General features: G+C 55.4%; 10 protein-coding genes across 19 annotated transcripts; 4 read left to right on the forward strand and 6 right to left on the reverse strand.

Annotated features, from left to right (window-relative positions):
• Window positions 1-228: 228 nt before the first annotated feature.
• ADCY9 (adenylate cyclase 9) lies at window positions 229-84,542 on the reverse strand. 2 transcript variants are annotated; one of them, XM_083800870.1, is made up of 10 exons: window positions 82,462-84,541; window positions 40,456-40,628; window positions 34,583-34,687; window positions 30,081-30,298; window positions 25,994-26,096; window positions 22,542-22,750; window positions 14,389-14,548; window positions 11,324-11,472; window positions 8,246-8,287; window positions 229-2,383 (listed from the first exon to the last, which is right to left on the reverse strand). In XM_083800870.1, the coding sequence occupies exons 1-10, from the start codon at window positions 84,155-84,157 to the stop codon at window positions 1,195-1,197; spliced, it is 4,044 nt and encodes a 1,347-aa protein (XP_083656996.1). In that variant the 5' UTR covers window positions 84,158-84,541; the 3' UTR covers window positions 229-1,194. The 2 variants fall into 2 exon arrangements, with proteins under 2 accessions (XP_083656996.1, XP_083656997.1); XM_083800871.1 differs by lacking the exon at window positions 34,583-34,687 and having other exon boundaries at window positions 82,462-84,542.
• A 13,921-nt stretch (window positions 84,543-98,463) lies between these two features.
• On the reverse strand, window positions 98,464-123,356 carry SRL (sarcalumenin). 4 transcript variants are annotated; one of them, XM_083800920.1, is made up of 8 exons: window positions 122,658-123,356; window positions 113,134-114,282; window positions 111,362-111,460; window positions 110,417-110,512; window positions 107,281-107,316; window positions 103,322-103,438; window positions 102,724-102,957; window positions 98,464-102,068 (listed from the first exon to the last, which is right to left on the reverse strand). In XM_083800920.1, the coding sequence occupies exons 1-8, from the start codon at window positions 122,716-122,718 to the stop codon at window positions 101,257-101,259; spliced, it is 2,604 nt and encodes an 867-aa protein (XP_083657046.1). In that variant the 5' UTR covers window positions 122,719-123,356; the 3' UTR covers window positions 98,464-101,256. The 4 variants fall into 4 exon arrangements, with proteins under 4 accessions (XP_083657046.1, XP_083657048.1, XP_083657047.1 ...); XM_083800922.1 differs by lacking the exon at window positions 113,134-114,282; XM_083800921.1 differs by lacking the exon at window positions 107,281-107,316.
• A 132-nt stretch (window positions 123,357-123,488) lies between these two features.
• Window positions 123,489-133,035, reverse strand: TFAP4 (transcription factor AP-4). Its single transcript, XM_083800924.1, has 7 exons — window positions 131,983-133,035; window positions 127,653-127,818; window positions 127,358-127,456; window positions 126,851-127,021; window positions 126,399-126,536; window positions 124,996-125,154; window positions 123,489-124,874 (listed from the first exon to the last, which is right to left on the reverse strand). The coding sequence occupies exons 1-7, from the start codon at window positions 132,069-132,071 to the stop codon at window positions 124,680-124,682; spliced, it is 1,017 nt and encodes a 338-aa protein (XP_083657050.1). The 5' UTR covers window positions 132,072-133,035; the 3' UTR covers window positions 123,489-124,679.
• Window positions 133,036-135,421: 2,386 nt separating this feature from the next.
• GLIS2 (GLIS family zinc finger 2) lies at window positions 135,422-141,649 on the forward strand. Its single transcript, XM_083800928.1, is given in 7 exon segments — window positions 135,422-135,563; window positions 137,672-138,047; window positions 138,202-138,304; window positions 138,307-138,377; window positions 138,592-138,725; window positions 138,949-139,067; window positions 139,164-141,649. Coding segments are annotated over 6 exon segments (1,578 nt in total). The 5' UTR covers window positions 135,422-135,563; window positions 137,672-137,690; the 3' UTR covers window positions 139,958-141,649.
• Window positions 141,650-142,250: 601 nt separating this feature from the next.
• PAM16 (presequence translocase associated motor 16) lies at window positions 142,251-144,289 on the reverse strand. Its single transcript, XM_083800929.1, has 5 exons — window positions 144,213-144,289; window positions 143,720-143,804; window positions 143,243-143,382; window positions 142,863-142,928; window positions 142,251-142,407 (listed from the first exon to the last, which is right to left on the reverse strand). The coding sequence occupies exons 1-5, from the start codon at window positions 144,213-144,215 to the stop codon at window positions 142,321-142,323; spliced, it is 381 nt and encodes a 126-aa protein (XP_083657055.1). The 5' UTR covers window positions 144,216-144,289; the 3' UTR covers window positions 142,251-142,320.
• Window positions 144,290-144,381: 92 nt separating this feature from the next.
• On the reverse strand, window positions 144,382-185,058 carry LOC310882325 (coronin-7-like). Of its 2 annotated transcripts, none has more exons than XM_083800925.1 (28): window positions 184,779-185,058; window positions 182,866-182,962; window positions 182,535-182,612; window positions 180,065-180,135; window positions 179,431-179,614; window positions 178,574-178,650; window positions 177,360-177,410; window positions 169,117-169,203; window positions 168,474-168,556; window positions 150,393-150,447; window positions 150,254-150,311; window positions 150,028-150,173; window positions 148,916-149,011; window positions 148,006-148,128; window positions 147,792-147,927; window positions 147,532-147,707; window positions 147,324-147,432; window positions 147,116-147,202; window positions 146,849-146,991; window positions 146,510-146,614; window positions 146,313-146,398; window positions 146,015-146,156; window positions 145,828-145,917; window positions 145,640-145,756; window positions 145,436-145,571; window positions 145,264-145,355; window positions 145,100-145,182; window positions 144,382-144,505 (listed from the first exon to the last, which is right to left on the reverse strand). In XM_083800925.1, the coding sequence occupies exons 1-28, from the start codon at window positions 184,836-184,838 to the stop codon at window positions 144,397-144,399; spliced, it is 2,877 nt and encodes a 958-aa protein (XP_083657051.1). In that variant the 5' UTR covers window positions 184,839-185,058; the 3' UTR covers window positions 144,382-144,396. The 2 variants fall into 2 exon arrangements, with proteins under 2 accessions (XP_083657051.1, XP_083657052.1); XM_083800926.1 differs by having other exon boundaries at window positions 145,096-145,182.
• VASN (vasorin) lies at window positions 156,915-160,375 on the forward strand. The gene is given in 4 exon segments (XM_083800927.1): window positions 156,915-157,082; window positions 157,085-157,127; window positions 157,130-157,175; window positions 157,678-160,375. Coding segments are annotated over 4 exon segments (2,178 nt in total). The 5' UTR covers window positions 156,915-157,031; the 3' UTR covers window positions 159,716-160,375.
• A 548-nt stretch (window positions 185,059-185,606) lies between the features above and the next one.
• Window positions 185,607-196,080, forward strand: DNAJA3 (DnaJ heat shock protein family (Hsp40) member A3). 2 transcript variants are annotated; one of them, XM_083800934.1, is made up of 12 exons: window positions 185,607-185,823; window positions 185,938-186,065; window positions 186,197-186,280; window positions 187,002-187,214; window positions 188,270-188,422; window positions 189,441-189,588; window positions 190,383-190,447; window positions 191,347-191,475; window positions 191,915-192,030; window positions 192,826-192,923; window positions 195,062-195,178; window positions 195,782-196,080. In XM_083800934.1, exons 1-11 carry the CDS (start codon window positions 185,622-185,624, stop codon window positions 195,163-195,165), a joined length of 1,440 nt encoding a protein of 479 aa, XP_083657060.1. In that variant the 5' UTR covers window positions 185,607-185,621; the 3' UTR covers window positions 195,166-195,178; window positions 195,782-196,080. The 2 variants fall into 2 exon arrangements, with proteins under 2 accessions (XP_083657060.1, XP_083657061.1); XM_083800935.1 differs by lacking the exon at window positions 195,062-195,178.
• A 491-nt stretch (window positions 196,081-196,571) lies between these two features.
• Window positions 196,572-200,621, reverse strand: NMRAL1 (NmrA like redox sensor 1). The gene is made up of 5 exons (XM_083800952.1): window positions 200,471-200,621; window positions 200,144-200,382; window positions 199,144-199,393; window positions 198,703-198,893; window positions 196,572-197,908 (listed from the first exon to the last, which is right to left on the reverse strand). The coding sequence occupies exons 1-5, from the start codon at window positions 200,508-200,510 to the stop codon at window positions 197,738-197,740; spliced, it is 891 nt and encodes a 296-aa protein (XP_083657078.1). The 5' UTR covers window positions 200,511-200,621; the 3' UTR covers window positions 196,572-197,737.
• A 1,405-nt stretch (window positions 200,622-202,026) lies between these two features.
• NLRC3 (NLR family CARD domain containing 3) lies at window positions 202,027-220,753 on the forward strand. 4 transcript variants are annotated; one of them, XM_083800930.1, is made up of 19 exons: window positions 202,027-202,647; window positions 208,592-208,781; window positions 209,359-209,619; window positions 210,810-212,553; window positions 212,871-212,957; window positions 213,728-213,811; window positions 214,243-214,326; window positions 214,737-214,820; window positions 215,196-215,279; window positions 215,905-215,988; window positions 216,219-216,302; window positions 217,170-217,253; window positions 217,355-217,438; window positions 217,667-217,750; window positions 217,909-217,992; window positions 218,109-218,192; window positions 218,436-218,519; window positions 218,608-218,691; window positions 219,197-220,753. In XM_083800930.1, the coding sequence occupies exons 2-19, from the start codon at window positions 208,775-208,777 to the stop codon at window positions 219,285-219,287; spliced, it is 3,282 nt and encodes a 1,093-aa protein (XP_083657056.1). In that variant the 5' UTR covers window positions 202,027-202,647; window positions 208,592-208,774; the 3' UTR covers window positions 219,288-220,753. The 4 variants fall into 4 exon arrangements, with proteins under 4 accessions (XP_083657056.1, XP_083657058.1, XP_083657057.1 ...); XM_083800932.1 differs by having other exon boundaries at window positions 208,595-208,781; XM_083800931.1 differs by lacking the exon at window positions 202,027-202,647 and having other exon boundaries at window positions 202,654-208,781.
• Window positions 220,754-222,670: the final 1,917 nt, after the last annotated feature.

Here is a 222,670-nt window from a genome sequence, read left to right on the forward strand (position 1 = left end):
CTGGGATGCCCAACTGCGTTTGGTGGCTTCGGAAGTTTCACCAGCTTTGAAACAAATATTGCCTAGGTAACAACATCCTCACAGTGGTTGGTAGTTCAAAGAGGCTGAAACGCTATCCTACTACTCTTGCTAAACCAATTAATGACTCATCTCTCCTGATCCCTTCCGCAAAAAAAACAAAAACGAAAACAAAGTAAGAATAGAAATAAAATAAATAAATAAATAACGGCATCTCCAAAACATTTATTTAACTTTTCTCTCTCTCAAATCAGACCAGCTTAGAGCCACCAACTTCACCTACCTTTCCCAATTCAGCTAGGGTGCGGAGCAACCTAAAACCCTTTTAGACACACAAAACCCAAATTGTAACACTCTTCTGGTCGCTTGTCTGCTTCTGGAAGCCTGTCCTGAGAGCTGGCGAAGTCCAAACCCTTATTCCATTCCCACATATCAGTATCTCATTGGCTATACGGAAAAGAAGTGTATCCAAAGCACACAATGGCACATTAAGTTTGAAGAAAGCATTGGTAAAGGAGAATAAAACTACAGCAGTTGTTCAGCCTACTCTAACTAAATGTTGAGCCACTGCAGAACTCCTCCTCCAGCCCAACACAAAGTAAAATTGTGTCACCCCCTTGCCAAGACATTCTTTTGTGGTACGTTACTGGCACTTTATGTCAGTCTCATATGGTAGATACATGCAGGTTTGTCTGTGTGTTTACATACAAAAGGTCTGATAACAGTAAAACATTGTTCAGATAGATATAAAAAACCCAAGGAGTTGCATTAGCCAAAAAAAGTGTTTTGTGAGAAACAACAATAAAAATGATATAACCACAGCTTTTCTTTTCTTTAAAATTAGATAAATACCCAAAGCTATGATTTCACTTGGGGCCTCTGTACCTTGACAGGGAGTCCAATGGAGTATATCTGAAGGCACTTAATATCCTCTACTCAGCTGTAAGATGGTTGCACAGGGAGCTGGGGAGCTTGGGATGTGATTTGGGGCATGGAGGAGAGAGATGGATGAAAACAAGCCCTGAAGAGCTGTGATCCACACAGCATCAGGCGCTGAAATGAAAACAAACGTACAACCCAGGTGTTGAGAAGGTCTCTCTTGAAAAAGAAAACTGCCAATTGCAAATGTCTTTGTGTTTCTATTGACAGAGCACTTCATGCAACTCTGACAGTGCATCATACACTCTTAGAGATATTTAGCTTTGTCAGTTCATTGACCTCCTCAGTTCCCGCTTCCTCACAGTCAGTCTTCTCTACAGCTTTGCCAAACCTGCACCTCTCTTCTGCTTTCATTGAATCTTTCTGGAGCTTCTTGGAGGAAGGAAGTATGTCCTTGTTTTCTGAGTTATCTGTGCCATGGGCTATCTTATCAGAATTCTGTACAGAAGGCACCAGGTTGGCAATCTCATCAGTCGGAGATCGCCCAATGCTGCCATCCACTTGAACCCGAATGTCTGGGGATATAGACAACTGGTGATGTGGCACGATCCCATTGTCCATGCATTTTGGGTACAGGTAGGTCTTCATCTGACCTTTCCCCTTCACATTGACTGTCCCCCTATAGTCAAAGTCATACCCCATCTTGTTCAGGATGCGGTAGCTTTCCTCACTCACCTGTATACGACACTCTACGCCAGTGGTGTCCATTCTGCTAGCAATGTTCACAGTGTCACCCCAAATGTCATACAATAACTTGGTGGTGCCAATGACCCCAGCAGTGAGAGGGCCATGGTTAAAGCCAATCCTAAGTTTAAAATTAAACCACAGCATGTTGTTGTTGAAGTCATCCACCACTCGCATCATTTCTTTGGCAAATTCAAAAAGGGTCTGCAAATGTCCATGGGGATGGTTGTTGTCCTGACACTGCGATGTGTTCAGCCCTGAAGCAGCCATGTAGGTTGCCCCAATTGTTTTGATTTTCTCAATGCTGCTGTAATGCGGTTTGCTTAGCAGCTCATCAAAATCCCCAATCAGTTCATTCAGGACTCTGTAGCACTCTTTGCCTCCTTCGTAGTTCTCTTCATAAAACTCGCTGAAGTTCACAATACTAGCAAAGATTACTCCACCACTGTCATGGTTTTTGGAATAGCTCTGGGAAACCTTCAACTGCTCAGCCACGTGATAGGGAATAATATTCCTCAGCAACCAGTCAGCTTGATCCCTCATGCTCTGAATTTTGGTGCGATGAAGATCGGCCTCCACATCCCCATGATAGTGGAGGCGGTAACTGACCTCAAACTCCCGATTCAGAAACCAGACCAGGAGGAGCAGAAGGAAAAAAACCAAAATCACTTCCTGACCGATGAGGTCCGCTGGCCTCTTCATGTCACTTGGCACTGAACTGTTGCACGGACTCTTCCTGGAGCTGGAAGCAGAAGAAAGGGAAGAACAAGAAAGGTGCATTTAAAAACATGGTCAGGGCACTACGATTTCTGCTCCTGTGCTAGAAGAAAAGTATTGGAAGTGTATGCTACATACCAAATTAGAAAATATGCTTTGAAAACTTTACCTGCTATTAAGCTTGCTAAAGAATTAATTTCTCTCTTAAACTCACCAGGTACTTCCTTAAAGGGGTACTATAGGGTTTAGCAACACAGAGATTGGCCCACCTTTACGTTAGTCCTGTTTTAAAGATTTCACTAAGGAGACAGTTACTGTTCTATATAAATATGTACTTAAAAAACACTACATGTAAATATATATAAATGCTTAATAATGGCTGTGTTTAGATACATGCATGTGCACATCTGTCTGTCTACAGCTATGCTTGCGTTAGTGTGTGTAAGTGGCGTGTTTATCATTTCTTTGTACTCCCCCCAATATTTAGAAGCATTCGCTCTATATTTTTCGTGACTTTCCCTCGTCTCCTCATCAAAGACCAGTAACCTTTGCAGTATGCTTTTAACGTTAACATGTCAAGGTTTTGGAAGAAGATAGCCCTGTACAAGATGCTTCGTGAAGCACATCATGTCTCCTGCATGAAAGCGCTGAATATGGAGCTCTGGGTTGACATCTTTTGCACATTACAACCACTGAAGCTTTTTATGGTGTAGATGGGAAGTTTCTCAGAGTACCAAGATTTAAAAAAAAAATAAAATAAAAATCATGGCTCATATAGATTAAGAGCAATATTTCAAATCCTTTTGACAATTCGTTGACTGCCTGTGCAGATTATGAAGCACTGACAGAGTACGCTTCCTGTGCCAAACAGCCCTTAGCAAGGAGACATCTGCAGTCCACAGTCTCAACTTTCTGGAGAGATGTGAAGACACACATCTGAAGTCTGAGAAGACACCACCTATGCAATGCTGGAAACTAAGTCTAAACCCAGACAGATTGGCATGCAGCAATTTCCGGAGTCACTTAACTGAAGTTTTTTTTCCTATAAACTTTCTTATGCCAAAGTGTAAGACTTGATATGTGCAGACACATGCTCAGATTTCTCAAGTTAAGAAATGGTCTGATACGGGAAAGCATCACCTCAACCTTTCTGCTTGAAAAAGAGAAATGCAATCTGTATCTCAGCATCTGTTTGTATTCCTCTTATGAAGGTATGTTAGCAAAAGGAGATCAAAACCTCAAAGCACAACAGTAGCAACAGTTCAAGAAAAGAAGACGTTATATTTGTTTCTGTAATGTGAAAACATTTCAACTTTCAGTTTGTTTCTTTATGTCTGTGGGGGACATACTTCCATTTCTGAAATCAAAGCAAATGTTTTAGCAACTGAGCTACATTCCAGACCCATATTTCTTTTTCTGGAAGTTCTTTCTCAAATATTTGATTGCACAGTATAGCCAGAAAGGTATGATGAAGCAAACCCTGCACAGTTGTGATACAGATGAATACACACATTTTATTCTGTGCTATGGTCTTTTTTTTTTTTGTATATGTATCTATTGAATTTTATCATAGTAAGCCTATAGGAGAGAAAAAGGCTTCTGCAAGTAAAGTATTTACAATAGAGAGCTTACAGGTCGAATTTCAGATTAAAGATAAGACTATGTATTATGTTGGGAATTAATTAATTAATTAATTTATTTATTTATTTTCCCAATCATAAATATACTTCTCCCAGGAGAAGTGAAGGCATATTCATTTTATTGGTTTGATATCAAAAAAAAATAATCAATGACTGGAATAGTAAGAATTTCTGAAATACAAGCCTTGCTGCCTCTTTAGCAGGTAGCAAAATATCTTCCAGATTTGATGGGCTTAGAGAACAGGAGAGGATAGGTAAGAGTAAAGATCTCTTTAAATAAAGAAAGCTGGAGGAGGTGAGGAATGAATCTCAGTCAAGAAGCATGATTCAGGTTCTTTTCAAAACAGTTGATTATTTTCCATATCTTGTGGAAAAAGATCTGCCAGAAGATCTGAGCAATGCCAAGTTACTCCTTTGAGAGTACATGAGTTTGATTCAGATAGTCTGCTCTAACATCAAACAGCCCTGCCACAGGGATTTATTTAAGTCATTAGAGGCTTTTTATTTAGTTTTTATTGTACAAAACAGTCCTTGGTACTTTAATTCCTCATAAATAAATGAAGAAGGCACCATACATATTCCGTTACAAAAAGTGGTCCATATCAAACGCTAGAGATGCCTTTTAAGAACAAACTCCTGCCTCCCATTCACAGCTCCTGAAGTACTGGCATCTGCAAGCTCTCAGTCATCTCCTCAAGCACCGGCTTGACCTTGTTTCCCACATGGGTGTACAACCTTAGAGATCTGCATTTGAAATGAGAGTGACTCACTTGTAAGCTGACCTGATTTCATTAATAAGGTAATGGGTTAGTATCTCAAACGAGAAGGTGCAGTATCTTTTCCAGAGCAGGCATTTTTGATCACTATGCGACTGCTACAAGTATTAGTACAAAAAGCCACAATACTAACCTGAAGGAGGAAACATTTACTTCCTACTCATTTGAAAATCAAATTTCTGGACATTGCAGCGAATAGGTTACAGGACCTACAGGGCTTTAAACCACCTCACAGTCTGTTAGCAAAGACAACTTCTGTCCAAAGCTGCCCTTTAAAATGCAAAGAAGAAAAAAACCCACACGAATATAGAAAAGGATCACACAAAACCAAATCCTTTTAAGTTCTACTTTTCATGAGGTGTTGCAGCAGAAAACTAATTTTAAAAGTCATTCAGACTGAAATCTTAAGCTGTCAATGTTACTTTAACTCAAACTGTTGAAGCACTTCCTGGCACAGATGCCTAACTATTAACTTGGCATCTTCATTCAGCCTGTGTGTTGAATATGGAACAAGTGAGAGCTCCGGAGATAGAATCTCCTTTGGCTTGATCACAAATCATAAAGATAATGGCTTTCTACTTATAAAGATTTTTGGAAAGCCATTTTGCTTCTGAGCCAGTAACCTATGTTTGGATTTGGATTTCTTACTATATTTAAAGTGGATGCATGCCTGCTAAATCTTAAAAAAGAATGCAATGGTGGAACAGCATGGAAAAAGGAAATCAAACAGCTGCTTTCAATGAAGAACATAAAGAAGAGGCATATAAAAAAACCCTATCATCAAGCAATTATAGTCTTCCACCTTGAGTAGCCTATCAGTGTTCCTCCTTGAGCCATCACAAGCTGCGACAATACACTTTATCTGCTCTCAGATAAGAAATGAATGAAAACAAAAATATTTCTTGCTTAGAAGACCAAGTGCAGTAATACCTCTTTGGGGCTGAAGAATTGGTCTGTCTGGAAAAGGAGGCAAATTCCGTATTTTGACTTACTGAGCATAGCATAGACAGTCCAGAGATGAACTCTGTGCTAAGACTTCATTACCATTACTAGCACCTTTCTTCCCATGCAATATTAATAATTACCTCAATTCTTGATCAAGAGCAGAGAATGGCTTCATGAAAGGCATGCAAATAAAAAGTTTGTCTTGCCCTCTTAGAGCTAAGGAAAAGCTTTTGCGCTGACTTGGGTGACCAAGGAATCTTTTTCATTTATCTATACTAATTAGAAATGAACAGCGTAAATGTTTGTTAGGATAAGGGAGTTTCAAGTTTTTATTAGCACACCACCTGGAGAAAGGGAAAAATCTGTTCGCACAGAACTCTAGAACTGTGGTATATAACGATGCACATTAAAAAGAGCCCCGAGCAGCCAAATTCTGTTGCAAATCAATGGTAGAAGCAGAATAAGATTAACTCCTAGTTCTCTCTCTCTTTTAACTTCCAAACCAGAGAAGAATTACATCAGTTTGTAAGTTTGGGCAGCTTCAGATCAGAGGAGCCTAAGCCACTCACAAACATCGCACTGGTGTGACACAGTTCCTGCATTAAAACGGAGATGGCGACCAACAAACCACCACCCGACAAAGCTGCCGCTGCCCGCAGGAAGGACTGTGCTGTGCGGTATTTACACGTGCACCATGTACGTGCATTTTTTCCCCGACTGAAGGAATGACAGGCAGAATACAAATACCATGCATCTCATAGTAGAAAGTTTAAAATTAAGCTTAGAAATGTTTAATGAGCCTGATATTTTGGTCACTGCTTTATTTAGAATCTAAATCACAGGCTAGGATTTGCAAAGCAGGTAGAGTGTACTCCATGCCTGCTTGCAGTAACTATCTCTACATTGTTGCATTTTACCTACTTTTACCGTTATTTATCATGAGTTAGAAGTTACGTGATACGCTCTTGAAAGAAAAATGTTTGCATGCAAACAATGCCTGACAGCTCTTTTTTTGACAGATTCCTAATAAACAATGATATACAAACAGTCATGGAACTGAAGACTAGGTTGTCAATTATTAAAGGCAGAATGAATTATTTATTAGTGATTAGCAGCTGGTCAGGAGCCTGTTAAGCTGTTGTCAATGGTGGCCAAGACATTTGTAATTCTGAGCAACACAAAAGCTTAGGCCATTTCACAAACTAATAATAAAACACTGAAGATCTAAATTCAGGTTAATTCTAAGACATTACCTTCAGTGATCAACCACACTTCAATATTTTGTACACTGCATTTTCAGCAAATTCCCTCCAGTGTTTTGGCCTACAAAAATCAAGCAACCTCTGTTTTTTGGCTTTAACTTTTCAGCCCTTCTGGGTTTAGTGAACTGGAATTCCCTTCTGCAAATGAAGTTATCTTTCATCTTTGATCTTCAATCAAAGCCATAAGAAAAGAAAACCCATGTAAAGAAAACATCACTGTATTAAGTTTTATCATCTTGGTGACTACATATCTAATAAGAAAGCTTAGTTACCACCTCCCCGTGTTTACAACACACACATTTGCTAAACTAACATAGCGCTTTGTGTAGATTATAATTTTTAAAAGTAAATATTTTTTTTGGTGATACATACTCACAGCAGAAGCAACATCCTCTTGAATACACACTCATTTAGATGAATTACTTAGTCAACTTGTTGATAGGGTCGTTAGTTCATTCGAGCACAACATCACCTCAGTATTGCCCCCAAACGTGCAATTAGAAAACACATTTTTCTAATACCAACAACTAGTAAAAACACTTAAAATGGTAGAAGAAAAACTTGCAATAAAATCACAGGAAATTCAGTACTGAAATAATTAGAGTGAATCTTTAATGCGCTGATTTATAAGGGGCTATTCATAACCCAGTAAAAGATTTTTGTTTGTTGGTTTAGAAGTCTGGGGGCTACAATTTCATTTGCTCTCAATGACAGTACGTGCTGTGCTGCCTAAGTGAGCTCCGGGTGACAGACAGCACGCAGACTGTCATTGTCTGCATGTCTCCATCCTGGTGAAGGCAGCTGGCTTCACAGCCTGCTCTTTCTGCTGACGTTTCTCTACACCAGGGAATTCTCAGCTGCCCAGCTGTGGGTAACGTCTAACTCTGCACACTTCCAAATTGTGCAAATCAACAAAACAACTTAAAAAAAGTTCAAGATGTACAGATAGTGCTTTAAAACAGCTACTACTGGAAAAACAGGTGCTATTTTATATAGCTCCTCCATAGTTCTATTTCTTACAAATCAAATTTAAAAAGAAAATAGCATTATGCAATTCAGCAACTGCACCATCAGCTCTCTGATGATTTTTCATCATACTCGGGTCTTCTGGAAAGGAAATTAGGTATACAAGGAGCTTAAACACAACTTGCTGGACCAATTTGTTGAATTCCCGAGTGTATTACTATGGATGCAAAGTTTTACTACATGTAACTGGTTGAAAATGTTTCTATTCCTAAACACAGTCATTTGATATAAAGTTTACCTAAAGTTCTGTGCCAAATCCAGATGAAAAGTTTCCACAGAGCTGAAATAAAAAAAAAAAAGCATTGACATCAGAAGGGAGTTAAAGCAATAAACAAAGCATTCTGCCAGAATTCCAGTTAGCATTTTGAACTTTTCTATTATGTGGACAGTAGGACCAATAATTGCACTGCACATTTGATCAACTTCAGACAAACTTTGTTTGAACACTGACTTATCTGCACTTTTTGCTTGGCAGAAGCAACCACAGTCAGACAGCGATGCAAAAACCTTTGAAGACTAGGTGATGATAATGCAGTCAATATGACGTCTGGAACAAGTAATTGTTAAAGAATCCAGACTTACCTTGGAAACATAGAAAAGCAATTTCAGAACTCTAAAAATCAGCTATGCCTCCATCTTATCTGACCAACACAATACAAAGATTTAAAAAAATAATAAAACAAAACACAAATATAGAGTCTCTTTTTGAAGATGACATGAATGAAAGTAATTTAAACATTACAATTTCTATGCAGCAATTAAGTATTTTAATTGACAGAACTAGTTACTTTTTGGGGGAAAAAAAGTAAAGAATAGTGCAGAATGGATTTCCCTGTGATGTATACAAAGCTGCAATTACCTTTGTGACAAAAAAAATCATCTAGGCTATTGATAAGAAAGGAACAAAAAAGTTATTATTAATCTAGGCAAATAGAAGTTATGGGACACACTAATTCAACCTGCATTTTGTCCACGATCTATTCTACAAATTGCTGTTTTTCAGGTATGCAGTTGAACAGCTCAGGCTATTACTTTAAATACTTCAGAGATGAAATAACATATTGCATGAATTCTAAACTTTGCCCATTTGTGATCACCAGTACTCAAACCACAGGCAAAATACACTATCATTAGGAAAATTTCTTAAGACAAAGTTTCTTAAACATTCAAAACTACCCCTTTAGCAGTTAGCAAAGGTGATGCTACAAATTGTCAGATTGCGAGGTCTCCAACTCTCTGCTTGGGAATAACCTTTCCAGTCCCTCAATAAAGTTGATGTGCAGGGAAATCCCCAAGTTATCTCAAGTTTTTGTCCCTACCTTTGCGCAATGTCATGATACAGAGCTTATATACAAGCTGATCTAGTAATTACACCTGTGATTTGTCTAAAATTTGTCTCTGAATATGGAAGTAGGATTTAAAATTATGACACAAAACCTTCTGATTTTCTTCTGCAATAAACTGCACAGAGATCTGTTGAAGTAATCACCCAGGAGAATGTCAACCACTCTGATACCTTTTCCATGCTTTAGCTTGACTGCCTGCCTTTGCATAAAGACTTTTGGTACTACACTGACGTTACATTACCCTATTCTAAAAGGCTCTGCTTGTTGGACATGGTCCTGGGCAAGCAGCTCTGGGAGTCCCTTGCTGGAACAGGGGCTGTACCTGAAACTCCCAGGGGTCCCTTCCAGCCTCAGCCATTCTCTGGTTCCGTCTGTGATTCTGCACCCAGCACCGAGTTATGCTGCAGCAGCTCCATGCAGACATGCTAGCAGGCATGTAGCTTAATGAGCAGCAAGACCCCTGGCCTGGGGGAATTATGGAAGAGGAGCAAGGGAGTCGTGAAACAGCATTATGAGTTTACTGTTCACTGACTTACTTGAAAAAACAAACCTGGGGCTAACTTCTCAGTGAAGCTGGTGGTTGGACAGGGAAAGAATGCCAAGGAAAAATGAAATGAGTGAAAGTAACTGTTACTGGGAGAGGGTCACTTAGCACACTGGAGGAGTGATGTTGTTAGGTAAGCTGCACAAATAAATCCAAATGAAAAATCAAAGATGAGAAAAAGGGAGCAGGCATCCAGAAACTGAACACTACTTCCAGAAACCGAACACTTCTTCCCTCCACTGAAGCTAGAAACGGCTGTTCTGTACTCCTCGCTTGAGTGCTCTGCTGACACAAAAAAGGGATTTTCTTTAGTCTAATAAGATCTAGAAACCATTCGTCAACTGACACCAGTTCCAAGTTAGTTTTTTCCAAGGAGGGACAGGCTCTTCTTCCTACAGCTCTCATAGCCACTTCTGAGTTACTTACAGTCTGAGCAGATGTTAAGGGGTGACTTTTATTCTGTCCTCTTATAATATAAATTGGATCAAGATTAAGAGTCAGCTGAAGATGCCTGAAGAGGGGAAAACTAAATACACAAAACACGCATCTGCAAACTTTTTTTTTTTCTTTCCCCAGCTTTTCACCATATGGTTCAGCAGGCCTCTGAAGAAGTATAAAAGGAATAGCTTTTGATAGGAATCACAGAAGTCTAGCATAAGAAGTCCTTGCAAAGCCCATGCTACGGTAAGAGTGCCAAAAGCCATATTTCTTAAGCCACCAAGAAGTGCAGTTTGATTACACAATTTTGACAATAGGAGTGGACAGGGGGCTGGAAGGAGTCCCTTGACTATCTTGGCAAGAAAATAGAAGAATACTGCAAACAAGTTCTCCTATGGAGAAAGCTGCTTATCAGCAGACAAGCTGAAAAGGCTTAAGGTTATTTCACACAAACTACGTTAACATGATTCCTCTAGTTACTGTTTTGCAGCATCTTCTGAAAAGGCAGAAAACTGAGAAAGGAAGCAGGATATTAGATCTCTTAAATCTGAGTGCCTGCCTTCTACAGTGCAAAATTCCTTGAGGAGGAAGCTGGAAGAACAATACATGATTCTTAAGGGCAAATGTAAATCCAGCTAGGAGAGGACACCAAACACCTCAGGAATGTCTTAAAATAGATTTTCTAACAAAAGGTAAAAAGCAATTCTATGGGTCTCCTACGTGTGCCCTAGAAACACACCATTTGAGGACAGAGCATCATTTCAACACAGATTACAGGAAAAGGCCTCTCAGGTATCATCCTGAAATGCCTCCAAAAACGCAGATCTCTTTCCAAATCGACTTTTTACATTTGAGATACTAGAGAAATTCATGTCAGATACTAAAATCACATGTATAGGATCCTCACTTCACCGGCAGAGAAAAATTTGTTTATCCCGAGTTTGCTTATCCCAAACATGGTCTATGGGTGCTGGGATGTGATGCTCACCTGTCTGGACACAAGGAGATGTAGAGGAGAATGAGAAGCACTGCTCCTACTACAGTTGCCAATAGAGATCTCATCCAGGAGCTAAGCTGGCAGAAGTTACAGTACTGCACAATGGTGATCAGAATGGCACAACACATAAACATGGTGTACTGCAACAAAGAGAGAGAGCGCGAGTTAGCTTTGTCTTGCTGACTGGAGCCCTTTTGCACATAAATGCCAGCATAAATAAAGGCATGTGCAATATGAAAGATAAAGACCTAATTTCCTTGTGATATGCACATTAAGTGATCCTCATTGTGTCTGTAACAGGAGGCAGCACTTGAAGATGGAGGTCTTCCCTTCAAAGAGCAAGCAAACTTTTAGCATAGACAGTTTGTCACAATTTTCCCTAGATACAGTTTTGCATTACCGCATTATACCACCATTATTTCAATACTATTCCACACCTTCAGCTTACCTTAGCAAAATGCTCAGTTCCTCTTCTTATTAAGAAAAGAAAAAAAAAGGAAAAAATAGGGTAAGCATTCACATTAATATCCTCTCTAATTACTGGGATTAGATCCTCCCTGTTTTGAACGGGATGTCAAAATTCCACTGCATTGAAAAAGCGGAACATGTTCACCCTCAGGAACTACAACCAGCTTCCCTTAAAAACATTTCTTAGAGGATGCTAGCATACTGCCCATCAGCAGGTGAATAAGGAAATAAGAAAGAACTGTTTCAATTACAGAAGACAGGTATCAATCGTTGTCAATCAGTGCTTGGTAATACCACCACTTGTGCCAATTTGAAAAGACAATGTTGGATTTTCTCTTCCAAATGCCTTAATGCTTTCCCCTTCCACATCTTTGCTGGATAAATAAAAGGAAGTGCAGAACAGAGGTATTCCCCAGAATGTCTTAATTTCCCTGAGATACAATGTTACACCGGTCAAAGCTCTCAAGCTGATGTGCAAGGTCTGGTTTTATCAAGAATATTGATGACCATCCAAGCTAAAACAGAGACTCCACAACTGCATCCTGGAGCTCTGTTCTGCTACATACTGCATTTTACGGTATCAAATGATCGCTCTCTCTCCCCCATTTTAAATTTCCTTTACAGCTGAAATGCAGAAAATGCAAATTAGGAATACTGTCACATAACAAATAAGCATGTGATTCAGAAGTAGACACAGTGTATGGAAAAAAAACTTACATAATTTACCATTTTCAAACCATAAGCACAGTGTTTTTTGTTTAATTTAATGACTCAAAAATGGGTAAAATTCATTTCAGAAATGTCCATAAAAAACATATTTTAAACTTACTTTTTTCCCCCCATTTCAGGTCTCCTAAAGTGGCAGAGCACTGGTTCTCACTCCAAGTGATGCCCCAGCATGAAGCCAGCCTATAGAGGGTCAGCAAGTGCTGTGTTTACTATGTATGCATGGCTTTGGAAAGTTTTTTTTCATTGCTGTTTTTGTTAATTTTGATTTTAATTATTTTATATCCAGGGAAGGTATAAAATGATACGAATAAAAAAAAACTTTGCAAAACCATGTCATAGTAAAATATGACACTTACCTGACCCTCTATAGGTTGATTCCATTTCCTAGAGCTCCATGATTGTTGGAACATCACTGAGCACAAGATGAGTTGGGACATCTCTTGGAGAGTGAGCCAACAACCCCGCGACTCTGGAGGACCTGCAAGAGGAAAGAAAGCCAAGATCATTCTCAGCTTGCCTCACTGCTGCTGCTTGAAGCACTTAGACCAATAACCTGGTATGATGAGGTATTGAGAATACGCTAACAAAAGTGGGTCTTCCAACAGTACTTTTACATGTTTGGAGAGATGATCATGGATGGTGATGAATGGGATGATATAAAATCAATGCACAAAGAAATTTGAGAGATTTGAAGGTTTTCAGGTCCCTTCAGTGTAAAAACATTCCTACAATTAGTTTGCTAGTGGTCATGAGGGAAGAAGGCCATCATTAAACTAAAACAATTGCACAGCTTTAAAATAGTTAGCTTTGGTTAAGTTCACAAAGGTAAAAGCTACAGAAAGACTTTAAACATGGGATGTGAGATCCTCAAATCCAGTCCTTTGTGACTGTGAAAACCATGGAATAGGTTTAAATCAAAATGTCTGGTCCATATGTTCCCACAGAATAAACACTTCCCGACACACAGTACCAAACTGCATCTGTAATTCATGGTAGGAAGAAGGAAGAGGTTCTGGTTGTTACCTATGCCCAGGGCCCTGCAATAGCAAGTGATTTGTAAATGAGTTCCCTGAAGATCCTGGAAAGGAAGGCTCATACGCTGTGCTACCTAGGAGAAACAAACTTTTATCTCAGTTTCTCATCTGTTTTATTCATAAAGGTTATAAGCATTGATTTTATGCTATGGTTCACCTTTAAATTAAACATTTTTCCTTCCTCCGTATTTAGCTCCTTGCTCCCTGCTTCTGAATGTTTTTATTAAAGGAGGCATCAAATCTCCTGTGAACCTGTCTCTGGCTGGGCCAAATAAAGCCAGTTTCTTTCAGTTCCTTTTGAGAAGGCAGATCCTGCATTCCTTTAACCATCCCTGCAGCCCCTCAGGGTAATCATTTCTATGTCCCAACAGCTCTTTCCTTTTTCAGTTTCTCCATCTAACTTGGCAGAGAAAAAAAACCCAACCCACTGCTAATACTGGTCTTGCTCTTAGATTTACTAATATGCATGCAAACTTCTTAGGTTCACAAAACATTTCAGACTACAAGCTCCAAATCAAAAAACAAAAGAAGATACTCTACTTGCATTAGCCAGAATAAACACCAGCAGAAGTATTTGCTCTAAGGAAAAAAAAAAAAAAAGGTATGTACGCACACAGGCATTTATAGCTATCCCTCTCCTCTTCTGTATGACAGTTTTCCAGCAAGTCGCTATGTATTCCATCATACACAAAAGCCCTGTTTTTCTCTAAGGGATCTGTATCAAACATCTGTAAAGCACGAGGGAAGTGAAGGAAGAAGGCAGGCAAGCAACAAGCTAAGTTAGATCCAAAACGTCAGACTATGAAACAGAGTTCTACAACTTACATGTATATTTGTTTCAAAATCAGAGGTGAAGTGCGAAAAAACTGCAAGAGCTGGGAGAGAAACTAGGATTGCACCGAAAAAATGTCGAGGCAGCCAGCCAGATATCACCTCCAGGAGACGCTTCGTGCAAGTCATCACCTCCTCCAGGAAGAATGCCATCCTGGAACAAACGGAACCACAGACCTATGGGTTAATTTCAGCACATCACTCCATACAGCTTAATTACCTGTAATAAAACAACTTAAAATTCTTCACTGGGACTGCAGCACCAGTCACAGCTTGCCACGTGCCATACCACCTGCTGGTAAGTTCAAGGAATGATCCAGGTGTGCTGAAAGATGACGGCTCGTTTGCTACAGCGCGAGGTGGGATGGGAGGGAGGGGGGATGCTGGGGTTTGAGAAACAAACTGGAAAACGCTTTTCACTTACTTGGAAGGTAAGCATATGAGAGACTTACATTCATAAATACTTAGCCTTAAAGAGGTGGCGAGAAGGGTTACAGGTTAAAGCAAGTTACTAAGAGTACCATCAGAAATGTTTGAGAAGTGGGGCTGCGCGTCCTGCCATCAGACCTTCCTCCAAAGGCCGTCAGATCCGTGCATTCCTAGCGTCACGACACGATCCAAACCAGTTAGGACACCTGACGCGAGTCCCCATCTGCGATCGGATGCCTGCCACCCCCTCTCGCCAGGGGGTGGACAGGAGAGGGGCGTGTGGGCCTGCACTGCCCCACAGGAGGCACCCGGCAGGGTTGGTTCTGGCCTCGGGCTGCCGGAGGCCCAGGCCCAGGCCCGTGGCGCGCTGCAGGAGCCAGGCAGCGAAAGAGGGCGAGCTCCCGAGGGCAGCTCAGCAGAGATTCTTCTCACACCAGAGAGCTTCTCGTCGTTAAAATGAGTGAGCAAAGGTGAAGGCTTGCTTAATGCTTAACTGTTTTTTACCTACAGAAACAGATCATCGGGAAAATTTGCTTCTCAAAGCTCGGAAACATTCATCACTCTCCAAAAATTGCAGCCACTTTTCAAGGTTTTAATTATTTTTATGGAGGCATAAAAAGGCAGTGTAATAGTTACCTTCATTCAAAGGCTCTCCATTGTGGATATATGTATTAACCAGAGCGGGCCTGAGCTTTTCTTGCTTTACCAAAGAATTCCTGCTTTTGTGAGACAAACTTACTTCAAAGAGGAATGGCAGAACCACAGAGCCCGCTGCGAGACCACAAGGCAGGCGTGAGCAGCGCCCTGTGCGTTTGTGGCACGGGTAATTCTGCTGGTGCCACAGTGGATGACCAGGGAGCCCGAATGGCAAACGCGTTTTTGGACAGAGATGCTCACAGCTGACAAGAATGTATAAATACAACATATGCTAAATGTGGAATTCACATATTCCAAAGTCACAAACTATTGCATACTACCTAGATCTTTTTTTAAAAATAACCAAAAAAAAAAAGAAAAAAACCTCAGTTTTTTTCTTTAATGCTTTTGACTAAAATACAAGGTATAATGTTGGATAAAAACCTGATAAAAAATGGGTAAAGTTTTCTGTGTGACTTGGACACTAATTGCACACCTTTTAAGTATGTCTTGCTTTTGGGTGTTACTTTAATTCTCAGGTCTAGGCCTCATGAATTTTGCAACCTCTAGCATTATTCAAGAGCTTTTATTCTCTCATTTAATACATTAAAATATCGGAATTATACTTAAATGCAAAGAGAAAAAGAGAAAATTAGGGTAATAGGATGGAAAACGCTGTAATACACCAGCACCCCACGAGAGGGTGCTCTCAGATTTCTCAGTGCCTAGTTAATGGACTCCCATTTAAGCCAAAAAGCATAGCTATATTACATCATAAAAGAGAATTTGCAACAAAGCACGGAAATACAACTGCATAAAAAGCAAAATAAATTCAAAAGCCCTGTAGAGTAATTACTGGTTTTTCTAAAGTGTTATATACTGTCCTGACAGCCTCTATCATCCATGGCAGAACATGCTCTGGGCTCTAGTGGCAGCCAAGCTGCTCCAGTATCGAGTCCTTCTGAAAATGCCACCCAAGTTCATGCCTCTAAAAATAAAGTCGATCCTGCTAAAGCGTTCGAACTGGGATCAGCTTTTACATGGCTAAACGGTGAGAAGGAAACAGCACCGGCTCTGGCAGAGCACCGTGGGCAGCACCCATCACTCCCGCGTGGAGCCAGGCACCCCCTGCCCACGCCACACCTGGACCCCGCTGCGGGCGCAGACCCCAGCCCTGGGGATGGGCACCCGGCGCCACTTGTGTCTCGCACCCCAGCCCACGCGGGCACTTCACGGAGCAGAAAGCTTGGTTTTTGCCAAGCCTCATGCCAGGATAAATTCTTGTGGGAACTATAGCAACAAATCCATCAGCAAACCTGATCTGTTAATCCTGGGATGAGGACACTTCTTTATTTAGGCAGCTGCGTGTTTGAAAAAGCAAGCACAAATTCCAGGACAACTCCACATTTCTCAGTGGTAATGTTTACCTTCTTGCATTGATTTTTTTTTTTCAGTCCAGAATCAATTGCAATGCTCTACACTCCGGAATTAAAACAAGTGAAACCTCATCTTTCACAAAACAGACGAAGCCTGTGAAGGCAGCACAGCTCTCCCATCACAGGAAGCAAGCACTGCATTAAATCCAGGCAGCAGGAGAGCTGCAGACATTTAATGGCTACAGGGCACTACCGGTAAATAATGCAGTGTCAGTGGGTAGCTCAACAGGGCTTAAATGCTGAAGCATCTAAGATGTTTACACAAGCTGCAGTTCAAATTAGTAACTTTGACATAAATGATTAATGGCTAATGGAGAACATTACCGTCATTTCTGTATTTACTGGCAGTTTAAAATCAATTCCCATATTTCAAATCAAAAGCTTTTGGCACAGCAGTGAATTGGTGGGATATTAAATACCAAAGTCACAGATGTTAGAAATAAATAAAGGCAAAACAGAATACAGTTTGCCCTTGCATCTATACTCTACGTAAGTCAGGTTGTTAACAAAACCAGTTCATTAAGCTCTAGTTGCACAAAGCAATTTTTGTTCTTGGCTATGAGGAATTTAAGAAGATCCAATCGGTCGGCTACAGGGTTTCAACAGCAGACAGACTTTGGATATTACTTTGGCAAGCCTTGAGAAGGTGAAGTAGTGGGCAAAGGGCAGTTTTATTTCATCAGAGTACAGCAGGTTTCCATTCTCCTGCTTTGACTGTATTTGCTTTTTTTCTTCACCCAGAAGATTTTTTTTCTCTCTGTTAAGGTACTTCTATACTGATGAATCAACTTACCAGGCGCTCCCACCTCTCACTCTTTAGAACAGGATTGAAATATCCACTACACTGGATTCATCTCCTCACTGAGAGATCTTCACTGAAGGGTGTTATTGAAAGCAATGCATGTTTTAAACATCTTATTTATAACAAGTTTTAATTGAGAAAAAGAACTGGATGCAAAAAGCTTCTAGTCAACAAAAAACTTGTATTCGCACCTAAAATAGTGGGCAGATCTCTTTTACCTGTATTCCTGCAGAAGCACCCCTAAGAATCCCGAGTAAAACTTCACACACCGTCGTATGCTCAGTGACATTTCCCAAGATATTTTTATAAAATACCAGAACTTTAAGACCTCTTACACTCCAACTGAACTCATGAAAGTCAAAGTAGTCATATTTCAAGTGGGCAGAAGGACATTCTTTGCACTACATTTACAGAACTGGAGATGACATACTCCACATGCTGACAAATTAAGCACCACTTTTTGCATGCAGCTTTAAACAATTAATTCTAGAGTGGCACTTGTGATAACAGTGGGATCCTCATCTATAGATACTCCAATAATTTATTATCAGACACTTCTGAGAAATCAAAACATCCTTCTCCTGCAAGCCTTGCTCCATAAGGACTTCTGCTCTAACAACTTCAGTTTTACCTCGTTTCTCATTGTGCAGGCAGCGAGTGCTTTCCTCTCCCACTACTGCAGCTGGACTCGAGCCCTTAGCCACAAGAGCTACAGCGAGTACTTCCTAGTCTGAGCACTGGATTCAATTAAAAGTCAGACTGATTTAAATACAGGGTGTTTCGCATCATGATAATGAAAATACAATGAGAAACTTAGGCAAGAATTTTTTGGTCCCAAAATAATCCCTCTCCTGAAATTCTAGGATTGTGCCCAGCATTGTAGGCCAATCCCCTCCCTTAAGATATCTCTGTGGTATTCTGTGATTGTCACTTGTGATGACATTTCTGCACAGGAAGCTCTGCACTTTTCTGCGTATAATGAGCAGTCAGAGTGAGCAGTCCTCGCTTTGAAGACAATTTAAAGAGGAAAAGGATGATTTTGTTCTTTCTGATCAAAGGAAGTGAGATAGAATAAGGGCACAACAGTACGTCTGTCCTCTTGATGCCAACAGGCTCCATGCTTCAGCAGTGAAAACAGAGCTGCCTGTAAACTCATCCTCTGGGAATATGCAATGCAGTGCACAATTTAAAACATTTTGAATTTAATGCAGCCAACTAAGGAACACTTACGGAATGCTCATATTTCAATAGCACAGATGGGGAAGTGGAAGGTTGTTACACTTGTACATGAGTGTGTGCCTCAGGCTGTGGAGACTGGAGTGGCCCAAAAATGTATCTTACCGTAAGTAAATACGTACCATAAATTCAACATAAAAATACCAAACAACCCAAAACCCCAAACAGATATCAAATCCTAAAAAAAAAAAAAAGTGCCCCCAAAATATGCCAATATATTTAGAACTACCTTAGTTCTTAGAATTACCTTAAAGGAGGCTATATAGAGGTGGGAATCAGGCTCTTCTCCCAAGCACCAAGTGGTAAGATGAGGGGAAATGGCCTCAAGTTGCACCAGGGAAGGTTTAGGTTGGATATCAGGAGAAATTTCTTTACTGAAAGGGTTGTGTGGCATTGGAATAGGCTGCCCAGGGAAGTCACCATCTCTGGAGGTCTTCAAGGAATGTGTAGATGTAGAACTTAGAAGCATTGTGGACTTTAGTACTAGGTAAAGGGTTGGACTAGATGATCTTAGAGGTCTTTTCCAACCTGAATGATTCTATGATTCTAACTGAAAACAAGCCAGAAGGCTTCTGAGATTGTCTTCAGCAATAAAAGCTCTTTTTCAGTGCAGAGTAGGAGGCTATTTTCAAGGAAGTACCCTGGGTGAGATGTCCCCAGATCTGAGATGATCCTTTTTTGAACTTCAGAGATTTACTTACGAGTTACTATAGATGCCATGATGAGATGTAAGCCAAGTACAAATTATATTTCTTTTACTAAAGGAAAGATTGTGAATGTGAGCCTGTGGCAGCAAATGACTGAGAATCAACTGCTTGTAACTCTGGAGTAAATTTGCAGATGCTTTCCTCATGCCAGAAGAAAGGAGAACACATCTCACAGTTGCGTGACAAGGGCCCCAGTAGCTACTGATAGCCAGTGGCTTGTTTTCCATCTCAAATTCCTCAGCCACACATTTGGTGGAGCGGGCAGGGAAGGGCAGCAACCACTTCTCCCAGCCAGCAATTCCTGTTTCCCAAATTAACCGCAAGAATTTGTGGGGTCTTGAGATTCACAGCCATCTCAGTCCCAGTGAAAGCAGCAAGTGCTAGTGAGCGACCATCATCTGCACTCATAGTAGCTGTGCAGGAATTACAATATTCCCTGCACGCCCAAACCTCCCATGAGTGTCCATTAGGAGAAAGGCAAACCTGTGTGCTCTCAATCCACTGTTTATTGAAAACCTGCTGCTACCATATCAGGTGGGACCACTTAGGTTTTGGTGACTGTCTACAGATGTTCACCAAAAGGTGAGATGTTTCTCAACCTGTTTTTCCGATCAGAATTAAACACAAAGGAATGATTAATATTAAAAAATAGATACTTCTAAGACTTAGGAGTCTGCTTTAAAGACTGGCTTTTTAAATCAACATAACTTTAAATGAGGAATCCAAGCCTGTTCAGGAAGTAAAATTTAGGTTTTAAACCAACACAATCTCATGCAAATAGCAGAAATGTCATTGGCAAAAACAAATAGTATTAAGAAAACATTATAAGGCCACTTAAACTCACCTTGGTAATGGCCCCGGCTCACTATCAGAGAGCATGGATGTCAGCAATACAGTGCTGCAATGAATTTAAACCTCCCTACCGCCGTACACAGCTCAGAAAGACAAAACTGCTTTGCAAATTCCTGACTATACAGATAGCATATTGAAAACAACAACTTTCCTTCTTCTCCTTAAATAAAACATGACCCACCAATTACAGAACAGGACTGAAGGAAAACCTTACGTACCCACATATAAAAATTTATAGGATTACAACATTATCTTTTATAACTGCATGAAGTAAGCAAAAGTAAATGCAAAGATAATAATGTGACATTGGAAAAACAAGTAGGAACAATAACATATTGAAAAATACTAAAATGGAGTTATTTTGATAAGGTATCTGCAAGGCGAATAAACAAAGTATCTCCAAATGCACCTGGGTAGCAGAAACCAGCTCTTGTAGAAAGCAGCGGCTGAGTTGTTCAGAGCTGAACAAATCCAAGGATTCAGTTCTGTGGTCACCTAACCCAAACTAACTGCTCACTGTTGCCTTCCTGCTCCCCATCCTGACGTAATGAAGGATCTGCCTGGGCTCATTAAACTGACAAGAAAAACTTTCACTTTTCTGAGTTTCTAGTTTTTCCAAAATCTCCGGAACTACAATGCTATTCAAGCTGTAACAGCCAAGTACACCTGCTAAGAAACACTACCTTCAAAAGTACTGTCCCTGTTCATAAATGACATCTCTTTACTCCAAATCACACTATTTCCAGTAAACATGCTTGCATACCTTTGTAGGCATACTTGAGTTACAAGGATTACTTTGGTGGCTGAAGTACAAATTATTTTTTACCTCGACCCTGAAAAGTCAGACTGCAAGCTGCAATCTATTGTTTCTTTTGAAACAACAGCAGAATTGCTTCTCACTTGTAATTACAAAAGCATTTTAACTTACACATAACCAACAGATCTGCAGAACTGCAAGTGAAGACACCCATTTCCACACACCACCCGCATAACATTCTCTTGTGACAGTGAAAACAGAGAACGAGGGGGGCAGAATAAACTTGCCATCACAAGTACAGACAAACAAACATCTTACTATTGCGTCTACCATCTGGGTTAATAACACGTTACATGTGGTATCTGTGCACATCAGACAACACGCCCAGGAGAGCATGAGCTTTACTGAATGCATGTAACAACTGCAGTCTTCTGCTAAGGCCTGGGGAAACCCCACGTCATGCAGGAACTGCGCAGTAACGGATCTTCAACAAGTTACAAATGATGGGGTAAGGACCGTAAGTGTCCCAGAAGTCCAGAACACGCATTCTGGAGGTGACTGAGCATAAATCGGGAATGAGAAATCACTGTTAAATACCAGGTAGTTGTGCCTGCAGCTAAGACCTGCCTCCGATGGCACAGGGCTTCAGAGGCACCCTGAAGAACCTGGGGGCTGACGGTTCGTTGCTGCAAGGAGGCAGTGTGGGGGCTGGCAGGGCCCTGACTGCGGAGACAAGACCATGCCCCGGCGAGCAGCAGCTGACTGTCACACAGCCAAGGAATTGGGGGGAATACTGAACTTCAGTGTGTCAAACAGAAAAAAAACACAAATGATTTGAATATTAAACTGATCAGAGTTGAAATAGAAATCATTCAGAAAACTAATTCTTGACAGATGTGTTGTGACTTTGGCAATTGTATTTATTCCTCCCCCCCCCCCCGAAAAGGAATACTGTTTGCATTTGTGACAACCTATTTCAGCTTTAAACCAGAATGGTGTATTTCTGTTTAGGGGTTTAAATGTGGGGGATTTTTCTGAAGGACAGATGAGAGTGAAAGACATCGAGTTGTGTGCGGCATCACAAGCACTGGTAGGTGGGGACACACATGGTGTGCAGACTTTGCTTCCTCGGGTGGACTCGATCAGAGTCACCCTCCTCTCCTTCAGTTTCGGCAGCTAGACCCTCCCTGCGCAAGATTTGCTGCAAGCCTTCTTGCCTTTGCTAGCACTGTTAGCCAGCCAACCGCTTTGTTTCTCACTCCTATTTCAAGACAGCGTTATGTTTTTATTACCTAATGGAGATGACGAGGGACAGCACCTCCAGCAGGATGGCGATGATGAACACGACGACTGCCGCAGGTGGCGGAGGGGACGCCACCATCCCGTGTTTCAGGAAACACGTGACAGATAGTATGAGGAAGACTGTGGTGGAGAGGAACACGTCCAGGAGTGAGCTGAAGGTAGCGCTGGCAAATGTCTTCACTGGAGCATTCCTTATAACCTGCGTGGAACACGGGGGTTGAGGGAAGTGATGACAATGAATAAATGCTCTCTTGACAAATTTGACTGTACCACAAACAGCAGCTCACAAAAATAAATAGAGGAATACAGAACATTTTGCCACTTCATTAATCCACTATAAGTACTGTATTAAAAAAAGAAACAGAAGAGGTAGTTCAATGACTAGCAGTTCCCTGAGAATACGCCTACGTTGCAGAAACACACTGGTAGCACAGCCCCTGGGTATGGTGTGCATCTTTTTTTTTTCTTAAAGACCACTATCATTTTTTTTAACAGAATATAATGACATAGAAATAATACAAAAATCGCCAATACTATGCAAAGGAACATAAAAAACGTAATTACTAGCAGAGAAAGCTATCAGAAGTTTTCTTCAAGTATTTTCATTTAAAATAACAGTAGAACTTAAACAGTAAAAAAAAAAAAAAAAAATAAAAATAAAACCCTTTCTGGTTCCAGGGGTTCTTGAAGAAAACCCTCCAAGCACCACTCGACAGAAAGAGTTGGTTCACCGTGGCAGAACTCACATCTCCCTTTCAGACAAGACTAAAAGCAGCAATCGGGACTCTATGGAACCTGAACTGATCTAAGGCCAGGACTCCAAGTAACTCTCTGCTGTAAGCAACCCCTTACCACATGTTCCCACCCCACCTTGTGCTGGCACAGCTGTGGAGTGTGCTGGTTTGGCCAGTCCAGCTGAAAACCAGACCATAAGCTCCGCACCCTGGCTTATTCCACTAAGTGCAGTCTTCCTGAGGGACCGCAGAAAACAAATTCCAAAGAAAAATGAGAAGTATGCTATTGATAACGCCGTGAAGTAGCCCCGTTTGAATACTGCAGTCTTGTACTCTACTTTCATTTGGACATTTCTTTCACTCCTCAGAACATTACTGGCACTCAACAGCATAGCAAAATGAACTTGTTCTTCATTTGTAGCTCTCTGCAACCTAATGTATTTCAGCGAGCTTTGTTTCAGTGCCAAAATTACCTTTTAATCTGAACTGTAGCAGAATCCCTTTAATCCACATACAGAGTCACATAAATTGAATTAAGGAAATCAGCACTGCATCCTAAAGTGACAGTGTTAAGGACGCCCTAACAGTGTTAAGTAGTGCCTTAATTTCCAAACAAGAACAGGCTAAGCAAGCTCTTGGGAAGTGGAGACACTTAGGAATGATCACAAAGCAATCATGCAGCTGGCACTGTGTAATTAGAGGTGAACTCGCTGGAGCTGGAAGTTGCGTTCAGCAACAGTGAACTGCGAGGCATTTCAACAACCAGCAATGCTACAATCACTTCGCTCCCCAAGAGATTTTTGTTGTTTTGTTTTGGGCCAGTACTGTGCTAATACTAAGGCTTTAACAAGTTTTGCCCCAGTCCTGCACAGTTGCTGTTATGAAATAACGTTCCCATTTTCAGGTAGGTTTACGTAATAATTTTCAAATGAACAGCTTACCACCAACAAAATGCACAGACCTCATTCCTTCTCCTTCCTCTATGAATTTCCTGCACACCCACATTACTAGATCAATCTGCATGTGCTTGATTATCATTGCTTTTCTTCTCTTTCCAATCTTTCAGTTGGAAAGATTTAGATTTACTGTTTTCTGTATAGTTTGTACAAATTGAGCAGGCAAACAGGGGTCTGTGTGTGCACGTGTATGTACGCACACACACTGGCGTGAATACCATGTAAATTCTGATTTATCAAAAGAGCACAAACACTCTTGGTTTGCTCTCCTGTAGCACTCAATCCAGGATATGAGTAGATGTAATACACTGCTGTAGATATAACTTCATAAATGTGAATGTCACCCAAAGGAAGCTTCTCCCTATTGCTGCTGGATGAGCTTTATTCAGAGAGATACCAATTAAAGTGCTGCAGGGTGAGCATAGAGTTCCTGAACAAGGTGAATGAATTGAACTGCATCACTACTATGCTTCCCTTATGTTAGGAAAAAAAAAAAAAAAGAGGAAAAAGAAAAAGTTAGACCTCATTTGTAAAAAGTAGAAACCAAGCAAACGGGCTCCTGCTAAGGACAGTGTGGAAGCGCTGCCCAGCACAGAAAGCAGCCTACGAGCAGAAAGCAACAAGCAGCGAAGCAGAAATCCTACCTGTCCTCAGATACAGGGTAAACTGGGAGGAAGCGAGCATCAACACCTTTGTTTATCATGGTGGGAACCCTGCCAGATGTGTGACCCAGCCTCACAGCTCAGCACGGCTCAAGGGCAGGGCCCATCCCCTCCTGCTCCCAGACCCTCACCTCGTGCTGCCTCTGGCATTCAGCAAGCTGCTGGTTCAATTCCAAAACAGCAGAAAATAGAGGGAAAGAAAAAAAAGAAAAGAAAAAAAGCCCCAAACAGCAAAACAAAACATGAATATTTTATGCTGGGTTAGTAAAATGAACTATATCACAGCAGGGAAGTGGGGTAAGCACCAGAGCCATTAGCAGGAACAGGGAGCGGTAGGAACAAGATGGGAGAGCAATTGCCCTTTTTTGGCCATACCTTTTCAGCCACTCATGGAAATGCGACCTCAGTTAGTACTGACGTCTATTGTTGCTACATGCAAACTTACAACATCTTTTTAGTTCATATCAACCCAGCAGGAATATCTACTGACGTGTAAAGTCTGCAGAAGTACTAGCTCCCAAGGGGGTAAAGCACTTTTTATACTCACTGCAAAATCCTAAAGAATGCACCAAGTTCCTTACAATTTACACACTGTTCCTTACAATTACACAGTGTTTTGAACTGCCTGTTTTTGAATGCAACACATTTACAGAACTTATAATACTGAGTTCAGACCAGATTTGGGTATCACTGAGATAAGCAGGAGGCTGTGGCATGAACAAGAATCAAATTCAAAAATACCATTCTCAAAGTCAGGACATTTAATGAGAAGGCAAGTAGTCATTTACAGTTCTCCGACCTGCCTAAAGCCTTGAAACGTTAACTTGAAAACGGAGAAAAGGCAGGGGAAGTGATTAGTGTATCTTGGTGGGTTGTGAAAACGTATTTCCAACCCAAATCTTGGACTAGACTCAGGACATGGCACAAGACAGGTAAACTGAGACTGTTTTCAGAGGCAGCAATACTGAGTAGTAAACCCCACTTGACATTTCATAACCCTTGTCGTCAACTGCAATGAAATGTGTTAAAAACAATTACAGACATTACTTGAATGGATTACAGAAGAAAACCAGTGCCATGAGAAACGCACCTCTTCCTGATAGCTCGTCCTGTAGGCCATCTCCAGATCCTGATCCAAGAAGTTCAGGCTCAGCTTGTTAATAGGCGGTTTAAAGAAGTAGTCTTTCATGAGGCTAAAGAGAAAAGACAATTCAGCATCAGTTTATTCAGCTGTAGCGCTTCCAGAGCCCCACCATTCTGTGGTTTCTGCTTCCAGAGATGGAGGCACTTGCATTTGCAGTTCCTGTAGTTTTCCTTTGCTCTCAGCCACCGTGGTACCCCCTTATCCTTGCTCAGTCAGAGGAAATATTTTACAAAACCATGACAGAGCAAACTTTTATATTTTCAGGAAGACACTAACAAGCTCTTCCAGAAACTTAACAGCTATAAGTGCAGATGGCTACAGATAACTGGAATATAAGCTAGCTGATAGTAAAGGTTAATTGCTGCTACAGGTGCACAACCTTAGGAGATGCATGGCCGTGGGATATTTATGTCTTGGATGGAATTCTATTGGACAAAGCAAGCCAAGGATGATAAAGGTGACAAATTGTTAGAAAAAAATATTGTCCATTTTAGAAAACAGCACCGTCTTGTTATTTTAAAGACACTAAAATATCTCAGTAACTCAGCTGGGAACATTCGCTTAACGATCCAGGCTGCAGAAAAATGTAACCCAAGGTGATGGCTTAAATTTACTTCTGCAACAGAAAATTTGAAATCTCCAGAATCATCAACAAAGGCACTAACAAATAATGAAATGAGCTTACTAGAACTAATGAACCAGTAGGCAGCATCTACCAGAGGGTGTTTATTTACTCCTTCGCCTTATCTTTCAGTGCCAGGTGCAGCACAAACACAAAAGGGGCCTTAAACGTTAAAAAGTTGTTTCTATTTTCTACCCTCCAGAGCAAAAAAAAAAAAAAAAGAGCATTTTTTGAGTTCTACATTAGTTGTAAGAAGTCTATGAAAGAAATTCTCTGGTGATACCTATGACACTTGATCTTCAAACCTCTTCTTTCTCCAGTAGGTGTCAAAGAGCTGGAAGGACTCAACTTACTCAGCACAGACTGCTTTGTGCCTGATGGTCAGGCTTGCTTACCCAAATTTATTTCTGGGATAGTCTGTCACTCCCTCTTCTGTCATCCTAATCTGAGACTTCAGAACACACACTCTCCTTATGAACCTCTTTTTGTTTTCAAGCAACTGATTCCACCCATTATATATAATGCACTGTTTTAAAAACTGCCATAGAATCTGAAATGGTACTGCTTCTTTCCAAGTGCTACCTCAAAAAACATAGCACCTGAGCAAAAATTTGAGCAGACTATTTTGCAGTTGCTAACTCTAAACAAAAGCCACAGAGATGCACGAGACCAAATTCCACGTAACTGAACAAGCTGAAAGACCCTAGAAAGCTAGTCTGTACCTGTATTCTTTTTTTTTTTTTTTTGTACCACTGGAAGATATTTTTTAGAAGCCCAAACTTCCCGATACAAGATAGCACGTGGGAAGCATTTCTTCTCGAGATGCAAGAACAACCAAACACATGCCCTGAGGCTCTAGAAGACAAAAGACTTCAACCAAGAATATGGCAGATACTTTACATCCTTTAAACACTCTGGTTTTGGCCAATATATTAAAAAACATTACAGGATGCTCTTGAGGAATGACAAGACCCACTTACTACTCTTACTACCTCATACTATAGTTTTCTTCTAAAATACATGGTAGCATGCAGATTGCAATGAACAAAGCATGGTATTTTTATAGTGGTTCTAATAAAGCCAGAGTTAAAGCTCAAACTATGTACCGTGCAAAATACATATAATCAATTTCTAAGAAAAGGCAAGCCGACAACTTCCATGGAAAGGATTCCTGTGTAACACAGTAATACAAAAATGCCACACTAACACTGGCTTTATTGCTATTATTTTTAAAGATGACTGGAACTGTGCTGAGATATCAACTCCAAGGCGAAATCTGGGCACACAAAGTGCCCAGCAGCCAGTTGTGAAACCCTCAGACACACACCTGAACTCCAGAAGAGGCTGTGGCATGACAAACACCACCAGTGTTCAATGTTTTCTCACACCCAGCCCTAGGCAGCTGTGCAGTGCGCAGGCTCCTGAATCGTCCCTAGGATATGCTTAACTCTTCCCAGCTGTACGGGAAACCTGCATGATTAATTTAAACACCTAATCACCATATCTAGGTTAGACATCTGTGAATATGATGCCTAATTTACATTGCAGATCAGAACACCTGCATCATGCAACATGGTGCAAGTCGCTACCCAATACGAAGAGAAGCTCTCACTCGCTGCTGTTGGGTTTGCAGTAACATGAAAGCAAAGCAGCAACATTCCAGTAATTATTACTGTGAATGATGTGAATCTTCATGTAAGATGACCAAGTGGAAGTTTGGATTTTACCCCACTCGCTGAGAAAAGTCAGATTTCCCATTCAACCGTCCTCATCGATACTAAATTTGAGACCAACGATATATTACGTTTCACAGTAGGGGATCAAACATGTTTTTTAAATGACTCATTACATATAACTTAACTCTAAGAAATGTTAAAAAGGATTGATATAAAATGGTAGGCTTAAACCATTTTGAATAGACCTAATTAATCAGGAGATTATTTTTGGAAAGTTATGTTTACATGAACCGAACTCAGCAGAGAAGTTTCCCTGGCAACAAGAAATGGCCCACTTAATATGGTAATGATGATATTTAATTGAGGGAAAAAAAAAAAAAAAAAAGCTAGGCTTTGACTGATGTCACATCATGGTCCTACTTTTTCCTTTTTCTGAAGAAGTATCCATTTTGTACGTGGAGGAGGAAAGCTCCATGAATACAAGAGCTGGAGGTGGGTATCTTTAGCAGTCCACTGGCATAAATTCAGCTGCTTCTGTAACTTAAAATTTGCAGTATGCTAGTTAAATTTTAAACAAAAATCCGATTTGTTTTTCCTGATTTCTGCAAACATTTGGACTTTCACAATCATTCTGTCTTCTAATATTTTGAAGTATCAGCTTAACACCTGTTCTCAGCCACTAATGACAGAACACACACACACAAAAGAACCTAAATTTTTACAGAAGTTGGCCCCAGGAGAAAGGTAATCTGAAACAAACAAACAAACAAACAAAAAAACCCCAACAACCAACAAACAAAAATGAAACGAAAAAGAACAAGAGAAGAAGAGACTGGAGAAGGACTTTCGTCCCTCTCTCTCACTTCTCCCTGCTTTGGTCATGTTTCCAATTAAGACAACACTGTCCCTGTTCCGAACAGCCTGGAGTATATACGAGCATACAGTTTCAAGGATATTTCGATAAAATGTCCCTAATCTCAGTGGAAGCAGTGAAGCAAAAATAAGAATAGCCATAAATAATAACAAAACTAAGTTATCTGTTTAGCTGATCCAGTCAAATCACTGCCATAATAAGGGAGATACGGCTGTGTGTTTACAAAATCAAACAGTGTTGAATTCTGAAGAACATATTTTCCTCTGCCCAAAACAAGTCTTTTTGTATGAAATGGGGAGAGAGGCTAACTTTACAAAATGCTGTAGGTAGCTAACAGGTCCATGAGAATTCACTCCTATTAATTCTGCTTCCAAGCCAAATGTGATTTCTAGGTATTAGTCACACAATATTATCAGATGTTGTTCTCTTGCAATACAAAAATTTGAATTTTGTGGTTCAGATTGTATATTACACTTTTAATTGCAGATGAAGGTACATAATATACATATTAGGAGGAGTTTTGAATGTAAAGATAAAAGAGTTCAACTCCATAACAAGTCATTGAAAGAGTATTTTTCTTTTTCGAAGACTTGAATGAAGAATGTCTGTTAACCACAGAAAAAAAATGAAAAACCTGGCTTTACATATTCCTGAGCAGAATGTTTTTGAGTTCAAGTTCCTACTACAGGTTAAACAGAAGACAGACTAAGATCAGAAAACATACAGCATGTTATAATATGTTTACAATAATTATTGACATGAAACAAAAAGCACACAAATGCTGATTACAGATATGGGACCCCTGTTAATGCCTTTTCTTCCTTTATATACTTTTTCTTTGTGCAGCTCCATTTTCCTTACCTGTCTTCTTTAATCACATCGACAAAGTGAGCATCTGTCTTTTCTCTGATGTTTTTGAACCTCAAAGGAAGGAGGGCTGATTGATCCAGACTCACGCCCCCCCATCTTCCTTTCTCTTGCAACATTTCATAAAGCGAGGTTTGACTGTTGCTCAGCTTTTCTTCTTGTGGAGGACTCAGAAGTCCATTCTGAGTCTTTGGACTATGGCCTCCTGGAGCCTGCATGACAGAAAGTAAAAGATACACAGGGAACATGAATGGTTGAGAAAGCAGACAGGAGAGATTTAATGGAGCAAAAGTCAAAAGTTCTTCCCTCAGCACGCTGAACTTTTATGTGATCATGTCAAAGACCTACCTCCACCTGCCTTGAAATCATTCATGTCTGCTAGAAGCGCACGCCTCTTTAGGTGTCGTTGTCTTTTTGCTTTTTATGTCCCTGTTTCCAAGGCGTCAGAAAGCAAATTGCATTTTCACACATGCAATGAAGACCAATGACAGAAGACCAATGACAGACCAAAACTTCATTCACTCATCTTCAGGTCAAGATTCTTCTCAAAATCTTTTTAAATACCTGCTTTAACTGTGCTATCTTTCCACAGGTCATAAGACAATTAACTCTGCCAGCCTTGCTGATCCTGCCACTGTCCACTACAGCCTCACTGCTTTCCCAGAAAGATGGAACAGCCATATCTGAACAGCCCTTTCGTACAGCTTATTATCCTACAAAAATATTCTGCAACTGAAACCACATTTTCCTCACTAAGATATAGTTCTTTTACCATTGTATTAATAATATACTTTTAAATTTTGACACCAGCTTGCAATACAGTTGAAGTGCACAGTATCAGCAATTCTGCTGTCACTCATTTCAGAATAAAAATGTTTCAACCAAAAACGATTCTATTTTCATGGAATGTGAAGTTTTCTCTTTACATTTTGTTTGATCTAGACCGATGTGCACTGAAGCAAGTCCAAGAAATTAGACAACTAAATACAGCTAGAATGAAAGTGAGCTGCAGTTAGTCAGGATCATTTTACAATTTTCAAATACAAACATGTATCAAAACTTAGCATATTTGAATATTCATCTCCCCCCTCCACGTCTTATCATTTACCACGTATCATTCATCCTCATCCTGAAACCCACTCATGACAGAAGTTTCTTCATTTCTGCCTGTACAGCAGTCAGCACAGCAGTGACTAGCTCCTCCAAAGGACTATTCTTGGATGCCACTGCAGTGACCATAAATATCACACCACCCAATCATGCACTGAAATATGTTCCTTAGATTATAAAATCAACTTAGCTAAAGCTGAGAAATACCAGATTTCTAGCTGCCTGTGCAAAATTAATTGAATCTCCTTGCGTCTCTAGGCTGTAAAACAAATGAGGAACGTGAACATAGGCAGGCATAATTGAAGGTGCACAGGCAACTGCTACTATATTATTTCCTAGTTTTTAACAGGAAGATGTTACAACAAAAAAAGAAGCGTTCTTCTAACATAAGCATTTCTGGTATCCATTTTCTAGTTGAACAAATATAAAAACACAAACATTGTGCGTGTTAAAAACTTTCATGCATCACTGCTTTCACAAATAATTACCAGTGAAGATATGAGACAGCAGCAGCAGCAGCACATCACCTTGAGCAGGGAAGAGTCAGAAAATACTTGGGCTCAGCTCCCCATCCCCGTCAAAACTTCCAGAGAGAAAGGAAGACCTGCTCTGCTCCACAGCCGTAGAACGCTGGAGGAAAGGCAGGACAGAGGCAGACTGCACTCCCCTTTCCCCCTGCCCAGGCAGGACGCAGGACTCTTCTGTGCTGGCTGCCCAGCAGGAGGAGTGCAGCACAGAGAGGACAGGATTCCCAGCCTTGTCCCTACTATGACTCAAGACAGCTGTTTTGGCAGCTTGCAGGTGTTCATGGTACAGCGACAGCAGCTGATGAAGTATAATAGGCAAATTCAGTAGTTACCTTGGTGTGCTGCCAATGCTTTACTAAGGAACGTAAGCAACAGAAGAGAAAGGTGATTTCAGCAACGCATATCTCTTGGACTGGACAGGCACTTGTGAGTGTGACAGAAGGGCACTCTCCTGGTCACCACCAAAGGTCTCCAGCTTCTTTTCTATGGGACAGCATTCAACAGCTTCCAAACAAGCCCTCCAGCAGCCGGAGCAGGTCACCCAGCCCGCCCAGGGGGAGCACTGCGAAGGAGCAGAGGGCACGACAGTGCTGGCCGGAGCGACCGCTGCTCCCGAGGCAAGGAGAACTGTCAAACAAGCGCCTGAAGTGAAGGTTCTTCATTGCTGCTGTTTGTTTTTTTAGTGCTAAAGATTGTATTTGCTGAGAGCACTTTGCAGAAAAAAAAATGAGGCCTAGAAAAATGAAGGTCACAGTTATCACCCTTTTCTTTGTAAAGAATCTTTCTCCTTTTCCTCACCCTGCTGTACTTGAAAAGCAGTAAAGAAGGGAACACAGCTTTTTTGTCTGGGCAGCTCAGAGAAAAGATATGTGTACTGTTTGCTTTCCCTGTCTGTTCTTCGAGTTCATCTGAAGAACGCAGTGAAAATTTCTGCTCTTTCAGAGAAGGTCAGCATGGACTTCTCCTGGCCTTTTCTCTTCAGATCTTTGGCAAACGCTCAAATCCCTAAGAAAATTCTTCCCTTTGGTCATCTCAAGGTTTTCCTGTGCTGTCTCCACTCTGTAATCTTAACAGGAGGGGATTAGAGTTTGAAACTGCTTGCTTGTAAGGAGAAAATCCCTGTTTAATAAATGCTGTTAGCTCCAGTGCTACTGTGGGTTCTGACGGCCATAGGCCGTGCAGTTCTCCTGAGCACTCGGAGATGTGATGCACCACGGGACCGCTCCCCTCATGAAGAGACGTGTGGGCTCCAAAGGACGCTAGGGTCCAAGGAGGTGGTTAACAGCATTTTGGGAGATGAGAGAACAGGAAGGGACATGAATGCTGCAGGGCCAGGTGCAGCGACGTGGTGTGGGGAGAGAACAGAGGTGAGCAGAGGGAGCCGATGGCTCTTCTTCCTAAGAAACCTGAGACTGCAAAGAAAATCCGGAAATCAAATGCCACGGCAGCATTGTACATGTACTTGCTTAAGCTTTCACTTAAATGGGCATCCCAGACTCACTGGATAGCCACTTAGCTGGTCCAGTTTTTGGGTAGCAACTTGTGACCTGTGAATACATGAGGGACATATGATCTGGTCTCCACCAGCTTATTTCTTCCAGTGAAGTTACCGATGTTTTTTTCAGCACTGGACAGGCCTCTTCCAAGCAAGGTTCATCGACGACGTGATTAACATACATGAGGCTAAGATAGCTGCAGTAGGAAGAAACTTTAAAGAATAATTCTGATGAAGACAATATATGACAACAGGTGGTTGGTATTGGGAGGAAAATCTTGGTTTGCAGTATGTTCCTGGAGACCCCTGGCACGTGGGCAGAAGCAGCCTGGGAAGCAGCATCTCATGCTCACCATCTGGGAAGATCTCCCACAATGTTTTCTGTCTCGAAGATCTCATGCTGTTCTGAGACCAGTACCTGCTGGCCACTCTGCTCTATCTTCCTCAGAGTTGGAGAGATGAGTATTTTTTTTTCTTAGGCTGTTTCCTAGGAACCCCAGCACAGAACATGGCCTACTGTGCTACATACCATTTACAAAAATGCTGGCAAGTTTTTTTGTTAGCTCTATACACAAGAAGAGTTCTACAGACAGATGAGAAGGAAAACAACCAGATAGCTATCTCTGAGAATAGTTATAAAGTGATTCTCCCCAGTGAGGAAAAGCATTAAACTTATCTGAAAACATAACAGAGAGCTGATAAGCTCTGGCATCCAGTCTGCATTTAGGTGGGAGCTTAATTTTCTGGAAAGGGGGAAGAGATGACAGGCAAAGCAGGGAGGCTACAAAGGCCACAAACAAGACGACAAATAGGCCATGTCTGGTACTGTAGAGGGAGTAGGTGGCTTCGGTAAGAATATCTAAGCAACAAGCAAGGAAAACAACCTTGGCAGCAGCATGCTGAATATGGAAGATGTTCTATTTGTCAGAAAAAGGATGTGAATGGACTCAGGTGCTGTGAATTTCAGCTGTGGGCATGAACAGGAATGACCGTGTTTTAGAGCTACGATACAGGAGACAACGGCAAGACACAGTTGTGTGACTTGTGGCTAGGTGACACACGGCGACTGGTGGAAGCGATGGAGAGGGTGGTAGCGTTGTTTGTGCCTCTTTCATTGGCTGGCCTCAGCGTTAAAGAGCCCAAATTTTAGGTCCTTCTCATGGCCCATGAAATTACTAACTGTTTTGAAAATTTGAGGTGTGCGGGGGGGGGGGGGGGGGGCAACCAAAGTTTAGAATACAACTGCTCAAAATTGGTTCTGCTGCTTAAGGGCTTGAATAAAGTAATAGCTGTGCAAAAATGAGAAAGCTAACTGAAGCAGAGAAATAAGGGGAAAGAAGGGAAGTGATAAATACTCAAATTACCTTTGTACTGTTTTTATGCTCATCCTGACAACCATTTTGGATAGCTCCTTCATCTATGCTGACATCGCAGTGGGGTGCAAGGGTGGTACTACATGAAGGGCAAGGCTGCAATGAGACAAAAAAAATTTAGCCAGGAACATTCTGGTGTCCTCGTAATGGTATGCAATTTATAATGTGGCCTGCTTGTATGCTTGCTGCATGGTTAAAAGATAAACAAAGCAACAGAAAGGGAAACAGGGAACAAAATTTGAAAGGACCAGAATCCACCATTTCAAAAACAAATCACAGCTAAAGCTAAATCTAACCCAGGAAAGATTTACTGGCATAAAATCACAGATATTCTGTAATCACTACTCTCTGGCAAAGGAGTACCCCCAAAAAAATATTCTTCAGTGAGAGAAGTGCACTTTTCTTGTTTAAAAAGGGTCTGCAAAAGGATCTGAATGGCATTATGACCAGCTGAGGGAAGACTTAGCACAGAATGCAGCATATTCAAAAACACAAAACACCATGGCGTGTTACAAACAGCACAGGAAAACGGAAAGTAACCAATCTGAAAATAATAAAGGAGAATACTTTTTCATACAGCTCTGTAAGAGAGGGGACTGGAGCTGCGGCTGCGTTATACCGTTGAAGCCAAACACTGAGCAAACATCACAGGAAACAAGGAAAGCAAAACCATCAACACTCCTAATAGTTACAGGTTACGCATTTTGGAAGCAACCTAAAAGGTCACAGTTCAGCTTTTAAAACAACCTGTCCCACTGAATTAAAATGTGATCTTCTTAAGGCAAGTCAACCCTCTATCTTCTTTTGCAAAGTCCTTCAAACTTTTCTCTTGTACTCGCCATGTAGAGACAGGATGCTGCACGAGAGGGACCCTATATCCGATCCCTGTTGACAGTTCCTATGCTCTTCAGACAGTTTGTTGTTACCAGGCTTGCCAGAAGACTACTAATGGGTACAGACACACCAGTCACTGGGAACAGCATGCTAAATTCAGCACGCTACACTTCATGTTGGTGGGTTATCCACAAAAGAACTTGTTGAAATTTCCAACAAGCCACTTGAGCATTTCATCCCAAACTCAACACCCCATGTCCCTTTTATCTATTTATTTTGAACTCAGGAGGGACTGGTGCAAGCTTCCATCCAAAACACAACAGCTGGTCCAAAAACACAAGAGCTTCTCCCTTCAGGTTTGCTCCCTATTTCAAAGACCAGCATGTTTCTCTTTTCAGAATTGAATTTTCACCCAGTGCCCCTTTTCCTGTCTCTTGTCACACCTGAATTTCAAAAAAGATTCAGAAGTCTTAATTTTGAAGGTTGTTATGGTGTGGCACTTCTTCCTGGCACTGCTGCTCCACCTCATCATTCAACCATGTATGTCTCTCAAAGGCTGTCATGGAGGCTCTGAGCCTTCTCAGCAGCCAGCAGACCGTGACCATCACACCCACAGCTCCTCGGGAGCACGGGCTGGGCTGAGGCACTCGAATTACCTACAGGTTCCTTAATCTGGCAACAGGTGAGCAATTTTCATCCAATTCTGAAGCGGTACAGCCTGACCAAGTAACAGCATACTGGAAAAAAGAATGAAGTTGTTTCCTAAATGGTTTTGTTTAAAAATATATCAAGTATCACGAATGCCTTAACCACTTTGCAGAAAGCATTATCAAATGGCTTTAAAATTGAACATGACCATGGGCTAACAAGCTTTCTATGTTCCTAGAACGATAGCTAGTAGATTTAACCATAGCAGAAGTCAGTTAATGGTGATAATAAAAATCAAATATCTCAAACGTCAAAAATAAAGAAAATACTCCCCACTTGATCTTGCTAATAAACCAGCAGGACCGAATCACATGCTTAGCTCCTAGGGTTAAAGCAGAAGACAAAAATCTCAGAAAAGAAGCCTGTCTTTTCGAAAAGAGATGGGAGGTTATCTGACCTACCCCATGCGTTCAAGTCAATATCATAAACTTAATTCTCTACTGCAGACACTCGCACAAGCGCCGTGCGTTTGTGGCCAGCCACGATGAATAATGCATTAACGCACTTTCAGCAAACACCGAAACAAGCAGAAGTACTTTCTGTTTTCATACTGAGTTGATAATGACATTTTTTACAAAAAGCCTATAATTCTCAGTCAAGTACGGGATTTCACAATATATGACAGATAAAATAAACTAATACCAAAAATGGCTGAGCAAGTTACAGCATTTTCATACAAAAATCATCTGCTACTTAATGTTTTCAGCATCTTTCCTCACCGTTTTAGTTACATACCCACTTCATGACCTGAAACACGCCTTTTATTGATATCCATACTGCAATGAGATTTGCAATCAAATTAAATGCAGACATAGTGGAGGAGAGGAGGAAATACAATCCCTTTCATGGATTGATTACTGTTGCATTCTCCTTCCTGACCTTCCTTAACAGACCTTGTCCACTAGAACATCCGTTCAAGCCCAAAAGGTGAAAGTAATCCTTTTCATGCAATATGGCCACTTTTTCCCTTTGGAACAAAAATATTTCAGCTTGCCTACAATTTTGCCCCTCCTACTTAGTCTCTTTTGCAGAGTTGGAGTCATCTCCTCCCACACTGACACTGTTTACAGCTTTGTATTTAAAACAGTTGGCATGTAAGTCATGATTCTTCTGCAAATTATCACTCCAGACCCTACCAGCAAGCTGCAGGCTTTAAAAGAAAAACACTGTATAAAAGAAACCCACTCCTTTTCAGAAACTGTGCATGATCTGTGATTAAACTGCACATCTGTTCTTTGTGAGGATTTTTAAAATATATTCTAATTTTTTATTATTATTTTTTTTAATATCGTAAGACCTGTTCTAGCATGGCTGGCAAATCACAGATTTCCTGAATGCTTGACCCAACCCTCTCGGTCCGCAGTCTGCCATAACAGACTACCCAGAGGGAAAAAGGCTGGAGCACATCCACACTTGAGAGCGTGCTGCAGAGCTTGGAGTACTTGCACCTAGCCCTGCTGTGAGAAGCAACAGCACCTTGCACTCCTATACTGCAACTACGGCAAAGGAGCATTTTTTTAACTAGGCACTGAGCCTTCATATGATTGCTTTATCACTGTGCTGTACACTTTCTGACGTATTTTCGGGCATACGTTATATGGATACTTATCAGACCGCAGGGGAAGCTGAGTTTGGGGCTGTTCAAAATTCACTCCAGCATCAATCTGTTTTGGGCAATCAGGCACACTATTTCCAAGGTGTCGTCTGGCCACTTGCAAAATCCCTCAGGAGACCTCCAGTGCTCGTGGTGATGAATAGAAACAGGTACCTATAAGCATAAACTCGATGCAGCAGCTTTAGCACCACTGTAGATAGGGTGTCTGAGAAGGCTGAAACTAAGCCGGCACTTGTCCTAGATGCTCTTCTGAAGCAGCTTCCCTTCTTGGACAGTCAGTGTGAGCCTCTCCTTCAGTTATCTGGATAGCCATGTTCGCACTTCTGTGCGGTGAAGAACAGTGTAAGCATTTAAACAGCAATTAACACCCAGCCAGGATGGCCCCAGACCAGAGGCAGAGAGACGATGAGCAGCAAACAAAGCGCGGGCCAGCAGCATGTCCGAACGTGGCACGCTAGCTGTTTAGGAAGTGATGCACACTTCTGCTGAGTAAGTCACCCTCCTGTTTCAGAAAACACGTAGAGAAGTAAGTGCCTACCTACATGACAGCAGATCAATGTTAGAACCACAGAATCATTCAGGTTAGAAAAGCCCTCCAAGATCATCTGGTCCAACCATCCCCCTACCACCAATGTCACCCACTAAACCATGCCCCTAAGCACCACGTCCAACCTCTTCTTGAACACCCCCAGGGATGGTGACTCCACCACCTCCCTGGGCAACCCATCCCAATGCCTGACTGCTCTTTCTCAGAAGAAATGTCTTCTCATTTCCAACCGAAACCTCCCCTGGTGCAACTTGAGGCCATGTCCCCTAGTCCTATCACTAGTTACCTGTGAGAAGAGGCTGACCCCCAGCTCCCCGCACCTTCCCTTCAGGTTTTGGCAGACAGGGCCACATTGTGTAAACACTCCCCCTCACCTAGCGCTCGGCAGCCTCACCCCGCACACGGTGAACGGGCACACGCCGGATTTCTCACCCCGCTCCCTGGGCGGCCACTTTAGGCACACGAAGGCTCACTGCGCAACGCAGCAGCGTTTGGAAAAGCAGCACAGCCCAGTTTGTCCCTACACCATCCCTCCGGTCTGTGAGCATTCCCCCAGTGGAGACAAATGGAAGGGGAGGTAAAAGGAGAGGTAAAAACCCAAGAGCTTGTAGCAGCTGCCCGCAGACCCCACAAACAGGACTCCCCCCCCCCCCCCACACACAACCCAGAGGGCAAGCCAATCCTTAACAACAGACTATATTTTGGTCTTGGGTCACTTGAACAAGCACCACAAGTTGCTACGTAACACACGTTAGCAGATCCCAGCTGCAGTCAGGTCAGCACTGTACCTTGCTGTAGTTTTGCTGCCCTCCAGTTAAAGCTTACTTTGCTGTCCCAGAACCACAGAACAGTCGAGGTTCCGAGGTGGGAGGGACCTCCGGAGACCATCTAGCCCAACCTAACCCACCAGGTTAACAAGGCATACTCGCTTTCTCTCTTCACTACTAGAAACAGATAAGCTCCTACCCCTTACTGCCTCAGCAGTACCTCTGTGTGGCCTCGCGCCGGGCAGCACAGACTTGTTTACACAGGCATCCACTGACCGCCCTGCGCTGTGTTCTCCTACGTTTTTTGTGAGTCCCTTCATTGAAAGACGAGAGAGAGCTGGCAAGCTGGTGCCTGAGGGATGCCAAATATGCCATCCCGTTCTTACTTACACAGCAGTAGGAATATAGAAAGGTGTCACCAACAACTTGAGACCAGCCAAACCTCACACTGCATATTTTGGGAAGGACAATGATGGCTTTGCTACCTTCTGTAGTTATACAGCCCCAGCTTGCTCTATAAGGAGATCGCTTAACTTTGGTCTGTATCTGCAGACCAGCCTTCCAGCTTATCACACTGCGATCAAGTGTTTTTACTCCAAAACTAAAACCAAGCACAGATGCAGGGTAGAGGTGCCTGAACCATGCTCTCCTGATCCAGACGGAGTGCCATGAAAGTCACTTGCTGTCAGCTCTACCAGCTAAATATAAAGAGCTCTTTCCAGGACTAAATACACTAAGTCTAAGGACAGCGACCTGCAGACAGCCACCCACGGGCCTGGCATTAGTGCCCAGCTCAGGCAACCCAACACGAGGAACTCACAGCACAAATGAAAACAGAGAATAGACATCTGTTGTTTGGGAAATCTGTTCTGAGCTGGAAGATTGAGAGTAACAGCAAAGCTTCAAAGTAATACACATTGTTTCACAGATTTCCTTGTCAAGAGTTCTCGTGAGAGGTGTGAACATAACAAAATGTCATCATTTCTCTAAGCTGTTTCTCCATACAAATCGTTGCCCTCTGGGTTTCTAGAGCAAGCAGATAAAACACAGTCTTGTAGCCTACCAAAGCGCTTTCTCCTACCACTCAAACAATCCTGCTGTCTTTCCGTGGAGATGTCTGTTATATGCTCATATAAAAAGGTTCACAGGTGCACAGCATGAGAGATAGGGGAAAGACAGAAGCAGGCTACAGCAAACAGAAAATCATAAAAGTTATAGTAGCTGCAGGAGGCATAGATTCTTTCTCCCCAATAAAATCAAGACTATTAAAAAAGCAGTGTTGACCTCTTAGTCACGAAATACAAATATTAAGAAAATCATTTATCTGAAACCACCTTTAAAAAACATTCACCTTACTTTAGAGATTGCTTGTCAATTGGACTAGGCATTTTACCTTAGGTTTTTCCACGTGTTTGAGAGTCTTTGTCAAGTCGCTGGCGTTCTCAGACGATGATGCTGCCTGTATCCTGGCTCCATCTCCAGCCTCCAAACCAGGAAGCAGGGCTTGTGAACAGCTGCACTGCGGTTCCTTCACCTTCTGACCGGAGATCAGATAGGTCTTCAAACCTAGAGGAGAGACATAAACATTGAGAACTGCAGAAAGACAAAAATAACACTCCTTTGGACTTCTCAGATATGAAATACAGTAGCTAGCAAAGCGCTATCAAAGCTCAAGAGCACAGCACAAAAGGAGAAGCATCTGGGAACAACCACCAGGAATATAAGGACGCTCTGGGTGAAGTAGTGGCGATCAGGATTGCCTGACACCTGCTGTCCCAGATTCAAGAGACTACTCGAACCCACAGCAGCAGCCATGCCTGACATGTACTTTATTCCATTTTCACTCACGTACTTTTGAAAAAAGAGCTAAGACTTTAGGCATTCATTTCCAAGCTGTAATTTGAGATTGGACATTAACTCTTTGCTTCTGGAAAAGATTTACAGCCTGTTTCTCAATGATGTCTGGACTGATATTCTACCTCTGAAAACCACCCTGTCTTCCTCCACTTGCATTCTCCATTTCTCACAGAGCTGTTGTGAAGCTCGCTTAATGCGGGTAGCACATTGCAAAAGGAAATGGCGTTTAAGTGCTAGAAATTCTGATGGGTTTTCATAGTCAACGCAGACTTCACATTTCTAAAGAACAAACTCAATCTCTCATACGCCCACACGCACTCTCTGCAACTGTTGCATGAAGTGAAGCATAATTGGAAGCCAGATCCTGTATTAAAGGCCAGGCTGGTAAATACCGTGTTGTATCAAGCAGATCCGTACCAAAAATCTGTTCAAAAAATACGGATCTGAGTTTGGTTCAGAATATTCCTTATTTCACTTCCTCGATACTTTGCATTACAATATTCTGTGCTATTCCTAGGCACAAAGACAGAGAAGGAGCTGCTCACCACACTCCTTCCTGAATTGAAATGAGACAGTTTTATTGCTGCTCTGGGGGAAATCTCCCACCTGGCACGGGCAGGCACTGCCACGCTCCGAGAAGCGCGGGAGGACCAGCTCCCGAAACGGGCAGTGCTCCTTATTTTGGGGTCCCAGGCTGTTGCCCCATGCGATTCTGAAGCCAATCCCTCCCTGCCTGGCCTTGGAGGAGACGCTCCTGTGCTGGCTCGTGGGTCCTGCATCTGGGTCAGCAAATCTCCTGGCTTTAGATGCCCAACACCGCTCATACACAAGATGATCTACTGCGTCTGGTTGCCTCCTTCTATAGGACAAAAGCCGGACACAAACACTCCAAGCTCCAGCCCTTGGAAGACAGCATGTTTCTGTTCAAGTAACAGCTGACGTTATGATAAAGGTCATTCTCTTGCAACTTTCTTTGGAAAGATTCTATAAACGTTTTTCTGCCTTTGACACGTAATACAGACAGGGCTTTGTCTGTAAGCTTTCCAATACAAATAAGTTAGACATACTAATAGCAGTTTTTCAGCTTCTCTGTTTACTTCCCCAGTACCTCACACTGCTCAGCACTTGCCCAGCCTGTGCAGAAACCCGCGTTCGCATGGGCCCCGTGCCCGAGGTGCTGCATGGGACCCGACCTTCATTTTACATCGGTTACAGCAGCCCTTGGATCCTACTTGGCGGCAGCGCTTCGTAAAACCCCGGGCTGCTGCTGCTGGCTTCCAGATGTTGGGCTGTCTCTAAACCTTACGCTGATGGGGGTTGTCATGTAAAGAATTCACCACAATCAGCTTACAATTGTATGTTTACTGGGTAAAAGCTAGAGCATTAAGTTTTCTACTTCTATTTTTAAATGCTACCTTAAAGCAACAGGATTATTTTGCCACTATGATTCCCTTTTCTTTCCTTTTTTTAAGCACATGCATTTTCTTTGTTCCTTTATACTTTTAAGGAGGCATTCTTTAATGCTTTTCTCCTGTTTTACTGTGTTGCACGGAAGAATTACTTTGTCAACGCATCACACAGAAGTAAAATCATCGCTGGTTTGAGCTCCACACCAAGAAAAAAGCGCCAAGGCCACGGGGCTGCCACAACAGAGACCTGCTCTGGGGGAGCAGCCCTGCGCTGCTCTGCCCCACAGGTGGCCGGCGCCGGGCTCCAAGCTGGCCGAGGGGGCACCGGGTGACCACAGAGCCTCCCTCACTCCCTCCTCGTGCTCCCCAGCCCCACCATGCTCACCAAACACGCAGCACTACTCGAGAGGTGTCCCCGGCATTCAGACAGTGGCAGGGCTCCTCCGAGCACTCTGGGCTAACAAATGTTACTTACTTGAAGGACTGGTGTTTCAGGAAAGTAAATAAGTGAAAAAGGTTATTTTTTGAGAATTAGGAGGTTTAGAAACCTTTATTGAACTTTACTAATATTACCTACCTAATACTTGGTCATTAAATAGTTCTTACAATAGGGAAACTGCATGCTTTGGTATTGCTTGCAATTCTGTGACACTTCCTGAAGCAACTCCTGGTAAGTCTGAAGTGTATTGATATAAAAAAGGGCTATTAATTCAGCAGAACTCTATTGATGCAATAAAACGTATCACACAAGAGGCGTAATTTTCCTTCTTTTACATACCCAGTGAGCTCTTCCAGCCACACTGTCATCTTCCATACAAACAGGGTGCAGCAGGAAGAACATTCGCATCACCGTGCAGCAGGTTTACATCAATTAGGTAACTCAACAGTATGAAACAAATAAGCCAGCAACGAAGGAGCAGCTATTTTCTGTGAGATACAGCAAATAGTGCAAGTTTTGGGGTGTGCTGCTGCATGACAATTCATCTCACAACATTACAGTGAAGAAAGTGCTATGAAATGCCAGTAACAGAGATAAAGCTTGTCCTTCTTTCCCCTCCTGCCAGTCTCCTTTTTACAATAATTCCCTTCCCCCAGATTTATTCCAAAGAAATACTGAAAAATAACACAATCTTAAGCTGCCTGATAGCGAGTATGTGCTCTGGCAGGCTTTACCCTGCAGCACGTCTCTGCTTTTTCCAGAGATGGCTCCTGGAAGCACAGACCGGGAGGGAGCTGGCTCATTCCTTCACGGGGACGTATTACATCTGACCGGGGGCACAGCGTCCACCATCTGATTTATTCAGTATTTTCTGCCCAGGAGAAAATGAGCAACATCGTGCGTCTCTGAACAACACAAACCATTTCCTTCACTCATCTTCAGCTTCTGGGAATCTGACAGTGCTATAAAGAGTAACAGCTCCTGTGCACCGAGCCAAGCCATTTACTGCTGGAGTTCGACCATTTTGAACGTTGCCACGGCAGCGTTTGTGGAAGTGCATTTTTGACAAAGTAGTTAACAGGTGAGATCTGCACAGAACTACGGTGGGTTTACGACTGCTGCTAACGTTGAATTTTGGAAGCGTTAAGAAATGGCTGCGTTTTGCTCCTTTCTTCTGCTAGCTTTGCTCTCCTTTTTATCGGTGGCCCTCCTCTAAAGCTATGAAGACAGAAACCCACTCCCAGTACCAAAACACCACACCTAACAACAGCAAAACACCTCCAAGCTCACGAACAAAATTATGAGGAAGGCTGTGCATAAACATCTCTGTCTTGTTAACCTGCTTTTGGTAGCATGAAATAAAACGCCCCCGGGGGAGCAGAGGGAGAGGCAGCCCAGCAGTAGGCCGCTGCCGCGCGGCCTCCCCACACCCCTGCCCTAGGCTCTGCTGCGGGCAACGGGCCCAGGAGCCGGCGGGACCTGGCCTGCTGGCACGGGGAGGGGCAAGAGGACGTCCCGGTCACTTCAATTCCTTCGCTTCATTCCTTCATTGGGCCTGACGTGCACGGTGGCACGGGCACTGCTCCATGCCTCTGTGAAGAGGGGATGTCTTCTCTTACAGAAGGCCTCAAGAAAGCGGGGCTAATACCAACATCGGTGAGCAAATTCCTTGGTAAAATAAGATTCCTGCATCAAGTGTTGATGCTTCACCTATATGGAATCAAGGCTTCTTAGCTCTCTGATGATAGCAGACAGGAAAATTACTTTCTCTCTGGCAAGCTGTAGCATACCTCTCACCTCTCTAATCTAATGAACTTCAAATTCTTCTGAAACCCTTCTCAGGATTGATACTAATGAAGAGACGCCAAAAAATCACGGCGATATTTCAATCGTTGCCTCACTGATTCATTTAATGGAAATATAACCCCGTTCTCTGTGCACATCCCTGTTCCTCCCCCTGAATCACTTCACCTTTTTAGCTGTGCTGCTAGGAAATGGCAGTTAGCGAACAGGGCACCTTCCTTTGTGGAATAACTACTTCCCAGTAGCCCTCTTTTCTGTAAAATTAGTAACATTCCTGGTATTGGTGTAATAAAATCCAAATTACTCCAATTATGCCCCCTTTTACCAAACGGCTTTATATTAATGATTCTTTTTCATTATTCATCCTTCCGTTATTTCCCATAAATCTACACACTTTAATCATTTAATCATATTTCTTTCCAAATAAATTATTTTGTGAATTTACGCTTATTAAATAATGAGTTCTATTTTCACAACCCACTGCTTTTGCAGTCTCTTACCACCCAAAATCAGAATTCACATGAAATCTGTTCCTACCACATGAGAGAACCACCGTGACTACCCTTCCTACGCCAGAGCGCGGACATACAGCAGCACCTTTCCAGATAGAAAGTAATATTAATAACCTGCCCTAGTCTGCTGTGATGAACGGTGTTAGCTATTACCTCCCAATAATTTCATATCTCATTTTATAGAACTCTGGTACAAGTATCTCGCAGCGGTACAGGCAGCTCATCAAAAAGCTCTGCATTTCAGGGCTGGCTTTACCACCTTCCTTTGTAAGTAGCTCAGTACTCACTCACTTTCAAGGTTATGCTTCTTCACAATCAATCATCTCTTGCTTTCTCTTTTTAAAAACCACAATGCAAAGTTTTCCCCACACCCTGTCTTCTTATTTTGCCAAAAATCCAGGAGTGAGAAAACAGGTATTCAGCCCCGGCCATTCCAGGGAGAGGAAACTGAGACCGATTTTAGTTTTCCTCATATAGTAAAATATGTTGCCATACAATTTCGAGGCTCCTTACGAACCAGAGCTCGCTGCGCATTTCACTGGCGATCCAATCTGGAAATGGGCAAACGCATAATTGGAAGTCCTTTGCCTAGCTGCACAGCCAACATACCGCAAATCAACCGAGACATCTTCAAAGAGGGCCCCAGTAACCAAACTGAATGCACTGCCAAGAAATGCGCAACTTTAAACGAAAATAAGGGTTGTTACTTCTGTAATAATAGTTTTTTCCTATTTTGCAATCTTAATTTGCCAACAGATTGTTGCATTTAAGAACTAACTTCTGAGTGTTTTTCTTCTTGAAGATTCTCATAATTTCATGATTAAAGCATTTGTGCACGCTGAAACGAGAGGAGAAAAAGCTCCGAGGAAAGTCCTTAGCTGGGCAGCAGCATCTGGTAAATACAAACTGGATAATCAGAAGGCTTGTGATATCCCCACAGAACGTCTTTCAGTCGATTGAACTTTCAGAGTGGAAATGCTGTGCACTAGCAATAATTCTCCACCTCAACTTGCTGAAGTCGCTTAGGATTTTGTTTTTAGAAATTTAGGCATGTAAAGACCTCTAGGTATATTTTGAATTTCAAGGAAGCTGCCACATTGCAATCGGATCGCCCAGAGAGAAAATTGCCATTGAGCACTTCAGCAACTGGGAAAAGAAAAATTAGCAAAACGAACCAAACCAAAAAACCTCTTTCTGCTTGAGTGCCCGAAGCAACCCCGAGAGCTCGGGGCTGTGCACCGGGGCCGCAGGGCGAGCGCTCTCAACACCTTCCTGCGTGGCGCGGTGCGGGCAGGCGATCAAACATCTGCTCGCTCGTGCTGAACAAAGGAGGGCGCAGAGATTCCAAGGCAGAACCTTACAAGTTTCCTCCATGGCATCGTGCCCAGGATGGGGAGTTATTAGCCTGATCTTTAACTGCAAGAGGAGTGGCTTTTCCAGCAAGTTTACGAGATGCTCGCATAGTGGAAACAATTACCTACCCAGCCCGCCAGCTGTGCCAAGGAGTTTATCTGATTTCCTGAAGGAGCCACCAGTGGCTGTGTTTAAACAACATGAGATACGGCATCGAAATGAGAGCTGCTCGCCCTCACTCCTTGGGCAAGATCAGAAAGGAAGGAAGGAGGACCGGACCTGGTATTTTGTCCTTACGTTTAATCTCTACTCCAGCTGTTAGGCTGCATCAGCTCCCACCCCAAAAACCTACAGGCGCTTCTTTCGCTACAACATGCAGAGCCCCCAATGCCTGGGCTCTAATAAACAAGCCTACCTGGAAAAGCACTTCGAATGTATGGAGCAATATTTCCTGTGACTAAAATTAGAAAGGGAATTTATGAGCCTACTTGTTATCTTAGGACTCTGGAAAGCAGAAACAATGATAATAAGAAACAGAACTTTACAGGCTGGAAATACAAAAGAAACTCCCCCCCCCTCCCCCAAGAAAAAAAAAGAAAAAAAAGAAAAACCCAAACCTATCTTCATAATCTCAGAAGAAGGATTGCAAGGAGCCAGAGAAACCAGAGGCATCTTCTGTATTATGGAAAACCACTGTTTTTCTTATGCCTCCTTTGTTTAGCAAAACGCTTGCTTTTGATCAGCTAACAGACAACAGTGGGCTTGGAATATGCTGATCAACAACATGTGTGTAATTTTGGTGTTCGACATCTGCCAGCGGGGAGCCGGGAGCCCTGCACCCAAAGCCACGGTACGCAATTGGAGCTGTGCTGCAGGCACAAGGCTGCAGCCGGCCGGCCTCCCTCGAGCCTCACAGCTTCCTCCTACCTGCGTGAGGAACAGGAAAACGAAGCACAGAGCGGGGGAAAGAATCCTGTGCAGATCCAGCGAGGGCGAACGGCTCGAACCACTGATCCAGCTGCAACAGCTGCCTCAGGAGTGTGTTTACGGACCTGTTCATAAACTGTCCCTGCCCAGGCTTTAGGGCTGCCTTCATTTATTGTCTGCTCCACTGCTTTGGTGCCAGCGTGCCACTGACCACGGTCTGGAAACGAAGGGCAGATGGGCCCATTCCTGGGCAGCTCCCTTGGTTTCTGGCTCAGTTTTATTCCCTTCGGCACACAGTCTGATGCCTTGAGAGGAAAGAAGGGCTTTGGTTCAAAGGGTAATCTTGGGATTTTTCAGTCCTGCCCTGGGAACTGGGTGCTCCATGCGGGAAGCCGAAGGTCCAGCCAATTCACTACCGCGCTGCAGATACCAGATGATCCCTGTCCTAAGGATTCCTCACAAAACTTAAGGGAGATACAGCATTCCTACACATAAGGCAAAAAGAGGGCCCAATTCCAGATGTAGGTCATTTGGGAGCAAAGATGCTACCTGGCTTGTACCTGCACTATTCAATCTCTGTAATACCTCTGTGAAAACAAATTCCGTGATTCAACTACGTGTGTTCATAAGCACCTGCTATGTTATTGGCATTATTTTTCACACTTATTGGCTATCCCTTTGCCCTCTGCGTTAATTTCAATGGCTGGGAAGGAACGAGCGTGGCAGAGATGATGGCATTTTGGATCCAAAGAGCTGCCAAAACGAGAGTCTACCAAGCACACAGGAGCTCAGCTTCTTCAGGGGGTTGAAACGTCTTCAAAAATTACCATACTCCTACAGCCCAATCTGTTTTCTGAAAATATAACTAAAGACTAAGGAAGCAGGAATTGAATCTAAGAAAGCAGCCCGCTTGGAAACCCAGCAAGTTCAAAAACACATGGCTAAGGCAACATCCAACCCCTGCTTCTGCCTAGCACTCCATGTAACAAAGGCAGGACCTTGTCCGGGGAGCCAGGAGCCCCCACGTACCGCCCTTGCACTACATCGTGGCTGGCAGGCAGCAAGCTGCGGGGAGCCTCCGAGCGCTCCCTCGCAGCCCCCTGCAGCCAAGCTGTCGGTCTGGCATCTGCAAACGTCCCCTGTGCCTCTGCCCGTGCAGGGAGCCCTGCCGCTCCCCACCGCCCGAGGAGTGCCACGATCCCTCAGGGATACGCAGCATCCACTTCCCAAACGTCCCTTTGTTTCATAATTAAGTACACTAAAATGGTTTCTAACCTAAAGCTGCATTGTGCTGGGGAGGGACGCAAGTGATCAGACGGCTGCAGAGAGGCCACCTCCAAGGCAAGGACCTCAGGCAACCCGTTTTAACAACAGCTTCATAAAGCAGAGATCTGTGGAGAGGCAAGGATTTCTCGAGTAAATTCCAGCCCTCTAGACGGGATAATTACGCACAACCACAGGCATGCCAGAGCTGTCTCAAGCTCTACGTTCCCTCCTGCCCACCTCACGCTGGCGTACCTCGGGGCCGTGGGACAGCCGCACCGGCCCTGCATGGCAGACAGGATTTCCTAAGATGAACAGAGAGGGGTCCAAGCAAAAGTTTTGTCAGCTCCAGGCTCTCAGGGATGGGAACTGATTTCTTTTAAACTAAAAGGCATGGCCTGACTGAAAGCAATTAGAAGTTTATAGAAATTCCACCCTGGAAAACTGCACTCAGGACCAGAAATTTCACCTATCCTTTTGATCGATATTTTAGAAATGAAACATAGCAAGCGTGCACGATGCACAAAAGGATTCCAGTACAAAACAATAGTCTGATGCAACCGGAGTCTGCTCGGGCACTCAGTAACAAAGTGAGCTATTGTGGCCCTTGGTACTGACATATTTTTAATAGGATCCAGACAAGAGCACGCACCAATTTAAACAAGACTTTAGCAGTCTATTTTGTTACGCTGCTGCAATCTCTGTGTGTTGACAGGACTACAATCAGGCAAATTCCTTCCCTCTTGCATAACGCAGGTAGTCTGGGCTCGATGTGCTAAATCAGCATTTTATTTAAAGCAGGGCAATCCTACAGGCTAATTACGCCCTCACTAAGAGCCATGCGACTTCACCACTCTCCGTGGACTTTCAGACAAGGAAGCCTAAACCAAATAAGAATTGCAAGCAGACCTGCTAGGAGCTGGTGGGTTCTGCATGTGTGACTTGGTTTAAAAAAAAAAAAAATTTAAAAGGTAAAGGGAAAAAAAAACAGATGCATTACTGTCAACAGCATTTTTCAATCTTTTTCCAAGCAATTGATAAAATAATACTGAACACATGTTAAGTACCAACACTTTTGCTTAGGTTAAAATGAAGAGAGATCATCTTGGGCATCCAGTGATGCATACAGGAGAGCTCTAACTCAAAAGTTCCTAAATATCCATCACGTATTGGTCAGAAAGACCCTTCTCATTTCACCTTTCCTCAATATTGGGTATCTACAGCCGTAACGTGTCACCTCTTCCCATGACCAAAAGCACAGAGCAGCAGCGGTGGGAAGGCACAGCAGTGCTTTAGGAAAGGCAAACCCTGCCCCACGGCAGCGCACTACAAAGCTCTGCCCGCCTTGCTCCACGCTGGCTTATTCATGCTCAGGCATCTTTGGGAAGATCCCTGCACCCTGCGAGTAACCTCCAATATTTCACTGAAAAGAATGCAACGTGGAAACGTTCTGCAGACAACAAGAATGCTTTGTGAACTTTCACCAAAGTACATTTAAGGAAATTACCTTGAGTAAAAGTTCATTAACATAATTAGCCTAAGTTCATTAACTTGATTAGCCTAAGTCAGACTCAGAAAAATAAAAGATTTTTCCTTAAGGGATCAAATCAAAAGTAGTAAATTTGCATATCACAGATAATTTCTACATTAGAAATATGAGCTTTTTTTTTTTTTTTTAAATACATTTCTACACCTGGTTTCAAAGTAAAGAAGATGACCATTTTTTTCACCCATCATCAGAGCCTACCCACACAGTCTGAACAATTACTGTTGGGATCAAGCGTTTGTTCAATGCATCTTCCCATTTTATTTTTAAGACCAATGAGCCGACAGCAATCATGTACCCTCTTTCTCCCCGAGGAAGCATCCCCAGACTGCTGGCAGCGGAGGGGCCGGAACCCTGTGAGATTTTTGTCCGAGTGGGCTGCAGGGACCAGGCAAACAGGAACGGCGTCGCACTTCTAGATTCTCTCGTTTCACAATCCCACCCCCAACGCTGCACCTTGTGCAATACAAACAGGCATTTGTAATTCAAGGTAGGTTGTTATGAATAACTTACGCACCGCTTGTTTACGTGGCCAACAGTTTTAAATGGTTACTAATTCAGTAGTGAAAAATAAAACTAACGCAAATAAAACTGCTGCGAGAGGCGCTTTAAAATAACAATGGATAGTAGCTGTATAAACACAGGTAAGGTGGTGAAAATGAAATCCCTGCATGCAGCCACCGTGTAAGCATGCATCACCATACGGCTGTGCTTTTAATTTAACTGGCAAACTTCAGCCACAGGGTATATGAAGTACCTCTAGAACAGAGGAAAGATTAATTTGAGAGCCAGTGCCGAGAAGAGCTACTGTTGTGAGATTGTGAATGTTGTGTCTCCCCGAGCAGAGAGTATCGTCTTTTCAACCAGCTTATTTCCCTTCCTTAACTAAGAGATACTAACAAGCCCTCCCCAAAATAAAGAATTTGAAAGCTGCAAAACAAAGTTAAAAAGAAAAGGAAATTGTTCCAGAGCTATGTTTATTCACACAGTCAAAACCTTTCCGAAATCCCTTCTATTCCTTCCCGCATAACATCAGGACAACCAGAGACTGCCCAAAGGGTAGGCTTGTTAGAGCCCTCAGCAAGAAAACCAAGCCTGCTGAGAATCCACTTTGATCCTCCGAGCACGGCAAGCACCTGTACTCAGAGAAGTCCACAAAGCCGAACAGCAGTATGGTGATGTCTCCCTGGACATTCCCTGCTGCCCTCCCCAGTCTCGCCGCTTCCCGGTGGAGTTTCATCCCTTACCACAAGACGAGGATGTGCGAGGCGGGCAGGACGACCCCCTCCTGGCTCTGGGGACAGAGAACAAACCTGCTGTCGCGTGAGAAGCTGCCGAGTGTCTTCAGGCTGTCGTCAAAGCTTGCCATGTACGGGAGCCATGCACTCGGGCCAGGACAGATCCAAGCCAGTGCAGGTTTCTTGTACACAGACTTGAAACCATGTTACCTCTGCTCTTGTGCATTCATCACAAATGCTTATCACTATCCCATTTAGCAACTTGTACTTCACAACATAATGTAGCATGATCCAAATCATAATTTAGATGAAAGATGTCTAGAAAACGTAGCACATGTAGCAAATTCTTTCATCCAAACACACCTGGTCCAAACACACCTGATTAAATTTAGCTTGAGATTTGTCACTGGTTACTCAATGAACTCTCTTGATTATCATTACATCTCATCACTAAATCTACCCATTGTGAATGATGCTAAAAATAAAGTAATACAGTCAAATGCTCATTCTCCAAATACAAGTGCTGACCGTTTCCTTCGGCTTGTCACTGTTTGAAATGAGCGCGCCCTCAAGTCTCTGCCCACTACTGATGCTCACATCAATCTTAATACCAAAAAATACCACCACTACTGGCTGACAGATAAGTAGAAGGCTTCCAAGTGGCACAAAATGGGTGAAATTAGCACTTCTGTTGTTCCGAGGTTTGGATATTTCACCAGTCTGCATTTGGACCAAGCCTGGCGGCCTGCTTCACATCACAGCCAGCTCCACCGGCTGCTCATGCCCCGTATCACCCAAAGGATGGTGGTTTCATCCTTTGCAAAAACATTCTCAGACTTCGTGCTAATAATTAGCTGATTACATTTCAAACTTCCTTCAGGCTAGAAGTTATTACTGGGGAGTACAGGAATGCGTCTGGAATGCAAAAACAACGGGGGTGAAAATCAGTGGGCTCTGAGCTGGTATAAATAGATAGCTTGCTACGGAAACTCGTCGCCTCTCAAAAAGCAAAACCACAAGAAAGTGGCCCACTATCTCCCCTAGCTAATCTACTGGTGAACCGATTTAGTCTCCTAGCCCTTACGAAGAAGCATCTCTGCAAAAAATTCCATATAAACAATGTTTGTGCTACACTGGCACGCAAGGTAGCTAACTACCCCAGATAAACCCTTGAAAAACTGGTGTAAGAGAGAAAATCCAAAATAAGCCGAATACTTCACATTTTGTAAAGAAAGATATATACGCCTATTCGGAGTGATTCAATAAAGTTAAGGCAAGCTAAACCTGACCTTTGTGCATCACATCACATTCAGGAATCTTTTCTAGATAAAACTAAGGGCTTGCAATAAGCAGTATACACAACTCCAGAGCATGTTCTTTGATGGTACCCTTGCCCTCCTGACATTCAATCATGCTCTTATTCTTATTTTGCAAGGTTAGCTTGGTTCAAGACTTAAGCGATTGCTTTTACCGTATTCAAAAATTCTGATGTGATTTCATACGAAACAAGCGTTCCATAAAAGTAAGCCATGACTTGAACAAGATGAATATTCAGCTAAATTAACATTTTAATTATTATTTTCATGCAGAAGCTTTCTTCATAGTTGCATGCTACTACATAACAGGCTTACTGACAGAAAGCTTCTGTTACAAAAGCCTATTTTAGTGCACGTAAATTCCTGCGTCGCCCTCCCTCCCTGTAGATCCTGGCACCTGCAAGCAGAGTGTTGAACACGAGCTCTGCACACGCGGCACGAAGTCTGTTCTCTTCTTCCAACCCCTCTGCGCGGGCAACGACAGCAGACACCAAGCAAGCAGCCCTGCCAGGTGCCTGTGCAAAGAGCCCCGGGGTCGGGGGGGATCGGGGGGGAGCAGCCCCCGGCTGGATTTCTGGCAGCTCTGAGCCAGTGCTGTGCTACTGAATCACCCGCCCGACGGAGTCGTTCCTGATTTATTTGAAGATCCAGGCATTCAAAAACAAAATTCCTCAATGAAGAGTGAGGTATTTTGTGGGATTACTCTCTCCCTGAGGTTAGGGATCAGGGCTTCTGAGAAACATGATGAATCACAGTGGTTTAGCTTACTCATCTTAAAAAGCTTTTTTTTTTTTTTTAACTGATAACAAGCAATTCTTTTTTTTTATTTTTTTTTATTTTTTTTTCCAAATATATCTAATCTAAGAAACACTATGAGCTTGTTTGAACAAGAAGGAGAGTATGCTTTTCATTACCTTCACACTTATATATACCATTTTATGTAAAGGGACAATTTTATAAGTGACCACTGACACTTTTTAGCATCTCCCTGAGATAAGCAGTCTGATCTCTTGTTTTAGAAGCAGATGCATGTCCAGAGTACAGCAAGGCAGCTGCAAAACTCACAGAGGTGCATGGGAAGGTTCAAAACAGAAAAAACGATGGTAGTAAATCTCCCTTTAGTTTGCACGTCTTCCTTCAAGGAAACTGAAATTAAAGAACTGACGTTGTGAAATTAAAGACACCAATATCATAAAATGATTTTAAACAGAGTACATGGCATCCAGGTTAGTATGTAGGATGCTTGGGACATATATCCCCCATCTCTGCCTATCTCTGGCATTAAAACCTCAATCACACAGGCCTATGCCTCAGTTTTCACCTCATTTTTGTCTACAGTGAGATCTCTACACTTTGTTGGCATTTTACCTTCCTCCTGGGTGGATTTCTGACTGCACTTCTTCCCATCTATTTGTTCCTGCACACTCTTATTTCTTAACCAGCAATATGAAAATTATGGAAGAACTTGATGTCAAAATAAAAGAGTCTCTTCTCAAACCATTAAACCTATCAAGCTTTGTTAAACTTGTTCAATCAAAGTTTAATCACTGAAAAGTTAAAAGTAGACAAATACTTTGAAAAAATAAATCATTTTTAATACACAGGAAGGCATGTCAGTGCCTGGGCAGCGTGTAGAGGAGAGAGATTTTTCTCCCCTAAAAAGCATCATCGTAGGATGTCTTAGAAATACCAGGAAAATCAGGACTCTAAATATATTAAGATGTATGCGAGCATCCAGCTATGCATTGCTAATGTAGCAGTCTTCCACTGGAGCTTATATAACCATCATCTCTTCGGCAGCAAAACCTGAAGTCACGCCGAAACGTGCAAGAGAAAGCTACTTGCACCACGCAGCTGCCTGTTTCTGAAGCAGATCTCATGGCCCCCCCAGCACGGAGCTGCGATCCCCGCAGGACAGAGGAGCCCCGCGGGTGGTGTGTGTGGCCCCACACGTGATGTGCTGCTCACCACGCTTCCCCGGGCTGCAAGACCCTCAAACAAGGCTTCAGAACAAACAGCATCGCCTTGCACAGCACCGAGTCCAACCTTAGACAAACTTTTGGCGCTACCCCATCAATTGATGCCTTTTTTTCCCTGCTGCCTAGTCCAAAAAAGAACATTTTAATTTCTCATTGATCCAGGCCGCTGGTATTTCATGCCAGAGTTCACTTGGGAAACGGGAACGGGAGTATATAAACTTAGAGCTGAGAAAGGAAATACTTTTCTAATAGTTACTGGAGGGCTCCACTGAGTCATAGCCATCTACTGAAGGTATTACACAACAACTGGATGTCCTGTTTGTAGAATATGAAGGATATATAGAATATGGAGATCAAATAGTGTTTTGTTTAAAAGAATTTCTTATCTGAAGCATATATATATATATATATTTATTATTACATATTTTTTTTAATTCATGAAGCTGCCAGAATCTTAAGGAGCAAGCTCTGGTTTTGAAAGGAGGTGTGCTTTTCATCTTTTATGTCAGAAGCATAAAAAGTTGTTTACTTTAGAGGGAAATGGATTATTTCAAGTCTGCTCTCCCATTATCACCAAAGCACAAGCAAGGCATTTGTCTTTTCAGCTGGAGCTGCATGGTGCACACCTCCAGAGTAGCTGCTCTTTCTCTAGGAGGCAAACCAGCAAGCACAGAAGCCTGGAAAAAAACACGTTGCTGAAAAAAAAAAAAGAATTAATCTTAATCTTTTGGTGGGAAGCCTGTGTTGCTTTTAGATTGCCATTTTATCTACTAGAGGGTACAGCGAGTTCAGGAAAACATTTGCCAGCTCTAGCAGGGAACTGCTGCGAGGACCAGCACAATAGCCACGCTCTGTTCGAGACAACAAGGTGACTGCAGGAGTTCAGCCGAGGGGCCCCAAACAACATCAGAAACCAAATACGATCTCATGGAAAAAAACAGCGTCTCGGGAAGACATGCAATAGCTACTGCTCTCAAAAGCAAATAAATAAAGACACTGGGTACTGAAGTACATCTATTTTTGCTGGATGCACTAAAAACGCTATGCAGGGACGCTGGAGCCCAGCGATCCCAAAAGAGAGGAGCCTGCACTACAGCAACCGCCCTGAGAAACCGACCCTTCCGAATGCTTTAGCTCACGTCTGCTTCTCCGAGAAAACCAACTCGGAGGGGAACGTCCTCTCCCAGTCCAAACCACCGTATCCTCCCCGAACACTTTTCAACACCTTCACGTGCTGTGGGCCCCGGGAGCTCATCTCCACGTGCCCACGGCTCCTCGGGTGCCTGCAGCGCTGCTGCTGGTGCATCGCAGCCCGCCCGGCGGTCAGCGTCCCCGCACGCTGCGCTGCGGGTCGGGGCAGCGGAGAGAAATGGTTCTTGTCGTGCTCGTGGCAGCGCCGCTGAGAGCAGCCCCTCAATCACGCCTCCTGAGCAAGGAACCAGGTTGCAGGAATTACTGCACCAAAATAAATACTAAGGCAGAGTCCAAGTCCTTTCAAAACAGCTAAGATCCTCCGTGCATCTACACAGCCTGCAGGAAGGGGGCAGGAGGCTGATTTCTTCCCTCAGCCTCTCCAAAGGAAGGTTGGAGCGGGCTCCCTGCCCGCTCTGCCAAGCTATAGGGATGGTCTGGTTGGTGGAAGCTGAGAGGCAAAATACTGGAGAAAGTTTCACCGTGGAGTGCAAAAAAGGGAGACCAGAGAGGCTGTGCGGTCTCCGTCCTCAAAGTGATACCCAAACAGCTGGACAAAGGCCTGAGCTCCCACGTCTGAGCAAGAGCTTGGCCAAGGCACCTTCTGAGGCTCCTTCTAACCTCTGCTGCTCCGTGAAACCTAAGGACTGCCATATGGAAAGTTATAGGAAAAGTCTTCTTTGCTGTAAAGATCAGCTGTGTGCCTGTGCCTGCTTGGTTTAGGTTTTCATGGACCCAGCAGAGGAAGCAGAGAAATTTTCCTGATGTTCTTCAGTTTAAAAAGCCCTCTTCATGTCCCGATCTTCACCAAGAAAGGCCACACCAGGACAGCTTCCAATAGACGAACTTTCTCAGTTCAGGTAAATTTCTTGACTGACAAAAACCACGGGCGAACACCGCCCCGGAGCCACCGCCGGTTTCAGAACAGCAGCCTTACACACACGCTGCTGCCTCCTGTCAAGCTCTGGCTGCTACAAGGAACTCTGCAGGCCTGTACGTTCTCAAACAGCTTTCCCAGCTGAGATTTCAACCTGCTTCCTTCAAGGATTTATTGCTATTTCTTCAGAAAGAACACTGTTTATCATCATCCCACTCTACTCTCTGGCTGGGGAATTTCTGCCATAATCTCGCATGTCCTTGGAAAATGCAGACCACATATATCGAATTATATTTATGCACTGAAGGCTTCAAGAAACACCTTCAATGAGTTGCCTGCACGGAGCAGGTCCTTCCACGTTGCTCCTGATAGGCAGCGATTACCTGGATTTCAAGTCATGTCACTGAAATAATACAGACTTCAGATGAACTGGTTCATGTAACTCGAAGCACGAAGGTTACATGTGAAAAGCAGCGATTTAAAATGCTGAAGTAGTTATTTTTATCACGTCTCTCACTTTAATTTAAAGCAGGACAACACTACTAACAATGCTGGGTGCTAGTATTGTTGAAGAGCAACGGGAACCAATCGTTTGTTCAGGAGGAGAGCGAGCGGAAAGCCAACGAGCAATTTGGAGCCTCCTTCAACTCTGCCTGAAGCAGTTTCAACCACATCCTGGATACTCAAAACCCAAATTATCTCCAACACCTTACTCCTGCCAAATACACTAATTTTTCTCTCATCGTCTTGGAAGTCCCTAGCTCTCACATTCTCAACAACTATTCCAATACCAGTTAACACGATGAATAAAAAGTATGCAGCACATCAAATTCAAAAATCTGGGAACAGCTCTTGCAGCTCGGAATCTGCTATGCAGATTTTATTACTCTTTTTCACAGTTCGGCAGGGTGTACTTGAAGCAGCTGCCTACTTCCCAGTTCAAAAGAACATAAAGCCCTTATCTAGCACCACACTGCACGTTTCCAGGTTGAAGGAGAGTCCAGACCACAATTAAATGAAACAATATTCGGATTCTCACTCTTCATGCATACCTCCATAAAATTCCCACTAAGAGCACATATCACAGCAATATTTTGTTGGTTAAAAAAAAAAAAAAAAGTTAGGTCTTGTACTTCACTTGTTTTCCTTTAGAAATTTGTAATGCATAAGGATTTTGCAACGAAAAAAAATAACGAGGTTGAAAACCATCATGGAATGAGAAAACTGCAAACAATGAAATCATGTAAAGCCTTCATGGTAAAGTCATTTTGAATTCAGGTTTAATTGGAATATAGCAGCCTAGGAAATTATGGTTCTAAACCACAAACAAGCGAGGGAATGTTTAGTAACCCCAGGCAAAAATCCCCTGGCCTCTCCAGCAGCACAGTTCAAGCTCGAAGCTTTACGTCTATTTATAGACCTCGGGCACATATCACTACAATAGTTGATTGTGCTTTGCAGCTGTTTTGTATATCTAGAAGGGCAGGAAAGAACAGACTGCACTTTGATCATTCCCTTTTTTGGAGTATTAAAACAACAACAAAAATGCCATTAGAAAGGACTCCGTATTTTTGAACCACAAGGGTACCTGTTCCAAAAGCCACAGCTTACACTAAACATGTAGCGCAGAGCTAACATGGTCAATTGTTTACCATTATTATAAATACGGACAGCAGAAAATATTTATTCTAGAAGCATGCAAACTATTTCACCTATCATGAGAACATATGCCAAATCTAATTATAGGGGCCTCTACTCCACAAAGCATCTGTTGTTAAGTGACACACATAAAATTAAGATGCAAACTGAAAGCAACTGCACTGTAAATTAGCACACAGAATTGCTCGGGAAATAAAAGAAATGCAGCATTGGCTCAAGATATCACTGAGGGATATGAATTAACTACACACAACCTATAAAACCTGTTGGTATTAAGGCTTTCAAAATACACCTAAATGCACTGGAGCTACCGCTGCTAAAGACAGAGGAATGTATTGCTCACGAAGTGGAATCAGCGATCCCCGCGCCACAAAGCACACCAGTGCCTTGGGAGCTCTGTGGTTAGGGCAGCATCTATCAGCCACTCTTGCCAGAACAGCGGCACACACACTGCTTTATTGTCCATCATCCTGTTGTTTACCTGTTGCACTAAAAATATACCAGCCTACTATCTTACCTACGTGAGGTGCTTCCAGAACAGTTGTTAAAAACAAAAAGCCAAACAAAACCAGAACAAACGGAGTCACAGCCATGAAATGATCAGTGCGAGCAAGATACAACCGTACTATGTGCATTACTCCAGCATTCAACATCTGAAAGATGGTCTTTGCTATGGTCAAGACAATTTAATTCTTTCGGCAAAAGAAAGGAAATGAGCATCAAGCAGGCGCCTGCAAAGACCTAACTGCACCATGTCTAGCCTCCCAGAAGAACATTCCTGATCAATTTCTGATAGGATTTATGCACTTATATATATGCATTTATATAAAATATAAAATGGGATATACAAGTATGGCTTACTAAAGCTATCTGCATGAGTTTGAATAGCTCATTTCTGAACAGCCACGTGCACTGAAGGATGCGAACAGTTTAAACCAGAGAAGCAGTCTGTAAAAGTGATTAAATTACAAAAGAAAAAAAAAATCTCAGCGGGGAAGAAAACAGAGGGCAAAAGAGCTGGTGGCAAGCCCTGTAGTGCCACAGCCAGGCCTCAGTGCATGCACTGTTCTGTTTGCTAGGCAGCGAATAAACATGGTTATTGAGCCAGTGAGATGGGAAAGTAGCACTCGGCTGGGAGAGACAGAGCAGATCAAACGGAGGAGAGGACAGGCCTGCAAGGGAAGTCAGCAAGGTCAGACCTTTGTTGGGTGTTTGACAGCCTCGGAATTACCTGTTCTGCACAATCAGTGCAGCACAATTGATGATCACAAACAAAGCTTTCGGACTTTTAAATACATCAGTTAGGATATTAGATAGTATTTAAAAAAAAAAAAAAAAACTTTTCAAAGAAAATACTTAAGCACATTCCTATCTTTTTTGAATACAAATTTACTTCTGCTGTGGCTTGTATCTCTGTTGCATCTATCTTGTTTATTTAAACCAGAGTTCACAGGGATTTTTTTTAATGTTTGAAAAGCACTTCAGAGAATGTTCTTGATTTTCATTACGGCTCTCAGGCAATACCATTATTATATAATCATACATTGGATTAGAAACTAACATATAAAATAATAATTCACTAAATAAATTATTTATATTGGGGTAATATAAAAAATGCCACTACACTGCCCTGACCACAGGTATGGCACTGGCAGAACAAGCGTTTATTGCTAAATGCATAACCAGGTTTTATTGTACACATTTACACAATTATTAAAAAAAAAAAAAAGTTATTTTTCTTTCTTGGCCACAAAAGCTTCTGCAAACCGTTTATTTTCCAGTGAGTAAAAACCACTGATACTATTCGGTCAAAGAACAACACAACAACGGATGCTACGTAGCCACGTGTTCACGGTGCTCCCGGCCGCCTCTCCCAGCGCTGGGACTACGGGGCAGGGAAGGGGAAGTGGCTGCCCTTCGCCACCTTCTGTGGCTGGACCCACCGAGCAGCAGGAAACCTCTTTGCCCTGCACTACTTCGCAAAACTAGCGACGTACCTGGGCTGCTACGAGTGGTGGCCGAAAGTTCCCCCTCTGCAGGTATTTCGGGAGGGGAGCAGCTGGATATGGGCTGCTTCTGGAGAAAGTAATGCAACACAGCGCGTCACCGGCGCTGAGCTCGAGGTCCTGGAGAGCTCCAAACCACAGCTTAAAAATATGACTCAGTATTAGCAGGCAGTATTATAGAAAGAATAAACAAGAGAAAGTATGAGCTGACACAGATAGCGGCACCATCTACGGAGATGATGACAACTGCAGCTTGTAACTGTGCGTGTCACTGCCACGCTGACCTGGCCGAGCAAGCTGCCCGCCAGAAAGGTAAGGAAGGGCTCCGAAAGGCCCTGGCGTGTCCCTGTTCTGTGCTGAAGTTCAACACCAAATTCCTGCATTTTAAAAACCAGTCTTTGAAGAGGTGGGGAAGCTGAAATTTAGCAAGATCTCTCGCGTTGTTCCCTTCTACAAAACTTTCAGTCAAAACACGTTACCTATAAAACAAACATTTCACAGCAGATTTAGCAAAAACCACCAATGCAATTCCAGACTAGCGTTACCTGTGACCACGATGGCTCTTTGCAAGAGAGGGACACCTCCCTTTAATGTTATTTCTAAAGTAAGACACGTTAAGCATTAAGTACAAGTGTCAGGTTGGCTCCAGCTGCGCCAAACTTCAGCTTCAAGCGGAGGGCAGCTGTCGTACAACGTCAAGGCATGCTAACAGCTCCCACCTCCCTGCCCTCCTGCCCACAGGGAAGCCAGCCAGGCCCAACAACAAGGGCAGGGCACGGCACAGCTTACAGGGGTCCCGCTCGGCGCACAAGCCTCGAGCCGCAGCCATGACCTACCAGGAGCCCGCGGGAAGGGAACGGAGAGGCGAGCTCTTCATTGCGTCCCCAGCTGAGGCGTATGGTGGGGCTCTTCAGGTACAAAACCTTGTCCTTGCACACCTCAAGAGCTCAAAACCAGGTTCTGAAGACGGAGAAAACTTAGCTCCAGCCTGGCAGGACATCCGTGGCGAACGGCGGCATCAGCCCAGGCCTCTCCCAGCACCACACCTCCGCAGGGCCACCAGTGCCCCATGGCACGGCCTGGCCGGCAGCGGCCCTGTGCCAGGCCTTGTGCTGCCTCAACGCCAGCCTTCGAGGAGCCGTGTTCCTCATTTTGGGATTAGACAGCTCCACAGCCAGGCCGGGGCAGGGACAAACTTCAGAGATGTTTCTCCGCCTGCCAGCTGGGGATCGCCCCGCACCCGGCGGCACAGCGCTGGCAAAGGAGCGTCCCCGAGCAGCCTTAGGCAGACTTTCCAAAATATAAACGCGGCTTCTCGAAAACATCGCCATCGGACAGGCAGCGGTGCATACTAGCAGAACTCTAGAAATATTTTTACAATTAAGACATTACACAGAGTGACCGCTATTTATACTTCAATATGTCAGCCTTAAATATTTACTTTTCCACTCGCTCAGTTTGCACTATATGCCAACAGATCGCCTTCTTGCATCATTTAAAGACTTTATAGATATGTAAAACTCTCCGAGCAATAAGGGAATAGTGTTACTATAAAACAATTCAAATTAAATGATGAGAGAAAAAAAATGGCTACTTTTTATCTAAAATTGATTTTTACTGCAAGGATGCACCTTTTTAAAAAAAATGGATCTGTTTGCTATGTCCATCATGATAAAATAACTGATTTAAAAAAAAAAAAAACAGCAATTTTGACCTTTAAACCTCTGCCTAGGCTTTACACCGCTACGCAGTGACCGTCCATGAGTCGGCAGCATTACATCCTCCTGCCCTACGGGCTCCAAAGAGCGAACAACTCTAGTTAGAGCAAGTAAATGTTTACACTCTTAATCTGTACAGCATCCCAAGGCTGCATCAGCCATTACTGGACATTTTTCCCAGAAATCCGCTGGGCTTGGCAGCCGTATTTTGACAAGAACGTGTTCCCTTTCATGGCCCCAGAGCCAGGGGCCGCGGTCGGCACGGGGGAGCGACCACAGCCGTGTCCTGGGGCGCTCCTAGCCCCCGGCGCACAACCCTGCCAGTCGCCAGCCCTGCTCCTTCCTTCCCATTACTCGCTTACTGTCAAGTGTGAGAGAGATGCTGCGGACCGGATGTTATACTATTTCCTTTCGGGTTTGCTTACTGTAAGTCCCATAAATCCAGAGCTAAAACAAACCAGCTAGGTTGGGAAGTTTATGGGTGCTTCCCAGCCCCGCAGAGTTGGGCTCCTTTCCTGAAAAGGAACAGGAACTGACTCGGTTATCCTTGTTGCCGCTTCTGCCCTTGGTAATCACATCTTTACATTTTCATGTCCTTAAAAACAGCTAAAATGGGGTTTGGAGAATGAAGGGCCTTGACATTCGCTGCCAATCCATCAAAATTCAGATTGTGTAACGTTCCAGATCATCGCCCATATAAAATGAAAAGGATGACCGTGACTCTTTCTAAACAAGTTTTCATCTCCTTTTCGGGAATCCTGTCCCGATGCAAAGGTTAGCTGGACAACAGCAACGAAGCAAACGAGAGACGGGAGGCAGCGGGAAGGCCTGGGGGGTGCTGCTGCAGGACGAGGAGCGCCGCTCCACCAGCGGATCTGCTGCAGGAGTTTCCAGCCACCCTACCCAGCTGCTCACTCCCATTGCTTCATTCACTCCCTGTGCTTCAGCTTTTCTCTCCTCCAGCCATCCCAAGCACTGAGCCAGCCCTGCTTTGTGGCTTCCATCTCCGGACCCGGAGCGGAAACCTGGAAGGAAGGACTGGAAGAAAGAAGGGGCATGGAGAAAGCAAAGATGCTGGAGGCAGGGAAGGAAAACATTTCAAAGACTTTATTAAAGGTAAAATACTTTTTCCAAATGGCAATTGGAAAGCCAATACAATTCCACAATTCTAATCTACGTGGGGGAGGGAGGCCAAAAAGCCAAGCAGCCCCATGAGCACCACCTGCATCACGTCACAAGCAGCAAAGCCTCATTTCTCCCCTACTTAAAAACCCGCACCTTGCTTACTGTGCCGTGCCAGCCCTAAAACAAACAGAAAAAGCTGAAGTTTTGCATGAAGGCAAACTCCAGGCAGCACCCAACAACAAACACTGCATTAGCAGAGAAGAGCCAGCCTCTTAAAACATATGCATTTCCCTTGTGTTTCCTTAATTTAATCTGAATACAAATCACATTAACGAGAGGGGAGGGGGAGAACTGGCAAAGGAGGGGAAAAAAAAAAGAAAAAAAAGGACAAGTGAGCAAGTGAGCAGCAGCAACTGTGAGATGGAGCCTGACGATTAAGGGCTTTGACATACTCAGCAGAGCTTGCTTTCTAGTAAAACAGCCCCAGTGAGGTGAGTAAAATATATTTATAATTTGATTTTTTCCCCAGTGTGAGCTAGAAGCTTGGTTTTCACAATCTGCACAGGTAGATCCAAGTAAGTTAGGTGTATAGCTCCCACTGGGAGTACGTGGAGTTTAATGAAAAAATTAAGGAGAAACAAAATTAATCAGATACAAAGAAACCCTTAGGTAAGAACCTTGGTATAAAGTTATGGACTATAAATAATACAATCCACCCAAACTTCCTGAGTTTAACTATTCTTAAAAATATATTACTTCAACGCAACAATTCTTCTGGTTATGAAAGTAAACAGAAATGATTTAAAAACAACAAAACAAAAACCTACATGGTGGGAAAAAAAAATATGAAGGCAGGCTCAAGTTTTAGGGACCTAAAAATAGCCTTGAAATAGTTCTTCCCTAATGCTTTTTTTAAAAAAATTATTTTAGTGGCATGTTTCTTTAAGCTATTTTTATTTAGTCTTCCTGTAGATAACTGAAAGGAGAGAATGGCTAACATGATATTAAATTAAGTATACGATGTTGCCCTTCATAACTAAGACGCATTATGTCTGAACTACTACCAACAAAATCATTAGACTTGTTGACCCCAGAGAACTTTTTCCTGTATACACACATTGAGACAAAGCTGGCAAGCGATGGAAACAATCAAAAATCAAGTTTATTTTCTTAATCTTCGATACGAGTACTTATCTGCTTATCAATGAGCAAGCCTACGGAATTGTACTAGTAGATAAGGAAGAAATAAAAATGAGAACAGAAAATATTTGAGAACGTTTCATGATACCAACGTGCTTTGCTGGTTTGCACAAAGCCAAAGAGGAAACAGAACTTCTACTGTTCCTGGGTCATGCTTTCACCCAAAGCACCTTTCCGTCACTTTCGTCTTATTGTTGGCAATATACATTTGGAAAATACAGAAAGAACAGCTCACAAAACAACCTTTCCAAATAGTTATGCCTGGTTTGTTTTTGCAAGCTTAGATGGTGCAAGAGAAATTTCCAGTGAAACAGACCTGGAAACACCATGGCAAGGCTCGCAGAGCAGAGTGGAGTAAATTCCAACAACAAACACATCTGCAGTCACAAAAACTTACCATACAAGTGTGTCCAGAAGACTGCACTGAAAGGAAAAGGATGTAGAGGGACAAACTGTCACAGCTGAGCGCAGCCACCCTCTGGAGCATCGCGAGACCTCCGCCGGCCACAGGTGCTTCCCGGCCAGCCCTGGCCAGCTGCGGTGCGATGGGACCGGCACCGCTCTGCTGGCAGCCGGGGCATCAGGATGCGTCCCACATCTGTCCTGGTGTTTTGCGTGGCTGCAGCATCCAAGGCTTTTCACATCAAAAGCAAAGCAACCCCCCAAACCATTGGTTTGCAATTGTTTTCTTTTCCAGAATTAATAGTTCCGAGCTAACAGAATCGATGCATTTATTTATATACAAATCGTAGAATCATAGAATATCCCAAGTGGGAATGGACCCGTAAGGATCATCAAGTCCAACTCTTGGCACCGCACAGGTCTGCCCAAAAGTTTAGACCATGTGTCTAAGTGCACAGTCCAATCGCTTCTTAAATTCAGGCAGGCTTGGTGCAGTGACTACTTCACTGGGGAGCCTGTTCCAGTGTGTGACCACCCTCTCGGTGAAGAACCTCTTCCTGATGTCCAGCCTAAACTTCCCCTTCCTCAGCTTAACACCATTCCCATGGGTCCTATCGCTGGTGTTTACGGAGAATAGGTCGCCTGCCCCTCCACTCCCCCTTACGAGGAAGTTGTAGGCTGCGATGAGGTCCCCCCTCAGCCTCCTCTTCTCCAGGCTGAACAGGCCCAGTGACCTCAGCCACTCCTCGTATGTCTTTGCCTCTAGTCCCTTCACCATCTCTGTAGCCCTCCTCTGGACACTCTCCAACAGTTTCATGTCCTTTTTGCACTGCGGTGCCCAGAACTGCACACAGTACTCGAGGTGAGGCCGCACCAGCGCAGAGCAGAGCGGGACAATCGCTTCCCTCGACCGACTAGCGATGCCGTGCTTGATGCACCCCAGGATACTGTTGGCCCTCCTGGCTGCCAGGGCACACTGCTGGCTCAGTACATGCTCAAATACATGAGCATGTTAAAAAAAAAATAAAATTCTACCTATAGGAAAACCTCTGGCAATGAGGCTTGGGGACTGCTTAAGTGTCATTCCAGAAAGCACCACAGCCCCGACATGTGCCCAGCCCATCCCTCGCCCAGCACAGCCCTGGTTATCGCAGGTAGGACCACGTCACTGCTCCGTGCAGCTTTGGGGGACAGCAGCAGATCTTCTTTCATCCTGCACTGTGGATGAATCATGGCATTAAAAACAAAACAAAACAAAACAAAACAAAAAAAAAACAAAACAAAACCCTCCCCCGCCCAGTAAAGCAGCAGCACTTTATGTTTTCAAAAAGAGGATTAAAATTCTTTTAATGCCATCTTGATGAAATACAGCATCTCCACTTGCAGCGGCACAGTTCAGCTCAGCTGTCCCAGCGCCGCTGTTCCCATCTCTCTAACCCAGCCCACCCACACGCCCCGGGGCACTCCCTGCGGAGCTCCTCGCTTCTTCACGAGAACTGCCAGCGGGGAAAACCCTACGACCTCCCAGGGTGATCCATTAATTCATTTCAGTGTTTTAGCATCCTCAACATGATGAAGTTGCTGTCATTCCGCCCACGCTGCCGGGCCCGGTGCTGATGCAGCAGCATAAGGACAGGACTTGGGTCCTGCCCCCTACGCAGCGCCCTCCTACTCATCCTTCCACCCCAACCCAAACAGCTGCAATTGCTTTCCTCTTTTCTAGGCATCTGTCTGTCTCTGTTGCTCTCTTACGGGCCCTCTCCACTTGCTTCACATCTTGTTTTGGCTGCGTTTCTTCTATTACTGAAACAAAACTAACGACATCCAATGGCTAAACAAGAAACGCCCCCGAAAAGCGGTCCAGGTTGGCTTTCTACAGATCTCAACTCCTCACCACCTCTTCCCTCCCACCACCACACAGCATCCCTTTGATTTCCACTTCCCTACCGCCCTCCCTGTTTTTCTGCCTATCACCACAAAATCCATCGCTAATTTACATCTCAGAAGATATGATCTAATGGGTAATTAAAAATACAAAAGAAAATTTAGGAATAACTATTTTCCCTTCACTGCTTCCGTCCCATTAAAATATTTTCCTGCTGTATTGCCTACAGGGCTTATCTTCAGTTGCAAGAGAACAAAGAAAACAAACACTGACAATTTATCTAAATAAGCCACAATATTTTCAGAGAAGCTACCATGGTGCTATGGGACCTTGGGAAATTGCACCAAAGTATGCGAGACATTGCTCAAAAATAAGTTTTGCTCTTCAGTTCTACAGCTAAAAACCATGATGCGAATATGTGAAAATCCTAGCTTTCCTATTTCTCAACATCCTTTTTCCCATCAGCAAACTGCATTGGAAATGCTATTACGACTCACACCACAAAGTCCACCACCACCTCCAGTTGTTTACGCTCTTGAATTATTAGCAAACAAACATTAAAGAACATTAAAGTAAATGAAAAGGGGGAAATAAACTACAGCAGTAACATATGATCAGCTACGTTAAGTTGTAAATAAAAGTACAGAGTCGTATTTGATAGGGGGGAACTGCTGAGTTTGTTTATAAAGAAGGCTGGTTCTCCTCCAAGTTTCATGTTCCAGCCTGAAAATAACTTCTTAAAACAGCTGTCAGGTTTTGGGGGCAGGGAGGGCGATACCAGCAAATACGACCTTTCTTTAGGAGCGCACAAGTTACCATGGGTAGTGGCTTGCACTGCACTGAGAAAATTCCTCTGAAATGCGGCCCCTAAAATCAGTCAGGAACGTAACGGATAACCCAGAAAGAAAAACTGGTCCCAGCAGAGCCCCCAGCACCTGAACTTTGGGAACCCAGGGGCACGGCCGCCCTGGGGGAACGAGCCATCTCCCACCGGACCAAAAATCCACCGTCTCTCCCTCTTTCACTTCTGCTTCCCTTGAAACATGTTTTTGCCAACTAACCTCCTAGTTATTAAGTAGGTTTTAAAAAGAAAAATAAATTAAAAGAGTGCAGTATGTTTCAAAAATTTGGACATTAAAGTTCCAAATGCCAAAATAGCAAATTTTAAAGGCGAACATGAAGGAACTTGGCCACGTACTGCCTGTGCTGTAAGCACTTGTATTAGTGCTTACCTTTCATATTTTCAGGTGTCATTTACACACTTGGTCTCCCTGTTGCTTTGGCTGATAATACCGCAACTATATACGTACACACACACACAGATAGCTCAAAAACCCCAATTTCTCCACACGTGGAGACAGGTTCACATCCGAACATATTCACAAGACCAGTCACACTAAGTGGAAAATGTATTCAAACCAGCCAAATGTCAGCTGGATAAATGTACTGAATCAATCATTTCTTCTGCACACGGGACAAGTAAAGGCTCCGCCAAGTGCTAAAGGTCTTGGAATTTACTTTGGGGAGATCTCACTGAAATAACAACAAAAAGCATCTTGGATACACTACCGCCGCTGCAGTATGTTCTTTCCTTCCCCAACATCCAAAAAGGTAAATTCTGGTTCAGGAAACGTCATGAATCACCCCAAATGCTAGGCAGTATCTGAAAACGTTAGGCCATTAAAGAATCATTTCCGTCCTCCCAAGTGAATGTCACTTAAAAATCCTCTCCCTGCCAGAACTGCCGTAACACTGCGGTAGGAAGGATAAATCATTATCTGGTTTGTACAAAAAAAAAAAAAAGCTGCAAAATAGCGTTGACAGCAATTTCTCCTTTCCAAGCCTGGAGGCAGAACACCGGGTTCCACCCACGAGTGCAGGAAGCAAAAGCCGAGCAGAACAACGCGGACACTGCCTTGGACAACGCCACTAACGAGGACCTGCCACCAGAGCGCGGGACGCAGAAGCGAAGGGGCAGCTCAGGAGATGCGGTGGACGCTCCTCCCTGCAAATACTGCGTCTGCCCGTACCGCTGAGGGGGGTTTTCAGCGCTGCTGGGCCGAACCCGCTGTTCTTCATCCTGCTGCCGAAACATGCCTGGTATCCCCACATCTCCCTGTCGCTTCTCATGTGAGTATCTACATACCGATTTTCCCTTTTAAGGCCCCAAACTCTATTACAGATAATGCATACGGATGTACCAAAAAGGGAAAGTACAGTTCAGCCCTGTATTCTTCCTTAACTCAACATGGGGGGAAAATGCTATGGGGAGAAAATGTGGGGACACAAAATATTCCCAGCTCAACACATAAGTGTACGTGCAGGCAGACAGTGTCTGAGACAGAGGTATCAAGCAACACACCGTGTCCATGGAGTAGAAATACTGATTTTAACTACACAGAATTTAGTTGATTTAGCCCACTTACTTACAAAAGCCTGCGTTTCTGGAGAAACCTCAAATACTGCATTTTGGGAGCCGCTGTCAGCAATCACAGCTCACTGTCAACAAAATGCAAGCACAGCTTCTTACCAGCGAACGAACGAGCTCGTTGCCCTGCCCTGCACACAGCAGCACTCTGTGGTGCTCCCTCTACCACAATACATTTGGGAAGCGAGCACCTGTTTGCTGATGGGGTTTTAAACCTGCTTTTAGGGGTCGCAGCTTAGAAATTGCAGTTATTGCACGCTGGCACTTCACTGCTGCGTTTTTAGGATGTGTCTGGTCAGTCTCCCATAAAAAAGTGACATTAACAATGGTAAACTTCACAGACCAGGGCACTGAAGCCAACTGTTCCAGCAGCTTTATTAGAGCAGGCAGGAACCCTACAAAACACGAACATAACGACCCCTGGCTGCAGCTATAACCGGGGTTTGATGAAGGCTGACTTACCTCCTCGGGCAGATTATTGAATGGGCATGTCAGAAAAATAACACATTCTGACAGATGCCTGCACAACTGTTTTCCAGGGACGGGCTACACAGCTACAGACACGGAAGAAACTAACGGCAGGGACTCCAGACAGTTCTCAAAGCGAGCACTTGCCCCTGTCCAACCACGGCATCCCTCTGCAAGCACACAAAGGCAGTTTGTCCCAGTTACCCGAACGCACAGCTTCTTCCCAGCTGGTGTGCTGGGCCCATGCTGCAGATTTTTACCTCTTGACCACCTAAGGGAAAGAGTTAATATTAAAGAATAACATTTCATTCTCCCTTTGTTATGGTTCAGTTATGTATTGGTATAAAAATATCCACATGCATACACATTGAGACATTTATTTTAGGCTTTCTTGAAAGAAAGGGGTCGGAGGGATTTTTCTTCAAATTACAAGACATGGAAAAGTCACACCAGGAAAAAGAAATCTAATTATGCTTAAAAAAGAACCCAAACCCAAACTTATTTATTTACCCGACAAGGCTGTAGAAGAGCCATTATCAACTCACGCGTAGGGACAGGATCGTGACTGGCTTTGTGAGACTGGCCAATGGCCACCTAATGGCAGCTGCAGTCCTCTGGCTAATTAACATCAACCTCTAACGGTCATGGCAGCGGTGTTGTAATTTGACATACACATTGAAAGGGGCGATAAAAACTCTCAGAAATGCTCTCAGGCTTCCTTCTTCCAATCCCCACGTCTGCGTTTACAGCCGTTCCTCTTGTACTTCGCTTTGTGCTGAACCACCTGAACACAGCAGCAAGGACTGTCCAAGCACCCTTCTTCATGGCTTACATGTGTGGAAGCCCTTTGCTACACTTAAAGTGCTCTTATTTAAATAAACTGCCGACGCACTCAACGTGTATCAATGCAGTTTTACGCATTACCCCACAGAGACTTGTTACCGGACCGTCCTGCAGGCGACACGAGCGCGCACACAAAATCACACAACCTCCCCAAATCAATAACTCCGCCATTAAAACCAGCTGGCTCCTCTGAAAGGAAACGATTATAACAACTTCAGCAAAGCACGCTGCTTGCATGAGGAAGATTTGCTGTTTAAAATCCGCACAGAACCCTGGCAGGGCCCGGCCCGGCTCCTGGCCGTAGGAAGCAGCGCAAGAATTAACAAATCCAGCACAACCCGGCACCGCAAAGCCCCCTCCTGCTACAGCAGCAGCACGCACACTTACAGCCTGATGTGCTGCATAGCTGTCTATGTCATTAGGCTCACACAAGGCAAATCATAGTCCAAGTTCAGTCCCAAAATACATATACAGTTTATCTAAGTGCTTATAAAATACCTTACTTTATGGAAGGGCAGAGAGTGGGGGAGCGTAGCAAGAAAATCTATCCTAACTTTAAAAACTTTCTTTTTATGTTCTAAGACAACTTCCAACTTTGTCACCTCTCAAAATCTTGGAAAGAATTCAGTGCTTGACGGACAGCCACACTACATTTTAAAAACAGCCACGTCACGCACTCATTTTTTTGCAGCGTTCAGAAAACGCTGTGCCTGATCAAAAATGTTTTCCATATGGCTTGATTCAGTCTCGGCACCTGACTGCGGCCACCACGAACTCCTCTGCCCGCGGCCCCTGCACGGGCAGCGCTGCCGAGCTGGGTGCGCCCCAGGCCCTGCTGTAGCAACAGCGGCGAAAGCCAAAGGCGCTCTGAAAATCTGTCTTAGATGTGCTCCTGCCTTTGCTATCAACAGGTAGGTTCTAGCATGTTCCTTATTAATTATAGATAGCTAAGCAAAGCTTTTTTTTTTTTTTTTTTTTTTTAACACCAGCCATCTGATGAAGATCTGGCCAGTTGTGCTGCAAGAGCTGAGCACTCTTCCCAAGTTAAGCCTGACTGAGAGCAGCTGATGGTGCCTTCAAACACCAGATCCTAGCTCTAACCGGTGCAATACATCGGAGCCTCCCATGACCTAGATGCTCTGACCACATGAGATCTCTTGGACCTATGAGATCTCCATCATTTTAAAAGCTTTAAGGCTTTCATCTCAACGAACCTGCACTAATGGCTGAACTTCTAGCCATGAACTGAAAAGAAAGTACACTCGGTTGAAGAGGTCCAGCCATGAAATGAAGGTTACAAGGCGATTTGGTTAATCCAGTGTTTTTACAAAGGACATGTCAACAACAAAAAATTCCTCTCCAAAAAATACTCGCCTACCATGACAAGGATTACATCTCTACAGATATTGCTATGTCTCTGCTAACAAACAAACAAACAAAAACAACCTCACTAATACACATAAAATAAAACGGGGAATATATAACCAAAAACCCAAACCAAAATGTTGTCACAGGTTGTGGTTTTTTTTTTTCCAAGAAGAGACAGACAGACTTTCAGGAAGCACATTAAAAATCTGACTGTTGGGATGCATTACAGGGATGGTTCTTATACCTGCAATGATGCGCAGCAACATAAAACCTTAAGACAGGAGGAGAAGAAAAGTGACCAGGTGCCGAGCTATCAGAGAAACTGACACCAGAATTGGAGACATTCCAGCAAGCCAGCTTACATCCAATATGACCACACATTTATTTGACCTAAGCTGAATGTTATATTTTGGCCATTTTTGCTCTTTGATGAAAAGTAGTAAAAAAGAGACAAGTGCATTTTCCATAATCATTTCAATAGATGGGATTTCAAAATGACATATTCCTGTTTGCTTTGATTTGTAGCTCATGTGCAGTAATACACAGACAGCAGAATTAGACTTCAAAGTTTTCATGCAGTAAATTGTAAAAGGCAAACCATCCCTGTATAATAAAATAATACAATTCTTCAGACAAGGATTCCCACCACGGCCTCTGGACATTGCTGTGGCTATGGGCACGTAAACCTCCTTACTGCCTTTGGAAAAATCCAGCTGTGAGAGGTTAAATTCAGTGTTATGCCTGATCCTACAAGTGTCCCTGAACTTCTCATCAGACACACCAACAATCCTGACAGTGGCAACTCTACTCCGGTGATTACAGCTAGAGATATGCTTCTGTCTCATCAAAAGTACCAGCTGTCTAAAGTCCTAATTTTAAATTTTTGACAATGGGTCTGAAAAATAAGATGGTAGAATCACGAGCTTTACTGGTACTAACAGTTCTCACGATGTCTTTGATTTCACCGTAGCCCAGCTAGATAAAGGAGGGACAATGGACACCCCAGCTGGACTGCAGTGAGGCAGAAGGATTACATAGTGATGGTCATAGGCACAGAAGACCATTTTTCAGAAATAACAGGCTGCAAAGACAAGTTGGTACATTTTCGTACAAGAAACACCCTCAGGATGCACATATTTACTGAAATGCTATACATATACACAAACACATATGTATGCGTACATGGAAAGCAAGTAACTCGCAACAGTTTCAGGCAATAAAGATTTTTGAACTGCTTTGCAAAAAGCTATCATCAAATACCAAAGTATGAGTAAAGTTTCCAACAGAGGTAGGAAAACGTGACTTCAGCGAAGACTAGAGACCTTTTGTTTACAGCTCCGTACCCACAGCAGATTCCAGTGGCAGCAATGTTTCATAACCTAAGACATACATGTTAGTTTAACATCCTCAGCAGAAAAATTCAATTAGCAATCACTACGGATTCCAGAAACTGGGGAAAGGCATGGCACGTGTGCGCGTTTCTCTTAAATGGTTTATTGAGATTATGAAACAACTAATAATAAATTTTCTCATCCTCACGTGGTATTTTTAAGAAAGCTCTCTGCTTCCAGTTGACGCTACATTGCCAAGCAGCAAGTAAAACATTAAATATTATTCATATTGTCTCAATAGTAACTTACATGTACATACGTGATAAAACCGCTTTCATAACGTACTGCAGTAGCAACGTCAGTCACAGAAAGGGAGTCAGACTGAAAGCAAAACAAGTGAAACCCTTTTACATATTGTTATCAAATAAGAACCAAGTCCTGAAAACTGGCATAGGTGGAAAAGGCTACAAAAGTCTTGGAACAAGGTCGGATGATCTGCTAGCAGAACTTCACTGTGGGCAAGTGCCACACTAGAAGGTTTTCGCTGTTCTTCTGGAAGCCTGCAGCCATTCCTTCTGCTGGTACAGCCCAAATGCAGACTTCCTAGAAACACCCACAGCTCTTACCGAGCATCACATTATTTAAACAACGGAAATTTGGAGCTAACATTGTACTTGGGCTCTTTGCAAATAATGTCCTTGCAGTAGCATTTCCTCATTACATCCTGTCTTTAACACCGGCCGTGTCAGGCCCTGAGTACTTCCAAGAGATTTACCTGTTTCACTTCTGTCCAAGTCGGTCAGAGGATAAAGACACTCCGTTCCTTACAGGACAGACCTCACATGTCCACTGAACAGGAGTTAAAAATAACTGCAAGAATTTGATTCAAGAACTACCAGGAACAGCTATGCAAAAGCTTATCAGGCAGCTTTTTGAAAATAGGTGTAAAGAAAAAAAGTAACTTCTATTTCATGCATTAGGCATATGCATTCAAGTCAGACATCCAAGCTGTACATTTAAAAAAAAAAGTTTCCGTTTCTGTTTTAAATGTCCTTGTTTATCTAATGAATGCAAAGAATTAAGCACTGATACCAGAAACAGAAGTTTTCTTACATTTCCTACAGGCTGAATCAACATTTCCAAGTGCATTTTATTTCAATTACCGACTCCTTTTTGCTTATTGTGCTGTTAAGCAGTCAACCTAACTGTCACCATTTTAGCTCATAAAACGTATGAATAATTGCTAATATTGATTATAAACTAGTTTTGCTTTCACCGTCTCCTTCTCCCTCTTATCTCTGAGGGGGCAGAAAAGGATCCCCTGCTTGAGCAGAAGGTTGCATCAGATGACCAGAGGTCCCTGCCAAACCTAACCATTCTGTGAGCTTTCCTTCAAAGGCCTATAAGCTAACACAAGTGGAAGGGAACCAACGCTAACCCCTAGTTCACAGACAGCTGCATTTGGATGCTTTTCATCTCTCTGTGTCCCTCCACTCCCTATGCAATGGGAGGAACACCGGGGATGGTCCCGCTCCTGGCAGACACACACGGGAACCAGGGTTACCTTCAGCCGACAGCCAAAGGAAAAGAGCAAGAGGCAAGACAGCCGCTCTTTCGCTCTTAGGCAAACAAGACATTACAGGTATAGCAAAAGACGTTTTCTTTTGTTTGCGTGTTTCTGCATATGTCAAGCCACAAACAGAAAGGTCCCATCAGCAAGCTAGCGTACTTCATTCTTCCAGTAGCTCCTTGTCACTGTTCCAATTTGGGGGGATTTTCTCTAGGTAGCACAACTTCATGACAATAATGTGATTTCTAAATTTATCAAGTCAAGCTGAAGACAACAGCTTAAGAATTGCATTCAAAGGAACAGGAAGCACTGTCGGTGAAATAAAGACTTGCAGCATGTATTTATGGTTATTTATATGGTTTCCTAAGAATTCCCACATTAAGTTACTGTAGCAAATACAAATCCAAAAGTTTGCAGGCAGATGTAAGGGACATTTTGAATCTGAGGGATGCTCGCTGAAGAAAAACATCTGGAACATTTTGTTCCTTCACAAAATAACTTTAGAATCACAAAACCTATCTAACCCTAAAGCCATGTATCCGGTAGGCCTAGCTCTAGGCTAGAGCGTTTCTGGAAACAAGAGAACATTCATGCGATGCAAACAAGTTGGTTTGGAAGGGCAGCACAGGCCAGCGCCACGCAGGACAGACAAAGAGGTTCGAGAGGAGCCCGGCTCCAGCCGAACCTGCCCAGGCAGCCGCGGCCCCTCAGCATGGCCCTAGGCCGCGGCCAGGCCCGCAGCACTGTGGTGCTGCTCCCAGCCCACTCCTGCCGCAACTGTCACCTCGTGTTTTCACTAAATGCTCCTTGGGAGCAAGCAGCTGCACTTCCACAACCCGCACGGCTTTGCTTTAAGTCAAGTTCCAGCCATCTCCCACAAACCTGTGAAACAGCCTTGACAGTAACACAAACGTAGGTAACAGAACCTGTTAAAATGTGTTAATGCGACTACGGTGACTAGCTGGCTTCTTTGCAATAGCAACTCCCACTGGAAGTTAAAAATTGAAAGGCTAGGATTTTTTTTTTCTTTTTGAAGGACAGAAATGAGATTGAAAATCATCTAAAAATAGCAGGGAATTTTCAAGTGTCAGCTGTAACGGAAGCAGGAATAGCAGTCTCTCCTTACAGAGCCAGGAGGGATGCAGTCAGCTTGTGATTCAGGATCAAGAGTGAGAAAGCTCAACCACGAGCTGCAGAGGGGAGAAAGCAGTGTTAATTTACTAATTTGATTAGTATTCCAGGACAATTTACGGCAACCTGAAATGCAATGAAATTGTACTGTGCTTTAAAGTGGCGAATATAAGTTCTTATATACTTTGCCTGCCAGAAGGAAAAGTGAAGTACATATTGTGAAACAACTGAAGAGGGTTTTAAACAATCCATTCAATCCTTGTGACAGAAGATGAATATAATTATGTGTTTTTGACTGTGCTTTGTCTTTTCCATCAATCTTTTCCCCCTATAAGCTACAATATCAATGCTCTTATTTAAAGAACAGAAAGTTCTCTTGCATTTGAACAGTCCCTCACACACTTCTGAAGATTTACTGAAGTAAATGGAGAGAAAGAAGAAGGGAGTTCTGACTTGTTATTTGTAGGGTACAGGTTTGCATTTCAACAACTGTATTTTGGGGAGCCAAAGAAAGGAACATGAAAGAAAGCCTCTGCAGACGACAATCACCGACTGCAGCAGACGTTACGGTGTCACTCCAACGTTACAGGACCTGATTTCAACACTGATCTTGCCCACGTTTTAAAATAACGCCCCACTCGTGCTGCGCTCACTTCAACTCTTTGAGGATGTAAACGTCTTAAGGGCTAGTAAAGCTGTTACTCCACCCAGCAGCACTGCGGTAGGGCTGAAGCCAGCAACACCTTACAGTCAGACTGGAAGCCACATGTTGACTTCCCTGTTAGTGTCAGGACATACAAAAAAATTGAAACTGGAGGCCACTTTGTTAAACAAAGTATATGGCCAGAGCCAGGCCCCACCTTGTGCAAAGTGAAGAATCTTACATAGACGGTAACTGTACTTACAAATGGCTTTGCACCACGTGCAATCAAATTAGCCCAGAAGTATGTTATCAAAACTCAGGGCCTCAACGGTCAGCATCCAAGTTCCCCTTGAATAATAAAAACAGCTTAGGTGTGAGGATTTCTAAATAGAGATACTTTGCTACTTGATCTTGTGTAAAGTCAAGAGCAACTCAGCAAATCTCCCTCAAAATTTGGAGAAATTGATCTTTCTGGAGAGGTCATACCTACCTGGCAATAAAGCTGATTAGCACTAATACATAAATAAAAATACAAATGTTTACTTTCAGAAAAAGCTCTATCATTACATCATGCAAAGTATCTGGAAAGTTGAATAATCACTAGGTTTTCCCATAAGGTTCTTTTGTTTATAAGTACAAAACGTATCTTTACCAAGTGAAGACTTCGACAAGAATCAGGTTGAGGAACTTCATGCACTATTTATCTCTTTTCTTTTTGCTATTACACTGTAAAATTACAGATCATGTCAAAATGTTAAATCAACGTGGAATTTACTTCTTCCTGGCAACATGCCTTCATGCAAATTATCTCTAGTTATAATTCTTTATCTGTCACTGAGTACTTTCCATTTTTAAAATACAGGAGAGAAGTCAACCTGTCTATGATACTATATTTTCAGTCTCACACTTGACAACAAGATCGTGGACTTCCACCTCTATAATAACAGTTTATAGGTCAGACGATGTAAAAATGATAAACTGACTATTCACTAAAATCTCCTCTTTAGAGACTAAAGCTGCTTTTAGCCAAGTCACGCAGCAAAGACGAACCCGCACAGAGCTCTCTGCTGAGCTGTCCTGCTGGCACAAGCACAAGCCTTCTAGATTTACAGCAGGCCCAGCAGGCTGGGCTCAGGAAGTTCAGGGAAACTTCCATCTTATTTTTCATCCACCTAAGAGCTTCGAGAAGCACACAACTGCACGGGTCCTCTGTATGCAGCCCTGCGAAAAGACAGAAAGATGGGCAGGCTGGGAAGATTTCACTGCCATCGGGTGCAATCCTGGTCTCGCCTGATCTGCAAGAGGGGAGGAAGGGAAGAAAAATTCAGTGCTTTGCCTCCACATAGCCTTATCTGAGACTTTTTTCTCTCAGGAACACCAGCCCTGCCTCCCTGTAACTGAAACCCGAAGAGCAGCAGAGTATCGGGTCACCAGGCAGGGCCTGCCCAGGGACGCGCATCCCGTCGGTCAGAGGTTGCCACCGCGCCTTCACGCAGCCGGGCTATTTATGGAGAAATAACAGCCTTAATGGACTGCACAGAAAGGTTGCAATATCAGGCGAAATGGTGAATTTTATAACCGGTTTGCTTTCTTTAAAAACGTTTAAAGTTATTAGAAGAAGCGCTGAGAATGGCAAAGGACAAAACATTAAGCCCCGGATCTACAAGTGCTTTACCAGCTGGAGCCACCGGCTGCCACAGGTGAAGGGGGATTTTCACACCACCAGACCTGCACCCCACGGCCACGCACCGCTCGAGCTGCTGAGCCAGTGACAGAGAGCACAGGAAACACTGACATTTTTTCCATGATGAAGCAAATGGCAACCATAGAGAAACTGTGTCTGTCAAGCGCTTCCAGGAATTCAGGGGTAACGCCATTCCTTGAGACAAACTGAAGGAGGTGGCTTGAGGCAGAACAGCCAGGAATTTTTTAGGGAATTTAATAACAATGACTCTCACTAGACTAACAGCATACATGCAAACGTCCCAAATGAAACCATGGTTCCGTTGTGCTATGCTCCATAAACAGAGCTAGCATTCTTCCCCAACATGCTTACGCATTTTGAGCGCTCAAAAAAAGATGCTGGTGACCCTGGTATTTCTGAAAATGTTGCTGACTGGCTGGCAAATAGCAATATTGTGACCTCCTAAGTAACAAGAAAAAGAAATGCAAACAACCAAGAAGAAACAAGAACAACCAAGAGGAAAACAAAAATATTTCCATAAGCAGGACTTTTTATATCCTGAAAAGAGATCTCTGACTCCACAGAGTCCTGAAGGCACACATTAACACCGTAATCTCACGTATTATGTGACGCTTGCTATCTTATAGTCCTCAATACATGTATTTGCTAGGAAGCTCAGCAAGAAAACAGAAAAAGTGAATTGTCTCAAATCCTATGGCAAAATTAATACAGAAGATACAATTAAACTGACCTCTAGGGTTTATCTATGGACTTGAAAAAATCACTACATCATTGCTCCCCTATAACTCCCTCAAATCCAAGGTGTTGCTAGGACAGCAGGCCTAAGCAATCTTAAAACAATGAGCAGTCAGGCAAAAAGACATTGTAAGGCCATCAATGGCTCTCTTTCCTCGTCAGCATGCTGTAAACACCATCTAGTTAATTTGGAAGTCAGAAACACGAAGGAACATACTGGGGCTGCACTTCTTGCGATAAGGAGGCAAGGAAGCATGGTATCACGGATCAGCCAAAGGAGGAAGAAAAGGTACTTCCATCCTAAAAATTCCAACGAAACACAAAACAGCACAGGGAAGGAGAAATTCGGTTATGCCTCATGTGTTCCAACAACCAAGCAGAGCAGCAGGAGGATGACTCCTGGCAAACCTCCACCAGCACCCTGGGTTACGCCTGAGCCAGCACTGCGCCGTGTCCGGAGTGCCAGGGCAGCGCTCGTGCAGGCACAAGTCCTGAAACCCACCCGAGGTGGACACGAGCCCTCAGCACCCCCGTTCTGCTCGATGAGGAGTTGACTTGGTAATGTTGACTTAGCCTCAGACAGATAGCAACGACCGCTGCGGCAGCTCAAGCAATTAAGAGATAATAGGCTAGGCATACAACATAAAAAATAGGATATCATTAAGATACCAAAGGTTGAAAGGAAACTGAGAAGTGAAGTATTGGTAGGGAAATAAAGCTTATGCCTGTTATCTCCGCTGCGCTTTGATACTTGAAAAGAGTACGACGCATGACATAATTAAACAACCACAACAAACTTCCTCTGCTCTATCACTGCTATCAACTAATGCTCAGGGAAAACAGTAAAGCAAAGCTTCCTAACAGTACTTCAGTCACAAAACCGAGCAGGTGCTTGGCAGAGGACTATTAATTACAAGGTGAAATTCACTTCACCGCATTAACTCTCAGAGCGGCTCCTTAACTAAACCCTCCCCTGCACCTGGTTTTAATCTCCAGCCCCATGTCATGCAGTGGCACTGCTGCCAGATTGCTTTTATCATTGCCATTTCCCTGTTTTGTTTTTTTTTTTTCCCCCCCCGATGCCATTCACCTGTCAGCCCAAGTAAGCTCACTGTGGAGCAAAGGACTGAGAAAAGAGGAAAAAATGGGCAACTGCCGCAGCCGCCGCACCTTGCAGCACACCTGCACGTCGAGCAGGCACGGCACGGGGCTGCCTGCGCCGCAAGTACACGTGCACACAGGCTTCGCTTTCTATAACCATAGAAGACACGGATAATAAAACGTGAGCTAATTACAGCTCCACGACAAAACAGAGATGGGAAAGAAAAAAATAAAAAAATAAACAAAACAACCCTTGTTAAAGCAATTCCTTGTTCAAGTAATTCTTACCACATCTTCCAAATGCTGTCATAGCTAGGTTTCAGGGTGAGAAGACACCACTAAAATGTCAATCCACAAAGCATACTTCACCTTATCTGAGCTGCATTTCAGCTTGTTCATCCGTAGTGCCCTGGCTAAAGCAGGACCCGTGAAAGGCATTGGAAGCTGCCAAATCCGCATCAGTACACTGCAGAGAGAGCAGCCTATGCCTCCTTGCAATAAATGGAACCAAGGACGGAACACAAGTCTGAGAAAGACCATGAAAAAACACTCCTGGCACGGGGCGTAACTGCTCTATACAGCGCTCTTGTGATCTCCTAGAAAACATGAACAAATACATTAAAATATTGAAGAGCAGTACCATCAGTCTCCGCAAGCCAATTCGTGTCACTTTGAGTAATGACACTGAGTACAGTTATAAATTTAGCAAAAACACTTCATTTTACTTGCTGCTACAGCACAGCCTTTACACTGCATTTAGCTATAAAGTTAGACGAACGAGGGAAAATAAGAACTTAAACATCGCAGGGCTGTTTCTCTAGAAATCATGTAATTTATTTTCACGAGAAAGGCAAGCTTCTAGTTACACTGACAGAGAGACTATATCTGATCCTTTTTTCTCGAAAGTACCCTTCCACGTAACCACCCCAGCGTCAACAGTTTTCAAAGAAATTAACTTAATTTGTATTTTTAGAAGTCAAATAGAGAGCTGAAGCCTCAGGACACACATCTGCTTCAGCTCCGTGGCTTCCAGCCACCAATGTCATTATTGATATTTTCCCTCCCCGTAAGCCTCTCATTTCAGCCCTGTTGCCATATGCATACAGACAGCTAGTTCACCAAAAATAAGTATTTGTGTCACATCAAAATAAGCACCTGCCACAGGCGAGCGGACCGCCGCCACCGCTTCTACCGCTGTTTTGCAACGCTCTCCCCCCGTCCTTACTCGCTGACCTTCCTACAACCATCCTGGCCTCGTTTCGTATTTACTGCCACAAACCTCTCCTTCCCCACCACAACGCTCTCCTGCGACTCCTCTGGTTTCCTCCCCTCCATTTTCCGCACTTTCCTTATAGAAACGTGCACGTTTACAAGCTGAACAAATAAACCCGCGTCACACAAAAGGGGCTGCAACGCATTCCACGCTCATTTTTGTTTGTGTGCTCTCCACTTTGGAGCACCACCGCTGCAGACACACACACCTCGGAGAGACAAAAGTGCGGTGCTGGAGACGGACAGCTTTTTCCAAGGAGCCCCACAGTGAAAGCCCCAGCACGTACAATCCCCCTGCATGCACGTCTATGTGCTGCTACCTCTGCTGGAAAGCAGTCAAGGGGCTCATTTGAAAATGAATACTCTGCGGAAAAATGAGTATCGGCCCCTTATCCAAGCTATAAGGGGAACTGAACGATCCCTCATTTTCTTTCCTGCATTGCAAATTTGCAGTTTCATCCCCAAATCTTTAGAGCTGCAGAAATGAGAGCATCTGCTAGCTCACTGCACCACCCCAGTAACTTTTTCCAGCCTAACTTCGAACCGTAACAACTCGCTATCAAACTGCCAAATCTGCAGTGCTCACTTCTTTCTGTGAATCCAGCTGTCAGTTTTCCCAAATGCCTTCGCAGTCCCAACTCTTTCGGTGCCAAAAAACTTTTCACAGATATACATAATTTTGCAAAACACATATGCTGTATGTATGGCACATGAAGTCAATTAACAAGTTTATTTACTGAATTAAAGGATGACACACAACAGTAAAACAAAAACCTCTTGCAGACAGCAAGCACATTAACCTTCTCCTCCCTACGACGCGATAAGCTCACAAGGAATTTTAAGGAGTTTTGAAGTCAAAGTATGCTTTGAGTACCCTCCAAAAAAAAAAAAAAGGCGTGAGCTCTTTCACACTTATCTCCGTGGCATCTTTCACTCTGTAATTCCCTTGGCGTTTCTGATCACCAGCACGCAGAGATATGTGTAAAGCACGTTCAGTTTGCAAGTCAACAAGCACAAAACACGTACTGAGGAAAAAATATTCCCTCGTAAAAGGGAAAAGAAAAAAAAAAAGAACCGAATACAAAATAAAAGCACATACCTTTTAACTGGTCAGCTACCACGCTCTGACCAACTCGCTCGGTCACCTTTCCATCCTCCATTTCATAACGATCATCCAAATATTTTGCAGTAGCTTCCGAAATGTGGACTTTTCCAGCCACCCCCAGCTGCTCCATCAGATTGGCCAAATTGACATCGTTGGACCACACGTCGAACTTGAACCTCCTCATTCCCAGAATGCCACACAGCACCGTCCCAGTATGGACGCCGACTCTCATGTTCACCATTTCTTTCTTCTCCTGGCAAAACTGCTCGATGGCTTTAATCATACCCAAGCCCATCTCAATGCAGCAGTAAGCGTGGTCTGCCCGGGGCTCTGGGCAGCCAGCTACGCAGTAGTAGCAGTCTCCCAAAGTGCTTATCTTCTCGCATTTGGTGTCCTCACACAGGCGGTCGAAACGTCCAAACAGGTCATTCAGGAGCCCCACCAGCGCGTGGGCAGATTTATTGGCGCTCATTTTCGTGAAGCCGACGATATCTGCAAACAAAATGCTCACCTGCTCTATCTGCTGCATTTTAAAAGGGCGGAATATTATGGGGGTTTTCTGGATGGAGGGCTTCTTCTTCCTGTTTTTGGGGCTCGAGGTGGAATGGCGTTTGACGGAGTTTTCACTTTCATCATCCCCCTGTTTCATTAAGTCATCGGCTATTATTCTTGGCATAACAGAATGAATCATCCTCTCTTTCAGGGCTTTTTCCACTTCCAAGTCTTTTCCATGCATGATGGACTGCCCCACTTTCAGGAACGTGCTTCTGGACCTGACTTCGGACATGATAAATAAATGAATACCGATGGCGTGGATGCAGATGTGAAGGAAGGCTTTACTCAACAACTCCCAGTAAATCGCCCCGGCTCCAAGAGGCGCGAAACAGTTCTCGTCGCGGAAGCGATAACCAAAGGTCTCAAAGAGGACCGAGTACGACAGTCCCAGAAACAAGCTTAAATACAGGGGTAGGTGCATCACGGTGTAAAGCAGCAAGAGCACTTCGACACACATGGAAAAACTGCCTACTTGAGAAAGACAAGTGTCCGCGGGACTGGCCGGGGGCGTCCGGTTGGACATGTCACCACTTCCTGAGAGAGGATTCAGCGCCTGGAACTGCGGAGCCAGAGTCAAGGCGAAAACCAGGAGGGTGAGTACCAGCGAAGTCCATACGTAATGGCGAGCGTAAGCCTTGGTGAAAGTGAACGCGAAGAACGCTACGCACACCAAGAGGAAGCACAGAGCCGGCACCATGAACACGATCTGTTTCTCTCTCATGTGCACGCCGAAGTAGACGCCCCAGAGCAGGCAGGCCACGCCGATGTAGAAGAGGGCATAGCGGAACCGGCGCTGGGTCTGCGGGAAGCACCTCTCCATGCACGCCTCCTCCAGGTTGTTGGAGTCGAACTTGGGGTTCCACCACTTGGACGAGGCCCGCTCGAAGAGCTGCGGCAGCTTCTTCTGCCGGCGGAGGCCGGGGCCGCCGCCGCCTCCGGCCGCCCTGCGGGCGCCCCCCGACTCCCCCGAGCTGCAGCTGGAGGAGATGCTGTACTTGCAGCGCTTGGAAGAGCCGCAGCCCGGGTGCTGCCTGGGGTTGATTTTCACCGTCACGCTGTTGCTGTCCCCGCTGGAGTCGCAGCTCACCTCGGTGCTGTGGTGATGCAGCAGCTGCTGGTGCGGTGGGGAAGCCATGTTGTCGGCTCCTCCCGGGGAGCTCCGAGGAGCCGGAGCCGGACCCGGCGGGGCCGGGAGAGCCGCCGGCGGGGCGACCCCGCGGCTCCCGGGGCCGTCGCGCTCAGTCTCCTCCCGCCGCCTGCGCGCAGGGGCGGCCGGGCAGCGCCGGGGCTCTCCGCCGCGGGCCGGGCGCGGCAGGCAGGGCAGGGCAACGCGGGCAGCCCCGCATATTCCCCCGCCTCGCACGGCCGCGGGGCGCCGCGCGGGGGGCCGGGGCCGGGGCCCGCCGCTCGCTTCGCCGCCGGCCCGGTCCCGCTCAGCGTCGCCGGGGGGGCGCCGGGCCCCCGCTGGGAGGGCACCGCTGCTCCATGGCGGCCGCTGGGCGGGCAGCGCTCCCCTCACGGCCGCCGCCGCCGCCGCCGCCGCCGGGCCGGCCCCCGCCCGCCTGCCGCCCGCCCCCCGCCCCGCCGGGCTGGCCCGGCCCCGCCGCCCGCCTCCCGCCGCTCCCCGCCGGCCTGCGCGGGGCTGCGGCACCCGGCGCCCCTCGGGCTCCGCTCAACGCCGGCCGCGTGCCGCTGGCTGCCCGCGGGGCCGCTCCGCGCCGCCCCGCTCCGGGCCCCTGCCGACGGGCGGTGCCGCGCCGTGCCCGGGCGGGGGCCGGGCCGCGGGGAGGCGGGCGGCGGCGCTCGCTCAGGCGCGGCGGGCCGGGCCGCGGGCGGCCCCCGCCACCATCTTCCGCCGCCGGCTGCCGGGGGGCGGCCGCGGGCGGGGACGGCGCCCGGCCGGTGGCAGCCGCGGGGGCGGCGGGGCCGAGGTAACGGAGCGGGCCGGGCCCGTTGCCGCTGGCGGGGCAGGGCAGGGCGGCTGCAGCTGCGGGCGGCCCCGCGCCCCGGCCGCTTGTTGTTGTGCCCCCCCCCCCGCTATCTGCGCCGCGCCGCTCCCCGCGCCTCGTTATCGCTTCCTCACAGGCGGCGCCGGCCCCCCCCCCGTCCCTCCTGCCCCCCCCCCTTCTCGCCCCGGGGCTGCTCCCGGCCCCCGAGGCCTCTCGGCGGCGGAGCGGGCCCAGGCGCCCCCCGGGGACCGGCCGCGGCTCCTGGCGCGGTAAATAAGAGGCCGGGCAGCCCCGAGGCGCTGCCCGCTGCCAGCCGCCCCCCGGGCACAGCCGCTGCCCCGGGCCGCTCGCACGGAAACACCAGCACGGAGAGCGAGAGGAAGGAAGGATGGCCTCCTGGGCTTCCCCGGTGACGGGCAAAGCTGCCGAGGCTCCTTGCGAACTTTCTGTTCGCTTAGCCAAGTGTGCTTTGAGTTGCTTCACAAGGGATGGTGAATTTCTTCAGTCTGAGTGCCAGGCTTCCAAAGATTCAGAGGAATTGGGGAGATTTGTTGGGAAAAGGAAGGGATTCCTTTACCTCACTTTTAGGTAACGCTACCTGTGTCGTTTAACATTACTAAATCGTCCTCCAAGACTTAGGTTGTTGCCGAGGTGGGACGATTCAAAGCTCCAGATGTGAGAGGCACTGAGAGTCAAGCGCACCGTTTGCTCCGTGAGAGCATTGACTTGTTATTATCCCCTACGAGAGACTCCACCAGCTGACAGTCTGGGCCAGCTGCGTTTCCTCAATACCCCTCTGAAAAAGGTAGAAACTACAAAGAGCTGAAATAGGTGGGAAGAAAGGGGGAAATAGGAAATAATTTAAACCCTTACTATTTGTAAGTAAATCAGGATGTCGTTGGAAAGAATGCCAGGGTAAGTGTTCCTCCAGTTGAAGATGTGAGTTTTCCCTCTGGCAAGAAGAAAGTTGTGATTTCATTCAGCTCCTTTGCTCCAGAGTGACTAGGAGCACACCCACAGTCAGTAAGTAAAACAGTACTTGTCTGGAAGGTAGCAGAAGAAGGCCCTCAGGTTGTTATTTACTACTGACACTTGCTTGGGTAGGCTTTAATTCAGTTTTCAGGAGTATCTGGAATGGAGATGTGGGATCACACCTTCGTTAAAGCCAAACTGTCGGGCAGTGGCTTGCGTGTGCATCACAGGGCGTGAGCATGCGGACAAGAGGCGGCTCAGGTGCGTGTGTGCTTAACAGCGCTCGTGCGTGAGTGCTCGGGTCAGAGGAGAGGGACAGCTTGTGTGCATCTCCCTCTTATGCATGCAGGAGAGACCCACACGTCAGGCATGGGGTATGCATGTTCCGGGGGAGAGAAAATAAGCGGAAGCAAAGCTCTGACCCAAAAGCAAGAGAAATGTCTTGTTCCCCCTGTGCTCAATAAAGCAAGACTTTGTGTGTTCTTATAATAAACAGAATCACTTCAAAGATGCTGACTACATCACAAGTTTTAATGGGGTGACCCACATGATCCCAAATTTTGGCTGCCTACTAGTCAGAGACTGCTTTTGATCTCTGCTAATGAAGTAGTCTCCTCTTTCCCAGCTATTGTATGCTGGCTTGAGGGACAGTGACGTGGGACTGAAGGAGGCATCTGACTTCAGACCCCGACTTCAGGATTGCTCAGAGTCCTTTCTCCCCCGAGGAAGCTCCCACTAGGTTTGTTACCCGCAGGCTCCCATCCTGCTCCTCCTTTTGATCTTTTGTGCAGTAACTCGGTGTTAGCCATTCGCCCCCAAACCAAGCCCTGCCTTGGAATAACGAGATGAAACCTCTAACAGCCAAATCACTGCAAAGTGCTGCGCCATGGCTGCCCACCAGCCTCACTGTGCCCCAGCGGCTTCTGCCATTGTCCACTTCCATGCAAACACAAGCTGCACGTGCAGCAGGGAGAACAGTTGCCTTGTATTTATTTTCGTTAGCTCTACTGCCTGGGAAGAACTTAGGGCTGCCTCCCAAAAGACTGAAACTTTGACCTTGTTATGGGTGCTGTTCTTTTCCTCTGTTTCTGTCGCGAAGATATCTCTCTGTTGAATTTGAGAAGCAGATGAAATGCGTGTAAATGGTAATCAAGATTGCCAGTGATGTAAGTATTTATTTCAAGTGGTTGAGTAAAATTTGTCTTAGAAAGCAAGAAGTGGTTCAAAGTTGTATCTGTTATTCCCCCCCTGCATTCCGATTAGTTTTCCAGAGAGAGCTGAACCCCGTGGCATATAATGCTGTTGCTGTGTCCCTCTAAGGTAGGTGGGTGAGTTTTGTAGCACCCTCCAAGGAAGATGCCTCCTCCTGGTCACTGTCTCAGTAAGCGCACCTTGACCGAACTGGAAGCTACCAGGCAGTGTTGATTTTGAGTCTTGGGTTAATTCTAGCGCCTGGTAGTTCTGGGTTGTGCTGTTTTCCTGTAAAGAATTCTGGCCACCCTTCCAAAATATACCGTGGCTGGTTTCCTTTCTCAGAGACCCAGTTAGAGGAAATACTTTACAGTGCAATAGTTAGGCAAATGCATATCCTACTTGCACATTTCTTTTAAATTCATGCCACTAAATATACATATTTAGTCTATAGAATTTGATTTGCTTCCCTTCTCAGAGGCACAGCTTTGTCAGCTCTTCTGATTAGCTTTTGTTTGACATTCATAATATTGTACTTCACTGCTTATCTGATGGAGCTGTGCAAAACTATTTAGGGGGGGTTCTAAAATGTGACAACCCACATGATGCTTTTTTAGACTTCACAAACCGCCTTCAGGAGGCAGAAGAATATGACATGGGAACTGCTGGCTAGAACAACAAAGTATATTAATGCCGGAGTAGCTGGGAAGGAGGAATGCTATTGAGAAGTTTGTGGCTTTTATTGTATGCTGGCAAAGGAAAACTAACAGCCTGAAAGAGAAGGCATCATGGATGCAATGGATGGAGACTATTTATCCCGTCTGGCTCTGGGAACAGCAAAACTGTTACAAAAAAAATGTTTTGAAACCTGTTTAGTCCATCCAGAGACAGAAAGGCTCAAGGGAGAGAGAACAGATGTCCCTTTCCCTAGTTTCCTACCTTAACAGATAGCAGGATTTCACTTTCAGACAAACATCTGCCTCTGCATCCTAGCTGGCCCAGTAGTGTTCATTCAGAGCTTTGTTCTGAACCCTGACAACCGCTGGGTGAGAGAGCTCATGTTCTGGACAAGATGCATACTGTTCTGACTTCTGGTTGCGTACTGACAGGTTAAACATTTGGGAGGATTGTTACCCCCATCTGCTTCTTAAATTCAGAAAATGATCACGATGCTTATTTCACTTTTCCATAAAAGAGGAGCACAAGGATTACCTTTGGCACCTTTTCCTTGTAAAGCAAAGGAAGTTGAGAAAGTGGTGCATTCTTCTTTCTTCTGTGAGGTGGCCAGGTTGATTTTCACTGTGCTGTATTTTCATCCTTCTGAAGCTGTGGTTCAAATTATCCGTATTACCGACACAATTTCATGTCCCAGACAAGATGCGTGGATAACAGAAGAAAGTAAGCAATAGAAGGTCTTTCTGCATGACTTGTACCTTGGTAGGAAGGATAAATCCTGGCCTAGCTGAGTGGGAAGTGCTGGCTCCTGCAGGACCAGGCTTTTCCTTGCAGGCTTTATGGGTGTCTCATTCAAGTGGCCGTCTACACCAAAAGCGGTGCAGACAATACCACTTATTTGGCAAATTGTCTGCCACCAGGAGGTGGCTTCACTTAAAATGCATTTCCGTAAGAGGCAGGCAAACTTAAAATTTATTGCTGGTGCCATTCTTAACGAGAAGTTCTCCTGACTCGCCAAGCTGCTGAATCAGCGTGGGTACCTCACCCTTGAGTCAGCAAAGCCTGAAATAGAAACTTGCTCAGCTTCCGAGCACAGGAAGTACCACTGTTGTCTGCAAACACTGCCACATCTAACGTGTTGTTTTTTATAACTACAACTTCTCGCTGGAGGAACTTGCATAGCATTCTTTAATTAAAAAAAAAAAAGGCCTTTTTTTTACTTACAGTAGAGAAGTTAAGATCAGTGTGAATGGGGCTCTCTGGCACGCAAGCATCAAGGAGTAAACAGCAGGAGAAGGATGAGCAGCAGGCATTGATGTCGCCTCGCCCAGCCAAGCATCAAGATCCCAGCGTATCTACCTGCAGGATGGTCAGAGCAGAGCAGGGGGACAAGGGACAGCCTGCAGCTCAGCTAAAACAAAGCCGTAAGCCACTAAAAAACGATGAAGCTCTAAAACAGCTGGTGGGAGATGAGCCCTGGAGATGCTCACCCATGATGCCTGAGTGGAGCCGGGTCACTCTCGCTGCCAGGCCACGTCTCAGCTTTGTAGCACAGCACAAAGTACCGAAAAACAGTGAAAATGACCAACAGTTGCAGTCAAGTGGTGGGAACTCAGGCTGTTAAGTCATGGGCAGGACTTCTGTGAGTAGGTGAAAGGCAGTGAAAATGCATGTAAAAATAGCCCATACATGGTGCGCATTAGGGAGGAGTTTCTGTGGCTCCACGTCAGGCTGATAAGTAGGAAAATAAGCATAGCGTTAATTCACCCATTTTCCTCTTCTCAAGTTGCTCAGCTGGCTTTTTATCTTGCAGATAGATTGTCACTATTTTTTAGCACACTACAGAAAGACAGACTTTAGAAAATGTGTCGGGGCCATCAGCTGCATGCCACCATCCTGGCACTGCTCATTTCTCCCTTGGTGCCTGCTGCAGGCCGGTCTCGCTGTCTTCCAGGTCCAAGAAATGCCCACCGCTGGCAAAGCCTCCCGTGATCAGCAGGCAATTCTATCTGCCAAAAAAAAAAAAAAAAAAAACACCAGTAACCCTTTTTGAGCCCTGAGCAAGTGAGATATCCAGCCATCACTGGGCTAAGGCAAAAAATACCATTTGATTTAGGGGAAGTCCTGGTGCACTGTACTTTCGCTGGAAATTTGACTTCCATCTTGTCTAAAGAAGGGCTGGTGACCTATGTGCTGCAATGCCATGAAGACCTTGTACATGCTCCTGTACCTGGATAACATCGTGACTTAGGTGATATTGCAAAATAGGAGTTATGAAGCCAATGCTACAGAGAAACAGAAAATAAATAAAATAAAATAAAATAGTTATACCAGCTCATTTATTTAGACAACCTGTCTTCACTGCACAGTTTCTGTGGGAAGATCCTTAGGGATAAGGGATTTCTGTTCCATGGAATCACCCTCAGAATAGCCTGAGCTATTTGTATAACCTCACAGGCAGGTTTCCTCTTAGGGTGACACTCAGTACAGGATTTTCCTGCATTATTATGAGGAAATGATGGAGATTTGGAAAAAAATCATTTGTCATTTGTGCAATGTGTGTGAACACTACGATACATAACTTCACTTTATCATTTTCTGTTGTTTTTTTTTATTGCAACAGTACAGTTGCAACTTGCAACACATTTTATATTTAATGTTTTGGATTATTCAACTGAAAAGAGGTGGGGATGAGAATTTATAGGCATAATTACAGCCTTATGCAACCACCTTGTGCACACTCCACAGGTTTTGAAGAAAGACCTGCTGCAAATCCACAGAAAATACCAGCTCCAGGACTCCAAGTGTCACAGGGAATTACACAACTTAAAAGTTAGTAGAACATTTGTGGTGTGTGTACCAAGCCCCTTTTCAAGTGTAGGTTTCCGAGGCCAAAACGCTCTAGCATTTTTGGGGCCCAACCCCTTGTTCCCAGGGCTGTGGGTGCCAGAACCATTAGGGTGGCACTGGGGGACGTGGTGGCGGCCGCTGCTGCCCCGAGCCAGGCGCTGCATTTGAGTAATGCGGCATTCCCGTCTAACGCGTTCACTTTCTCTTTCCCCTTCCCAGAATGTCACAGCGTATTTTAGCTACAAATCTGTTATTCTGTGGCGTGGGTGCCAGAATCATCAAAAAAAATAAAATCTGTAATACCAGTTTTTGGTGATTTTTTTTTCTCCCCAAGAAGACAGAAGGCAGCCACCTTCTCAGCTCTACCTGGGCGTTCTCCCGGGTGGCCGCAGCTGCCGTGCTCTCCAGGATCGTGGATAACTCACCGCTCCCCCCGAGCAAATGCCCTTGAGCAGCAGGCGTTTGATTTAAGAGGCTGATGTGGGAGGCACCAAGGAATGATTGTTTCCATTTCCAGCCTGTGTTAGTGATGATTTACACGCGCTGGTGTTCTGTGAGCTTGGAAGGAGCCCACTGCTGCTGTCATGAAGCACAGGCAGCAGGAGCTCCTGTGAGGTACTGCCATGGTGGTAGGTTTAAGGCTTTGATGAAGCAAGAAGAAATCGTGTGGAGCAATGTGAACCCTGCTCTGTCAGTGACTGAAACTGGAGGCAAGGCGAGGCGTATTCTTTTGCAGTTAGGGAGAAATATCAGTTCTGGGGTGCTGAAAACAGCAAGAATCCGGTAAAAAGGCGAGTTGGGAGAAACAAAATAGCATATAGAAAAATGAAAGATTGTGGAATGAGAAATTACATGGTCCAGACTAGATGCAATCAGGATTCAGGAATGGGGCTCTTGTCCTTTTATAAACAGGGAATCTCCTTCGCTTGGGTAATGGGAGCACCGGCAGTCACACGTGATAAGCAAAAATCCGATAACCCTCATGCTTCACAGCACGAGCTGAGCTCTGAATGACATGGTCGGGAAAAAGCATAACCATGGCAAGCTTTACGGCCATTTCCCAACGAGGTTTGCCTCCAGGCTGCAGCTTTCAGAGGCCCCCTGAAAGCTTTGCGGGAGCTGCTCAGGTGTTGTGTCAGGCAGACCTGGACAGGTGAGTTAAGTACTGCAGGGTATCTAAAAGGGGATTTGGTGCAGGCCAGGTGGCCTGATGTGTTACTCTGCGTGACCCCATCTCCTCACTGCATGTTGTCTGCTAGTTGGTAAATTATTTCCTAGAAGGCTGAAAAGGAAACGAGGAGCTGAGATGGCCTCTTGGTATTTCTCTGGCACAAACAAACAACCAGACTTCATCTTATCTGCCTAGCCAAAACATCTCCATTATTAGGAGTAAGCTCCTGGGATCCCACAGAACCTGCTCCTGGATAAGCTACGAAGATGTGCCGTTGGCTGAAGTACTCACGAAGCGATCCCGTGCCTTTGGACAACGCTTCAGGCAGAGCAGCCCCTGGAGCGCCCCAGGGCTCCGCGCTCCCCGACCAGCGAAGGCCGCGGAGCCCGGCCTGGCCTCAGGATGCAGCAACGTGAGTCCCTGGGGAGAGACGGGAGCGTGGGGGCTGAGCTAACCCCACGGAGGAGCAGGCTTGGTGAATTAAGTGGCTTTTTCCTGTCTTCTAATTTCTCCACTTTTACCCTCCTTTTTTCAGTTCCTTCCTTAGCTTTGGCTCAGTGGAAGAGCAGTGAAAATTCCCCGTTCCCTTCTCACGGCCGTTCAAGTAACACATATCCATTAAATCCCGTTTTGTTATACCCCCAACACACAAAGCATAATGACTGCCATGTTTTATTTTTGAGGCAGCGCTGTCTTTTCTGTCACCTCGCTTGGATAGAAGGACGAGGTTTCCATGATCTTCCCAACTGCTGAAACAAGTCCAAGAAAAAGCAGGACGCCTGGACTGTACAAGTGAGAAATTTCACCACGAGATGACTGTGGCTGCTCGCTGGCTGGGGTGTGCAATGAGCAGCGATGGGAGCCCACCGCTGCTATGCCCAGGGGCTGGAGGCAGCGCCGTGACGCTCTGAGAGGATGAACACATGGAGATTTGGGAGTGCGGTCCCCCGCCGAGTCTCAGTGGTAAAAGAAAAGAAAATCAGAATCGTAGATTCATTTAGTTGGGAAAAGACCTTCAAGGTCACCAGGCCCAGCCAGCTAGCTCGTTTCTGCATCTCCTTCCATGCTACCAGGGATTTCTTCTACCGTGGTGCTGTGTGAACGCACTTGCCAAAAGATTCGCACTTGTACTTGTGTGAACCATACCACAGAAGTACTTCGGACAGCTCTGCCACCAGCCCAGGCTTGACTGCTGAGACAGAGGGTGCGAGGGATGGGCCGACCTCTAAAGGGGGCCACCTGTTAGCGCCTTGGCTTCTTGTGGGCCTGGGAATCAGAGGTTTCCCTGGGCTGCCCTCCGGTGCTCGCCCATGGCGGGCAGGGTGCTGGACGTGGGTCACCAAATGCTGCGTTCCAAAATACCTCCACTTCTTTGAAGTCTTAAGACTTACAGAAAAGAAGGAGGCTTGGGAAACTTCTTGGTAGGCTGTAAACTTTGTATTTAGTGTTTCTGCAGCGTGGTGAAAGCTCAAGGAGCTTTCTGAATGATTCGGAGAGTTCCTTGATTTATTAGCGAAAGCAGCCAAATCTACCGGACTGTGGTGTTTGAGGGCTTTCATGTATAGCAAGTAATAACTAGCTTTAATTAGCTGTATTTACACAATAGATTTCAAGCTATCTAAGTTAAAAGGGCAGAATGTCCTTGGTGGGAAATGCAATTTTGAAGCCTAACAACTTGAAAACAGCTGGAAGGGTTTTGCTTGGACTTCCTGGGGAGAAAAATCGCCTTTGGCTCAACAAGACATGCAGAATTTCAAGCCCACAGTAGAAGTTTTTCAAGAAAGTTAGAACTAATGAAAATGGAGGATTACAGTTTAAACTGTTTTGCAATCATTGGCCTCAATCCTGCAGACACTTTCACACATGCTTAACTTTATATATGTGGTTAGTTTTGCTGACCTGAATGGGATTATTTACACGTGTAAATTTAAGTACATGCGTAAATGTTTGCGGAGCAATGTTTTGACTATAGCATTTGTTACAAAAATGACGTTATATCAAAGTCTCTGCAACTGGTCATTGGGATTCTTTATGTTGAAAAAAAAAATGCTGGGAAATTCAGGAATTAAGATTCCTAAGTCTGTCTTAAATCTGCTCCCTCATGTGAATAGGATCTTTTGTTGTGCTGGATCAGGGCATTGTGCCACTAAATTTATTTAGCAGCTATTAAAAGTACACTGTTATGTATTCTTATCCTATTGCCCATAGCAAGACACCATCTGCATTTCCACTTTCAAAAGTATATCAAGGCCAAAGGCAAAAAAAGTAAGCTTGGCCACTAGCTGGGCCCGAGAGGTTTCTCCTCACTGATGGGAAGCAACTCATCAAAAAAATTTATTAGACTGTGGAAGCATGTTCTACCTGCCATGAAGCGACTTGTTGAAAACCTCCGAAACGCCCATAAATCACCTCTGCAAACTGTGCCTCTAACATTTATCATCTTCTTTCTGTGTGCAAGCCAAACTGCCATTAAGCTGACTCACATTTTGGCATTTTGTGTTTATATACAACATGATGATGTTTGCAAGCAATGGAAAAAAACTCCTCCTTCTGCAGCACTGTGATCCCGCAAGCCCTTCCCTCCTCTGTGGTGCCTCTCCCTGGATTTCCTCTGCCCGCCGATGCTGCCGAGCCCCAGACCCGGTGCAGGAGGAGCTGCTGCCCTCGATCCTCTTCACCTCCAACTTCTTCATCCTGGGTCCCTTCTCTTCTTGATGTGCTTTACCGAGGTGCAGCGCCAAGCATCCCTCGCCTCCCAGCTCGTGGCGCTGGGACCGGCACGGGGCTGTGCTCCCCAGCGTTGAGCACACCAAAATCATCCCGGTGTCTTCTGTAGCAGGGGCTGGGGCATCCAGCCATGCTGCCTCTGAGCTGCTGGGACTTGTCGTGCCTGACTCAATGTTTCTGCCACTTCAGCCCATCTCCCCTTCCTAGCCCTAGGTTTTAATTGTGCTTCTGCCCTCCCACTACGTTGCAGCCCTGCTTTGCACTGGAGGGAGAGCACCCAAAGCAAAGCTGGCTAACCCCTAGGTGGGAAAACACTGTCTGGTTGCACTTGCCGCCAATGCGGGCTGCAAAAAGCCCACCCTGCTTTCCTGCTGGGATCACAGCTCCGCCACGGGCACCAGGGCTGCAACAGCCCCAGTTTTGGGCTCAGCCATCCTGGAACCTGCTGGGCGCCTTCGTCCTGACTCTGAGCCACTTGCCCGTGCAGCCCTGCTCTCTCCTCACCTGCAGCTGGCATTTCCCTGACTGGACGAGGTCATTCGCTCTTGATTTACGTTGAAGTGGGTCTCAGCCACCAAAAATCCCATCCAAGGTGGAAACCGGCTGTGGAACTCTTTGTGGTGGGGCTGCAGTGCTCCTGCCTCAAGCAGAAAGCACCAAACATGCGGCTTTCTGCAGGTGGAGATGAGGGACCCGGAGAGCCGCTCCACACCGCGGCTTCACCAGGGCACACCCAGCCCTGCCGCCAGGCCCCAGGGCAGCTTCAGCTTCGCCCCATCACCCTGCTACTGCCCTCACTTACTTGTTTTTTTGGCTTGCCAGCTTCCCTCCCTGGTGTTAAAATGGGGCAGACCAAAGGAGGGAAGAGGGCATCATGCATCAGGGAGGGAGAAAGCACCTGGAGCAGCCCTGAGTTTGGACGGGGCTTGGGCTGCAGCTGCAGCTTACCCAAAATTTCCATCAGTTGCAGTCGGCCAGAGGCAGCTGTGGCTCCTTTCCTCCCCGCTATCCATAACTGCGGCGCTGCCCCAAGCCCCACGTCAGGAGCTGCAGACAGGATTAAGGAGAAAAGCAGAGTACAGGTCATGGGAAGAGGGAAAACAGAAGCAGACCGGCCACCGAAGCGGAAATGGTAGGATGCAGATGTGCGTAGAAAGCTGAAGCCACTTACAGAGGATGCATTTACTCTTATTTCCTTCCACAACTATACAACCGCAATGTTTTTTAATGACAGGTGGGGCAGGAGCTGGGCTTCTGGCTGGCCGTCCTCCATCCTGCATAAAAGCGCTGAATTTAAGAGCAACAATTAATCACGGGTGCCGGGAAGTGCTGGGCAGCACTTGTGATCCCTGGGAGTGCTCAGTTCCTGCTCGGCCATTCCCATCCCTTGGCAGACAGCGCAAGAAAGCAGCCAGGAAGCAAGGGCTTCCCCGTGCTGACAGCTTTAGAAGCACGCGTGGGGACGAGGAGCACGTGTGTCACAGCGATGCTGCACCTGTGCAGCCAGGGCTCGGTGGAGATAGGACCTGGACACTTACACACCAGTGTCCGCAGGTCCCAGCGGTGCTGTCCCCACTGCCATCCCTTCTGACAGCCGGTGCTGGGGGCACAGGGTGCCCGCTAATGCCTCCGGCTCACCCTGCTCGTCCCCTGCCGAGGCTGCTGCAGGCATCGATCCGGTCCCCGCTGCCGCCGGGACCGCTGAAGGTCACAGGCTGCTCGCTGGAAGAGCAGATCTCCCGACGGCTGTGGTCTTGCAGTATTTTTCCTGTTGCCACTACCATTACTCCCTCTAATATTGGTAGCATTAAATGCTTGTTGCTAATTTGCATATGCATATTAGTTCTTCAGAACAGCTAATGTTGGCATTCTGCAATTAAATGACCACTAATGAACGTGCTATAAAAGGAGCAACCCAATGAACTAACCCGTGACAGAGGGTGAGGATACTGCACGGTGGCTGACGCGGGCTTGGCACACAGACTGCCAGCTCACGGCCATCACAGCTCCCGTCTTCAGGTGCTGGGAGGAAAGCGAATCACACGCAGGAGAGCTCTTGGTGTGATAACTGCGTGGGACTGAGCTGCCTCCTGTCCTGCACAGGCTCGCTGCCCGGCCAGGAGCACACAGCACGTGAGCCCCCTGGAAGGACAAACATCCCGTCTCTCTGTCTTCAGGACCCCACGCCCTAGCCCACCGCCCCCCTCCCTCCTCCTTCGCCCTCCCAGGACCCAGGAGAGCTTGGTGGCTGAGCCCCCCACACCAGCAGCCCCCGCTTCTCCTGCGTTGCACTTGCTGGGCACGCAGCGAGGCTGAAGCGACGTCCCCAGGGCTCCACGCTGCCCGGCCTCCTCTGAGCCTCCGCCTCTTGCCCTGAGCCTCCCTCGGGTCTTGGCTGTGCCACCGGGCTGCGAAGGCGGGCGGTGACCTGCTGGGGCTTTGCCAGGTCCTGTGGCACTTGTGAGCCCCAATTCTGGTCTGAGCCCTGTGCAGGTGCCCTCTCCCAAAGGCCGTGGCAATCCTTCTCCCACCGCATGGAGCGCGCCAGCATCCCCTGCGTGCTCCTCAGGCAAGGCTTTGTGCACTTTCGTGATTCAGCATGTACGTGCCTCAGGCAAAACCCATTGATTTCCAGCTTATCCCAAGTAGGCGCAACTGCGTGCGACAATCTGGCTTTCGATTCTCTTCCGATGAAAGATGCAGCATGCAGCCGAGTTCCCCACTAACGAAAGGCAGGTGCTCCTCCATGGGGAAGTTACACCCGGGGAGGTGCGAAGCTTAATTATTTACAGTGAGAAGCACTGGCCTTGTGCTTGCAGCAAGAAAAATTGATCAAGTTACAGGCATTGATCCTCACCCCTGCAAAGTGTAATGTGATGTCTACACAAAAAAAAATAAAAATAAAAATAAAAATTGAATCAACTTCGTTGCGAAAGAGCCACCGAGATATTTTCATCCCTGAAATGCAGAGATGCTACCAAGGGTGGTAAGGTTTCAAGCAGTGTGTTTTAACAGGCAGAACACAACCCTTTTTATTTACTATTGGGCTTCTTCAGGTATCTGAGCCTTGCACAGGGGGAAGTGGGAACATCCCATGGCAGGTACATCTCGTCACCTCCACACACCACTAGGGCAGGCGATGGAGACCTTGGGGCAAGTCTTGGGGCAAAGGAGGCAGCAGTGACAGTAACACCCTCAGCTTGTGCCTGGACATCGGCAGTGCCATGGCTGCACTTCGGGAACGCTGCTGAGCCGGCCCCGGGCACAGGCAGGAGCTGGACTCTGTGCCGGGGGCCGCCAGCAGCATGGGCAGCTCCTGCCCAGCTAGGTCCTGGGATAAATGTTTGCTTTTTCCATCAAAGAGATATGCCAGGGCTGCTGCCAGCACCGCGTCTCAGTGGAATCAGTTTTCGTTCTGCCAGGAGCGTTAATTTCTCGTGATTCACGTCCCTAAAGTAGCTCTGGAAAGAAATTGTGCTTTTCGCTAGTCAGACCTTCACGCACGTTGAGATGCCATGGTTTTTCCAGGCTTTCCAAAGGAGCCATGGCTGAGTGAGATGTTCCTCCACCTATTCCAGCTTTCTTGGGACAACCCCTTCTGACCAGCAAGCTAGCCAGATAGTTGGGGGGCACCAGGTCCCCGGGGTAGACCGGGTGCCAGTGCGATGCTCAAGGGGGAGAAGCTGCAGCCATGCAAGGCGTCAGCTGCTTGTGCATGCCCCTGGGCTTCATGTGACATGGGGGCAGCGGGGGGACCCCGGTGCTGGGGAGAGCCCACATGGGATGGGACGCGCTCCTTGTAGCCTCAGGGACGGGGACCTGGCTGCTGCCCCCCCACACACACCCTGCTGGCCCCTGCCTTGCTGCCCCCGGGCCAGAGAAAAAAGACCAGGCACCCGCAGAGAGTGTGTTTGGAAAATGCCAGGATTTATTAGGCCGATGTTCAAGCTGACAGTTTCATACAAATGCACTCGATCACGGGCATCTACACGGGCCTGTGCCCCCACTGTGTCACTCCTGCGAGTGTCTGTCCAGCACACGCTCAGGCAAGATGCTCGCAGCCCGCGACGCGGGGATGAGGGTAGCAGGAGGCGGCCCCGGCCCAGCCCCAGCTTCAAACCCCCCCGCTGCCATCGCTCTTGCGTGGGACGTCGCATGGGAGAGAGAAGCCCAGCGCAGTGTGCTGGGGAAAGGAGCTGGCCATGTCAGAGGAGCCCTGTCCAGGACACTTGTGCCAGTGTGTTGCACGGGGCTGCAGGCGGTGGAGGAGAGAGCGAGGGGTCGTAAATGGGAGAGAAGGCAATGAGTGCTGAAGAAAAGCTGGAGCAAAAGAAAAGAAGGAAAGGAAAGGGGCTGGGAGAAGGATGGGAGCAGCCTGAGAGCACAGTGATGCTGCCTTCAGGTCTGAGGCCATCAGGGAGAGGTCAGGCTCCTCCTGGGCTCCGGGGGCTTTCCATGGGGCACCCCGGGCAGAGCCCACGGGCTCTGGAGGGACAAGGCAGCAAAGAAAGAGATGGCACAACACGGCACTTGCAAATAGAAGGTTTGTTGGACTTTGCTTACTGTGACAATGACACACAGCGCAACGGCAGGAACAGCAACTCTATTAGCACATTTCTTTTGGCATTTCAGTGCCATTAGCTCTTAAGAAAACCATGCAAACTCACCCAGCGGAGGACAGTGAGAGGCGAGAAAGAGTGGGTGAGATAGAGAGGGACGGCGATGAGCAATGAGATAACGTGAAAGAGGGAAAAAGGAACAGGAGCGAAGGGAGGCAGCAGGTTTGAGACCTCACAGCACTGACTCATGAGTGCATCACTTCTCTCCAGGCTATCCTGGCTTCTGCTTTCTCTGACACCTCTCCTTGCCTTCACTCGTTACTTCCAGTCCCCTCTGCATGAGACATGTCCCTTCTCATGCTCGGAGGTGGATTTGTGTCTCGTCGGCTCTAGTTCAGCTGCACAGTCCTCGCCCCAAGCAGAGGCAAGGAGCTTGGGAAGTCCCTGGGCGGCATCACCCCAAACCCACCTGGGCTCAGGGGACCTCTTCTCTGCAGCACCCAGCCTCAGCGCCCGGGGACATGGCGCCCCAGGGACCTTCTGCCTTGGCCCACGTCCCGTGGGGCACGTGGCGACAAGGGGCACTGCCCTTCACACCTTTCCCATCACAACAGAGCCTTCTGTTTCCAGCTTTCTCTTTCCCTCGCTCATTCCCTTTGCCTTCTTCTTGCCTCACCCGGCACCTCCAACTCTTCTTGTTCCTGCCAAAGGTAAGTCCTGCTCCAGAGGTTTCCTGGAGAGCAGCAGTGGTAGTGGTCCTTTGGCAGGAGGAAGGAGAAAAGCCACTCAGCAGGCTGTGGCTGGGCTCGAAGGCACCAGGCTCCATCCGGGAGATCTTTGTCACTTGTGCTGGGCGGCGCAGCTCAGCGGCGGGGGCCACCCGTAGTCCTCCAGCGCTCGCTGCCAGGTTCCAAGGTCGGCTTCCCTGGGGAAGGTCGCCTGTTTGGGATTTGTCATTCTCCCGTGACTCCCAGGACTGAGCGCCGATGCACAGAGATAAGCCAACAAAATTCTGGTTAAAATGGGTGAGGTTTGGACAATAAGCCATAGAAACCTGCCTGGATTGTCCTGGGGAGAACAGGTCAGCAGAGGGGAAAAAAGGATGTGGCGAGTCATCTCCCATTCCTGTCTGCCTCCACAGAGCAAAAAAAAACCGGGGCTGCTTGGAGAAAACATGCAATGAGGACTTAAATGAGGTCAAACTGCCAAACTATTAACCCTCTGAGCCCTGCTGACTCTCAGGCTTGACTTGCCAGCATGGATTTTTGAGGTTAATGGCAGGAGCAGGCACTAAGTGCCCTGTCTCTGTACTGGCCTGGAAAGAGAACTTGCTGACAGCTCCTTGCAGGACTCTGTGAAGTGGGGTGCTGCCCCTGTTCCTCCAGCACAACTCAGCCAGGTCCTGCAGCTCCTCTCCAGACCACTTCTTGCTCTGGCATGGACTTGCAGATCACATCACGGTGATCCATCTGGAGCAACAAATGCCCCTGCAAACGCCCGGTGGGGGGACTGAATCCCTTCTTTTGGCTCACGCTCAGGTGAAGGCTGCAGAACAAAGTTAAGCTCAGCTGTTACATGAAAGGAGGACTCTACCAGGTGACCTAAAAGCCTTGGAAGGAAAAACAGGATCAATATTTGCAGAGATTTGTAGGATTTCTGTGCCTGAAAACAACAGCTGGAACCTGGCCTCTGCTCCCCTGCGCAGCGCCGTGCCCCGGGGCTCCCGGTGATGCCCCAGGTTACTGTGTCACTGCTCGCCCCTGTGCTCTCGCCGTGCCCTCGTCCTCACTCCCTGCTGGCTTCGTGTATGCAGAGGTTGAAATTCCAGTTCACCCATCTCGGCACCAGTGAAGAAGCAGCTACAGTTCTAGCTCACCACACATTGCTCATACTTACAGCTTAAACATTGCCTTCTACTCAAAAGAACAAAGATAAAATGTCAGGAATTCACAGTTTTTATTCTCTTTCTTATGCCCACCCATCTTCCCCTGCCATTGATGTCAATGACTCAAAGTCCTCATTGTACAGTAGCCTTTGCCAGTGTGGCACTCAAAGGGTTAACAGACCACGGCTTCTTGGACAGATAAGACATAAGCTCATTCACCGGTAGGAACACGTGGACTGTTGTGTTACAGAAACCTTACGGCTTCTTGTAGCGATTCTTTGGGTTTTCGCCACAGCCGGTGATGTCGCAGGAGAGAACATTGGGCTTCTTCCCCAGGCCAATGCTCCCCAGCAGATCGGGAAGCTCGCGGGTGATGGCCTTCTCGATCTTCTCGAGGAAGCACCCGCCCATGTAGGAACACTGCTGAGACAGCAGCTTAAAACTGGTGATGGGGTTGATGCCAAAGAAGTCCTTGTAAGCCTCGCGGTTGGGGAGGTCAAATTTGCTGACATTGGTCTTTGCCAGAATGGACTTAAAGATAAAGAACTTGTCAGGATCTTCCACAATGTCTCTGAACACCAGTTCTCCATCACTAAAGAAGGTCATTTTGTCCTTGTAGGTCTGGAGATAGCGATCGACCAAAAGGGCGTGGATGCGCACCCGGATGGCGTGTTGGCGTATGAAGGCGATCTTATTTTCCATCCTGTTCTCAATCACCTGGTTGAGATCTTCCAGGAGTGATATCTCTTCTTTGAGGAACAGGTCTTTGTGGGTGTCCGGTTGATACTCGTGGGGCCAGAAGGAGCTAACATACACCCTGGGTGGCTCCGTGACGTTGATCAGAGGAGCCAGGCTCCAGAACAAGGCACCGTAGACTCTCATAAGCTCCTGGGTAGCCAGGCTGTCGGCTTTGTTCAGGATGATTCGGATCTGGGACTCTCGGCCCTTCAGCTGGCGGAACAGCATCTCCAGCTCCAAGCCCACGTCCAGCTTCGTAGGATCAAAGACAACAAAGATGAGATCGGCTCTGTCGATGAACCACTGGCACACGTCGTTGAACGGGTAACCTTGAGGAGAGGAAAGAGAAATCCAGCAGCAATGGCCAGCACAGTGGGAGTCCCTTCAGGTCAAGGGACAGAGAAACCTTGAGCCTGCTGCAACTCACCCTGTCTGGGTTGTACAGGCTGTGAGACACAGCTGACTTCCCATGTGGCACAGAACGTGTTTCTCATGTGCTAAAGCACTTCAGAGTTAATTTCTTGGCATGAAAACTCATCCCCGTGGCCTGTGACTGTGTGTCTCCCTCAACTTCACCTCCAAATCTCCATTCTCCCTGCTGCCAGCCACAGCTTCCTGCTGCTCCTGTCAGCAGGTATCGTCCCCAGCACCGCTTTCCCCAGTGGGCACCGAGAGGGTCTGCAAGCCCTGCTGGGCCTGTTCTGGCATCCAGTGCCAGGTGCTCCTCCGGGTGCTGCTGCAGTGCCAGCCATTGGCAAAGCCTGGCTCCATTTGCTGTCCAACGGGACAGCAAATGCTGAGCCACGATGTCCAGGTACGTTCCCCAGGCCACAGGCAGACACACTTCCCCAACCCCCCCAAAGCGAGAGCAGACCCCTCCTGTAGCCTAGGGCTCTTCCTCATCATGTTTCAGTCATCATTGCTATCCTTCATCGTAATAGCATCTTTTCTGGAGTCCCTCGGATGAACGCAGTAAAGCCCTACCTCGTTCTTGCTGCTTGCGGTTTTCAATGATGCCTGGCGTGTCCACGAAGGTGACTCGCTCCAGGAGCTTGTGGGGCACCTCTATCCCTATCAGCTTCTCCAAGAAGTTCTGCCCAAACTTCTCCAGGGGCGAGAAGGAGCGTGCGCTGTCTGCAGCCATCACGATGCCCTCGATGGTCTTCAGCTTGGGGCCGTGCATGATGACAGTGAATTCGGAGGTGGTGGGTTCTGCCCCTGTCCAGCACAAGAGGAGCAGCAGAGCTGTGAAATCTGTGCCGGGCACTGGCCATTGCAGGGGCTGGCCCGGGCCTTTGCGGGGAGCACCTCCCAGGCTCCAAGACAACGTCAGTGGGAGCAGAGAGGAGGACTGGGAAGGGCTTTTCTCCCGGGAGGGTGAATAAACTGGGCAGGATGGGGAGAAGACATTGAGTTGCCCTCGCTACATGGCTGCTGCTCTCGCAGCCGTGCAGGCTCCCTGCTGCGCTGCACCCAGGGGGCTGGAGGCGGCGAGCGCTGCGCTGCGGGACAGGGATGTGGCAGGGGAAGAAGCCCTCCCACGGGGGGCCAGGGCTCAGCGGGGCCGCCGTGAGCGAGGTACCTGTGTAGAGCTGGTAGGGAGTGTCGTCCAGCCCTAGGAGGTAGTTTATCATGGAGGATTTACCGACGCTCCACGGTCCCAGGAATAGCACCATCGGCTTGGAAGTGATCTCCCCATCTGTGGAGAGGGGAAATAACAAGAGGAAGTGAAGAAACAATAGCCGTAGCCGCTGCGCATTTAACTCCCTGCCGTAATGAACATCCCATCTGAGCGGCACGGCCGCAGAGCCTCGGGGAGACAGCCGCCCTCGGGGCTGCTCTCCCAGCACCGCCGCTGCGCGCCAAGCCACGGCATCGCCCAGCAGGGCCCCGTGCCGGCACCGCAGCGAGATCGAACCCTGTCTGCCCTGCTCTAAGCTTTGGCCCTTCTTAGACTACAGGACAAGTTGAAAGCCTTTTAGTTCGGGTCTCGGCTCGGTTCGAGTTCAGCCAGGGTGAGCTCGGGGCTGGCTGCAGGGGGCTGTTGGAGGGCAGGCGCCACAAAGCACTGGGCATGCAGGGGACGTGGCCATGCTGCAGTCAGGTAAATGCCTCGTGCAAAAGGAACTGGGGTGTTTGAAGGCTGCAGGGCTCCAGACCGGCACAGGGAGGGCAAGCTCAGCCAACAGCCCTGCTTTGGGCTGGGGGAAAGGCAGGAGGAGAATTAACCACAGTCCCCAGCCCACACTCTGGAAGCCCCACTCTTTGCTAAAAGCTCACGGAATGCAGATAAGGGCTGGCGTGGGGCCCGTAACGACCTGTCCCCCGCCCAGGAGCAGCCGCTGCTCCAGGAGATGCTGGGGCCGACCTGCGCCATCAGCCCGTCCCTGCACGGCCCAGCCCCGGTGGCACTGGGAAGGGGGCCGCTTGCGCCAGGGGAGCCCCTGGGCCATGCTGGTCCCCAGACCGTGCCCTGGGCAGGTGGGAGTGTGCTGGTCGGCTCGAGGCCAAATCAGGCCAGAAATGGAAGTAAAAACTGGATGAGTGAGCTCCCGTTTGTGGGAACCTTCCCCATCCCCGCTTCATTCAGGCAGGCAGCCTGGCCCGGAGCCGGGCGGGCAGCGGTGCTGGGAGAGCCGTGTGGGCACACCGGGGTGGGGGGGGAGCAAACCACAGCCACACTGCGACAGGAGCCACGAAGGATGGCAGGGATGTGTCCCCTGTGTCCCCGCTCAGCATGGGAGGGGGCCTGTCCGGTGTGAGTGGGAGATTTGCCCGGTGGGGCTGGGTGCCTCCAGGAGCCGGGAGCCCTGTCCCACAGCCTTCCCCCGCTGACAGGACAGGGCACCCATGGCAGGGTCGGCCCCGAGTCCTGCTCCTGCCCCTGAAGCGTGAGGCAGCACCAGGCAGGCAGGGTCAGGCAGCGGGGTGGCCGTCACCCAGGGGCAGTCGGACCAAACCCCCTCCGTCTCCTCCGCCAGGGAAGAAGCAGCCTTCCCACTCCTGTCTCCCCAAAATATTTGGGATCTGACTTTCTGTTCCCATGCGGGACAAAAACAAGTGTCGAAACCTGGGGCTTTTATTACTAATCATTCCTCTGAACCACTGTATCACTGCCGCTCTGTTCACTTGCCGGCTTTAATTGGGTTTCGGATTATTATTGTTATTATCCCCTGTGATGTTGTGCCAGAGGTTTGAGGCGGGTCCCCGCGTGCTCTTTCATAACAGGTTCCCGGCCAGGTGTGGCTGGGTGAGGGCAGGAGCCAGCGAGCCCCGGCTCCGCTGCACGTGCCGGGGGGGCTCCTCGGGGTGCAAGGTGCGTGGCTCAGCACCATCCCTGCGTGCCGGGGCCGCACGTGGCCGTGCCGAGGCGGGCAGCCCCTCTGCAGGTGACTAGCCGCTCACCCAGCCCATCCTCTCCCTTGCTTTGGAAAGCTCCTGGGCCCTGGGGGACGTGAGCCCTCCTCGCCCCTGCCCACGGCGTGGGGCTGGGGAAGCAGAGCATGCCTCCCACCCTGCTGGGTGCCTGGCCAGGCCTCCTGCCCTGCTGGGTCCCCCCGCTGCGTCCCTCCAGCACGGGTTTGCGTCACCTTGGTGCTGCTGCCAGGGGAAAAGAGGCTCGGTCCCTGCCAGCACCAGCACGGGATGACGGCAGCTCCGCCACCGCGGCTCTCTCCAGCCACCCTGTGGCTGCTCGCTCCCAGCCCAGCCTGGCTCACACCACAGTTGGTGCTCGTCCCAGCTCGTCCCAGTGCATCCCAGCTCGTCCTGGTGGTGTCTGCAGGGCGGCCTCACACCGGTGCATGATATCGCCCTGCATGTGAGTGGGGGGACCCTCAGACCTTGCAGCTCTTTGCATTTCATTTGTGGTTCTGCTTAAATCACGGCAGCTGCTTCTCTAAGGGTTTCTGGGGCACAGAGCATGCTGAGACGCTGCAAAGCACCTGACAAACAGGGCCAGCAGGTCACATCTCCCCTGCAGAGGCTGTGTTCATCTCGTACTGTCCGGCTCTGGCTCAGTCCATGCCCCGGAGCATTGTCGCTCCTGGAAGGGTTGCTGTCCTGCAGGGGAGGACAGAGAACTGCTTCTCTCGCTCATGGAGGGATTTTTTCCTACAGTAGTGGCTTTGTGGGTCGTTTTCCCATGTTGCTTCCAAGGCCAGGCTGCCCTCAGGTGGGAGCCCCACTGCTCTGGGGCCGGGATTAGCCCTGGGTTGGGTCTTCTCCTTCCTCAAGCCCTGCAGAAATGCTGGGTGCTGGCTCAGCCCCATGGAGTGAGGGTGACCCCACAGTGCAGGTCCGTCCCGAGGACACGCAGCAAGGCAGAGGATGTGGACAAAGCCTCCTTCCTCTCCTGGCTCAGACTGGCCCAAACATCCCGCTCTGCCCTCAAACCAGGTGGGTTCAAACACCTGGCCAGGCTGTCCCAGCATCGCCCACCCTGCTAAGCCATCCCCGACCCCAAATGCTGTCGGGCACTCTGCGGGGGGCAGGGACTCTGCCTGCAGCCCCAGCAGGGCTGCCAGCCCACCCGCAAAGCCTCCTGTCTGCCTGAACAGCACATGTGCCCGCGGACGGGGGGAAAGCTGCACGTGGATGCTCGCCCTGTGTCGTGCTCTGTGCGTTCGCCCCCTGCGTGCACACACCCACGCAAGCAGCAAGCACGCACGCCCGTGTGCCTGTGCAGCTAGAGACGCAGATAATACAGCTATCTGACACGCTATATATATCTACAACACTCTCCACTGCCTGCACGCTGCCATGACAGGGAGCCAGAGGCCCTTGGGCACCATTGGGGCTCTGCCACTTTGGGGCGGGGTACGGAGGAGCCCATTTTGGCAGGATCCTAGAGCAGGGGCCGTGGGGTAGGACACGAGGGCCATAAGATGGGATTCCCCATCCTTTGTGTGCCTTGTGCCGCAGCAGGAACCAGGGGAAGAGCGGTGTGATCACCGGCGTTTCTTGGCCTCTCTCCCAGCCCTTGCTTCTCCAGGCTGGTGCTCCCGGGGGCCCTGGCAGCTCCCCCTGGGCATGACACGGGACAGGAGCCAGCTCCAGCTCCCGAGAGGGCTGAGGCCGCCGCGCAGGGGCCAGGCTGTGTTAGTAGGACAGCTGCTGCTGGGTCATCGGCTTAAACTGCAGCCGGGGGGATCAAGGGGAGGCATTTGGGGAAGTTTCTGCACGTAGAAGGGTGAAAAGAGATCACCCCCGCAGTGTGGGCTCTGCTCCGCTCCCATGGGTGGGAGATGGACCTGCGGGCCCACCACGAAAGCCCTTGAACCATCACTAGAGGACCTCGAACCTTCTTGAGACTGAACCCACAAGGGAAAGGTTTAGAAGCCTGGCAGAGGCGAGGACGGCTGCGGGGCGGGCAGTGCCGAGGCAGCACTGTGCTGCTGAGCTCCAGGACGCACTGAGTGCCGTGGGGCGCGTGAGCAGCTGAGACGTGGCTCTGCTGGGATGGGTGAAGAGGAAAGCCAGAGGCCAGTGAAGAGCTCAGGCAGCGTTGGCAGCATGCAGGGGGCAGGCAGCAATACCAACCTGTGGCGGAGGAGCCCAGGGTGCGTCCGGGGTAAGCTGTTAGCAGGGGACACGGGGAGAGAGAAAAGGTACCGTGAGTCGAAGAAGGGATGCGGCTGCCTGGGTCTGGCCCGGGCCGAAGAGGGAGCTGAACACCGGCCCTGGCCTTCTCGGAGGCAGGACAAAGCCAGAGGATGGCCACGTTTCCAGAAGGAAAGAAGGAGTTACAGTCTGTGAGCAACGAGACCCGCAGCTACCAGGATGAGAATCCAAACCCAGGCAGAGCTGCCTCGCCGGGGATGCCCTGCGCCCCAATCCTCCTGCCTCTGCCTTCCCTGGCAGCATCACCAAGCAAACGGAGCCACACGAGGCATGCTTAGGACAGCAAGCAACCCAGACACGTGTCCTGACCGCCCCACAGTTATCTGCATGCCTCCCTAGACAGCCTGGTGAAGGCGATCGGCAGGCCGTTCCTTAAGCAGGCAGGCTAATTGGCACATACACAGTAATTAGCATCGGTGGCATGCACCATGGCCTGGTGGCAAGCTTCCCATCGCCAGGCTGCGAGGCTCCCTGAGCGAGGGACATCCCCAACAGGTGGCCTGCAGTGACCAAGCGCATGGGGGACCCAGCCCATGCTGAGCATGGGATGGAGACGTCCCCTGTCGGGCTTCGCCATGCTGTGAGCAGGGAGCTGGGTGAATGCTCTGGGCTGCAATTTCGAGTCTCAGCCAGGCTCATGGCACCGGTCGCAGCCCCCCAGGGCAGGTGACACTCGCACTGGTGTGTGTGGCGGGGAGGCCCCGCTCGGCTCAGACCCACGCTGGGGCTGACGTGGCCACAGCTCCAAAGCGGAGGCCAAAATGGAGCCCATGGAAGGTGGACAAAATGGAGGGCTGCCGCGTAATGGAGGGGCGAAGGTGCCTGCAGTGGCACCCCTCTATATTGGCTTACACCTTCAAAGGTCATGCATATTCCATGACACTGCTGCCCCGCCGCTCGCCCAGCTGTCCCGCTCCCCCCAGCCAGCTCAGCCGCAGCTCCGCGCCCTCCAGCCTCCCATGCCGTGGGGGCTCACCACGGGGGGAGGCTTGGGGCATCTCCTGCTCACAGGGGTACCCCGATGCCGGGAACCCCTTGTGGCCGCAGGCAGGACAGGAGCTCACCCCACCACATGGTGGAAGCAGGTGAGATGGATCCCTCAGCCCCACCATGCCCTCAACCACCCTACAAAGCCAAAGGGGCTCCCTCGGCCAACCCTCTACTGAATCTGCAGGCTGCTCTAATTGCACCACTAATGAAGGGTTGGGGAAAACTGTGTCAGTGGGTATAAGAGGCAAAGTGCTGTGCTTTAGGCTTTTAGGATGTGACTACGTATGATGGGGTTGGGGTTTCCAGAGGTACTTGAGTTTGGTGGAAGGCAAGACAGCTCCGGTGGGAGCGTGGTCTGGGCTTCTCAGAGCCCAGCGGGGCTGTGCCTGGCTGAGCCGGGGGCTGCAGGCAATGCAGTGCCCCTGTGCCAGGCAGCTGAGACTCCCCAACAGGGAGCAGGGAGGGGCTGCCTGGGCGTGGGACAGCTGAGGAGCAGACCCAGATGTCCTGAGCTGGGCCACAGGCTGTGCGCTAGGGCTGCATCCTATAAGGAAAGAGGTTGTGAGTCCACTATCTGCCCCTGCGACCGACCTCAAGTGGTCTCCAAAACGCAGTGCCCCGGGGTGAGCTGAGAGCGGATGCTTGTTGCTGAGACCCCCCCCCCCCGGCCAACCCCCAGCACGGCAAGCAGCTCGTGGTCCCCAGGCACATTGAGGCAGGCCAAGGCAGCGTGAAGGCAGCGGCACGGAGCGGGCTGCGGGGCAGCTGCGCATGCCTCCGGTCGTGTGAGACCTCCAACCGCCCGCCCCAGAACCCCGGTGGGTGATGGCCAGGGTGTGCTGTGAGGTGGAGGGACAGGACCTGGGCTGGTGATGAGGGCTCCACAGCCCTGACCCTACCCCGTCCTGCTGCCCCGTGGGTCCCCCCGTGCTCCCCACTGGCTCCAAGCTGGAGACGGGCTGGCTGGGCCGGGGGTGAGGAAGCCCACCTGCCAAATGTCAGAAGTCTGGCACTGATCTAGGAGTGGCATTTGGGCTGCAATGGGCGCCTCTGTAAAGCAGTTCTGCTCTAGGTGGATGTGTCCTGTGGGTTCACCCATACGAGCAGGGGACCCACGAACAGCTGCAGAGGAAGGTCAGGGTGGTGTGCGGGGTCCTTCTGGCTCCGGTGGGGCAGGCATGCCTCTGGCACGAGGAGGGGCAGGCATGGCTCCAGGGTGTGAGGCCAAAGCCCTGAGGATGTTTGGGGGAGGAAGCAAAACCCCGGGGCTAGGAGGGACCCTGGCAGGAGGCTGATGTGAGCATGCAGCCGAAGCACGGGGCAACCTGGCCGCAGCTAGGGACAGCCAAGGGCTTTGGCAGAGGCTTAACCTGGGGCTGGAGCCATCTGTGCTTGGAAAATGGGGTGGTTCATGTCATAAGGGTCACAGGAACCTCCAGGTGTGTGAGCATCTTGGGGCCAGAGCTGCACTTTCCTCTTCTGGAGGGACACGTACACCACTGGGGCTCAGCCCAAGCCAATGCCCAGGGCCACAGGAACCTGCTCACCTGAGCCAGTGTGTCTGTAGTTGCCAAGAGGTGGAAACTCTAACTCCCGGTATGAGTGAAGGCTGCCGAGCTTGAGGAATACCCTGCCCACATGGCCGTGTCCCATATGGAGCAGGAAGGATGCCAGCTCCAGTCACCCCCAGGAAGCTCAACCCCAGCCTCGAGAGGTCCTAAGCTTCCTTGCCAAGCCCGTCTTTCTGGGCCATGATCTCTGCTTGGCACGGGTACAGAGCATTGATGTTGAGCAGGTGGAGGACCCAAAGCAGGCAGGGTTCAATGCTCAGCCTACACAGATGGTCCTGACAGCAGATGGGCTAAGGCAGATGCAGGAATGCCTGCCGCTGGGTGCTGGGTTCACTAGGGCACGTCCTCCAAGCCCAGCATGTTCATGGCCTTCTTGGGAACGTGTAGAGGAAGACGAACTATCCGAGCCTTTCCATGATCTGCTCTCTGCACTGCTGTCTGAATGCATCCCAATGACCTGACGGTGCCGGAGACCCCGGTGCCCGCAGCGTTACCTGTGATCTCGTGTTGCCTCAGCTCATTGTATCTGTAGGACTGCTCCAGGGGCTTGATGGAGGAGTGGTAGATCTTCCTCAGCCGCTGCAGTACTCCTGTGGGAGCAAAAGCATGCAGATGGGTGACAGGCAAACCCCAGCCACCCTGGTTGCATCCCTTCTAGGTAAGCTGCTGGGCATTCCCTGCAGACCTTGAGGGTGACAGCTGATCAAGAGACGCAGCTCATGCTTGAAATCTTGGCCAAACTGATCCAAGTCACGCATCTTGATGCCCCTGCCCTGCTAATATTTCCTACTGGGCACTGTCCCCATCTCCTGCTGGTCTCGTGCTTGCCGGCAACTGATGGCAAGGAACCTCTCTCGTTAATGCTGCTTAGCACTCAACACCCGTGATCCCCAAAGTCCTCCACCACGGAGCCCAGGGACCCCTGCTGCAGCCAGAGCTGCCCCCCTACTGCTGGCATTTCCCAGCCACTTTTATTGCTTCCTTTCTAGTCCTGACTGCCAATTGGACCAGCAGAAGCAAGCCTTATAAGAATAGTACCCAATTCATAATTGGAATAAAAATCAAAACCCCTTATTATAAGTTGCCCCAAGCTTCTCTGAGCAGCAGGCAGCAGTGCGGCTGGCCCAGGCCAATTCATGATTAGCCAGCCTCTCTAGCCTCCTCATTCTTGTTCGCTCTTGGAGCTGTCTTTAAAATACCTAAAGTATGCTAGTCCAGTGTAAGGGCTGGTATTGAAGATGTGGTGCTACTGCACCCACAAGAAATAAGGCTATTGACAAAGCAGCCTAGGGAAGGAGAGCCCTGTCCATGCTCCTCACGTAGCAGAGCAGGTTTGCCAGACTCAGCTCTCAGACAGTGGCAGGGAGCTTATCCTGGAAACATCGCTGGGATTAAAGGAGCAGGGTTTGCACGCATCGGTGCCACCCGGGCTCCCTCACCTGAGAAGTCATCGGCAGGTTTGTCTTCATTCAGCTTGAGGGTGCTCTCCAAGTGGGACCGGTCGCGCTTGGTGGGCTCGCTGGCATCCTCAACCTCTTCTGGAGGAAAAAACAAGGAGACCTGTTACTGATGGAGCTGGCGGCGGGGGACCCGCACAGGAGCTCACACAAGCTGCTGCTGGGGAGAGGGCTTTGGGGAGCGCGCACACCCTGAGCCCGCGGCCCCATTGTGCACCCAGCACCCGCCAGCTTTGGCACGCCGCTCAGTTTCTGTTTTGCAAATGCTCCTGGAAGCTTGGCCGAGGTTGCTGGGGCCATGGCTGCCGGGGGAAGCATCGCAGGCAACTGCTTGGCTCCAAGGAGGGGCTGGTGGGGGAGGCCCCTGGTGTCTCCCGAGGGGGAGGCGAGGGCCGGTGCTCGCGGGGAATGCGAAGGATGTGCCTGGAAGGGGCTCTCGGGCGCTGGGGAGTGCAGGGCGGGGGCACGCGGCAGCTGCTGCCCACGGGGCTCCTGCCTGCCCCGCCACTCCCCCCGGCAGCTGCAACTCCCCTCAGCTTTGGGTGCTCTCTGCTCTGCCTCTCTCCCTGTCCACCCCCCAGAAATCACACGTCGAGCTGCAGACATGAGGGTTTGTGAGGCCTGGATTCCCTCCTGCCTCTCCACCTCTGCCTCTCGCCAGGCTGGAGGCTGCCTCTCCGGAGCCTCCCTGGCTCGGTGCTGAGTGGCAGGAGGTGGCCCTGGGCACCTTCCCCAGCCTCCCCGCGGAGGGGGACAGAGGTGTCCCTGCTCCGGGCGTGCTAGCAAAGGGGTTGGCACACAGAGGGCCCCATGGCTTGGGGCTTTGAAGCGGGGCCTCAAGGACACGTGCCCTACTGCCTGGGCTGGGGAATGGGTGCCCGGGCAAACAGGGGCGCTGACGGGCCCTGGGGCTGCCCCGAGGGACTGCGCTGAGCCTCTCCCTGAGTGTGGGGCTGAGGAAGACCTTTTGACTTGCCAAGCCACAGATTCCAAACTGGGTTTTCCTCTCGGCACAAATGTGAGCTTTTTGAGCCGGGATGTTACAGAAGGAAGCAAAAAAGAATCAGCTGTGTCCAAAGGTTGCTGCCTAACCCATGGGCCAAAGTCCGTAAGCGTTTCTAGTAAAACATGGAAGGGGGGGGCGGGGGGGGGGTCACTTTTCCTGAGCTAGCTCACGTTTCGGTGACCAAACACACCCTGTCCGTGGCCAGAGCAGGCGCTTCAGCAATTCAGCAGGCTGAACTGGCTCTTTACACGTTCCTTACATGGCAAGGGCTGCGGGCCAGTGGCTGATGGACACGAGACCTGCCGGCCTGGGCAGCATCCTGCCTGCGTGCCAAGAGAGCCGGGAGTTTGGTCTGGTGGACTCTGAGGGCTGGTAAATGTCCTTTAGCAGGTCTGTGGCTGCTGAAAGGGGCTGAGGGGAAGGGCAGAAGTTCATGTGTCCGCAGATGGGAGAAGTCATGGGCTTAAAGTGCAGCGAGGGAAATGTTGGCCCGCCTTGGTATCGCTGCAACAAGCACCTGCGTTGCTGGCATCCGCGAGCTCCCACCTGTGCCACCGCTGCCCGTGGCGCGGCTGGCCCGGCCGTGCAGCAGTTAGGGGCGGGTGCAGGAAGCACAAGCGTTAGGAGAGGGCCATGCATTAGGCGCAGTTTAATGAGCCAAGCGCAGCTCCGCCAGGGTTGATAGTAGGTCACTCTCGCCGCCCTCTGCTCACTACGCTACGGCACACCAACAGCAAAAGACTCCAACCTATCTGTCTGTGCTGGTGCTCAGCGGCAGCAGGGTGGGCACTGGGGCTGGGTGGGCTCTCCGTTTCTGCCAGCGATGGGTTGTCTGCAGGGGGGGCTTCCACTGCTGCCGGTGGGTCTTCTGCTGCCGGTGGGTCTTCTGCTGTTGGAGGGTCTTCTGCTGTTGGATGGTCTTCTGCTGTTGGAGGGTCTTCCACTGCTGGAGGGTCTTCTGCTGTTGGAGGGTCTTCTGCTGTTGGAGGGTCTTCTGCTGCTGGTGGGTTTTTCACTACTGCTGGTGGAGTTTCAACAGCTGCTGGTGGGTCTTCTGCTGCTGCTGGTTCTTCCACTGCTGTAGGTGGGTTTTCTGCTGTTGCTGGGCTGCTGCTGCCAGAGCCAGGCTCCACGTCCCCACATGGTGGGTGATGGCAGCTGGTAGGGCCATCCTTGGCTTCTCCCTTGCTGGCAGCTGCTGCTTTGCTGTGGCCACTTTCCCCTAAAATGCTGGTCTCTTCCTTGTCACTTCCTTCAGCTCCGTCCTCTGGCCCTGCTGGGCCAGCAGCGTCCTCCTCAGACTCTCCGTCCTCCTCAGACTTTCCCTCCTCCTCTGACTCTCCTTTGCTTCCATCTTCTTCAGACTCTCCACCTTCATCTCCCTCTTCCTCAGATTCCCCCTGCTCGTCATCTTCCTCTGAACTCTGCTCTTCCCCTTCTTCTCCAATTTCAGGAGCAGACACCACTCTTGGCTCCTCCATTTTCTCTCCTTCAGGCTTCCCCTGCTCCTCAGTGGCCACTTCTTTGGAGCCAGCATCAGTCTCCTCATCCTCCTGGTCATGGAAGCCATCTTGTGGGCCAGGCTGGTGGGCGGCCTCTCCCCCTGCCTCAGGGGCGCCCAACATGGCATCATCCTCCCCAGGGCCCTGTGCCCTGTGGGGCCCCTCCTGGCTGAGCCCCATGGCCCCGCTCAGGCCTCCCTTCAGCTCTTCCTCCCCCTCGCCGCCTCCCTCTTCTGCAGCACTGGGCACGGAAGCATTGGCGGTGCCGCCATCTTCCTCCTCCTCAGGGCTGCCGTCGGCGGCCATCTCCTCCAGCCGGGGCTCCACGGCCAACGAGGGGCGTTGTGCGGCATGGCCAACATCTTCGGCGCCCGGCGGGGCTGGGGCACGCAGCTCTAAATGATGAGAATAGCTCGGTCAGTCTTACCCGCGCCCGCCCGCGGCTGCGGGGCGCGCGGCCCCGGGGGACAGCGGGGGCAAGAGAGGGGGTTCGAGGCTGTCACCAAGACTTTAAATTCTCCTAACGCATCTCCGATTCCAGCTCGTTTCCTGGCCGTAGCAAGAAGCTGGACGCAAAGAGGTGCTTGCGGGCAGAAGCGCTGATGCTGCGCAGGGCTGGGACGTGGCCCCGGGGCCGTGCAGGCTGTGGGGCACCGCAGAAGCGCTGTGGGGCTAGGGCGAGGCGGTGAAGCAGCCCTGAGAGAGAACCCAGTGGTGGTGGGGATATGAAAGTGGGGTACTGGGTGCGAGAGGCCTTGGGCACTTGGCAGGTGAAAGGGTCCTTCCCCAGCCCCGCAGGGCGGCGAGGGCGGCCGGCGGCTCCCCGGAGCGGGGCCGTGCCTTTCCGCAGCCGGCAGCGCGCAGGAAGGGCTGGGCCGGGCGGCACCACAGGGCCTGACCCCGCAGCGGGGCGCGGAGCTATTTATTGTGAGCATCCCTTCATTAGGAAAACATTTGCCACTCCGTGCAACTGGCTGGAACACAATGAATTTGTTCTGCAGTCCGGGAGAAGTCATCTGTATTTTCCATAGGCCTCCAAGTGCAATTTAACATTAGTCAACTGATGCCAAAAATAAAATATCACCAGCTATACTGTCTCCGTTACAAACAGTTGCTGCTAGTCTAAATAATCCCCTGAAAACTCTAATGCCTGCATACCAGGGAAGCGTTTCAGAGGAAAATAATGCCTTTGTACTCCAGCTGGCAAGCAGATGCCAACTGGGAGAAACGCCACCTCCGCCCAGGCCACAGGAAGGCAGCGGGCATGGCGAGCAGTGCGGGCACAGCACGCAGCATGGAGCTGGCCTCCTCCTCCGGCCTCGTGCACCATGGCCCTGCAGTGGCACACCGCAGTGCTGTGCCGGGGACACGGGGACCTGGCTCGCTGCGGTGTGTGCTGCAGCACCGCTTCAGCAGCATGATGGTGTGTGTCTTAAAACACCCTTGAAATTTTGGGTACCGCACATCCCTGGTGTGAGCACAGCAGGAGCACAGCCAAGGACAGTGTGGGGCAACCCCAGGCCTCTTTGCCCACTGCAGCCACTTTGCCACTGCAGCCCTGGAGCAGAGCGCCGGGCAGGCGGCCGTGTGTCTGTCCGTGCCATGCCGGGGCCAGCCACGCTGATAGCCCGCAGTCACACGACAGCTGAGGGCTCGCGCCGGGGGACAAACGATGCCAGCGGAAGGCAGCTGGGAGGCACCAGCCCACCTCAGCCTGCCAGGGTTTGTAGTCCTCATGTGCAGCCTGACACCATGGCTCAGAGCTGCCAGCATCCCCAAGCCTGTCACAGATGCACAGTCACCCTTCTCTGCCCATGCTGACCTCCCGAATCCTGTCCTAGCAGGTGGCTCGCAGGTACCCGCAGGCTCCAGGTCCAGCCTTGAGCACGGCAAGCCCCACGCAGCTCCCACCCAAGAGGGCCTGAAGAGGCCGGCCGGTGTGAGGCATGCTCTGCCCACCTGCACCCTGAGGGTCCCCACAGCGGATGGGGACAGGGAGACTCTCAGCATGGCCCCAGAATAGCTGGTGACCTGGAGGTCTTGGAGGGAAGCTGATTCCTGAGTGGGCATTTGGAGAGGGTCAGGGCAGGTGAGGAGGGGACCAAAGGAGACCCCACCGGAGATCTCTGAGGCCGGCATGTCCCCTCTGAATGCAGGGCATGGACGTGTCCCCTGGGCAATGACCACTGGGCCCCAGCGCTCAGCTGTGAGCCATCCCCTGCGGGAGAAGGGAAATGTTCCCCACGCACTCTAACTGGGATATTCCTGCTGGTGTGTCAGCCACGGGCTTTATTTCCTGTGACCTTCACAGCATTATATAAAGTCCCTCTCCCCTCTCCACCTCCTTCCCCCTCCTGTTTCCCCTACATGGTCTCCAAATCCATCACAAGGCAAATTGTGCTGATCTGCAGATGGCCGGCTGATGAGCGCCGTGCAGCAAAATGGGCCGAAGGTTATGGGCTTAACACCCTCCGCCCGGCCTCTGTGGGCTAAAAATACATCCAGCAACTGTACGGTGGGGTCAGGAGGAGCAGCTCAGCGGGGGCACGGATGGCACCAGCCCCCTTGCAGACACCCACTTGCTTGTCCTCAGCCCCTGGGCCCCGGTGCCAGCCTACCAGCCAAGGGTGATATCCTCGGCCAGGAGATGTCCCCACGCACTTGCAGGAGAGAGTGGGACAACTACAACATGCAGACCCATTTTAAGATGACTCCAGGGCTCCCCTACTTCACACCCTGCATTGTACTGAGCAACACCAAAGAGGAGACCTTGCCCCCCTTGGTGGTGGGACCCCAGGTCACCAAGCTTGCTCCAGCCCTGCCCACATGGCTGGGGACATGACCGCCCTGTCCCCAGCTGGAACAGCAATGTGGGGCACAGCCGTGATGGGAATCGCACGGTGGACTCGGTGTGCCGCAGGACACCAGTGCTGATGCCAGGAAGAGGGATGGCTCGGCCATCCTATGGCTACAACACACATGACCCTTCCCTGCCATCCTCGCACAGGGCCCCATGAAATAGCAGCACCACGGGTGAACGGAGCCCACCGGGAGGGATTGCCTCTGAGGGTGGCGCCAGGATGGGGACAGCCAGGAGGGACAGATGGGCACAGGTGGCCCCGGGAAGGACACTCTCCCCCTCCAGCAGAAATAGGAGCCCCGAGCGTGGGGCCGGCGATGTGCAGCACCGCGGGGATGGCTTTTCACACGCCCTCTTCCTCTGCCCGAATGCCAGCCCCTGCAGCACGCGGGGAGTTATTTCTGATGGCGTGGCTGATTCACAGACCAGCGGCTCCGCAGGCTGTGGGAGCAGTAACCTGGGAGGCACCACGAGATGCCCTTAGGGGCGCAGAGCCCCACACGAACCCTGACTTTGCCTTTCCCTGCACTCCTGTGTTCATCATCGGGCCCCCCCTTCCTTGCTTGTGTTTTACGTCATGGGGGAAACAGAAAAGCCATCACTGCCTGAGCTGGTTTCTGTGCTGCTCTTCAGGGAATGGGGACCCGGCCTGAGGGACAGCTCCCAAATGGGTCCCACCGGCAGCCCATAAACCAGCACCGCGGGGAAGGTCACAGGGGGGACGGCCACCACCAGTCCTGCCCTCCCCTTGCCTTTCCAGAGGGGCTCTGGGGAACCCCACACCCCAGGCACACGTCCCCGTCTGCTCCAGCGGCCGTGCGCGTCCCAGTGGGAGCAGGAGTGGCAGCAGTGACGGTGGCACTGCCCAGAGGTACACGGGCAGGACGAGCAACACGGACTTAAAGGAAAAGGCCAGGCCTCGGCTGCCGAAGCACTATTTCTTGCCAACATTACTTTTATTTAGGCCTGGTCAAAGAAAGGTTCTGGTCAAATGGGCTCTTTGACTTAGGGGGACGTCTTGCTGCTATGAAAGAAGGAAGCACGTGTTTCCTGCTGGAGAATTTTGTACCAGACCCGAGGAAGCCCCCAGCCCCTTTCTTCCCTCTTTCTGAGGATTGGCAAGGCTGCACGAATCCCAAACCACGTGCCTGCTTCTGACAAAGTCCTCCAGAGGTGCAGGGAGGTGGCTGGGCTCCAAGACGCCGCCTGGCACCTCCTGGGAATCCCGTGGCACCGGCCGCGCCATCTGACCCGCTGCAGTCCCCCTGTATCACGGCGATGTCCCTGCCTCTGCTTGGGGACGGAGGGCTGGCCCAGCTCGCCTCCAGCCAACAGCACGAATGGCCCAGGGGAAACAAGGTGGGGAATGCACAGAAGGTCTGAAAGGGAGGATGCCCCGCACTGCTGCCAGCCTGCTGCCAGAGCAAGCACCTCGAGGAGGATTTGCTTCACCACCCGGACCTAGCACAGGCAGCGTGGCAGGGCAGCAGCTCCTGCCTGGCGCCCCCGTGCCTCAGTTTCCCACCCCGGGCAGTTCCAGCCACCCCAGTGCATTTTCCAGCCTTTTAGCAGGAGAAATACCCAGCGTGATCTCAGAAATCCCAGATGCCCACCTACAGGGGGAGATGGCTGATCGATACAGATCACACTGCTGACACGGGAAACAGATTTGTCAGGCTAAAAAAAAAAAAAAAGAAAAAAAGACTTCATTTCTGTAAACAGGGGGGTAGAGCTGCATGATATTTTGATTAAGGAGTCAGGGTAAGGAAACCTCACCAGGATGCACCAAATGGATTAAACCAGGCTCAGGGCTTGCTAAATATAGAGATGAAAATTGGGAATCGTTTCTCCGGGGTGTTTTTCAACTGTCTTCCCACAGGGTGCCCACCCTGGTGTTCCTATCAGAGACTTGGAGGCAAACCCAAACTCGTGGCTGGTAGCTTGCAGGTGGCACAAGGACGGGGCAGCGGAGAGTGACAACGTGAGCAACTCCCTGGCCAGGAGGCTGAGGTCCAGGCACAGCCGGAGGCCACACTGTGTGCCGAGAGATGCTGAAGGACCCGGGGCTGGAGGCGGAGATGCCAAGGTGGGAAAGGCTGTGCCGTGGCCGGGAGACCCCAGGGGAGCCCCTTCCTTTGGTGAGCCACTCCTGAGAGGGCACACTGGCCTTGTCCTTGGGCTACTGGTGAGGGAAAATGTCATCAACTGGCCCCAGGGCCACCAGTGGCCCCAAGGGGTGCCCTGGGTCATGACCCTTCATTCCTCTTCTCGTTTTTGCCAGGGACTCCTGGCCACCTGCATGGGACAACCCCCTTGGGGCTCACCAGCCTGGATTTTGGTGCTGCTGCTGCTGCTTTGTCCCACAGGATCCTTAAATCCTTGGGATCATCCAGGCAGGGACGCAGCGGTTACCCAGCCCCTTCCAGGAGCCCCAGCAGCAGGACAAAGGACACGGACCCCCAACTCAGCCGGGGCCCCACCACCCCGGCTGGCACTGGGGCTTTACTCCTGGTGCCAGCACCCCCGCCTGGCTTGGGGTGCCCGGCTGGAGACTGCCCGGCCCCTCCGCCAGACCCCGCTGGCACACGAGCTCGATGGCTTCCTCGGGCTATCGCTTACAAGGGAAATGTCCCCGCAGGCTTAAAATAGCCCAGAGGAACAGTGCCAAGCCACCAGCACTGCTGCTATTCCTGCAGCGCCTGAAGAATGGGGTGATTTTAGGAGTGATTTGGTCACTCTCGGACCTGCCTCATGGGCTGGGATTTCGGCACCCCCCAGTGCCAGCAGCAGGCAGGTCAGTGAGCAGGGATGCGGTGGGGACATGGTGGGGACGTGTTTCCCTGGCTGCAGCTCAACTCCCAACCCCTTCCCCATGGGAACCCTGTGCCAAGGGGGCTGCACACAAGCGAGGTTTCCCATCCACACATCCTGTGTGGCTGGATGTCACCTGCACAGCATGCCAAGAGCGCTCCCAGAAACATCGGGGCTGGTGGGACAGGGTGCCACATCACACCAGCATGCCTGACATCTGCCTTGCTTTCCTTGGCCAACAATTTGGGAGGGATCCGGGTCACCCACAGGGGCTGGGATATCCACCAGGTGAGGGGATGTGACAGGGATGTAGGTGGCACGAATGGCCAAGATCTGTGGGTGGCTGTGGCACCCCAAGCCCTGTGCCTCTGCACCCAACAGCAGTGATGCCCATGGAGGCAGCTGGCTAGGGTGGGCAGCCTGGGACTGGCAGAGCTGGGGCTCTCCCACGGGTGCTGTGTCCCACCCACCCGAGGTGATGCATGCCAGGTGGTGGAGCTCACATCACGGTGTTTTTCGTCCATCCTGGCAGCTGGAGCCCACCCCAAAGTGACGTGTTGAGGGGACAGAGCCCACATCAAGGTGACTTGTCCTAGATGATGTCGCCCACCCCAAGATGGCATATTCCTGGTGACGGAGCCCACCACGAGGTGATGTGTCGCAGGTGATAGAACCCACTTGCGGTGACATGTCGTGGGTGATGGGGATCACCCCAAAGTGACACGAGGACGTGGTGATGGAGCTCACCATGAGGTGACACGTCCCACTGGTGGAGCCTATGCCAGTGTTATGTCCTGGGACACGTTCCGGGGAGATGGGGCGCTCCTCAAGGTGTATCCCAGGCAATGGAGCCCAGTGCGAGATGACACTTTCCAGGTGGAAGTGTCCACCGTGTTTCCAGATGACACTTTTGAGGTGGGTTCCACCCCAAGCTGACACGTCCTGGGTGCTGGGGACACCACAAGGACTCGTCGACGGTGCCCACCCCCGGTGACACATCCTGTGAGGAGGCAGGGTGAGGAGTCCCGGGGCGTGGTGGTAGTGGCTGAGGCCGCTGCTATGAGGAGAGCCGTGTGCCAGCCCCGTAACGCCCTCGGGGCCGTGCCAGGGCTTCCCTCAGCTCCTTGCCCAGCTGGAGGTGGGCAAGCACCCGTCCACGCCGGGGAGCTGTGCCAGCCCCGGCCACGTGGCCCGCGGGCCATTCTGGCAGGGGCTCAACGAGCGTGGGGCCCTTCCTGCCCCGGGAGCGGTGGCAGGGTCCCAGCCGCCCCCGGCATCACCACAGCCACCACAGCGGGGCCGAGCACACAGAAGCTAAAAAAAAAAATAAAACTAGGGGGGCTTTATCCCCACGTGCCAAGTATGAGGCCAGGGTTGGTCACCGGGCTGCAGGAACCACCCCAAGCCCTCGCCCCGAGCCACCAGGTGCCTGTGACAGCCCCTCCGGCCGCCCGTGGGGTCCCCCTGAGTTCTCCTCGCCGCAGGGCCTTGCAGGTCCCACGGGAAGCCGAGGCTTTCAAGATGGCAGCAGCGCCTATGGGAAAAGCCAGGCACAGGGTGACAGGGGCCTCCTCCTGCAGGCCAGAGGGGAGCTTGTCCCAGAGCCCGGCTCCGCACCAAAGGAAAAAGCCAAAGCCACCTCGCCCAAGCACCGGGGTGAGCCCAGCCGGGCTGGTGGCCACCTCCTGCGGTGACAGGCCCCCCACTGGGCCACCAGCCCGACCCTGGGTGGCACCAGCCACCAGCCGTGCCCGGAGAGGATCCCTCTGGCACTCCCGTCCCCATCCCTGGCGCACAGCTCCACGGAGGTCCCCCAGCCACCGACGGGACACGTCCCACACCCCGAACCCCTTTTATTCCCCAGAAGGGTAAAAGATGCCCTTAAAAGGATAAAACTCCGCCGGGCCGGGGGTGCCGGGCTGCAAGAAGGCAGCAGCTGCGGGTGCCCGCGCGCGGGGCCGCGGTGGCGCGGGGGCCAGGGCGGCCGCAGGAGCGCAGTGTCCCGTTACACGGCTGTTTCCATACTTAGCCGCCCCCCGGCAGCGCGGCCGCCCGAGCCCAGCCAGGCAGCGAACCGGCCCAAATTAACTCAAGGGCAAGCAAGGGTAACGGCGATGTCGCCGGCTCCCCGTGGGACGCCCGGCCAAGCACTGCCACGGGGCTGGGGTGCTAAGCGGGGATGTTCCAGCCTGGGGAAGGAGGTCTGGGGGTCACCCCAATGCTGTCTTGCTTGGCAGACACTTGGTGGGTGGGGGGGTCCCGTGCTGGGTGCCCCGGAGCCCATCAGACCCCACGCGGGGGCTTCATCCCTGCAGCCCACGGGTGACGCTTCCCTCAGCACGCCAGCTGCAGCACAGCCCCTGCACCCACCCCGGCTGTGGAGTGGGGACCTTCACAGCCCCCCCCCCCCACCTTGTGTCCCCGCATAGTTTTGGGGTGACTGCAGCCCTGGCATAGATGAGCTCAGCCGGCTGCAGCCCTGCAGCATGTCCTGCGTGGGGCACCCGCCCTGTGGGCAGGCTGGGCTCATGGGGCACTCACTGCCCCATGGTGCTCACGGTCCCACGGGCACCCACAGCCCCACGGGCACCCACAGCCCCACAGGCACTCACAGCTCCAGTGGGCACCCGCAGCCCAACGGGCACCCAAAGGTCCGTGTGGGCACCCACCACCCCATGGGCACTTGCAGCCCCAATGGGCACCTGTAGAACTACGGACACCCACAGCCCTGCAGGCAGCTGCAGCCCCAAAGACACCTGCAGCCCCACAGACACCCACAGCCCCACAGGCACCCAGACCTACATGTGCACCCGCAGCCCCACTGGGCACCCACAGCCCCATGGACACCCACAGCCCTATAGGTACCCACAGCCCTATAGGCACCTACAGCCCTGTAGGCACCCCGCAGCCCCAGTGGGCACCCACAGCCCCACAGAGACCCACAGCCCTATATACAACCACAGCCCTATAGGCACCTACAGCCCTATAGGCACCCCCAGCCCCCTGGACACCAACAGCCCTATAGGCACCCCCAGCCCCGCAGACAGCCCCGGCCCCACAGCCACCCCCAGCCCCGCGGGCAAGGTGCGGGAGCCGTACCTGCTGTGCCGAGGAGCAGGAGCGAGGCCACGCAGCAGCACAGCAGGTTGAGGCGCTTCATGGTGGCTGCCAGGAGCTCTCTGCTGCTCGTCGCCTCTATTTATACGGCGCGGGGGCCGCGGGGCCGGGCTGGCTGCTGTCAGCACAGCCCTGCACAGATGCTGCCGCCACCGATCCCGGGGGCCCGCAGCCGGGGGGCAGGGACGGGGACAGGGGCGGCAGCGCTGCAGCCCGGGGAGGGCTGGTGTCAGGGAGGTGGCACTGCCCGTGGGGTCACCGTCCCGTGCCAAGAGCTGTCCCCAGGGATGGGGACAAGCCCTCAGCGTCCTGGGGACATCTGAGAAAGTTCTCCCCCATCCCAAAGCCCAGCAAGAGCAGGGGGTGGTGGGGATGGGGACAATGGTGCAGGAGGCCACGTGCCGCGCTGGGAGAGGGGCGCGGTGGGGAAGCAGGATCCAGCCCCTGCCAGGCACTGCGGGTGGCCATGGTACAGAGGGGGAGACAGAGAGCCTGGCCCGTGGGGGGGCCCCCAAAAAGCCCTGGGAAAAGGTGGTGTGCCCCCCTCCCCAAACCACAGTGCTCCATGGGGCACCCCCATCCTGGCACCCCCATCCTGGGGCACACTGGGCCCCCGGTGGGCACAGAAATCCCCTCCCCAGCCCCCCCAGCTGAGACACGGTGTCAAAACCAGCCCCGGAGCCCCCTGGCGTGGGACACGGCCCCGGGACTGGCACCCTCCTGCCACATCCCGGCGGCTTCCAGGGGACAGCATCCCCACGGCCGGATCCACTCTGTCCCCGAGCCCCCACAGACATAACGCTGGGGCAGAGCTTCTAAAAAACAAAGTACAAACTTTATTTTGTTTCTTTACAAAGGCACAAGCCTCTTTTTTTTTTTCACTTTCTTAACAAAATATAATAGCTTCTCAATGAACACAAAGACCTGAAAATCGTAAAAAAAAATACAAAAAAATGAAAGAAACCGAGAGAGAAACAGCTGTGGTGGGGGAGGAACCTACCAAATACCAACAAGGCTCTACACACGACTGGCCTAAAACCCTACAGCCAAACGGGGGGGTGAGGGGGGGCAGAGGCGGGGGGCAGAGGCGGGACAAAAGTGGGGCCCCCCCGCCCACAACGAAAAACAGAAGCGACACAACCACGAAACAGAAAAGCTCTTCTCACCTGACGAACCCCGCAAACCGGATTAAGTGCTTAAAGGAGGGAGGGGAGAGGGAAGGGGAGCCCCACAGGGCCGGCACCAAAAACGGAACCCCAAAACCCCATCCCCGCGGCGGGGCCGGGGCTGGGCGTGCCGGGCAGCCCGTGCTCCGACGAGCCGCATCCCGCTGGTGTTTGCTCTCGGGGTGGGTGGGAATCCTCGCCCCGGCACGGTGCAGGATGCTTGTGGGGAGCAGGAGCTGCGGCGGGGCGGGCGCACCCCGAGCCGGGGTCCCCGTCCCTCTGGGAGAACCGGTGCTGTGTCTGCGACCGCATCGCTTGGAGTCTGCCCCCCCCTGCTTAAAAAAACGAAAAGTTTAAAACAAAACAAAAAGAGGTGGAAAGAAATCAAAATCCCAACCGACATCCCCCCCCCCAGCCCCGGCGTCCCGAGGGAAACCCGGCTCCAGCCGGCACGGTGCCCGCTTGCCAGCGGGAACGCCGGGACCGGCTTTGGTTCTGCAGGATTTCCCGTGGGTGGGGGGCGAGTTTGATGAAACCGGGGGGCTGGGGGGGCTCTGACCCCCGCCCGGCCCAAACCCCGGCTGCACCCCGAGCCCCGGTTCCAGTTCTGTCCCCCCTCGAGTGCCCGCCGCCGCCCCCCCGCCCCGGCCCCCCCGGCTCCCCGCTCGCTGGGAAGTGAGCAGCGAACGTCGCCTGGTTCTAGCGCTCTGATTTACAGTATTGGAAAAAGGTCATAAAAGAGACCCAAATCGCATCGTATTTTTTAAAAATTTCAGCATATTCTCTGACGTTTCCCTCCCTCGCCCCGCTCCCCGCCCCGGCTGCTGGCCGGGGGGTGTCAGGGCAGTTCCCCTTCCCCCGAGGGGTCTTCTTTGCTCTGGTCCATGGAGTCACTGTCGTTGCCCTCCGTGTCGGAGGCGGTGTCGGAGGCGGAGGGCTCGGGGCAGGCGCGCGCGGGCGTCACGATGACGGCACGCCGCTGCTCCTCTTCCTGCAGCTGCTTCTCCTGCGTCCCCTCGATGTGCTGGATCGCCTGCCGGAGGCAACCGACGGCCGTCAAGACAGTGACACCCCCCTCGCGTCGGGTTTGGGGACCCCCACATCCCCGGGGCACCCTGTGGCGCTCCCCCCTGCAATGCCGCAGCCCTCCCTACCTGAACGATGGTGTCCAGGTTTTGCCGGGACGTGGAGACTGTGTTGATGACCGAGGACGGGCCCATGGTGACCACGGTGACGTGATGGGAGGGAGGCGGTGCTGGTACGATCACAGTGGGGTGGTGGGTGGGCGCTGGGGGACCGTGTGCTGGCAGGAGCTGGGCACAGAAGCAAACCCCCATCAGCATGGCAAAGCCTCCCTCCGGGCGAGCCTCTGGGGAAACCCCCCCACCCAGGGCGACAGCTCCTGCCCCAAACCCCTCGTCCCCTTTGCCTCTGCCCTACCCAGAGCTGTGATCTGTAAGGGAACTTCCCCAGGTCCCCGCACCCCAACACTGGTCTGCGCCCCGGACCGGCGCTGGGGGCCTCGTGGCCACCCTGACGCTGGTTATCAGGGACGGAAGCAGTGCCCTAACCCGTCCCTCCCGCTCGCAGCGGTGTTTTGCCGTGCTCCATGCCCAGTTTTCACTTGAGATAACTGTGGCTCGAAGCGAGGAGGGAACCAGAAGAGCGGCGGCCCCATAACTGCACACGGCGGGCAGGAGCCCCTGGAGCCGGGCAAGGCGGCGATGGGGAGCGCCGCTTGCCAAAAGGCCGTAAAAGCTCCATCAGCTGCTGCTCGCCCGTCCTGGATGGACACAAGAGGACGCCAGCTGAAAGCTGCAGTCAGCTTTGCTTTGGCAGAGCAGGAGGCATCCGGATGAACTGGAAGAATTCCTCCTCCCCCCCCGTATCCTGAAGCTTTCGGTTTTCGGGCAGGCAGAGGCTTAAAGCCAGACCCGAGCGGCTGCTGTGCGCTCGCCCTGCTATCGTCCCGACCTGCTCAGCCGGGAACATGCCGCACCCCTCGAAGATCCCCGCTAAAACAGCGGGTGCAAAGAGCTGCCCTCGCAGGAGGCTAAGGAGCCTTCGCCTAAAAACAGGCTGAATTTCCCCAGGAGGCGGCTGGGAGGGCTCCTGCAGGGAAGCATCTCTGCAGAAGCCAAACGACAGAGGAAGCCAGTTTTCCTCACTCCCTTTTACGCTCCCCACCCCTAGGGGTGAAGGCTCCTGTCCCTGCAGTCCTGCTACTTCTGCCAGGCAGCGATGCTTGCCAGCACGCCTGCTGCCCGTCCCAGCCTTGCAGGCGGCAGCGAGCAGTTTTGGCATCCTCAAAAATCAGCTGGAGTCCCCCAGTGAGACAAGAACCCTGGGCACCAACCCCTTCCAAGCTCCCTAACACAGGCGCTTTGCCGGGACAGTGCTGCCCACCCCAGCCTCCCACAGGTGCCAAGCACATCATCAAACTGCCCTGACCCCTTGTGCTTCACAGCCCCGCGCATCCCGGGGGAAAGCCTGCAGGGACGGGGGCTGCCAGGGCGTCCCCGCAGCCAGGCGGGTGGTGGGATGCGTCCGCACTCACCTGGGTTCGGATCTGCTGCTCGCGCTCTAGCTTCTCCTGGTGCAGCAACCTCACCTGCTCCTGCTGCTGCTGGAGCTGCACTTGCTGAGCAATCACCTTCAGCTTCTCGGGGTACATGTGGGCCTCCAGGGAGCGAACCTGCCAGCAGAGAGGGCCCTGGCGTGTTGGGGGAGCACAGCCCATGCCGTGCACGCTGCCCTGACCCGAGCTGGGATGTCCCCGGGCACGGAGCCACGGGGTGGACGATGTGGAGACAAGGCGGAGAGCGCACGGCCGAGCCTGGGGACAGCGAGCTGGACAGCGGAGCCCTCTCCTTACAAGAGGGGCTCGCTACAAGAGGGGCTCGTCCCAGCCACGCAGCCGGACCCACACCATCTCCAGCATCCCCACGGCACAGCCCGCTAGAGGGCGAGCCCGCCCCGCGCACGGCCGGCTCCGTCCCGCGGCCTCACCTGCTCCTCCAGCATCATGCGGACCGAGCGCTCCTTGTCCAGCTGCTGCCGGAGCTCGATCATCTCCCGCCGCAGGTCCTCGGCCTTCTCGTCCTCCCAAATGTCCGGCGAGCCGATGCCCTCGTCTTTGTCCTCCGCCCGTCGCCGCTTCGGGGAGGAGCCGCTGAACTCCTGCCACGGGGACATGGTGTCAGGGGACGGGGCCCAGCCCTGGCGCTGCCCTCCTCTCCCAGCCCTCCACCCGGACCAGGGCTGGGCAGTGCCACCCCTGTGGCCATCCCCAGCACACCTCAGGGCTCCCCACAAGGGAAGGGGCTCCTGGGGACATGTGCAGCGTGTGGGGTCAGTGCCTCCATCCGCTCCCCTGGCCTGCCAGGAGGGCAGGGCATCTCCCCCCCCTCCATGTCCTAGGACGGACCCCAAGGAGCAGCAGCGAAGTGCTGAGCAGCGGGAACCGTCCCTTCCCCAACCCCCAGGACCGTCCTCTCCCAGCGCCTGGGGCAGCACCTGGATGAACCGCTTGAGCTGGGTGTTCTGCTGCAGTAGCCGGGTCTTCTCCTGCTCCAGGGAGAAGATGTACTCCGCCGTCTGCTGGAGGATGGCCGCCTGCGGGAGAGCCGGGGGGGCGGTGAGGCAGCAGTCACGGTCCCTCCCTGAGTCCCCTGCCCCGCACCTCCCCTGGGATTTCCCTGCAGCCAGCGCCCCACTTTGCCCTTCTCAGGCATCGCCCCACAAGCAGTGTAGGAAACCACAAGGTGCGGGACCGACACCTGCGTCACCCATCGCCGCAGCCCCGGCTCACCTTGCTGAGCTTCTCCCCGTCCGTGTGCGGGATGAGGGTTTTCAGCGACTGGAAACCAGCGTTGATGCTCTGCATCCGCCTTCGCTCGTTGCTGTTGGCGATCTCCCTGCGTATCCGCCGCTCCTGGTCCCGCTGGGTCTCCGGAGTCAACGGGATGTTGGCCAAGCTGCGAGAGAAGTTGGGTGTTAGAGGTGGGGGGGCTGCACCCCCGTGCGTCCCCCAGGGACCGGCCGTTTGTGCTCTGCATCCCCAGCACCGCACTGTCTCGATTTGCACCCCCGAGCGGCAGAAAGGATGGGGAACACCGTGGGGAGAACCCTCCGGGAGGGCAGACCCGAATCCCGACAGCACGGCCAGAGCTGAGCCCGCGGGGCGAATGCTCCAGCTGCAGGCAGGTGGGGTGCAGCGCAACCTCTGTCCTGTGCAGGACGGGGAGAGGCTGCGTGACGCTGCCGTCGGGGCAAGCTGGCAATGCTCCCGTACCCACAGGGCTCCAGAAAGCTCCGGAAAGCCGGGAGGAAGGGGGACTGACGGACACCCCGTGAGCAAAGACGGCCTGTCCGGGGCCACATGCGGGTGCCCGCTCCGCCGGCATCGCCTCTGAGCAGCCGCGGGGCCGTGCCACGCCGTGCCCACGCGCTGGCAGGGGCCGCGGGACCCCGCGCGGGCGGGAGGGCGAGGCCGCCGGCTGCGTCCCCGCGGGGCCGGCCAGCGTGTGTGGCCCCGGGAAGGCGGCTCCCTCCGCCCCGCTGATGGCTTCCAGATGACAGCTCCCAGCGGAGAAGCCCCCGTCCCGCCCGAAGCCGCAGCTCCCGCCTGCTTCCTGCGCGCCCTCGCCCCACAGCTGGGCCGGGAAACACCGCCGGCCACCGCCAACGTGCCCCGGCCGGGCGCTGCACCCTGGTGAAGCCCAGGGCTGGGGGGGTCCCGGTTCTTCCCCCCGGCTCGGCTTCTTCAGCAGCCCCAAGGTGGTGCGGGGAGCAGGGAGACTGAATCCTGGCAAGCAGTGGTCAATAAATGAGCAGAACAAAAGGGGATCCGCGGCGGGAGGGAAGGGGCAGCACGCGCACCCTGTGCCTCCTGACCCCGTGGGGTGCTGGCACGCCAAGGACAGTGACGGTGGCACGGGGCAGCGAGCAGGGCGGCGAGCAACACGGAGCCCTGAATGCTGGGGCGACAGCCGGGCACCGAGACCAAAGCAGGCGACGTGTGCCGCAGCCTGCCCCCGCCGCCAGGCGCCCAGCTCCGTGCAGAGCCGGGGCTAGGAAAGCTGCGAAATGCCGAAGACAAAACAGAGGGGACAGGCGGCCGGCACGAGGCGAGATAAGAGGGGCTTTGGCCTTCCCCTGCAGGCAGCAGCGCCGTGCACGGCCCCAGCCTGCGTTTTAACATGCGTCCAGGTGCCAAGCAGCGCCGGGGCTGACGCCACGGTGCAGGCACAGCGAGCCGAGCCTCCCCGCCGCCTCTCGCCCCTCGTCTGCATCGCGCCGGGTGCGGGGCCATGGTGTTATCTTCAGCTCCAGCACGGGGAGCCGGGACCGTGCCACCGAACGCCTCGCTCAGGCTGGGAAGCAAAGCCGTGTGTCTGGGGAAGGTCCTGGCTCAGCCCACGGGGACGGGGAAGACGCTGGTGCCTGGCTGCCCAGACAGCGCCGTGGTGCAGGCTGGCGCTGGGTGAGGAGCACTGGAGGCACCGGATCCCCCGGCACAGCTCCGCAGGGGTGCCCCGGGGCTCTGCATGGGTCCTGGGGCTCTGCCCCGCATGTGCCCATCGTGGCCGTTAGGACGCGGCGCGACGTTGGGGCAGCCACAGCAGTGGGCACGGGCTCACGTCCCCTCGTCGTGGGGACAACCCTGCCGAGAGCGAGCGTGGAGGCCGCCAGGGTCACCATCCCTCCTCAAGGGCAGGATCTGCCCCTCGTCATCCTGCACTGATGCCTCTCAGGCCCGAGGGCCACCAGCTGCAAGCCCACAAGGGGAATTAGATGGGGATGTTTCAGGCCGGGCAGCGCGGAACCAGTTTCTTAAATACAAGAAAAGGAGGAAGAGCCCGTTTCCTCACCAGCAGACCTCTCGTAACCTTCCCCAGCTGCTCTTCCTGGGAAGAGACCTAAAAAGTGACAGCTAAATACAGAAAGGGGAAAAAGAAAGGCCTCGATTCAGAAGCTGTCCTGGCGCCCACTGCCGCCCTGGGAGCAGGCTCCACACCGGCATCTCCACACGGTGCTCGGCTGCTGCCTGCCCGCACCTGCCCACGGTGGCCATGCTGCAGCCAGAGGGACGGGGGCAGAGCCCCGAGCGGGGCAGATCCAGCCCCAGCTCCAGCCCCGCTGTGCTGGGACGCGCCAGCAGCGCACCCGGGCTCTCCCTTCCTGCTCCGGCCGCTCCTGTGCACGGAAGCGCTTGTGCCATAAAAGCCACGGCGGGGAGAAGCCCCGGGGTGCCCACAGCCCCCACCCCGTGCCGCGGGTGCACCCGGACACGAGGCATGGGCTGAGCGGGTAGAATTTGATCCTTCCCTCTCCAGCTGCATGGCTGTACCCACGTGGGACCTGGCGGGGACACCAACGCTCGCATGGACCTCAAGGAAAGCAAAACCACGGGGGATCAAAGCCGGCCGCCACCACGCAACTCATGAGGACGTGCCGGGGCTCTGCGGGCGCCCCGCTGTGCCAGCCCGTGTTTGTCGGTGCCTGCAGCTCACAGCCTGGGCTGCACCGGTGGGCTGGATGTCCCCGAGCTCGGGGTGTTCCCAAGCTCAGGGTGTCCCCAAGCTCCCAGGCTGGGTGTTGCTGCACTCTTCAAGCTCTCAGGCAGGGTGTCCCCGAGCTCAGGGTTTACCCGAGCACCCTGAGCTCGCCAGCTGGGTGTCCCCAAGCTTCCTGAGCTCACAGGTATGGCATCCCTGGGGCTACCCATGCACGCAGGCAGGGTAGGGCATCCCCAGGCTCGAAGGCAAGGTGTCCCCGAGCTCCCCAAGCTTGCAGGCAGGACACACCCAGGTTCCCCGAGCTCCCAGGCAGGGCGTACACACGGTCCCCAAGCCTGCACGAAGGGGATAGTGTCCCCGAACTCCGAGGCAGGGTGCACCTGGGTCCCCCAAGCTCGCAGGAAAGGCAGAGTGTCTCCAGGCACGTGGGCAGGGCATCCCTGAGCTCCCCAGGCTCACAGGCAGGGTGTCCCCAAGCTCCCCGAGTTTGCAAGAGGGGCGCACCCCAGCTCCCCGAGCTCACGGGCAGGGCGTCCCGGAGCTCCCCAAGCTCACAAGGAGGGTGCACCCCAGCTCCCCGAGCCCCCCGGGGGCAGCACCCGCCTCCCCAGGCCGTGCGCCCCCGAGCTCCCCGCGCCCTGGGGCAGGCCCGGGCACCCCCCAGCCCCTGCAGGGGGCCACGTCCACACGGCGCCCACGCCGCAGCCGGGCCTGGGGCCGTGTGGGTGTCGGTGTGCGTGTGTACATGTGTGTGTACGTGTGTGTGTGTGTGTGCACATGTGTGTGAGTGCACATGTCTGTGTGCGTGTGCGCGGGGGCCCGGCAGAGGCCCGAGCAGGCCCCGCGCAGGGCCGGGCCGCCATGGAGCCGCGTGGGGACCCGCCGGGGCCGCACCCGGGCCCAGGGCGGGGCGGAGGGGCCGGGGCCGGGACCGGGGCCGGGATCGGGGCCGCCATCCCCTTCCTCCTCCTCCTCTCCGTCCTCGTCCTCCCGCGGCCGGGCCCGTGCCCGCCGCAGCCGCCCCCCTCCCCACACACACCCCCGGGGGCGGCCTCGCTTTGTGCGGCGGGGCCCCGCGGATCGCGGCCGGGCTCCGCACTACAAGTCCCGGCAGCCCCGGGCCCGGCCCGCCTCCTCCGGGAGGGCTGCAGAGTCACGGCCGGGCCCGCAGTAAACACACCCCCCCGGCCCCGCCGCACGCCCCCCGCCGCCGCCCCCCCGGCCCCGCCGCCCGCCGCCGGGGCGCCCCCGGGCCCCCTCCTCCTCCTCCTCCGGGCTCCGCTGCCCCCCATCCCCGTCCCCGGGGGGCGCGGGGCGGCCCGGTGCCGCCCCCCCTCTGTCTCCCCGCCGCCCCAGCACCAGCACCAGCGGCGGCGGGGCCCCCCCGGAGGCCGCATGGCCGCTGGCGGGGCCCGGCCCCATGTGCGCGGCGCCCCCGGGCGCGCACCCACGTGCGGAGCGGCGGCCCCGGGAGCGCGGCTGGGGGCGGGGGGGGGGGGGGGGGGAGTAATACAGAGAAATTTTTTTTTTTTAAAGCATAAAATAATAATAATAATAAAAAAAAGAAAGAGAGAGAAAATGGTGGAAAGGGGCAGAAGCGCGGGGAGAGCCGTGCCCCACCTGCAGAGCCCGCCGATGACCTCCTTCTCGGATTTCCTGAAGTGCTGCAGGGAGGGCATCTTCGGGGCGGGCACCATGAAGTACTCCATGCCGGGCTGCTCGGCCGCCGGGCCGGGCTGGGAGCGGCGTGCGGGGCCGGGCGGTGCGTGTGCGGGTGTGAGTGTGCGTGTGCGTGTGTCTCACAAGGCGGGAAACAGCTGGGGAGAGCACAGCAGCGCTCCCTCCCCCGGCGGCGCCGCCTCCGCCAGCCACCGGCCCATGTAAACAAAGGACGGCGCGGGCTCCGCCGGGGAGAGGGGGGAGAGGGGCTTCGGGGGGGCGAAGGGGGCTCGGGGCGGGGGTGTAGAGGGGGAGCCGGGGCGCTGCGGGGATCGCAAGGGCTCGCGGGCGGTCTGGCGGGCGGTGCGTTGCCCGCAACGCCCCGGCCGCCGTCCCCGTGCCCGTGCCCGTGCCGTGCTGCCCCGACGCGTGCTGGCCGAGCAGGGCCCCGGCGCGGCCGGTGGCACCCCCGGGATTGCGGCCTGCCGGGTCCTGGCATCGTCCCGTCCGACCCTGTCCCGTCCCGTCCTACCCCATCCCGTTCTTTCCTGTCCCCATCCTATCCCTGTCCCGTCCTGTGCCACCCCCAACTGACCTTATCCTGCTCTGTCCTGTCCCATCCCGTCTGGCCCTATCCCATCCCGTCTGGCCCTATCCCTATCCCATCCCTATCCCATCCAGCACCACCCCCTCCTGACCATATCCTGCTGTCCTAACCCCATCCCATCCTATCCGACCCTATCCCATCTGAACGTATCCCATCCAACCCTATCCCATCCTTTCCTGTCCCCATCCCATCCCATCCTATCCCATCCCATCCTTTCCTATCCCCATACTATCCCTATCCCATCCTGCATCACCCCCTCCTGACCATATTCTGCTGTCCTGTCCCCATCCCATCCCATCTGACCCTATCCCATCTGAACGTATCCCAGCCGACCCTATCCCATCCTTTCTTGTCCCTGTCCCATCCTGTCCTACCCCATCCCATCCTTTCCTACCCCCATTCCATTCCTATCCCATTCTGTGCCACCCCCCCAACCCTATCCTGCTCTGTCCTGTCCCCATCCCACCCTATCCCATCTCATCTGACCCTATCCCATCCTTTCCTATCTCCGTCCCATCCTGTCCCAGCCCAGCCCAGCCCAGCCCATCCTTTCCTATCCCATCTGACTCTATCCCATCCTTTCCTATCCCATTTGGCTCTATCTGCTCTGTCCTGTCCTCATCCCGTCCCATCCCATCCTATCCCATCCTGTCCTACCCTATCCCATCCTGTGCCACCCCCACCTGACCCTATCGTGCTCTGTCCTGTCCCCATCCCATCCCATCCCATCCCATCCCATCCCATCCCATCCCATCCCATCCCATCCCATCCCATCCCATCCAACCCTACCTCATTTGACCCTATCCCATCCTTTCCTATCCCCATCCCATCCCTATCCTATCCTATGCCACCCCATCTGATCCTATCCCTGTCCCATCCTGTCCCCATCCCATCCTGCCCTGTCCCATCTGACCCTATCCCATCCTACCCCATCCTTTCCTATCCCCATCCCATCCCTATCCCATGCTGTGCCACCCCCACCTGATCCTACATTCTCTGTCGTCCCCATCCCATTGTATCCCATCTGACCCTATCACATCCCATTGTATCCCATTTGACCAAATCCCATCCTTTCATATTCCTGTCCCATCCTGTCCTACCACATCCCATCCCATCCTTTCCTATCCCCATTCCATCCCCATCCCATCCTGTGCCATCCCCTCCTGACCCCATCCCATCCCATCTGTCCCCATCCCAACCCACCATATCCCATCTGACCCTATCCCATCCTATCCCATCCTTTCCTATCCCCATTCCATCCCTATCCTATCCTCTGCCACCCCCACCTGATCCTATCCTGCTCTGTCCTGTTCCCATCCCATCTGACCCTATCACATCCCGTGCTATCCCATCCCATCCTATCCCACCCGACCCTATCCCATCCCATCCTATCCTATCTATCCCTATCTCATTATCCCATCCCATCCTATCCCATCCCATCCTATCCTATCCCATCTATCCCTATCCCATTATCCCATCCCATCCTATCCCATCCCGTCCTTTCCTATCCCTGTCCCATCCCTATCCCATCCTGTGCTACACCATCCGATCCTATCCCCATCCCATCCTGTCCTATCCCATCCGGTGCCACCCCATCTGATCCCATCCTGCCCTGTCCCATCTGTCCCCATCCCATCCTTTCCTACCCCCATCACATCCCAGCCACCCTATCCTTGTCCCATCCTGTGCCACCCCATCTGACCCTGTCCCCCTCTGTCCTGTCCCCACCCCCGTCCCATCCCACCCCATTCCGTCCCCGTGGGGCTGCCAAATGGGGCTGGGGTGGGGGAGGTGGGGGGGGCCTTGTGGGGGTGGGCTCCGAGCACTTGTGGGGCTCAGAGGTGGCTTTGGGGACCACGGGGCTCACGGCACAGTGGGATTTTGGGAGGCCCCACAGGGAGACGGTGGTGTGCGGGGGGGGGCACATTGGTGACAACTCCCCTGGGGGGGCACAACGCCGTGGCGGATGTCCCCGGGGGGGCTGGAAGCCACCCGCCACGGGGCTGTGCCCCGCTTTCAGCTCTGCCCCCCCCCCCAAACACACGCGTGGGGCGTGACAGCGGGGACACCCCCCCGCGGCCCTGCAGCCGGGCCAAGCCGCCACATCCTGCCTGCGGAAGGAGCCCCGGGGACAACCCCCCCGTGTGCCCCCCCCCCCCCCGCCCCATCCCGCCCCCTTCCCCTCCCTCCCTCCCTCCCTCCTCCAGGCGCACCGCGGGGGGGTGACGTCATAGGGAGGCCCTGCCAGGCCGTGACGTCACGGAGCGGCGCTGGCGTCACGCGGGAGATTCGCCTCCCCCCCCCCGCAGCACACGAACCCCCCCCCCCTCCCACCCGAGTTCCCCCGAGCAGGGGAGGGGGGGGGCGGGCCGGGGGGATTCGCTTCCTGCATCCGGAGGGGGGGGTCCCCGCGCCACGTCCCCCCCCCCCCCCTCCTCTTCTTCCCCCCCCCCCACGCGTGACACCGGGCACGGCCACAGCCCCCCCCCCCCCCGCGGGGCAGCAGCGTCCACGCGTGTGCGCGTCCCCGCAGCGGGGCTCCCCCTTCCCCTTCCCCCCGCCGCTTTCTCCGTGTCCGCGTGTGTCCGTGTGTCCGTCCGTGTGCCCCCCCCCCCCCCGCAACAACCCGCAGCCCCCCCCCCCCCGGCCCCCGGGGCGGGCCCAGGCATGCGCTCAGCTCCCACCCGCGAATGGCTGCCGGGGCGGCGGCGCGGCGGGGCCGGTCCTAGCGGGGCGCTCGGTGGGGCGGCCATAAATCACGGCGGGCAGAGCCCCCGCCCCGCCCCGGGGCTGCCGGCCGGCCGGGGGGGGGGGCCCCGCCGTTCCCACCGCCCCCGGCCCCGGCGCTCGGCGCCTCGCAGATGTGGGGGAGCCGCCCGCTGGCCCCGCGGCGGGGGGGGGCCGTGCGCCAAGCCCCGCGCTGAGCCGCCCGCAGGTAGGCAGCGGTCCGGGGGGGGGGGGGGGGGTGATGGTGATGATGGTGCCGGTGGTGCCGGTGCTGCTGGTGGGTCCCCCCCCCCCGGACGCGTGACAGCCCCCCCAGGGGGCTGCCGGCGTGCCCCCCCCCCGCAAGCCGCTCGCCTTTTGTGTCACCCACCCGTGACCGCGTCCTCCCTCCGGCTCCGTCCTTGCGCTGCTGGCGGTGGCGGGGGGGGGGGGGGATGCTCGGGGCTTTATTTATCCGGGCGGCGATTTATTTATTTATTTATTTATTTATTTATTTATTTATTTGTGGGGGGGGCGGTGATGTCACCCCGTCGCTGGGTCCCCCCCCCCCCCACGATCCCCCCACTGCCCGGAGCGGGGTGGCTGTGGGCTGCCCGGGGACCCCCGGCTGTCCCCGCAGCGAGGCCGCGGGAGGCTTTGGCGGCCCCCCCCCGGAGCCCTTTCAGCTGCCCGACAGAAGCCGCTTCCCCCTGACCCCCCCCCAACGGCACCCCACGAAACCCGTCCCGAGTGGGGTGGGGACACACACGGGGACAGAGCGGGGGCCACCCGCTCTTGGGCACCGGCCTGGCACAGGGCCGCGTCCCGGCAGCGTTTGGGTTCGTCGCCCCCCCAGACCCCACCCGTGTCCCCCCCCCCCGCCGCCCCGCAAGGCTCCATCGCCGCATCCCCGCGTGGGGCGGGGGCCGCGGGTGGCAGGAAGAGGAAGCGGCCCCAGACGTGGGTTTGGGCGTTTTAAAGAGCCTGGGGCTGCGCCGCTCCCCTGGGCCCCCCCGTGTCCCGACCCCCCCCCCCGTGGGGTCAGCCCCCACGCCGCACACCCGGCTCCCCCCCCAGTGCGTGCCGTGGGGCCCCGCGCCCGTGGGTGCCGCCTGTCCGTCCTGGGGATGCAGGGAGAGGCGGGGGGGGGGGGCTCAGGGCAGCGCCCCAACTATGGGGCAGGGGGGCTCTGCCCCCCCCAGCCCCCCAGCTGCAGTGGGGCCGGCCCCACGGCCCCCGTGGGGGGGGGGGCACCACCCTATGCAGCCCCCCCTCCCCCAGCTGCTATGGGGCGGGGGGGAGCTCACCCCCATGGGGCCAGCCCCACAGCCGGACGGGGGGGGGGCGAGGCGGGGGGTATCTGTGTGTATGTGTGTGTGTGGGGGGGGGGGGGGTCTCCCCACCCCCGCGGCCGGGCCCCCCTGCGTGTCCCCCCCCCCCGCGGCTCCTCCGCATTCCTCAGCGTCTGCGCCGCGCTGGAGCCCGGCCAGCGCGGGGGGCCCCGGCGGCGGGGCAGGGCGGGGGCCGGGCCCCCCGGGGCGGCGGCAACGGCAGCGGGAAGGGGGGGGGGGGGGGGGCGTGGGTGTGTTGTGGGGGGGGACGCGGGGGGGCCCCACGGTGCCACGTGTGCTGGGTGCGCTGCGCCCCCTGCCCGGCCCCACGCCCCCCCCCCCGCGCGCACACACCGGGATGGAGGAAAAAGGGGCTGGGGAAAGGGGAGGGGGGGGGGCACCGGGGAAGAGGGGGGGGGGGTGGGAAGGGGCGGGGGGGGGCCGAGGAGGAGCCGGGGGGGGCCCCGAGCCGAGCCGCGGGCAGCCCCTGCCCGGCCCCAGCGGCGGAGGGGCCCCGGCGGGGGAGGAAGCCGGGGCTGGGGCCAACGCGCTCGGGTCACGGCGGGGCTGGAGCCGCCGCCGCCCCTGGGAAAGGGCGGGGGGGGGCTGCGGGGGGGGGGGGCACCGCGGGAGGTGGGGGGGGCCCGGCGGCCACCCCGGTAGGCGCAGGGGCGGGGGGGGTCGCGGGGGAATCCCCGGGGGGGGGCGGGGAACGGGGCCGTGTCCGCCCCGGGGGATGGGGATGGGGTCGGGCACGGCCCCGCGCCCCCCCCCCCCCCCCTCCTCCGTGCCCCCCCCGTCGCCCCCGCGCTGCGCCCTGCCCTTTGCCCGCCGCGGGAGGGGACACCGGGACACGGGGACACCGGCACGGCCCCGGCCCCGTGCCAGCGCCCCGCGGCCTTGAGCCCGTGCCAGACCCCCCCCCCCCCCCGCGGCGGGGGCCGGGCCGGGCGATGCGGTGGTGACCCCCCCCCCCCAAACACCGTGCCGTCCTCCTTCCCCGCAGCCCCCCGCCCGCCGCCGCCATGCATTCGCTGGACGAGCCGCTGGACCTGAAGCTGAGCATCTCCAAGCTGCGGGCCGCCCGGGACAAGCGGGAGCGGGGCCCCCCCTGCGCCCGGCCCCGCGCCCCCCCGCGCCAGGACGCCCCGCCGGCCGGGGAGAGCCGGGGCTCGGCGCGGGGGGGGCGCTGGGCGGGGCCGGCCCCCGGCCTCCTGGCACACTCCAAGCTGCTGGAGAAGCGGGACGGGCGCTTCCCCCCCGTGCCCGTCATGGACCTGAGCCTCTCGCCCCCCCCGGGCGTGGAGTCCCCGGGGGGCAGCGCCCCGCTGTCCCCCGAGCGGCCGGGGGCGAGCGACCTGCCCCTGCCCGCCGTCCCCCACGTGAGTACGGCCGGGACCCCCCCCCTCCACCTGCACGACCCCCCTCCTGGCATCCCCGAGCCGCCCCATTTCTTTTTTTTGGGTCGGGGGGGGGGGGGATGGCCCTGCGGGCTGGCCCCCTCCCCGACCGCCGTCCCCCTGGGTTCTGCCGCAGGATTTCCAGTCCCTGCGCTACATCGACGGCATCCCCAGCTCCTTCCAGTTCTTCCTGCCGCTCAGCGCCGGGGGGGCCCTGCACCTGCCCTCCTCCGCCTTCCTGCCCCCCCCAAGGACAAGCACCTCTCCCCGGAGCTGCCCCTGCCCAAACAGCTCGTCTGCCGCTGGTCCAAGGTCAGCTGGGGGGGGGGGGATGTGGGGCTGGGGGGCAGCAGACATAGGGCTGGAGGAGGGGGCTGATGCGAGGGGTTGTTTGCACTTCCCCAGCCCCTCACGCTGAGCACAGGGCACGCACGGGAGTCCGGGGGTCCTCAGGGATGGGGACTTGGAGGGGGATGGAGGGTCCCCAGCCTTCCCCCCACCCTCACCCCCAGCCTCCTGCCCGCAGTGCAACCAGTTCTTCGACCTCCTGCAAGACCTCGTGGACCACGTCAACGACTTCCACGTCAAGCCCGAGAAGGACGCGGGGTACTGCTGCCACTGGGAGGGCTGCGCCCGCCACGGCCGGGGCTTCAACGCCAGGTGGGTGCGGAGGGGGGGGGAACACACCTCGGGCTCCATGGGGGACTTTGGGGCTGGGGGCGCAGCGCTGCACCCCCGGGCAGGGCTGGGCTGTGAGGGTGGATGGCGCTGGGTGACCGCACCGGGTGTCCCCGCGAGCTGTGGTAGGTGGCAAAGTGGGGTGGGCGGGGGGCGTGGGTTTGGGGTCGGGCCCGGCCCCCCCAGCTGACGGCTGCGGGTGCAGGTACAAGATGCTGATCCACATCCGGACGCACACCAACGAGAAGCCGCATCGCTGCCCCACCTGCAACAAGAGCTTCTCCCGCCTGGAGAACCTGAAGATCCACAACCGCTCGCACACAGGTCAGGGTGCAGGGCCGGAGTGTGGGGGGGATGGCCTGGCGGGGGGGTGGCGGAGGCGTCCGGCCCCGCCAGACCCGGCGCTATGCCGTCCCGCAGGCGAGAAGCCCTACATCTGCCCCTACGAAGGCTGCAACAAGCGCTACTCCAACTCCAGCGACCGCTTCAAGCACACCCGCACCCACTACGTGGAGAAGCCCTACTACTGCAAGATGCCGGGCTGCCACAAGCGCTACACGGACCCCAGCTCGCTCCGCAAGCACATCAAGGCCCACGGCCACTTCGTGTCCCACGAGCACCAGGAGATGCTCAAGGGCCACCCACCCCCCAAGACGCCCCTGGGCTCGGCGGACGTGCCCTACGTCAACGGGGCGCAGCTCGTCATCCCCAACCCCGCTGCCCTCTTCGGCCCCCACGGGCTGCCGGGGCTGCCCATCCCGCTGGCGCCGGCCCCGCTCGACCTGAGCGCGCTGGGCTGCGGGGCGGGGGGCTCGGGGGGGCTGCCCGCCCTGCCCGGCCCCGTGCTGCCCCTCAACGGCGGCCCCCTGAACTTGGCCAAGAGCCCGCTGCTGTCCTCGCCCTTCACGGCCGGCGGCCTGGGGCTGCCCGTCATGTCGCTGCTGGCCGGCGGGGCCAAGGCCGAGGCCGAGAAGGCGGCGGGGGCCGAGGGCCGCAAGGGCGGCAAGGGGCCGGAGAGCCGCAAGCCGGGCTGCGAAAGGACGGAGCTGGGGCGCCTGCGGGCCCCCCCCGAGAGCCTGGCGCTGCTGCCGGGGGCTGTGCTCGACCTGTCGGCTGGCATCGGGGCGGCGAGCAGCCCCCCCGAGGCGCTGCCGCCTGGCTGGGTCGTCATCCCACCCGGCTCCCTGCTGCTCAAGCCGGCCGTGGTGAATTGAGGGGCCGGCCCCGCTCCCGAAAACGGGGGGGGGACACGCCAAGACCCCCGGTGCTGCCTCTGCCAGCAGCGGGTCTGCGCACGATTCTAACCTTCACGAAAGAAGATCGGACTCTTCTGAGAATAGCAATAATCCCTCGGCGCACAGAGCCAGCCGCGACCCCGTGCTGCTGCTCGGCGTGAGCGCCACGGCCCCGCGGGGTGGGCCTGGGGGCCCTGCTCTGCGCCCAGCCCCGGCCTCGGCAGCCGGAGACGCCGCTATTTATTTATCGACCAGACCCCTGCTCTGACGGGGCCCCTGTTGGGCTCTTCTGCTGTCGCTGACTTGGCGTCTCCCTGCCCGAGGCCTCGGCCCCGCCGGTGCCAGCCCGGGGCTGCCGTGGGGACAGCAGGGTGACAGCTCGGGGGCTGCTCCCGCGGCTCCTGGGTGCCCGTCCCCAAACGCCCGCTCCGCGGCTGGGCCACCCCGCGCCGCCTCCCTGGCCCTCCCCATGACAAGGCACACGGCCGCGTGTGCCGCTCGCCGCACCGGCTCCGCACCGGGGCAGAGCCACTGTGTTTAGCTATGTTCATACCTAACCATGTAACGCAAGCGCATGCAGGCAGCGCAGGCAGGGTGCCTGGCGCGGGCAGGGCTGCGGGCAGCTGCCAGCGGCACGTTGGCACCGGGTGGCTCGGTGCCGTGCTGGCTCCCTGGGGCCCCAACGGGGCGGTGTTTTCTCCTGGCATGGCCGGGCCACCCTGCCTGGCAGGGGACCCACAGGGTGTCCTGCCGCGGGACAGGCCAGCCCCACAGCAAGCTTCTGAACGTGCCCCCCCACGCCGTGGGGCGGCACCGGTGCAGGCTAGGTGCTGCAAAGTGCCCAGGCTCTGTGCAGCGCAGGCAGAGCCCATCCCGGCCCAGGCCTTGTGGCAAAACGGAGATTTTGGGCAGCCCCAGTACGGCTGGGCAGACAGGGCCCCTGCTCGGCTCTGCCAGCAGCACCAAGGGGCAGGAGCCTCGGGGATGGGGACCCCACAGAGGTGCCCCAAGGCCCCTTGAGCTCCATCCCTGCTCCCCCAGCCCCGACCCTCCCTCTCTGAGGGACCGCTCGCACTCACCCGGGGCCACGACCACCCCCAGCACGGGGGCCAGCTCTCCCTGACCGCTCCCACGGCACCGGTGCCTCTCTCGCCCCGGTGCGCACAGGGGGGTCCTGCGTACCTCGCCCCGCCCCGGGCAGGACCCCTGCCCATGGCTTTCTCCGAACCGGGGGTCTCCCCGACCCTGACCCAGCTGCAAGGAGCCCCACGAGGGGCCCAGGCTCGGGGAGGGGAGCGCTCCCCGGCCGCACGCCCCGCGGGGAGCCGGTCTCCCCGTGCTCACCGTCCTCGGGCTGGGGCGCGGCGGCCGCCCGGCACTGCCACAGCATGGCATTTGGCCATCGACCAGGCCTCCCCGGCCGGTGTACGTTTTCTTGCTCGTTTGTTGGTTTGTTGTTGCACATTCCAGGACATCAGTATTTTAACGGTCTCTAAGTGCCTTTCTATTGTAGTTTCTGGGTTGTTTTTATTTTCCTCCTGTTGGGCTCCATCGCTGTTAGCATAGAGTTTAAGGACTACAGAAGTAAGAGATAAGCTAACGACTATAACACTATATTCCTCCATGGGAGAGGAAGTTTATTAAGAAAACAATAAAGCGAAGTTGAAGTAAGTTCCTGTTTCAGTCTGTGCCCGCGGCTCGAGGGCAGCGAGGAGCCCGAGATGGGGACAAAGTGCTGAGCTCGTGCCAGGGGACAGAGGGGTGACACCAGCACGGTCTCCTTGGGGCTGGGGTCCCGGGGCACGGCTGGCTCTGCCTGGCCTCCCTGGGGGGCTGAGCCCCCTCCAGGGGCCGCAGCGAGGACAGCCCCCCTGTGTCCCCGCACGGCTCCTTGCTGCTGTGCCCCAACCCAGCGCCTGCCCTTGCTGCCTGTCTGCACGCAGCTCCCAGCTCTCACGTGGTCCAGAGCCAGAGGCATGTGTGCAGTCCGGCCAAGAGCATCCAACCCCCCACTAAAATAGCTCCTGCGGCCTTCCCGGGCGTGATCTGTGCGCTGGCAGCCCTCGCTGCCCTGAGGCCCAGCTGGGGACACCCCTCCTTCCTCCTCCACCTTCCGTCATCCGCAGGACAGGACGCAGCCCGTGCCAGTCCCTTGTGTCTGGGTCGTGTTTTCTTGCTGTGCGCCGAGGGCCAGGGCACAGCAGCAGGGCAGCGGCAGCACCAGGGCCGCCCCCTCTCCCTAACCGGGGCGCAGAGCAGCCAGGCCAGGCGGTGGAGGACACGGCGTTTATTGGCTACCTTTAACTTAAGGGAGAGGGAAGCGGGGACACGGGTGGCAGGAGTCACGTCTCTGCTTTCCAGCCCTTCTCCTTCTCGTCCTTGGCCTGGATGCGGAGCTCCTCGTCCAGCCGCTCCTTGGCTCTCACCACCTGCGGGACAAGGGGACAAGGTGACACAGAGGGCCAGAGCACCCACACCCTGCCTGCTGGCACCAGGCTCCGAGTCCTTCCTGCCTCACCAGGGCTCTGAAAGGGGCTCGTCCGCAGTGACTGTCAGTGCTGCAGGTCCCTTGCCACCCCCCGCCCCTGCCCCGAGGCATCCCCCTGTGCTGGATGGCCTCCAGCATGACAAAGGGTGGGGACAGAGCCTATTCCTGACCCCTTGTCAGCCCAGCTCTGCTCGGCTGGCACCAACAGCCCCCATTCCCTCCCAAAGCAGCCAGGCAGAGGCAGCAAAACCCTCCCTGCATGGCCTTCAGGTGGGTTCAGCCTGTGCAGGAGACGCTGTTGCCCCAAAACATCTGCTTTCTGGAAGGTTCCTCTCAAAGCCAGACAGGCTGATGGCAGAGCTGGGGGGCCCCCGCACCTCTTCTCCCTTTGCTCACCTTGGACTGCAGGTAGAAGGAGCCTCCCACAGACTTGTCGTTCACCTTGAATAAGTGGTCATAGTTCTGCCAAAGCAAAGCTCCCCGTCAGTCGCTGCCTCCTGCACCCTCTGCTCCCCAAATCCTGACGGCCTCTGGCCCTGGGGGTGGAGGCTGCTTCGTGCAGTGGTGACAAGCACCTCTGGGGAGCAGTGTCCCCATCCCCAGGCAGCTCTGCCAAGCAAATTCCTCCGTGCTGCAGCTCAAGCCGGGGCAGTGAATCTCTCCTGGGACGAGCCATGCCCAGGACAGCACCCACAAACCCTCCGGAGACCAGGCATCACCCCCCGCCGCCCCGCACCAGCCCTCCCCAGCCACAGGCACTCCGAGGCAGCCTCTACCTTCTGGATCTCCTCCTGGTTGAGGTTGGAAACGTTGAGGATCTGCTGAGCTTCCTGCAGGCTGATGCCGATGATCCTGGAGGCAGCAGCGGACTGGGGCCTCTCCGAGCGCCCTCGCGCGTCTGCCGCAGCTCGGCTCGCTGCCCGGGACACCGTCAGCCCTCCGAAGGTGCCTCACGGCCTGTCCCCGCACCCCAAAACCCCGGGGGCTTCCAGGCGGGTCACAGCCACAAAGCCCCGGTTCAGCCACCCGCCCCCCCCATGGGGCCACCCGGGTGAGGTCCCCTCCCTGCACCCAGCGCTGGGGAGGTGGCAGGAGCCTGGGGGCCATGCAAAGGGACCCGGGGGTGTCCCCTGCCCGCACAAAGGGACCCGGGGGTGTCCCCTGCCCGCACAAAGGGACCCGGGGGTGTCCCCTGCCCGCACAAAGGGACCCGGGGTTGGGGGAGCCGGGGGTGTCCCGGGCTCGGCTCCTACCTGCGAACTCCTGGCGCAGCGCCCGCATGAAGGCCCGTCCGACCACCTGGGCCCCCACCAGGATGATCTGCGCCAGGTACTTGGCCTGCGGGGACACCGGGGCTGTCACCGCCGGGCCCGACGTGTCCCTGCCGCGTCCTGCGCCCCCCGGGCCGGCCCCGATCCGGATCCGGCCTCCCCCTCCCCGGGCCCCGTCCCCTGTCCCCTGCCCAGAGCCTTGTCTCCCTGCTCTGTCACTCGGGCCCTCAATGGCCCTGTCACCCCCTCCCGGGCCCTGTTCCCTGTCCCCGTCCCGGTCCCCTGCCCCGGGTCCTGTCCTCCTGCCCTGTCCCTTGTCCCCCGTCCCCTGCCCAGAGCCCTGTCCCCCTGCAGCCCTCCACGTCCCCTGCCGCCCCGTCCCCCTCCGTGTCCCCGTTCCCGTGCCCGTCCCCGTCCCCGTCCCCGTGCCCGTGCCCGCCCGGTGCCCGCCCGGTGCCGCGGCCCGGCCGCTCACCATGTCCCCGCCGCCCCTTCCGCTCCGCGCGGGGCCGGGTCAGGGAGCGGAGGGCGCGGGGCGGAGCCGCCGCCCCCACATCGCCCCCTGGCGGCGGCGCCCGGCCCCGGGCGGGCGCCATTTTCCCCTCCCCGGCCCCTCGTCCCCACACAAGCACGGCAGAGCGGGCCGAGGCTGCACGGCTTTAATGGCGGGGCCGGCCCCAGCGCCGCAACCGCGCCCGCGGCTTGGCGGGTCCGCTCCGGAGAGCGCGGTGTCCGTGGGGAGCCGTGGGCTCCGGGCGCGGATCAGTCCTGTGGAGATAGGGGGCGGTGAGAGCGGCAGGGCTCGCTCCCCGCGTCCCCGTGTCACGGTGTCTCCATGTCCTGGTGTTCCGGTGTCCCCATGTCACAGTGTCCCCGTGTCCCCATGTCGCAGCATCCCAGTGTCCCCATGTCGTGGTGTCCCCTTGTCCCCATGTTGCAGCATCCCAGTGTCCCCACGTCCTGATGTCCCCATGTCCCCATGTCACGGTGTCCCGGTGTCCCCATGTCGTGGTGTCCCCTTGTCCCCATGTTGCAGCATCCCAGTGTCCCCACATCCTGATGTCCCCATGTCCCCATGTCACGGTGTCCCGGTGTCCCCATGTCGTGGTGTCCCCATGTCCCCATGTTGCGGTGTCACGGTGTCCCCATGTCACGGTGTCCCGGTGTCCCCATGTCATGGTGTCACGGTGTCCCCATGTCATGGTGTCCCGGTGTCCCCACGTCCTGGTGTTCCCATGTCCCCATGTTGCGGTGTCACAGTGTCCCCGTGTCCCCACGTCGTGGTGTCCCCTTGTCCCCACGTTGCAGTGTCCTGGTGTCCCCATGTCCCAGTGTCCCCACATCCCCGCCGTGCCTACCCACTCGGCCTCATCCACGCCCTCGAAGGAGTCCTGCGGCAGCGGGTCGTGGCGGCTGCCCAGCCGGGCCACCATGGCGCTGAGGAGCTACGGGGCAAGCAGCGCGGTGGGGATGGGGCTTCGCAAGGGGGTTCAGCGTCCCCTGGCGATCCCCATCCCCGCGCTCACCTCCTCCTTCTTCTGCTCGTCCGTCTTCTCCCCCAGGTACACGGCCGCAGGGACAAACTTCCGCGCCGGCTGCTCCTTCGGGGCCTGGCTCACTGGGAGGGCGGCGTGATGTGGGGCAGCTCCAGGTGGGGCAGCCCCACACGCGCTGCCCGCCTCGCCCCTCCGCACCTACCTGGCGTCATGTCGGCGGGACGGAGGTCAGCGCGGCGGTGCTGCCCGTCCGCCCCCGCCAGCCAGGCGCCGGCGCTGAGGGAGGGCTCCCACCATACGCGGGTCGGAGGGAAGATGTCGTCCTGGAAATACTCCTTCTGCAGGAGGCGGGGTGGTGAGGGGGGGCCTCCACCTGGCCCCCCATGCAGCCAGCCCTAATGACTACCTTGACACGAGGCACGCGGAAAGCCACGGGCTCGAGGGCGCCCTGCCCCAGCCGCAGCGCTCGGGCGAACTCCACCTCCCGCACGTCGCACGCTGTCTTGCGCAGGAAGACGAAGCCCTGGGGGAGCAGGTACGTGAGCGGGGCTGGGAGCAGGGCAGGCAGCACGGGCCCAGCGGGCGCCCCCTCACCTTGTGGGGATCGCTGGAGGTGAAGCTGTTGCACTCGAGAAAATAGGGTGGCTCGGGGGTCACCTCATAGAGGAACACTCTGGTGTCACCCTGGGACAGAGTGGGACGGGGGCTGGTGTGAGGGCACGGCGGGTCCCATGCCACGGTGCCCTGTGCAGGCAGCCCTCCGGGACGCAGGCCCTTCCACCTTGCCAGTGAGGAAGACGACGCTGGTGTCCTCGTCGTAGAAGGGCAGGAGGGTGGATGGGGCCACGTCGAGGCCGAGGACAGAGAGGGGCCCATCAGGCAGGGCCCGTGCCCGGTACAGGAGGATCCTCCGCTCGCTGCGGCTGTGGGGACGTGGGGGTGGGCGGGTGGCACGGCAGGGCCCAATGTACCCGGTGTCCCCATGGTGGGCACCGAGGCGCAGCTCGTCCCCCGGGGACTGTGCCCAGTGGCGGCCGTGCCCGGGGAGGTGCGAGGGACGGCCATGTGCCCGCCCTCACCTGTCGAAGCCGGACACGAGGAGCAAGTCGCCTCCACACACCCAGACCAGGCGCGCCCCGCGGCCCCCCTCGGGGCCTGGGCCCTCCTGTGTGGGGAGAACGAGGGTCACCGGCTGCACCCCCTGCTCAGCAGCTCCCCGCATGGGGACCTGTCCCCTCCCAGCTCTCCTGTCCCGTTCCTGCTGCTGTGGTCCCACCTGCTGGGGCTGGGGGCTGCGCCGGGGCTCGTAGAGCCGCAGCCGGCTGTCCTTGCTCGCTGTCGCCAGCTGCCTCCCATCGGGGCTCCAGGCCAAGCTGAAGATCTGGGAGATGGAGGGTGCCCCCATCAGGGATCTGTGCCCCAGCCCCCGGCTGGCCCAGGGGACTTGGTGGCCGGCCAGGTGCATCCCTTGGGTGTCCCGTGGGCACCTCTCCTCCCCGATGGCATCTCAGCACCGTAATTCAGGAACCGGCTCCCAGCTGGCACCCAGCTGCGCCGCAGTGTGGAGGCCTGGCACGTCTGGGTGCTGCGGTCCCCCGACGGTGCCTGACCCTACCTGGTCCGTGTGTCCCTGCAGGCACAGCACCTCCTGCCTGGTGCCCAGCTCCCATATCCGCACCGTCATGTCATAGGAGGAGGAGACGAGGAGGTCAGCTGCCACAGGGTGGAAGCGGATGGAGTAGATCTTCTCCGTGTGCCCTGGTAAGGAGAGCGGAGTGCTGGCACTGGGGCAGGGACACCACCAGACCCATGTGCCCGTGCGGCTCTATCTGGACACCCAGGGACAATCGGTGCTTGAGCTGTGTTCCTGCACCGCACTCACCTTGCAGCACAGCCTCTGGCTCCCGCAGCGTGTCCTGCAGCCCACCTTCGGGGACCCGCCACAGCCGGATCTTGGCATCTTCACCCGCTGCAGCACCGAAACCGCCACGGAGAGCGACAGGCAGGGGGTGAGTGGTGACACAGGGTGCAGTGTGCCACGGCAGGGTGTCAGTGCCCCACGGCGCGTGCCCTGGGCACAGCGCACGTACCAACAGCGAGGCGCCGTGGGTCAAAGGGGTCCCAGCAGAGGTCGGCCACCGCTGCGCTGTTCTGGATGGTGGGCACAGCCGTGTCAGGGAGACGGCCTGGCTTGGAGAGCTGGCGGAGAGCAACGCGTCACCCAGGGTGCGCAGCAGGCCTGGGCGCCCATGTGCTGGGCACAGCGGTGGCACGGAGAGCCTCTTCCCACCGCTGTACCTCGAGGATGGCAATCTGGCCGCCAGCGGAAAGCAGCGGGAGGGCGACACGCTCGTGGTTGGCGCAGAAGCCGTCGCTCTCGCCCGGCGTGGTGAGGCTCAGCCCCCGCAGGTTGGTGATGTGGGTGTCGCGGTGCAGCACCGCGCCCTGCGCGTGCCGGAATCGGGAGCTGGGCCCTGCGGAGGCGGGGACCGCTGAGTGCCACGGCTCCTCCGGCCATGTGGGTGGGGGACGCCGAGCCCACCCTGACACCCACTCACCCAAAATGCTCTGCAGAGACTTCTGGCTGGGGCTGCTGGCAAAGCCGCTGGAGGGGCCGGTGCTGGCAGAGAGCGAGGTGGCGGCGCTGCTCGGCGAGGCCAGCGAGCCGGAGGGTGAGGAGTAGCCGCTGCCATCCTGCAGGAGATGGCGCGTGGGCACGGGGTGCTGCCCCCGCCCAAGCCCCTACCCGGCCCCTCGTGCCCCCATGCTCACGCTGTGGTCGGTGTCGGCGGGGCCATCGTCAGGCAGCTGGGTGCTGGGCGCCGCGGCGGCGATGACGGGGGAGCGGAAGGTCTGCGTGGGTCTGCGCGCCGGGTGCAGGCTCACCTTCCCCACCTGCTGAGCGGCAGCGCTGCAGCGAGCGGGCACTGGCAGAGGAGCCCCCGAGTCCCACCCGCTCGCTCTCAGGAGCCGCACCGAGGAGCGGGTTTGCCCCCACAAAACCCCCTTTTCCCCCTCCTTCTGCATTCGCCCCCATCGAGACCTGCCGCTTGTTGTATGTGGCTTACAGGAGAGGCCCTGCTCCGGCTCGTGGCTCTGGATGCATTAAGGATACTGCCTCAACCTCTACGTTTTTAAGGAAGATGGTGGGAAATGTGTTTTCACTATTAGAGTTTTACTTTTAGCTGCACCTAGATGGAAAATAGAGCTCACTTGGCTGAGCTCAGGAGAGCCTTTTTGAGCAGTTCCTTGCTGGAAAACCATTTTAAACTCAGTGGGCGCATGTCAGTGGCAGGACAGACGAGACCTCCTGAAGCTGTGTTTGCGTTCAGAAGCAGCCGAGCGCAGGGCTGGGCGCGCTGGGCGGCTGGGGGTGAAGCCCTGCTCATCCCCAGGGGCCTCCTTCCCACTCCGCAGTCACGAGGTGCACGGCACCCTCTTGGGGGTGCATCTCGGTGCCCTGCCACCATCGCGGCCACCCCAAAAACCCACTGGCGTTTGGGAAACAGACTTGATTTGTATGAATCTCCACTTTCCATTAAAAGGATGTGATTAAAAAATTCCACACACGCCCCTCCATGTCCCCATCCCAAGGCTGTGGTGTGGTCGCTGTGCCGGCACCAGTGCTGCCCCCAGCCCCGGGCGACGCCTGCCATGGGGACACCCCCTGGGTGACACTCACCTGCTGGCTGTCCCCTGCCCACCAGGCCTGGGCACCTGTGGCCGGCAGCACCCCGGCGCAGTCGGGGAACAGATCCTCGTGGAACTCCTGGACAGACTGCGGGAGAGGGGGCGGGCGGAGGTGGTGCTCTGCCTGCGGCCCCTCGCCGTCCCTGGGCACCGAGCGCTGGTGGCCCCGGGCAGGAGACCCCCGGGCACCTTGCGGCCGCGGAGCCCCAGCCCCGGCCGAGCTGCACGCCGGAGCCTGTAGGTGTCAGACGCTGCCCAGCTCTGGGCTGCGCCGTGCACCCCTGAAAGTATCCGGCCTCCAAAATGCAGCCCCCAGCCTCCGCTGCCAACGGCGGCACCCAGCTCTCAGCACCCGGCCTGCAGCCCCTGCCCCAGCGCCCAGCCTCCGTTAGGCAGCGGGGTCCGGTAGCACCCCACATCTTCCACACAGCACCCAGGTTTCAGCCCCCAGCACCCAGGTTTCAGCTCCCCGCAGGTTTCCCTCCTCTTCTGCTGCCCCCAGGCCAGGGACCCGGGTCCCCCGCCACCCCTCACCACACCTGGCTGCCCTCCATCCCCCGGTGGTGGCCGGTGACGTGGCACCCGTGAGATGGCACCAGGCCCCCCGACATGGTGCTGCCCGCAGTGTGGGGGCCAGGGGCCGAGCTCTGTCCCGGTGCTGCTAGGGGGGTCCTGGGGTGAGCGGCGGCGGCAGCCTCTGTGCCTCAGTTTCCCTGGGGAGCTGAGCCCTGCCCGGGCAGCGTCCCTGTGGGGACAGAGCCCTCCCCCCAGAGCCCGTGGCCGCCCTGCAGCAGCGCTTACGCTCTGGTTCTTTTTTTAAACGTGAGTTTTTTCCACAACAGTGTCTGTTTACAGAAAAGGGCATTTCTGTAGCCACCACCCTTTTTTTTTTTTTTTTTTTCCCTCAGAAAAATGCTTTAGGGAGTGGGGAAGAGCCTGAGCACATCGGGGGCAGCGAGAGAACCTGGCTGAGACGCCACGGCCCCGCACGCTGCGGTCAGTCCCCAAATCCGTGGCACGAGGGAGCGGGCGCCAGGGTTACGGGGACACGGGGTCCAAGCTTGGTGCTGATCCCCCCCCCGAGGGAACCCCGCGCCCCCTTACCTTGCGGGGCACGATGTAGCTGACGGGGACGAGGAAGGTGTCGGTGAGCTGCAGGACGCGGAGCACCTCGCAGGCCATGACGTCCAGGGCCAGGCGGGGGACGGCGGCCAGGCCCCGCGTGCGCCCCTCCGTCAGGCTCTGGGTGACTGGGGACAGGCAGGACAGCCGTGGGGTGGGGGCGAGGCTGGGGACCACGGCAGCCCGGCGCGGGGCGCATCCTGCTTACCTTGGGTGAGTGCGGGCTGTGCTGGTGCCGCCTCGAAGCAGTACAGGAGGTTTTCTCCCTGGAAGAGACGCGGAGGGGCTGGGGTGTAAGCGGGGGCGCGGGGAGCACCCCGCCGCCCCCCCGTGCCGTGGCTCCTCACCTTCCCCCCCAGCACCAGCAGCCCCGTATCAGCGTCGAACAGCGGGATCATGGCCCTGCAAAGGGAAGGGGGGCGCTGAGCACCGCAGGACGGGGCCCAGCACCTTGCCTTGGCACGCGGCAGCGCCCCAGTAGCCACGGGGCCGGATCCTGCCCTCTCAGCCCTTTCCCCCGCTGGAGCCCCAAGCCCCAGGATCACAGCAGGTGGGCACACGCCGGTGGCTTCCCGGCAGCAGGGCAGTGCCGGGTGCCCTCGGTCAGGCGCATGGGAACGGCCTTGAGCATCTCCCCCGATTTACAGCCTCCCATGGCACAGCCCTGCCACGCTCAGCCCTGCCGTGACAGCTTTATGGCCGTGAGACCTTGGCGGCCGCCTCCAGCCGCGCGGTGCGTGGCACGGCAGCGCGGGGACGGGGCACACGGATGCCAAATGCGGGCGAGGGAGCCCGGGGCCCGCCTGGCCCCGCTGCGGCACTGCCCCGGGCTGCCCAGGCCGGCTCAGCCTGTTCGGGGCGGGCACGGGGCCGCGGGGCGCAGCCGGCACACCGCACGCCTCACCGGCACACGCCGCCCTGCCAGTCCCGCGGTCGGGGCTGCCGGCTGGGCTGGCCAAAGCGTCCCTGTCCCTGTCCCCAACCCCGTCCCCGTCCCACCCTGTGGCTGGAGGGGACGGGGAGCACCAAAGCCCTTCTCTTCCTTCCCCACGATGCGGGTGGAGGAGAAAGCTCCAGAGGCAGCTTCCAGGAGAACAAAGGGACAATATATTACTTTCGGGTTGACATTTTTGTGGTCGTGCCGGCTGGGGGAAGGGAGCACGTGCAGTGCCGGGATTTTACACGGAACGACTTTGAGGAAACGCAGCCCAACAAAGGTGCTCGGCCCTGTGCACCCACCCCAGCCACTGCCCGGCCCCGGTAGCCCCGTGCCAACGGCCGGTCCCTGCGGCGGGGACACTACAGAGGATGTCGCGGGGTGGCCGGGTGACACCAGGGACGGCCCTGGCTGGCACGGCACAATCCTGGCCCGTGGCTGTTGGCACAACTTGGACAAATACTGCTGGGGTGGCTCCGGCAGGCACGGTGGGTCCCCTGCCCAGCTGCGGTCACCGCTGCCAGCACTGCCACCGCCAGCAGGGCCCGGCGCTGGGACAAGGGCACCTGTGGGTGCCGGGACACCCAGCCCACCCCGTCCTCGAGGCGATGAAGGGCGAGCGCCGTCCTGGAGCGCTTGGCACAGCTCTGCTGTCACCGGGGCGCCGCGACGCCAGCCCCGCGGGGACACCTGGAGCCCCTTGTCCCCAGTGGAGGGCGGCGGGGGGGCACCGCGTCGGGGCAGCGCCATGCCGGGACCAGGTTTGGGGGTCGTGGCAGGGGGCACCAGGGCTCCGCTGGGGCACTGGGGTCACCCACAGCCGCGGGGGCACGGGGGTACCGGGGGGGGCTGCTGGGGGCCGCAGGGGCACCAGGGCCTGGCGGTGCCGGGGGCGCTGCGCCTGCCCCCCCCGCGCTGCCCCCGGGGTCCGGGGGTCCCTGGGGGTCCCTGGGGGTCCCTGGGGCGCCCCCGCGCCGGGCCCCAGGTGCGCAGGGGGCGGAGCCTCCGCGATAGCCCCGCCCCCAATCCCCGCCCCCGGCTCCCTCAGCCAATGGGAAGGCGGCGGGGGAGACGTCCCCGCCCCCCCGGCTCTTCGCCCCGCCCCCGAGCTTTAAAAGCCGCCCCCCCGCGCGCAGCGCGGCCAGAGCGGGGAGCGCCCGCCCGCAGCCATGCGCTGAGAGCCCGGCACGGCCCGGCCCGGCCCGGCCCGGCCCCGGTGAGTGCCGCGTCCCGGGGGCCGCGGGCAGGAGGGGGGGGGACCGGGCTGCACGGCCCCGCCGGCTGCACGGCGTCGCCCGGGGACGGGGCCCCGGCGGCAGCCCCCCGGGGTGCGCGGGGACGGCGGAGCCGGCGGCGGGGTCCCCATCCGGCGCGGTGCCTCCGCGGGTCCCGTCCCCCGCCGCCCGCCCCTGCCGCGGCTCCGGCCCCGGGCCTGGTGCTGCCCCGGCACGGGCAGGGGGCGAGACGTGGCTGCGGGGACCCCCGCTGCTGCCGGGCGGCCGCGAGCCGTGCTGCTGGCAGAGGGCTCCCGGGTGGCGGTGGTGGGACCCAGCGCGGTCCCGAGGGATGTGGCAGCGGGGCTCGCCGCTGGGGACAGCAGGCAGGGGACAGCAGGCACCGGTGTCCCCGTGGGGCTGTGTGCCAGCAGGGCCACCGGCCAGCCCGGTGGTGATGCCCCACCGGCTCTGCCGCTGTGCGCTCGCTGTCACCCAGCGCGTGCCGGGGCGACACCGGGCCCATCGCCTCCCCAGGCGTGACGCGGGCTGAGCATCCCTCGCCGTGTCGGGCTCCCTCCCTTGTAGCCACCACGCTGCCCCAAGTGCCCGGGCATCCCGGCGTCACTGCGGGGAGATGCTCGGGTGACAGTGCCAGCCAGACGTGTGTCACCCCTCCTTGCCACGGGCAGGTCCCTTCGTACCGCGACCTGGTGGCAGCCAGCCTGGCCTGACCCAGCTGGGGCCGGGCTGCTGCCCACACGGCGCTGGGCCGTGCCGGCGTGACGAACGACACTAATTACTATTTTTCGCCACCACACCAAGCCCGGGTGGCCTGGCCCGGTCGCCCTGACGCAAGCGCTGCCTGCCCGGCTGGCTCCGCCGCCCCGGCGGGATGCGGCAGGAGGAAGCGCTCGGGGACACGGCAGCCACAGTCAGGCCGCAGGAATCCGCGCGTGGCAGCAGGGCGGCACCGCCGGGCTCCCGGGCGCGTTGGCTCCCGGCGAAGCCACCCTGCTGGTTTTTCCCCTTTCCGGCACCTGAGAGCCGGGAGCGCGGCTGGGTCACGGGGGCAGGAGCGAGGCCGAGGGGCTGGCGCCGGGGGGGGGGAGGCAATAACCAGGCCCGCATTCCTCCGGGGCTGCTGCGGAAACTTTAATTAAATAGGGAGGGGAGGCTGGGAGGAGGTGGGAGCTGCGGCGGAGGGCGGGTTGAAGGGAAAAGGGGGATTAGGGGCTAATCCTGCGCCCCCGCCGGGGGTCGGGAGGGGGCACGTGCTGACACGGGCTTGTTTGGGGGGCGTTAGGGAGGGCCCCGCGAGCAGGGGCTGGGGAGCGGCGCCTGCAACTCGAGCCGGCCGCCGGTGCAGGCCCCGCATTCCTGCGCGCGGGGCCCCGAGCGGTGGCGGGGACGCAGCCGTGCCTGCGCCGGTGCCCGCGAGCGGCCGGGGTGGCCCACCGGGCTTGGCTGCGTGCCGGTAACAACGGTGGCTTTGTTCGGTGCCGGGAGCCGGACGGATGCAGGGCCTCGCTCACCGGTGTGGGCGGTGATGGGAGGAGATGTCCCGGCTGTGCTGGGTACCCCCGGCTCAGGGACCCGCCGTGACATGGGGCGTGACGTGAGAGCTTGTGGGACCCCTCCCGGCCGCAGTCTGGCACCCCCGGGTTCACCGACCTCTGATGTCGGGAGGGCAAGCAGCCCTGCGGGCGCTAGCGCCAGGGACAAGGGATGCTCACCAAGCAGCAGGGTCACCTCCTTGTGGCTGCGGCAGGATCCATCTGCCCAGGTGTCACCCACGGCATGGGGACGGGGACCCCCTACAGGAGCCGGCCCTGCCCATCAGCCCCAGCAGCTGCACGGGGCTGCTATCAGGCTCCCCCTCACATGGGAAAAGGGGTGACCCCGCCGTGTCCCCAGGACGGACTAGCTCTATGCATGCCGGCGGAGGCGCCACGGTGCCCACCCTGAGCAGGGAGCGGGGCTCGCCCAGGGCAGCTCCCCGGGGAGCGGGGACGGCGCTCCCAGCCCACCAGGCTGGCAGGCAGAGGCTGTGCGAGCCGGGGAGGCTGAGCCCGGATCCTCCCGCAGCCGGAAAATATGAATAATTCGGCAAGTATCTGCGGTGCAGGCAGGGGGGAGCTCAGCCAAGGCAGCAGCAGGCCGCTGGCAGGGCGGCCGCGGGATGGCCGAGCACCTCCAGAAGAACATCTCCTCCGCCTGGACGCGGCGAGGCTGTTCCACTCCCCTGCCCGTCACCCCGACCCCTACGGAGCTGCCAAGCCCCCGGGCTGGATCAACCCCTCAGCACTCTGCAAGCCCATCAGGGTGCCGAGGCGATGCTGGCGCGTGCCGGCGGAGCGTGGCGGTGCCGAGGGAGCGGTGGCGGAGGCGGGAGCCGCGCGGGTGGAGCACACGGGCGCCCGGCCCGGCCGGCGAGGCGGGATGCTCGGCCGCGGTCACGGCCCGGCCCAACCTGCCCGGGGCCGGGCGAGCGGAGCCTGGCAGCCGGAGAGGAAATGCCAGCGTAATTAAAGGGACGAGAGACTTGGAGTCAGCAGCTGGTTGCAGCATGGGACACGTCAGCGAAACCCGACCCTGGCATTGCAAAACCCGGTCCCAGCCCCGAGCTCCTGCACCACCGGCACCCGGCGCTGCCCACCCGGGTGGCCTGGCACGGCCACACGCTGCGCCGGCCTCGAGGCTGTCCTGGTACTGGTGTGGCTGTCTCGGGGTGCCCGCTGTCCCCCGCTCAGTCCTGAGGTTGGTGCAGGGCTCTTGGCTGGCTCCTCGCTCCCAGGGGGCAGCCAGGACCCCAGGGTGTCACCGGCAGCATCGAGCTCCTGCAGCCGCTCACCTGGGCCCTCTGCCCGGCACTGAACCCCCCGAGGGCTCACACAGCAGTGGGAGCGGTGCCAGCCCACTTCCCCGTTCCCTTAACCCCCCCAGTGTCCCCCAAACCCCTTCACGAGGCTGCACGATGCTTTCTTTGGCTCGGCCATCGTGCCTGACCGCGTTGCGCAGGGTGCAGCAGCCCCTGGCAGAGCCACCCCCCCGATGGGACCGGGCGGGGGCTTGGTGACGGTGACCCCGTGGCCACAGAGCGGCTCCTCCCCACCACTGGCGTCCCCAGGCCAAGTGACTCAGGCGCTGCGGTGACCCTGCCCAGCGGCGCGGGTGCACCCCACCCTGGGGCGCACCCCGGGACCGGGCCACGAGCCGGCCGCCGCCTTAACTCTGTCCGGGCGGTGGCACAGGACAGGGGTGGGGGGGCACCAGCACAGAGCTGCCCCTGGGTGTCGGTGTCACCCCCCCAGTGCTGCCGGGGCTCGTGCTGTGCTGCTGGTGCGGCTCAGCCGGGGCCCCCCACAGCGGAGGGGTGGCCGGGGCAGCCGGCGCGTGCTGCTGCACGACCCGGTAGCCCCCCGCACACGGCGGGGGCCCCTCGCACACCGCAGGGGTTTTATTTGCCTGAAGCTATTAACAGCTCGGAGTGGCTCGGCGGGGGGGGAGGAGGCGCTGGGGAGGGGGCTGCGGGGGCCGCGGCACCCCTACGGCCTGCAGAGCGCCTGCGGTGGGGTGGCAGAGAAAGCACGGCCCTGTTGCAACCCCGCGCCTCACCCCCACCACTCGGCACTAATTAGGGCTGTCATTAAAAGGGCTGAAAGACGGGGCTGAGAGACGAGCCAGCCACGTCCTAGGCAAGGACATCAGCTGGGACGTCTGTCCCCGGGGCCCCTGGCACAGAGGGGCTGGAGCAGGGGCTGCTGTGGCCTTGCTCACACCAGGAGCGTCCTCCCCTTGGTGCTCTGCCCCGAACAGTCTGCCCACGCCGGAGGGATGAGGGCCGCAGCCCAGGGGCTCTGTGTCCCGACAAGGCCGGTGCTGTGCCAGAATCCCGGGATGCCAACAGAGGAAGCTTTTTGGGACGCCAAGTCGCAGCGTGCAGCCAGGGATTTGGGAGATGAGAGGGCTGGAGGCCTGCCAGGGGCTGAGCCCGCGGAGGGGTCACAGCTTGGCCCAGTGCCCCCCTCTGCAGCCCGGGGACGTGGCCCCGCTGCCCTCGGAGCAGCAGGACGGTGCCGGGCAGGGGCTCCCGTCCTGCCAATGGCTCTGCTCTGCCAAGGGGAGCGGAGCCCAGGTCACAGCACTGTCCTCTCCCTGCTCCCCCACGCAGACACGATGCAGCATCTGCCCGTGACTTGGGGCCGCGAGGAGCGGCATGCAGGGGCTGGGGGGGGCTGGCAGCACCCGTCAGCGGGCATTTTGTGGCTCCGCACCGCTCTCAGCACCTCGCCAGCTTTGTGATGCCCTCCTGCCGCCCATGGCCACGTCCCCCGCACCCTGAGCCTCCCTGCTGGGGCTGGGGCGGCCAGCTCCTTCGGCCCCACAGCCTTGCCCTGGCAGCGTTTCGTTAGCCAAGGCCACCCCACGGTGGGTGCCACCTCCGGGTGCCACCGTCCTCGGGTGCGTTTGCCACCACCAGCGCCCACACTGCCCTGGCACTGGGGGGTCCCCAGTTCCAAGCGCTGGAGACTGCGCGGCCATTTGGATGCCTCAAAGCACTGAACCCCCCCTCCCCAAAACCCTGCCCTACGCTTCGCCCTGGTGCTGGGGGCCACGTGCCCACCCCAAAAAGCAGCGCCTTGCAGTGCTTATGGGGGGGGCAAAGCAACAGCATAGGCAGGGGTCCCAGGGGGGGCTTCGCCCCTGGGCGCAGCTCCGGGCAGCTGCCGTGCGGGCGGCACAAGCAAAGGGTTAAGTCCTGCTCGGCATGCGGGAAGCGGGCGCGCTCCCACCCCCTTCGCTGGCGGAGGCCGAGCCGGGTGCGTCCCGGGATGGAGGCGGCGCATCCCACATGTTTGGTTTGCACCCTGCCGAGAGGAGCCGGGGGGAAGGAGGGGCCCTTTCCCCGCCGCCTCGCCCCGCGGGAGGCAGCCCCTCGAGCCGGAGCCGGGACACCGTGCACGGAGGAGCTGGGGGTGCGCAGACACCAACGGCCCTGAATCTGGGGGGCCAGGGGAAAGGGAGAGCATTCGGCCGGGGTGGGCAGCTCGTGCGCTGCTTCAAGCCCCGGGCAGGAGCAGCGGCGGGGAGACGCGAGCGCAGCGGGGGCTTTTGGGCTCTTCCATGGTCCCTTTGGGGCTGCAGTGTCCCGGGCAGGGCAGGAGGGGATGGCGAGATGCCGAGGGGCTGGTGGCATGGCCACTCGGTCCCTCTCGTGTGGGCAGCCGGGGGCTGGGAGGCTGTGGCGCCGTGCTGGGACGGTGGGGACAGCGGTGGGGACAGCAGCGTGCCCGAGCCTGGCTGTCCCTGCCCCACCGGGAGCCAGGCTGGGGGCTCCCGTGCCAGCCCGGCCCGGGAGCTGCGGGGAGCCAGCCCCTCCCTCAGCATCGCCAAACAAGCCGGGTGTTTTGCGTGTGAAGCCGCGCTTGCGGCGGTGCTTGCTCCATGTATCCTCATGCAAACCTCTCTCTCCCGCAGAGCTGACACCATGAACCAGCTGGTCCTTTGCACGCTGCTTCTCTTGGTCCCCGGGGAGCTCGCGCGGGCATGTCCCGCTGGCTGCCAGTGCCAGGACCCCAAGACCATCCTGTGCGCGGCCAGACGGGGCCACACCGTGCCCCGGGGGCTGCCCCCCAACACCCTCTCCCTGTACGTCTTTGAGAACGGCATCACGATGCTCAGCGAGGACAGCTTCACGGGGCTGCCCGCCCTTCAGCTCTTGGACCTCTCACAAAACAAGATCACCAGCATCCAGAAAAACGTCTTCCAGCCCCTAACGGAGCTTGTCAACTTGGACCTGTCCTCCAACCAGCTGCAGGAGATCACCAATGAGACCTTCCACGGGCTGCGGCTGCTGGAGCGGCTCTACCTGCAGAGGAACAGGATCCAGCACATCCACGCCGCCGCGTTCGACACGCTGGAGAACCTGCTGGAGCTGAAGCTGCAGAACAACCAGCTCTGGGCAGTGCCCCCCCTTGACCTGCCCAACCTCCTGCTGCTGGACATCAGCTGGAACAAGATCCCCACTATTGCACCCGGGACCTTCCACGCCGTCAACATCGAGTCTCTGAAGATTGCGGGGCTGGGCCTGACGAGTTTGGACGAGGAGCTCTTCCAGACCCAGAACAACCTCCACGAGCTGGATGTCTCCAACAACCTGCTGGAGCGCGTCCCGGCCGTGCTGCGGCGCCTGGGGAGCCTCACCAAGCTCAGCCTGGCTGGCAATGCCCAGATCTCCCAGCTGCCGGCAGAGGACTTCCACAGCCTTCACAACCTCCAGGAGCTGGACATCAGCAACCTCAACATCAACACCATCCCTCGGGACTTCTCTGGCTTTTTCCCGAGGCTCCGGGCCGTGACAGCTGCCGGCAACCCCTTCAACTGCATCTGTCAGATGAGCTGGCTCGTGCAGTGGGTGAACGCCAGCAGCATGGTCCTCCGGCGGCCCGAGGAGACGCGCTGCCACTTCCCCCCAAAAAACTCCGGCAAGCTCCTCCACCACCTGCAGTACGCTGACTTCGGCTGCCCCACGACCACCACCACCACCACCACGACCACCACCACGCCGCGCACCACCACGCTGCGGCCGCCTGCGCCGCTCCCCACCAGCAGCCGCCCGCCGCCGGAGCCCAGCACCGCCGCTCCCACCCCGCAGGCCAGGGCCTCCCCCGGCAGCTCCGCACCGGTGTCCTTCAGCATGCCCCCGGCCCCCAGCAGCCCCCCGCCGCAGATCTGCCCCCCGCGCACGTGTCTGAACGGCGGCACCTGCCAGCTGGACGCACGCAGCCACCTGCAGTGCCTGTGCCCGCAGGGCTTCGCCGGGGCGTACTGCGAGGAGGAGGAGGCGAGGGGGACGACGCCGTCCCCGGCCACCCAGGCGCCGACGCCGAGCCGGCAGATCAGCATCACGCAGGTGAGCAGCACGTCCCTGAAGGTGGACTTGCAGAACTACGTCCAGTCCAAAGCGCAGCTGAAGGGCATCCGGCTGAGCTACCGAAACCTCTCCGGGCCGGACAAGCGGCCCGTGATGCTCCGCTTGCCGGCCTCGCTCTCCGAGTACACGGTGCGGGCGCTGAGGCCCAACTGCACCTACCGCGTCTGCGTCGGGCCGCTGGGGGAGAAGGTCTCCAAGGAGGAGTTCTGCGTCGAGGCGCACACCTTGCAGATGACCCACCAGCAGCACTCGCCCGTCACCCAGGGCAAGGACAACAACCTCACCCTGATGATCGTCCCCGCGCTGGCCGCCGTGCTGCTGCTGGTGGTGGTGGTGACGGCGGTCACGTACTACCGCCGGCACCGCCGGGCAAAGGCGCACGCGGGCGGCGGGGTGGACGCTGGCCCGCTGGAGCTGGAAGGCGTGAAAGCCTGCCTGGACAACGGGGATCTGAGCAACCACAGCCGCAAGGGGCCGGAGGCCGCGATGCTCTCGGGCGGCTCCGTGTGCGAGGTCCCGCTCATGCAGGCGCACTACCCCAGCAACAACAACACCACCGCGCTCAAGCCCTCCTACTTCTGAGCCAGGCGGCACGGGCAGCCGGGCGAGGGGAGCCCCGCGCGGCCGGCGGCAGCACCCGGCCCCGTTCCTCCGGGCCGAGGAACAGCGAGGAGTTAACTGAATGAAGGCACAAAGCCCAAACCCGTAACGTGCAATTTCTGAGAGGCTTACACACTTAGGGAGTAGACACTAATTTTACCGCTCGGCGTATGACTAAGTGCCTTGATTTCTGTGACTCTACGTAGAACGTGGGTAGCGAAAGAGAGGGGTTTTCGTTTTTAATTTGGGGTTTGGGTTGGCCTTTTATTTTTTTTTAGCTAGTGCTAAAAAGAAAGTCATCGGTGACTTAGCTAAGGGGCATCAACGTGCTGGCAACAAGGGCCCTTTAGTGGAGCACGGCCCGTGGCTCTCAACTCCCTGGAAGCTGATGTGAGCGGCGCGGCCCAGCCGAGGTGCTGGGACCCTCGGGACCCCCGGGCCGCGCGCCAAAGGAAGCGCCGAGCAGGCAAACCGGGAATCGAAGCTTTAAGAACTCAGAGAGAATATTTATACATGGTTATTTCCCATTTCTTCTGGGAAAACTCTTTTTCTAGTACAGGTTTGTGTACATCTGTTTTGTAAGGCAGACCAGAAGGGTGTCTTTTTGTAAAAAAAATAAAATAAAATAATAACAACAAGGAATTGTGCACAGCATTTGCAATCTTGGGAGCTGCGGGACCCCTCCCAAGGGCGGCACAGCCCAGCTCCCCTGGGGCTCTCGGGCAGACCCTGCTGGTGGCAGTGCCTGTGTCCCCTGCAGAGGAGGGGACAGGTCGGCCGCGTCCTCCCCGTTGCTGCTGGCGCTGGATGAGTTGGGGCAGTTTTTTGGAGGTTCCAGCCCCATGAAGCTGCCCCCCCAGCGCGAGCTGCTAGCAAAACAGAGGCCACGAGTTTCAAATGAGACCCTGCCCTGCGCATCATCCAGCCTGACTTCATCCTGCCCCGGCTGCCAGATGGCCGCGGGGCGTCGGACAAACAGCGTGGCTCAACCTCGATAACCTCCTGACGTCACCCTCCTCCTCCTCTCCTCCACCTCCTCCTCCTCTCCTCCACCTCCTCCTCCTCCTCCTTGCGCCAGCCTCACGCCAAGGGGCTGCCCGGGGCTCTGCCCTGCATCTGGCACCGTGCCGTGCCTGAGCCTTCATCCCCAGCCACGCAGCTGCTCGGCCTGCAGGAGGGCCACGGTCCCCCCACGCCGGGGGCTGCCACCACGCCGAGGCTCAGGCAGCCCGTGCTGGGCCCCCCTCCCGGGTGCGAGCCCCCCCGGCCCCAGGAACAGCCGTGTTCGTGTGCTGGCTGCGGCGGGGGGGCTCGGGGCCGGCGCGAGGCAGGTTCCCGCTGCCAAGTGCTTTCTGCTCCAACCTCTGGTTTTAATCGTTTTCCAATCCTTTATCTTTCGGGCTGGAATTTTCCAGGTTGGGTCCCTGCCCGCGGAGGTATGTTTTATTTGGAGAAAATGAGCAAAGCGGGCTGAAGCGCCGCCACCACAGCGAGCGGAGCTGTGGCGGGCCGGCTGCCGAAAGGGTTACAGAGGGGACACGACCCAACGGGGCTGCTGCCTCCCCGGGCTGGCGGCTCAGGTGAGCGCCCTGCAGCCCCCCCCCCAGCCTACCGGGACCCCCGGGCGCACCGCGCTGCTGCAGGATGTGGCCCTGACCCGGTCCTGTGCGCGCTCTGGATGCAATTAGGGGCGCGGGGCGGCAGCGGGGGCTGTCTGGCGCGGCCCCCCCGGCTCCCAGGTGGGTTTCCGGCAGGGCTGGCTCCCATTAGGGCCGGCGCAGTGGCAGGGGGGGCCCCTCTCCGGCGCGGGCGGGCAGGCGCGAGGGCCACGCTCGCCCGCTCAAAGGGCCCATTGTGGTTCTCTCCCCACAGATTTTTCAAATTAACATCCCAAATTCCTCTGAAAATTGCTGCTGTGTAAATATTTTCACTGCGAGCTTTGTATATTTTCCAGCCCTGCGAGGAGGAGAGCAGAAAACTCCCCGGCGGAGCGCAAGCCCCGTGCCGGCGAGTGACGGGTGCCTCCGGACGGTCACTGCCGCAGCCCCCGAGCCGGGATGGGTGCAGGGACGTGCTCAGCCCCAGCACCGTCCCCTCGCCTCACCAGACCCCGCACCATCACTCAAGGAGCCATCACGCCTCTTCCCTCCTGGCCCCTTTCTTTTGCCTCCCTATATTCCTACAGCTCCAGGACCTCGCTGAGAAATCCCCTCCCCGCTTTCAAGCAGCCCCATCCTTCACCGCCCAAGCTGGAGAGGGCGGGGAGGGAGCACAAATCCCTCTCCCACATCCAAGCATTGGCACAGCCACATCCCCTTCCAAGGGTCATGCTCCCACCGGAGCGGCTGCTTCACTCCTCCCTGACTTCTCTCGCTGCTTTGCTTCGTGATGTGCCCCTCTCCCAACGAAGGGACTTTTCCCACTTGCAGTTAGCTCAAGGTTTGCCAGCCTCATTTCTCCCCACCGCGAAATGAGATGCCTGGGCTGCAAGGGTTGGAGCCGGGGGACCCCACGCACGACCCTTGGCTGGTCACATCGCTCCTGGTGGCTGCCGACAGCTCAAAAGCAACTCCCCCGGCACGAAGCAGGACGTTGCTGCTCGCGGGGCTCCCAGACAAGGTTTTGGGGTGGTTCAGGCGACGGGGAGGGGGACGGAGCAGCACGAGGGGCAGCCCCTCGGTCCCCTTCTGCCCATGCCACAGAAGCATGCCGGGGGGGCCAAACCTCTGCTCGTGCACAGCCGTGCTGCTGGCAGGAGGTCGGACCCCGCACAGCAGGCTGTTGGCCTGCAGCCCTGGTGGCTGCCACCCCCCCACGCCCCCCCCCGGATCGGGCTGTTGTGCCAAGGCACCGGCTCCCTGAGCACCATCCCCGCTCAGCGTGGCTGAGGAAGGCCCTGGCACAGGGGGATGCTGCAGCGGGGCGCAGCTTGGCACACCGCAGTGCTTGGACCCTCTGCGATACCCAGCACCCACGTCTGCACCCATGTGGCTCTGCGGAAGCTCAGTGGCACCCAAAAAGTGTCCTCGCAGCTCTCCCAAGCCCTCATGGCTTCCCTAGCCCCAGCACAAAAGTCCCCCCAGCCACTGCCAGCTCCGAGCACGCCAGGAGCAGATGAGTGCGGCACATTGTGCGGCTCTGCTAATTCCTCCGAGCTGAATCAGCGCAGGGGAAGGATTGCAAAACCCCCTGAAATGAAACCAAAAAAAAAAATCCCTCCCGCTATTCTCGGGTAACCGAGAGCCCTGGGCAGGAGCCTCCAGCAGGACAGGGGCCCAGCAAAGAGCATCGCGAGCTGCAGAGGGACAAGTCCCGGTGTCCCCAGCACCTGAGCAGCCCAGGGAGCCTGAGCCGGGTCCCCGACATCCCCATGGCTGGAGCAGAGCCGCAGCAGGACATGCAGCCTTTGCAGGGCCATGAAGGGGGTGCTGGGTCCCCGTCCCCTTGCCCCAGGGCGACGGATGCCCACGGGGAGCCGGAGCGTGCGTGCAAGTGTCCCGCAGCTCCCCCCCCCCCCCGCCCCGCGCTGCTGCAGAGCATTTGCTGCCAGGAAGAAGTTGTGGAAAGGCAGAAATATTGCTGGCTTCCTGGAAAGCTGACGAGGCCAGGGCTGGGGAGCGCTGGTCGCCCGCGGAGGCGGCTGCGGGCCAGCACGAGGCCGGGACGAGGCTGTGGCCCATCTGGGAGCGATTTCGGCAATTAGGCCGCTCGCCGCCTTCCCGCTGGAGCGGCCGCGCAAGCACTGGGCTATTTTTACACGGGTGCAATTAGCGGGGCAGGCTGCGGGGCTGGGCAGCCGCCCTGGCGTTAACCCCTTCGTGCGGCCACGGGGAAGCATCTGTCCCCACTGCTGCGCGGGGACAGTCCCCGCTGGGGCCGGCACCTGGTCAGGTGGCTTCTGTCCTTCCTTGCGTCTTGTGGCAGCAGCCAGGGGCTGGCTGGAGCAGAGGGAAAAGCCCTTTCCTTGCTGAGGGGGACCAGCACGGGCCTGGGGGCAGAGGGGGCGAGGGCAGGGCTCTATAGAGATGCCTGTGGCACAGGGATGGGGACGGGGACCTGTCCTGCTCAGGGCTCTGCCACCAAGGCCTTGCCACTGGGGTGGGAGCTGTTGGAGACCCCCCCCCCCCCCCCCCCAAAATGTCCGTGCTACCCAAAATCATAGAAAATGGCTGCCAAGTCCCAGGAAAAGCCAGCGTTCGTGGCTTCGTGGCCAGACTGGGACAGGAGCTGGTGGTGCTGGCGCTGCCTGCACGGGGACTCGGGGTAAAAGTAACCCCAAGTGGCATGGGCGCACCCCTGGGACAAGCCGCGTCGCACGGGGGAGCCCCACTGGGCTCAGGGCACGGGGAACACAACAGAATCTGCTGCAGAAGACCCATAAAAGCCGATGAATGGGGACAGCGAGACGGTGGAGGTTTGTGGATCAGTGTGCACGAGAGCTGGAGCCCCACGGCCGGGCAACGCCGGGTGAGCAACGCCGCCGGGAAGGGCTTGTGCTCCAGCCCTGGCCACTTGCAGGCTCTGCAGTGAGCTGCGTCCCACCCCGCGGGGAGCGCCGGGGCTCACAGCAGCCAGGGCCCAGCCCCACGAGCTGGAGAAGGGAAGGATGATGAGTACAGAGCGCTGAGCCTGCCCGGGTCAGCGTCCCCGGGGGGAGCCACCCGGGGCCCTTCGCATCCCAACCCAAGCGGCGCTAAAGCCCTCTGCAAACACGCCGCTGCCCCCGCCGCGGGCACCTCCCAGCGCTGGTGGACTTTGCACTGCGAAGGGCAGCACAGACCCAGCCGGCCCCACCGGGCCCCATCGCTCAGCCCTCCCGAAAGCTCTTCCCCAGCCCTCCCGGGGGGGGCCCAGCATTTCGGGAGTTTTGGGACATTTTGCAAGACCCGGTCACCTTGGCCCAGCCCCGAGATGGTTGTGGCAGGGGTTTGAGGCTGCCGGCTCTGCAGGGGAAGGTTTGGGTGGCACAACAAGGGAGCCACTGTTCTCGGCATCCCCGGCACAGAGGCGGCACCGGCCCGGGGCTGCGGGCGTGCGGCAGCGGGGTCTGGCCGCTGACCCTGAGTCTGAGCCCGTAACCCAACCCCACCGGTGCTGGTTACAATTTAGGGCAACAATAACCTATTGAGGCCCCTTCCTGCTGCTCCTTGATCCAATTAAAGGGGGCCGGAGGGAAGACAAAACCTGATTCAAAGGGAGCGACGGGCAAGCAAAAGGCAAAAGGCGGCACGTGAGGATGGCGGCGCAGAGAGGGGCCGGGGCCACCCGCGCCTCCTGCCACCGCGTCCCTCGGGGTCTGGGCACCGGCAGGGACTCAGCCCCCAGGCAGGGACTGGGGAGGAGGGCCAGGAGCGCCCCCACCCCAGCATTCCCAGGACACCCGGGGACACATCCAGCACAAGCGGCTAAGTTGGGCTGTGCCATATGTCGCTATCTGCCTGGCTGCTGCCCTGTGCTTTCAGAACAAGGTGTACGTGGTCACAGAGTGCTCACCTGCTCAGGGTTTGGGATGAGAAACCCCCCGAATGCACTCGAGGACACAGAGGACAAAGCAGGGTGAATCAGGCCAGGGCCTTCCCTTCCCACCCTCACCCCTGGGGACGCTGTGCAGGGGCGCAGCCGCCTGTGGAGCTGCGGTGGCTGCGGGCACCGCAGGACGTCGGGGCTGGGCACATGGGGGCTGTCCACCCCTGCCCCACCTCGGGCCACGCTCCTGCCCCATTTTGGGGTGCCCAGGGATGCGTGGGGCAGCCTCAGCAGGCAAGGGGCCCCCGCAGCGGGGCGCGGCGGGGCACGCGCTCCCCTTCCTGCCGGCCCGGCGTCAGTAATGAATGGTATGAGCTTCCTGCCCGCCCACTGATTGCTTCCTCAAAAAGCCTAAATGAGCTGCTGCTGCGCTGGGCTGCCTGTGCACAGCTTGTGGCCACGGCCGCCGTGCCAGCCTGGCACCCCTCCTGGCACAGCCGGCACCGCACAGCCGGCGCTCGATGGCCCCGTGACCGGCACCCGCGGCCACGTGTGACCGTGCCCAAGTGGTCGTGGGCAGCGCAGTGCCCGGCTGGCTCCTGCGTGCCAGCTTGGCGTGGCCACGTCTCCGTGCGGGGCCATGGAAGGACGGAGATGGGGCAGTGGGGATGGAGATGGTGGCAAAGAGGTTGGGGGCCCGCACCGCTGGGAAGGCGCCGGGGAGCGGCACGTGCACAGAGCGGCTTCTCCGTGCCCTGCCTGGAGGCGGCTGCGTTTCCCCAGGGGTCCCCTGGGTGCCAAGCACCGCAAGGGGACACGGTGGGGACAGGCTGGTACGGCCCGTGCTCTGCGCTGGGCTGCGATGGAGAGGGTCTGGTCCAAAACCTAGGGGAGAGCAGGCGGGGAAGGGGCAGATTCATGGGGGGTGGCCTTCAGGGAAGGGGGAGGCAAAAGCCCCTTGAGCACGGCCCTCATGCACAGGTGCCGGTGATGGCGTGGCCGGGTGCTGTGCCATTTGGGGTCTGTTGGTCCTGAACCAAGCGTGCAGCTCCCTTGCCCAGGCTCTGCCGCCTGGGGGGACCCCTGTGACCCCCAAACCCTCACCCCCCCATCCTGCCTCCCCGAGCATCGCACCCTGCCGTGCCGTGCCGGGCGGCTGTGCCGCAGGGAGAGCGCGGCTTGCGCTCAGCACGTCTGCTGGGAGCGAGCCCAAATCCCCCTCCGCGGTTTGTCATCTCCACGAGATTTACAGGCGGGGAGAGGTGGGGAGAGGGCTGGAAAGGCGGCTGCCAGCGCTCAGCCCCAGCGCGGCTCGCTAAAAAGAGCACCTCCCTCTCCTCCGCGGCTCCCCAGAGCAGGGGTCCCGCTCGCCCCGGCGCCCCGCGGCCCCTCTCCTCCTCCGCCTTATCAGCTCCCCTCGCCACGCAGCCACAACCTCGCGGAGCCCCGGCCTGACACGCCACTGCGGGCCGCGCAGCAGAGCCTGCCAGCCGCATTCCTGGCGGCCGATAAACCCGGCAGCCAAAATAACTCCAGCCTGCGCAAACAGGGCTGCGCGCGGCCTCGCGTCTGGATCCAATTTAGCCGGGCGGGCTCGCCCCGGCTGAGCGCCGGCACGGAGGCCCACGCGCGTGGGGGATGAGGAACGGCAGGGTTTGGGGTGATTCCTGGAAAGGCGCAACGGGGTGGGTTCTGGATGAAGGATCCCAAAGCATCCCCTTTGGCAGTGTGTTGTGCGCCCTGGCTCCCCTCAAGGGCGTTCACTCTGGACACTAATGATGCCCGGAGAGGCTGCCGCAGCCCAGAAGCACCCTGACAGCGCCGGGGTGCTTTTCCCAGCAGCAACCTCGCTCTTCCTGGGGCACGGCTTGGCGAGGCTGGACACAGCACCCCTGTGGCTGCTTTGCCTGTTGTCCTGGCACAGCTGGGGAGCAGGCGAGCTGCAAGCCCCGCGAGCTCGCAGGAGGGTGAGGGATGCTCCGCGAGCCTCCTGTTCTGCCTCCCTCCTCCTGCTGCTCCCCCGGTCTCCGTGCTGAGCTGCCCTTCCTCGCAGGGACGTGCCAGCACCTCCCCGCAGCGCCGGCGGCCGTTCCTCTCCCCTGCTGCCGGTCCCAGCTGCCGTCAGCGCCGGCTCGGGGCTGACACCTCGCGCGGGGATGCGGTGGGGCAGCCAAGGGCCAGCCCTGCTGTCACAGCTCACTCAGCTCCTTGCCAGAGGCCACGTATCGGCACCCGGCGGCTCCCGACCACCCAGCCAGCTCCGTCATCCCGCCACGTGCCGCAGCCAGCTTGGTGTGTGGCGAGGGTCCCGGTGTCCCTGCCGCATGTGACGGAGCCAGCCCAGTGTGCAGCGAGGGTCCCGGCATCCTGCTGCCCTGCCAGCAGCTCTGGGACAGCCAGAGGCTTCCAGCACGGCCCAGAAAGCCCTTGTCCCAAACCCCCATTACCCTGGCGGGATGAAGGCAGTGCCTCCTCCTCCTCCTGCCTCTCGGTGTGGCCCCCATTTCCCTGCCTGCACCATGATCCTGGGCCAGCTCACGGGGGCGGCGTGGGAGAGGCGAGGTCAGCCCTCACTGGAGTGTTTGTCACCTCCGCAGCCTCGGTGGTGCCACGCAGACAGGAGACATCTCCACCGAGCCTTGAAAAGAGGCGCTGACCCCTCACGGCCACAAAAACTGCTGTTCCGTTTCCCAAAAGGACGCCCCACGAGCAAAGCTCCGCCGCCAGCCAGCCCCCGTCTGTCTGGGCAGCCTCAGCGCCGCACAAAGCACCGAGCCCTGCCGCCAGCCGGGGTCAGGGCCGAGCCGTGCCAAAGGGACTCAGTCGCCCGCAGCATCGCGCCGGGGGCCCAGCCCTGTTCCCAAGCAACGTGTGCTGCCCGGAGCACGCACCCGCCCGGCCGCGGCCACCTCAAACACTGCCTTGTGCTGTCGCCAGCGCTGCCATCACCCGTCACAGCAGCACGGAGCACCCTCCCCAGCCCCGCGCTGCTGGGGATATGGACGTGCTGTCCCCAGCACTGCCACCTCCTGCCCTTCCCACCCGCATGGTGCCAGGGACGCAGCCACATCGTCCCCAGGCTTGTCCTTGGCTTTGTGTCCAAGCGCTACCGATGCCAGGAGCTCCCTGCCAGGTCCTGCTCTCCCGCCGTGTTCACTGCAGGTCCCCGAGCAAGGCGGGGGTGGTGGCCATGGCAGGGCACGTCCCCACCCCGGCACTGCCACGCTGCCCCACGTCCCTCCTCAAGCATCCCGTGGCGAGTCCCCGTCCTTACCCGGGCGAGGTGTCCAGCGTCAAGGTGAAAGTTGCGCCGCTGAACTTCCGCGTGTCCCAGAGCTTCACCTCCCGCTCGCGCATCTGCAGGGACGAAGACACGGCACTGGGGGCTGCGCGGCAGCGGGGTGGCACAGCCGTCCCCACGTCCTCGCCTTCCAGCCTGCAAGTGCCCAGCCACTCGGCCACCAAGGGGAACACGGCCGAGTGCACGCAACGCCCCAGGCCATGAGGGCAATCCCGGGCAGGCAGCGGAGGGGCTGTGCCCGCCTGACCTCGCTCGGTGTCCCCGCGGCTCAGCGCGGGTTCGAGTGCCGGTGGCTGTTGTGCAAGGCAGGGGAGAACCCAGCGCGGCCGCTCCGACCCGATGTGGCTGCGGGCAGGGCGCTGCAAGGACTGGAGGTGGCCGGGGGCTCTGCCACCCACAGGGACTGGGAGGGGAGCTCCTGCTTCCCGAGCTGCCTGCTTTCGTGGGGGCCAGGCAGCCCGAAAAGCACCTGGGGGTGCCCTTGCTTTGCGATCGCCATGCCGTGCAGGAGCCCAGGCTGGCGCCAAGGAGACGCGTGGGGACAACGTGCCGTGGCCCTGGCACGGGGTGGGAAATCCCAGCCAGCGCGGAGCTGCCTTCCCAGCGAGGACCGTACCTGGCTGAACCCCACGGAGATGAGGCAATCGCTGGCGCCCATCCAGAGCAGCCGGGAGTCCTTGTTGTTCTCATGTCCCGGGACGCTCTGCAAGGCACAGGAGACACGGCCGTCAGCGTTCCCACCGCCCGCGCCGGGCCCGCCGCGCGGGACGCGTGCTTCATGTGCGGCTACAGCACGGCCGTGACCAGCCCCGGGGCCGAGCCCGCGGGGCCGAGCGCTGGCCCCAGGTCCCCACCGAGAGGTGCCCACAGTGCCAGCGGGGTGGGGGCAGCCCCCAAGCAGTGACCGTCCCGAACCCCCAGCCGGCAAGGTGGCCTCGGAGGTGCCGGTGTGGTGGCTGGGATGAGCGGGGGGTGACAGCAGGTGACGTGAGCGTGACGGCAAGGCTCCCAGGTCCCCCAGCACCGCCCGGGCTCCCCCTATGGCAAGCGTGGGGGTTCGGGGGCCAGAGCACCGAGAAGCTGCTCCATGCTGGCAGGCACCAGAAGATGTTTGACACCAGCCATGGCCAGGGAGGGAGAGGCACTTACTTCCCCGGATGCTTCCCCGGGCTCTCGATCTGTGCCAAATCCTGGCTGCAGGAGGCAGGTGCCCCACGCGTGTCCAGAGGCTACCGAGACACTGATGGCAAACTGAGCCCGGCAGCGCTCCCCGCACCTCCTCCTCCACTCCCTGCAGGGCTGGGACCCCCCCTCAGCAGGCCTGTGCCTCATCCTGCCCACCCCGGCACCATCCCCAGCCCCGTCCCACCCCCAGGCCCCAGCGCTGCTCCGAAGAGGATGGGAAGGGAAGAGTTACTGCGGGCCGGCTCCCATGTGGCCCCCAGATGGGCCCTGCGGTTCCCGGCATCCCAGCAGGGCCCGGCAGCCAGCTCTCGCCCCGCAACGCAGGAGGCGCTGGAGCCTCCTCGTTCTCGTTTTACAAAGCGCCAGTAAACCAGCCCAACCACTAACGATTCCAGAGCTGTCATGGAAAAGCGGAGCTGAGCCGAGCGCAGCGCTTCCGGCCCCTCCGCGCAGCCGAGCGCTCCCAGCCCCGCTCCCCGTGCGGCACAGAGGGGCCCGCAGGACCCGGCGTGCCCGGGGCGGGAGGCAGATGGGGGTGGCACGCACACGCTGCCCCGGCACCCGAGGGAGCCACGTCCCGTGAGCCGCATCCCCGCGGAGGTGCCATGCCTCCTGCCCCCTGGAGAAGCCTCGCCGGGAGCTGCCGCCCCCGGTCCCAGCGGGATGCCCGCTCTCCAGAGAAGCCGCCGGGGCCTGCGGCCAGGGCTGGAGAAGGTGCGCGTGGTGCCAAGCGCATCCGCTGCCTGGCGCCGGCACGCGGCCGCCTTGCCAGCACAAACACGGCGCAAGCCAGCCAGCGCGAGCGACGCGCGAGGAAGGCGCTGCACTGGCCAAGCCGAGCCTGGCGCTCCCAGCAGCGGCGGCAGGATGTGGGGCAGGATGTGGGGCAGGATGTGGGGCAGGAGGGGCCCATTCCCCACATCTAAAAAACTGGCATAGGAGACTTCTCCAGCAGGGACAGGAGGCCCCCGACAAACCCCTGACCCAGTCCCCCTTTCCTGCTGGCTCCAGCCTGCTGCACCACGCACAGCTCCAGCACCGGCGCCCCTCCAGCCACATCCCGCTCCTGGGGCCCGTGATGCCCCTGGGGCCGAGGGGGGGGACGTGTCCCCCTTGCGGAGCAGGGCTGTGTCACCGTGGTGGGGACAAGGAGAGGTCCAAAGCGGGGCTGTGGGAGAGGCAGCCTGGGGGCTGCCAGTCCTCCCAGGGCCCCACCGCCCGCCTGACGGACAGGAGCCAGGATCGGAGCCGAGCGGGGAAGGAAACCCCGGGAGCTGGGGCCAGGAGAGCTGGAAGCCCAACCCTGGCCAGCCCAGATCATCAGCGGGGAGATCGCTTCTGCACCTGAGCCACGCGGCCGCGGCAGCCAAAACTCCACAGCTGGAGATTCGATAGCCGCGCGCGCCGGCTCCGCTGGCTCCCGTGTGCGGCCGGTGCCGACCGCGGCGGTGCCGGGGATGCGCGGACGGTCCCCGGCTGGGTGGGACGGGGCAGAGCACCCAGGGGCACGGCTCGGGACTGCTCCGGAGCGCAGACGGTGCCAGGACCCTCGCACGGGCCAGCCCAGCGCCCTGGCGGGGCCTCGCTGCTCCCAGCCCACGTTGCGCACGCTGCAGCGGGGAAACATGTTTTCTGCATTAGTTCCATCCCGGGCTGAGCAGTACGTATGTCAGCAAATATGCAGGGAGGCTGGGGCCGGGGCGCTCCGGTTTCGGAGGTGGCTCAGACACCAGGCTGTGCAGATGTTGCCAGAGGTGAGCGTGCGGGGCCGGGCGGCGCGTGCGCCGCTCCACCTAGCGGCAGCGGGTCCCGGGGGGGTCCCCAGGACCCCCACCCGTGTCCTCTGCCGTGGGCAGGTGCCAAGGCTGGGATGGGGCGGTGCGACCGGGATGCTTCGGTCAGCTGGGAGCTGGGGAAGCCGCAGGTCCCTGGGGCTGCCAGAGCTGGGCAAGGACCCGGCGCTTTGAACCCAGGTGACGCTGGCAGCCCCTCCGTGTCCCCGCTGAGCTGCTCGTCCTCCTGGCAGGCTCAGCGGAGGCTGGCAGACACCTCCAGCTCCAGGCTGGCACGCAGGGAGCCCAGGAGGGCCTTCCAGCTCCCCCGCCACCACCCCGTCACGCCAGCGCCGAGGCAGCCCAGCCTCCCCCAGCCCATTGTGCAGGTTCAGCCCAGCTGGTTTGAGGCAGCCCAGGCCAAGGGAAGGGGGAAATTTTGTGCTCCCTCCTCTTGAGGCCGATCGGCAGCGCAGGGAGGGTGCCGGGGAACTCTCCCCACCTCTCCTGGCGCAGGCTGGGTGCCGTGCCAGCTCCTGTGGCGGGTCTCTGGGGGTCCCCAGCCCTGCTCCCTGCGGGGCCCCAGGGCCGCTGTGGGACACGGGGGCTGCGGGGTGGCCGAGCACCGCGGGGGAGCAGGGCCGGGGCAGCTCGGCCGGCGTGTCGGATGCAGCTGTTGGCAGCAGAGCCACGGCGGGTCAGCACGAGCTGGTAACAGCTGCTGGCGGATTTCGGCTCCTCGGCTGCCTAGGAGAGCCCGACACAAAGCGAAAACTGCTCCCGCACCAGGGCGATCCCTGCCTCCGCAGGGAATATTTACCTTGGGCAGGGAGGCGAGGGCACGGAGGGCCGGGGCTGGGGACCCCAGGGCAGAGCCGCGGGGCTGGGTCGGGGGGGGGGAGCCCCTCAGCTCTGCCCTCTGGCAGCCCGCAGGCACCCGAACCCCCTGCGGGAGGGAGCGAAAGGGTGGGGAGAGCAACCGCTGCCTGCAACAGCCACGGCCCAGGGGGCAGGGGGAAGGGCTTCCCGAGGAGCCGAGGGGGTTAACCGCTGCGCATCCTCCCCGCAGAAGAATGCAATCTCCTGCTGCCAAATCCCACTTACTCCAGAGGTGGCCAGGAGTGCAGAGCAGCCTCTCGCAGGCCAGCCCCACGTCTGCAGATCGGCTCCTCCGACCGAGGATGCTCAGAGAGAGGGGACAGTGCACGGATGAGGGGCCACAAGCCCCCAGCGAGCGCGGCTTTTGCGTTTAGAAGCCGCCCTCCTCAGATCCGCCCTGAAGCTGAGCGCGGTGCTTGCGGGCAGCCCGCCGGCCGGCCACCCCTCGCTGAGCCGCACCAAACCGCGGGGCTGACAGGGGATGAGGGGCACGGGGCTTCTCCCCGCGGGGAGCTCCAGTCACTGCATGCGGTGGCGGCGATGCTCCGGCAGCCATCACGCTGCTGGCGCTGGCCCAGTGCGGGATGAGCGGGTGCGGGGCATCAGCGGGAAGGGAGCAGCGCTGCCTTAGTGTCCCCGTGTTACGGGTACACACCCGCAGGCCCCGCATCCCCCACCCCACTGCCGGGAGAGGCCCCAGCCTCCGTCCCGTCCTTTGTGCTACTTGGCAAGGCCAAAGCAAGGCTCCTGAGGATGCCGCCAGCCCAGCAAGGGCAGGAAGGCGAGCGGGCTCCCAGCGGGACAGCCGCCAGGCTCCGCAGCCTCCCACCTCCACAAAGAGCCAGGAGGAGGGGGGGGACCCCAAACCGCCCCAGGCCCACATAAGCGAGCAGTGGCACACCCCGAGCCTGCCACCCGGCACGGCCATCCCCAGCACGCCCGCAGGAGGGAGAGGCACCCAGGCGAGGGCGAGCCCGTGCGCCCGCGTCCCTCGTGATGCTCGGCCCGAATCCTCCTCGACTTCCCCATGTCTGCAATACCAGCGGCATTCCTGCGAAGGACGGCCGAGGGGGAAGCAGAGCAGAGGAAATATAAACAGTCCCGTGCAGCTACGCTGGGGAACAGAAGCATGAGAGCGCGGAGCGCGCGATGCTATAAATAGGCAGCCCAGAGCTAGGCCAACTTTTTCAAAGCTTCCCACGGTCTCCTTGGGAATGTGGGATGCTGCGGACCTTCCCCCCGCCCGGAGGAAGCTGCTGCTGAGGCTGGGAGTCAGGTACCCCCGGGGTGACCCCGGCGTGGGATGCCGTGCTGCTGGGGGGGGGGATGAAGGCAGAAAGTCTCTGGCTGTCCTGGTGCTCCTTCCCCCTGTGGAGTGGTCCCCAGCCGGCCCTGGCGGGCAGGGATAGGGCCATCGCTCCAGCAGGATCCGGGGCAGAGGTGCCACACTGGGCTCTGATGACCCCAGCCTGGTGTCCAGCTGGCCACGGCATCGCCCTGCCAGCACGGCCACAGAGCCCCCAGCCCCGCTGTACTCATGGCAGGGGCCTGATGTGGCCCGAGGGACGGGGAGGCAGGGTGACAGCCGCGGTGAGAGGGGCTGTGGGCAGAGGTGGGCACCCCCACGTCCCCACCTGGGCACCGCCAGGCGCCGGGCTGCGCCCCCTCGACGTGGCAGGCACAGCAGGAGGGATAAACCCACAGCGGGGACAAACCCACAGGGACACCCTGCAAATTGTCCCCAGCTGCCCTCAGCCCCGGCCCCGCAAGCACCAGGCTCCAAGGGAGCTCTTTAAAACGTGAGCGCGGGCGTGCGCTCGCCCGGCGCGTGCGGCTGTTCCCTCGCCCCCGGTCCTGCCGAAACGACGGTGGGGGAAGTTTCTCGTGAGAACGAGCGCGCTCCCTCCCCATCCCACGCTGGCCACGCTCAGCCGCGGCCCCGCAGCCCGGCCTATCTGCAGCGCCTGCCCCGGCCCCGCCGTGGGAGCCAGGTGCTGGCCAGATGCGCGCAGCCCAGCGCGTGCTCGCGCAGCCTTGTGAGCACGGGGGCAGCCGCGGGATGCGGCCCCTCGGGGCGATGCTGGGTCCTGGTGAGGTGGCTCCGCCGCTCCAAACCAGGGCGCTGGCTGGCGTGCCAAAAAAGCACTCGCCTGGAAAGCGTGGCTGGGAAAGCCGGCAAGGGGAGCTGCCACCTCCAGCACTGCCCACGCTGCACCTGAGCTGCTCGGTGCGGGTCCCGGTGGCTCACCCAGCACTCGGCCGCGGTACAGGAGCCCTCCCGGTGCCCCAGCTCGTCCCCCACCAGGGCTGCTGCGTGATGAAACCCCAGGGCCCTGTCCAGGGGACTTGGGAGCGCATGGAGGCAGGAGGGACGTGCCCAGGCATTGCAGGGTTGATGAAGGCAGGAGGGGAGAAGCACTGAGCCCCAGAAAGGCCACAGCCAGGGGGAAGGGGATGCGACGCGCTTCCAACGCGAGGGTAAAGGCAAGGAGGCAACTGTGCACAGCAGCAGCGAGCCCTGAGCCCGTGGGAGGCTGCGGCACAGGGAGCATGGCCTTGGGAGGGGGGCGAGGCCAAGGCAGTGGATGGGACTCACGGGACCTCTTCAAAAGGACAGCAGTGCTCACACCCAGCCCAAGCCGGGCTGGGGAGCACGGCTGCATGGGGAGGCACGGTGGGACCGGAGCAAAAGGGTGGCCCCAGAACCTGGTAGGGCTGAGCAGCCCCTGCTTGAGGCTCGAGGCGTCTCCAAGGGCATTTTGGGGCCCCAGGGAGCCACACCAAGCAGCGAGCGGGTGCAAGCGCAGCCCTAACGCTCACAGGGGCCGGCGTGGTTGCACCTCCCTGTTCCAGCCCAGATGCAGCAACGAGGGGCTGTGGGTCCAGCAGGATGAAGCCACTGTCCTCCCAAGGGACATCATGGCCGTGGGTATTCACTGGGCACCCTCTGGGGACTGCAAGCCCCTGGCCGCACAGCTCTTGCGCCACCCTGCCATCCATCACCACTCTCGCTGCGTCACACGCTCCTGCCCGCGGCCGGGACGTGCTCGAAATAGCTGCGAGGGGAGCGGGGGGGCCGGGCCCTCCCCACGCACGGCTGCGGGAGCCTCCAGCCCGGCTCTGGAGGCCGAGCCCCCAGCACGACCTCCCGGCCACCCCACGGTCCCCAAGCTGGCGCGTGCAGCACCCGCGAGACCCACAAGTGACACGGGGCGTTGCAGCCCCGCGGCAGCGACCTCTCCTTCCTGCTCCAGAGGCTCCCGTTTTAGCTCCTCTCGTCCTTTTCCCCTGCTCTAAAAAAGGAATGGTTTAATGAGGCAGGCTTGGCAAATTAAGAAAACCAGCCGGAGGAGCAGCCCTCTGCCGAGCCCTACAAAGGGATGGGGCCGCGCTGGCGGCAGAGCTGAGCCCGAGCCCTCTGCTCCAAGCGGGGCTGGCTGGAACCCATCGCTCACCTCCTTCACCGCCGCGCCACCCGGGCCACTTCAAAGACGGGAGCTGGCGAGCTGCTGGCACCGCGCAGCGGCCCCGGCATCACCCGGTTTCATAACCACGCTGGCTCCGGGGAGAAGGAGCCCTTCCAAGCAACCCGGCCCTCCAGCAACAGGGGGAAAAAAAAAAAAACACAGGAGTGTTATTCCTCTTGGCTAAGCCAGCCCTGCGCAAGCTTCCAGAGGATTTATGGCATTTTAAAGTTTTCCCCTTCGGCGCAGTACTTCTCCAAGACTAAACATCTTCATCAAATCTCAGCCGGACGGGGTTACGGCTGCGGTGCTGCGCTTCTCGGCAGCGGCGGCGAAGGTGCATATTTCTCTTGGCAAACCGAGCGCCGGCCAGGGCTCCGCGCCGGACCCAGTCTGGCTCAGCCGGCAGCGGAGGGAAGTGAGCTGCCTGCTTTGAACAGACACCATCATTCACACATTATTTTTAATAGCTCAGCTAGACGGAGTCCACCCTCCCTAGGAGACTTGGCGCGAGCCCACGGAGCTCACGGCTCTGCAGAAACGCCGGTCCCCAAGCCGGCAGGTCTGGCGGGGGAAGAACGGGGGGCGGGCAGGGTGGGCACGGGGTGAAGCTGGGAGCAGGGGCTGGCACCTCCCCGCGATGCTGAGCGGCTCCCGAAGCGATTCAGAGGGCGGGGAGCACTTCACCCTAGCTCAGTTGCATATGCAATCGCCGGGCTTATGTAAATATATTCTATTGCTGTATTTACACGGCTGCGTGGAGAGTCAGAGCACCTCTTGTACCCGCAGAGAGCGCCCCTGGGCCTTTTGGGAGCCAAGCACTCGAGCACCGGAGGCGGCTGGCCTCCCGAGCCCAGGGGCAGGCGCACGCCAGTGGCAGGAGAGGTGTGAGGACCGGCGGAGCCTGCTGCCGCCGTCCTGTCCTGGTCTCCACTGCTTCCCTCCCCTCCCAAATGCCTCCCACCGCTTCTGCACGGAGGGACGGCGGCTGCCGGCAGCCAGAGCCCCAAAGCCACAGGAAGCCTCTAATAAGAGGCTGTTTAAACTTGACGCTGACGGCAAGGCCCAAGTCCTCTACTTATTTCCTAATCACTGTTGTTTGCTGAGCTGTGCAGATCCAGCTGCCCAGCCTCACCCTTGGCAAGTCCTTGTTCCCAAAAGCCTTTTGCTCAGCCCCTGCAAGGCAACACAAAGCCCAGGAGCCCGCAGCCACGCTGGAGCCTTCGTGCCTGCAGGGCTCAGGACCGCTGCCCGCAGGGCTCCTCAGTGGGAAGGCGACGGTGCCAAAGCCCTCACGAGTCCCTCCTGCCCAGCACCAGCGTGCCGGAGCACCGGGAGCGCTCACCAGCTCCAGCGGGAGGGCAGGGACCCCATGTGGTGAACGTCACCGGGGCCGAGAAGGAGGCAGCCCTGTCCCCTCTGTGCCACCACGTTGCCACCAGGGCCCCTCGGAGTGTCTGCGAGCCCTGCCAGGGCTGGGACAGCTGGGGGCACCGAGCACCCCGGCCGGGCAGGGCTGCCTGCAGCGCGCCGCACGGCGCAGCCGGGAAGGACGGTACCTGGGATGCAGCCGGGCTGGCTCGGGGGTCAAAGATCCGCAGCTTCTTGTCCTGTTGAGATAAAAAGAAAACAGAGAGGGGTTAAGGACCCCAGGGCCAGCAGGATGTGTGGCCATATTAAGCAGAGGGCTGCAGCGAGCCTCCTCCTCCCCATAGTGCCGGATCCTACGACGTGCAGGGCACCCTGCAGGTCCTGCCCCATGCTGTGGGCATGGGCACATCCCCATGGCCTCACCAGGGCCCCCACACCCCCAAAACTGCTCCAAGACACCCCCACAACTACTCTCCCTCCAAAGCAGACCCAGGGCTATAGCTGACCTCCCAGCCCCCATCCTCCCACCGCTCTCCAGCACCCTGAGGGCGGTGTGGCGAGCCTTTCCCTGCCCAGCACCCCACAGCCAGACGGGTGGGATGCGGCGGGGAGGTGCCCTGGAGCCAGCTTTGCTCTTTGCAGTGTCACACCGCTCCAGCCCGACCCGCCCGGGCCCTCATGGCAGCAGCACTCACTACCAAGCTGTGCCACGGACCCGTACGTTTTGTATCTGTCGGATCAGGCAGCGCCGTGGGGCCAGTGGGGCCGTCCTGCCCCACATGGCTGAGCCACGTCCCCTCCGGAGGGTGCATGCGGGATGGCCCGACACCGCCACGGGACAGCCCGACACCGCGGCTGCTCGCTCAGCCAGCCTCGCATGCTCGGTCCTGCTCGCTTGGCCTCCACACAAGGCAAGGCCTCCATGCAAGGCCTTCACACAAGGCCTCCACGCACCCTGCGCACCGCCTGTCCGGCGCCGCACGCCGGCGGCGAGCAGCAGGCGCCATCTAGCGCTGCTCAGCGCCTCTCACCGGGCTCCGATTGTGCCTTTTCTCCCCAAAACGGGGTCACCGTGCGCACCCCGGGAGCAGGTTAGCCCAGCCGTGCCACAAAGAGGTCGCCTCCCTTCCAAAGCCCCTGCGCTCAGCCAAGCAGCCAGCGCTCCTCGAGGCGGATTCACGGCCACCAGCAACACGGTGCATGGGTGACAGGCAGCACTCTGCGAGCAGCCCGGCCAGCACCTCACGCAGGGCAGCCAGAGCCCAGCAAAGACCCCATGGAGGAGGAGGAGGAGGAGGAGGAGGAGGAGGAGGAGGAGGAGGAGGACGGGAGATGCCCGCTGAGGTGCTCGCGGCGCTCAGCAGCCTCCCCGCGCACGGCCGAGGGCGGCTGCGCTGCTCACCTTGCAGGAGGTGCCCAGGAGGCGGCCGTCTCGCTTCCACGACAGGCTCTGCAGCTGGTCCCCGTGAGGTTCCAGTGCTGGGAGAGGAAAGCACGATCAGGGCCTCCCGTGGGGCTGGGCACCCGCTTCGTGCTCCGGAGGACAAAGCAGGACCTCCCCACCCCAGCCCTGGGCAGCCAGAGCAGGAGGGCAGGGCTGGCACGGTTTCCCAGCAGGAGCGCCCCTCGGCACCACGCTGCCCGCTGGGTTTCCACCCGACCGGCTTGGTTTTGCCAAATGACACGCTTCTGCTCGAGAAAGCAGATTTCTCTCCCCCAGGTGGACTGGGTCCTTGCCACACGGAGATCGCGAGGCAGTTGCTGGTTCTTCTGGACTCAAAGCCACTAAATTCAAAATCCAAACCAAGGTGGTGCTGGTGTGCTGAGCCCCTGCGAGCCCAGCCTGCCTGCCCACACACCCCACGCTGCTGGGGGAGCACAGGTTTCATTTCCAGCCTTCCCCTGCCCAGTCTCCTCTTGCAAGCCTCCCAGTAAAGCCCTCATGACCCAGGGATCTCCAGGGACATTCTGCCAGGGAAACCCCGACCCTGCAGCCCATCAGAGAGGTTTCCGGGAAGGAGCCATCGCTTTTTGCTACCCATTTTTTCCAGCGTTTCCCAGGTGAAATGATTTGGCCTTTCTGAAGGGCCTGCGGTAGCCAGAGCTGAGGCCAGGGCCCCCTGGGGACACGGCTGCAGCCGTGCAGGAGCATCCCCGCGCCCCTGGCAGCTTGAACAGAAGGTCAGGAGCCACCACGCCAGGGCAGCTCAGCTCCGGCTGCTCAGGGGCCAACAGCACCCGCGTCTGCCACGCGCCTACCTGCCAGCGGCTGCTGCTGCCCCACGTCCCAGACGGTGACTCGCTTCCCCGCGCCGCTGGCCAGGACGCCGTCTGCCGTGGGGTGGAACTGCAGCACGTCCACCGGGCCCCCGCCAGGCCCCAGCGTCAGCCCCGCGCTGCTGGGCAGGTCCTGGCTGCCCTCGGGCAGGCGCCAAACCTTCACCTGCGGCCCCCAGAAGACGTGGGTCAGTCCCCAGGCAGGTGGGCCAGCCCTGGCCCTGCACCCCGCAGCCAGCTCTCCGCGTCAGCACGGAGCCAGCAGGTGGTGCTTGCTGCTCTTCCAGGCTTTGGTGCCTTCTACCCAGAGCCAGGAAAATGGGACACCAGGTGAGCCTCATCGCGTGACCCTTGGTGGGATCGGGGCTGCAGGCGTCCCGGGTGACAGGAGGGCTGATCCCTCGTGGACATGCCTGAGTCCCTCACGTCATTCTGCCCCGTCCCCTACAACCCAGGGACTGCCCACACTGCTCTCCGAGGCTGGCACCCTCCTCCCCAGGCTCCTCGCCCTCCCGTCTCTCTGGATCCACCTCCCCAAGCTCTGCAGCGAAGCCCAGGGTCACGCCGGGGTGGGGACAGCGTGGCCCCGTGGGTCCCCACGGCACCGAGCACTCACCGTCTCGTCAGCAGAGCCCGTAGCCAGCAGGAGCTGATCGAACGGCGAGAAGTCAAAGTCTGTCACCACGTCTGGAAGGAGAGGAGCAGAGGTCCAGCCCCGCGTCACCACCGCTCTGCCGAGCCCCCCGCAGACAGCACGTTCGCCCCCCGTTGCTGTCCCCCATTCTCAGACCCTTGTCATGCACACGCGGGGAGCAAGGTCCCCTCGGGGGACCCAGCCCCACCAAGGTATTTCGGGGCAGCTCAGCTTTGCTGCAAGCCTCCACGCTGTCCCTCGGGGAGCCCTGAGCGCACCACAGCTGCATTTCCCTCTTCGAGGTGCCGCCACCCAGCTTTGGCTCCAATTTCACAACTGACGTCCCCAGAGCCGAGCCGCAGCAGCCTGGGGAGGCAGGAGAAGCACGCATGGCACAAGGGCGTCTTGTGTCGGCCCCGCGCTGGTCACAACGCTCCCTTTGTAACGGCCCTGAGCAGCGTGCCGGCGGCAGAGCCCCGCGGGAGCAAGGCTGGGCTGGCACCGGCACTAAGAGCCCCTCCGGTGCATCGGCACGCTCGGGAAACTGGGTCACTGTGTACTTTTCCGCTTCCACGAGGCTGCGGAGATACGGGCCCAGAAGGCACGAAAAGAAAAGCAACTTACTCCAGCTCCTGACTTATCTGCCGTGTTTGCCCCGGGGAGGAGAGAAAAATCCCTCCCCTGCTCTGAATGCCGAAGGGAGGCATTTCCCGGGCACGGCCGGCTTCAAAGGGCTTGCGCTGAAATCTCATTAATGGCTGCGCTGGCTGCGTGCGCCGCCGGCCCCACCGAGCATTCCTCCAGGAACTCGGGGAGCTTGGTGGCACAGGGATGTCTGCCAGGACAGGACGGAGGCTGCAAAACAGTTCTGGAAGGGCAACAAGCCCAGAAAGGGGGCTGAAACGAGCCCAGCGGATGATGGGCTGAGCCCCAAGAAAGGGCAGCAAACAACCCTGCGAGGAGCCCTGCCTGACAGTAGCCCGAGGAAGCTGGGAAGCTTCAAGCCTCCTCGTTCCAGTGGCAGCTCGGCTGCCCTTACGGCAGCACCAGAGGGACTCGGGTCAGTCCGGCCAGCCGGGGCAGAGCCCAAACCCTCCTGGCTCTGCCAGTGGCAGGCGGGGAGGCAGCGGGAGGCAGCAGGAGGCAGCGCAGCACCGCGGGGCGCGGGTAGGCAGCCAGCCCGCTGCTGCCCGGACAGGGCCTCCCCGCGGCGCTGGGCTCCAGCTCCCTGCCTTGGCTTGCCTCGCTTACAGAAGGATTTTGCTGGCCTCCGCACCAGCGTGAGGCAGCTCTCGCCTGCCGGCACCCCGGCTGGAGGAGACGCGGTGCGCCGGGCAGAGCCGAGGCGGGCAGAGCCCAGCCTGTGCACGCCGCGCGCTGCCGCAGCCCTGCCGAGGCACCGCACGCACCAGGGCGGCGCTGGGAGCGGCTCAGCAGCCTGCTCCCATCTTGATGCTCTGTCTGTCGCAGTGTTTGGGGAAATGGGCAGCCAACACACCGCAGACACCAGGGGAAGGGTGCCCCAGGCTCCCCCTCTCCTTCCCCGTGCCTTCAGCCACCGCTGCCAGCCGCCTCTCCCTGCAGCACTCGCTCGGCCGGGTCAGAGCTGCTCAGAGCCATGCGGCCATCAGCCCATTCCCGTTCCCATTCCCATTCCCCTTGTCGCTGGAGCCGACTGCACACCGCCGGGATCCCAGCTCCTCCACCGGCCTGGTGCTGGGCTGCTCCCGTGCTCCTCCTGCAAGGCTGCCTGCCCCGGGGCTGCTCTGCTGCTGCTCCTCGGGTGTCTTCCAAGAGCCTTTTGCAGGATGCTCGAGGTGAGTCAAGTCTAGAATTATGCTCCAGGGGCGCTTTTCCCACCGGTTTGCTCCGCTCACATTTTGTACTGGGAAGTCCAGGGCACACAACGAGTGACACGGGAAGGGCGTGCTGGAGGAAGGTCCCCAGGAGCCTGAGACCACTCGGCAGCTCTACAGATGAAAGGACCAGGATCGACCTTGCTGAGCCCCTCGTGTTCAGCTTGGCCTCTCTACAACCCCTCTGCTACGCACAGCTGCCCGGATGCTGCAGGTGGGCAATGTCCCAATGCCCTACTGCGACACAGGGGGGCAGGGCACTGAGAGAGAGTCCTCAGCGCTCACAGCTTCCACGGCTCTGAACTCAGCAGGTCCCTGCCTCACACGGGAGCGGGACGTGTCTGGGTCACCCTGCCTGCGGGTGGTGGTCCCTGGGGACTCCAGCAGCTCCGCCAGCCCCTCTCCCAGGACACAGATGGCCCAACGCAGCATCCCCGGGTGAGCCCAGGCTGAGAAGTAGCTCCTGAGCCCCCCTGCACAGCCGTGCTGGGCCAAACGCCTGCTGTGGAGGTGGCACCCGACACCTCGGTGCCCCAGTGCAGAGCGCTGTGGAGTACAGGACGAGCTGGACTGGGCTCAGCAGACGCCCAGCTCACCTGAGTGGCAGCAGAGCTGAGACACGGTCCTCTTGCCTCCATCCTTGGTGCCCTCCAGCGGCACGATGCCCAGCACACCTGCAGGAGAAGACACAGCCGCAGGTCACCGGCCACCCACAGCCTGACCGCTGCCCACCGGAGCTCCCAGGAATCCCCGGGACGCAGCAGGGTGCACCCAGCTTTGCAATCCAAAGAGACGGACCTGCGGGACTGCCAGCACCTCTGGGGGAATTCCACGTGCCCGTGTGCCTCCTGTGCCCTATGCAGCTGCCAGCCAGCCCCGAGGGACCGCAGCTCTGGGGGCAAACCCATCCCACCTCCCCATCCTCACCTGTCATCTCGGCGCTGAACGCTACCCAGTGGCAGCTGGCCTTCACGTGGTTCCCGCAGGACGCGATGGAGCCAGCTCGGAGACCCCCAATCCAGGCCTGGGATGGAGAGAAAAGCCCGTGTTACGAGATGCCTCTGCTTCGGAGGGGCCTGGCGCTTTGGTCGGCGCATGGCTGGAGAGGAGAGCACGAAGCATTGACACTGCATTGCTGGAGACCTTCAGTCCCAACAGAGCTCCCTCACCAAGGGACCTGGCACCACCTGGAGGCACGTTTGTAGGGCCCTGTCCTCAGGGAGGTATGGTGCAACGTGGCTGCTCGTGCTCCATCCATAAAATCACAGGGGCTGGGGCTGCGGGGCCAGCTTTGCTGCTACTCTGCAGGGCTGGGAGCACCCCAGCTCCCAGCGCTGCCTCTCCATGAAACCACAGCTCCTGAGCCAAAATCCCACACGGCTGCTCGCTCCCCACCACCTCTGTGCCTGAGCATGGCACCCGCGGGGCACCGAGAAGCCTCACATCGGCCGGACCTGCTCCAGGCGACATCAGTGCGCAACCACAGGCCCGTGGGAGCTCCCTGGCACACCCGGGGCCAAGTCCAACCCTCGTGCAGAGGCGACAGCGGGGCGCTGGACGGGTGCCAGCAGGGCCACCAGCGCCGCTGCAGCGTGTGCCCGCGTCCCACACAGAGCCCTTTGCAGGACGGGAGCTGCACAACCCCACAAGGAGCGAGAGCTGCGCTTCCTCTCTTTGCACGGCTTCCTTTTGGGGCCTGACAGAGACGAGCGGTTCCTGCAGCACTTCCTCTGGTCCCTGTCACAGCAGCCTGCTTGGTGGCAGGCCCCTTAACCCTTCCCGCACCCGGGGGAGGTGAACACCCCGGCCACATCCCTGCAACAAGCCGCAGCCCCTCAGGGCGTCTCCGCCAGCAGAGCCCTTCGGAGGCTGCCGGGGGGGAGAAGCGACCCAGATGCGATCCTCGTGTCTGTGCCGTGCTTCCTGATCCGGCCAGGTCAAGCGTCTGCCTTCGCCTCAGTAAACAAGCGGCCACGCTCAGGGACGCGAGGCGCTTCCCGAGACGCGTGGGGACGAGTCCTGCCCACGGGGCTGGGGCACGAGGCCTGGCTCCCTGGGGCACGCTTCGTGCCCGGATGGGGAATGCCCTAAGGGAGGCCCCGTCCCACGCAGGCTGCCGAGGCCGAGCAGATGTCTCCCTGCACGCCGGGCCCTTGACGTCCCACAGAGCTCCCCCAGCAGGGTGTGGGGACGCCCCTGCCTGCGGGCCCCTGGGACCTTTGCCGCGGGGCTGTGACAGTCCCGGCACCCGCGTGTGCTCTCTGGGCCGGCTGGGCACACGCACGGGGGCAGCCACATCCCTTCCGACCCTGCATCAACCCCCAGAGGGACACGCCGGGTGCTGGCAGGCCTGCAGGGGTGTGGGTGCAGGACGGGCCAGGCTTGTGCATGGGCAGCTCGGACGGGAAGGTAAAGGGAAGGAGCGCGCTGAAGCCCACGGGCTGGGAGATGAACGCATCCGTGCCCCTGGGGGGCCCAAACCTTTTCCAAAGGCAGCGAGACCCCAAGATTTCTCGCAGCATCACCCAACCCGCTGCTGGCCCCACAGCCCACGCCGAAGGGCGCCGCACCCCACACCCGGGTGCCGCCCCCGGGAACCAGAGCGGCCTCGGGGAGCCCCCGCAAGGGCTGCGCGCCCCGGGAAGGCTCAGCCCCCGCCTGGCCCAGCACAACCCAGGCGGCATCCCTGAGCTGGAGGGGTCGGGGACGGAGGGCGCGGGGCACCGGGAGCCCCGCGGGTGCCGGGCCGGTGCCGCCCGCCCCAGCACGGCCCCGCCGCACCGCGCCGCGCCCGGCCCCGCCCGGGGAGCCCCGGCTCGCCCCGAGCCCCCCGCGCTCACCTCCCTGCGGGGCAGCCGGGCCTCGGTGTGCCGCAGCTTGGACGCCTTGAAGCGGTTCATGGTGCGCCGGGCCGGGCCGGGCCGGGAATCCCGAGCCGAGCCGAGCCGAGCCGGGCCGGACCGGACCGAACTGAGCCGAGCTGAGCCGAGCAGGGCCGGGCCGGGCCGAGACCCTCAAGCCGGGCCGGGACCCTCAAGCCGGGCCGAGCCGAGCCGGGCCGAACCGGGACGCCCGAGCCGAACCGAGCCGAGCCGCCGGCCCCGCCCTAGCCCCGCCCCCTCCGCGCTGACCACGCCCCCGAGCCGGGCCGGGCGCGGCGCCCCCCCCACCCCACCCCGAGGCAGCTCCAAGGGCCGCGGGTTCGAGGCCCGCCGAGGCTCCGCCGCCCGCGGTCCGGGTGCTGCGTACCGGCACCCGGCCCGCGGGGCGCGGCGAGCCCCGGGACAGGCCCTGCCGCCCCGGTGTCTCGCTAGGGCCGTGGGCAGCTGTGTGTGTGTGTGTGCTGCGCTCCCCGCTGACGGGGCTCGGCGGCAGCGGCCCCGGTGACGGGGGCGGGAGATGGGCGCTGGGCAGGAACCGGGAACAGCTCCTGCCCTCACCGCGGGCTCTGCGGGAGCGCGGCCACCTCCGCGAGAGGAACCTGCGCCTCAGCCCGCTGCCCGCGCCCCGCCCGGGCGGCAGGAGACCGGCCACGGCCCCGGGGTGTCCGGGAGGGCGGTCCCGAGCCCCGCAGCGCGAACCCCCCGCCCCTCACCGCCCCCCCGCCACTGCGCACGCGCGGCACCGCGCTCCCCCCCCCCCCCACCGCCGTGACGCACGCGCAGCGCCGCGCGCGGGCCAAGATGGCGGCCGGGAGCGCCGCGCGCTGGCTGGGGGCCGCCGCCGGTGCCGCGCGGGGCTGCGCGGCGGGGCCGGGGCCGGGCCGGGGCCGGGGCCGGGGGGCGCTGCGGCTGCCGCTCGTGTGGCTGCTCCGCGGGCTCGGCCCCGCGCCGGGACCCGCCGCACGCCGCCCCTCGCTGCTGTGCGCCGGGCCGTGGGCCGCGGGTGAGCGGGGAGCGGGGCTGGGCGGCGGCGGCGGGGCCCGAGGGGGGCTCGGGGGCTGAGGGGCGCCCGCTGCCCGCCCGGCGGCCCCTCACCGCCCCTCTCCTCCTCCCGCAGGGCCGAGCCGCGTCCCGGCCGCCTCCTTCCACAGCAGCGCGGCGGCCCGCGCCAAGGAGGACTACTACCAGGTGCTGGGGGTGCCGCGCTCCGCCAGCCAGAAGGAGATCAAGAAGGCCTACTACCAGGCACGGCCCCGCCGCCCCCCCGGGGCGCCCCCCGAGGGGCTCCGTCCCCCAGGGCGCAGGCACCGAGCTTCGCCTGCCGCCTGCGAGATTGGTCTCGTCTGTCTCTAACGCTTGGGTTTTTTCTCGTTTAGCTGGCGAAGAAATACCATCCCGACACAAATAAGGACGACCCCAAAGCTAAGGAGAAGTTCGCGCAGCTGGCAGAAGCCTATGAGGTAACGCGCGGGGTTTTATTGCCATGAGAGGGAAGAGAGGTGGGAACAGCTCTTGGAGTAGACGGAGTGGAAATACTGCGTCTTCTTGTGTTTGTTGTAAAAGCACAGCTGCTTTTTGACGTCTTGTGCTTCAGGTGTGAGTGCAGCTGCCCTAGAGGTGTCTACAGCGAGTTATTTAGCGCAGATTTCTGTTTTATCTGATCGTATTTTGGGCTCTTTGCATTTTTGGCTCTTAGCAATGAGGGACTGGCACAGTTGGGAAAGGTGGTTTCTGCGGTGGAGTTCGCGCGTAGGTGAAATAAACAAACAAACAAACCTGTCAGCAGTTACCAGCTTTCTGAGACAAAGGTACGTTCCACTGTGCTTCAGCTCCGTTTCTGCTCTCCACCTTGTGTTGTGCTGGCTTGCACTCTGGCAGGTTTCAGATTTCCTCCGGCACTCTTACCACCAACTTTCATTCAACATACAAGCAATGAAATATACAACACAAGTTATTCCTGCTTGTTATGAAGCAGTAAGACCTTGTCGTCTTGCTAATGACAAGCTTTTTGATAATTTGTATGATCGTGAAGGCTGGGACACTCTTCCTGAGGACACGAAGGTCTGAGCGAGCGCCGTCTGGTGACAGACAGCCCTGAGTTCCCCTTGGGGGGCTGCCCAGGACAGCCATACTGCTCGGGGCCTGGTCGGTGTCCTGATGGCATCGTTCTTTGCCTCCAAGGTATTAAGCGACGAAGTGAAGCGGAAGCAGTACGACACGTATGGGACAGCTAGTTTTGATCCTGGCGCAACGGGTGCTGGTGCCGGTGCTGGGCGCCAGTACTGGAGCAGCGGTCCATCGATTGATCCGGAGGAGCTTTTCAGGAAAATCTTTGGCGAGTTTTCGGGGTCCCCTTTTGGCGATTTCCAGAACGTCTTCGACCAGCCGCAGGAGGTAACGAGATGCGCGCGTTTCCTGGGTGTGTGAAGCTGCAAAGCTGGAGCGGGGCAGCAGCCTGTCAGATCGCTGCCAGAGCGAGGTTAAGCAAAGCGTTTGCTCTGGGAATGTCAGCACGTGAGCGTCCTGCTGTGTGTGGGGGGGTATTTTTGGTAAGCCATGTGGATACCCTCTCCATGCCTCCAGACCGAGCATTTTTTTGTGGACTTCAGCTCCTTCTCCTGGTGTTTACTGACCCAGTTAGTGCTGCCAAACAATTTCCATCTTTGTATAGGCAACTTTTCTGCTTTAAGTTGCTTTGCATATGTCTGCTTCGTGCTGTAATGACAAAAACCACAGAATACCTTTTAACTATAAAACGAGCCTTCCAGCATTGGGTTTGACTGCTTAATTGGCTTAATTTTGCAACTTAATTGGCTTAACTTTGCAGTGGAGCCCATAATAACACAAAAAATATTTCTTGTTCTTTGCGCTGCAGCTAAATGCTCTTTAAGTCTTGACAGCCTTGATTCACGCGACGCCCTTGGAGATGTGTGGCGTTCAGTGCTTCTAGCTGGGAATGGCCTTCCTGGTACAAACAGAACTTCCTATTTTGTGGAGTCACCTTTTCTGCTGAATTCCCTTGCTAAGTAAAGAGTTTATTCAGGAAGAGCAGATGCTTTCTTTGGGAGCAAAAGCCTCCGCCCATACCTGTTGATGTATTTCTGTTCAGTAAAACCTTTGGAAATACTAAAGGTCTTTCCTGAGAGCAGAAAAACACATGACTTGTGTTTATACTTGTCTTTTCTCTTTTAAAATCTCCTTTCTGTTACACAATGGTATAATCATCGTTCCTGTAATGTTTGCCATCCTTTTTATTTATATGAGACAGGCTGTTGCTTCCCAAATTGAGGCAGAACATTTCCGAACGAGTTATGCATCCATCTGTTTCTTTCCCCCTCTGTTACCCGGACGTATTTAAGCACAGTTTGATATTTGGCAAAACCAATTCCAGTTTGCTTAAGACCCCACCACACATCGGTTGTGGACTGACGTCAGTGTTTCCCGTGCAGTACATCATGGAACTGACCTTCACCCAAGCTGCAAAAGGTGTTAACAAGGAGATTGTGGTGAACATCAATGACTCCTGCGAGCGGTGTGGTGGGAAAGGGAACGAGCCTGGTACCAAAGTACAGCACTGCCACTACTGCAACGGCACCGGCATGGTGAGTGCTTAAAGCGCAGCAGAACCTGCCTCTCTTCCTTACCGGGGCAAGTCAGCCCCTTCCACGCTGAAGAATTCTCACTACACTCATCGGCTTATCTTGGGTGAAATCAGGTTAATGTGGACTTGATGTTAATCTGCGCTAGGAGTTTTTTTTTTTTTTCTAAGTTAAAGGCATGTTCTATCCAGCTAAAGCAGTAGCCTTCAGGACGAGGTCAGTTTGGTATCGTGACCAGTAATATTTACCCTTCAGGTAAATACCGTTATTTACCTGATGTAACAATTCTGACATTACTTGGGCATACTTTGAATTGAGGGCTGGAGGGTGGAGCAAGGATAGCTTAAGGATAGTCATGAAATGAGAAGATGTATGCTGCTGACAGTAAGTAAAGAAGTTAGTAAAGAAATAATTTGAAATAATGGGCTTTTGATTTTCCATGCATCAAAATGGAAACTGGCGATCAGTCTGTGGCCAGAATAGCTTGCTGTGCGGAACGGGCACAGTTGGCCAGAGGACAAGGCGAGCCTTTCCCACTGTCTCCTCGTGTGACGGGTTGGTCCATAGTTTAGTCTCCGTAACCTTTTCCTGGATACAGCAATAATTCTTGCAAGTAGATTGTCCTTGGGCTCCTCAAGATACAGTTGTTTGTAACGCCACGTGAAAGAGCACTGCGAGGAGTCTTGTTCTTTTGCGTTATATCCTAGAGATGAAAAGTGTTGTCTCCCTTCCCCAGGCCAGCAGACGCTTGCTCATAGTCGTGATGGTTTTCAGTGGAAATCAGCATATGGTAATGGAAGCTGAATCTGATCCAGCTTCTCACAAGCAGCATCCTCTTTGGATTTCCGAGCCTGTTTTCTGCTCCACCCCTTGTTAAAAGATAACGCTGCCCTCAACTGTCCTGTCAGGCTGTATGTGCGATTAGAAGGCCTCAAGTCTGCTGGGCCAGTCACTGTGAAAAGTGGGGTGAAAAGTACCACCTCGGTACTAAATATTTGTATGATTGTGTTTTCTTCACCAGGAAACGATAAATACGGGCCCCTTTGTAATGCGATCTACGTGCCGACGGTGTGGCGGTCGTGGTTCCATCATCACAACCCCGTGTTTAGTGTGTCGAGGAAGGGGGCAAACCAAACAGAAGAAGACAGTGGTGGTTCCGGTGCCAGCTGGTCAGTGTTGTGTTTGTGCACTGCCGTCTGTTAAAGGGACTGTAGTTATTTATTTCTGCTGGGCTAACAGCAAGGCACTTGCCTGTAAAGCGTGGCTGTTCCCTGCCAGGTACAGAAGTCAGGGCAATGTAAAGAAGTTTTGCTGCAGAAAATTTAATCTTAAGAACAAAGCAGATCAATAGCTTGGTAATTGAAAGCATTAGTAATGAGAGAAACTTCCTGGCCGTGCGTTTGTACCTGGCAGATAAAAATATTTGCTTTGCCCTTTTTGAGATGAAGTTTTGTTTCTTGCATGGATCCTTCTTGGCAGTGTTTGAAGAGTGACACTTTCAAAAGATTTTAACTTGATTTTTTCATTTGTCCTTGGTGAAGCAGGTGGAGAGGGTGGGAATCTTGAAAGCCTTAGCTTAGCTCAGAAAAGTTTGCTGATTGCTTCCCTCACCAAAGAGGGTAAAACAAGCAGTGGGACTGAAGATGCTGCTTTGAGACCGCCCTGGGTGACCAGCGTGTAATTTTCCTGTAGCTTGTAGAGGCTGCCCAGTGTTCCTTAGGCTGATGCGTTTCTCAGGAGAACTCTGTAGGGACTGAGCCTGCGTAGGGGTGCTGCTCTGCTCGGTGGGCAGCGATCACCTCTGGGGTACCAGTGTGTGCTGGACCTCTGCCCTTTGGCCGCGGTCCTGGGCTCGTGGCGAGGGGCTCGCTGTGCCTCTGGTAGGTCTTGTGCCTCTGCTCGTGGTGTGCGGGTGCTGATAACGTGATAACATTCCCCCTTTTTTTCTCTCTCCTGATTGCAGGTGTTGAGGACGGGCAGACAGTTCGGATGCCCGTGGGGAAGAAGGAAATTTTCATTACGTTCAGGGTACGTATTGTTACAGTGTAAGCTCTTTTCCATTATTAAGTTGGCTGCTTGTTCCCTTCACAACTGCCTGGGAAGTCCGACAAAATGGGGAACAGGAGGAGGAAGAGCAAGTGATCCTTCTAAACAGCTGAGGTAACGTGATCCATGTGAACTTTCTGAGATAGCAGAAGATCTGCATTGTAACAAGTCGAGTCTGCTCATGAAGAATTGTGCTGCTAGTTCTGGGGTGAGGCCTTTGTGGTAGTGTGTATCAAAACACCGAGCAGGTTCTTGGTGCCTTTAGAATTTGACTTGGAGACTTGAAGGAGGTGTCTGCTTGCAGCGGTGGGAGGGCTGGAGGAATGCACGGGAGGCTGGCTGGTCAAGTACCCTTTTGCAGATTTGCATTAAGTGCTGCTTTGCACATTCTTTGTAGCTGGGGCCCTCTTCTCCCGTAGGTATCCTGTTATATGTGGCTCTGTCAGGGAGAAAACTCTTTTTTTCAGTACCTTGGTGGTGCAGGAGGATTTAATTCTCTTCCAGCTTGTGAGGCCACTGCAAAGGTTCCTGCTTCCCTCTTCAGGCTTTCCTTTTTTTGGGGTACTGGACAAGACAGCGTTGTCTTTGTCTCTGCAGAATCGTACTGACACTGATGAATTAACAAACAGGATTAGAGGAGGGAGCTGCTGAGATAAGCAGCAGACATCCCCCTAAGCCTCTGGCTAGTTACAGTTATGTCAAGAGCTGTGATTTTCTAAAAGACTGAACGTTAACCTAGACTTGTTAGCCACACGGTTTGTGGGTGGTAAAGGGTCTGGCTGCAGCTTTCTGGTGCTTTCTGCTGAGACCTTTCAAAGCAGTTTACCGTGATAACTTTGTATTGTTCCGCTCACTACTTTTTGGAACTGCCTGCCTTTTAGGTTCAAAAAAGTTCCGTGTTCAGAAGAAATGGAGCAGATATCCATTCAGACCTCCTTATTTCAGTAGCACAAGCTGTTCTGGGAGGTACAGCCAGATGTCAAGGCTTGTACGAGACAATCAATATCACGGTAGGTACCGTTACGTGGAAGAGCTCGGGCGTAATTCAGTGTGGGACATCAGAGCCCCACTTTGCTGCAGAGATGGTGCAAATTGTCTCGGTCCCCCAGTATCAAGTGTCAGACTTCTTCAGGACTGAGTGTCAGGTAGCTTGCGACCTGCTTGGGCCCACCTCCTTTCCAGATCACTGTGTGGGGACAGGGACAGGAGCGGCTGGGTGGATTGCTGCACAAATCCCTTCCGAAGTCTGGTGAACCCTGCTAGGTTCTTTACAAGCTTTGCCATCGTTGTTGACTTAGCCTCTGAACGTGTTCAGATGCGTGAACCTACCAGATCTCTCCCATCTTATTTTGAAGCCTGCTGGAGCAATAATTGATTACAAACATGCAACACAATTACTGTGTAAATGCATACGGTGGAATAACAAACATGTCCCCTGTGTGTTCACAGATACCCCCTGGTATTCAGCCAGACCAGAGAATTCGAATGAGTGGGAAAGGCATTCCCAAGGTTAATAGTTATGGCTACGGAGACCACTACATTCACATAAAGATAAAAGTTCCTCAGTAAGTAACACAAGTTTCTGGGAAATCTTGAGCTTTTTGCAAAAAAAATAAAAATAAAGATGTTCAGAAAGATTTTGTGAAAATTTCTTACTGCTTTACCAAGATCTGTTTTGAATTTTCCTTGGACGGTTAGAGTCATTTCTCTGCCTTTTTTTTTTTTTCCTAGTGTGAGGTAGACAGGTAGACTTTTGGACTTCTGTTGTGGTTTTTGTTTGTTTGCTTGCTTTTTTTGAGAATACAGTTTGGCAACACAGCTGTAAAAATCCTAAACCCTAGAAATATATAAATAGTCATGCACCTGGATTTCTGCCACTTCTCGTCTGGAACCCAGTTACGTAAATTCAGTGTTCTGGCTTACAGCATGTCTGTGCTCTTATACCTGCAGCTTAAAGTAACAGGTCCTTGGCAGTTGCTTTTCAGGCTGCCTCACCACCCTCTGCTCCTGTGGTGAAGCAAACTTTTTAGTTTGCATTGCTGCACGCAGCAAGGGAGTTCATTTCCTGAGGCCTCCCCCCACAGGTGTTTGTTCTGTTGCAGCTCCAGATGTTTCTCTCAGCACTTGAAAAGGTTTTGCTTTTTCTCTACAGTTTGGTGAAATGTAGTGGGTCGTCTCTCTCCTCTTCCACTGGGGCTGGCTCTTTATAGATTGGTCACAGGGATTCTCAGGGAATGCCAGATGTATTAATCTTGTGCTTCCAGTAGCTGCCTCTTGTGTGTGCTGCCAGAGGAGGTTAAGGAAGCCTGGCGATGTCTCTAAAGGCAGCTGTAACCAACACCTCTGTCTTTGACCTGCAGGAGGCTGACGGATCGCCAGAGAGCCTTAATGATGAGCTATGCCGAGGACGAGACAGATGTGGACGGCACAGTGAACGGAGTCACAAATACAGCATCAGGTGGGCTGGGGGAATTAGTGCTCCTTCCTCGGGGAGGTGGTGTGGGAGAGCACAACGCTTCCCGGGGGCTCAGGGGGGACAGCGGAAGGTGAGCCAAGGCGACCGTCGGACAGCGTGTCAGCACAACCTGCCGTGTTACTTTGAAATTAGTTTTAGTGAGATATTAATGGGCTGTGGCATAAAGCCTCTTCCCAGGGAGCATTGCTCTGATAGTCACTGGGCAAAATCTGTGTGTGAACAAAGAGCAGGTACTGTGATACTCCAGGTCCTGACAAGTTCTGGTGAGTCTCGCTGTGGTGATGAATGCCTCCTGCTGCCGGCTTTTACCCCTGGGCCAGAAGTAACTCGTCATGGTAGCAGAGGTGGAAAAAGCGAATGTGCTTCAGGCCAGCTCTCTACGTGAGCTAATCCGTCCTCAGCGCTTGCTTCTGGCTGCAGTGGGGACGTTTCCCTTTGAAAGCTGCAGGGGAGTACTGCTGTCAAGGTTACTCTGAGCCATAGTTGGTGCACATGGGGAAGCCTTGGCTAGAAAGGTTTGTTGGTGCTGGGTGTTGGCTCCAGTCAGCAGAGAGCATCCAGCGTGATGGAAGGCGTGAAGTCAGCTGGGAGCTTTGTAAAGCTGCTTTTTCAGTTCCAGATTAAAACCTTGGATCCAGCAGTTGTGTTCTAATTATCAGTGGTGAGGTATCCTGCAGCAGTAGCAGCTGCAGACAAAATATATGCAGAACAGTAAGGCAAGACAAAAATTTTGTCTTTTCTGCTAGCAAAACAGTGCTTTCTTTACTCACACTGGAACAACGAGCTTCTTAATGCCTGTTAGATTGTGGTTTATTTCTGGTTGAAACCAAAAAGGGCATTTTTGACTGTGTACAGCTAGGCAAAGGTAAGCTTTTCAAAGCTGCTATATGGTTGTGGGAATTGAGGTCCTCTCTACCTCAGATGCCAAAGCCTACGATATTGGAAGTTCAGGATATTGGAAGGTAGAATCTGCCATATACTTACCGGTGTTATGTTTTATAGTGCTTTGATGATAGAGAAGTGAATGGGATTGTCTTTTCCGCTTCAGGTAACATTAAAGATGCATCTTGGAGGGAAGGGCAGAGATATCTTAAATGCAATTAAGCAACAAGGTGGATTAAAACCAAAGCCAGTAGCTTGTAGTATTGAGACAGGCTGCTGCTGAAAAGCCTGTCCTTGCTCTGGGAGGCAGAAAGTACCCTGAGTGGATGGAGGCACGTTCTGCTGCAGGCCTCAGTGTTTCATGGCATTGCATCAGTCTGGGCTCGGGTGTCGGCTGCGGGAGGACGGGGAGGACTGGACTTTGTGCCCTCTGTGTCCCAAGAAAGGCTGGGGAGGATTTGGGGTTTTGTTACTGATGGTTAGGCTGCAGAAAAAAACAGAGTAGCAAAGAGGTTTCCTTTGTTTTTGCTGTAGCCACTTCTCAGAAGGACAAAAAACTTCTCGGGACTTTTTTATATAGGAAAACTTTGCCAGCTGCTGCCAGTAAGATTCCTTATCTGGACACTTGTTCTGAAATATCTGTAGCCTTTTTCATTCTAGCCTGAGTTCAGTTTCTCCTTGATATTGTTTGTCTGAGCACTGAGTGAGAATTACTTACAGCAGGCTCCTGCTGTGGTTTCGCACTCCTTTGCCCTAAACGTGACGCAGACGGTGAAACATGGGCAGACAGATTTTTCCAGGGACCACTAGCGTAGCTTACTCTTCTGTAGGGTGAAGTCAAGAACTTGCTTTCAGTGGCAGACTCTTGCTTCTAAGCGCTTGTGTTCTAAGTATGTCAGGCCTCTGCCCTGGTTGTGCGGAGCACAGGAATTCCCTTGGCAGCTGGAGGGCTGAGGAGGGAAAGGACCGCCGCTACCTGGGCTGACCTCCTTCTGTTCCCCTTCTGGGGTCCAGGCTCCCCGGTGCTTTCAGAGAGTGGCCCTGGTACCGTGGCTCGCTGCCTGCTGCAGCCTGTCATGGAGAGATACTTGAGGGTGCTGGCGAAACCAGCTGACCCGACCGTTCCCAGTCTAAAATAACCCTCTCCCTTTGTCAGGGGCGCTGGCTGCTGGTGGGAGACGTAGCTGGGGCAGCCTGAGGAATGTATCTGACTGCAGCCCTTTGCTGTTTGTGTCCAGGTGGCAGGGCCACGGCTAGAGCTGACGCAGGCGAGGATAGGCCTGAGGCTGAGGAGAACAAGGAGGGATTCCTTTCCAAACTTAAGAAAATGTTTAGCTCCTGATACCCCATCCGAGGTAGGAAGCCTCTTATGTTTTGTTGTTGCCTTTCCCCCGCACCGAGCAGAACTTGCCCTTCTTGGGAGGTGGAAGAAGCGAAAGCAGCGCATTGCTTCTCACTTAGCCTCAGGCCTTCCAGCCACCGATGTGACCAGCCCTAGCTGTCCCCTGCGACCTGGAGCAAAAAGCCAGGGCCCCAGTTGCATTGTTGCTGCACCAGAAAAGGAAACGCTGGAGACAGCTTCAGGGAGGTTGGTGGCCTCCCCTGCAGCTCCGCTTCCTGGGAGTACTTGTCCCCTCGGGGACTGTCCCTCCTCCAAGCACTGAGGGCGTTCCTGTGAGCTGGCAAAGCTGGGGCCGGGCAGTTCTGCTGCCGCTGGGAGGTGCAGGAGGGGCCCGCAGAGCCTCTGGTGCTGGTCGTGGGCTGACAGCAGCCCACTTGGAAACACCCCCTTGGATTCCAGGGGCTCAGCTTCAAACTCGTCCGCTCCCTGTGGCTGACAAAGCGTGACCGCAGGTCAGGCGGGGACTTGCTCGTGCTCCAAAGCGGGCTGGAGGGGCTGCGCACCTTAATCTGGTGCATTCGGGAAAAATTACACATTTTGCTTGCTTCAATTGCAGGGAAACGTTCTACTGGAAACTAAGAGCCAGCAGCAGCAGATCATCTTAGCAGTCGGGGATGAATCCTTCTGGCAGCGGGCTCTGTGGAGCGAAGGATGTCAGTCAGCAGCACAGCGAGAATCCCAGCTGGAGGCCACAAAGCACTGAGGCACCAACCCTCATCACGATACAGTAGCAACCCAGCGTCCCAGGAAATGGTAACAATGGAAAATGCCAGCTTTGTGGTAACGTGGGTGTCTCCTGAGGTTGTTCCACTGTCCGTACTGCTGCTAGAAGCTTATTTGTTTCTGTTTTTGTTTTTTTTTAAAAAAAAAAAAGTTGAAAAATTACTTAGAATCCAAACCAGTGGAAATGTGAAAATAAAGAATTGTCCTCCCAGCACAGAGTGGAGCAGTCTGCTGTATGGAGCCCGAGATGGCTGCTGTTCACTCAGGTGCCCCTCTGAATGCTAGACGTGCGTGGTGAACTTGGCACTGCTTATCTTCTCCTAGGAGACTCGGTGTGTCTGTGGCTTTTAAGCCTGTCTTCACAACAGACAGTCTCCCGCGCCCTTCTAGCCGCCCTGCATCGCGCTCGCAGCAGGATGTCTCCCCTTCGCTGGGACTTGTCAGAGCCCAGCTGCCCCGGCTTCCTCAGCAGCCTTGGGGTTTCTTAGTCCTGCTGATTTCCTGCACGAAGCGCAGCGACGGGATCTGCGCTTTGCCTCAGGTTTCCTCTCCCTCCTCAATCAACTGAAGTCACTACGGAGATGCTGTTGCTTCTAAGCCGGTACAAATTTATCACCAAGCCCTTTGCCAGTTTGGACAAATTTATTGTTAGTGCAACACCCACAGCATAAATGATTGTTCAGAGTCCTTGTTCTACGTGTGTGAGAATACAAGTGAAGTGGATCAGTCCTTCCAGGAGGAGCTGAGCTCTTGCAGTATTTTCATGGTTACTGTTGCCCGCTGTTAGCTATGCCGTGCAGGTACCATCAGCCCACAAACTAATCGACCAGCTAAACAAGAACATGTCGCAGTCCTGCCCTTCTTAATTAGCTAAAAAAAGCACGCGTTGCCTCCTGATTAAATTGCCTGTAAAGTGATTCTGTATCCATGTAAATAAGATTGATAAAGATATTTAACACGTGCTGCGCCTCGCTGCCTTGTCTGCTCTTCCCCCATCCCGCCTCTGTGGGTTTGTCGTTGCTCCCTTCCCTGCCCCAGGGACGGGCAAGGAATGAAGGTCGGCTCTGGGCTGGGGGCGCAGGGCTAGGTAACGGAGTCGTGCCCACACCTGACTTCAAGCACGAAGGCAGCCGTGGCCCAGAGCTCACCCAAACAGTACCGGCAGGGGAGGGTGAGGGAAAAAGCTTTTTAAACAAGTCTTAAATTGTTAAAGACAATTAATTGTCTTAAAAGACAATTGTGAAAGTTATACTCAGCTACTGAGGGCAGTGTTGGAAATCAGCCCTGTGAGCCCAAAGGCCAGGCTGCAGGTGCCGGGAGCTGTCTGGCTCGAGGAATGGAGCTCTCACCCCTCGGGGCTGTCTCCGCAGACACGCAGCCAGGCCTGCCGCCCTGCCTGTGATGCCTGAACGTGGGCTAAGGAGAAACCCCAGCCTGCCCCGGCGCTGCTTTGGGGCGCTGCTGCGGGTACCTGGCGTGGGCACGGCGCTACTGGGACCTGAGTGCCCAACGTTGTGCGGTGTGTTCGGAGCTGCCTAGGGAAGCGTGTGGTCCCAAGAAACCAATCCCAAGAAACCAATCCCACAGATGTGAAAACACCCAGAATTACTAAACACCTCCCTAAAGACGGTGTGCAGAGCAGTTACAGCCCAGTCAGCACGCTTCTCCTGCACGTGCTCCTGGAGGTCAGCCGCCCCCAGGCACGAGCAGAAAGCTGCGTGGCTCACGGCCTCGGCCAGGTCCTGCTACCTGCTGCAAAAGCTCGGGTGGAAGATGAGAGAAGGAAAGGTCAGAAAGCAGCTCTGTTGTCTGCCAGCCACTGATGGAAGGTGCGGGCCTTGGGGTTGAGTTTCATCGTCAGCTCCACGTTGCGGTCTGGCCTCAGGGCATAGAAACGGAACATCGCAGCCAGCTCCTTCGCCCCCGGGAAGCCAAGTCTCTCATACTCCTCTGGTGAGATCTGCAGAGAGAATCGAGGAAAAGCACTGGCTTCACAGGGCAGAGGGTGCTAGGGCATCTCTCTTACACCATGCAGGGAGGCCGAAGAGGGCTGCATTATAGCAGCCTGCTGCATTAACTTCCACGGGTGAGGAAGGATCTGCTGCTCAGCGAGTCTATTGGGTAGGGTCCACAAGTCATCCCCCGCCCAGCCCACCCCTCCTCCAGTGTGAGGAGGGTGTACGTAGGGGGCCATCACACAGCAGATGCTCAGGAGCTTGTTCTGCATCTGTCCCGAGGCAGCTGCCTCCCAAATCCACAGCCACGTGGCAGGGCAGTGCCACTGAGCGCCCTGCGGTCCCGTCTGGCAGGGACAGCCCAGGCTGCTCGGGGCCAGCCCCCAGCCAGGCTTAGGCTCAGACACGCCACGCGCACGCCCCAGCAGACGAGGCCCAGGGCAGCCAGCAGGAGCCTTTCCCTGCCCCTAGGCACAGCCATGGCTGAGGGGCTCTGGAAACACCTGGGGGGGGCTGGGAGAGCTCCGGGGCAGCCCAAGCAGCCTGGGCTGCCACCAGGTACCACAGGAGCTGCTGTCCCTGCCCGAAGCAAGGTGTGGGGCACTGCTGCTGTGCTGTGCTGGAGGCCTGGGAAGAAAAACTCTGCTTGCCTATCCCTGGCAGAGGAGAAGCTACAGCGAGCATCAGAGGTGCTTTGCTCTCAGAGCAGAGCTGCTGCAGCCCCTGCCTGTTGTCCCAGACAGGACCCAGCTTCCCACCTACCTCAACAGCATCCAACGCACCAAGGGGTGCTTCCTACCTTGGAGGCTTCCACGGTCTTGCCCGTCTGCTGGGAGAAGGCAGCGGCGTACTCTGCCACGGTGAGCTTGCCAGTGCTGAGCCCGATCACGCGGCCTATGTACTCCTCTGGGGACTTCAGCACGCTGAGCACAACGGGCCCCAAGTCCTCCACTGCCATCCCATCCATTGGGGTGTCCCCCATGGGCAGCGCTGTAGGGGACAGAGCGATCCCGGTCAGAGCGCAGCCCTGCGCGAGAGCCCAGCTCCCCGGATGCAAAGCTGCAGTTTTTGGCACCCTGCCTCTGAACGTGAGGTGTGGAAAAGCCAGGATCTTTTGAGCCTCTATGTTCTGAACTGCGGAGAAGCCCGCAGAGGGGATGGTTCCTCCAGCCCAGGGAGTTTGCACTGAGCAGACAAGAAGCTGGGAGAGCGAGCTGCAGAGCAAGAGGCTCCATCTTACCCAGGACAAACCCATCTCCTTGCGGGGCCTTCTCAGGTTTGAAGCAAGAAAGAAAATTCTCAAAGTAGCACGGCATTCGGATAACTGTGGTGGGAACGCCGATGGCCTGGAAGTACTCCTCCACCATGCCTTTGCCATCGAAGTGGGGCACCTCTAGGCAGCCTCCTGTCAGCTTCTTGACGTTCTCCAGGCCACTGTACACCACGTGGCGCAAACCCAGGCGCTTCGACAGATCAGCAAGCCGCTTCCCCTGCGTGAAGAGTGACACCAGCCATGAAGAGAAGCATGGCTCCCATGGGACACGCAAGCTTTCATCCCCACACACCCCTTCCCCTTCGTTCCACTGGGCGGGCAGGCAGCACCCAACACACCAGGGGACACGCTCCACACACCTCATGCTCTGAGCCCTCAGCTGGACCGGGGCTGAGCAGACCCAGCAGTGTGTGCTGGCCAGGCTGCGCAGTCCTCCGCTTGTACATCCTACTTTAAGGGGTCACAAACCCTCCAGCTCCTCCGCCGAGTGCACAAACCCCAACCCTAAGCACCCTCCAGGGATCTGCCCTAGCAGATCTTACCTTTTGAAGCCATCAGCCTCCCCTAGGGTGAGCTCCTCTCGCTGGGGATGGCCCTGGGATTTCTGATGCTGTAACATGTTTTGGCCCCAGAGCTGCGTGTGCAGCGGAGCGCAGGCAGCCACAGCCCTGGCTCCCTCCCGGGGAGGCTCTGCGGGGCGGTCAGCCCACCCCTGTGCTCTGAGTGCCCTCCACCGCCCCGAGTCTCAGGGCATCTCAGCGTGTGACAAGGTGGGCGCGGGGAACGAGTTCTGGCTTTGCAAGAACCGGGACCCGATCCATTTGCAAAGCCCGGTGACCGCTGCGGACCGGAGGCCGGAGCCAGCGGGGCTGGCAAGGCTGCAGGAAGAGCTCCGCGAGCAGCCGCGCCCCGCTGCCACACGGCCGCACCTCCGCCAGGCGCCGGGCCCGCGACGGCAAGGCGCTACCTGCTCCACTTCCCTCTCCCGGCTGCAGTGATTCCAGAAGTCGGTGACCACGAAGGCTCCGTAGGCGCCCGCCAAGGCCGGCTCCAGCGTCCGCCCGTCGTCCAGGTCCGCCGCCACCACGCGGGCTCCCAGCTGCCTCACCTGCGCGGCCGCCGCGCTCCCGGGCCTCCGCGTCACGGCGCGGACCTCCCCGCTGCCCTCGGCCAGCAGGGCCCGGACCACCGAGCCGCCCTGAGCCCCTGCGGCGGGAGGCGACGCGGGGCCGTGAGCCGGGGGCCGCCGGGCCGAGCCCCCCCAGCCCCCGGCCCCCCCCGGGCCCTCGCTCACCGGTGGCCCCGAACACGACGACCGGGCCCCGGCCCGCCATGGCCTCGCCTCACGCACCTCGGCTGCGCACGGCTCCCCTCGGCTGCGCTCGGCTCCGCCCGGCGGCTGCCTTCGGCTCCGCTCGGCTCTGCTCGGCTCCGCTCGGCTGCCTTCGGCTCCGCTCGGCTCTGCTCGGCTCCGCTCGGCTGCCTTCGGCTCCGCTCGGCTCTGCTCGGCTCCGCTCGGCTGCCTTCGGCTCCGCTCGGCTCTGCTCGGCTCCGCTCGGCTGCCTTCGGCTCCGCTCGGCTACTTTCGGCTCGGCTCCTCTGGGCTCTGCTCTTCTGGGAGCGTTATTTCCGATTATTATTATTATTGTTATTATTGCTGTTATTATTATTGTTATTATTAATAATCATTACTGTTAATCATTATTAATCATTATTATTAATCATTATGATTTCCTTTTAATGCCGCATTCCTTTCTGACCGATGTGAGGTTTCTGCAAAGTTCATCGCTCCGCACCTCCTTGTGCTGGGACAGTGGACACGGGTGGACACGGATGGACACGGACGGACACAGATGGACGGACACGGATCACTTTAATTACAGAAAAGGAGCCTCACATCCCTGCAGCCAGCCTGGAAGCTGGCGCCGGGGCAGGCTGCGGCAGCGAGCACGCTGCGAGAACAGAGCGCAGCCCCTTGTATGGACACCACAGAATTACAGCACTGTGTGACCCAAACTATATCTGTTCGAGTAATATTAATATTCACATTAATATGTTAATATATTAATATATCATATTAATACACATTAATTGTATTGATATATTAATTATATTATATAAATATATTTATAATTTTATATATATATATATATATACGGGTTCATATTAATATATATAAGCAAACACATGGGCACGTGATACTAGCCGAAAAAATAAATAAATGTCCCTTTCCCCAAGACCTAGGGGCCGCACAACGGGCATCGGGGGTTTCGGTGCGGCTTCATTCGCGCTACCTGCCAGAAACGGAGCGACCCCTTCCCCACACAGGACGCGCTGTCCCCACCCGCTCACGCAGGGCAGACGGCGGCAGCAGGCAGAACGGCAGGCCTGGCACGGCCATGGATGTGTAAGGCAAAGCCGATGGGGGCAGGAGGCTGGCGGCAGCCCCGCACCCAGGGGTGATGGTGCTGCTGCCGGGGGACACTCAGTGGGAGGCACCCAGTGGGGGACACCCGCTGGGGGCCTGCAGACAGCCCCACGGAGTGACTGAACGGCCCAAGGTGGACGGGACCCACGAGGATCCTCACGTCCATCTCCCGGCTCCACGCGGGGCAACCCGAGTTACACCTGGAGAGCGTTGTCCAAATGCTGCTCCAGTGCTGGCAGGAGAACAGCTCCGGAGGAAAGGGACTTTATTCCTCCCCTCCTGCTCGATCAGCGTTTTCAAGATACAACTTGAATTTACCAGTGGAATGGCAAACGTTTCCTGGTGCGGCCCAGCGAGGGGAAGAGCTGCTGTGCGTGGCAGCAGCCTCCTCCGTCAGGTCTCCCCGGAGCTTCAGCCCCGGCTTGGCGACGTTCAGCACCCAGCTCCCCTGGGCTCTGCCCACGCAGGGCTCCCCTGTGCTGTTGTTTGGGGGGAATTTGTTTTTGTCTGAAATCGCTCGGTGGAGATGCAGCAGCCAGGAGAGCAGCCGTGGCTCAGGCGGCGGCCGTGCGCCGAGGCCTCACGTCGGATGGGGTGGTTCCCAGCGCTGCGGGTTTCTCGGTAGAGCCGCGCTTCGATTTGCGTACACGGCAGCCCGACAGCTCTGCCGCGACAGGAAGGAAGATCGAGCAAGACCCACAGCACAGGAAGGGGCAAGGAGCGAGACAGAGCAAAAGCAGCTCGGCTGGCACGGCGCAGAGGGCGGGGGGAGCCGCCACCACCGCCCCCGGGTGCTGCCCCGGCTCCTCTGTGGGGGCCCGCGGCCCCCAGCTCCTCCTCGGGTCCCGGAGGGGCAGGGGCAGGGGCTCGGCTTCCATTTTCTGACTTGAGCTCGAACATCTGGGCGGCGAGAGAGCAAAGCTTTGGGGAGACGTCTGAGCGGGGACATGCAGGGGCGCGGAGGATGCTCCCACCAGGACTAGGGGCGTCCTCCCTCCTGCCCTGCTCGCACGGGGACCTGGGGAAGGCGGCGCGAGGCAGAGGTAAGGTCTTGGTGGGGCTGGTCGGAGCTTGGCCGTTGTCACCTGGGTGGCGTGCGGGATGGCAGGGTGCCGCTTGGCCGCCCAGCGTGGGGACGAGCTGCTGCACACCTTGCTGCGGCAGCCATGCGCGGCGGCGCCGTCTTTGCTGCTGTGAGACGTCCTGGCTCTCCTGGCCCGGGCTTGCTGGCCTTCTCACAGCTCAGCCAGAGGAGAAGAGGCTCAGGAGCAATCGTGTGCAATGGGGACATGCGTGGCACCTTGCGGGGATCTGTCCCTCATCACGAATCCTGTCCCCTTGCCTGCTGCTGGCTGCACACACTAGCCCGGTGCAGCCTGCCCACCTCGTGCGTCGCCAGGTTTTGCCCCCGTGTTAGTGCCATTTTGATGACTTCAGTCCTCTTCAAAAACAACCAAAGAAATGCAGCGTAAATAGAATATGCTATTTATGTGGTGTAAACAGAAAAGGATGAGATAAGCATCCTTCAGCGCATCATGCTGCCCAGTAGCCCAGCGCATCAAGGAGTGAGCAGGGGTCCTGGGGCTGGGATGAAACCAGATGGGCCTTGAAAGCTTCTCTGCTGGGCTACACCCACACGTCCTTCTTCAGGACATGGGACCACTGAGCCCTCCCTGTGCCCAGCTACAGGAACAGTGAGGCCAAAGGCGTAGTGGCTTCACCTGGTACCTCCTTGGGCTCTTTTTGCTTGTGGGGATCCCAAACATGATGCACGAACTGCAGGTGCCAGGGCAGGCCAAGGAGGCAGGGGACGTGTGTCCATGCCCAGCGTCCTGCAGCACGACACTGCGTGCTGGGCACTGTGGGCGGTGCACGAGGCTTAATCCTGCTCTTATTTAAGTACCAAAGAGCACCAGGGATGCTATGAACCCTGGAGGCATCGGACTGTTGGGAGAGGGCAGCCGGATCAGGGGCCGGGTGCTGTCACCAGACGCCTGCGGTTTGAGTGCTGCGTGGAGAGCGACCCAAGGCCAGGCACGCAATTTGGGGCAGTCTGAGGAGAGCCCAGCACGAAGGATGTTCAGTGTTGCACGAAAGTTTCTTGAGAACTTGCAGCTGGTTTTGGGGGTTCACAGCCGCAGCTCCGGGCAGGCGCCGTGTGACCGAAGCCCCGGGGGACCTGGCGCGTCCCCAGGGTTCGGCAGCGGGGCAGCACCGCGGCAGCTCAGCGCCCTCAGCTCTGCCTCCCCGCCGGGGCTGAGGCTGGCCTCGCTACGGGGCAGGCTCGTGCTCAGTGTTTGTGCTGATATCCTGAGAGCGGAGATCCCCGGGGCGAGAGAGGCTGAAACTGCTCCGGGGGAGAGGGTCTGCATTTCCGTGAGCTGCAGACACATACGTGCTGAAGTTTGTCCTGAGGGCACAGTCAGCTCAGTAAATGCTTCATTTTTCATTTTGAGGCTTCCGAGGTGTAGCAGCACCCTGCAAGAAACCTTCTCTGAAATTAGCTTCATTTTTGTCGGTTTGGAGTTACCCGTAGATCAATCCTTGCTTTTTGCTGATGAGATCTGGTGTTCGGGCTCCTGGCACACAGCCTGCGGGCACTCGCTGGCTCCTCACCTCCACCGCTTGCTGTTTAACTCCAGCTGGGTCTGGGCCCTGCTTTTCTGGTTTAGGTTTTGGAGGAAAAAACAAACCTGGTAGGGGTTAGATGTGGTGCATCTAGAAGACGTTTACTGGGGCAGTGACAGCACTGCCTGCTGCGATGCTGGGACGCGCGAGGCCCAGCCAGCCTTGTCTCCTGGTGACGCTTTACACCGGCCGGTCTCTACAGGGTGGTGGCCGGGGTAAAATGGCCTCTGGGGCCTCTGGTTTTGAGAAAGTCCTCCTGGTAAAGAAGGGCTGACGGGAGAGTGCACACAGGAAACTCTGTGTGGGCACAATCGTTTTTGCTAACATTACGTGCAAACGGTAAAAATAAAACAAGGTGGCATCTTAAAATCGTGTGCAAGCTTAGGTGGGTGAATTACCTGCAAGTCTGTTGGCTCTGTAATTGGGTCTAACGCAGAAGACGCTTCAGTGCTTCAGTGAAATTCTCTTCTGTTCTGCCAAAAGGTGGCAGCCCGTGCTGCGCCTGCAGGATTTGCTCAAACCATCGGTGGAGGGAGAGCGGCTGGAGAGGACGGCCTGGCCGCTGGTGCGTGCGATGCGCTGCCCCTCAGAGAGCTGCCCTCCCTCCGCGCCCCGCAGATAAGCAGCAGGAAAAACCAAAGCACCCGCTGCTGCTGGGGTGGTGCATCGATAAGGGAGACTTCCAGCCTTGCAGCAAGAGCACCGCCACCTCCCACGTCACTTTAGCAGGGGCAGTTTTCTACTTCCAGCTTCCAAGCTCGTCACCGGCTTTACCTACAGCCCCGAGTCCCCGGTGCCGTGGGAACAGATCCTGCTCTGGTCCTGGGGACCCAGCTGCTATCGCGCCCTCTGCCCCAGCTCGGAGAGCACCGCCAGAGCAGGATGCCACCGAGGTTCATGCGTGCCAGGAAATGGTGGGAAGGCAGGCTGGTTTCCCTCTGAGCAACGCTGCTGCCATGGCTGGGGGAGAGCGAGCACAAGAGCACCGTGCTGCTGGGCTCGGCGCGGGGCCTCCCAAATTAACCAGTGAGCCCCAGCGGGGTGGTCGTGAAACGGGGAGAAGGCAGAGGCAGCACGGAGGGGTTCTGCTGGTTTGGGGGCACGGAGCTGCACTGGAACGGGCAGTTCATTGCTCCTAGAGGCACCTGGTTAATAATGCAACTACTAATTAATGTAAGAAGCTTTATAACATACCTAAATACTGCGGATCAGCCATTTTCCACAGTTTTCCAGGCGTCTGCAAAGGCTCCATGCTATGCCAGCCCGTCCTGTCCCACCAGGGCAGGCCGGGCCCCTGGGCTCTGCCGGCTGGGCTGCGCTGCTCGGCGTCAGCCACATCCCCCGCGGCACGCTGCTCCGCGCCTCGGTCACACACACCGCACGTAGCAGGGTTACGGCGCGCGCAGCCCGCTGAACCAGGCCTGCTGCAGGCAGGTGCCCGAATCCCCCGCGGTTGTGCTGAGAGCAGGAGTGTGTTTAGGGAGCTGGAGCCAAAGATGAGCAGAAGGGAGGAGGTGCGGCTGCGTACGGGACCCTTCCAGCACGGACTCCCGGGTACAGACGTGCTGTGGACATGCGCCCTCTGCTCACAGGCGTGGTGGGACGAAGGAGGCAGGGCCGCAGCTCTGCTAAGGGACAACACGAGTGTTGACCGGACATCCTCGGATGGGCGAATCTTCTGTTGGAAGACAAAAGCACCGCTAAAGCCAAAGCACTCCGCAGGACTCCGCCATGCCCAGGGGTCACCAGCAGAAGCCTGCCCATGCACTGGCACTCCACTTACCCCAGCCAGTGGTCCCCATGTCCCCAGAGCCCCGCGTCCCACTGCATGGGACCCTTCCGACGATTAACGCCACCTTCTTGCAAACTAAATCCCACGTTTCCCTGCCTGGGGCTCACAGATGCTGTTTGCCAGTTCAGCTGTGCGGCTTCCCCTTCTCCCTCTTCTCACCTTGGCGCTCCCAGGGACACCGGCAGCACGGCAGGACAGACACAAGCCGCTGCTGGATCCCCCTCGGGCGGCCACGCGGTGTTTGCAGCCTCCCGGCCTGTGCAGATAACATCTTCCGCCCTCCTGGAGAAAACCAGCACCCACCGGGCAGTCCTGGAGCTGCGTCCATGGGAAACTTTCGTGCCGGAAGCAGAAAAAAATTGCTGCCACTGCATCATTTCTTCTGCTGCTTTGTTCTCCGTGTCAGATGTTTTTGGATGAGCTGAGCCACGGCTGCTGGCTTCCAGCAGCAGGATTACGTTTTGATGTAGCACCAAGGGATGTGATCAAATAATCTCTAGCATTAGAGCAGGTTCTCCCCCATCAAAGGGCTTTTCCTGGCCAGCCACGTTTCAGAGGAAGGGCTGACAGGGACACATCACTACAAGCAGCAAAAACCCCTTTCATTTTAACCACGCTACTGGTTGCAGAGCAAAGATGAGAAACCTAGAGACTGCTGCATGCAAAGACTTAATTGAATCTTCCAGGCCAGTTAGAGACAAGAAGACATCAAAGGGTGAAAATTTTGCGTGAACTGCTCTCTGAGCTCCTTTAATTTGTGCTGATATTTTAATTGACCTAGAGGCTGCCTGGGGGGTGAAATGCGAGGCAGCTGAGCTGCCTCTGGGCCTCTGAAACCAGAGGGTCAGAGCTGGGCAGCCGAGGAGGAGCAGGACGACTTGGCTTTCCCTCTTGGAGGGAGAGTGTGTGGGTTCAGACCCAGCTACCCTTAAAACAGCACCAGCACCCAATCCGCGCCTCAAACCTTGGCTTGCCAGCGGGCGGACGGGGATGGGCTGCGTAGGAGGCCTGCATGCGTCACTGCGCCCCGCTGTACGCTCACCGGCTGCGAGGGGTCTCGAGGAGAGAGCGGCCCCGCAGTGTGTGCAGGGCCCCCCGGGACTCGGCCCCACTCCTCCCTCCTGCAGCCTGGGCACTCACCCCTCGCGTCTGCTGTCGGGAAACACAGATCTCACACGGGTCTCCTGGCAGGACGAGCAGGGGAGACTGCAAAGGGGCTGTCCCGCATCCTAGCCTTGCACCATGGACCTGACCACGGACCAGAATCTCCTCTAGGTTCCCTTGGTCAAAGCTGTATTGACACTTTTTCTCTGGAAGAGCTCGGGTTTGTTTGACCAAAGCAAGCGACAGTTAGCTGTGACTGCTGGCCAGGCAGCACAAAGCCCCTGTGGTGCCCACGTTTGGCTCAGGAGAGATTTGGGCAAGGGCAGCCCTGCCTGCGAGCTGGGTCACTTCTTGCAGAGCACCCGGCTGGCATGCCTCGGGGTGAAGTGGCACGGACCTACGCAACCCAGGTGCTGTGCCAGGGCACTCAGATGTGGTGCCTGTGTTGCTGCTGTGTTCGGACAGCCCCGGCCCAAAGTAGCTGCCCCTGGAGGTGCTGGGGCTCCTGGCTCCACGGGCTGAGCAGTTCCCACCTGGACACAGCCACAGCGATGGCTTCAGGGCTGGTGACGAGGTGTGATACAAAGTGCTAATATAGATGGAGCCTGGAGCATTCTCTGCAGGAAGGTATTTCCCTCCTCACCTCTGCTCTCTGCTTTAAAAACAATGGGACTTAATGAGTGGACGCGCTTCTGAACAACAAAACAAAAGTAAGAGCAGCCTGGCAGTGGTCCTGCAGCAGACGAGGGGGAGGGAGTGGGTAGGTGCTCTGTCTGCGCTACGATTCACCGGCGCTGCCACTGAAATGGAGCACCTACAGCTCTGCAACAGGATGTGGTGTTTGCCACCAATCAGCAAGCCGTGACAGAGGTTCTGGACGGCAACGAGGTGGCTTGGAAACTGAAACGGGTCCTTTGTCGTTCTGCTGCTGCCCCACAACTTCCTTTACAACAAAAAGAAAAATTGACGAGCAGTGCACAGTCCTGCTGACCCACAGGTGACAGTGCTGGCACCCAAACGCTTGCCGGGTGCCCTGCAGGTGACACGGGGGTGTCACCGCACGTCTGGGCACTTAACGCAGCCACAGTGCCCGAGAAAGGCACCTGCAGAAGCGGTGCTGGCGAAGGCACCAAGCCTGCAGCGCGCGAGGTCCGGGCAAGCAGGCAGAGATGCTGCAGCACGACGGGCTCAGCCCCTGCCAAGCCCACAGCAGTCTGAGCTTTTGGCTGACCTGAGCCCCAAGTTAAGATGGATGCTGCTGGATTTTAGTGTCAGAGGATCAGGGCTGAGTGCTGGCATCCGAGCTCTGCACGTGGCAACCTCAGCGCTGGCGTGGGCCCATGTGGGCTCGTGGCAGTGGCTGCAGATGGCCACCAGCTCAGCGCGCGTCCCCCTGTGCCGGCGGCGGGGAGGGCAGCGTTACCTTGAGGCAGCTCCCTCCCACGCCGCTCCTCTCGTTCCAGCAGGAAGATGGATAAGGGCTGAGCGGGGCAGCCGGAGCTTGCACTGACGTGCCGTCTGCTGCGTGCCTGCCCGAGGGAACACCGGGCGGTCCATGGGAAGGTGGTGGGCGCAGGCTGAGAGCCGTGCTGCTGCCAACACCGCGCTCCTCGCCCCGGGATCGCCGATGCCACGGGAGGCCTCTGATGGAAGGTGAGTGGTGGCCGGAGGGAACTGCAGGGTCACTGACACAGCCGGGTCCTCGGGCCTGGCTGTGGCTGGGCTCTGCAGCAGGACGGGCAGTGGTCCAAGGAAGTCCAGCACCTTGGTGGGGTTCGTGGCCAAAAATGGGGTGAGGTGGGGTACCCAGGTGTGAGCGCTGTGTGACGGTGGTCCCTGGTCCGAGGGCTTGGGGACTGCTGTGCTGGCATGGGGGGAGCAGCTGCCTCTGAAGGCAAATGATCTTCCTCAGACCCTGCTCTCTGCGCAGGCTTTGTTTCCAGGAAGAAGCATCATCTCTTGTGTTTTTGGGTTTCTTTACCACCATTTTCTATAGCCACCACCTTGACCAAGCACCTCCTAACAAATCAGCCTGCCACAGCTGTGGGACGGCATCACCTCCAGGAGGAATTTGCCAGGTTCCCCTGGAGGGCTCTGGTTTACGCCCTGCTCCCAGCAGGGCTGCCCTCCCAGCCAGACCGGGCGCTCCACTGCCGCCCTCCCCAGCACCCCCGAGCCACGCGCCCAGGCCTCGTACCAGACCCAACCCTGCTGCTCTCCTCTCCCACAGAGGCTTGGATCAATCGCTACCAGAAGCAGCTGGTGAGGTCCATCTCACCACAGTTCCTGGAGGAGATCATCTGCTACCTGCGGAGGCTGGACCTCCTCACGGCGGAGGAGGCCGGCCGGGTGCAGGAGGCGAGCTCCCTGCCCGAGCAGGTGAGGGCCGTGGTGGATGTCCTGGCTGGCAAGGGCAGCTATGCCTCCCAGTGCCTGCAGACCTTCATCGAGACCACCAATTCCCAGCTCTACCTCCACATCACTGTTTACGGTAGGCAGCGCACAGGGGGACAGGACACGGGGTGTCCGCGTGCCCGTGGCCAGGAGCCAGAGCGCCCTGTGATGTGTCCAGAGCCGGGCTGCGACTGGCAGCTCAGGTGGGCTCCTCAGCCCCATGCCAGCGCTGCTGCTGGCTCAGGGCCTCCTCCAGCATCAGCTGAGGAAGGACACGGCAAGGGGGTGACAGGAGCCTTGCCAGCTCCGAGGGACCTTCCTCCTGCCTGCTCCAGCGCACTTCCCCAGGCAGCCGTCGCATTTGGCAACGGCCAGACCGGGGGCAGAGCCTCACAGCCCTTGTAGGCAGAGCAGAGCAGAGCAGAGGGTACAGGCAGCAGCTGGGCTCGCGAGAGCTGCACCGATGCCGTACCTGTGCTCAGAGGGCGGTGTCTCCCAGGGAGTTCATGCAGCCTGACAGGACCATCTGGGGATGGATCCTCCATCGCCACCCAACTGCAGCAATGCAGAGACGCAGCAGGGCCCCGGGTGGGCCATGCAGCCTCCGAGACATTTCTGCAGCCTGGGAAGAGGCAGAAAGTGGGAGGACCACGTCAGTAGTGCTGAACTGCAGCCCCCAGGCTCATACCCCAGCAGAGGCATCTCCTCTGCTCCCTAATCAGAGGCAGCAGCCCCAGACACCAGCTTCTTCCTCCCCTCGAGTCCCTGTTTTATCCTGCACTTCAATATAAGTAACTTGCTGGGGTTTGAGTGCAAGCAAGGGTCCAGCTCTGTGGCAATGGGGCTGAGGCCAAGCCACGGAGCCACGCCACAGGATCAGCCCCGGGGAGGAAAACCGGGGCCAGGCACATGCCAGAGACCCCCAGGCAAGTGCAGAGTGCTGAGGAGGGCCTGAGGACAAGCTGAAAGGCAGTGCACAGATCAGGGTCCGGATCAGCAAGGCCCACAGCAGGCACAGGTGCGGTGGAGCTGTCGACAAGCACTCCTACAGCACAGCTTGGGCAGGGACGGGAGGCCCAGGCCTGAGCTTAAACGGGCTCCTGGCCCTGTAGGTGTGGGTGGAGGCTGCAGGTGAGGCCAGTCAGGGCCCTGGCACACGCCTCGTGTACGGACTCCATGCAGCTTCCCCTCCTCACAGGAGTGGCAGAAAAGCGGAGCAGCGTCTCTCATTTGCATTTGTGGTTGTTCTCCTCCCCCTCACCTCCTGTTTCCTTTCTCTCTGTGCAGAACCAATGGTGCAGAAACATCTGGAGAGCCTCCAAAGCTACTATGGGAATGGCTTGGAGACGGGTCCTCTCCAGCGCCTCACGAACCTGCTGCTGGTGGAAGGCTTGACCGACATCCAGCAGAAGGAGCACGACATCCTGCAGATCGAAACCACCAAAGGCCTACGTAACGTATCCAAGAGCATCCCTTTAGAGAAGCTCTTCCTGCCCCTGTCCAAGGTCAGCATCCCCCCACGGATCTCCGTGACCGTAGGGGTGGCTGGGATTGGCAAAAGCACGCTGGTGAAGCTGTTTGTCTACAGCTGGGCAAAGGGGGAGATCAACAGGGACATCATGTTGGTGCTGCCCCTCACCTTCCGGGAGCTCAACACCTACGAGAAGCTCTCTGCCGAGCGGCTCATCCGCCTGGCCTTCCCTCACATCACCGAGCCCAGCTGCATCTCCGCGGGAGCCGCCAGGACGCTGCTCATCCTCGACGGCTTGGACGAGTTCAAGACTCCTTTGGATTTTTCCAACACGGTTGTGTGCACCGACCCCAAAAAGGAGATTCAGGTGGACAACCTGATCACCAACATCATACGTGGCAACCTGTTACAGGAGGCTTCTGTCTGGGTCACCTCACGGCCCACAGCAGCCAGCCAAATCCCCGGTGGCCTTGTTGACCGGATGACAGAAATACGAGGTTTTGGAGCGGCAGAGATGAAAGAATTTTTGGACCAGATGTTCCTTGACAACAGAGACTTGTCCAGCCAAGTTCTGCATCATATCAAGGCTAACAGGTCTTTACACATCATGTGCACAGTTCCTGGCTTTTGCTGGATTTCTGGCTCTTCAATTGGTTATTACCTAAAAAACAGCACCGATCAATCCCAAGAAACGACAGTTGTTCCTAAAACCTTATCAGAAATCTATTCCTATTATTTTAAAATGACTTTGAGCAGTGACTGGCCAGAAAAGCAGAGAGAAACACTCAGGATTGAGCAAGCTGTGAACAACAGCAAGAAAATAATGGGCAGCCTGGGCAGGCTGGCCTTCTACGGCCTGCTCAAAAGGAAGTACGTGTTTTACGAGCAGGACATGAAGACGTACGGCATAGACCTTTCCTTGCTGCAGAGCAGCTTGTGCAGCAGACTCTTACTCAAAGAGGAGATGCAGTCCTCCACAGCCTATTATTTTTCCCACCTGACCATACAGGAGTTTTTAGCAGCTATTTATTATTACACCGCTGCGAAGCGGGCAATATTCGACCTCTTCACGGAGAACGGGATGTCCTGGCCCAAGCTGGGTTTCCTCAACCACTTCAAGAGCGCTGTTCAGAGGTCGCTGCAGGCCGAGGACGGGCAGCTCGATATCTTCGTGCGTTTCCTCTCGGGGCTCCTCTCCCCCCAGGTGAACAAGCTGCTCTCCGGGTGGCTCCTGGCGAAGGACGAACACAACAGCTTCAGGAGCCAAGCGATCAGCTTCCTCCAGGGCTGCCTGAACACGGACTACGTTATCTCCTCGCGGACAGTGAACACCGTGCACTGCCTGTATGAGATCCAGCACATGGAGATTGCCAAGTCTGTGGAGGAAGCGATGAAGAACGAGAGCTTGGCCGGTATGCTCACGCCAGTGAACTGCTCTGTCCTGGCGTATCTCCTGCAGGTCTCCAACGTGTGCATGGAGGAGACCAACCTCTCCAACTGCCTCACTTACAATGTCTGTAAGAGCCTGCTCCCCCAGCTCCTCTTCTGCCACAACCTCAGGTAAGGCGCAGTGGGGCTGCACTCAGATTAGCAAGCAGGGACACCAGACTGCTCCCGTGACTCAAAACCCCAGGTGTCTACAGGAGATGTAGGCCCACCAGCGCTGTCCGTCACCACAAAGCTGTCCTCTGTCCTGGGAATGGCACGGGGCCAGGTCTGCAGGGAAGCCACCTCTGCTTCTGTGCCCGAGTTTTTCCGCTTGTGAAGTGCAGACGTCATGGGACAGCTGTGTTCCTATGCAGCTGTGGGTAGTCTTTTCCTCACTTTTTGTTCTCCAAAGTACCTTGGCTTTTGCTCTTTCCTTCTATTTCCTCCAGGCTGGACAATAACCAGTTTAAGGACAATGTGATGGAGCTGCTGGGCAGCGTGCTGAGCGTGAAGGACTGTCAGATCCAGAAGCTCAGGTAGGACCTGGCCCAGATGAGCTCTTCCTGGGGAGAACCAGAGCGAGGGGCCTCCAGGAGCAGCCGTCCCGCTGGCTCCCCAGGGTGCCAGGTGACAAGGACAGCCCCACGCGGGGGGCTCCTGCACCTTACCCTGCTTCGGGAGCATGCTCCCTGGGGCAGCCATCTCACCCAGGCTCCCTGGGACAAGCTGCCAGCAGCAGCCCTGCATTTGTCTCCAGCGCAGGCCATGATTCATCCAAAATCCTGATCAGTGCCACCCTCCTCGGTTATTTTTAGCTGGACTCCTACCTCCTTGCTGTTCTTAAACCTGTAATTTGGGCAGCAAGCTGCAGATTGCTTGTCTTGGTAACCCACTTCCCAAGGTCCTGGTTGTTTGCTGGGCACAAGGGGCTCAGCATGGGTTAGACCAGCTGGTGCACGGAGGTGCGTGGCCCCGAGAAAATGGGTCCTCTCTTTCTCATCTCCCTTCCCTTCCTTGTCTGTGGCTGCACACAGAGGCCCCTTCACTGTGACCTCTCCGTTTCACTACATAAATTAAGTCTAGAAACTCCCTTTCCACCCTGTCCCTGCAGTGCCACCCCAGGGGAGCACACCCCGAAGCATTTGCACAGCAAGGCAGGGCCGTGTCGCCCACCAAGCAAACACTCCCCATCGCTCTCCTGTGCTGCACCGTCCCCAGCTGTGTCCCAGCAGCGCTCGCAGACGCACTGGGGCTGTGAGAGCCTCTTCCTTCCCCTGACAGACACCCGTTCTCTTTTTCTGGGCAGCTTGGCAGAAAATCAGATCAGCAACAAGGGTGCCAAAGCACTGGCCAGGTCGCTGATGGTGAACAGGAGCCTGATGGTGCTGGAGTAAGTGTTACGTCCTCCCAGCTCGCGCCGCGCCGTCCCTGCGCAGCCAAACCCCGCCTGGCCCGACGGAGCTGGGGACAGCCTCGTGCCCAACGCCGCGCTGCTGCAGGGGTGGGCGCAGCCTGCAAGCCACCGGCATCCCACAGCAGCACTCAGCTGCGCTGGGCGCGTGTCGGCCAACTGCCACAGTCCCTTCACGTGGCTTCGTTAATAAATGTCAGACCGACGGTGTCCCACCTGGACACTAACAGCCCGGGGACAAGGGGACATCAGGAGGGAGAGCAGCGGTCCCAAGGCAGCGCCACGTGGAGGCATTTGGCTTAAAGCGGGCACGTCCCGCTCGGATGCCGGTCCCGGTGTGGGTGGGTGAGTGCTGCTCGCGCCTTGCTAACCGCGTCCTTTCTGCACACCTCTCCCCTGCCTCGCCCCAGCCTGCGGAGCAACTCCATCGGCCCCTCGGGAGCGAAAGCGCTGGCTGATGCACTGAAAAAAAACCAAGTCCTGCTCTCCCTGAAGTAAGTCTCAACTTCTGCAGCACCCCCAGGAGCAGACACATGGGACGAGCTGCCTGCAGGGCTGCACATCTCGGTTTCCCTGCCCTCGTGGGGAGTCCCTGGGCACACCCTGGTTCGGCTGTGCTGGGCAGCAAGCCTGACCGCAGGGGGCACAGAAATAATATGGGCCCTAAATCCCCATCAGCCAGAGGGGCCCTAAATCTTCGTTGGGATGCAGGACTGCACAACAGCAAAGCAGACTGCTGTGGGCAGTGAAGCTGGGAACCCTTTAGTGCTGTAACAGGGGGGTTCCTGCTCACCCAGCACTGGTGGCAGCCCTGGACGGGTGTTTGTGTGTCTGGGGGTGCTGAGATGAAGCGGGTGCCGCCCGCCCTGGCGCTCGCTCACAGCTTGCTCCTCCCTCCTTGCAGCCTGCAGCACAACGTGATCAAGGAGGACGGTGCGGCGTTCCTGGCCGAGGCCCTGCTAACCAACCACAAGCTGACGACCCTGCAGTGAGTGACTGGGACCCGGTGCCCCCCTGCTCCTCCCAGCCACCGGCAGACCCCGCGCGGGCTCCGGCTCGGCCGCATCCTGGTGTCTGGCTGGCCATGAGGGCCAAGCAGCAGAGCCGGGGCTTTCCCACCGCGCTGCTTTTCCTAGTTTACTGTCCCCACACCACCCCTGTCAGCAAAGACCTTCCAGGCCTTTAGAGATTGTCACAACCCAATTTCTTTCCCAGCCTGACGTGTTCTCAGGGTGCATGCGGGGTGGAAGAGCACTGCCAGAGCTGAGAACAGTCTATAGGGGAGGAAGGGGGTGCAGGTGCTGCCAGCAGAGACGTGACTGGGGCTGGCTGATAATCGTGGGTGACTTCCCCTCCTTTGCAGCCTGCAGAAAAACTCCATCGGAGCCCAGGGCGCAAGGAAAATAGCAGAAGCACTGAAGCGGAACTGCAGCCTCAAGGAACTAATGTGAGAGCCGACGGGCAGCACAAGGCCCAGGGATGGCAGTGCCAATGCCATATGTCCCTGGGATCTGAGGGAGGGGTCTGGGCCGTGCTGCACAGCCAGGTCAGGCTTTGCTAGCTTTGCCCAAGGGGACTATCGTGGGGGAGGGTGGGAAGCGTGTCAGAATGGCTTTTGGATAGACCCGGTGCTGAGATGCTCTGCTTACCTCTGGGGAAACAGGGAGCCACGGAGCGAGCCAAGGGGCCAAGCTGCCCTCCAGAATGGTAGGTCTCCTGGCCCTGTAGGTACATTAAAAGAGGTTTCAGCTAAAAAGCAATTTTGATACAGCAACACAGGTGTGTGGGGGTTGGAAATTAGACCGCACCAAATTCCTGCTTGTTGTTGGACCCCGAGGGTGTTCCCGGGACCCAAAGGTACACCAGGCCCAGCACACGAGGACCCTGTGGTGGGACTCCCGCTGGGTCAAATGAATCCTTGGCAGCAGGTCTAAGCACGGCCCCAGCAAGGGAAGGCCAGCAAAGCTGCCCAGGTCCCGCTGGAGGGCAGGGGACTGCGGACCCCACGCTGCTGGCAGGGGCTTGGGTTGTGACACAGCTGCTGGTAACGCTCGCTTGGATCTGTGTCTTAGGCTCTCCAGCAACTCCGTTGGAGACAATGGCTCGGTCGCCTTGGCTGAAGCTCTGAAGGTCAATCACAGCCTGCAAAGCCTCGAGTAAGTCCCCGACACGTGGCAGCCCCTGGCTGCCTCCCACCCTGCTGCCACAGAGCCCCTTGCTGGGTGCTCACTGCTTCCTCCACGTTTGCTCCTTTGGCCTCGGCTCCCCGCAGCGGGGAGCTGCTGGGTTCTTGGTGGAGCAGGCGCTTTTAACCCCCGACACAACCCCACAGCCCACCTAGTGGTGCCAAGAGTGGCCCGTCCTAATGCCCCCCTCTTTGTGTCAGTCTCCAGAGCAATTCCATCAGCAGCGCCGGGGTCGCCGCCCTGACAGTGGCTCTCTGCTCCAACAAGGGACTCATCAACCTCAAGTAAGTGGCGGCCCCTCTGGCCCCCCTGTCCCAGCGATGCCGCCCTGGGGCACAGCTCTCTCGACAGACAGGACACGGGAGCTCCTCGGCAGTCTGGGCTTGTGCCCGGCTGCTTCCACGAGTGCTCCGGATGCTGAAAGCAGCCTCGGTCTCTCCAAAGGCCGAAAGCTGGAAGTCGTTAACTTTCTCCCCGTGAGACAGTATCAGCTCAGCTGTCTCTTGCAACAAAGCGATCACAGCAGGGAAATAGGCTGAGAAAAACCCTGATAAGCTGGCAGTGCTCACATCTGTGGGATGTGCTGCAAACACTAGCTGCTCCAGGGAGGGGTGACAGCAGGGCACTTGTGACAGCAGCTCTGTTCCATCTAATGCCACCCCACAGAAATCACAGGAGGCTCTGTCTGAGCACCAGGAAGCGCTTCTTTACAGGTGATGGAGCCCTGGCACAGGTTGCCCAGAGGGGCTGTGGAGTCTCCTCCTTGGAGATCTCCAAAAGCCACCCGGACGTGGGCCTGGGCAGCCTGCTGGAGCGGGGAGGTGGAGGAGATAGGCCCAGGGGTCCCCTCCAACCTCAGCCACGCTGTGATCCGTGATCCCTATTTTCAGTGGGGCAGCCTGGACAGTTACTGTGCACAGCCCCACACCACGAGGTCAGACTTCAGGCTTCTCTTCTCCGAGGACATCTCTTGATGAGAACAGCTGCAGCTTGTTTCGCTGCAGACAGCAATGCAGGGAACGGAGATGCAGACGCTGGTGGAGATGCTGGTGCCACAGATGGTTACAGCCCCAGAGCAGGGGGCAGAGGGGCTGGGGGGGGCATCCGATGCCCTGCCTTGGCGCTCCCCCCCAACCTCTGTCTTTCCCCAGCCTACGGGAGAACTCCATCAGCAAGGAGGGGGGCCCCGCCATCGCCCGCGCCCTGCGGACCAACAGCACCCTCAGGAGGCTGGAGTAAGTCCCACGGGCCCAGGAGGGCACCCACGCTGCTGCGCGGTGTCGCTGGAGATGTCCCAAACCATGTGTGACTCGTGTCCTCTGTCCTCTGCCCCTAGCTTAGCAGCCAACCTGCTGTACGACGAAGGCGGCAAGGCCATCGCTCTGGCGATGAAGGAGAACAGGGCGCTCACGTCCCTCCAGTGAGTTTCCCTCGGACCTGGCGTGCAAGTGGCTTCCTTGAGTTGCCCTTCCACGGGACGTGGAGCGTGCCATCCTGCATGGACCCGTGGGGGCCTTGCACTGGGTGAACAGGGTCGCCCCCGAGCCTCCACCACGTTGGAGGTGGTGAGCAGATGGGTGCTGAGCCCGGAGGGAAGGGGGCACCCCGCAGCCTGCAGCCCCGGCCTTCACCTCCCCTTCTTTTGCAGCTTGCAGTGGAACTTCATTCAGGCAAACGCTGCCACGGCGCTGGCACAAGCACTCAAGTCCAACAGCAGCCTGGCCAGCCTCGAGTAAGTGGGGATACAGGTGGGCAGGTCCTGGGCACCCCTGGGCAGGGACCCCCAGGGCACTTCGGCACACCGTGCCCTGTGCTCGGTGCCCTTCGCTGCCCGTCTCCCTGCTCCTGGGTACTCGGGCTGGGGGCAGACGCAGGATTTCTGTGTCTTAGCTTGCAGGAGAATGCCATCGGAGACGAGGGAATGGCCGCCCTGTCTGCTGCACTGAAGGTCAACACAACCCTGGCAGATCTCCAGTGAGTACCCAGGCTGTGGCAGGGCCCTGGCATTGCAGCTAGTCTGATTAGCTCGTCTAATTAGCACACCACGGCCACCTCAGGACGTGCACTGAAGGGCTCTTGTTCTCTTGCAGCCTTCAGGTGGCTTCAGTTGGCGCGGCCGGTGCCCAAGCCCTAGCAGAGGCCTTGATGGTCAACAAGAGTCTGCAGATCCTGGAGTAAGTGCTCGGTGGGGCCAGCGAGTCCCTGTCACGGTGACACTGCTGCCTGGGGGTGTCCGAGGCCCCGGTCTTTGGCTCATCACCCCTTGCATCCCCTACATCATGGCCTACCAGGCTTACCTGTCCCTTGGCTCGCTGATGTGGGGCTGCCTCTCCCACCTCCTCCTCTCGCCCATGGAGAGCATGGGGCCCACGGGTCACCCCGGGCTGTCCTTCCCCATGGCCTGCCTTCCTTTGCAGCTTGAGAGGAAACTTCATCGGCGTGGCAGGGGCCAAAGCGATGGCCAACGCGCTGAAGGTGAACCGGAGCCTCCGCAGGCTCAAGTGAGTACCCTGCTCCCCGGGGCGAGGCAGGAAGAAGGCTCCCAGACCTTGCTGGAGGTCGGTGCTCTGACCCTGCCGCCTCCCGCAGCCTGCAGGAGAACTCCCTGGGCATGGACGGAGCCATCTGCATCGCCACCGCTCTGAAGGGGAACCACGGCCTCACGTACGTCAAGTAAGTGGCTGCTGAGCTGGACGGTAAGGCAGGGGTCGGGGAGACAGCAGGAATGGTAAGGCGTCCTTCCCCACTGCTGGCACTGCCCATCCCCAGCTGCCCTGCAGGGTCCTCCCCAGTGGGGCTGGGGGCCAGGGCATCCCGATCTCCTCCCGAGTGGCAGCCAACATCCCTACACTGCTCCAGACCCCACAGCTCCTCTCTGGGGATGCCTTCGGGGCAAAGAACCATCCTAAAAGTCAAACGCTCCCCAAAATACCACAAGGTCCAGCTGGATCAGCCCTTCCAGCTCCCCAGGGGTGTTCTACAGCTGCTTACCTGGCTGCCTCGGGGCTCTCAAAGCCAGAGTCCTCTGTGACCAGGGTCCTTGCAGGAGGTCTGGGCTGGTGTGGGGAGGGTGCGATGCTGGAGGCTGGTGCAAAGCTGGGGAGCTTCTCTCGAACCCGCTGGGGATCTTGCTGCACCCCGTATCCAAGCCTGAACTCCTCTTCCTCCCCTCTCTCAGCCTGCAAGGGAACCGCATCGGCCAGTCGGGAGCCAAGATGATCTCTGACGCCATCCGGACAAACTCGCCCGACTGCGTCGTGGAGGTGTGAGGGCCCCTGGCCGCCGCGAGGAGGTGGCCTGGTGGGGCGGAGGGCGTCCCTTCGGCCGCTGTGCCTGTGCAGGGGGACGCCGGGCCCGCCGCCCGGCAGGGGAGAGCAGGGGCAAGGAGAGCCCCGCAGCTCTCAGCATGGCCCCGAGGGGCTCGCAGCTGCTGGGACCTGGGGCTCCGGATCAGCAGTGCACGAGGGTCAACACTTGCCAGCGTTAAAAAGCTGGGGAACGCATGGCTGGGTGTTCCTTCAGCCGTGCCCTAGGGGAGCTTCAAGGCTATTTGAATGGGTGAAATGGAAACAGGAGGGAGGGGGGGACACCCCACACGCCAGGCCCTTTTCCCATGCGCAGGGGTGACTTACCTCCCACCGCCTGGGCAGCAAACTCCTCCTGTGATCTCCGTGATGCTGGGGCCACTGGGCTGTGCCCAGAGCCTGTCCCAGACCAGGCACATCCTGACCGCCCAGGAGCTCGGCTCTCTTCTCACCCTGGGTTGCTGTAGGCAAACGTCATGGCACCCCAGCCCGGCCCCAGGACATTGCTCCCAGTGCCAGCTCTTCTCCATTGAGGTCTGCTAGGGAGAGGCTGGGAGAACCGGGTGCAACAGCCGCCCCTTCTCACCAGACCAAATACAGCCCCGTCCTGCAGCTCCCGCTGAAGTCCCGGAGAGATGAGAGCTTTGCTGTTCCCTTGCTCAGATCAGGCGGTGGTGCTTTGGACCAGGGCACTTCAGAGCAGGGGCTGCTCCTTGTGCGGCGGTGTGCCTTGCCGTGCCCTCAGTAACAAGATTGTTTTGGCTGGGCATGCCCAAAGTGTTTGGTAGTGCTGTCCTGCATCAAAGCCTCTTGGAAGAGACAGAAATCCCAACGTGTAGGAGTAGAACCATCTAGAAAGGCCTTGGGAAATAAAGAGCCCTTGGGAGAAAAGAAGGAGGAGCAGGAGGGTGTTTGGAAGAGGAACAGCACTGCATGAGGATGGGCCATCTCCAACACATGCATCCAGGTGCTGCTGGGAGGCCTCCTGACAAAGGTCTGCCTCTCACAAGCTTAGGCTGGATTTCTTGGGTTTCCTGCTCTTGCCATCGGTGACAAGCTGGGTGACCTTGGGACATGTCTTCCCACTGTCCCAGCTCCAGAGAGGGTCCTCCCCTAGCAGGTCACCTTCTGGGCAGGCAGCTGCTGAAAGCAGAGGTGCCCGGTGATGCCTCTGGGTGTGCAGCAGAGACACGGTGATTCTCCAGAAGGTGCGAGGTTTGCAGGTGACCAGAAGGCAGTCTGTGCAGCCCCCAGAGCCCCTGCCAGCCACTGCCCCTCTCCCTGATCCACCCCAGCCAGAGTCCACACGTGGACGTGCTGCTGCTGTAGTCCTGCTCCAAACACCGCTGTGGGCTGATCCTGGAGGAATGCTGGGGTGAGCTGTGCGATACGTACATACTTGGAAATAAATTGGTTCCTAGCTGGAAAAATGCCTTTGCACTGCCTTCCTCTATTGGTTGTGGATCATTACATAGGACATTCTGGGTGCACCACTAGGACTGCGTTCCCCTGCCCAGGCTGGAGACCCCAAACCCTGTTCTAGCACATCAGGAGGGCTCGTAGCTTTTCCATGAGGCATTAGAGGCTGGCTCGTGATCTCCAACAGGATATAGTGATGCTGAGTGATTGAAGTCCTACCTCTGTCATCATTATTTCAGGGCAGACAGGGCCTTGAGGCCAGCTCTGCCCAAAGTCTGTGTTTAACCCCGAGCTGAAATGTTACCTGAAGTACCGAAGGGAGACAGCAATCAACAATCCCATGCAGGCTCGCAAACCCTAGAGCTGCAGGAAATATGGGGTTAACAACAATCTGAAAGACATTTATAGATCTGTATGCACGTACACATACCTAGCTACAGAAAAACACTTCCGTGCTGAAAGTGTCAAATACTCAGAGGGTGCATTTCCCCTGGCACTGGGGGGTGGCTGCTAAAAGCACTGCTGTTCATGCCTGATACAAGAAGCAGCAATGCAAACCACAGCTCCCCTAAAACCTGGCAGGCCCTGTTGAAAGGCTAGGTGGCAGTGCTGCCTGAAGAGGCTCTGGCTCTACGCACCTGATTTAGTACATCAGCTTTCCATTTCAGCCTACGGTATAGGAAATAACGGAAAAGTGGTCCAAACTCAGAGACTGTGCCCAGTCACATGGGAAATCTCCCTCACAGGTCAAATACATCTCTTTCAGCATGCAGGGAGGACCAGAACGGATTCCCTGAATACCACGAAAGAATGTTTTCAGATCAGGTCCTAAAATCAGGACATTTCAGCCCTTGGGAGAAGGAATGGGGCAAGCACATACACTTTTTCCCTGGCTGTCACAGGACCACCCTAATGGATTTGCAATAGGTATCTAGCGCTAAGAATGCCATCTTCTATGTCTGCTTTCTTTGAAGTGAGGTGCAAAATGTTGATTAACTTTATAATTAAGGGTGCAAAGAAAGGTCCTGTCAGCCAGTTCAGCTCAAGCCTATATAATCCTGTGCATTTCAGCACATCACAGCACCCACATACGTCCTGTTAACTACATAAAAGTTGTGGAGCGTTTACCTGTGAAGTTTCGGCTCATTCCAACAGGACATTTTAAGTTCTAAGCTCTGCTGACAGGTGTCAGAGAATCGGAGAGATGAAAAATCTCTTGGTTTTTCAAGTATTCCTTCCTTCGTGTATTCCTTCCTTCAGTGTCATAATGGAGGGGTTGGACCTGACTGTAGATTTCAGACGGAGAGAAAGCAAAGCACTTCGGTGATGTGAAGAAAAGGGAAGGGCAAGAGAACAGCCTGGGCTCTTGCCTGCCCTGATGAACGCACACCAGAATGAACTCTTCTAATCAAGCACTGATTTCTGCTCCTGTGAAGACAAACTGTGACACTACAGCAGAGCTAAAGGAAAGGAGGGAATACAGTAGAAAAACTCCAGCTTTTGCTTTCATCTGAGTACCTTCACTGATGGCATGAGTTAAACCCACCGAACTTCCCAGTATGCTAAGCACTTCTGCGAGCAGCAGACTACCAAAGCCTGGATGCCTACAGGCTTGTGCCCGCATCCCAACACCACCACTGCCCTACACTAACCCTCAGCTCCTACCACATACCGCGTGATCTTCTGGCTCCTGCACACATCTCTTATTCCTCACCAGGTTAACTGAGTATCTCCATTAAGTATTCTCCTAACATCTCCTTATTTTTTTTCCCCAAAGTTTGCAGGAGTTTAATATCCAGACATCCTTACCACTCTTCACTGAAACTGGCCAGGTATCCTAAAAGTTCTTCAGGGAGGGGTAGACAAAGGGGGCAATCGCTTGATCTTGTTCCTATAGAAAATCAGGCTAAAACTGGTGAATAATTAAG

Source organism: Anser anser (genome assembly GCF_964211835.1).
Source record: "Anser anser genome assembly, chromosome: 15".
NCBI lineage: Eukaryota > Metazoa > Chordata > Aves > Anseriformes > Anatidae > Anser > Anser anser.

What these genes read in the sequence shown, in the direction of transcription:
- PAM16 (XM_083800929.1), bottom strand. An exon ending in ACCAGGAGGAGATCCAGAAG is followed by an intron (nt 142,929 to 143,242) that starts GTAGAGGCTGCC and finishes TTGCTTTGGCAG; the next exon opens with AACTATGACCACTTATTCAA. An exon ending in CCTTCTACCTGCAGTCCAAG is followed by an intron (nt 142,408 to 142,862) that starts GTGAGCAAAGGG and finishes CTTGTCCCGCAG; the next exon opens with GTGGTGAGAGCCAAGGAGCG.
- SRL (XM_083800920.1), bottom strand. Translation starts at nt 122,718, where the DNA reads ATGAAGCGCCTCAACCTGCTGTGCTGCTGCGTGGCCTCGCTCCTGCTC. An exon ending in GAGGCAACACGAGATCACAG is followed by an intron (nt 107,317 to 110,416) that starts GTAACGCTGCGG and finishes CCCTGCTAACAG; the next exon opens with CTTACCCCGGACGCACCCTG. An exon ending in CCGCAAGCAGCAAGAACGAG is followed by an intron (nt 102,069 to 102,723) that starts GTAGGGCTTTAC and finishes CCTCTCCTCAAG; the next exon opens with GTTACCCGTTCAACGACGTG.
- NLRC3 (XM_083800930.1), top strand. An exon ending in CACAAGCTGACGACCCTGCA is followed by an intron (nt 214,821 to 215,195) that starts GTGAGTGACTGG and finishes CCTCCTTTGCAG; the next exon opens with CCTGCAGAAAAACTCCATCG. An exon ending in AAGGGACTCATCAACCTCAA is followed by an intron (nt 216,303 to 217,169) that starts GTAAGTGGCGGC and finishes GTCTTTCCCCAG; the next exon opens with CCTACGGGAGAACTCCATCA.
- ADCY9 (XM_083800870.1), bottom strand. Translation starts at nt 84,157, where the DNA reads ATGGCTTCCCCACCGCACCAGCAGCTGCTGCATCACCACAGCACCGAG. An exon ending in GGTAGCTGACCAGTTAAAAG is followed by an intron (nt 40,629 to 82,461) that starts GTATGTGCTTTT and finishes TCTCTCCTCTAG; the next exon opens with GTTTGAAGACCTATCTGATC. An exon ending in GATTTGGCACAGAACTTTAG is followed by an intron (nt 2,384 to 8,245) that starts GTAAACTTTATA and finishes TTCTGCTTCCAG; the next exon opens with CTCCAGGAAGAGTCCGTGCA.
- TFAP4 (XM_083800924.1), bottom strand. Translation starts at nt 132,071, where the DNA reads ATGGAGTACTTCATGGTGCCCGCCCCGAAGATGCCCTCCCTGCAGCAC. An exon ending in GTCATCGGCGGGCTCTGCAG is followed by an intron (nt 127,819 to 131,982) that starts GTGGGGCACGGC and finishes CTTCTCTCGCAG; the next exon opens with CTTGGCCAACATCCCGTTGA. An exon ending in ACGGGGAGAAGCTCAGCAAG is followed by an intron (nt 127,457 to 127,652) that starts GTGAGCCGGGGC and finishes GCTCTCCCGCAG; the next exon opens with GCGGCCATCCTCCAGCAGAC.
- LOC310882325 (XM_083800925.1), bottom strand. Translation starts at nt 184,838, where the DNA reads ATGAACCGCTTCAAGGCGTCCAAGCTGCGGCACACCGAGGCCCGGCTG. An exon ending in GTCTCTGCAGAGCATTTTGG is followed by an intron (nt 147,708 to 147,791) that starts GTGAGTGGGTGT and finishes CCGCCTCCGCAG; the next exon opens with GGCCCAGCTCCCGATTCCGG. An exon ending in GCCAGATTGCCATCCTCGAG is followed by an intron (nt 147,433 to 147,531) that starts GTACAGCGGTGG and finishes GCTCTCCGCCAG; the next exon opens with CTCTCCAAGCCAGGCCGTCT.
- DNAJA3 (XM_083800934.1), top strand. Translation starts at nt 185,622, where the DNA reads ATGGCGGCCGGGAGCGCCGCGCGCTGGCTGGGGGCCGCCGCCGGTGCC. An exon ending in AGCTGGCAGAAGCCTATGAG is followed by an intron (nt 186,281 to 187,001) that starts GTAACGCGCGGG and finishes TTTGCCTCCAAG; the next exon opens with GTATTAAGCGACGAAGTGAA. An exon ending in TCTTCGACCAGCCGCAGGAG is followed by an intron (nt 187,215 to 188,269) that starts GTAACGAGATGC and finishes TTTCCCGTGCAG; the next exon opens with TACATCATGGAACTGACCTT.
- NMRAL1 (XM_083800952.1), bottom strand. Translation starts at nt 200,510, where the DNA reads ATGGCGGGCCGGGGCCCGGTCGTCGTGTTCGGGGCCACCG. An exon ending in CGTCGTGTTCGGGGCCACCG is followed by an intron (nt 200,383 to 200,470) that starts GTGAGCGAGGGC and finishes CTCCCGCCGCAG; the next exon opens with GGGCTCAGGGCGGCTCGGTG. An exon ending in AGGAGATGGGTTTGTCCTGG is followed by an intron (nt 198,894 to 199,143) that starts GTAAGATGGAGC and finishes TGTCCCCTACAG; the next exon opens with CGCTGCCCATGGGGGACACC.